General features: G+C 40.9%; 16 protein-coding genes across 27 annotated transcripts; 8 read left to right on the forward strand and 8 right to left on the reverse strand.

The window, feature by feature from the left end:
• Positions 1-54428: 54428 nt before the first annotated feature.
• RB195_006909 (uncharacterized protein) lies at positions 54429-111012 on the forward strand (the record flags this gene model as incomplete). Of its 4 annotated transcripts, none has more annotated exons than XM_064180253.1 (20): positions 54429-54513; positions 60476-60590; positions 60713-60799; positions 83844-83979; positions 95045-95166; positions 95222-95345; positions 99449-99605; positions 99667-99774; positions 101176-101290; positions 101386-101479; positions 101542-101673; positions 102562-102703; positions 102762-102838; positions 102896-103040; positions 103100-103248; positions 106970-107134; positions 107187-107284; positions 109379-109470; positions 110584-110808; positions 110864-111012. In XM_064180253.1, 20 exons carry the CDS (start codon positions 54429-54431, stop codon positions 111010-111012), a joined length of 2517 nt encoding a protein of 838 aa, XP_064037139.1. The 4 variants fall into 4 exon arrangements, with proteins under 4 accessions (XP_064037139.1, XP_064037140.1, XP_064037141.1 ...); XM_064180255.1 differs by having other exon boundaries at positions 110596-110808; XM_064180254.1 differs by having other exon boundaries at positions 101179-101290; positions 110596-110808.
• A 2737-nt stretch (positions 111013-113749) lies between these two features.
• On the reverse strand, positions 113750-114125 carry RB195_006910 (uncharacterized protein; the record flags this gene model as incomplete). The annotated part of the gene is made up of 2 exons (XM_064180256.1): positions 113750-113856; positions 113963-114125. 2 exons carry the CDS (start codon positions 114123-114125, stop codon positions 113750-113752), a joined length of 270 nt encoding a protein of 89 aa, XP_064037143.1.
• Positions 114126-114587: 462 nt separating this feature from the next.
• Positions 114588-114965, reverse strand: RB195_006911 (uncharacterized protein; the record flags this gene model as incomplete). The annotated part of the gene is made up of 1 exon (XM_064180258.1): positions 114588-114965. One exon carries the CDS (start codon positions 114963-114965, stop codon positions 114588-114590), a length of 378 nt encoding a protein of 125 aa, XP_064037144.1.
• A 125-nt stretch (positions 114966-115090) lies between these two features.
• Positions 115091-120723, reverse strand: RB195_006912 (uncharacterized protein; the record flags this gene model as incomplete). Of its 2 annotated transcripts, XM_064180259.1 has the most annotated exons (13): positions 115091-115408; positions 116495-116552; positions 116609-116733; positions 116813-116943; positions 117010-117190; positions 117278-117401; positions 117550-117671; positions 117772-117870; positions 119043-119186; positions 119763-119834; positions 119890-119989; positions 120040-120110; positions 120547-120723. In XM_064180259.1, the coding sequence occupies 13 exons, from the start codon at positions 120721-120723 to the stop codon at positions 115091-115093; spliced, it is 1722 nt and encodes a 573-aa protein (XP_064037145.1). The 2 variants fall into 2 exon arrangements, with proteins under 2 accessions (XP_064037145.1, XP_013308286.2); XM_013452832.2 differs by lacking the exon at positions 115091-115408 and having other exon boundaries at positions 116486-116552.
• Positions 120724-121843: 1120 nt separating this feature from the next.
• On the forward strand, positions 121844-136611 carry RB195_006913 (uncharacterized protein; the record flags this gene model as incomplete). Of its 3 annotated transcripts, XM_064180262.1 has the most annotated exons (19): positions 121844-121908; positions 122295-122433; positions 122530-122658; positions 122744-122859; positions 122910-123042; positions 123615-123728; positions 124535-124725; positions 124939-125122; positions 125279-125414; positions 125641-125827; positions 126123-126237; positions 127230-127323; positions 127442-127590; positions 131973-132113; positions 132195-132344; positions 132447-132607; positions 132680-132777; positions 132913-132974; positions 136084-136611. In XM_064180262.1, the coding sequence occupies 19 exons, from the start codon at positions 121844-121846 to the stop codon at positions 136609-136611; spliced, it is 2892 nt and encodes a 963-aa protein (XP_064037146.1). The 3 variants fall into 3 exon arrangements, with proteins under 3 accessions (XP_064037146.1, XP_064037147.1, XP_064037148.1); XM_064180260.1 differs by lacking the exon at positions 136084-136611 and having other exon boundaries at positions 132913-132998; XM_064180261.1 differs by lacking the exons at positions 121844-121908; positions 122295-122433; positions 122530-122658; ... (13 more) ...; positions 132680-132777; positions 132913-132974 and having other exon boundaries at positions 136255-136611.
• Positions 136612-136703: 92 nt separating this feature from the next.
• On the reverse strand, positions 136704-136979 carry RB195_006914 (uncharacterized protein; the record flags this gene model as incomplete). Its single annotated transcript, XM_064180263.1, has 1 exon — positions 136704-136979. One exon carries the CDS (start codon positions 136977-136979, stop codon positions 136704-136706), a length of 276 nt encoding a protein of 91 aa, XP_064037149.1.
• Positions 136980-140306: 3327 nt separating this feature from the next.
• RB195_006915 (uncharacterized protein) lies at positions 140307-152965 on the reverse strand (the record flags this gene model as incomplete). 2 transcript variants are annotated; one of them, XM_064180264.1, is made up of 7 exons in its annotated part: positions 140307-140435; positions 140533-140660; positions 143057-143174; positions 145766-145866; positions 150343-150496; positions 152207-152264; positions 152694-152965. In XM_064180264.1, 7 exons carry the CDS (start codon positions 152963-152965, stop codon positions 140307-140309), a joined length of 960 nt encoding a protein of 319 aa, XP_064037150.1. The 2 variants fall into 2 exon arrangements, with proteins under 2 accessions (XP_064037150.1, XP_064037151.1); XM_064180265.1 differs by lacking the exon at positions 152207-152264 and adding an exon at positions 152318-152445 and having other exon boundaries at positions 150343-150450.
• Positions 152966-153041: 76 nt separating this feature from the next.
• On the reverse strand, positions 153042-153473 carry RB195_006916 (uncharacterized protein; the record flags this gene model as incomplete). The annotated part of the gene is made up of 1 exon (XM_064180266.1): positions 153042-153473. One exon carries the CDS (start codon positions 153471-153473, stop codon positions 153042-153044), a length of 432 nt encoding a protein of 143 aa, XP_064037152.1.
• Positions 153474-159520: 6047 nt separating this feature from the next.
• On the forward strand, positions 159521-169909 carry RB195_006917 (uncharacterized protein; the record flags this gene model as incomplete). Its single annotated transcript, XM_064180267.1, has 10 exons — positions 159521-159770; positions 163798-163949; positions 164015-164095; positions 164701-164839; positions 166856-166974; positions 168529-168580; positions 168660-168790; positions 168859-168922; positions 169481-169626; positions 169685-169909. The coding sequence occupies 10 exons, from the start codon at positions 159521-159523 to the stop codon at positions 169907-169909; spliced, it is 1359 nt and encodes a 452-aa protein (XP_064037153.1).
• Positions 169910-170160: 251 nt separating this feature from the next.
• RB195_006918 (uncharacterized protein) lies at positions 170161-179717 on the forward strand (the record flags this gene model as incomplete). The annotated part of the gene is made up of 14 exons (XM_064180268.1): positions 170161-170234; positions 171239-171329; positions 172244-172356; positions 173048-173149; positions 173223-173385; positions 173436-173541; positions 173695-173841; positions 175434-175518; positions 175580-175754; positions 175810-175960; positions 177773-177990; positions 178197-178378; positions 178484-178688; positions 179550-179717. 14 exons carry the CDS (start codon positions 170161-170163, stop codon positions 179715-179717), a joined length of 1980 nt encoding a protein of 659 aa, XP_064037154.1.
• A 347-nt stretch (positions 179718-180064) lies between these two features.
• On the forward strand, positions 180065-187338 carry RB195_006919 (uncharacterized protein; the record flags this gene model as incomplete). Of its 2 annotated transcripts, XM_064180270.1 has the most annotated exons (3): positions 180065-180220; positions 184322-184407; positions 187207-187252. In XM_064180270.1, the coding sequence occupies 3 exons, from the start codon at positions 180065-180067 to the stop codon at positions 187250-187252; spliced, it is 288 nt and encodes a 95-aa protein (XP_064037156.1). The 2 variants fall into 2 exon arrangements, with proteins under 2 accessions (XP_064037156.1, XP_064037155.1); XM_064180269.1 differs by lacking the exon at positions 184322-184407 and having other exon boundaries at positions 187207-187338.
• Positions 187339-188007: 669 nt separating this feature from the next.
• On the forward strand, positions 188008-210111 carry RB195_006920 (uncharacterized protein; the record flags this gene model as incomplete). Of its 2 annotated transcripts, XM_064180272.1 has the most annotated exons (34): positions 188008-188071; positions 188185-188288; positions 191237-191317; positions 191382-191465; positions 193545-193610; positions 194800-194880; positions 194938-195189; positions 195270-195326; positions 195428-195544; positions 195621-195757; positions 195836-195962; positions 196024-196103; positions 196799-196867; positions 196935-197067; positions 197139-197248; positions 198018-198165; positions 199895-200044; positions 200099-200176; positions 200246-200410; positions 200475-200612; positions 200668-200772; positions 202514-202584; positions 202699-202832; positions 203024-203074; positions 203129-203208; positions 203309-203411; positions 203465-203633; positions 204462-204531; positions 208459-208596; positions 208646-208771; positions 208834-209049; positions 209144-209248; positions 209818-209895; positions 210025-210111. In XM_064180272.1, 34 exons carry the CDS (start codon positions 188008-188010, stop codon positions 210109-210111), a joined length of 3774 nt encoding a protein of 1257 aa, XP_064037158.1. The 2 variants fall into 2 exon arrangements, with proteins under 2 accessions (XP_064037158.1, XP_064037157.1); XM_064180271.1 differs by having other exon boundaries at positions 194800-195189.
• Positions 210112-212902: 2791 nt separating this feature from the next.
• RB195_006921 (uncharacterized protein) lies at positions 212903-218365 on the forward strand (the record flags this gene model as incomplete). The annotated part of the gene is made up of 11 exons (XM_064180275.1): positions 212903-212952; positions 213038-213228; positions 214709-214810; positions 214896-215005; positions 216606-216782; positions 216837-216923; positions 217015-217143; positions 217198-217302; positions 217828-217950; positions 218001-218090; positions 218144-218365. The coding sequence occupies 11 exons, from the start codon at positions 212903-212905 to the stop codon at positions 218363-218365; spliced, it is 1386 nt and encodes a 461-aa protein (XP_064037159.1).
• Positions 218366-218562: 197 nt separating this feature from the next.
• Positions 218563-220884, reverse strand: RB195_006922 (uncharacterized protein; the record flags this gene model as incomplete). Its single annotated transcript, XM_013450716.2, has 4 exons — positions 218563-218680; positions 218736-218878; positions 220264-220422; positions 220762-220884. The coding sequence occupies 4 exons, from the start codon at positions 220882-220884 to the stop codon at positions 218563-218565; spliced, it is 543 nt and encodes a 180-aa protein (XP_013306170.1).
• A 2514-nt stretch (positions 220885-223398) lies between these two features.
• RB195_006923 (uncharacterized protein) lies at positions 223399-229038 on the reverse strand (the record flags this gene model as incomplete). Of its 2 annotated transcripts, XM_064180277.1 has the most annotated exons (11): positions 223399-223473; positions 223535-223693; positions 225288-225438; positions 227123-227223; positions 227289-227428; positions 227519-227555; positions 227625-227687; positions 227768-227892; positions 227994-228116; positions 228176-228293; positions 228973-229038. In XM_064180277.1, 11 exons carry the CDS (start codon positions 229036-229038, stop codon positions 223399-223401), a joined length of 1158 nt encoding a protein of 385 aa, XP_064037160.1. The 2 variants fall into 2 exon arrangements, with proteins under 2 accessions (XP_064037160.1, XP_064037161.1); XM_064180276.1 differs by having other exon boundaries at positions 227519-227687.
• Positions 229039-232281: 3243 nt separating this feature from the next.
• Positions 232282-238027, forward strand: RB195_006924 (uncharacterized protein; the record flags this gene model as incomplete). 2 transcript variants are annotated; one of them, XM_064180279.1, is made up of 7 exons in its annotated part: positions 232282-232337; positions 232419-232700; positions 235601-235712; positions 235777-235863; positions 235936-236046; positions 237407-237661; positions 237920-238027. In XM_064180279.1, 7 exons carry the CDS (start codon positions 232282-232284, stop codon positions 238025-238027), a joined length of 1011 nt encoding a protein of 336 aa, XP_064037162.1. The 2 variants fall into 2 exon arrangements, with proteins under 2 accessions (XP_064037162.1, XP_064037163.1); XM_064180278.1 differs by lacking the exon at positions 232282-232337 and having other exon boundaries at positions 232585-232700.
• Between the last annotated feature and the right edge of the window lie 6026 nt (positions 238028-244053).

The following is a 244053-nucleotide window of genomic DNA, read 5'->3' on the forward strand; positions in this document are numbered from 1 at the left end:
GACGCAGTGGAACCCGTCTCTCCCCAGCCTATATCACCGGCGCACCATTCCGACCCCGTGGGACCCGTCCTGCTCCATTTTACAGCTATCTGGCTCCGGGACACGAATTCGACCCCGTAGACCCATCTCACCCAAATTTTACCGCGTTGAGGTTCTAGCGCACCAAACCGACGCTATGGTATCCGTCTCCCTCTCTTTTTGGAATTTCTTGACTGAGACACACATACACAGACGCAAACACGTGGCAGAATAAGCCCGTTATTGCACAGCATGATAGTTTGCAATTTTAGGAGTATACATTCACATAAAAGTTTATTTACTCTCACTAACAAATGAGAGAAACTAACTTGCCTTATCAAAGCCAACATACATGGCTAAAGAAGTTTGGACAATGGTGAAAAGGTAGAGCGCTCGCCTACCAGGTGCATGCAATGGTTCATTGTTTCAACCGTTGCAAAGTTTTGCATCATTATGAAGTATTTTCGTGACACACAGACAAACACACACACATACACACACGGACTAAGCGCGTTATTATATAGCATGATCGTTTCAGATATTGAAGTGCCGACATTACACCCGGCGAAGGAAATGTATAAATGTCAGGGAATATAGCAGTCGAGGCTTCATCGCTACAGAGTTTCAAGACCTTATCGCTCCATCGCATCATCGCTTCAAGTGACCACTTCAGTACCAACAATCTTCGTACAAACCAAAAGGCAATATCGTCTACCTCGATCTCCCCTCAAGTCAACATTCACTCAGTTACCTACTCTTCAATAGTCGGAAAGTAGAACAGTCGACGTCAGTGATTATACCTGTTGACAACTATAATAACATTGTCAATAAATCTATTAAAGGTTAATCGAGCACATCTCAGTGTACCGCGTGCACTTCCTGAGGTACTTGGGTGAGCAAATTTATCTTCATCCTTTGGTTTAGTATACTAATAAACCTTTTTAACATTCGATCACCTGATAGATCGAATAGTGGGTGAACATTATCTTGTCTTTCCTTCTTCATCAACACAAAGAGTGCCACCGCGCAATTCCCTCCAACTGGGCAAAACTGGCTGAGCGATCACCTTTATCTTTCGTTTTAGCTTGTGATACGCCTAATTTCTTCTTTGTTTCCATAACCGAAGTCTGAGGTTGTGCAATTAGACTGTGTTCATCGGTCAATAAACGTGGGAATATTTGGTTTTGTGTAATTGTACCAAGACAAATCGTGTGACAGAGATTATATATCGAACTCAACCACCACTACACCTATGCTATGAGCAGTATATGCAAATTATCCTTAAGTCAGCATATTTAGATATTCATTAAATTAGGACACACCTACGAATACAAGACGTGTTATCTCATTGGTTTTGACACCATTTGAGGATGAGGTTTTATCTAAGCAAAACGACAACGACGGCTACTGGAGCAACCGCAGTGGAATGAAAACTGAAAAAAACCGAGACGACGAGACAAGAGATTGTACATATTTCTTCTTTACATACTCTGTATTATACAATTATACAATCTGATTGTACATATTCTGTCTTTAGGAAAGAACGCACACCACCAATGTGCGCTACAAATGTGCGCACACACAAATGTGCACCTCGATTTATATCTCAAACTCATCAGCGTCGAAGGTGGACGAAGACACTATAGATTTTGTGGAAAACACAGATGACCTGAATATCGTGAATTTTTCTGAAGTGAATAATTTCTGAAATGAACATGAATAAGGCAACTTTTTGCCACTATTTTGAACGCGGAGATTTTTCAGGCCACCGAAGTTTGCGATGGTACTGATTTCCCATTTTATAAGCAGTAGACTGCAGCACTTCAGAGGCTTCAGAATCAAGCATAGCTTTGAAAAAATTTCCAAATTGTCTCTTTCTGAGGTGAGAGTTTTGCAGCTACTGCACAAAAGAAAGGAGCATTACAGTTAACGTATCTCTGTTTTAGGATGATCTTTATTTTGTTTTGTTTAAAAGATGCTTTCTTCACAAACGCCCACTCGAGATTTTTGCTAAGGTAGGTGCTGAGTCTGGATCTTTCGCAATTCCTGTCACTAGCGCCAGTTAGAAGTAAAATTCAAAGGAGTATCGTTGTAGCAACAACAAATTTTCTTGCAAATGAAGTAATTTATTTGTCATTTGTTCTAGTTGATGCAGGGATTTTATTCCAGGGAATCCAGAAGAACTAATTAAAGGGATTAGTCCTTCCTTCGAAGGGGCTGCGAAAATCTATGTGTATGTGCCATTCTCGAGCCGCTTCGACTACAAATTCTGCTGTGGTCACTCAGAGATCGAAAAACGGCCTAAGGTTCTGGATAGAAGTCAGAAGTCTTTGAGCCGTTTGGCGTCGCCTGTTCAAGCAATTATAGCGCGGCGATATGGGTAGAAAGCAACGTAGCCGTTTGTCGTTGGTTTGTCCGCGCTAACAGCATGCATTTTGTAGTAGAATTACACTTCGCCATTCAACAGCACATTTTCAATGAATTCACTGCTAAAACTTGCTGTTCACTTCGCTCTCCACTAGTTCATTTGTCCTCTACCTCACTTTGTCCTTTTTTTCTAATAGGAGTGGCAGTAGTAGAAAATTGCCTACGTATATAACTTTACTACCTGGGACCTATGTGAAGCAGTGTCTGAGGAGGTACAACATTTCCATGGTTGATGTTCCAAAGGCAGCTGAGACCGAATAAAGCCCTCTACCGCTTTAGTGTCAATGATTTGGTACCAGATTTATGTGGGTGGATAAAAAAAATGCCTTGATATATGTATTTTACTTAGCAAATTCATTTCTTAGACCACACACAAACATCATTAACCTTCTGCGACTCTGATTTGAAGTTGGACGCATTCAAGGATTCCAGAACACCTTATCCTGGCCAAATAGTTTACTAGTTTCATTCTTGATTTCTTTGTTTCTCTGTGAGGTTCACAGGAAGACCTTTGATTAAAGAGCTTGTATAATAAAATAGTTCTACAGTTAAGACCTTATTTGTGAACGAATAACTACTTTGTAAGGGTATAGGTCTACTCGCGTTCAAAAACCTCAACGATTACGAGTTGCAGTAAAACGCGTTGGCGCATCCCAAGTGGACTGATTCCGCAGGGACTTCATCCTTTCTCATCTTTTTAACTATTTTTCCTCCTCTTTTAGCTATTTTGCAAAGTTTGCTTGTTCACGGCCCCACGGGCACAACTACATTAGCATGCAGAGCCGCAAGAAAACGTCACAACTATTCATCAACCTTGAACGATGCTCGCAACGTCTTCGATGACGTGCACAGCAGCTTAAGCTGGATTAAACGACAGCAATTATCTCCAAGATAAGCGAAACGAATAGTTGCAGTTATTTATTTCTATGTGATCTGAGATGTGCGTCAAATTCTTCTTTTCTCATTCTTTCATGCGAGAAAACAGTTGCACGCGATGAATGTATGCTACCGCAGACATTTTTGCATGGAAAGATATGAATGATGTGACAGTTGATGTATGAATACGGAAGAAATTTCTCTACGAAAAAAAGGAATCTTTTTCGAGGGGCAAGCTATGTGACAAGAAATGAGTGAATTGACAGTGTAGAGGTTCAACGCGACTTCAGTACTGTTCAGGTCGCTATTCGATAGCCGATCAAACGCAACTGAAATTAGCGGAATGCAGAGAACCTGATGGTCTTCTGGAAGTAAAGAGCACCACTTGGTTCTCTCAAATAATTTTTGTTGCCTTCTTTGCCCATTTTGTATCTCGTTGTGGGAGGAAACCTCCATTTCCAAAAAAAAAACAAGTGCTAAATGTCAGAGAACAGATGACAAAGACTTCTAGTTACTCTTCACTGTGGCTTCACGTGGAGCGACGATATTGTGACATTCTGAACGACGAAACAGTGAAAACTGAGAATCTGATATGATTTAAGAAAAATATTCAATTACCATGAAGTTTTCCGCGGTGTTCAAATAACTGAAACATTTCCAAAAGTAATGTTTCTCAGCAGTGTCGAAAACAGTTCCGATGTTGAGTTCTAACTATTAGTAGGTAAATTTCAGGACGTACACTCCAAAAAAAACATATCTTCCAAATAAGGGGAATCTCACCAAAGGGTACTTAATGAGCAGTTCTTTACAGCCACAGAACAGTGAAATCAGTGAAAACGCAGAATTGAATTTGAGTCAGCGAGGGTTTCGCCTAAATCGAACCTTTGGCTGCACCGTACCTCTTCGAGGACGATCATTTATACCTGATTTCAATTCGTTTTGACTCGATTATGTTTAGAAGAGCCCAACATCGACTGTTTCCTCAGTCTCTGCTTCCGAGTTGCCCGAATTGAAGAAATACGCTGTCACTGCTCGGATGTTCCTGTAAATAAACTCCAAAGGTCACCAACACTCCGTCATGTGACAGACAGGATGCAGTTCATGGGTTGGTCGGGGCCTAGACAGACTCTGCAGCCAGCAATCGAGAACCTGACCCTTCAGGTTGAGATTAACCCCGTCTGTGGTACACGAACAGAAAAAGGAGTCTCGCTTTTTTTATGATGTGTAAATGCAAAGAAGATTCTCTGGAATTCTAGCTCTTAAGGATTCTATCGGAGATAATGGGCATGACTTCTCTTAACAAGGTTAACGCTATTGGAATACTCATGTTGTAGCAACATTCTCCAATTGCTTGGCAATTAACTTTGACGGTCATTCTTATTCTGCGACTGCTCCTCGCTCAGTCTACATCCTGGTTTGTCTTTTTTTATTTCGTATGCATGTCGCGCAATTTTGGACAGACCGAAACATCCTTTGACTCTTTTATTTCGCTGGAATCAGAAACCGGCTTCTCTAGGGCACCTCATAGCCCTAAAATCAACGAGAACAGAAAAAAGTGAACAGCTCGGATGCCTTTCCCCACACTGTTCCTTTCCTTATTTCCAAATTTGAATAGATTAATTCTGCTCTAATCCATCTCTCGATTTTCCTGAACTGAAGATGAGGTGACTACGAGGTTAATTACAGCTAGTCAGGAGTGTCACAAATGGCTTCGTCGCACGAATTCTGGATACTCTGACGTTGGTTGATGGATGCATTCTTGTCAATGAAAATTTTGCTGCAATAAAGCAACCAAGCATTGCTATAATCTCAGTTTAAGAAAAAAAAACTACACTGCAAATGCCTTTGAAAGGGTTCATTTGTGAAATGACCTAATGCCTACCAGATTCAAGAGGAAAGAATTAGGTCAACAATCCTTAGAAATTCCAGACGAGAAGTATCAGAAGATCAGCGCAGTAAAGTAGCTTGAAAGATGTGCCTCCATCAAGTATTAAGAGTTTAAGAAAAAAATTTGTCCACATCAGAACAAAAAGCTATAGTCTGAGGGCGATTGTCGAGTTACTACAGCTTACATCTGAAATTTATGAGTTGCTGCTTTGCTTCGGTGAGGAGCGTTGCATTCCTTTATGTTTTCTTGTCCTTCCCTTGAGTTCTCTGTTTTCTTGTCGCCCTTTCTTTGAGATTGATGATATGATATGACAGAGCGCACGGTTATTTCGCATCTATAAAGCTTTCCTAAATAAATAAATAAAATATTAAAAGGGCGCATGTCCAACCAGTGGCTCAAAAGAAATCCGGCGCTGAATTACCTATCGAGTCGTCAAGAATCCCGTGCTGCGTTCCATTGTGCTTTTCGACGTGTACTGTACGGTGGGATGTTTTCTATGAGTGTACCTACGAGGTTTTAAATGATGCATTCGCCTAACGTTTGCGTTATACAGGTCCGGGAAGGAAGACGCTGGAGGCGTCTTGATTCTTGAAAAGAAACTCTTCAATGAATAATAGGAATGAATGCCGGTCGATAGCGAATGAGTTCTTGGCACTTGTACCGCTTTGACCTATAAGTATAAAGGATAAAGTGTCTGGCGTTGATCAATCCGCTCGGGATGCGCCCCCACGTTCATTTCAATTCAGAATCATTTGAGGTTTACGAACGTGTAACTGACCCATGCAATGACTTGCGGTGGCTAGCCGATGTGTCAAGTCAGTGTTTTTATCCTCCCAGACAACTCTGGTACCAATTTATCGACCCCGGAGGGATGAAAGGCTTGGTGAGCGCTAGGGCGGATTCGATTGCTTGAAAAATAGTACTTTTAAATAACAATCGAATTTGAATCTCCGATCGAACGTTCAGGAATCGGAACCTCTAACCGCTACACTACACCCACTCGCTCTTTGACCTATAACTGTCTGATATTGTGTGTGTAGATCAAACCATCTACCAAATCAACACAAACCACTAAGAGAAGTTTTTGTGGGGAGATCATATCTGCCGTAGAACCACTGTTGTATGTTAGACGCCAATAGTAATTTTACGAAGTAGGGATGAGTCTTTTTCGATAACGAGTGAGTTCTTGCCACTTATACCGCTCTGTGACCTATGACTGCCTAATATTGTGTGCGTTGATTAAGTCATCTACGTTGTGCCGGTGATTCTAGGCAGCAACACTCATTCGTTGGCGGCACACTAAGCAGCGACAAATTCGTCCTAGCAGCGAATGCACATCCGGTGGAATATTACGTACGTAAGACTATTTTCAAAGTGTAATGCTTACGTTTTGCCGCAAACGACTACCGAAACACCTACCGACGGTTGTATACATAGCACTTGACGGAAACGTAGGATTGCTCTAGTCAACATCTATTTAAGTCTCGGAGGTCGACGAAGAGACTAGAACGTCAGGCAAATAAAGGTCCCATACGAAAACCTTGTAGGTAACCTTGCAGACTACCATACTAACCGGAAACTATGACAGAAATGTGCCAAAGCTCCGAGACACATGAACTACTGTACGGTGGGACCTTTTTCTGGCTCCGCCCCTGGGCCACTAACTGCATTACATTGCTACGCTCGTAGTCATCTGTGAATTCTTGAAAACTGCTACTTCTTCTGGGTCCACGATATCGCCCCATGAATTAAAATACTCTGGCGAAATCAAATTCTCTTCACGTCAAGTTAGAAGTTCAAAGCGTTTCTAAACATCAACTTAAATGCAGTCGGCGTAAAACGTGTGCCGAGCACGACAAACTTCTTAGAGCTTTTTTACATTGGTTTTCACAGTTTCTCACTTTCATTCCAGCGAAATTTTCGCTGTTCATTTTCTTTCGTTAGATGTTGATGAAACCTCGAGGTTTACAGGAATGTCGTAGGCATTTCGTAGTATGTATTGCCTTAGTGACCTTATAATCCGCTGTTTTCGGAAAACATAGCTGTTTTTCCAGTTTCTGGGACAATAAATGTTTCCCGAGAGGGTTAAAGGCATCACACCACGAATCTGAGGTGGTGCAGATTTCAGGTGGAGTATTCATATAAGGGGATAGTAGATTATGGAGAGGAGGGTGATTCCGTCCATTTCTTCCTAATTGCCGTAAAAAATGGCTCGGAAGATGCGGCGCCGCACAAGGCTGGCGCGCTCCAGTCGAACTCCTTGTAGAAAATAGTGCGCCAGAACGCCTGAAGCAGTATTTTCCGGGCCGTTTTTTACGGCAATTAGGAAGAAATGGACGGAATCACCCCCCTCTCCATAGTCTCCCATCCCGTATACGAATACTCCGCCTGAAATCCGTACCACCTCAGATTCGTGGAGTGATGCCTTTAAATATGTGAGCTTCTGAAGTGATTCTACGGATAAATTTCAGACGTGTTCCGTTGAATTAATCAGTTAAAGATTGAGAAAAAATTACCTTAACGATACTGAAAGCTGAAATGTTTTTTCTAACCATGACACTTTTAATTGTTTTAATCCAAAAGCACCAATTTTACAGGGTGCGCCATAAATATGGCCACTTTTTTGGCGCGTAATTTTTTGCATTTTCTTCGTGAATTTTGTATGTTCTTATTGTTTTTTTTTTTGAATTCTAGGTGCAATTTCAACCATGTATAGCGGATTTTTTCATTTCTATATTGTTTCTTTTTAGTGACGGTAAAGCCCCGTAGTCAAAGAAGCGCAATCTTGGATCTTGGAAGCGCCGGCCTTTCTGTTCATAACATCGCTCGCATACTGAAATTGCACAAAAATGTGCCGCTGTTGTGTAGAACGTAATTCTCTGAATTATCGTCCCCTATCTGACCGTCTGATATCCGTGGCTATAAGTCATCTATGGAAAATCGAGCCAGGCGCAGAGTTAGAATTCAAAATTCGAGGAAATTACTCACAATAAGATGGCTCAGCATTTGTTAGGAGCACAATTGTTTTAGGATTCATTTAATTTGAAAAAAAGCATCCCATACAGTTCAAAAATGAGCTCGTTCCGTTCGCTGGCAGAATGTTAAAAACGCCTACTAAAAATTGCCTGCGTTTCGCCACCGTTTCTTAGCTGCTGCGGAAAAGATTTTTTTTAAAATGTGATTCGCCATATGAATCTTTTCCTGGTTTTGCCAGACTTCAGAAATAACCGCTTCTACTACTGTAATTCTTTTTTTTTATGTTTCACTTTTCTACACAGGACGCTCCTCGACAGCCATTTTCAATTTCATCCAGGAATCCCCTTACCCCAACAGAAATAGCTGCCGTGAATTCCTTCTCCTGACTAGGTATTGTTTACTACAATTTGCATTTGCATATGGCGGCCATGCGGCCACTGTCGGCTAATGAATGCAGCATTCGTCTCGTAAAAATTCAATTATCACATAGGAGTTTAGATTACTTTATTTAGACGCGAAAACAACAAAATAATTCGAAATAATTAATTAATTATCGTTCGAAACCATCTTACACCGGCAAATCACTTTATAATAATGTAAAGTAAAATAGACTAACATTTATCTTAATCCATTCTGTTTCCAACAGAATTCGCCTGCGTTTATCGCGTAAACCGAAAGACAGTCTTTGCAAGAGAAATCGAGTCCTTGTAATGTCAGCAGTTTCGAAAATGAGATTAGGATTTAATTTTGAGAGAATGTTTGTTTCGAAAACGTGTAAATATTCTCAGTTAATTATTTTTGCACCTCCACCATCTTGCTTTGGGGATGCATTGGGGGCCCTGGAGCGAGAACGAAACCTAGGGATCGACGATTAGTAATAAATCAACCAAATAAGTATGGAAAATAATAAATTCGAATATAATAGAAAGTTGAAAAATCGAAAGTAATATAAATGAAGCAAAACATCTAACTTGTTTCATTGATAAATTTGACTTTTTTACGATCCTTAGAAATCGATAGATGTGTCACGTTTACGGCTGAAAAAGCTACGTTTCTAGCTGGAAAAACTATCCTCAGAATAAACTTCAGTTTGTGGTTGAAACGGTTAATTTTTTAGATTTTTGTTTCGGGAAAATACTTGGTTTTTTTCGAGTCCGACCTTACAGCTTTGCAATGCGAAATTATTAATTCTCACCTTTAAACAGCTGCTGGCAAGTGAATTTATCACTTGCGGTCGGCAAACTTGCCTTAAAGGCATCACCTCACGAATCTGGGGTGGTGCGGGTTTCAGGAGAGTTATGAATATACCGAATCGTAGATTATGGAGAGAAGGGTGATTCCGTCCATTTCTTCCTAATTGCCGTAAAAAACAGCCCGGAAGATGCGGCGCGTGCGCAAAGCTGGCGCGCACCAATCGAACTCGTTCTAGAAAATAGCGCCCCGGAACGCTCGAAGCCGCATCTTCCGGGCTGTTTTTTACGGCAGTTAGGAAGAAATGGACGGAATCACCCTCCTCGCTATCATCTACGACCCCGTATAGGCATAACCCACCTGAAACCCGCATTGTCTCAGATTCGCCGGATGTTCGACTTTCTTTGAAACCTTTTTACTGCTTTGTTTGAGATTTGTGATTCGTACACAGTTGTAGTATGTGGTGGTGTGGTACGTTACCCGATTCAGCAAATGAGCTAAGCACTAGCCAGTGTGTTGTCCTTTGAGTTTTCTTATCGTTTGAATGATTTCTGTAGGTGAGGAGCTTGAGAGGATAAATCTGATCGCTCTAATTGCTCCGAATTTTTCCAGGCTCTGACGAATTCGATAGCGCCGAAATTTTGGCTGTTAGTTTGATACTTAATAAGGAAAATCAGTACCAATCATGGCTTCAGCTCAAGCAAATCAGATAGAAAGCTACTTATTTTTTACTTCCATCATTTTGTTTTGTTTTGCTTTTCACTATATATATATTTATTTATTTATTTATTTATTTATTCTGTATTCTTGTAGCGGGCGGAAAGCTCGACAAAAAAAGAGGAGCGCTGAGAAAAAAGAACTGTGTGCATAGAATCGACAAATAGAATCGAGGATCCAAATAATAAATAGTTGAAAGTACTGAATATTCAACATTGCTGATAATAACAATAAGAAATAAGTTGAATAGTACACTTAGCTATACCTTCACGTACATTTAGAGTTAGAAATCTTCGGAATTTCTATGAAGAAATTCAAAAAAAAAAGCTACAAAATATTCCAGAGAAGTCTTTCCCCTAACGGGCTGGAATGGCTTAAAAGTTGGGTTAAACAACGACCAATGTGCTCGATTCGTGGAATTTTGTGTCCGTTTATGTCGAATATTTGGCCAAGAGGAAAAGGAAATTTGAAGAAGGACAAGAAATTTTATTGTGAAAAGTAAAATTCTTGGGGATTTCGTTAAAAATGAAACATTACTCAAAACCAAATATCTCAATGTTATTTAAAAATACTATTTTTCAAGCAATCGAATCCGTCCTAGTGCTCACCAAGCCTTTCATCCCTCCGGGGTCGATAAATTGGTACCAGACTTGTCTGGGAGGATAAAAGCACTGACTTGACACATTGGCTGGCCACCGCAAGTCATTGTGAAGGCCAGTTACACTTCCGTAAACCTCAAACGATTCTGAATTGAGGTGAACGTGGGGGCGCATCCCAAGCGGATTGATTAACGCCAGAAACTTTATCCTTTTTAACTATTTTTCAAGTAATAATTTTGAGAGTATAAAAACATATATTTACACTCTGTAGCTCCACTTAGTTCACTTAATTAGCTGCCTGATGTTGTTGTCCGATGCAACTGGCGCATTCTCGCTGAGGTTGATTGAGTTTCCTTGAGTTGATCCTGCCTTGTTCAATCTTCGCCAAAAGCTGGGAAAAAAATCAATCTATTCGTTAGCGTTCCATGTCCCTGCGAAGCTTAATGTTTCAACTGTAGGCAGAAACCAATGTACTCTTTTCCTTTCGCTTCTATTAATTTGGTTGAGGAGTCTTGCACCATATTTCATACTTTTTTCAAGCAGTTATAACTTTATTGTTCATAGATATCAATCTACAAAGCAATGAGCATCATGATCCACTACCGTTGTCCAACACCTCATCAAACTATCAATTCCAGAAGTCTGGAGCTCTAACGGCTACGAGACGATTAAGTGCGAAACATCACTTTCCAGCTCTTTCCAATCGTCGTGTTTTTTCTCTCATGGATGCAGCTTCAGTCTCAGAAACAAATGGCATTCAGAAGGATCACGTCAAGGGAATAAGAAGGATGGGACAGTTTACCTGAAGCGTAAGGAAATTCGCTGTGTTGACCCTACTACATGCCACTCCTCAAGTGGCAAAGCTCGCCAGAAAAATGCCAAACGTGGTTGGGAGGCTCTTCCGCGCCCTGCTTATTCTCCTGACTTGGCCCCTACTGACTGCCATTTGTTTCGGCCACTGAAGCTGCATCTTCGTAAGGGAGGATCCGCTGATCAGAAAATTCCAGGATGTGAAATTTCGCGCATCTTCGAATCGCAGCCGGCAGAGTTCTTGAGTTCTGGAATTGAATTGGTAATCCAGCTAAGCGTTGGACATATGTATTAGATCATAATGGTCATAATTTGTTGATTGATATCTATGAACAATGAAGTTGAGATTTTTTGGAAATTGGTGCAAGAGTGGCAAGACTGTCGGATCAGCCTAATATGACGAAAATTTAATTTTGGCTAGGCAGCGTTTTATCACTTTGGATCCGAAAGTGTCTCCTGGGTGGGTGTTGAACAAGGCAATCTTTCGATAGCGTTATGAGATGAATGAGGGAGCGAGGAGTATTGTTATGACTAACTCAGCAGGAGGAGCAAGATGTTGTTTTCCACGCATGCATACTTTGCCTACTACTTCATATAACTTCTGTACTTCAAGTTTTTAGAGTAGAGTTTTAGGGTTTTCAGAGTATAAAGTTTTTCTTTATACTCTGAAAATGAAAAACGTATTTCATACGTTTGGAAAGAAGTATTGGGTATTCGATTCAACACAAGTCTTTTGTATTTAAAATTAAAAAAAAATATTTTTTGATGGACGATTTGAAACTATTTTTGCCAAATGAAAGAAAGAGAAAAATCGCCAGAAAAAAGAAGTAGATTCAGCAGGAATAATGGGTAGTTAAACCCAAAGCTCAACCCCTTTGCGAGTATTGCTCGATTCCACATGCTCTTCAAGCAATCAAACACTCATTTTATGGGCTCCAGCGTTGTAGGGAAAAGATCAGCTCAAACTATCAAACATTTACAGAATCTCGTCCGAATAAAGTCCCTATATATGTCCTTTCGCAGTCATCGAAGTAAGCATTTTCAAGTGCTGAATTTCGTTCAGTCTCGTTTTTTTCGTTTAGGATAAGAAAGACCAAAGCGAGTAAGAATTTTTGCGTCTACGAGAATCGGACCTGAAAATGCAGCTCTAAAAGGTTTGATTCGCATATTTTCTTGGCATACAAATGTTGGAGGACTCACTAATCCGATCATACAAAACTTTAGACGAAGTCAAGCTTAAAAGCATCACCCCACGAATCTGGGGTGGTATGGATTTCCGATGGCTAAAGACTACACGGGGTCGTAGATTGCAAAAAGAGGTGAGCTAAGACTCATTTATTCCTAAATACTGTAAAAAACGGCTCGGAAGATGCGGCGCGTACACAAAGGTGGCGCGCTCCAATAGAACTCGTAGAGTGTCCCGGAATTCTCGAAGCGTCCCGGAATTCTCGAAACCCACCCGTTTCTGCAATCTACCATATCCCATACAGTCTTTAGCCATCGGATATCCATAACACCCCAAATTCGTGGGGTGATGCCTTTAAATGCAACATATCACGAAATTAGTGATGTTCCTCTAAATTTTCGCGAGGAAACTGCCTTCCTACGAGGTGTATTAGAACGCGCCGCAGACGCGTTGCGTCAACGAGTGAGCGGTCGGTAGTCAATGGGTCCGCTTAGATTGTCGACCGTTGACGCGACGCGTGTGTGGGAGCGGCGCGTTCTAACCACGAAGCAACTAAAGCCTTTTCCACACCATTCTTCAGGGCGATTAGGGAAAATTGAGCGTGTGATTGAGTTCATACCTGTGAAACCCGAACTCTATATTGTCCCACAGAGACCTCAACAATGACAATTTCGTGATATACTGCTTTTGGAAGTTCTTTGATTAGGAGAATAAGGTCTGCAAACACAGTGCTAGGAATCTTATTTCTCAAATTTTGAAAGGACTCTGCGAATAATGCAAACATGAGCAAAGTGAAACTTAAGCGATGTTTTTTTTTTGCTTAGAAATTCTGATGTACGCCATGGAATAACGCAGTTCACTTTTGAGCATATCGTAACATTTTCAAGGGTACTAAGTACGATTTTCCCTGGAACGAGGAGCTGACCGGATTAAACATTTGTTTGGAGACATCATAACAAGAATAATAGTGCGTACACGAAAAAAGCTTAGGAACAACTATGTTCTCCCACTTTTATTTTTTTTTTCTAACATTTGGTATTCTATTTAATACAGGACTTTTTGTGTTCAAATTTTTGCGAAAAAAATTATTTTTTCGAAGTATTTGAAGCAATTTCGCGTTCCAAAAAATGCTTGAGGAACTTTTTATAAGAGCATGTGGAACAATTTTTCTCAAATAAAATCTTTCTCCTCCAACTGCCTCGTTTTCTACTCAAACGTAACTGCCATGTCCCTCCGTAATTTCCTTTTTTTTATTTTTACTCCACTTTTTTTCCTCATACCAACCTTATTTATGTGACGCTTCAACAATAAACAAGCAATTTTCTTCCTCAGATTTGACGCGTGTACATGGATTTCTTCAACGAATATGCGCATTTCCCCCAACCGACAAGCACGTGAATAATCAGCATTCGATTTTGACGCTTTTGCTGCTAAAAAATATGTTTTTTTTCCTGCCATCACATGATCGGTTAAAACGGTTCTTCCATGAGTCAAGGATATTTTCCGGCGCTCTATGGCTATGTAGACCTATATTAGAATAGAAGATTAGCATTAATTTCCTTTGTGGATGTAATTATTTCCAAAAATCGAAATTATTTCGCACCAAAACGCCGTACTAGAAGCATTTTCCACATCAACATGTTGCATTTGCGGGTGACTGATGACGTCGTTGCCTGTTTTCTGTTTCATGGCGCATCCTCCGAGTTTTATCGAATTCATATGGTAAGTTCCAGCCTCAGAAGCCATGTCGTTGCTTTCGATAAGCGCAGTGTTTTTTTTTGTTGAAAATTTCCCTAGTATCAACAATATTTTTCGAAAAATCAAAAGCTTACAAAAAGGTCAGTGTCTCGGACTGGATCGTTTACATTGCCCTCATCTGAGAACTTGAACAGTTCCCTAAAAAAGAAATTATAAGAGACCTTTTCTCTTCAGGCTTAAGGACGGACGAAAGTAGCGCCAAGTAGCGCCCGCTCTCTGGTTTCCTTTTCAATTTCTAATTTTCCAAACTTTTGTCTTCTGCTGACACTTTAAGACAAAATCCTAAAAATGTAGTCAAATGTAGCCATGTGTACGGCAGAATTATGCATCCGTGGCCGTTTAAACATCTATTACCGCTTTAGAGCAAAAGTGGGCGGAAGAAGGAGGAAGAATCGGGAAATTTCGAAGGCTTTGTTTTTGCTCTCGCTCCCCTTAATTCGTGTTTGTTTGGCGTTATCAGATCTTTCGCAGCAGTTCCTCTCAAGGCGCTTTAAATAGGTGAAGAAAATTCAGCGAAATTATTTTCAGTGAGATCTAGAAACGAGATTTTCTGAAAAGACCAGAAATAAGATATAAACTATATCTCACAAAACCACATTCCATAAAATCTTCAATTTGAGCGAGTACAGCGCATTTTGATCCTCCATTGTTGTTTCTTCCTCGTACCTCCTTCTCCAAAGATCACGTAATGAAGCCGCTCCTGGTGGATGAACATACATCCGGCTGGAGATGTTTTGTTACGTCGTGTCGTTGTTGTTGAGTCCGAACCCTCTGCTCATTAGACGACCCTTGTAGCGAGCAGAAAAAAAAGCCCCGGTCGATGTTGGTGAAGCTTCTCCGTTTCCCGTGTCTTGAATTACCAGCTTTGAGCTTTGAAAGGCTTCAGTTACGGAGCTTTATTCGCCTCTTTTCTGGAGTTTTCTCTATTTTTCTATTGCTCAAAAAATGTTGGTAGAAGTAATGATCTTCCGGAAGTATGCTAGTTCCATTGCTTGCAATGACCAAACATCTCGAACCCAAAGAAAGCTGTGTGTCAACGTTTATTCGGAGTAGTCCACAAAATCGAAGAAAGCATTGAGAATTGAGGTTCTTTAGAGAGACGAAGCGCCTCATTATGCATTTTTTTCAACCTTTAACGTGCGCTTCGACTAAAAGGACCCTTAACGATTCTGGAAGTAATTCTGAATCGCTAAACAATACGATACGAAATCGGAATCTTTTCAGAGGACAATACGTGGGAAATTCTCAAGTCTTTCCGACTAGGCATCCTCTATTTAGATCGCGTTCACATTTAATTCCTATATAGCTCATTAATGCTGCATTCTAATTCACGTGATCTTCTAGAAAAATGCGCAGGTTGTCAGTGTTTCCTTAGTATGTAACATCCATTTTTTCTGTGATGATGCAATAGTTAAAGAGTTAGCTACTCAGAAATGTAGCATTCTACGCCTCCTGAGTCCTGAACTTGAATAAGATCCACGGGAGATTTGCTGAACATCCCTCGTTTCTATGAACTACTTGTTCAAGGCTACAGTCAAATTATGCGGAATAGGGAAATAACGCGTCCTTTTATTATGTACTCACTAATAGGTTTTTTTTTCATACGGAAAGAAATCCTGGAACATGTAAAAAAAACTGCTGATGGAACAATCGTTGCTTATATCGTCTACCAGTTCTTCTATTCGCTCTGGTTTACTTCTATCCAAACTCTCCAGAAAACGAAAGAAGTGCATTTTTTCGGCAAAGAATAATTTCGGATGCATGGCAAAATTTTTGGTGTGCCTGGATGAGATCTTCACCGTTAGCAGAAAAGCAGAAGCAGACCTTGCTGATACTAGAGCATACCGTGAGTGAATGGGAAGAATCCAGCAAAAGTCTATCCTTTCATCGACTTGCTCTCCTGCTTGAATACTTTTTTAAAGAGCACTTTTTATGTGGCAACGAGATTTGTTGCGTGTCATCACGCTAACGAGCACCTTCTTATTGACCTCATTTCGCCTCCACCTCCTCTTCAGCTTCTCACCTCTTCGTTAATCATTTAGATTAGTGTTCTGTGTTGAACGCAATCCAGACATGCGTCAAAAACACTCCCCTTCTTCTAATGGAAACCTCGAGTCGACACGGCACATCTATCTGACTTTGCACTACATTGTGTGTACTTGTAGCATTGCTGAGTTGAAACTAAACTGTGCAGTTTCCACAAACAGCAACCACAGACTTTCTTTATTAGGAAACTCTCTTTTCCAGAATACAAAAAAAAATTATTGTTTCCTTAGGAGTTGTTGTAACCTGAAAGAAGTTTTTTCTTTATAGCTTCTATAGGATTGTAGAAGTTTAAAAAAAGCACACAAAAACATTTGGAACCACTGGAACTTTCTTTCTGTCCTTTTTTCTCTTCCCTTTTATCTTTTGCAATCCTCTCTATCTTCTCTGATTGTATTTGCCCACGCTCGGTCGTGTGGTATGCGGCTCGGGACCAATTCAGGGTAATTCACACTGTTCAGTTGTTCGTTGAATGACTGTCTTTGGAACTGTCGCGTAGTTTCTGCTGCGTTTTGCTGTTCATTAATATGATGCAGGGCGGTTGTAGTGTAGCCGTTAGAGGTTCCGCTTCCTACACGAAGGATACGAGGTTCGAATCCGCACTAGTGCTCACCAAGCTTTTCATCCCTCCAAGGTCGATAAATTGGTACCAGACTTGTCTGGGAGGATAAAAACACTGACTTGACACATCGGCTAGCCACCGCAAGTCATTGTATAGGTCAGCTACACATTCGTAACTTCAAACGAATCTGAATTGAACTGAACGTGGTGGCACATCCCAAGCGGATTGATTAACGCCAGAAACGTTATCCTTTATCCTTTACTATGGTGCCGTCAGCTCAGATGTTGAACAGTGGTACTGTGCGCAGATGCAGTCGCAAATAGGGAAATTCGGTAATATTCCAGTTAGAAGAATAAATTTGCGCCAAACTTGGGGAATTAAACCGTTGTCGATACAAGTAGAAGAATGTAATGCGATTAAACATGTGACATGAAGCATGCAACAATGCTTGAGGGAGTGGAAGGATGTAAGCTCAGAACAATGCAGATTTCCCGACCGTTTGTATACGCTTATTTTCCGCTCGCGCGCAGGATCAGCGCTAAGCTAACTTCTTTCCCATTCATCGCTGGCTGCGTCGTATGATTTCCTAGTCAACACGAGCATGTCGTGATGTTTCGCCATGACAGCAAAATAACCCTTTTATTCCTCCAGTGTCGGCAAATTGCTACAAAACTTATCCTGAAAAGAATAGAGATCAATAGAGATCGCAATGATCTGATCTCTTCAGATCACAATGATCTGATCTCTTGAGATCGCAATGACCTGACCTCACGAGTAGATAGAGGCAGCGGTGTAGATAGTTCAACGATGTGGACGTAGTAAAGGATAAAGGATAAAGTTTTCTGGCGTTAATCAATCCGCTTGGGATGCGCCCCCACGTTCACTTCAATTCAGAATCGTTTGAGGTTTACGAACGTGTAACTGGCCCATACAATGGCTTGCGGGGGCTAGCCGAGCTGTGTCAAGTCCGTGTTTTTATCCTCCCAGACAAGTCTGGTACCAATTTATCGACCCGGAGGAATGAGAGGCTTGGTGAGCACTAGGGCGAATTCGAACCATAAGCATTGATGAGGGATTTGTAGTTTTATTGCCAGAAACGTAAGCACGACACTTGGAGGATATTCGAACTTGATTTTGCATCTCAATCCTTCCAACACCGCAACAATCATATTATATAATAACGCGCGTAGTCCGTGTGTGCATGTGTGTGTTTGTCTGTGTGTCACGAAAATACCCCACAATGATGCAAATTTCTGCAACGGTGGGGCGCCGAACGATCACCATGCACCTGATAGGCGAGTACTCTACCTTTTATTCATTTTCCAAAGTTTATGTAGACGTCGGTCGATGTTGGCTTTGATAAGGCAAGATAGTTTCTCTCATATGTTAGTGAGGGTAAATAAACTTATGTGAATATATACTCCCAAATTTGCAAACTATCATGCTGTATAATGACGGGCTTATTCTTTCACGTGTGTGTGTCCGTGTATGTGTGTGCCAGTCAAGAACTTCCAAAAAGAGAGAGAGACGGATACCATGGCGTCGGTTTGGTGTGCTAGAGGTTCAATGAGGTAAAATTGTGTGAGACGGGTCCTACGGGGCCGGAATGGTGCGCAGGTGTCAGGAAGCTATAGAGCGGGGAGAAACGGGTTCCAATGCGCCGGATTTGTGCGCGGGAGCCCCAACGCGGTAGAATGGGTTTCTATGGTTTCTTCCATATCTATTTCCCAGCTTGTCTCCCTGATGCTGCTAACATCCTTTCTTCAAAAAAAAAAGGGGGCACACGTGCGAGCGGCTGCTTAAATACAACACATAGTAGTCAACAGTTTACGCAATTTGACGTAAAACGTTATTTTCATTACTACGATGGTGATATTCACGTCATTTCATGTTAGCACATCGTTCTTTGCTAATAGTTGAGAACGGAGGAAACTTATACTTTGAATTATGTTTCCAAATTGTGGAGATGTTAGAGAAACATAGATGTAAAATCAAGTTTGATTGTTCTCCAAATATAGAACTTTAGGGAAAAACCATAAAATTTTTCATCTATGCTTAAGTTTTCGGGTAAAAAATTGGAGAAAGCGTTGATAGAAAAAAAAACAATTCTAATTTTACAAAAAAAATGCTGCTACTGTTATTTCTTATTGATAATGAAGGTGAGCGAAACGAACACCAAAAACAAAAAGTCTGTAGTCCGGCTTTAGCCGGACGTTCAGGTTGGTCCGAAAACATTCTTGTAAGTCCTATTTTCTTCACAATTAGCTATCTTTCTCCTCTTTTCTCCAACAGTTAGCACAGAATTATGTGTTAACATAAGATGACGTGAACGTCATCATCATAGTGAAAAGGGGTAATGGTCTTACGTCAGATCATGTGAAGCTATTATTCAAGCAGCTCTTTGCGTATGCGTGTATCCACTTGCTGAAGAAAGGATATAACAAGCATGAAAAGGGTACATTAGAATACGCCTCCGTATAACCACTCCCATGTGTAACTGTGCCATGCATACAGTTCTACAGTGATCATGAAGCGTTTCGCAACGTATAACTTGATTTTTTTCCTGATTCACCTGATTTTTTCCTGATTCACCGTCTCTTCTCATTTTACTGCTACTGATGCAGGTGTAAAGGGGCGAGTGCAGTGTAGCGGTTAGAGGTTCCGCTTCCTACACGAACGATCGGAGGTTCGAATCCGCACTAGTGCTCACCAAGCCTTTCATCCCCTCGGGGTCGATAAATTGGTACCACACTTGTCTGGGAGGATAAGAACACTGACTTGACACATCGGCTAGCCACCGCAAGTCACTGTTTAGGCCAGTTACAAGTTCGTAGACCACTAACGGTTCTGAATTGAAGTGAACGTGGGGGCGCATCCCAAGCGGATTGATCAACGCCAGACACTTTTTCCTTTATCCTTTATCCTGGCGCAGGCACACCATTTCAAAGCCGTGGGACCTGTCTCGACGACTGAAGCGAATTAGCCCCGAATTCCGTCTTGAGGCACGAAATCCGGAGTCTAATCCACTTTGATTTCAGTCACACAGCTATGACGTTCTGCGGAGTTCTTCCTTAGCGCTTCTGGTGCCGAGGGAAAACTCGATGCCTGTTGTGGCTAGTCTCAGCCCATTTTGCTGTATTCTGGCTACAGCATTACAGATCGACGTCGTAGTGCCCGTCTCACTTCATTTTACTGCTTTCTGGTGCAATCACACCATTTCAAAGCCGCGGGATCTGTCTCAACACACGGAATCCAGAGTGTAATCCGCGTCATTGTCTGAAGCGTTTCCGTGACACACAGGCACACATAAACAAACACACATATCCATACATGCAGACTAAGCCCATTATTATACCGAATGTTATATTAAATACGATTTATATGAAAGTGCTGAGCGAAAAAAAAACAAGCGCCTTATTATCCTCTTCAATGACAATAGTGCTTATCATTAAAGAAAGCACCATACCTCAAGCGTTCTGCATCTGGCATACATCAGGCCTTTTCGGATATTACCAAATTAGAGGATCCTGACACCGTTAGGTCTGTACATTATTGAATTAGCGACGTTGTGAATTGCAAAATTGACGAGAGGGCGTTTTAATTTTGTTTTTTTTTCTATAGAAAATGGAGCAAATAATGAGCTCCAGATCTTATTTGTGAATGGCGGATAACGGCATAAAGCAGATTCAAGCACGATTATGAGAAAAATAATTGAGGTTAAGGTGTTTTCTTCCATGATCTTACGCAGATCCTGATTTTGTTTTCTTCGAAGCTTTCTTGACAGCGTACGTACGGTCCTCCCCAAATAACTCTAGGATGAATTGTGTAGATATGTCTAACATGTATCTTCCCAGACAAAAAAAGCGAAAATCTATCGACCCCATAAGCTTGAAAGCCTTGGTTTGTACTCGAGCGGTTTCGAACCAACGATCCCTTGTGCGGACACAGCGGAACCTCTTACCTACTCCGCCACGACAACCCCTCCGGAGAAATTAGAACCGTAATTTGTTCCTTTATCATAGATAATATCTACCATAGAATTTCTAACTGTTTAGAAATCTAAATGAAATCCACAGCTACTCACGGTTATTATATATTTTTCCACGTTTATTTTTCTTATAGATGATTCTGTTTTTGCAACCACAAATTTCCAATTAAGGAGTAAACCCGTCCCACGAATTCGCTTTCTTAGCTCAGTAAATCTTAATTTTTCGAGGAATTGCATAACTTCTGGATTCAACGCTCTTCATATAAAATATTCACTACGTTGGACTAGTAATATATTAAATTCAGAGAAAAACCGTGGGCATTCTTTTTTTCTCTAAGTGGAGAGTTACGTTACATATCTTTCGAAAGAAATTTCTCACTCTATGAGACCGCATTGATCCGATTTTTCGAAAAAAAAAACCAATTCCTGGTCTTCTAGATCATCGTAGTGAAGTATCAAGTGGACAAAATGGAGCATTTCCGACACCAGTTGTTTTTTTTTGCATTTAATCGATATAATAAATTCACTAAAGCTAGGGTTAATAGCTAGTGTTTAGGAAGAAGGAGAAATGCTCGAAAATAGCGCTCTCCATTGTCTTTGTGCTTCAAAAATGCGAATTTTGACCACGAAAACGGATCACACACCTGTCGACCCAATTGCCGCGGTTTGAGGGAAATCTTTTTTTCGCGCAGTTTCTCTGAGAACAGAGAGCTACTGCAAATACATCAAAAGTATGCTTTCCATCGTTGTCTTTCTTATCGTTTCCAACACTTTTTCACCACTCAATAAATAATATAATAATAATAATAATAATAAACAAATAATAAAAATAATAAATATACAATAATAAATAATACAACGATGAATAATAAATGATAATAAATGATATAATAATAAATAATAATTATTAATAATGAATAATAATAACTACATATCGTTCAATAGTTACTACCTTTCATTGGCTTTTTCCATGCTTTTTTCCATGTTATAGAAATCATTATTATTTTTCTATAATTTTTTTATGCACTCCTCCATTCTTGCGTAACCCAAATCCCAGAAACAATTTCAACGGTCTTATTATCTCGACTGACTCCAGAAAGCCGAAAGTGTTCCTTTTTTTCGATTTGGTACTCCAGTTACGGTCTGAGAAACCTCCTCAGTCAATAAAATGTAGAGTGAGGAACTCTCAATCGAATGATTTATAACACCTTAGAAATACTTTTATTTCTTTCTGCAGTTTTCACTGAAAAACAACGCTCACAGCTTTTTCTTCAACGTCTGATAGTTATCCTTCCATAAGGGACACGCTAGGGTAGTATGTACCTCAGAGGCTTGTTTTTGGATGTCATATTCCAAGAATTGAGGAGATTCTGACGCAAGCGAACGCTGCTGTTGGGAGGACGTTGGAATCTCGTTTCAGGAATGTGTTCCGACGAAAAAAAAGAAGAGAGAGAATCGTCTACTCCATAATTTCGACGTTGAAAAAGCGATGCCACGCATTCACGTGAACCGATTTTGCCCGATTCCTAGGATTTTCTCTCCTTCACCATCCTTAAGTGGAATCACCAGTAACAATTAGTAGTAACGCCTACCACGTTGATTTCGAGGTATTGTAGGTTTTTTTCTCTGAATGAACTGATTTACTACTTAAAAACACTCAAATTTCACTCTGTTGTGGTTTAAACTGTGTCTAAATGTATATATGAGGTACATTTTCCTGAAATTTTCTCAAATCTATCTAGAAAAAGGTGTAATTCACATGTTGTTATTTTTTTTGTTGCCTTAAAAAAACGAGAATGATTTGATTAGTCCTATAAACAAGTAAACAACCGACTAGCATTAGGAAGAAGATTACTAATAAAATCACTATAAATAACTAACTATAAGGAGTAATCAGAACAGTTCTTTTGGATATTGGCTTCGGATGTGTTGGATCTCATTGAATTGTAACTCGTTCCGGATAGGCGTTTGAGTGGATGCTTTGCAAATTTTCTGACTTTTCAGGCTTCGACGGTGCCGAAACGTTATCCCTCGTAGAAAATATTAACAATCTCGGCTCTTACTTAAACTTAAACTTAACTTACATAAACTATCGGCAGGCTGGAAAAATTATGCTAAGATTCAAAGAAGGTTGAAGTAAAAAATAATATAATTTATATAATTTAAATATGTATAATTCTATTATATGTAATTCAAAAGTTACGTAATTTTTCATCCTTATCAACAAATTAATTTGCTATTTTAATTTATGGAGACACGAGTAAGGATGCCACCTCAACTGTTTGAATCTATAGCAATATCTGATGTATTTCTGCACGAGTCAATGAATAGGTAGAAATCTACAGGATTCCATAGATAATTGGCAGGATTCTTCAAGGGTGAAATCACTGAAATGTAATGTTTGATGCCTTATGAAAAGGCTTTGCTGTAGAAGAAAAAAAAACATTCTCAACGAAAATCTTGAAATCGTCTTCACATTCCTCAAGTTCATTATCGAATAGCGGTTGTAGGAGGAGAACAGGTTACGGCCAGGCTAGCACTTAGCAGCATCCCAGATCCCACCACTTTCCACTAATCTGGAAGGACGTCATATCCTTTCGGACAGGGGGAGGGGGCTGTGTTTCGTTTTTTTTTCCGTTATTGGTTTGCTGTGTGCGTGGCGAACTCGAAATCTGCCCCGCTTCACTTCAACCCCCATTGCAGCCCCCGTCGCTTTCTAATCTACTATGCGTCCTCCTATTATTGCATTAGCTGGCTATTTTCGCTGTTTCGTTCGTTTTTGCGAGGCGTTGGGTGAAGGGGTTCCGGCTGGATTGCACGGGAATGACGTCAGGTTCCCGGCTTCTGGCTGCTCCATTGCTGGCCATAACATTCGGAGCCAGCATTCACGTTCCGGCAACGTGCCACGAAGATGTCTTCGGACTGTTTGCGTGTTGTTATTTACCAAGTTCTGCTAGGATGAGGTTGACGTTTCATGGAAGGAGCGATAATAACGTCAACTGAACGTTTATTCCTACTAGTAAGATTGTATTTACTTATTATTTATTTCACTCCAATGATACTTTTTACTTTTTTATCTTCGCTGGCTTATTATTTCTTCTTGATCTTTTTCTTATTTTTCTATTTTTGTTTGCATCACTTGACTCTTTGATGGTAACCCAACCAGCTTGTTTACTAGAAATTCCTACAATTTATTTATTTATTTATTTATTTATTTACAATGTTTTTATAATATTTCAACAATATAATTAGTGTAGTAATACAGGATTGCTTTTATTTTATTTTATTTGTATAATACTTATTTTTCATGAGGAATGCTCTGGATCCTCCATATATAACTAAATTCAAAGCTATTTTTGATTTGTTGTGAAAAATAAATTAGGAAGTAAGTCAATAATTAAGAAAAAAAGGAAAGAAACTGCAAGTTGTGCTACTATAAGGAGTGAAAGTAAATATTAATAGTAAATACGCAAAACTACAGTTCAAGTATGGTGCCAACAAAGAGGATCAGAAAATACTTTTTTTAATTTGCAACCTTTTTTGCTATTATTATAGAGTATTTGTTTATTGAGGTCACTGCTTTGGCTTTTCGAAAAACTATTCACCAATCTCTCCTGACTCAACTTCTGTTGACTCCATTTACATTTTCTAAACTCTCTCTTTCATTTTTTCCGCCTCCTTTTTTACCTTACTGTATATTAGCAGCGTTTCTTTAGTTTTACTTGAGTAGTTTCGTGTTTGAAACACTGTCATCCCTAAAAACTAGGGATGAGAGTAGTTTTAAGGTTGTACGAGAGAAGGATTCGTACTGAGTGTGACCGTGGAATACCTGAACAGAACAAGTTACTGACCTACTTAACACTGGAATAGAGTGAGCGTCGAGTGCCGGAGCGAATCCCTATAACCCGTAAGAAGTAATTCGAGTAAAAAGAGAAACCTCAGCAGAAACCTGTTCTCCTAACAGCACACACGAACACACGCGTAGCCGCATTCACAACTCCTAATAATCTTGCAAATCCTTCTCGAACTCAGCTTCAGTTCATTTTCGTTTTATGTCCGTGGCATGTGTCCTTCTTGAGAGGGTTTCATCCAGTAAACCATCCATTTCGAGACGCTTTCGTCTTGCATAAGTCTTTCTTAGCGGAAGGTGACGGAAATTCGTTGCCGGTCTGTGTTTCAGCAGCGTTTCCGACGCTTCAACCCCCCTCAAAAAAAAGTGATGTACTTAATTTCGCTTTGTCCGGGATATCGTAAAATTCTCGTTCACTTCTTTGTTCCTAATTGCGATGGGAATCAATTAATCTCGGTATGTCTTCCGGAAAACAACCATGGCAGATATTGAATGCCACTGTCGGGTTTGTTTACGTCGTACATTTCTGATATGTTGCTGAAATCAGAATAATTGATTTATTACTTGATCGTCAGTTTAGCCCTTAATAGGTTGGGATTAAATTTGGAAAGAAAGAAGCTGCTTTTTTAAAATCATTTCATTAAAATAATTTTTCATCCCCTTTTAAATCCTTTGAAAATGTGTCACTTCCTTCACGGCTGTGAACTTGCGCAGATTCTCTGAGATAATCGTGTCGGGAACGCATGGAATCCTTGCTATCTCCCTCACAAACACTTTTTTTCCGTTTCGTCCGAATCGGCGGCACCGCTTTTTTCGGATTCTTAAAATTGTATAGAGACAAGGTAATGCAATGCATGTCTCGCATTGCTTTATGTGTCTTCCACTGTTCTTCTGTTCTGGATTTAACAAATAACAACGTTTTTAGCGATTTGCCGTAGAAGGAAGTTCTCGTCCGTTCTCCTATGTATGCATGCATCGTTGCTTTTCATGCTTCGTTTACTGAAAGAGATAACTTGATGGAAATTTCTCGAATTCAAGGGCCTACAATGAATGAGCAAAGAGTTCCGCCTATGCTTCTTGACCGATTCCATTTTGCATTTTGGTCATTCACTCTTCGTTTTTGTTGGCTTGTCTTCTTTTTTATCTTTTTTTCTTAAATTTTTTAAATCTTCCTATTATCTTTCAGTAACTACTTGAACGTTCCAGCGATTCGCTTAATCTGTGAAGTGGTTGACATCCTTTAAATCACAAAAACTTCCAGACAGATTGAAATGAGAGATCTGGGAATTTCTGCCGCCTTATTCGTTCTAATTCTTTTTATTCGTTCAAAAACACTAAATTTTCATTGTTGTGTATCCTTCTTTTTTTTCTGCTGGACTTGTAAAGAATAATGGTCGTAGAGTTTTTGTGGAATTGTTCCTTCGCGTATTTCCTCTTCCGTGCTCCCGGGAAGTCTCCCAACTGATCAGGAAAAGCTCATGGTTTGAACTTTTTTGGAAAACTTTTCCCAGACAGAAAACTGAGAAATTGCCCGATTAAAGTCATCACTTATCCACTAACACGGAAAGTTCAGAAGTGCCAGAGAACCGGTGTTGTTCCAGATAAGTGAGAGCTATGAGAACTTCTCCTGAGATTGGCCTAACAAAGGCGGATGTAAGTGCTGACGCGACGCTTGTACCGCGTACTGTACTTCCTTGGCCCTCGTTTGCTACTGTAAAAACAAAAATGAATTCAGAAAATGGAATTGTTTCTAAATATAGACTTATCTATATGGAATTGATATAACGCTGCGAAAAATTGGAAACTGAAAAAGAGGGAAGGAGAAAATGAGGGAGAATTTAGAAAATGTAAAGTGAGTTAATATAGGAGTTAACCAACAGAGTAATAGCTAACCTACAGAAAGTCAAAAAGACCTCAATGAACGAATTCCTTGCAAGAACAGAAAAAAATCGCAAAATTTCTTCGCTAGAACTTTTCTGATGGTTTTTATTGGATTCACACTGAAAATATCGTCCGATCCTTCTATTTCCATTAGCGTACCTTCCTCAAAAACAACCTACAGTTTGCAATTTAATTTCATGATTAGTGACTTACTCTTTGAAACGTTAATCCACATGGAATTAAATAAGTTAAATACATAATATTACAATAGAGTCGTAAGTTAAATTTCTGCAGAAATAATGAGAAGTGAATAAAAATAAAAATTAATAAATGTTAATATAATTGTAAATAGACGTGGAGCCAATTTGGACAAAGAAGAACGAGGAAATGTGCCTTTTGTGGAAATGTGCAAGGATGATCTACGCATTATTGAACTAATAGATCGCAACGTTAACCCAGACAGCAGAGGCACCAAAAATGGCAATATCGTGCCATGATTAGTTCATACTTATACTTTATCACAGAGGGTCCCATTAAAGGCATCACTCCACGAATCTGAGGTGGTACGGAATTCAGGTGGAGTATTCGTATACGGGATCATAGATTATGGAGTGAAGGATGATTCCGTTCATTTCTTCCTATTGCCGTAAAAAACGGCCCGCAAGATACCGCTTGGAGCGCTCCGGCGCGCTGTTTTCTACAACGAGTTCGATTGGAGCGCGCCAGCCATGTGTGCGCTCCGCATGCCTTTAATGAAGGGACCCAAGTGCCGACCCAAAGTGCACTATCCGCGAGCATTTCGCTTACCAGTCGCCTTTTCCCATGATCGCTTATCATTTCGCTTAACATTGTTGAATGCCTTAGATACCCTCAACTGGAACACTGCCTGAATTTCAATTTTTTCCTACTGTCTAATATACACCATTGACCCAAAAAGTAAGTAGAGGAATAAAGTAATGAGAGCTCGAAAAAAAGAAAGAAAATGCGACCGTCAGCAAGTGATTTTATCATTTGACTCAAAATTCGCAGCGGTTGGCCAGCAGCTGATCGTTCCAGGAAATCCAATTATTTCAAGAACGTCGGTGCAGCTCATTTTCTTCTATGAACGCAAACAAAATGATATTTTCTACGTATGATTAGGAGCATAATCAGGAAATATCTGCGAAAAGACTGGATGTGAAAGATTCTGGAAGGTTTCAATTTTCTTGTTCAAAAACGATTGTTTATATGGGGGTGATTCTGGTCAAATGTTGCTCATATTTCAGAGAAAATTACTAGCAATTGTAAGGCGAATTCACTCCTTGCAGCTCCTGCGGAGCTCCTTCATTTTCCCCTTGCGCTGCACACCCTTCTCCATCTTTTCGCTCTTCGCCCAACCCTTTTTTTCCGTGCACAAATGGATTGGTGTAGCCGCTCCTCTGCGAAGAATGTCTACTAGAAAGCAACAGCTAATGGCCGTTGATGGAAACGGCTCAGTGTTTCTGATGATACGAATGGTCTCCCGGAACGAATGAGAATCCCATTGAACATCGTCAAAACAAGCGTTCAACGAGAAAATTTCGGGGATCCTGGATGAGCTCTTGGGACTATTTTTTCTCGGCATAAGTCAAAAAATTTGGGATTTTTCCAGATATTTCTGGTCTTAATTTTCGCGGAAATAAAACATGATTTTTGCTCTTGATTTCTTGCTCTCTGTGCCGCATCCTTTTATTTTTCTGGTTTTACTTTCACTGGTTTTTATTCAATGAACTTACCTCGATTTTACTCTTCATGTTATTGAATCCATTGGATTCATTTCAGATAAACAAAATTTTTGCTAAGTAGCACTTTAAAGAGCTCTGGTAACAATGGATTGATATGATTTTGGATTCACGATTAATTAGGGTTAGTGTTTTAGGTATAACAATAATAAAATGTCATTTGCAGGCAAATTAATTTCTTCCCGATGATTTCCATGATTTTCAGACAAATTATTCCCTTCTCTGCGATTTGCATAATTACGTAATTTAATTTCACTTCAAAGTACGACTGAGAACGTCTTCAGCTCATTTCTGACGATTCTTAAAGGACCATTATGTCCGCAGTCTGGTTCTTCCTATAGAGTGTAGAGTGAAAGTTATAAAAGTTAAATTAAATAGTCTGTTATTTATCATGAAGTGATTAAAAGGGCAGATGTAGCGTAGTCGGTAAGGGGTCTCGCTGTGAATGCACCATCGATCGCTGGTTCGAAATCGTCCTGGTGCCAACCAAGCCCCTGATTCCTTACGGGTTTATATTTTGGTGTCAGACTTTTTCGGGAGGATAAAAACAATGGTCTGACGCTTTCACTGACTCCACCAACGCTTTCGACTTCAACTCAACATCGTTTGAGGTTTATCGACTCGTATGTGGCGCTCGTAAAAATGACTCAGGGAAGCCAACCGATGTATCAACTCAGTGTTTTTATCCTTGAAGACAAATCTGGCACCAATTTGTCAGTTTCAGAGAAGGAATGAAAAGATTCGTTCGCCTTGGTCGGTTCCCAATGGATCGACTGTGCAGACGTAATGGGACCTCTTACCATTGCCTCTTACCTACTACTGTATACTTTTTTTATTCTATTATTTTGGTAATTTCTGCCACAACTTCCACCGTATTACGTCATCTATTTTTACATTCCGACTTAATGACGTTACATTAGGTCGGAATGTAAAAATAACGTTACGATTGTTTTTTTTTCTACAGTAAAAACCGTAACGAACACTGTACACCTACTCTTGCATCTCTGTATATATAGTTGACAGCGCTTAGGTGTTTTCATCCCTTGAAATCTCATTAGCAACCCTAGTGAAACCTCTCGTCATATTAACGGGACCTTAAGGTCATCTACATATCTATATCACTCGAGGAATATATGAATACTATTACTATAATGTCTTTCCCTTTGTTTTCACTCAATTTTTTATTCGAAACAATTGAAATATATGCTAAAAAAAATAAGTAAATAATTTATTGACTTACAAAATAATTAAGGCAACAATAAAAAATAAGTAATTTATTAAACAAATTGTTTCAAAATATCCGTGACAAATAGTCACGGATATCGCTCTCTTACGTACGTTTCGCATGATAGAATTTGCGAAGCAATCAGTAAAGAGAAAAGAAGCGCTGACGGTGGTTAGCTGTTTTCCTTGAGAGATCACAATCTGGATCGATTCTTTAGAGCTTTACTATCATCAAATGTTCCTTAATCGTAATAAAAGTAAGCAAATGATTTGTCAGTTTATAAAGAAAATGGAGGCCATAATAAAATTTAAGTAATTGATGGAAAGTAATTGATTTTTAATAAAATTTAAGTAATTTTATTAAATAAATTAATCCGAAAGAAGTGATGAATAGGTACGGATATCGCTCTCGTATATACCTTCCGCATGTGAGAATTTGCGGAACTGATAACTAATCTCTAATTGCTCAGCCAAAACCAGCTTCATAGGTAGTACGTATACGTTACAATAATATAATAATTACTATTTAATATTATGATATAATATTAAATAATAATTAATAAGCACATCTATTTTGAGATGTATGCATTTCTTTTTTGCTTTCACTAATCTATTTCTAAGAATGATAATTCCAAAATAGTAAGTATTCTGTTGACGCGGAAGAGTCAGGGAATGAGATGCTATTCTTCTTTAATGCGAAGACACGGAACAGTGCAATTATAGCATTAAATTCATGCGCTACTGCTTAGCAGATGTGTCAAGTAGATTGCATTCTCTTCGTAATTGAATAGCACATCCAGACCGGCGCAGTTATATGCTTAAAACTGCATGAAAACGCTTGCGAATTAGGAAATTACTCTCTGTCATATAACTATGTCTTTTCCTGAACAAAAACTATCCGGCACTTAGTATCTAAACTATATCCATGCTCTTGTTTCCTCGCACTAATATTGTCTTCTTCGTGAATTACTCGTCATTCTCCTAGCGCTCATCCTAATGCTCATTTTCGACTGTCCTTCAATCAATTTATCATGTTGAATACGTAGCTTTTAGATGATTTGCTTGAGCTGTAGAAAAGAAAGGTCATTACAAATCTTGGCTACAGCTCAAACAAATCAATCAACAGATGTTTTCTAATAGTGTGCCCACGAGTTTTTCTGATGGAACCTTTATTTGCCTGACGTTTCGGCTTTTTCGCCATCTTCAGAGTCTTAAATAAAGGTTGAATGAAACAATCCTACATTACTTAGACGGACTCGTAAAATCAAAAACATCATCCCCTTTAGGTGCTCATCGCAGACAATTTCATGACAACACCCCTTTCAAGATAGCTGTCACGATCTTAGCACGCGAATCAGACGTTCTGGCGCGAAAAACATTGGAAGCGTTTTATATCACGGCCAAAAGTCCAGTCATGAATCGCAAAGAAGAATGCATCGCTGTGACCAACGAGCTGGCGCCATATCAGGACCTTTGTGGGTTTTGACTTACGGGGTCAGAGGCGGGGGCATCGTTACTAGTTAATACTAGCGGCGCAACTCTAACAACTGGTGGTCCGCTAACATCACGATTTCGTGGCTATCAAGGTGGGCGCTATGGTGGTCTGTTTTTCTGACCTTGGCTTTGAATAATTTGTCTGCTAAGTCATATCGTGTGGGATGACGAGGCGTTTGAGAGAGTAGATTACACGTGTCTTTGATTTTTCCAGGTTCTGACGAAGGCGACAACGCCGAAACTTTAGCCAGACCAAACATCAATAACAATCTTGGTTCTGCTCAAAAAGTAGTACACAATCAAATTCTACATTTATTCCGTCAAGTGCCACACTATCTTGGGTTAGGGTTTCGATAATCGTTCGAAGTAGTATAAACGGGACCCATATACATTGAAAACAGTCTTATGTTGTGTTCCATCGGATGTGAGGCGCCGGGTAGCACGCACTTGTCACTCCTCAGTGTACCAGCGAATAAGTATTACTGTGTGCGTGGATTACCAGTGACGATACAGATGATTTGATCTACATACTCACACTATCAGGCAGCTATAGGTCACAGAGCGGTACAAGTGACAAGAACTCAATCGTTATCGAATGGCATTCAATCCTACTATTCATTGTTTTATTCCTACTAAGATCTCTAACGTCTTCCTTGCCGATATTTCTGTTTCGTGAGTCAGCATAACGCACTCTTCACATCATAATCGGTTTTCGTTGTGAACCTCATATCTATGCCTTCCTAGTGGTGTTATCAAGCTTTTTTGTCGTTCTCCTGCCATATTTTCATTACTTCTCACTCAAAGAATCCTACTTGTTCCCCAGTATAAGTTGCACTGCACATCAAGCACTCAGCCTAGTATATCACAGTACCGCAGTTTCCTGTCCCAATAGCCTGTTTTTCCATAAGGACAAATAGCACATTTTTCCCAGATGCAGTATCCATCGTATAATCTGTTTTTAAAAAGCTGTCCATCTATGTTCGCATAAAGGATTTTTATTTGCCAGGATCATGTCGTTCTATCGTGGATAAGAGCGACAATAACTTGCGGGGCAAGCCGATAACGGGGTTGGCGCAGTCGGTTAGAGGTCCGTTTTAGCCACACGATCGATGGCTCGAAACCGGCGAAGCCCTTCATCCTTTCAGGGTCGATAAATTGGTACCAGACCTGTCTGGGAGGATAAAAACACTGACTTGATTATCGGCTGCACCCGCAAGTCATTGTATAGGCCATAACGCGTTCCAAATCCTCAACAATTACGAATTCCAGTAACACGCATTGGCGAATTCCAAGTGGTTTGATACCCTAATGACTTTATCATTATCCTTTTAATTGTGCATAAGCGATGCTGCGTTGAACGGCGGCACTGACACTGCCAGAAATAAAGGGAAGACAAACAGAAAGTTCGTTTTCGCGTTTTAAGGTCCCATACAAAAACCTTAAAACCTCCTAGCCAGATTATTCGAAAACATAGACATAACTATGCCTTCAAGACATGAGAACGTTTGAACTCGATCAAAAGACTCGTCCACGGCTCATCTCCACCAGAAATTTAAAAAAAAAACGTAAAAAATGCTTGCTGAGTTGTGGGTTAAATGGTTTCATCTTTAGACAAGGGAACAAGGTTTTTCGTCAAGGTTTTCTTGGAGTTTTCAACAAAAAAAGTTGTGTGGGTATGAGATCAAGAGTTTGTACCTTTACTTAAAGTAGTAAATACAAAAAAGTTTTCGCTTGATAAGCCGTCTTCGAAAAAAAAAGTGTTCGTGGCGCGCAGTAAACATGGGATGATGAGTTCGAAGATAAAGAAAAATGGAATCAATAACTATCCACGTTTTTCCATTTTTGCCACAATTGCTCCAATGTTTAAAGAAAAAACTTGAACATTTCACGCTTCTCTCATTTTTCTCAAGATTTTCCGTTTGTTTGGTTTTCCCCCGTATGTAATTGCGCAGAACCTCATAATTCGTTCTAACTGATGATTACCACGGCGGCACAATGGGGTAAGGGTCTCGATCGGATGTGGCTTGAAGTTCTGCTTCCATTCTCTCGGGATTTCACATCACTGGACTTATTTATATCCAAGGTTGAGAGACTATCAATTTGAGCTTATCACTTCTGTGCGCTTCTGAATTATAGAAAATCCATATCCGACCATACTTCTACGTGTGTCAAAATCAACCAAGTTATAGTTCACAATTATGAGCTCAACTGATTTGCACCGCACTTGCTTAGATCATACTTTTTGTGGTAGATTTTTGAAAAATCCCGAAAAACGACGGAAGTTTTCCGAATCAACAAACAACGAAAATAATACGACATAAACTGCACAGGCGGGATGAAAACGGTGTAACTCTTAAGTTGTTGAATGATATAACTTAAATGAGCAGATGACACTACCATATACAATACACACTTATAGTACACTTATAACCTACAGTAAGCTCCATACAACTGCATACACATCGCAGAATGCCTGCATTTTATCACCATGGCTCGTCGTAAGTTGTGTCGTTGGGCAGAATCGAATATAGCGGGTCTTTTGGAAGGTGTTTTCTGGATTCGATCCTGATCAAGTTCATATTTGTAAACTACACTCCATACCGCTGACTGCATGAAGCGAGATCCTAGGAATGCTCCCAGGAACGCTACCATAGAGAAGTTATGCATACCTCATGCAAGAAAAGTAGATGGAAGATTGAAAATTATTAGGGTAGAAGAGACGTTCTAGTAGTGGAATAAACAACAAATAAATTAATAAACAATACATGTATAGCAGTAGTTGAAGTAGGGAAGAGAAAACAGCTCGAATACAATTTTTTTAATTTGTAAACAATTATAAGTGACCTATCGTTGTTAACGTTTTCATCGGTTGTGGTGAAAAACGTCTAACACACTGCTCTTTGGCTGAAATAGTCGCGGTCGGCTTTGACGCCTTGTATAGAAAAATTCTAGTTATTAATAGATCTTTTTGACAAATATGCGGGGAAATTTGTGGGAATGTAGTGATTTGTTCCTTTTCTTTTGTAGTTTTGTGTTACTTTCTCTACTTTCTTTTCTTTCTTTCTGTTTATTTGTAAAAAAAAACAAAAGAACATTGTAAAGCTTTTGGTCCTAACGTTTATTAAGCTGACGAATAAATAATGGTTTTTTTATTCAGAGTTTAAGCACAGAAAAATGAAATAACAATTTCTCTGAAACAGTATCTTTTTCTCCACAAAACGGTCGTTTTGGTTTTTTTATGCTGATTTAATTTTTTTTTCATTTTTAGATATATATTGTATTGATATATATTATATATGGTGTAAGTTTTAAAATTTGTATGACTGGAATATTCTATAGGATTGTTTGATTGCGGTTTTATACGGTATCTTCCCCTAAATATCTACCGGCGCATTGCAAAAAACACTGTTTTGAGATGAGGCGAATTCTGCAGAGTTTAGTAATTTCCGCTTCTCTTTCCAGTTCCAGTCGAGTCTTTTTCCCTTTCATTTATAGTGAGTTCTGTCAATCTCCGGCATCTTCTGGAATACTCTAGAATGTCATTTCCCATTGGAAGTACCTTTTTCAGCAGGTGAACTCATTCCGTCCTCTCCGTGATTCCGAAGTGATCTCATATGTTGATTTGTTGCTGAGTTTTTCTGAGTGCACACAACAGTCAGCTATGCATGGTGTTAGGGATGCTTGTCATTCCTGCAAAATCCCCAATAAACCTCAGAGAAGTGTAAGTGGGCGTGAGATTATTTTCTCGGATGCGAACTTGCATGCAAATGAAAATTCACCTTCGTGCTCCTTCCACTTACAGAAAAACGTCATTATTGCGCCATTATTTGCTGAACATTCATGGATATAAGAGCGAGTCTGATGCGAACTCCTTAAAGATTCGAAGAAAGCTGGCTGAAATTCAATCCTTAGTTGCATGTTCTAGAACGTCTTTTGAATGCGTTTCTTTATCCAGTGAAATCCAGCAAATGCAGACATGTAGAAGCTGGATAGGATAGCCGCTTGGATTTCGCCACAGAACTTCAATTCACTGTGCTCAACTGCATCTTTCTTTATCAAAACCGATTCAGGCATATTTAGTGCTACTCAGAATTCATTCATTCTCTCATTCATTCACCTACACCTTTAATATCTTCCTAATTTATTCATCCATCCACTTACTCGTCCGCATATTCATTTAGTCGTACGCATTCGTCATAATCCTCATTAAAAGGTACTTTCACATAGGCACCATTCTTTTGAATACGTTTCTTTATCCAGTGAAATCCAGTGAAACATGTCTGATACATCCAGGAATACATTATTATAACGAAAATATGCCATTGTTATTGAATGTAGTATTAATTGGTACCAATAGCGTGTGTAGCGCAGTCGGTAGGAGGTTCCGCTGTGACTGCACGATCGACCGATGGTTCGATGCCGCTCTAGTGCTAACAAAGCCTCTCAACCCTCCGCGCTCGATAAATTGGTACCAGACATGTCTGGGAGGATAAAAATATTGGCTTGACACATCCACTAGCTCCCGCAAGTTACTGTTGATGGTAGACACGCGTTCGTAGAATCCAAACGATCCGGAATCGAAGTGAACGCGTTAGCGCATCCCAGGCGGATTGATCAACGCTAAATACTCTATCTCTTACTTTATCCTCCACCAATTCGGGTACCAGACTTGTATTCGAGGATGAGGACACTCGATGCGATGGCTGGGCACCACAAATCACTGTACTGTATAAACTGGTCAAAAAAGCCCGTCAGTAAAAAAAAACCTCTACAATTTTGAATCAGTGTCCTGAATACTAAAGAATTGGTCATTTCGGAGCACTCTATCCCATAATATTAATTATTATGAATTATTTACTTAATAATTACTTAATTAATTAATAATAATTGATCATTAGAAACAAATACTTAATTTAATAATTACTATTACTTAACTATTATATTCATTTTATTGAAAATCCAAAGCAGAACAAGGGAATCGCAGAAATAAAATTAAATGAAACTCTCCTATGAAACGATAAATTGTTTGAATTTAGCCAAATGCCACCTGCAAAAAAGTAGCTGACTCTAATTATTAAAAAAATTTATTACCCTCTTTTCTTCAGTTTATCAACATCATTTTCAACACTTTTGTTGTTTTTGGCCAACACTGTCAGTGGCAATCAACTGATTTCGCCTAAAGGCACGAAATTGCGAGTGTTAGGATCTATCCGCGGATAAATGGAGCTTGGTGTGCTGCTTGTAGTCGCTCAATTCCCCTTAGCCACTGAGGGAAACGGCCTTGCCGCTACAAGGCGCCTAATACCGCCCCACGTTTGCCAAAGCACACACGGCGCCACCGGCGCCAATGCACGGGAGAGACAGCATCTGCAGCTCGTTGACTGTCTCTTCCCTCGTAGGCGCGGCGCAGCGTGCTTACTTTGCAGACGTTAGACGTTATTAGGCGTCTCGTAAGAGGATCCGTTGCGAAAAAGCCGTCTCGCATGTTTTTCTGGATAATTAGGAAAAGTGGAGTGTTACCGTACTCATATTCCACCTATTTTATTCCCGACGAAATAACAACACCTTCAATTTTGCCGTATGCTGCTTTTAACTTCAGTTGTTAAAGTTACAACTCTTCTCTTGGAACCCTAATTATTTTATCTTCCGAGAGATTACTTGCACAATATGCTCTAATATTGTCGCGGAGAAGGATGGGACCTTTTTGCTTGACCAATATGTGCTGAAAGCCTTGTAGATCTTTTTTGCTTCTCATGGATGTAGTCTTATTCGAGCCCATTCGGCCTTCAGAATTTTTCTGGACCTCTATTTCTGTTCATATGGACAACAAATTCATTGCTGAGGTTGCGAAAAAAGGAGAAGACAACGTTCCACATTTAACGACAGCTTTTTTGGATTTTACTCTGCTCATAGGGCACTCACTTATTCCACCTTTCCTAAATTTGTCTAAAACCATTTAATAAACAGTTGTTGACGTTTATTTTTTGGCAAGATCTCGTGTAGGTTTTAGAGGATTCACAACACCGATCGCTCTTAGTTTGTCTTTGCCGAATTTGGCCACCTACCGTTCCATACCGTTTCTTCGATCTAAATTTTTTGCAAAAATTTTTGAGTTATACTGCACTGTACTACGTTGTACTGTAACACTACATTAGCAGTTCTGGCTCGAAATGCTCTGTTAATGTTGAAGTCCCTTCCCTTCTTTTCTGATCTATTTTGATCTACCTACGGGAACTACGGTAAGGGAATAGTTCGAAGTTGCCACTTCGCTTGCTTATTACAATTTTTACAGTACAAAATAAATCTAAGACAAATGAAAGCACTTTAGCGAAAATGAAGGCCGAGAAATTCAGATTAAAGAATAATTAGAACAATTAGGGAAGAGAATAAACAAAACAATTAAAGGAAGTATATACAAATATAAACATATATATATATATAAATGAATCAAAAAATTCAAAAATATATGTAGAAGGAATAAAAACAAATTAAAAAATGAAATATAACCGTGTATATATAACATACAGCACTTAAGAATGCGTGGAAATATCATTCGACCTTTTCCAGTGCTGCAAAAGATTCTGCACCACTAAAATATTTCAGTAGCGACAATTCTTTTGCCTCAACCTAATGATTATCCCCAATTGTCCACCAAAACTATAGCATTTTCCACCCGCGATTGTCCTAGACAGTTTTGTCACTAAGCAACGCAAACAACCTACATTTCTGGAAGCTTTATGCTTGGTTTTGTTAGCAGTAAAAATGAACAGAAACCTTTTATGTAATATTTTTCTGTTGATTTATCGGTGGTTTTTTTTATCGGTTAGAATTATGTGCAAAATCAAGGTGCAGAATTATAAATGTCGAGCAAAGAGCAAGCAAGGCAGACTTGTTTTAGAGAAAAAAATTCTTCTTCATCGCTTAAGCGTTAACTTTTACGCAAATGAGTTAATAACACTGGCATTTTCTGCAAAGTAGGAATTGTGCTTTTCTAATAACGCTTTCTTCTTTCTTTTTTTTAATTTAGGCGAAAGACTTTACAGCTTTCTTTCAATTCGCATCATTTCTACATTTGAAGAACATTCAAACTTCAGCTTCAAGGATTCCTTCGATACCAAAACAATTTAGACACAAAATGAAAGTATTACCCTAATCATGGGTTTTCTTCATGTTTTCCCCCATCAATCATCACAGAATAAAATGACGTGAACGTGACCATCGTACTGATAAAGATAACATTCCTCGTACGATCATAAAACTGTTTGGTACTATTTAAGATGATGATTTGATTACATTAAGATCCTTAACCAATTGATTTTTTTCCTCGGTTATACGATTGATCAACATTTTGCGTATTTCATCTTTGATTATCACCATATTTTTGCTGCTGTACACTGTTGTTGTTCATCAAAATCACTGTTTGAAAGTTTCACTTGGTTAAAATACTAAAAGCAATATTTGCAAAATAAACAACACCGAAAAAGAGTGTTTTGAACTACTTTACAATTATCCCGATGGAAAAAAAGTACTCAAACTACTGAATACATTTTTTTAGTTATTCTCTCTTTGGATCCTTCAGTTTTTTTTTCTTAGATTTTAAGAGAATCTTTCTAGTCTTCCTTTGGTTTCTAGAATGCCCAGTAGAGAAATTTGTCCAGTCGTCTTCATGAAGCTTCCCGTTATTTTGATTCAAAGCAGATCCACGGAGCACAGCAATTTTGATGGAAGAGAGTACCCGTGTACTAGTTTGAGAGTCCCACCATCCAGATGTTTACGGTAGAGCGTCAAAAGCTCACTGAAACGGCAGGATGGAGGCTAGGTATTTTAAGGGCACAAAATTGACATGGTGTGGAAACCTGATATAAAACATAGCGTTAAGAGTGTAGAATACGGATAGGAGGGTGGCTGCACTCAATTTCCCCTAATAGTCCTGAAAAATGGCGTGGGAGCGGCGTTTGCTCCTACGAGTTACCTTAGAACGCCCCTATCATCGATGTAACGTTTTCACGTGCTTCGTAGTTCCAAATGCCGCTCCCACGCTGTTTTTTTTAGAACGATTAGGTGGAATTGAGTGGGGTCACGCTCATATCCGTCTTAACTACTATCTTTATACTATCCTGAACTCTATCTTTTCCGTCAGGTGTCCACAGTACGTCAATTTCATGATGCGCAGCCTCTACATCCTTCAAGCCGTATGTATGTGCGTTGAATTCGCTTTCTCTCGTATTGGAACTCATTGTCCTAATCGCTAAGGTCATAGTTGGCTCCGAAAGCTTATTAGCTGCTGATTATGTTTTGCCCTGGAAGCGTCTTCATCGGAAAATACTTGTCGCCAGAAAATGAGGTCGAACGTGATGCTCGAATTGGAACCGGGGAAAACAGCGTAACATAACTCAATTACGGCACTAGTACAAATTCCATCCTACTATACAAAAGATCATTTTCTATGTCTTCTCGACACTAATCTTGCTCTTTATTCACTTGCGATGATTGTGGTGACATTTTAATTAAATTTTTTGATATATTTTTTAAAATTGTATTGTAACTCTAAGAAAAGCTCACTCCTCTTCCCTACGACGAATTTTTCTTGAGCAAACTTTGAAAATCTCTTTTTTTGATGACTTTAATATTTCCTTTCAAAGAAAAAAATGCCTATCAAATGTAGAAAAAAAAATAGAAAAAAATGCCTATCAAAAAATGTCTATCAAATGTATCAAATTCGCGGGAATTTTCGGTTTCTCATTGATTTTCTCCTATTACTAGGTAGATTTCTTGTCGAGAATTACAATAAAAACTAAGAACCCTCCCTACAGGCCAGGTCTTAGCTTGCTCGACGGAATTGTAGACGTTGCTACGAGCCAAAATGAAAGCGCCATTTCTGCACAGGAATTGGGTAAATCTAGAAATAGACCCTACTGAAAAACATAAGCTAAATTAAAGCTTTTATTTGTGTCCCTAAGAGATTTTAGATGGAACATTTATTAGCCTGACGTTTCGGCTTTTTCACCGTCGAAAAAAGAACTGTGGAAAAATCCGAAACATCAGACTAATGGAGATTCCATCTAAAAACCTCGGCCACCAAAAAAATACACAGAAGTATGCCAAGCTTCCGAGACATGAGCACGTTTGAACCAAATTAGATTATTTATTTCTCGGTGAGTTTATTAGAAAAAAAACCCCTTCCTGTATGGGAAAATTCTTTGCTCCGTCTCCTATCGCTTTTTTTGGCCCTTTAAGTTCTCTTTGCAGATTTCCTTGCACAAAGCATTTGCAGCCGCTTGAAAAAGCAGAATTAAGTTTTTTTGAGGCAATTCTACAATGAGACAAACACCGCAATAACAATTCCATTCGTATTTGTATTGCTTTTCCCATAATTTAATCACATAACTCGGAATTAGCCTCACAATTCAACCTCACTTATTACTCAGTGCTCCAGCACAAATTGTTTTAAACGCGATTAGACTCCATCAAACACTATGGGCAATGAATTACGAGAAATCATCTACATAAAAAACACCTTAACGTACCTACGTACGTAACGTGCTACGGTAGAGCAGAAATTGTGAGCTTCTTTCACGATTTATTCTCTTTAATGAGGTTTTTACTAGTAATGCGACTGCATTTGTCGAGCACAAACGAAACCTACTCGGCCACGTTCGGCCATGAAATTGAGGAGCCCGCGGTCAACCTCAGAACAGATGAGGCCTCGTGCTACTCCATGTCCAAGCGCCTAATCACCACGCTCCCTCACTAGACCTCCGTTCTCGAGTCATATAATTAGAACATATATTGTGGCTGAAGAAATACGGTAATCCCATTCCATTTCGTCTTTATCTATGTGGAGATCCATGAACTAGAAGCATAGTTCAAGAAATTGTTCCAGAGCCCATCTACATTTGTCTCTTATCCACTCTGAGTAGTGATTCTGGACGTAGGATCATAAGGCGAGAGGTCATGCACGCAGTAGCGTTGTCGAACATGATCGGTTTAGTGGTCCAGGGCTATGGTGTGAGGAATACTGTATGGGTCTTTGCTTTTTGGTTGTAATCTTACCATTCCTAGTTGTTATGTACCGGTATAAGCTTGTCTTTGTCTGGATCGAAATTTCAGGATAAAAATCAGAAATCAAAGAAGAGAAGTCGAAAATCTGCCAGAAATTGTTTGATGTAGAAATACACTGGTACAAGATTTTTTGCTAGCATAATACGGCATATTACCTTTCTGACTTCCTGTAAATTATTTCATCCGAGTCATCAGATTCTTGGAAGACAAAAACTTGATAACTTCTATTTTCTTGAGTTCGCATTGGTCATTAATCAACAGTCCTGGTCCAGGAAAATCAGTTGCTGCACCAGAAAGACGCCTTTCTTTGGCTCATCTGTCCGGGATGTATCGTTCAGGTCCTGATGTTACTCTCGTGGGTAGTAAATAAACATGTAAACAGGGGAATTGCAACTCTTTGTAAACATTTCGGTTTTTTCCAATTGGGATTTATTGAAATTTGTAGTGAATGAAAGAATAAAAGGAATGAAAAAATTAATAAGTGGAATAAATTCATGGAAAAACCCTTTGGAAAAAAAAATTCCGTCAACAGTGATGGATTTTAATGAAGTTTAGTGTACTAGTTTTCGTGGACTGTTATTTTTCAAGGCAAATTTAGCAGTACATTGTAGTAGTCACCTACCTGTTGTTCTCCTATTCTTATTATCACAATTTACTCTTTAATAGGAAACTAATTCTTATTCAATAAAACTCTCGCGGATTCAAATTTAACTGTAATTGATCAGATCAAACTTCTTTGATCTGTACAGAACTTTCTAAAGCTCCCAATCACGAACGATCTCTCATCCCGTCCCCTCATCTGATTTTTGATCTCCTGATTTTTGATCTCTGTCAAATATCCGACTTGTTGTCATCCATGCTTAGTTTTTTTTTTGCCTAGTTGATCAGCAGTAAGGCTCGGTATTCTTGTTAATTTTCCAAATAATTTTTAAACATTGACCTAAGAGCTAGAATGAAGGTCTAAATGGATAATGCATGCAGTGCAGCTTATTTCAACTTGTCGGATTCTGGATTCTTAGAATGCATCCTTTCAAGGTCAGCTCTATTGTTGCATCTGCAATGATTGCGACCTCTTGTAACCTGACATCTGGGCTCCGGTTATTTTTGGATTTTATCGACGAGCACTAGTACTCGATGTTCTTATTAATTTTCCTAATTTATTTTATTTTATTATTAATGCTAGTAATTGATGGAGTGACCCATAAGCTCCGGGGTTTTTTAGGTTCAGATTTCCACAAAAATAAACAAGAAAAAAAACACAAGAACAAAAAAAACACAAAACACAATAAACAAGAAACAACAAATCAATCAACAATATGCTATTCGTCGTTGTTTATAACTTCTTCCCAATGTTCAACAAGCTGTTCAATGCCCAGCGGTAAAAATCACCTGGATCTCAATCTGAACGATCATGCAGCCAATCCTTAATGCACGCAATGCTTTCGAGAGGTATCGGAGCAGATGGAAATTCGAAGGTGACCTCGATTAAATTGAAAATCCATAAAGCGTCGGAAATACTCTTTTTTTGACTTGACGCTATATTTTAATGACCTGCAAAGAACAAAAAGGAAGTTATGCCAGCATAAAAAAATAAACGCAAAATTTTGCAGCGCATAATTCACATAATTCTCTATTGGATTAGATTAAACACGTTGCCAGAGCATTTTATTTTTTCACGCAAAATTTCCACCTAAAAAACCGCCAAGACTTATGTTCCGGCCCAAAGCACCTTTAAAAATGTGAGAAATATCTTTCTTTTTTTATTTCTGAGATTCCAATATGATTTAATGTGGGTAGACATTTGCTTTGGTGAACACACCCACGTTTATTCGATCCACTCTTCTGTAAACGAGGACAAAATGAAATTTAAGGAGAAGGAGCAGGAAAATTCCAGCAAAATTCTGGATATTGCAAGCTTATGTTTGCCTTGATCAATAATATCAAACAGCGAATGTCAATCAACCAATTTCTATGCTCATTTTGTAATTTGGACATTGACATCATATGAATTACTACAATTTTTTTTTAGTTTGGAGTCATACTTAAGTATTTGTCAGTGTCACAGAACGGAAGAGCCATAGCAGAGATGTTTGAGTAAAATTACTGTGCGTACCCTTCAACATCCCGGGAACTGCAATGGCAGTTGCGCGGACATCTGCACCTTCTTTTTTCCCACAGTACAGAACAAGGGCTGCATTTTTCTCCACTTCCACTTTGTTAACTAGCAATCTTCGACAGAGAGCGCTTTTGACGGATTTTCCCCTGGACCCACAGCACCGTAGTGCCTTATCTAACCCAGATATATCAGCAATTCAAGTAGAAAATGAAATCATACAACACCATAATGCTTCTCCGCGACACCTACATGCAAGCCTATCGTTTTCATTGATCGTTTCGAGCCCGGTATCATGTCTATTCGTCTCCTCTTTTTCATTGTTATATCTGGGAATTTATTTATTTATTTATTACGCTCAACCACATCTTCTCATTCGCAGACTTCCGATTCGAGTCGTAAGTTGTTCGAAAGAGTCGATGTTCTTTGCCATGCTGAACGGCAAACCAAAAGGATAAGGCAAGGATGAATAAAAATAAATACAGAAAGTACAGAGCAAAAGAGCAGCAACAAGAATAGAATGAGCAGAGATTAGTCCCGTGTACGATTCCGGCACAAAAATGATCTAGTTATCAAAAGTATCTAAAATTCAGGAAGATAGGTATGAAGACCTGAAGGATTCAAAGTCAAAATGAATGTAGGCTATAGATATTAGTGGCATCCATTAACATCAGCAAGCAAGATGTCCTCTTAATAGAAGTTATGGATAGAGCAGCGACAGTTCGGCAAACGGGTATACTATGTAATTTAATCCGCTCAACAGATGCGTGGAGATGAAAGCTCTAGTATTAAAGTTAAAGTTAAAGAATAAAGTTTCCGGCGTTAATCAATCCGCTTCGGATGCGCCCTCACGTTCACTTCAATTCAGAATCGTTTGAGGTTTACGAACGTGTAACTGGCCTATACAATGACTTGCGGTGGCTAGCCGATGTGCCAAGTCAGTGTTTTCATCCTCCCAGACAAGCCTGGTACCAATTTATCGACCCAGTAGGGATGATGAAAAGCTTGGTGAGCACTAGGGCGGATTCGAACCTCCGATCGATCGTGCAGGAAGCGGAACCTCTAACCCTACCAGTATTATAAGCTTAATAAAGAAGAAGTAACAGGGAAATATCAAAAATTCAAGCGTAAGGCCTTTAGGAATATCGTACATGTCTGATCCCTGCTAATAAGAAGAAAGCGGATAGTATGATTCAACGTATAATTTGAAAAAAAAATAAGCACAATCAAGCTGCCAGCGACATACGTAGTGAAGCAAAGACAAAAACCGGAAGGCGAAACAGAAAAAATAGACGATGAGTTTCAAAAAATCAAAAATTGACAAGACTTCCTTTTTGGGTCTTGCTCAGCTGAACGCACAGTTGATTCATCTCTGCTATAAAATAAATCAAGAAAATCCCGGCGGTCCTCTTCACTTAGCCCTTTTTTTCCGAAATCCATTCCAATCATTTATTTCCAATCCATCCGTCGTTTATCGTTTCTCCGCAGCGTTATCAGTTCACCTGCGCTTCGCACACGTGGGAGTCGCATCTTTCTTTATTGAAATCTTCCAGGAGGGACGTCATTCTCAAGCTGTATCCGAGAAACGGAAATAGAGGCTGAAATTAGAAAAGGTGTAACGTTCCGCCTCTTCCTAAACGATCCACTTTTAGATTAGCCTGGATTTGGAGCCACGGAAATAAACTCACTCGCGTTCAGGATTATATGATATCGGTCCGGCGCCTTGCTGGAGATGAGCACGTAATGTCATAGGCGTGGCGGCCAGTACTTCGTTGCGCAGCAGAACCTTGGGAATAACCGCCCAGTTGAACAGCTGAGAACGAGAATCATGATCTGCTAGTTGGTTGGTGCTTTTTCTAATGGATGCCCACGCTCCTCTCACTCTTCTATTCAGTTCCTCCTTCAAGTTATTTTCATTGTACATAGAGCGTCCAAGGCGCACGTGCAATAGAGTCTCTAGGGGGAAAATTCACGTTCCATATCTTCTTCCTCTTTCACACAATAGGCATTATTCATAGATTATGTCTCCTTTCAGTTTGCTCGCTGTTCTATTCTGTCTCCCACCTTCATTTAACTCATTGAACACCGTTCATCTTTGCACATCTTTCCACTTCCAAAAAAAAAAATGAATTTTTCGATTCTATTTGTAGAAATCAAAGACTAATATTGTTATCACCACGGTTATCAGCAACAAGTATCCACTTAAAGGCATCACCCCACGAATCTGAGGTGGTGCAGATTTCAGGTGGAGTATTCTTATAATGGATAGTAGATTATGGAGAGGAGGGTGATTCCGTCCATTTCTTCCTAATTGCCGTAAAAAACGGTCCGGAAGATTCGGCGCCGCCCAAGGCTGGCGCGCTCCAGTCGAACTCCTTGTGGAAACTAGTGCGCCGAACGAAGCCGTATCTTCCGGGCCGTTTTTGGCAATTGAAGAAATGGACGGATCGCCCTCCTCTCCTAATCTTTTCCCGTTACGAATACTCCACCTAAAATCTGCCCTCTCTTTTTTAATGGAGAAAGTCTTCTTCCTGAAGGAGAGGGATCGCGACAATAAAAAGCTTGAGGGCATCGGGACCAAAAAATTTTTTGCGTAGATGCTGCTTCAGGCACTGGAACAGGAGATAGTCGTTGGATGGGTAAGTCCGAGCGTTGGAAAGGTGGAGCACGGCCGTCCAGCCCAAGTTTTCCAGGTACTATGGGGTCTCGCGTTGTCGTCCAGTAGCTCCAGCAGCTTTCAGAACAGAACACCTTGCCCATTCCAGAATGAATAATCAAAAGAGGGAGGAGTTATGCAAAGAACCAATACTTTTATGCAAAAACCCGAAAAGAGAGCGATGTCGCACGCAGAACAAAAGAAGGAAAAAGTTTACAAGCGATTTTCCATCAACGCCCTCTTCCCTTTTCTCTAGGAATTAACGAATTCTTTTCCGCAGTTCAATGCAGCTGTGAATAGCTTTTTTAAATATGGTATTTTCGATATCGGTTTTTCCAATGGTTTGATGTGAGATCGGAAGGTCGGAAGAGATGAGTCATAGCAATTCCTTCAATCCAAGGTTTCAATAGCTCTCAGTATCTGAAATCTCCCTAAAACAATCTACTTCAGCAAATTCTTCGTCAATTACCCTATGAACATCCTAAAAGTGTTTAAAATTTTCAAAGGAACTCTCAAAATTCTATTTCTAGAAAATTTATTGAGTATATATATAACCACTTTTTTTAGTTGATTATGTGCTTATGTGCCATCTACTTCGGAAAAAAAGATTAAAGTAAATGTAATGTGATAAGTTGCATTTCACTCTGTATGATTTAGGGAATCACTGAGGGAATCTGATGAAATCCATCGTTTCTCAAAGGCTGCTTCTTGCTTTTGCACATGAATTCTCTCAATTTCTTCCAATCAATTTCAGTTTCTTTGCTTTCAATTCGAAGAATACTTTCAAGCACGTCACTTCCAGCTGTGCTGACGTGCATGCACCAACCAACAGAAATAGTCCATCGGAGGTAGTGAGTGCGCGCTCTCTGGTGTCCTACAACGAAAACCAAGAGGAGGCTGCTTGTAAATTTAACTCCGTGCATGGTGATTGGGCTTTCCGGGGATGGCATTAAAACGAACGTTCATGTCGTTTGCAATCGTTTTGCAATTTTTCCTGGATGGAGATGGAACCCCTAAGGAATGAAGAGCGCAAAGGGTAACTATTCCTTGGTAAACAATAGAGTTGAAAATAGCAAAGAACAAATAAGTTTTTTCTTTAAAGGCATTACTCCACGAATCTGGGATGGTGCGGGTTTCAGGTGGATTATGCCTATGTACGGGGTCATAGATTATGGAGAGGAGGGTGATCTCGTCCATTTCTTCCTAATTGCCGTAAAAAACGGTCCGGAAGATGCGGCGCGTACACAAGGCTGGCGCGCTCCAATCGAACTCGTTGTAGAAAATAGCGGAACGCTCGAAGCCGCATCTTCGACGAATTTAGAAGTAAGCGGAATCACCCTTTCTCCGTAATCTCGATCCCTAGGCATTCCACCTGCCGCCCCTTTGTGGTGTGAGCCTTTAAATGCATCTGTGGTCACGTTCAGTCATCGCGAGCATGACCGTGGCAGTGGAAAGATTGAAATAACTGAAAAAACTAGAGTTGTTCCTCTTCGTACCCTCCCTGACATCAGGAAAATTCTACAAAAGAAAAACGAGGAACTTGGAAGTCTTGTCCTTGCTTGGTAGTCTGACCCTCAGCATAGATCAGTAACCAGACTTCTATTTTTTTCGTATATCCAGCTAGCACTTCTTTTTTTCGTATATCCAGACAAAAAATTCAACAACAATTCAAAATTCAGGTACGTCACTAGGTGATTAACTTCTTCGTCATGACTAGCCAAACTCTTCAAGGAAAGTGTCCACATTTTTTTTTCTAAAAACGTTGGCACCGATGAGGGTGAAAGAGATCGTTTTTATCAGCTTGTTTGATGTACACCTTGGTCTTTTACAAACTTTCGCATTGCAACTTCTAACCTATTGCACTTGTATTTTTTATAACAATTTTTCTTAGCGGAAACATCAATGACTCTTCAAAAAAATCCGGATTACGTTATGATACGAGTTCTCTAAGGGCAGATTTCTAAATTTCAAAAATGTGTGCGGTTAAAGGAATGCGAGGGAGGTGCATCATTGTTGTTTTTGAGAACTGCGAACTTAAATTGAAAAAATTGAGTAATATATGAAAAGTGAACAATAATGAAGAGTTTTCACTCTCCTTAGTTTTGATTTCACGAAAATTTTAACTTCGGGAAGCTTTTTCACGACAAGCTTTCAAGGTGCGAAGTTAATTTAAATGCCAGACCTTTTTGAAATGTGGAAAATTCAATTCTCCTTCAACGAAAATTGAGTTCCTTTTTAAAATGTCCCATCGTCCCTAAAAAGTTATTTTGGGACTAAGGCATCACCATTACATCGAAACTCGATGTTTTCACATTGGAAACACTTCACATTGTTTAAAACAGTTTTTTCATAAACTCAACTAAAATTTTTTAAGTGAAAACAAAATATAATGAGTTTGGAAAAAAATTCACTTTCGCATTTCTCGTGAAAACGATCTTTCGACAAATTCCTTTCTTGACTCGTTGAGGTCATTTTCATTCCACGTGCTGTTCCATAAAGACTACAATCCTCTCCGTTGAAAGAATTCCATAACTTAATTAATTAATTATCCAGCAAGGCACTCATTCATTAATTCCGCTCAAAGACCAGACGAAGTAGAATTTGTTGCACTTAAGATGTGTTTGAGTGGGCTCAAGTAATATTTTAGGGCGATCACCATCATATATTTCCTGCAAAGAACTTTGTAGAAAAATGTCTGACTATCGGGTTTGGGGTCTTCCTGTACGTTCGATCTCGGCTGTCATCCATTGCTCACGTTCCTGTCCAACGACTTTTTTTAAGAAAGCGTCAGGATGAGATTTATAAGCAAATCTTGGGAATTTTATGTTTGGATTTCAGCGATGGGACACCAAGGACTCTTTGTGGATAGAAACAATTTTTGTGCTGGGCTGACCTTATCCCACATACTTCGCTCCAGCCGAACAAGTTGGTTCCTCATTCGCCCTGTTCCGCTTGAGGACCGAAAGACCATATTCCACGCCACAACGAGCGAGCTGACATTTTAATGGGCGAGCCGGCTAGACGCACGCACGTAAATACTTCCTTGCTGAGTGAAATCTTCCGGAGACGTATTTGAAAATCCGAAAATGTGTTGTGTCAGCGTAGGACAGGACAGCGCTCACTTCACTACGCTGTTCGGATTTCTGATTAGTGGTCCTTCATCCTAAATTCTTGTTTTCTTGAGCCGAGTTTTTGTGGAAAAATTGACGTTAGCCATAATGGCATTGTCGGTCATTCCGTATGATTGCGTCTTTAATTGAATATTGGTCGTAATACAGCTGTTATAACCTGTAATTGAATGTAATTCAGCTTGATTTACCTTTTCAAGTCTCTTTAAAGCAAAATTACTATCGGCAAGGTAATAGGTTGAAAACTTGGGAGAAAAATTCCAGTACATTTCAACGAGAGCATTTCATTCAGTTACTAGTTATCTGTCTTTTTTGACTTCTCTCTTATTATCTTATTATTCTCTCCCCTCTCTCTCCTCTCTCTCTATTCATTCATTCTCTCTTGTGTTTTTCCTCGCGTCTAGTTCCCGGAAAGCATAGAAATTGCTGCCCTAAAGTGCAACCGTTAGAATTTTTAGAATTTTCATCGTTTTTTGAATGAGTTGTTCTCTTGAACTTGTCACGCACTCGAATATACATAAATAAAATATAATGTAAGTAGTAATAAATAATAATAAATATAATGTAAATACTCGCCTATAATTCAGTGATACTTATTAATCATGCACTTAACTGCAGTCAAACCTAAGCACATTCAGTGCAGAATTATATGTCCGCCTTATTCTTCTGAACTAATTCTCTTCCTCTCATAGAGACTCACAACGCGCTTTTTTAAACTTATTCTAATTTCCATTTCCATTTTCTTTCTGGCTCAAACCCATCTTTCCTATGGTGAATCCATCCTTTTCTCTCCACTGTTGAATTTTTCTTCTTTTCCACTTCACTAGAATTTGGAAGGATTATAGTAATTAATTAATTAATTGTTATTATTATCCTTTGGAGGGGCGGCTGTTATCCTTTGCGGGGCTGGCCCCCGCAAGTCATTGTATAGGCCTACACGCGTTTCAAAACCTCAACGATTACGAATTCCAGTAAAATGCGTTGGCGCATCCCAAGTGGGTTGATACGCCAGTGACTTTATCTTTCACTTTTATTATCCTTTGGACAAACTCGCTTTTCGCACTTACCGAAACAAAATGACCACGGAGGTACTCGTTTTGGGCAAACAACCATCTTTATTACCGATCTCTATTTCGATCTAATGTTTTGGTTTGTCGTCGCCTCCTCCAAACACGGGAAAATCGACGGGAAACATAACGTACTTCTCGGGAAGCATCATCATTCCACACTCTACTCAGCTCTTGTTAGGATTCAAAAAGGTCGACCTTGAAACACACACTCAGGTCCAGATCCGTGGTGAACTTCAACTCACTGCATGGTAAGAAGTGAGCACTACGGCATCGCGGTCGATGGCTCGAAACCGCCTAAGGCCAACCAAGCGATTCATCCCTCGGTGTAAATGAAGCAGGAACAGATATGTTTGAGAGGATAATAACATTGACGTGATTCACAGATTGGTTCCAGTAGATCCAGTATCGGCCGCATATGCTTTCACAAATATTTAAGGTTTTGTGTTGAAGCTTAAACTGCCGGAACATTACAGAGGGGCCATCAAAGGACAAAAACTCTATTTTCTTATTTTTTTACTTCCTAGTAACCTGAAATTAAACCATGGCACAGGCACTTTGGCGAGCTAAAAATATCCCCGAAACTTACTTTTTACGGCTATACACTATAGTCGGGTAAAAACGATATGAAGCACGGGCAGCTGCGTAAGCGACTGGGCTCGGAAGCGGTGCGGTGGAAACAGCGGTCGGAATCCAGGTGGGACCATAGCGAACTGCAGAAATGCGTGGCGGTGGCGAGGATCCTTACACGATCCCAACCGCTACGCTCCACCGCGTCGCTTCGAGCGCAGCCGCTTACGCAACCGTCGGTGCTTTATGTCCTTTTCACCCAACTATATCCAGAACTAGCTGTTTTGAGCATAACAGTTTTTTTCATGGTTCTCTAGAAAACGCCCATTGCTTCCCTTTAACTTTAAAGGCATCATCCCACGAATCTGAGGTGGTATGGATTTCAGGTGAAGTGTTCGTATACGGAATCGTAGATAAAGGAGATCGAGGTGATTCCGTCCATTTCTTCCTAATTGAAGATACGGCTTCGAGCGTTCCGGTGCGCTATTTTCTAAAACGAGTCCGATTGGAGCGCACCAGAATTGTGCACGCGCCGTTTTTTACAGGAGTTAGGATGAAATGGACGGAATCACCCACCTCTACATAATCTACGATCCCGTATACGAATAGTCCACCTGAAATCCTAACCATCTCAGATTCGTTGGGTGATGCCTTTAAACTGTTTTACTCCTGAACTCCTACACTTTCAAAAATGTAAGATCGCTAACAGTAGCTAAGTTTTTGCATTTGAAACAAAAATGATAGTAAAAAATTACGCATCTTGGCAAATCCTATGAAGTTGTTTGATGAAGCGATTCACGGGGGAGCGTTTTAAAGCAAACGCAGTGAACCAAAATAGCCGTGATAGGCTCACTGAAATGGCTTCTTCTCGCCATTTAGTGGATCTACTCGTTTGTAAATTCTGATTAAAAATCAAAACCCAGATTTCCAATTCAGTTCTAATTCAAAATCAAAATCCAAATCCACATCTACAATAATTGATGAACGTGAAGCTAACGAAAGTGGATTACATCCCAAAGTATGAGCGGATGCAGCCAAAGCTTGAACTCCCCTTGTTCATCCCTCACAACACTGCACAGTCCGTCTGAAAATTCCCCGCCTCCGTGTTCCGTTCAACCGCGCTTGCTATGGTTCTACAGTAGACATTTGCGCGACGGGATCCTTCATTAGCCCCGCCTCCCGGCCGATTCCCTGCGGCCAGTAACGTCGCTAAGATGATACAGTCGCAGTTGTATTGTAGTGATGAAACTCTCGTCGATTTATTCAGTGATCGCTCACGTAAAGTTGCACCATGAATCAAAAAGTCGTCAGTGATGTGTACGTCATCATTTTTTGGATTTCTCAATACGAGGACGGTTAGATCTGGCGGGTGCCTGACTTTTCATATTTTCTTCCTTTAGGCGACTATCCCAGATGACTGGGTTTTGCAATTTCTCCCATAAAAATAAATGTATATGTCTTCCTGTAACCACTCTTCACGAACGTGGATTTTGGTCCAATACTGACTTCAAAATATCTTCCTGTGTGTGACGTGTGTTTTGTTAGCAGCGCCTACGATGGGCGTTACTCCCCTCCAGGTGCTTTGTGATTTCCTCTCGTTTGACTCCTTCTTTGTTGATCTTTGACTTTAAAAAGACTTAAACTGGGCAGCTTTGCGCTTGATGGGAACGGAAAATTACGAACGTGGATTCTGGTCCAGTACTGACTTCAAAATATCGTCATCTCAGTCTAAATGGCGAGACCCTCCCTCCCCCTTCTTCCTTCTTCCTTTTCTCTCCCCCTTCCTTGATTCATCTTTCAAGGTCACACTTCCAGAACGGAATTCAACAAACCAATTTCTAACCACCTGATCGGTCATCACCCCTATACCGTACACGCATTGCATATTTTTGAGCTGTTTCCTGCCAGAACTATTACCTCGTTTAGATTCCCAAAACATCACATGGCGCGAGTGTGGTTATTAGTTCTCCATTTTCAAGGTGAACAAAAAAAATAAACGGGGAAAAATACTTACAACACACTAGACTGCTCTTTAAAGACTAACCGAAGTTCTGCCCACGTAGCCAAAACAAAAATCCCTTGCTTCGGTAACCCATTGAATGCGTAAACAAAAACATTAGGTACCATGTACCTGGGCGGAAGTTATTTATGACTCAACCTCGTATATTCTTTATGTGTGATATGTACATTAGTAGCGGTTTTCCCCTCTAGAGAGCTGCTTCGACCCTAACGATTCCTGGAAGTCTTGAGGAGAGTAATTATCTTCATCTAGTAATTATTAATTATTACTATCTAGTAATTGAACGTAAGTAAAGTCATTAATCATTATTATCTAGTAATTAAATATCTTTTAATTTTAGTTTATTCACGCTCGAAATCCATGAAGGTTGCTGATTTTCTTGAGTTTTGTTCTTTTTGAAGACTTTAAATAATATATAAATATTAATAAGGAAGTGATAGTAATCATTTAATTAAATTAATAGTAATAATTAATTAGATAAACAGTAAATAATCATAATTAATAGCAATAAAAATAAGTTCCGCTTACCGATGTCTATCGAGAAGTTCTTGTTGGTTGTTCGCCGATGAGCACAGTTCTTAGTCATCTTTGATTCCTTCTGAACATTTCCGAACCTTTTCGTCCAATTCTTAGTCAACTCACCTCTTTTGTCTGAACCGGTTCCAGCCACACCTTTTCTACTTTTACCTCTATCTGCCTATGTAAATAGAAGAATACCAAAATTAGTGTTGCTATTAGTCCTCAGTAATCCTGAATTTTTTTGCATTTGGCGTCAACTCCTCGAAGTTTCCGAACTCTCCTTTTTGAACCCCTTTATAGTTGTCCAGGTCCCTTTTTTTCAAATTTTACCTTTCTAGACTCTTTCCTGATACTTATTTCTTAACTTTTCGTAACTTTTCTTTCTTTTTTCCAAAATATGAGTGACTCCGGAGAATTTTTGTAGAACAAAGAAAAAATGACTTTAAAAACAACATACATAACAAAAACTTTAAAAATAAAACTATAAAAATAACATAACAATAAAATAAATGAAAATACATTTAGTAAACCGTGTTGAGAGAATCAAAAATAGCGATCGGATGAGCTTTCCCCGTTGGACGCTCAGCTCGATTTAGCTTCACTGTCATGATTTCCTTTGCCACTGATTAGCTCAGGGCAAATTTTTGCTCAGGTTCAAATTTCCCCGATTTTTCTGTCTTCTCTGGACCCTTTAAGGCGGAACAAGTTTTGAATAGCAATTACCAAGTTGTACTGAAAAGGTAGTTTTTCCATGTTGGAATCGAAGAAGCCTTCTATTTGTCTGTTTTGTTGCAAAATTTGTGATGTAGAAGACTGTAGTCCTTCTGAACGTATTCAATAATTCCTTCATATTCCGTATAACTTCCAATATTTTCTTGATTTTTTATCCGAAACACTGAACTACATTTTTATTAGTCCTTCTCCTGAATCACATCCAAGTTACTCATACCCTCTCGTTTCGTTTTTTTTTCGTCACGTTGCGATTATTGTTTTTGTGGTTTTTTTCCTCCCACTCATTCCGATTACCTCATTGCAGGTGTCGGCGATGTCGCGTAAGTCGTCGCCGTCGCTGCCGGAACGGGTCAGCGTGTCGAGACTCATCTTTTCTCGGCAGGCGGACAGTGAAAAAGGTAAGAGTCTTCTCTTTAAGTTGTGCAGTTTCTCAGCTTCCAGCCTGCACGGGAGAGCTTGAATTAGCGGTTACTGCAGCGATAATTATTGTTTGCTGGACCACTCAGCGCAAGGACATAATCACTGCAGGAGGCGACGTATACGACTGAACAACGGTACCAATTACTTCAGCGTGAATCGTTCGCTTCACGAGAACTGAATTTCTCGACAATGTGCGGATCCCTGTGTCCTAAATGTCCAAAAAGGAATTATTCGTGGAAAAAAACGAACACGTTCTACGTAACACTTCCACTGGAAGTGATTCAAACGAAAGTTATGCTCTGCATAAAAATTAATTCAGCTTTGATCCTGATGGCACTATTCTGGAAGGAAAAATCAGTAAAATCTAAAGCTCATTCACAATTTTTAGTCCACTCTTAAAAAATTTGCTGCACAACTGATCCTGGAACGGTTTACTGTACGGTAAAGCGCTTACGAAAAATTGATCGATAATAAATGTACTGTAAATGCCATAAGATCTACCATCGGTACACGCGCAGAAAGAAATGCTGGAAGAAAAGAAATGGTTGGTGACTCCTCAACATTAGAGCTTCTTTAATTTGGAAAAAAATTTGGAACTAATTGTTCGCTCCACATTTCTCCGAGAATCTAAACTAATATTTTATTGCTACGCACTTGTTGAGTGCAGATGTTGGGCCATTGCCTTAGTGCAGCCAATTTTTCCTTTCCGGAAATTTTTCCAGCTCCTTTTTTCTAGCCTTGGTCTTAAATAGTCATTCTGCTGCTCTGCTTCCCGATAAGGTCACGATACCAACAAAAATAATAATTTTTTTTTAATTCCAGTTCTTAAGCGAATTATCCTTGCAATCCTTTTACACTTCATTAACATTTTAATGACGGTATAACATTTTATTGTAATGAAAATAGATTCAATATTGCGACCGTGAAAGATTTTTGCTGCCTCGCGTCGTCACAGGTGTATTTCTGAAAAGAAACGAGAGGTTTTGTTGGTAGCGGAGAAAACGGCGAAGGTAAAAGGAGTGCTCTGGGTGATTATGTGCGTTTAACGACAAAAACACGAAAAATTCACCTCAAAACTCTTTGGATACCTCAACGCTCACTTTGTCTGACCAATCTGGATCATTTTTGGGTTGTATTTTTTCTTTTGAGATTTTCAAAGCGTTCTTATTGATCTGGTTATTTTCAACCTATGAAACACTTTCAGTAGATAAATAAATAGATAAATAAATAAATAATTGGTCATTTATTCGTAGCATGTTGCAGTGTCGAATCTCAAGCAGCAGGTCCGCTTACTAAGCGCTACAATATTTCGACCTTTCTGGATGACGATCCTCAGCGCCTTATTATTTCACAATAAATTGGTTGCAAACGGCCATTCCTGAATACTCTATCTACGATTTTCAACAAATCTCGGCATGGTGATTATTCAGTTTCTGTATTCCTATGTTGTATGTTCCTGGACACCTGGAAATTATAATTCTTAAGTCCGTGGCTAACGTTTCGTCCAGTTCGCCTTCTTCAAACCCGGAAAGAGTGAAATCGAGAGTGATTTATCAACTACAACATGAATTTCCTGATTGAAGGATGGAAGGATGAAATGTCTGGTATTAATCAATCCGCGTGGGATGCGCCACCACGTCCACTCCATTTCAGGATCATTTGAGGTTCACGAAAGCGAAACTAGCCCGATGTGTCAAGTCAGTGTTTTCTTCCTCCCAGACAAGTCTGGTACCAATTTATCGACCCCGGAGGGATGAAAGGCTTGGTGAGCACTAGAGCGGACTCGAACCTCCGATCGATCGTGCAGTCACAACGGAATCTCTCACCGACTGCGCTACACCGTCCCCGAATTTCCTCAACAGCCTCTTTATAGTGAACAGCACTCTAAAATAGTTCATAGCGTTGTTAGGGGTGTAGCGGTGTTGCTTAGAGGTTCGACTCCGCCTAATCGATGGATCGAAGCTGCCCTAGGCCAACTAACCATTCCATTGTTTTAATCTCGATAAGTTGGTACCAGATGGTACTCCAGAAGGGCAAAAACACTGACTTTATATACCAGTTCAGCCCTGCAACTCATTCCATAGGCCATTCTGTAGATTTGTGAATTTCAAATGATTCTGAATTGAAGTTGAATAGCGCATCCCAAGCGGATTGATTAACGTCAGGCACTTTACCCTTCATACCTCACCAATTTGCTGAGCGGAGGAAATTCTTGTTTTGATTTCTGCTCAGTGTCTCTAGGTGATTAAAATTAGCTAACTTGACCTCATACTCCCAGGCTCTCCGAGGAAAGACCATCCTTGTCCTGGTGGATGGTGTCCCTTAGGTTTAATTGTCACTTGGCCTCCTCCAAAAGCAATATAAGGCAGGAAATGTGATCGTGGAAATTTTCGAAGGATTTGCTTGAGCTTCAGGCGAGATTCATACTGATCTTTCTTTATCAAATAACAGTTAACGTTTTGGCGTTATTGCCCTCGTCAGAACCGGAAAAAGTCAAAAAAATCAGTGATTTATCCTCTCAAGCGCCTCATCACCTACAGAAAACATTCAAGCGATAGGCAACCTCAAAGGACAACACATCAGCGATTGCTTACCTCATTTGTTGAGCCTGGTAACGTAACTGACCACCACATACCTCAACTGTGAATCACAACGGTTTTCTCTACGGACCTGATGGCCCGCCCCATGGATCAGAACCCCCACAAATCTAACGTGGGACTAGTTTTGCTTGTGTTCGTTTGTCAATGCACTAATCCCTTCGTTTCATTATTAGGTCTGCTATAGATCCCAACATGTTCAAATAATCAGAAAAAGAGGCAGAAGCGGGGATCAGGAGGATCAGTAGGGGCTGCTGAAGAACTTCTTACGATTGCTCTCGAATAGGTAAAACATGGAGATCAAACAATCCGAGTTATTGTATCACCATGCCAAGGTTTTTTGAAAGTCGTACATGGAATCTGGGCTATTGTTAAGTAATCTGATCTTGGTTCCCTCATTGCTCTATAAATCTGCATATACAATCTCCATATAGTGGAAAAAAAATCAATCCGAGCAATTATTTGGTAGTTAAAAACCACATTTTTATCAGCACGAGCGCTTATCTTGTCTAAAGTATGGAAAACACACTGAATCAGTTACAAAAAATAAAATAGGCTGTTGAATAAGGATGATGAGGTTTCACCACTCTTCTTTACTCATTGTAAGTATCCTTTTTTGGGAATAAAACTACTTAAATAGTGCTCTGGCTATCATCCAACAGATCTCATTCAAGGAGTGGATGTTATGGAAGTAGGAAACATGGAGGATGAACATGGCCAACTTCAACATTTATTCAAAGTTTCTATTCTTTCTAACTTTCTTTTCTAATTTTTTTCAACTTGTATTCATTTGCTATCAGAAAGTTCCTTTTTTATGTCTATTTTCTTGTTTTTTAAGCCCACGCTTCTTTGGTGAGCGAAGGCTACGCGGAAGAAACATGTTGCTACTCTTTGACCCTCTCTGAACTAAGATTTACATCCAGGATTCCAGAGAACCAAAGGATGTTGAACCCTCCGCTACACAGCACTATTGGTACAGTATTATACCTGGCAACAAAAAAAATATCTTGAAGGTATAGGAATCAAAATTTGAAAAATCAGCCCTACCCAACCCTACTTTTATGGTTTCACAAAGTTTTCGTGGAGTCCTGGCAACATGAATTTACCGAACTTTCTCGAGAAAGCAATGACCTACCAGTTATTTATCAATCAGTTATCAACTACCGCATCATTGCTCCATCACTTCGTCGAAAAAAGTGCTACCAGAAGAAATGTTCCTTGCGAGCATCGCTGTAGACGCGAAATTGTCCCACATGTCCCAGTAGCTCTCTTCCTACTCTTGTAGTTGTATGACAAATTATAAAAAGACGAACTTGAGTCTTTTCATTCCACCACAAAAACGCAAAGCACTATTCTTCTTCGTGAAAAACTACAAAATTATCTAATAGGTTTAGGAATTAAAATTTTCTGCCGTAATGCTCTTACAGTATGGAACTCCTAGAATCGAGATTCAGAACTCCCTTCGGAGGAAAATTTTATATTGAGAGAAAATTTACGATTCACGAATTTACCCCATCGTAATATATCTTTCAGGTGACAATAACGGCCACGTGGCTGCTTTTAGCCGAAGCCATTATTCGAAGAAAAAAAACTCGCTTTTCATTGTGTTGTTAGGAGTAACGTAAACGTGCAGAAAATCCATCAAATGCTTTTTTTCCTCCCCAGATTCTATCGAGAGCAGCTCTTTGGAGAGTAATTCTTTAGATGTGCAGTATTTGGGGAAAAATAACGTTAGCTGTGTTAGTTTGTAACTGCATTTATTTTTTTGCAAAAAAAAACCGCTTAAACAAATAATGGGGGGGCGGTGCTGCTCTCTTCACGCGCATGCGGTTTAGTGCAACGTTAGAGAATACTGCATATGTACAAAAAAAATTAAATAAATAGAATGTAAATAAAAAAATTAATGAAATAAAATAAATAAAAATAAAATAAATAGAAGTATACCTAAAATACTACTGTGTGCATACTAAAAAAATCTTCTCATGACTCCAGAAAAAAAGGCTAGGCACACCGAGTAAAAGCTCGCGTCAAGCACCAAAATACAAAAATCCATCTTCCTAATGTTTGTAAAACTGGAAAAATCCTAATTTATAAGGATTAGTCATAAATAAGTTCCGTTTCGCTTCCCATACATTTATTCTGATGATGATTTCTTGCGATTGTGACGTAAAGAGTTTCTCTGCTAACTCTTTCTTTACTTGACATAGATTTTATTCCAATACTCACTTCAAAATATACCCATCGAAGTCTAAAGGGGACCCTCTTTGGTTCGTCTTTCAAGGTCACACCTCGTAGATCCGGAATTTGACAAAACAATTTCGAACCACCCAATCAGTTACGGCTTCTTCACCATACACGTTGCATATTTTTTGAGCCGTGGCCGCAACACTTTTACCTTATTTAAATTCCCTAAACAGCACATGGCGTAAATGTATTTTTTTGATTCTTCTTTTTCATAGTGAACAAAAAATTGAACGTAAGATGCAAAAAAGAAACACTAAAAACAAGAAACACTGGCCTAAAGACCAACCGAAGTTGTGCCCGTGTAGAAAACAAAAATCCCTTCTTTGGGTAAAGTACTCTATGCGTAAACAACAACAATAGGCACCATGATCCTAGGCGGAAGTTATTTATGGCTCAACCTAGTAGTTCAGCTATCGATTTCCATCCATATTCAACAATATGTACAGTCGCAAAAGTGATTTTAGAAAACGAGAACTCAAACGAGAACTGGGAAACTGAAGGAAAGCAGGAAAGAACAAAAGTGATTTCTTTATCGTCCACCGACATCTTTATAACGAAGATAAAGCATTCCAACGAAATAAAAAAGTTTTTTTTTATTCCTATGCATTTTTATCGGAATAGAAATGAATTTTATAGGAAATAATTTTATAAGGAAAAAAATTAATAGGAATAGGAATTTTCATAGGAATGTTTTCTTTCATTTTTCACTTATGAAATGCCCCGACGAAGACAAGAACAAACCGGATTAATAATAGCGAACGAAACGTCGAAGTTGAGTGAAAGAAAATAAGACAGATGAGGGACAACGAGGGAAAAAGGTAGAAAAGGTATTGCATTAACCTAACATGGCTTATAGGAATGATCCATACATTTGTTAAAATCCTATAGGACCCTGGGACTTCATATCAATCATCTAAAAACAAAGATTAGCTGACGATGTGCAAAGATGGCGTCGTCAGTTGTCTCGTTGTGGAAAAATCTAGTGATTTATGAGATGTAAATGTAAATAAATATGTATGTTTGTGATCAGTGACGGCATGTTTGATTCACGCAGTTGTGTAAATGTCAAAACGAAGAAACAGATTAAAAAGTGGTTCAGGATCCGAAGAGATCTCAAGAAGTCCGGAACGAATGCCATCGCCTACTTCAAGTGACCAACAACAGCAAACCCCCACTCGATCCAGGAGTCGTAAGCTGGCCGGCTTCGCTTCGAGGTGAGAGGGCGTTCTAATCATAATCATATCCTTGTCGCATAACTCCAATATCAGGAATAATTTGTTAGGGGAAATGTTTGTGCTCTACAGACATCCAGAACGTTCTTCTTCATCTTCTTCAGGTCAATACGTAAAAGTCAATGGCGGTTGTTCAAGCACAGAACATTCTTCGGCAGTCAACGAAGCAGCGTTAAGCAAAGCAATCAACTGTGAGTCCTTTAAACATTTCTTTTTTCTTCTATGCAGCTACTAGAGTTTTCCTCCGATCCTTCTGGACTGCTTGTAGATTTTATATCTTCCTAATCGCTTATTTTGCTGGTTATCTTGTTGTTTTCGGCTCTTTACCGCTTCCTCGTCCTACACAGAACAAAACAAGACCTCTGCCCACATACTGTTTTCTAATTACTAACTATTTAATACAGTTGTTTCCTCTAATTGGTTGATAATATTTGGTTAAACTCATACTGTCTGCTCCAGAATGTGTATTCCTCTTTTTTACAATACTGCATTTTCCTTACGGAGGGGTAGTGCTAGTTCCACTGGCTGTACAGATATGAGTTACAGTATACTATACTATACTCTATATGAGGAGATATCGTAGTGTTGTAACAGAGATTTCGTGATATCGTAACGTTAAATACTACCGTTATCGTTAAATTTGTTAATATCGTTAAATATTTTTATAATATTACTATGTTATGGGGCGGGTATAGTGTAGCGGTTAGAGGTTCCGCTTCCTGCACGATCGATCGGAAGTTTGAATCCACCCTAGTGCTCACCAAGCCTTTCATCCCTCCGGGGTCGATAAATTGGTACCGGACTTGTCTGGGAGGATAAAAGCACTGACTTGACACATCGGCCAGCCACCGCAAGTCATTGTAGAGGACAGTTACACGTTCGTAAACTCCAAACGATACTGAATTGAAGTGAACGTGGGGGCGGATCCCAAGCGGATTGATTAACGCCAGGCACATCATCCTTTATCCTCTATTGGGTTACTAATTAACTTTCAGTTTGTCATCACACTAATTAGCTAACTTTTCAAGTAACACCTTAAACGTTTCCCGCATTCGATAAAGCCTTTCTACAAAAATTTTACGGAAGAATAAATTAACCACGAATGTACTACGGTAATAACGTTCTTGGTCACTATATATGTACATAACATTTATAGACGACACAAAACAGAAACTACGTGATCTTCATCGAGAAATTCATAAAATTCATAATTTTCGCTCGTTACTTTGATTCTTTAATTAAATTTAGGTCTTAAGTTGTTTGATTCATGTGATTCATAGCCACTAGGTGATTACATGGAAAATTGAATTATCGTTCAATGGCAATTGTTCTGCGAAACATTTACAGCACCAATTACAGTATGACCGGCTGAGAGATTGCAATTTCCGTTCCACAATTTGCCTTTGCTTTTTGCCCAATAATTGTGGCTAGGCTTATCAGAGATTAACGGCTAATCATTCTACTATAATTTCTTCATTGTTGTTGTGCTAAAGTTTGAAAATACGCTTTTTTTTCCTCGCATAGAATTCTACTACAAAAATAATGAACAACACTTCTATTTAAAAGAAAAAAAAACTTTCATTCTGTCGATCGATATTATGTCGATAGTATTTTGAGTTAGCACTAGTTGTAGAAATAACTGTGCTAGTTCCTTATAAGGCGGTGGTTTTCCGGGGAAAAAACTCTAAAAAAAAAAAAAAAAACTTTTTCAACATGTTCAGAATTCGTCGGATGTAAGGTGTTATGCATGAGAACAGGAATGAGATCACAAGCGTTTCAAGCAAATCTCATCCGGAAAAGAAGTCCTGACCGTTTTGGCGAGCAGCTCGTTTCGTTCCCGATTCACGCGATAGAGCTGCTCTCGATAGAAGAATAAGTGATAAAACAATAAAACAGAAAGTGTTCAACTAGATGATTAGCCTAAATAGAATTACAAATGTAATGTCTTTTACTAAGAGTAGTTTCTAGAAGTAATCTACTGACATTTATCATATTTTCCTTACTCCATGTACTTAAGAAGTATAAAGAGCCACGTTCACCTAATCTCACGCTTCTATTCGTACCAGGCCAACAATACGCTTTGCATTTGTCTTTAAATAAGCATTCCAGCCTCCAAACATTCCCCTTTCCGATAAAATATAAGTACAACATTACCGAGGATTTCTATTACGGGTTTTTCCTTTTCCTTCAGGAGTAATTGCTTCCTGGTCTTACAAAAAGTTCCTTGAGAAACATAAATTTCCTGTCCTTTCGTCCAAAATTCCCTGAGAAATTATCGGAAACCTAGCAACGCTTCCTTCCTGCACTACTAGTTACATCCTTTTTTCGAAAAAAAAAATAAATATAGAGCTAAGACTAGTAACATTAGCCTCATACGATGTTCAGTCTCTCTTTCTTTCTTTCTTCCTCTCCTCTTCTCCCTTCCTCTCTCTTTCTCTCTCGCTCTCTTAGAACTTTACAATGCTTTTATGGTTACCCTCAAGGTATGTTTCCATCGTTTTTTTCTTCTAAGAGGCACAGTTTGAGGTTTATGAAATCCACCATAACTGACTTTAGCTCAAGCAACCGACAAACGTTCCGGGATAACACGGATAATCCGTCATTTCGCCGAGGTGTGTCATCCTTGGGCAGAACTGAACTCATAGTGTTTGATCTTCGGCCAGGACTACTGTAGAGTCTATTCATGGGTCGCCGCTATTCCATAATCCACGAAACCTTACGTCTTTATTGCAACTGCCTATCAACGGCCAGTGTTCGCGAATCTTCTTTCACATCACTTCCGTCCACAACTTCCTTTTCCCCTTCAAACTGTGGATTGTCGTGCTGTTGTAGCAAGCTATCCAGGTGTACCCTAAGTTTCATACCCAGTCTAAGCGCCGGTAGATCAGCATCATCTCTTCAAATGCTATGGGAAAATTCAACTTCCTCTAGTTAGGACTCGTTGTTAAAGAAAAAACCATTTCAAAAGATCGGCCCTGATTTATTCCACATTCAAAAAATTTCTTTATTCTATTATTTGTTTGGTTTTCTTTAATTTTTGCCTACATATTTCGGTGGATCTATTATCTTTGAGAAGAACATTCTTCACAAAAAGATGGTGGTGTTTATTTCATTTAAGTTTTTTGCTGAAAGATAGGATAATAGAGATTCATAGTATATCCCGGGGCGCGATTTGTGAAGAGCTTACTGTGGTTGATATGGAATAACCCAATAAAGTCTGTTTGAGACGAAAGAACTTTATTTCAGGGTGAAATAAATAAATGAGTTTCAAATCCAACTAACGCCGATTTGTTGGACTTTTTTTTACTTGCTTTTGCTTCACATAAAGAGTAAATCCTTAAAAGTTTAACGGACGAGTCGTTTTTCCGTGAATTTCTAAAGCAGAATTAAAAGTGTTTTGGTTAGAACAGTGATTCTCTACCAGAAGTAGCTCTGATGGAGCTCCAAGAGCTCTCTGATGGAGCTCCAAAAGTTTGAAAGGATAGATGAAACTGACCTCAGGGAAAACCTTTCTTTAATCCTATTCAAAAACTGTCTGAATTTTTTTTAAAGAGTTCAAGTTAAAAGTGTATGATGAAAATTTTAGACGTATAACTGAAACATTTTATGACTACTGGAACGACAGCCCTTCAGAAATTTACGTTTCTGCTTCTGTTCCTTACTCAAAACGATTCTTTCCTGTAATAAATTCGATAGGACCTAGGCAGACCTCAATTGCCTTGTCTTTACATAAGCGACTAATTTGAATCATACGGAATATGTAACGAATAGTTAAATTTTTTGGTTTTTTTGAAATTTGCCCTTTTCGTAATATGGCAATTCCTCGATAATAAACCCGGGATTATGCATGATGAATCGCGTGTTTTATAACTCCGCACAGATGCACACAAGGGAATTGCTTTTCAAAAGACAACCGAAAACACACTGCCAATCAAAAAGGAAAGGAAAAATATGGAACCACAGAAATACCACTGAGTTAGTATCGAAAACGCATCTTATCGAGATCTAATGGGCTTAAAATCGGGGACTATGGACAAATTAATATCTCCAACAGCTTGATATCCAGTTTCCTGGAAACTCAACTTAAAGTCGTTTGACATCACCTTCTACTGAGAATGTTAATGAAAACGAAGTTCTTGATGTGGAACAGACGGAATGAATTTTTCCGAATCATCGAACTGCGATTGCAAAACCGATGAACCGATGTTTGAACGTTTGTGTGACGTCGTCACAGATGCACTTTATCTTAACGAGCAAACGGACGTAATCCGTGCAAAATCCTATTTCCTTCGCAACAGTACTGTATCCCCTCGGGGGAATTTTCCGCAATGGCATAAATCCTTCTCACACGCATAAAGGTGTTGTTTCATATTCACTAAGCGGATTTGGTTCGAGTGAAATCGAAACCGGGAAAAGTTCCCCCAATATTCATGGTGGTCGTTTGGTTCTAATCGTAGATTACATTTTATGTTCGCGGTCATCTGCAACTCATCATTATTACTTCGCTTTCTGGCAATTTCGTGCTTTATGGAACACAATCCATGATCGCATAATGGGCCACGATTTCGATAGTAGTTTTATGGGAAAAAGTGTACTTGTGAGGAGGAATCGCCCTTATTTCTGGAAGTAAATAACTTAATCAATTATCAAAGGCCCTAAAATCAATCAAAAAAAAATAAAAATCAAATCTAAAATGTCAATCAATGGCCCTAAAATTTAAGCATTAGTCTTATAGGATCTATGACATGTGAGCTAAAGTTACTAAGCGAGAAAAAAGGAGCATAGAGCTTCCAGGATTAAGAGCGCCGTTGAGTGGTCCCTCCAGCTACATTTTCCCCGCTTTGTTTCTAAGTTATGGTGGCACATAATTGGCGTCGCTTCAAAAATTTCCGCTGCATTCACCAGTTTTATTTATTTACCGTTTCTTGGAATTTCTCCATGATGTCCTGAATATGTCCAACCGCTTGAATACCATATGTCTGACGCATTTCTATGCTATGCTCTGTCTACAATCTATTATTTCTATGCTTGAAACAGTCTTCCTCTTCCCTCAGCGCTGTTTCAGTCGAACGCGCGCTGTGCTCACTCGGTTGAACACAACTCAGAGCTGAACGCAGGCTATAGAAGAACAAATTCGTTTTAGTGCGACATTTTTTGCTCAGAGCACTTTTCCACGGCATAACGCTGAAACTCGTATGGTATTCCATTCGAATCAGCATACTCTAGCGCATGGTTGTGTTCCTCCATTTATTTTTCAGTCACACGAGAGCAATACGGAAAAGATTCCCATTGTTCATTGTTTTTCACGGTTATTTTCTTCAGCGAGATCTCTACTTCCTGCAAATAACTCCTTGCCTGATCTAGGATACATTCTCAAAGGCATCACCCCACGAATCTGAGGTGGTGCAGATTTCAGGTGGAGTATTCTTATACGGGTTTGTAGATTATGGAGAGAAGAGTGATTCCGTCCATTTCTTTCTAATTGCTGTAAAAAACGGTCCGGAAGATTCGGCACCGCAGAAGGCTGGCGCGCTCCACTCGAGCTCCTTGTAGAAAATAATGCGTCAGAACGCCCGAAGCCGTATCTTCCGGGCCGTTTTTTACGGCAGTTAGGAAGAAACAGATGGAATCACTCCCTCCATAATCTACTATCCCGTATACGAATACTCCACCTGAAATCCGTACCACCTCAGATTCCTGGAGTGATATAAGTAAGTGTCCTTTAAGCAAGTGTGTAGTACATGATCTGTGATAACTGGCTGCACTCACGGAAAAAATGAGTTCCTCATTTAGGAAAAAAAAGCATCAGCTACTCACTTTCACATTAATTTTGTTGAGTTCCATAAGCGTAGAGAACAAAGCTCTCATAATTTTTTCGTGATTTCTACAACTTCTCATTACTGTCGTCGTCTAACTCCACTTCCAGTTATGGATAGTTTGCTAGTTATTTTTCACTTTATTAATAGTATTTTCGATGAAATTATAAAATAAGAATTTTTGCTTCGAGTGTTTATAGACTTGAGAAAATTTCATGAAATATTCGTAGGGTTAATGATTAAGTTGTGAGCTTTTATTCAGAAAAAGCCAAAAATCTACATGAAAATGAAAAGTGTTGCCAAAATGTTGGATGTTTCTAAGTAGAGAATCTCTCTATTCAGCATTTGTGTTACTTTTTTTTGGTTCCATTGATTCCGGTTTTTTTTTTGGATCATTAATTTGCGGTGTCCTGTGGAAATAGAACGAAGCATTTTCAATACAATTGTGTTCTGAATTTAATCGAGGAAATAAAGCCGTTGAGGCTGAAATTCGTGAAGTGCATAGAGGAGGAACAGTATTTGAAGTAACTCAACGCTGGTGGACTTAGCGCTCCAAAAATTTGGATTCTGACCTCAAAAGTAGATGAAAGTTCGATCAGCAAATTGTTGTGAGTTTGAGGGAAGTTCTGTTCTTTCGAGCATTTTTTTAAGATTAAACCTACAACAAGCTAATTAAGCTAATTAAGCCTACTCACCCTTACTGTTCCACCCATCGCCCCCAATAACTTTCTCCCAAAGTTCAATAGGTTTCTGCGATACCTCACGGTCTTTTCCATATTTCTTTTTTGCTTATTTTCCATGTTTTTTTCATGGTTTTTTTGGTTTTTTGTGTTCTCGAGTCTTTATCCCTCGTTCGATGTGTTCCATACACAGCGAAACATTTTCGAGCAGCACCGCTGGCTTTAACATCTCGATTAAATGCAAAAAACAATTGAAGTTGAGGAAAAAGCTCAGTTTTATCCTGTAGATACTATATTTTAATGATCTGAAGAAACAAGGATCAGAAAGGTTGGAAAAGTCGCAGTACATTCCTCGCAAAGAGCTGTTAATTCTCTATCAAATATTACGTAGGATTTGACTAACTGCTACTTCGGATTTTTATGAACACTAAACATTTTTATGAACTTAAGTTTGAAAAAAAACGCTCACGACTTATTTCTCAACCCAATACTTGTGCTCAACGAATTCTCTGGTTTTGATGATAACACGATCTCTAGACCCACCGAAATAACTGCAGAGTTTCAAACGAGCTGCACCAACAAAAACCATAGAAAATCCTATGATCGCTTCCCAAAGCTCGAACTTCATACGAATTCATCTATTTTATTAACGACAATACTGAGTGTTATTGGGTGGAATTTCATCTTCAGATTTATTTTCATCTCGTTTCACTTCCGTTTCAATTCGGAACACACAATAGCAGCGGCGATGATTTTTGAGTTGTTTTTGAGAAGGCCGTCGCAAATAATGAGTTAAAAGCGAAGTCGCTTGATTGAAATCATCCGTGTTGCCATTGATGAGTGCATGCTCGTAATTTCACGCTTTGCTCTTGTTTGGAGCTGTGCCGCTGTCGCTTTCAATTACCGAGATCCTTCGCTGCTCCTCCGGTACAGCACGTCGTTGCAAACCGGTACTACTCAGTCGTGGATATCGTAGACTCGTTCAAGGGAAAGGGGCAGAGCGAAAGGTTCGAAGGCATCACCCCAGCGAATTCGGCGTGTTATGGATCTTCGTTGGAGATTATGTCGGGTGGTAGAATGTGTATGCAGGGGTGAGTCCGCTTATTTTCCTTGTATCCCCGTAAGTAGACGATTCGGGAACGCTGTCTCTTACGACGTTCTCTATTGCAACGTGCCACCCTAGCGCCCCGCCCCGTCTGCGATTCGTCGAAAACCCATTCGGACGCCCCGATAGGCAGTTCATTTCATTCGACGAATCGCAGCTGAGGGCGGGGTGCAAGAGTCGCGTGTTGCAATAGAGGACGTCAAAATAGAGAAAATAAATGGAAATGAATAAAACGTCGAAATAAATAGAGGAATCGGATTACGAAGCCGTTGTTTACAGTGATGCAGGGAGACATGGAGCGGAACCTTCCCTGTATACATAATCAGCGACCCGATATAGGTATACTCCAACGAAAATCGGTACCACGCCAGATTCCTGGAGTGATGCCTTTAAGAAAACTGTTTCATCTGCAGGGTCAATAGCTCGATGGCAACCAAAACCCTTATTCTTCCTTGGTCGATAAATTGATGCTAGATTTGTGTGGTAGAACAGCGACATATCACGTCGCTTGACCGAATAGAAAAGACGTTTCACATTCTGCAGAGAACACATAATCTCAGCCACCAAAATTGAATTGTGCAAATTTTGCAGTAAAGAATCCCTGGCCGGATTGAATTACAGCACCGGATTCTCTTGGGAAGGGCAGCCGTTTCGATTCCTCCTCGCCTTGATCAGCACTGTGCAAATTGCGATGCTGCTCATTGAGCTCCAAACAGTTTCTATGGTTTCGATGGATATATAGGTTTCCTCCTCTCATTACTGCAAGTTTTTGCTAACTGACATGATTATTTTTTTTCTTTCAAGAATATCATTAAAATCACGGAAGTATTCTTTACTCAGGTATTTACTCAGGTTGTTATTCTTCTTCTTCTACCCTCCTCAAAAACGTTGAAATTCCATCTACAGGAAATTGGCATTCGTTTCCAGACTCAATATATCATATTTCACAAGAAAAAAAAATGATTTTGAGGATAGCCAGGAAATGTTTATTGTTTTCGTTTACCTTTATTGGTTGTAGAATCCCATACACCTTTTTCTTGAAATATTCTGCACATTTTCTTGGAAGTTTTTGAAAACATTGATTCTCTAATGGTCTCTCGAATTAACTGGTCATAAATATTCTTGGATAATCGTTTAAGGATAACGATTGTTGGACTCTTCTATACATTTTTTATTAAATCCTTCGAAATACTTTTAAAGGAACTAATAAAAAATTCTAAAAAAGTTTTTATAAATCAAATAAATAAAATAATAAATATTAATTATATTCTATAAATTAAAATCTATAAAACTAAAATCCCCTTTCTGTGTCAGATACGGTTCAAAGCCTATTTCAAAGCTCCTTCTGCTAAGAGGACCTCTTTCTTTCTTCCTCTTTTCTAACGAGAAGTGAAAGTCACCTGCATTGCCAAAAAAAAAACAAGGAAAAACAGGGCCGGATGATATTCCGCTTTTCATTTTTAGAAGAAGGAACAATTTTATTTTTACGCTTGTCTACTACTGGGCCATTAGATGGAAACGTTAGGCCGTTATAGAAACGTGAGAAATCTCGGAAGAGATCTTTTTTTCCAACGTCAGAACGTCACAAAAGGATAGCATTCACTTCTACTAGTTAAGTTCAAGCCGTGTTGGCGAACTGTTCGCAGGTTTCAAAGATCGTTAACTTTCTGGATGACTCACTGACAAATCCCCATATTTTCAGTATGGATAGCTCCGAATCTTAATTCTTTCTTTTAATTCTGAAGCTGTAAATTTCCGCATCAATAGGACCATTTACTTTTCTCCAGTATCCCGTATTTTTAATTATTTGAACCTTTTATGGATACACATAGCGTCATCCATTTCTTTTATTTCCAAGCGATTCCAAGAAATTGCATAATGATTGCCCAGGGGAAATTGCTTTGATGAAAACGTTGCAAAAACAACAAATGAAAGAAGCTATCCTTCAATGAATAATAAGTGTTTACAGACGGTTCAAACAACACTTTTGCATAAATTTTCGTAAAATAAGAGCCTTTTCCTGAAACATTTCCTTTTTTCCTGAAACATGTGATCGTTTTTGAAACATTTCCTGAAACATGTGATCCTTTTTGAAATTTCGGCAGATAAAATTCTCAGATAATTTTTCTCTACGTTTTCTAGACAGCTAAATGAAGTGTCATTAATGCTTCTAACCCTCGTATTTAGCTCTCATCCAGAAACTCGATTATGGAGAGTGGAGAGAATGCGCTACCGCTCGTCAATTCACTTCTTTTATTAGGTTTTTAGCTTCGCATCTCCATAGCATATTGTTTTCAGCTCCGCAAGGCGCACCTGCGCCTCAAACGCATTGGACTTTAACAATCCAGCTCCTCCCCTCCTCTCATTTAAGGCTCTCAGCAATTTTTTTTTTCATTTTAGTCTTCCTTTAGCATCGCGACACCGACTACATAACGCGAAACTCGAAAACGCGGTTAGGATCGCGAATGTCCTCTCGCGATCCTAACCGCAACGCTCCACCGCGCGCCCCTTTGAGTGCAGCCGCTTGTGCAACTGAACCGTGCTTCATGTCGTTTTGACCCTACTATACAGATCCTATTTTCGACCTGATTACTTTAAGGAACTGCTAGATGAATTGTGATATGATCACAGTTTCTTTGTTGCTAGTGTTGCCTGCTGTTCTCAATTAAAGAAAGGAAAAAACCACTGACAACATAAGAACTGCGATCGTAAACTATACTAAGTGTATTAGTTCCTTCAAGAGCTCCTGCCAAGCAAATTCAGCGAATTGGACCCGGGAAACGTCTGTCGTTCTTATTTGACCCTTCGCAAATTTTAGTGAAGTGCGTTTGTTAGTGTGCATGTTTTTCTGTGCGTCTGTTCACTTCAAAGCTCGCTGTTGTACGGACCAATTTAGGCCAAACTCTGCGTTCCTGCACTTTGGGATGATGTGTAGAAACTATCGAAAAAAGTGAAAACTCACTGCAATCACTGATAGACAATTTGCCTATGCAGAACCTTATCGATTTTCCATGTGCGAGGAATAATGCCGAGAATTGTACATACATTTTTGACAAGAATTGTTGATTAATCAAATAATGATAGTTGTAGGATATCAAAAAGTTCGACTTTCAATGAACCTCGGCTTAGTAAGATAATTTTAATAAGATAATGATTGTATTAACATTACAATAATATTGAAGAAGTTGTGCACGAGGTTATTAAATAGTTTTATTGGCTAGCGCATCGGTTGAAATCCCCTTCTTCGGAGCCTGAAATGGTCAATTCAATTCACAATCTAAACGACCAAATCCCTTCACAACTAAACAGACAAACTCTAAGCCTACTTTTTCAACCACTGACGTAGCGAACGCTCACCGACTGGATCCGAGACGGCTAGCAGAGCCCGCTTACCGATCACGAGAGCGAATGGTTCGAATGTCTTATTGGAATCAGAAGAGCCGTCCAAGACATGGTGCGAGCTCCCGCGCTATCTAGAGATATTCGCCCTTGTGGTTCATTTTAGGGTTTTTGGGTTTGGCTGAAATGCCTCTAACAATTTTCGAGCCCACGTTTTAGATTCCTACACCAAGATTTCAACACAGATTTCAAAATTGGCTCCGCTGTGTTTTTGTGTTCTATGAGCGCGTAGGAGTGTGCAGTGTGTACGGGAGCTATGTAAGTCTGCTCTCTTCGATCACCGTCTAATTGCATCTGCTCATTCCATCAGAGGTGTAAAGAAAGCAAAGAGATACCTTATTTGTGCCTCTACTGCAATATCTTTAGATGATCCGGAAATTAGATTGCACAACTTAGTGGGCTGGCTATGAGGCAGAGATTGGCTCCCGCCTTACCTATTTCCTTTATGGCCACCTGGAATTTCATCCCTCTGCTACTACTTTCGATAAATCGACGATTGCTTTATCATCTGTGCAACGCAAGAGACGAACAAATGTTTTGACCTTTTCAACTCATAAAACTAACTAGCAAGAAACCACGGGGCAATTGGCTTCCTTTTCTCAAACCATCAACCAACCAATACATCTTGAACGATACGTTCCAAACGAAATGGTATCGCGAGTCTAGTAACAAGAACATCTCGGTTCACCTCCTCCTTACTCATCCATTTCAAATTAACCTGTGATCAACTACTTGTTGCGCACGGCAAAAGGTGTTTGTAGTGAACCTGATGAAAGAAAGGAATCGTCAACTTTGGCTCGCAAAATTGCTGTTCCTAATGTTTATGAGATCCGAATGTCTGGAATAAGACGAAACCAAAGTGTACGAGCATGAAAGCATGATCCAACTTTAGATAAAATACCTCCTTGCTTTCCTTACCTTCTCTTTTCTTTCTTTTCCTTTCTCCGATTAAATGAGTGGAAGCCAACAGGAGGTGTCTGAAGAGAGCACACTTGGATAACTCCGTTTCGGTCGTTGAAGTACCACCGAGCGATTTGATGCGGCAGCTAGTTCGGATTCGCCTGGACGATACCATCTGTACAACACCAAACTGTATTATTTGTCCCACAGGTAGACTAGGAAACTGCCTGAGATCTGGCGTGATCTATCCCACTTCTTGCACGGGCTGTAGCGACGAATATGTTGATGAAAAGGCGCGATCGCTAAATATTTGCATCAAAGAGCTTGTGAATGGAAAGTATAGGCAAGAATGGACACTTTTAGGTGCCCACAGAGCACAAAAATACGATCGAGCCGATTTTGTAATCAGTATCCAAATCTTGGCGCCCGAACCTCGCTGATTTCGTTTGTTCAAAAAGCGCTGGAGGCGTTTGGATCCAAACCAAAATCCCTAAAATGAACCACAAGGGCGAATATCTCTAGATAGCGCGGGAGCTCGCACCATGTCTTGGACGGCTCTTCTGATTCGAATAAGACATTCGAACCATTCGCTCTTGTGATCGGTTAGTCGGCGGACTCTGACGTCGTCTCCGATCCAGGCGGTGAGCAGTCGTTACGTCAGTGGTTGAAAAAGTAGGCTTAGAGTTTGCCTGTTTAGTTGTGGAGGGATTTGGTCGTTTAGATTGCGAATTGAATTGACCATTTCAGGGTCTATAGAAGGCGATTTTGCCGAAACGCTGCCCCTCAAAATCATTTAACGACCTCGTGTACAGGTTAATAAAAATTAGTACAAACTGTAGCATAGCTTCACTGTCTACATACTGATCAATCACGTCAACTCTATCAACCTTCCAATGAGAACCACTTCAATGGCAGGAATTCCGCATGCAACACAAATAAAGGAACATTTTCGTCCAGACCTGTTATGTTCGTTGGAAAACACTCGCCACCCATATCCTCAATGCGAGCTTTCAATAAGCACTGGTTTCTGCTCCGTATTTGTTCCGCTTCGCTAGCAACACAACATGTCATCCAGCAAAACGTTGCATTCGTGTATTCTTATTTCCATTCTTTTCTTCGGAGTATTTTGTCAGTGATCAAGTGGAAGTATTACACCACAGATATTTGGATATTTCAATTTCCGGTGTTGCCTAGAACTACGGTAATTGAGTTGGGTCATTTTCTACTTCGTCCTGTTCTAAATAGCATTCATTAACATCTACGGTACCGTATCCCAAAGGATCTATCCAGTGCTGTTCACTTTATTCTTTATAATTTTCGAATTTTATTCTGTTTTTTTTTCAGTGGCAATTTATTCATTGTTTTTTTATTTCTTTAATTTGCTTTTTTTGCTACCTTATTATATTCATAATATTATAAATATATAAATAACATATACAATATAATATAAATACTATATTGCGTGTTAATTATTATCTTGTTGTATTTTACTTATTATTTATCACTATATTTATTATCTTATTATGATATCACTTTATACACTTTTCAGTCTTTTTTTACTTTTTTTATCCATCGAAATATGAAAACGACAACAAGAAAAGCGTATTGACAACTCATGCTGTTTTTTTTTCTGTATGATCCAAAGTTCCAAATATCAAATCTCCCATGACTCCTGGAACCTAGCGCTAGGAACATTTAAATCTCCTGCAATTCCGGTATACGTGAAAATATCATCTGTATGCTAGAAAAATTCTAAAATACTAGGAAAAAATTGCCAGAAGAAATAGGAAAAATTCTAGTTTTTGTTCCCAAATTTGTATGTTGAGCAGCTTAAAAACACTTTTGAATGATAAATGAATGACTATTAGGTTGATGCACGAGTCCACTGAATTTCTTATGAAAAAAAATTATGAAAAAAAAAACAGTTGCCAAAAAGTTCCGCAGTGTTCTTATATTGTCTGCATGTATTAGGTTAAGTCATAAATAAATTTTTGAATTAATTTGAATTTTGAATTTTTAATAATACTAAATAATTTTTGTTCTTCATATATTTATATGTCTGCAACCTATTTATATGTTTTCCAATTACTAGGTTCCTGGTACACGAAAATGAGCGTGTTCACGCTCAATCCCCCTACTAATCTAGGAAAAGCATGTGGATCAACCTTGTATGACCCTATCTCTCCCAACGATGCAACTTATTACGGGTGGTAAAATGAGAGCAATCCGCAACGTATCTAATATTGTATGGATGGAGAAATAAAAGATGAAAAAGATTTTATTCTGATGTATTGAGTTTCTCTACTAACTCTCTCGTTATCTGATGTGGATTTTATTCCAATATTGACTTCAAAATATCGTCATCGAAGTCTGAATGGCGAGCGCGCCTCCTGGTTACTCTTTCAAGATCACATCTACAGAACGAAAATTGACAAACAAACTTCTAACCGTCTAATCGGTTATCACTCCTTCTCCATACATAACTTTTGAACTGTGGTTGCAGCATTATTTTCTTGTTTCAATTCCCAAACCATCATATGGGGTAAGAGTATTTTTTGATTCTCCATTTTCACGGTGAATAAAAAAAAATTGAAGTAGCAATGGGCAAAACAACAAAATGTGCACAACGCTGGACTGCTGTGTGAAGACTAACCGAAGTTCTGCCTACTTAGCTAAAGCAAAGATTTCTTGTTTGGGGAACCCATTGTATGTGTAAACAAAAACAATAGGTTCCATTTATCTGGGCGGAAGTTACTTATCACTCAACCAAATATATTTCTATCGTATGATGTGTACGTTGGTAACTTCAGCGTTAACGATTCCTGAAAGTCTTGAGGTGACTAGTATCTTTTAATTTTATTTTATTCTTGCCCGGAATCCATAAGGGTCGCTGCTGAATAAGCTTTTTTTTGTGGTAGCTGAGGAAGAAAAACGAGAGAGACGACAGAGGATCTGCTCTGATACTCTGTGGAGACTTTATGGTTTCAGTGTAAGAGCAAAACGGGAGAATCTCCACCACGTAGGCAAAAACTTTTTAGGTATTATTATTTTTAGCTGCCTATTAGCTCATCGCTAGATGCATCGTCTGATACCTCTCAGCCAACTACGCTCCACTACCTCACGTATTGTTTACTCTTGACGTTTTTGAAATAAAAGCGTGTTTAGACGTAGATATTTTTTTGCTCTTGTTATTACATTGAGCGGTTATGGCGCAGTCGGTTAGAGGTCCGCTATAGTCACACGGTCGAGGGTTCGAAACCGCCCTAGTGCAAACCAAAGCTTTCATCCCTCCGAGGTTGAGAAACTGGTACCAGACTTGTCTGGGAGGATAAAAACACTGACTTGATCGGCTGGCCCACGCAAGTCATTGTATGGGCCAACACGTGTTCTAAAACCTCACGATTACGAATTCCAGTAAAACGCGTTGGCGCATCCCAAGTGGATTGATACGCCAGTGACTTTATCTTTTATCCCTTTATTATTACATTAATTTAATTAATTTGATTGCCGTCAAAAAGAAGTTACAGCCTATGTGTCAGTGCTGCTTACAGTGATGAATTCATTTTCCCTTGCTTCACTTTCCACTTTTCGTTTCTTTTTGATTCTTTCAAACAGTGGCTCTTAAAGCCAACATACCAGGAATCTGAAGTGGTGAGGAATTCTACGGGAAACGCTGGAGATATGGTTGTAGATCAAGGGATCCGGCATGGTTTCGCTCACCTCTCCTTAATCGTTCTAAAAAACGGCGTGGGAACCACTTTGTTTCCTACGAGGTACGTTAGCACGCGTCACCTTGTACACGATCTGGTCTCCTTAGCAGTCTATTCTTTGGTTTCTAGCTTTCTCCTATGAATAGGCTGGTGACGAGACCTCATCAATATTCGCCCGCTTGCTCGTTGACGCGACACGTGCACAAAGACGGTGCAATCCAACCGATTTCGTAGGAAAAAACGCCACCTTCCACGCTCTTTTTTACGACGATTAGACAGGGAAGAGCGGAGAAACGCTCGCTCTACACCCACCATTTCCCTGTGGTTTCCGCAGCATGTCGATTTCCTGACTAGCTGTCTTTAATAATCGAAAGAAATACGTCAGAACCTTTGCGTCGGTGTTGTTAAGAATTATAGATTCATGTTTCCTTGCCTCACTTTCTACTCTTCACTTTTTTCTTCTTTTTTTTTTGAAAATTAGCCTTTTCCACAAAAACGTAATGATTACAAGTCTAATTTATAGCTTCATTAGCGTATTTCAAAATTATGTCGTTAGCGAACGAGTTTGTGTGGGAGGTGAAAGAGAGACAGACCGTCACCTTCCATGCGTCTCAGGCATCAGTTGATTCGTTAGTGAATGAGGAATGTCTGTCGGAAGCGTACTAGTCAATGCCTCATTTGCATCTCCGATAACTCCTAACCGCTTCGGTTTGAAATTATAAACTACTCTGTTCCTCATTAATATAAACGATGAAAATCACAAACATTCCTCCACTTCTCCTGTATAATTCTCCACATCCAGAAACTTCTTGCCGATAACTCCTCTAGAAGCTCCTTGTTGAACTTTTTCAACGTTTTCGCAACGCTTTAGTGCTTCTACACGCTTTCTTCGACTGAAGAACTATGACTATTTACCCTTTGGATTTACCATTCTTCACAACATCGATGTAGATTTGAAAACAGAAGAAAAAACTTTCTATGTCGAGCATACAACGAAAAACCTGTCAAAAAATACTAAAAAGTAGTTTTAAAGGATCAAAATTGATAGACTTGAAGTGTCCGAGTTGCTATTTATATTTCTTCTATTATGGCTAAAGCTCTCAGGATTAAGCGAAATTGAATTTTGAAGTTTTTTTTTTTCGAATCAGCTTGGTTTTGGAAAAGGAACACATGGGTATGTGCTACTAACAAATTTTTGGAATGACTCCACTACTCTACTTTAATTTCTAAGGATTGTTTCTAGATTCTAATTTTTTCAGTTCTATTTTTTTTCTCCAATAAGCGTATAACTTGGTCAGTAAGAGGTTCTGCACGATCGATCGGATATTCGAAACCGCCCCAGTGCCAACCAAGCCTTTTATTCCTTTCTGGAGTCGATAAAGTAGTACCAGATTTATCTGGGAGAATAAAAACACAGACTTGGCACATCAGTTGGTCTCCGCAAGTAACTGTTTAGATTATTTACGTTCGTAAACCTCAAGCGACTCTAAATTAAACTGAAAGTCAAAGTGAACGCATTCGTGCATCCCAAGCGGATTGATTAACGCCAGAAAATTCATCTCTTTTGTCTCTTCAATTTCTTTTTCTCTGAAAATCCAAAAAATTCTTTAAAAATCCCAAAAATTCTTATGAATGTCATGAATCCTTTTGTTTACATTACTATAAATGTTTTAACCACATGCGCGCATATATAAGTTGGTGAACGTGAACCAGAAAAATCCCTAGCATTCTAAAAAAAGGATAAAAAGGATAAAGTCACTGGCATATCAATCCAGTTGGGATGCGCCAACGCGTTTTACTGGAATTCGTAATCGTTCAAGTTTTGGAACCCGTGTTCGCCCATTCAATGACTTGCGGGTCCAGCCGATGGTCAAGTCAGTGTTTTTATCCTCCCAGACAAGTCTGGTACCAGTTTCTCAACCTCGGAGGGATGAAAGGCTTGGTTTGCACCAAGGCGGTTTCGAACCTTCGACCGTGTGGCTACAACGGACCTCTTTTAACCGACTGCGCCACACCCGCCTCTCCTAGCATTCTATGAACCACAACTCCACAGAAAGTCACATTCTGCTTAACTTATTGATTTTTTTGCGCCATTTCAAAACTCATTTTATTTTTTTTATTTCACATCAAATAGTATGTTGTTTTATTATTCAATGATTTCACATTTGAAATGTCAGGTAATTTTCCGCATGATATAGACGGAAGATGAGATTAGACGGCTTTTTTTCCATGGATATTTACGTTATATTTAGAAGTTCTAGAACGTCACTATTCCAAAAGTACATGCATTCGCGTTTAATTAGACCCATCACTCTTTCTACCATGTAAAAGCCTATTCATTCGGGTAAAGCTCTAACTTATCCTCAAGTTGTCGTGAGTAGGATGAGATGGGAATTCGCCGGTCTAGCAAAAAAAAAGAAATAAACAATTAAAATTATCTTAGTCCTTTTATACCGTACTATATTACTTGCTATTATTTTTCCAAAATCTCTTCATTGATATAAGCCCTTCTCATTATGTTGCTCGATTCCCTTCTCCGTAAACGCTTTCTGCTAACCTTCAAAGCAGATGCACATCGAGAACTACGGAGACCTCTTACGTCTGGAGTTTCCGGATTTCTTCCAGAAAAGCGAATTTTTTGGGGGTCCGAATGTGGCATAAGAGGTGCATGCAGCATGACTTCAAACATTAGAAACAAAATTTCCGGGCTCCACATCTAGCGGGACCTTGAAATTTTTATTTCGTTCCGTATTCGATTTATTATTGACACTGTAGTGGAAGCTTTGGTTGGTATGGAAAAAGGCAAAGAAGATTCTTAATTCTCAAATAATAAACTGATTTCCGATGTTGCTCAGCATTATTTTCCTATCTTCAAAAAATTCTCCATGTAGTGGTCTTCCTCAAATTTATTTATTTAGTTATTTATCTAAGTCTATTAATTCCTATCAACTATTATCTATCCTATCTATTAACTCAAATGGTGCACCAGAAAGAAAAGAAAAGGGGAAAAAAAAACTAGAAAGAATCTCTCTTAAAATAATACTCGTATAATATTTTTACTTGGATACTTATCCAGCGTGTTCTCAACTACCGATGCTCAGGTATTTTGCGTAAACAAAGTCGTTTAAGCTACATATTTGCGAAGTATGAGGGGGGAAAATTACATCGCATAGCGACCACAGGGCGTTCATTCCCCCTCCGCCCCCTCCTCCTCCCCTTCGCTCCCGTAACACAGTGCAGTTCCAACACGAGTATTGCTGTTGATACGAGTTAATCCGGCATTTATTATATCGAGCCTACATTCATACATACGGCTTTTATGTAATCCGCAAGCACTTTTTGTTTCCAGGATAAAAGCGCTATTCAATCGCCGCCTCGAGCATCTAAAAGAAACGAGGCTGAAACACGATCGAATAGAACAATAATTTGAGCCTTTCACTAGAAACACCTTAGCGATCAGCAACGAACGCAGGTAGCATCCTAGCCGTTCCTAATGCGCTCGCCCTCTTCATCCAATCTATTCTTCTTTTTTTCCCCAAGATTTATAATTCCGAGATTCGAGGGGAAAAAAACGTGTACCGTATCCATAGACTGAGGTATGTCAAATAAATCCCATTCATATGTGAAATAAATCACATTTCTCCAGCTTAGCCATTAGCATACGCCCCTGCTACGTATATATGTCGCCTTAATTTCAAAAGCCTTTATGCAGGCAGCTCTTTCCTAACGCACGCATTTTATTTGCTTTCTTTCGCTTAAACGAAGTGCGTAGAGCCTTAAAAAATGAATAAAACAAAAAAGTTAAAAATACACGTACAAAACTTCAGAACTCCGGTAGAAGTGAGTATTATTTTGGGGGAACTGAGGATCAAATCCAGCTTTCTAAGTGCGGAATGAGAGTGTCATTTGTTCTTGTTCTTATTTATTTGCTCTATTAATGTATTTATTTAACTGCTCCACAAATTAGAACCCTATTTGTTATAACTTTTTATATGTACATATAAATTATATAATACTATATTATTTATATTATCATTGTAATTATGTAGAATTATTCATTGTACTTTTTAGAACAACTCTAAGAAGAAATATATATCCTTTGAAAAATAGAGTCACGCTGATTTAAAAAAAAGCGACTAAAGTGCCCTGAAATAGAATAAGAAACAAAAAAAAAACTTAGAATATTTCTCCTAAGGTAAATATTCTGCGAAATCATTTTCCTTGTGGTGGAGCAAATGAGCTATGTACGTGTTCCCGTGTCCGATTCTGCTCCACAAATCTACTGCGTGCTTTAGTGCTGTTGAACATATTTATCCATTGCTTGTCTGCTGTTCTTTTTCCGTGTTTCGGATGCGCGGATGACTTCAAGTGAACATTGCCAAATTTCTTTAACTTATTCGAACTTAATAACTAACTTTATTTACATATATTCACATATACGTAGTTTTGTTTTATTCAAATAGAACTATTATTGAAGGATAAAGGATGAAGTGTCTGGCGTTAATCCATCCGCTTGGGATGCGCCCCCACGTTCACTTCAATTCAGAATCGTTTGAGGTTCACGAACGTGTAACTGGCCTATACAATGACTTGCAGGGGCTAGCCGATGCGTCAAGTCAGTGTTGTCCATGTTCGACTGTCCTTGAACCTTGGGATGTTGAATTCGTAGTTTTTTTGTTGATTTGCTTCAGCTGTGGCCAACATTGGTAATTATCTTTACTAACAGTTAACGTTTCGGCGTTATCGCCTTCGTCAGAGCCTGGAAAATCAAAGCCATCAGTAATTTATCCTCTCAAGCGCCTCCTCACCTACAGAAAGCATTCAAACAGTAATTATACTCAATGAACAACACATCGGCTAGTGCTCACCTCATGTGTTGAGTATGGTAACGTATCAGACCACCACGTACCACACTTATGAATGACAAGGGTATCAAGTCACAATAGTACAAGGGTAACAAGTCAGTCTTTTCATTCTCCAGAAGAAGTCCGGTACCATTTCATCGATCCCGGGGGGTTATGAAAGGCCTGGTTGGCACTAGGGCGGTTTCGAAGCTCCGATCAATGGTTCAGACCGCAGCTAAACCCCCTACCGATCCTCCTACACCCACCTCCCACCTAAAAGAATTCTAAAGGACATTTCATACATGATAATAATACACAGGAGTCTTATAGTGCAGAGCTCGACCTTCTCGCTACGCAATGATTGGCAATCACGACCGTATCTTGCTGCCTACATCGTACAGGCGTAGTTTCAAATTTGAATACGCGATTAAAACATTCGAGTGCTACTTCGATCTTCAAAATAACGTTTGGATGAGGGAATGGAGTAAAATGTTTAGGTTTCTCTTTAAGAAACGGTAATGAGTGACGGGGAAAGGTGAGGAAAACAATAAATGTTGCGTTAGGCGCTGATCGAGTTTCTCCTTTGTATCGCATAAAATTGGATGGAATCAGACCTTTGAGCGTAATCAGCCGAGCCGAGCCTATTCAGCTCAGAACACGTTCTATTTGATTCTTGATAGGAGTTTTATTTTGATAGTTGGATAAAATTTCAGGCAAAGGTAACTGGCAATGACGTACCAGAACTCGTTAAGTTCCCGTCATAATGCTGTTCAGCTTGACCAAAGGAAGATATCACTATTCAATGTCCTCACCAATGTTTTCGTTTTTTTTTTGTTTTTTCCATGGTCTCCTCGCTGCGAATCCTCAGTGACTTGTCTTAATTTTTCCTCAACTAACTGCAATTCTCTACTTTTTTCTCGAAAAGTTTAAATTTATAACAGAATTGTGGATGCTGCAAATGGGTAGAGCTTCTGTTGGAAATACCTGCATATATTTCGATTTAAAATCTGTTTATATTTATGGATTTCGGAGCAGCGGGGAATAATTCATTGCTGTCTTAGAAGCACAATTCCTTTCAAAAAAAAAAACAAATCCACTTTGCCACAAAAAGAAAATTTTAAAAAATCCATCTGAAGTGTCTCAAATCTCATAGCATTTAAAAAAAAAACTTCAAAGTTGAGCATGAAGAACATCGAGTGGCCTCACAAGCCATCGATTAGCCTATAGACACGCTTCCATGAACCGAAAACGATTCTGAATTGAAATCGAACGCGTTGGCGCATCCCAAGCGGAATAATTAACGACAGACATTTTATTCACTTTTTCAAATGGCGAAAATGACACTCAAAACGCCTTTAGAAAACGCCTTGTTAGTGTCAGATTAGCTGTTGAACTCTAATTGGTATAATTAGGAAGGGCAGTGTCTCAGATGCGTCGTGGACGACAAGAAATCTGGAATTCTATTGTATCCTCTTCCTATTCTTCCATAATTTAGCCCACTGCATTTGTAAAAAAAAATATATATAAAAATTTGTTATTTGTAAAAAGTCCGTCATCGACTTTGGACAAAACAAGCGCCCTACACCTCCTGAAAACTCTGGCCTGATCCCTTGATCTTGATCTTGTCAAATTTTTCTTGGAACGTTTAAATGAAATGATAATAGAAAAAATTATTTTCTTGAGCTTTCGAGATGCTCGAAAACAAAAAATCCGAGAAAATCCAAAAACATGGTCCTGCCACAAATTAAATCACATTCGCTTACTTCTTTTCCACCTTCACTAATCAGGTGAAGTCGAGCGTATGTAGCCCCACTTATGAGCCGTTACTCAATTCTTTGCCTGAATGTTCATATTACTTCCTTCTTGAACAACATGTTTTTCTATTCATAAGTTCTGTTTACTGAAAACTTTTAATTTCTACTTTGTTTTGGCTTCTTTTACCCTTTTAAATAACATATTTTCATTTCTTTAAACAAAGTAACAAGGAAGAAATCTATTTCTCTCTATTATCTCAATCCACATTGTTTTCTTGATAATGTTCCATAAGGACTGGTTCTTCTTTTGGGCACGTGTTCGAGAATTCCACTAATTGGCAATGTTGCTTCTAAATTTGTTGAAGTTGGGAGGAAAGCGCTTTTTTAACTGGTTCAAAAATAGTTTCGCATAATAAGTAATATATAATAATCTTCACCTGCTATTTAAAGCTTTAACCTTTTTCCTCGTGCTTCCGGTTCAAGCACACTACCACTTTGAGACAAAACAGCACAATAGTATACTTTTATTTGTGATACAAAGGGAGTATGTGACCGTAAAAGTCTACAAAAAGATGAAGTGCTCAGAATTTTCGTGGATGTTGCCTCTAAGTCCCTGCTCCGTGATGGAAAAAACAAACTAACGTACTTCGTTGCAATGTCACTTTTGAAAACTTCTCTTAAAATATTCAATGATGAATTACACAGGCACTTGAAATGTTACGGCTGAGCGCATTTATAGCTTTTTTCGGATCTGCAGCGCTTGTCTGAGGTGCTATTTTGTGGCCGTCCAAGTCGACAACATCGTCTGTTTCCGTGTTAATGTTTTCCAGTGAATGCATCTGAACGCGGCGTCTGTGTGCATTGCGAAAAGTCGTTACTCGATGATTTCGCGCAAAATTTTTCACCTGCTCGTCCAGGTGTGAAATGAGCTTTTTAGCTGCGCCGGCGGTGCACAACGACGTCGACTTCCGCGGTCGGCACTCGACCGTGTCCCGTTAAGCTCGAATTGATGTGCGCTGAATTTCAGGCAGTTACCTCGACTCACTCTACGTCATCCTTCAGTGGACGGTTCCGCTATGCCGTTATCCGTGGATGGAGATGACGTTCCAAACGATTTTCTCACTATTCGCACAACACAACGTCGATGGACCGAATCAGAATCGGTGAGTTCCACACGGTTTATGGGTGATTTCAAAACGTTACACTATTGTAGAAAAAATAGAACTTCCACAGAATCCCTCCTATCCTTTGCAGAATGTCGAGATTATTGAGTCTTAAACGGAAATCTAGGAGAGTTTCTGCAAAAATCTTCCTTAAATTCTATTTTAACACTCATGAAATAGCTTCTCCGTCTACTTTTCAACCTGTACTCTTCAAAAAACTGAAACCTAATCCACTCATTCTCGAAATATCACATATTTGATTGTATTTGTGGGACATATCGCACATTATTGCTATTATGAAAGAAAATAACAGAAAGAAGCATTTCTGTGTTTTTTTTTTTCGGAAACATTGCTGCTTTCCAAGACAAATTGAAGTATTTGGAGATCTGCTTTGTCCTAATTCCATCCTCACGAAATTGCACTATGCAAAAAATCTACGTTTCTCTCTTCTTTTTTTGAGCGAAATCTTTCGAAATCGAGTGATTTTCAGACTCAAGCCTGATTATTCCCAGCTTTCTTATATTCTATCATCTACCATCCGTACTCGTAAGAGCTTTACTGGATCCGGATTTCTGCTAACGTTCCGTCCTCTTCAGCTTTTTATTAAATCTCTGTCGACCACAAAAATACTGACATGAAAATTCGAGAACAAAGGATTGACGCTCTGCGCAAAATCTTCAGGACTCTTTTCAGGACCTGCCCATGTAATCTTCCAGGACCTGATATTTTTACTCTTTCCTCTTGCTTTGCCAGAAGACTTACAATTAATCAAATTTCTAGAAGTGGTTCTGTAAGCAGTTGCGTGGACACTTCCAAAGAGGCAACTCGTTGCTTCGATAAACACTTCTTTAACGTCTACCATCCAGAGTTAGTACTCCGCCTTATTCCACGATCGTAGCTCAACGTACCGAAACCTCATCCAATTTATCGCTTCCGAATTCGCTAGCGAACAGACCCAAAAGTATTTCCCGTAATGTATTAGTCTGATTCTTTTATAATTACGGTTTTTAGTGCTTACTTTCAGGAATAGATAAACAACTGCCACGGGTCCACAGGTCTATTCACTTGTATTGGCCTATCGGTTAGGAGAGTTCCATATTATTCCTTAAGCCGGAGGCAATTTTTTACCAGATCTAGAAAATTCCCTTGAGAATTTAGGGGTGGGGATTTGCTTCAAAAAAAACAAGTGACATTTTTACTGAAAATTCGTTATCTATGAATGTGTTCAATCGCGCAGCACGCTACCGTCACCTTCACATTTTTTCTCCGTTACACTGACGCAATCTCTTCCCAAATCGCTCCGTCCTCCTCCAATCGTGGATCGAGCTCATTCGGCTGAACACGTCTGATGGTGACAATAAATCTTCACCGAGTACACCATGAGATTGGCGGATGATGGATGTTTTCTAATTGAAATCATTTTCCATCAATTTTTACTTTGTTGACTGAGCAGAATGTTCTATTCTATTGGTACAATGGGAAGCTCCTGCTGCAGCAGAGAGTAAGTGGATCGGAGGACTGTTACTCGAATCCGGACAGTTTGACCAACTTATAATTACGAAGGGGCGTCAGTTTCATTGGGCACGGAGCAATTGTGCTGTGCAGTTGCCTTAACTCTTGAGAAAACTGGGGCATACTTGTTCCATATGTCCCCCCTCCCCCTCCTCCCCCGCACAGGATATAGTGAAGAACAGGTGGGTGTGGGGCACAGAAGCAGCACACGCTGTGGTGGATACAACTGACTCATTGAACACATTCGGTGCCGGCTATGTACGCGTACAGTGGCGTTCAAAACGGCTGCCTTTTTCCTTACCTGTGCTGCAAATGCGTATAGTAGTGTCGAAACGACCCGAAGCACGGTGTAGTTACGTAAGAGGCTGCGCTCGACGCAGTGCGGCGGAGCGAAGCAGTTGGAACTAGGGGTGATCCTTACCTTGACATCGCTCAATGGTTCACCTCGATTCCAACCGCTCTCCCTACAGCGCCGCTTCGAGCGCTGCGGCGTACGCAACCGTACCGTGCTTCATGTCGCTTTGACCCTACTATAAATGACTGTTCTCGAAGCGACGCGGCAAGTTCCTCAATCAGCTCCGCAGCTTGATTGGGATCAGCGAGGATCCCATGGTGATCGCAATCGTGTCACACCACGATTCTCCCCGCAGTCGAGGTCGCATCCAACAGATTTTTCTCTGCAGGAAAAAATTAGGGAGAAGAGATACGGATGAATTAATCAATCGCCAATGGAGGTGCAGAACTATGAATTAAACAAGAAGTAGATTAATTGCACTTGAAATGGAGAGTAACATGAAATATTCGCAAGAATGGCTCAACCAGGATTGTCGAGTAAAATGTCACCGACAGGATTAGTTTAAAGGCATCACTCCATAAATCTGAGGTGGTACGGATTTCATGTGGAGTATTCATATACGGGATAGTAAATTATGGAGAGCGGGTTGATTCCGACCATTTCTTCCTAATTGCCGTAAAAACGGCCCGGAAGATACGGCTTCGGGCGTTCTGGCGCGCTATTTTCTACAATGACTTCGATTGGAGCGCGCCAGCTTTGTGCACGCGCCGCATATTCCTGGCCGTTTTTTAGGGCTGTTGGAAAGAGATGAACAAAATCACCTTCCTCCCCATGATCTACGACCCCGTATAGGCGTAACCCACCTGAAACCCGCAACACCCAGATTCGTGGGGTGATGCCTTTAAATAAAAGAGAGTGAAGTGATACAGATCAATGATGAAACTGAACACCAAGTCATTTCAGTTCATCAGCTAAACGCTTCTTTTTCCTGGTCTCCATTCCTACAGCTGCAAAGAGTTCCTTCATCGAGCAAAGTGAGACCACATAGTCGTGCTTTGCTTCTTTAAAGATGCATGATGCACTCTATCCATTGTCGAAAAGAACCCAGCATCGAGAATTTTCGTAAACGCTATCCTTACCTACTTTATGTTCGGCCATTGTGGTCAGATTCCTCCTTATACCTATTGGTAGGAAGATGGGACGTCGTTATTGTTGTGAGCAGCTGAATCCTCCCTAAAAACGCACGCTTTCAACGGGTTCTTTCACTTCAGGATAACGAGCCATCTGCAGCTGAAGAACGAACCCCGTTGACCATTAATGTGCTTCATTTTGGCGCTATAGCACCCGCTTGTGAGAGGGCTGCGAAATTATTCCTTTTTCGTTTTTCATCGCACTCTTTCTACAAGTGTGTTTTCTGTAATGAAATGGAAAACCTACGAAAAAAAAAACAAAGAAAGATCTCAAAATTGATTAGAGTTATAAAGTGTAAGTGGGTTTTGCTCATTTTCAAAGAATCCAGGGAGTTCCCTGCTTAAGTTGATTTTACTCAAAGTTTCAGTCGTTAATCGCCCCTCCAACACCTTCTTCGTACTTGAGATCTCTACAGGTTTGCAGGCGAAGCTTCATTAGCTATTTGTTTCTGTTTTTTTTTTTCAAAATTTAATTCTACCGGAAAGTTTTGAAAACCAACTCTCATTCCAGAATTTTTGTTCCAGAATTTTACAGAATTTCAGTCTCCGTCAGTAACTAACGACGACTAGGTGCTGGTCACTGAGTACTTCTGGCTTCTTTTTCCCTCACTTAGCCCTCCTCGTCTTCAGACGATCCATTCGGTCAGCTTCTGCGAAACGTTCGCATCCTTCATGAACATGAATACATGTATATGTCGAAAATACCCGTCATCAGTGGATTTGTATAGCGTAATTAATTCCATGCTCCTAATGTCGCGCCTCATCGCATACCGAGAACCCGAACCTGGATGGCTTTCGCAAATGTCCACACGAACCATCGACGACGACGGTCTGGCGCTCTGCGTCTCTCAACTCCACACACTCCCAGCGCCATTTATCCACCAACGAAACCAAAACAAGAATGCAGCTGTTGTGTGAGGAAATGACATCAGTTCGGCCAGATTATTTGTCTCAGGATGAGGGTGTCGTGGCTGTGGCAAGACCTAAGTGTTCTTCGATGATGGTATGGCTTCCGTGAGGATTCGATCGGACGAAGCCGTATGCCGTCGTTTCTCATAAACTCAGCTTCACTCACCGTAGTCAGGGGGGCTCTTCGACTGACTGCTGCTCTTCCGCCGCTCGTTTTTTGCCGTCAGTGAATGTTTTGCTGACGGTGAAGGGGGAAACCGCTGAAATTCTTGTTGCGCGGTTAATTACTCAACGAGGCGGATCGATCTCTCGAGGGAGTGAGCCAGCTCACTTACCGCTACAATAAGCAGTCAAATGACGTCATTTGGATTTATAACAAGCGCATTACGTCCGTCTTTCTTTTCGTCTGCATCGTTTTTCACCGGCCCATGGAAAGATTTTCTCGCGAATTTTTGCGGATTAAGTCGAGCAGCTAATTCTCCAAATATAGTGTAGATCTCTTTGAGAGGTATCTGTTTACATGAAACTTTGCGCACCTCGACGGGCGTAATTCGCTAACGTTCGGGTTCAGGAAGGGTTTCGTGCTTGGCACAGGAAGGTATGCACCTGCGCCGGTGTTCGCGCAGAAGCAGCTTCCAAGGATGGAAAGAATGGCTGCTTACAACCTGCTGAAGAGAAGTGCTCCGGTTCAACGTTTACGTTCTTCGCGTGAATCCATAGGTTTCTTAGGAACGTTCACGTACATCGCCATAGACATCAGCAGAGAATCGACGTTGTTTCTTGCGCAATACGCACTTCATTTCGCAATTCCTGGAAAAATTCCTCACTACCAGCAGGGATTCTACCATGCCACCTATGAATTCCTGTCTAGATTTAGAATTAGTGGAAAACTGCGCACACTAGGTATCGGTGCCAAACCTTTCATTACTGTTTCTCTGAATTCTATAGCTGAATCGGTCTGAGAAATGTAAAAGTAATTTTCCTACTCTGAATCATAATTTCCCATCGTTTATTGCTTCTTCATCTTCCTCCGCATGTTTGTTTTCTTGTGACCTTTGCTTTTTTTTCTTGATCCCACTGATCGTTTCTTCTGGTTTGTTTTTATGGGGAAATTTGCTATCGCTTCTCTTTCAATTCCCTTTTCTTCCAGTTGTGCTACTCTCCTGCAATTTTCCAACCTTCCAACCAACCGCACTCGCAGTATCCTTCAATTTCTAACTTCATTATGCCAACCCGATTTCTTGTTAGTAAATGTGCCATAAGCGCGTTATTAGTCTTGGTTATGGCCCCCTACCGTATATTTAGTTAGGCCAGTCTTTTTCCGCACTTTCGTATGCAATTACTTTGCTCACCCATAAATATTTGTGCTCTGATTTTCCTCATAATACGTTCCGTCCGAGAGAAATCATTTGAAAAAAAATGCTATGGATCGTTCATTGATTGATTCATTTTTTCTCATTTGTAAGTTTTATCCATTACCTACTCCGCAAACGTTTCCAGCGAAAAGTCAGATAAGGATTCTATCTCAACTTCTGTACTGTGCTTCTCTGTATAATGTTCCTGCCGGTGGGTGTAACGCAGCGGGTAGGAGACTCAGCTATGACCGCACGATTGATCATTGGTTCGAAATCGCCCTAGCGCCAACGAAGCCTTTCATCCAGGCGGGATCGATGAACTGGTGTCAGATTTGTCTGGAAGAATGAAAAAACATTGATTTGATCCATTGGCTAATCCCGAGAAATCATTGAAAGGGTGCACACGCGTTCGTAAACCTCAAAGGAGAGTCTGAATCAAAGTCGAAGGCTCATTCTCTCCGGGATTGATCAACACCGTATATTCTATCTTATCTATAATTTTACTGTGAAAAGCCGAAGATGTCGCCGGAACTTTGCTTGCTGGTAAGTCCAGGAACGCATAGTTTAAAGCGAAATATACTTAAATATACCTGAAATCGCTGTGAATCTCGTGTTTTCCCGACAAACCGACTGTTTCTTGTCTCCGTAGACACTTTTGGCTTCTACCCTCCTTTCCACAGCCTCTCCCGTATATCCCGTCCTACCTGAGGTGACACACTGGGTATGTTTATTGCGCGAATGCTTCGTTGCCACCATTATATTAAATGAATCGCGCGAATACTCGATTACTAGTGGCAGCAGCGGCGGCGGCGGCGCCGTCGGCGGCAGGTGAAGTGTTTCAGCTCAGCAACCTCATATTCATCCTATTCACCTCATTAATATGCTTATGTGGGAGCTTCTACGGCTACATGCACGATAATGCCCGTTAGGCAGTTCATCCAAGTGAGAGATCCTTGATGTATTTATTTCGTTGTGGCTTCGCGATTGTTCTGGCGCTACATTGCTCCCCCGTCACTTAAGAAACACTATGAAACTCACTATGATTACCCATGGATTACTGTAAGATCGTCGGTCTGTTGTTTACGCGTATTCTTGCACTCCTACTGCTACTCAGACTTCCTCCCCTTTAAAATTTTCAAAAATTCGAGTTGTAGTTCAGGTGTAAGCATCTGCTACAGTATTTGTTCATTTATTAGTTTAATTTACATCAGAAAAAAAAGAATAGAAAAAAAAAGAAAATTGAGAATAATCAAAAGATGCTGCAGTTGATGCGGCTATTGCGAGTTATTATTCTTTTTTCCTTTCAAAAATGATATTTTTTTAAATTATTTGAGATACTTTAGAAGAAATATTAGAAGGAAAAAGCGAGTGTAATTTTTGCAGCGCGCCACTACTTTTCATTTAAATCCAAACTTTTTCGCTTTGAACTATTTTATGGTCGACACTTCTGCCTACTTTCTTCGAGATTTCCAGCCATGAGATGTGGGTGGTTTTAATACGTGGGAAGTATTAAAACTAACGATAGGTAAATATTATGAAAAATACATTATATTATATCATTGTATTATTATATTGAAAAAAATGAATTGTAGCAATACTTCGCTTCAGAAATGATTGTGAAAACTTTTCTTCAAACTGAATGCTAAGGAAAGAATAAGGAATTAAGCAACCGACACTGTTTATGAAATCAAAAAAATCAAGCAATCAAAACAAATTACAAGAAAGAATCTTGTAAAAAAAAATATTTTTTGAACATGTAGAACTTGCCACGCCACAATAGAAAGAAGAAAACGGTCCTATCATGAAAATATATCATCAGTGTACAGTAATGAAGGCGAAACCTGCTCCTGAATGTTCGTCTATTTTGGCGGCGGAGATGAGGTTAATTCCTGGAACCTGTTTAGATCCGCGCGTTATTGATGTCACATAGGGCTTCTGGCTATTTTGCCCTTTTTACGAGCTTCTCTCTCTACGAAATCTTAGTATGCCACCGTCAGATTACTGTAAAGAGCATTAGCCAGGACCCATATCAAGCTGGGAGCGAACTTTCCGTTTTGCGTGGAGTGTTGGAGGGATACACCAGGACTGACAGGACTAACTGACCGGACTGTACAACACCAGTACCATCGACTTTTTTGTTTTTAGTCTATTCAAGCAACAAATATCAGCGGATATATGTTTAAGTTGCTATTTGGTGCTATTTTATGCTTTTGTTTTCCCGCCACTGATTTCTGAGGTTTTGCTTACTAGCAAATATAAATCTTACAGGGACCGAAAGGTGGAATTTTGAATTTTAAAAAAATCTCATATTTCCTACAAGTGTTTCTCTTCCACGTGATTACAGTAACCCCTTTGCTGCTGCTAAATGCGGGGTTATGGTCGCCCGGGCTCTAATGTTGCACTCCATTCTGTGTCCATGGTGGTGTTTTATGGCGGTGATGATGCTTTGATGATGAAACATCTCGGATCTCGGAAATGTCATCCGAATTTCTAGTTACTCTTCAATTCAGCTAACTTCACAGAGTAACTAACGTCTTAGTATCCCTAGATTCCATTAACCTCCATCCTATTTCTTAAATATTTCCTTCTAGGTTCCATCTATTACTCTTTCTCACAAACTTCTCACAATACCAGAATTTATTTCTTTGTTTTATTTATTTGCGCACAGTAGTGGTGCGCCAAAGAAAGAAAAAAGAACACATTTTGTCTGAGTTGGATTATTTTAAAAAAGTGGCACCCCATTTATTTTCAGTGGAATTCCTTAACTTCTTCACTTAGAAATGTTCTATACTTAGAAGTGTTCAGAGTTTTTACTAAAGTATTAGATCACCTTGGAACAATTCTTGAGGGAATATTATACCTCCTCTATCACTTATGTATGCGTCGGCACTGCTAGAGAGAGGAGAAGCCAAAATAGTCTCGCATTATAATATGTAGAATGATTCCGCTCCTAAACAACAGGACCTATAGATACTTATGATGTCCTCAAAGATGATGCTGACTCCTAATCCTCCATTAAAGCAAATCAACCTGTATATAATATAGATAATTGATAAGCAGAACGATTTATCTACGTGATATGGGTGTATATCCTAAGTTCTCCACCGAAAGCAGCACGATATAAGTAAGCCGTTCTTGGAAGGTGTACAGAAGCCAGATGAACTGAAAAATAATTCACCTGAAGCCAAACAGTCATAAATAATAGATAGAAAGTCTGAGATTTGCAGGTGTCTTTATATATGGTAGACGGATAAGTTCCGTCGCTTTTTTTCTCAAAGACGATTTAATATCAGACCAGAAAACTTTTTATGAAGCTAATATGTCATCGCAAAACCTTGACAAAGTGACTGAAAATTCGCTTCCGTTTTTTCACGAAAAAATTAACGAAAATTGGCGAAAAATTCGGAACTATCCATCGAAAAACCCAACATCTTTTGCATATTTTCTTATCACTGTAATTTTGGCGCCAGCACAACTCAGGCTGCAAGAAACCTATACGAAATCTAAGGAGAAAGGCTCGTTATAGCCAACATAGTCCAGAATTGGAACTTGGAATTAAATAACAGCAGTTTTGGACTTGAAGACTCCCTTACATCTTAAGTTTTTATAAAGAAGAAAAATGATCATAAGAATATAACTGATAGAAAAATACTAACTCAGCCCTCTCATCAATAAAGCAACTCATTCACGATGGGCCATCCAAATCTTTACGTTATTCCTTATTTTCCTGCTGCTACAAACTTCCTTACTCCTTGAAAAATCCTTAATGAGTTGATTGATAAGAATAATTTACGCGACAAAAAAGAAAGAACTTGTTTATCAACCTCATAATCATTACAGCTCATTGTCATCTATTTTGTATAAGTCAATTGTTGAAAACTATTTCTTTTCTCGATTCTTCAGCTTGTCCTTCGAATGTTTATATAATAACAATTAGAGTTTTGAGAGATTAGAATGGTAGTTTTCAAAAGCCAAAACATATGTAAGTTGTCCCGGAAGTTATTTGTCATTCCCCGCCAGACCTGCTCCTAAATTAAACAAATTAGTGCTAACAAAGCTCAGAAAACAGCGAAGACCATGGAATTTTATGAGTCATGTCCTCCAGAAAAGTTCCCCATGAAAGAGAAACTCTTGAATTCTCATAGATTTATCTTAACGTTTTAACTGCTTTGTTCTTTTAATTTAGTTCCCTTTTCATTAGAATCATTAGAATCTATGGGTCTGATTAAAAAAAGAGGCCACTCGGAAGTTAGAGATTCGCCTCCGAACTTGGCCAGCGATTGGTGGACCCTCACTTCTTGTGTTCTTGATGCCCCCTCCTATCAACCTTCCTATCATTCTTTTTGAATCAGCACGAGAATTCTTACTCTAACGAGTTTCACTTTCTCTCATTCGAAACATATAAGATCTTGTTTTATATTGATTTGTTTTTTCCCAAAGTTTTCTGAACATCTTTCAGAAGAATTTGGAATATTGGAGACTGTGGAAACTCCACACAACCTCTCATTCTCAACCTTCACCAGTATGTATCGTACTATAGTGTAACAGTGCGTCTAGTAGACAAATTTTTTCTATCGATTGCTAATTGCCCTTTGCTCTTCTGATGTTCCATTAAACTTAATTTCAACTGCCACTATTCGCTCAACACAAATTGTGGAATTATTATTTTGGGTCAATCCATAAGTGATGCGGGTTTTTTCCATGATTTTAATGTGGAGAATTTTATAAGTGATGACCATAAATTATCTGAATAACGACCCAGTTCATACATTTTGTTATTTGCATGTTCATATTCATTTTTTTGGGAATCTTTAAGGCAAGCTTCAAACAATTCTTTCGGTTATTAAAGTTATTTTTGACAGCTAAGGCAGAAGTGAAAGTAGACACATATTTCTGAGTTCACTAAGAAAGCAACAGAACGGAAAGTGAGTGGAATATTTATGAACATTGTAAATAACAAACAAATGCCTTCTCTTATCTCACTACTTTATTTTTTTATCGGTAACACGTCGGAAATGAGCGGGTGTAGCGCGTAACAGGTCCCGCTGGGTCCCTTCCGGATCGATAATTTGTTGCCAGAATTGTCTGGGAGGATAAAAACACTGACGGTTAGCCTTCGCCGGTCACTGTATAGGCTGGACTAAACCTCAAACGATTCTGAATTGAGGTGAACGCGGTGGCGCATCCCAAGCGGATTGATTAACGCCAGACACCTCTCTTCTTCATCGTTTTGAAATATTGCAAGGTGTTGGTGAACAATCTGTGCCCTCATGATGATACGTTCAAGAAAAATCAGTTTCTTGGCGCTGTTGCTGTCAACACTGGGACTTCACATTCCTTTTCGTGGAGCTTCCCAGATTTCCCTATTCGATGATATCTACTTTTCTGAAACTCCACTAAAAGGTCGACTCATATTAAACGGCTAGTGACTATATGCATATTATCAATGTGAAGGTTGAACTGGAAAGTTTTTAAATCATTACTGCTCCTACAATCCCAAACAATGAAAAGCACTTGTACGAAATAAAAAGTCGCTCAGCCACTGAATGATGAATAGGAAAGAAGTGAATTTGAAAGAACTGTATTACACAGGAGTATGACACGACTCCGAGTAATCTTTCCAGTTCATTGGTTACCACGGTCTTCTTCTTACATTACATCCCATAAAATTGCAATTCCGGCCAGGTTTACTAGCTCGTGCAGCTATTTTCTTTGAATATTTCTTTATTCCAAGGATCACTGGGTTCTCTTAGGACGGCTCATCTATTCCAGCCTCGAAGAAGTTCTTCACTACTTCTTTCTAGGGTCGACTCCGCGACTCACGCGAATCTTCCGGTTTCGACGATTCGCACGACCTCTTAGATGACGCACTTCCGCAAGCGATGACGGCACCTGTGTCGCCGTCAGTGCCATTAAGCGCTAGCAGGTATGCTATGAACTTTTTTTGCAGCAAACGGTACTGTTGCTCAATGGTCCTTTAGTAGTCATTCGGACGGCTGGAAGTATTCGTCGCAGAAGTTGCTGTGGAAATTGAAACCCCGTTACATCAACTTCAGCCATGCTTCAAGTACATCTTCATCTACAGATTCGGCATGGAAATCGCTGGTAGGGAAGTTTTTGTTGGTTATCCGTGGACTATGAAGAATGTAAACATAGACAGAATTCATAAACAGCAAAACATTCAACTACTTAAACAAAATTTCTCATTTTTAAAAGAGAACTTTGGAGGGAGAAGCCATGCATATTATCGATTGCGAGCAGTATCGTTCTCCAAGAAAAATTCTCAATTTCCATTGTAACCTCGAACTGACATATGGTGCTATCAATTTGAGCATTCACTTTTCAACCAAAAACAACCAGCTGTTCAAGGTTTCTGGAATAAATACACAGCTCCAACTAATTTTGTAATTTTTTCCTGCACTCTTTTCGTTCTTGTATGAACTTTTCACCGCTGTTTCTAATCGAGGAAATGAATATAGTCCGCGTCGTTCAACCACGTCTGCTGCAACGCAGGTCTCAAATTCTGGTCTTTTTCTGCCACACACGCACTCTCTTCGCTATACCCTATCCCCATATAATGTGAATCGGGTTTAACAATTCCGGCTGCAACTATAAAATACTCATATTTTTGAAATCCCTGAGTTCATTGAAACGCAGTGTACCAAGATACTGTCGTAGTGTGGAAGCCTGACGGAAAATATAGGGTTCGAGATGTGAATTACAATGAATATCGTGGGCCACTCAATTCCCCTAATCGCTGCAAAAAAAAACGGCGTCTATTCCTATGAGGTACGTTACAACGGGGCGCCCTGTGCACGCGTCGCGTCCGCAGGCGAGCAGTCGACAATCAATGAGGTATGGTCACCAACCCATCCTTGCACATTCTCCGCTTCCCTCAGTTGCCTATTCATTGGTTTTGCTTGAATAGGCTGGGGAGGGACTCTATCGATCTTCGACGACTCGCTCGTAGACGTGGCGCGTGCGCAAGAATGGGACGTTTTCATGTACCTCACAATGACAAGCACAGTTTCCAATGCCATATCCATGTTTTTTGGAGCGATTAGGGGAATTGATCGGGGCTGCGGCAGTAATGGTAATCTCACTCCTAGACCTCGATATTTTCCTAAGGGCTTCCTAGCTTTCATGATACGCTGCCTTTGAACTTCGGAATTCGGGGGGATAGGCGACATTTCCAAATGAAAGAAGCCAGATTTTTTGCGAGAAGTCACGCCCTAACCATCTATCTGCTTCTGGTTTTCTTTCTTATACGACCAATGCCACCAGAACAGATTTCCTCCCCATTGAAATCATTTCGCTTCGCGTCCCACTCAAGTGATAATTTGTTTAAAAAGATTGTGGATTGTTTATTGTAAGTTCTTCACACTAATACCAATCAGAGCATCTCCAGAGTCATGAATTTTTGCTCATTTCATTTTTAAAAACTAACGTAAACAAAACCATTTTCGATCTGAAATTTATTTATTCCACACAGGACAAATATATCAAAAGAGCCTTGCCTAACTATGACGTTATTTGATTTTGTTGTTTCTGGCAAAGATATTTTTGATTTATCTAAGACGTAATAAAATAAATAAGGAAATATTTTGGGGGAGAACTCTAAAATCAATGTCTTTTCGTATAGATGTCCACCACTATAAATTAATTTTCGATTGAAAAGGGTTTTATGTACCTCAGTTTTTAACAACAACGAAATACGTGCAACAAAACTTCATAGTTTGCAAGATTATTCAATTTACTATGGTACTAATGTTAGTAGCTTTGAATAAACAATCATAATCAGTTTAGTAGGATGCCAAACGGCTTGTTACGGTAAGTAAATTTTTTAACGGAGAGAAAATTTTGCCGAAAAACCAAAAAATACCAAATAAGTACTTGTCCCACATTTGTTGTCATTTTTGTATATGATTGTTACTATCTGTACTATACTATGTTACTTGTCTTACGGAACTCTTAACTAAAGTACATATATAAGGAATAAAATGTTGCATGTTTCGGGATGACATCACAATCCCGTTCAGCATTTCGCTCGTTGACAATTCAAAGGGCAAAGAATAAGGCGCGACTTTGTTAAACGAAACGGGGTGTACGGGGCTGTGAATATTAAGTAGCATTAGCTGACCAAAGACTAACGGCAGCATTTCCCTGGCTATTAAAGAGAACAGCTAAACCATCAGAACAAAATTTTCTCTCTTTAATAGCCAAGGAAATTTTCACGGAAAAATAAATGGATTCGGTTGTTGTGAGTCTCCAATGAAAGATTCTGACCAAATTATATCTTTAAAACAGCTAAAGATAGGAGGAAGCTGCTGGAATTTCCTTATACGAAACGTGATCGTTTACCGATTTTCTTTAATAAGCATCTATCACTTATATAGGTTGAGTCATAAATAACTGACGTTTTGTTCTTCATACATTTCTCCAGGTGGCAGCAAACAGTTGATTGTTACGCATTAAGCTTCTCTCGCTAACTCGCTCTTTGTTTGACATGGGCTTTATTCCAATATTCACTTCAAAATGTCGTTATCGAAGTCTGAACGGTGACCCTCCCCCATCCTGGTTCCTCTTTCACGGTCACATCTCTAGAACGGAAATTGACAAACCAAGTTCTAATCCCCTGATCGGTTATCATTCCTTTACCATACACACTGCATAATCTCGAAGAGACCAGTTCCTTTTAGTTTTATTTTATTCTTGCTAGGAATCCATAAGGACCTCTGAATAAGCTTTTTTTCTATGGTAGCTGAGGAAGAAAAAGAGAGACCACAGAAAAAAACGGAAGAATCTTCACCACATAGGCCAAATTTTTTAGCTATTATCATTTTTAGCTACCTATTAGTATCATATAATGTAAGGGTATTTTTTTTATTCTCCATTTTCAAGGTGGAGAAGAAAATTAAACGTAACTTGCAAAACACTAGACTGTGGTCTAAGGACTACTTGATGTTCTGCTTGAGTGTAGCAATGAAACCCGTTATGTGGGTAACGCATTGTGTCCGTAAGCAATAACGGTAGATAGCGTGTATCTGGGCGGAAGTCATTTTAGACTCAACCTGATGATAACTCGAAGTGCGATCCATTTGGAATCTACGTCTGCAACGTGTACATTTCTTCCCTGTATCGGCAAGATAACCAGTATAAGCCGTGTAATGAATGCAACCTGTTACTGACCTTTTTTCGAATGTGTTGCGAAGTCTGTATAGTATATCAATTTTCCAGAGAGTTTTTCCTTTTTTTGGAACAAATAAAAGTGTTGAAAGTGAAGATGATCCGAATCTTGTGAAACCGTCGTTCTAAGGGTTTTTAATGCCCATATTCAGCTGTTGACTGAACCTTTGTATGGTGAATGCTGAGCTTTGATTAAAGGCAACATACCACGAATCTGAGGTGGTGCGGATTTCAGGTAGAGTATCCGTATACGGGGTCGTAGATTATGAGACGGGGGTGGTTCCACTCATCTCTCCCTGCATCACTGCAAACAGCCGCCTCCAGAATGCTGTTTTGTACGACGCCATCTATTGAAACGCTCCACCTCTTGCGCCGCCTCCGCCCTGCGATTCGTCGAAAATCAATTCGGATTGCTCCGAAAGGCGGTAAGGGACACTCCGCGTGCAAGGGTGGCGCGTTGCAATGGAAGGTGTCGTACAAAACAGCATTCAGGGGCCGGCTGCTTGTAGTGATTCAGGAGGAGATGAGCGGAACCACCCCCTCTCCATAATTTACTATCCCGTATACGAATACTCCACCTAAAATTCGCACCACCTCAGATTCGTGGTATGCAGCCTTTAAGTACCTTTAAGTACCTTGTGCAAGCAGCATACATAATTGACGATGTTGAGATCTGTCTGGGAAAAGATACGGGTTTGGTTAAGATTAAGATTACGAGCGTGATCACGAAAGTTTCTTAGACAGCCTATTCATTGGTTTTGCTTGAATATTTTACTGGGTAAACCTCAGGTTTTCGCTCACTTGCGAAAACAGCGCGTGTACAATGGTAGCGCGTCCGTACGTGCCTCGTAGGAAAAAACGATCAATAAGGCCGTTCCCTACTGCATTGTGGCAGAAGCAACTCTGAAGATGCTGTTAACGCACACAACGTTCCAATCCTAAGAACTAGTATTCTTGATTTCGAAGTCTCTAGCACTGATGACTGGATTTACATCTCTTCGCCATATTGTGTTGTTCTCCAGGATAGCGTCACATGGAGGTCAGTCGATGGAGCTGAAGTTGTGTTGCGAGGAACTCGCCTGGAAGCCTTGAGTGAGATCGAACGAGGCGCTCTCCGTCTAGTAGCTCTTCAACGATTGGCTGTTCTACTACCAGGAGTTAGTCTTCTTAAACCTAAAGGTATGAACGTTCGAATTGTTCTTAAAGTAGATTCTTGTTCCAAGATATGTAAAATTTCCAGATCCACTCACAGCCATACGACAAAAGCGTCAAAAGCTGTTGAAACCTAACAAAGCCATCAACGTAACAGAAGGAAATCGGAGGACCAGCGGTTACATCATCGATCCTGGTGAGTTTCAATGTCCAATGTGACTATCTAGATTGATTTCGTTAAAAAAATTTTTGACGTACTTTGTACGTCAGAAACTATTATCATTCAGGAATCAAACTCGTTTTTAACAGTTAAGCCGATATGAAAACCTATACTCGGGTCAAAACTATATCAACCACGGTACCTTTCCGTACGCGCTCGATACGGCGCGGTGGAGGCAGCAGTTGGAACCGAGGTGAGACCATCACAAACTGCAGCGACGAATGGTGTCAGTCAAGGGTCCCACTACGCTCCCAACGCTCCACCGCACCGCCTCGAGAGAAGCCGCGGGTGCAATTGCACCGTGCTTCATGTCGTTTTGACCCTACTACATTTTGAGTGTGGGCGATTGTGTGGCAGCAAAAATTAGAACAGGCAAAAGAAGGAACACAGCGGTGAAAAGATAGTGTTCGCCTATCGGGTGCATGGCGATGCTTCGGCGCCTCACCGGTGCAGAGTTTAGCATCATTATGGAGTATTTTCGTGACACACACACACAACACACACACCCCACACACACACGGACTAAGTGTGTGATTATACAGCATGATTTTGCGCTGAGGTTAGAGGTTGCGCTTCCTGCACAATCGATCGGAGGTTCGAGTCCGCCCTAGTGCTCACCAAGCCTTTCATTCCTCTGGGATCGATAAATTGGTACTGGACTTGTCTGGGAGGATAAAAACACTGACTTGACGCATCGGCTAGCCACCGCAGGTCATTGTATAGGCCAGTTACACGTTCGTGAACCTCAAACGATTCTAAATTGAAGTGAACGTGGGGGCGCATCCCAAGCGGCGTTGATTAACGCCAGACACTTTATCCTTTATCCTTATTTGTCCCTTTTGATGTTCTGCATTTTGCTAGCTTCGTCACGAGTACGCAGTAGTTAAATAGATAATTGTCAGAAATTCCGAATTTAATTGCGGTACACACCTCCTGCGCGCCATAGAAAACGGACATTTGAGGGCTTTTTTTCCGATGGCATGTCACTTTCTCTGAAATCTGTTTGTAAGACCTTGCTTATTTGTCTCTCAAAGTAAACAGTACAAAAAAACCAAAACGAAAACAGAATTTGAGTTTTATGAAAGTGACTGAATGTAATGGGTCGGTGTAGCCAAATGCTTAGTGCAAAACAAGCCTTTCATCCCTCTGGGTCGATAAATCGGCACCAGATTTGTCTGAGAGGATAAAAACGCTGACTTATCACAGCGGTTAGCCCCGCAAGTCATTGTAAAGGCCAGTTACGCTTTCGTAAACCTCAACCGAATCTGAATTAAAGTGAACGTGGTGGCGCATCCTAAGCGGATTGATACGCCAAAGACTTTAGACTTTTAATTGAATTGAAAGATTTGCCTCATTCATCTGTTAACTTCCATTCAGCAGAAAACCGCCTGTTCGGAGTGTCTTTGGTGGCCTGTATGCAAAATGAGCGTCGTCTGGACCTTGAGAGCAGATGCCGATCACTTGACGACGCAACAACGAGCCTTCCACCAGGGTTAGTCAGAACTATTACTCTGTTAATGGAGTCTTTTTTTTAATTTCCCAGTTCGGAGATAAAAGCTTCTTCTTCAAAAACAAGTTTTGTTTAAGAGGTAGTTCACCTCGACAACATGCGAAATCTGTTCGATCTGAACCGGAAATTGTGGCATTAACCGATCGTAAATGGCTGTATCCCTCCACACATGTATGGATTCCTACTGGCAGCTTTGGGGTTTAATCTAATTCTAATCGGTGTTCTTTTTCTAGAATCTCTACCCCGATTCCAACCCTTCGTCACCATCACCGTACGCAGGTTCAGCTCCACCTACATGTTCGTTGCCAGTTAAGGATTTCTCGCTGATCACGCAACCTTCCGAGCCGGAAAAGGAAATCGTTACGGTGAATAGATCAGATTATTGGATATGAATATTCGGCACTTTCAATCTTGTGAGTGCTACGCATCTACCGTAACCGTAGCTCTTCCTCTCCTTCACACACATTCCTTCATCGTTTTGGAAAAAAAAAGATGAGGCAGTGTGTGTCGAGGTTCTTCTCTGAAAAACTCCTGAGAATATTTCTCTTGGTCCTCTTATCACGAAGTGATTGTGGTCTTCCAGACCTAACGATGTAATCGGCACAGAATCTGAGCTTTTTGTCAAATTCCATTAAATTCACTTTGAAACAGCTGAAAACTACGTATAATAAAATTCTTCATGTTTTGGAAGTGGGTTCAACTCCCACTCCCATTATCATGTTGCCAAAACAAAATGTTGATTTTTTTGGGTTTTTTTTCGTCGTCCTTTTGTAATTCGACCTATACACCTGACTCTTCTCTTTTTTGTCCTATTATGTGCTTCCATTAGTGTTCAAAGATATTTAGTAGATTTTAGAATAAAAAAGAAAATATTCCAATGTCACTACTTCAACAATACTTTAGCAGATTTGATTCTTCTACTATTTGGTGTTCCTTCGCTTCTGTGAGCCATCGAATCTCACATTGGCCATTTGTTCCTCGGCTCATTTTCGATTTTTCTTTTTCGAAATACATCAAATCTCCAATATAAACTAGAAACAAAATAATATAAACTAAACTATAAATTTCCAATATAACAACTGTCGCAACAATGTTCGATGAGGACAAGGAAAAAAGAAAGGGGGTTGTATTCGAGGGGGTCGTGTCCCATCGCCACACTTGAGTGGAGATATGGGTCTTCGCTAAATTTCTAGCTCCTTTTGGTCATTATGGGACACCAGCGCCTCTTCATACATAAATAAATTGTATTCCAGGGCCGTTTTATCAAGAAACAACGTCCTTCTTCTGCCTCATTCTCATACTCCCTGGATGCACCATCCAGCGAAGATGTTGATCCGCATACGCTTCAAGTACCACGTATTGTGGAAAACTGTACACAATACCTCATGGCGTACGGTAAGTGGACGACGGAGTTCCTGTTCGTTGCTACGTACGCTTCGATCTCTAATTCCAGGGCTAACTTCTGTGGGTCTTTTCCGAGTGGCCGGTAACGCAAAACGATGTCGTCAGTTGAGGTCCACTTTGGAGAAGGTTCGACATAGCTTTATTCTTTAACAATGACTTTTTTGTCTCACCTAACTCTTTCAGGTGGGAGGCGGCACGGCCATCAGCGACGATCTGGTTGAAAACACAACAGCACACGATGTTGCGACGCTTCTCAAAGAGTATTTTCGTGATCTTCCACAGTCATTACTACCTCGAGAGCACTATCAAGCCTACATAGCAGCTGCTCGTATGCATCACTCCTTTTGTGCTTAGAACTGGTACGAGAACCAACCAACACTTCTTCAGGATTTCCTTACGAAGAACGGATTGAGGTTATCCGTCTGTTGGTTTCACTACTAGGACCGCCGAACATAGACACATTGTATGTGCTGCTGAAATTTCTTCACGAGGTGTCACTGCATTGTCACGACCAAGTCGGCTCTGGAGGAACTGAGGTGAGTCAAGTGTACTATTTTTGCGGGAGGTTAGAATAGTGTTATTTCCTGCATTTCTTTCAGGAAGAAATCTGACTTTTCAAGTTGTCTTTAAGGTAAAAGTTTTGTCTTTAAATTGTTTAAAGGCAGCGTATCACGAAGTGAACGTGCTGCGGAACGCCCAGTGAAAACATTGAGTTCGGGGTGTAGATTGCGGAAACGGCTGACGCGCTCCAGTCGAACTCCCCGTAGAAAATAGTGCGCCAGAACGCCTGAAGCCGTATCTTCCGGGCCGTTTTTTACGGCAATTAGGAAGAAATGGACGGAATCACCCCCCTCTCCATAGTCTCCCATCCCGCATACGAATACTCCACCTGAAATCCATACCACCTCAGATTCGTGGAGTGATGCCTTTAACGCACCTCGTAGAAACTAAAGCAGTTCCACGTCGTTGGGGGGAAGGAGGGGGGAGGGGGGGCGTGTGTAGTGCAGTGGTTAGAGGTTCCGCGTCCTGCACAATCGATTGGAGGTTCGAGTCCGCCCTAGTGCTCACCAAGCCTTTCATTCCTCTGGGATCGATAAATTGGTACTAGGCTTGCCTGGGAGGATAAAAGCACTGACTTGACACATCGGCTAGCCATGCAAGTCATTGTGTAGGCCAGTTACACGTTCGTAAACTTCAAACGATTCTGAATTGAAGTGAACGTGGGGGCGCATCCCAAGCGGATTGATTGACGCCAGAAACTTTATCCTTTAGCTTTATCCTTCCTTCAGGAGTTACATAAGTACGTCCACTTTTATACCATTTATTTAACAAAACGTCATACACTATAGTATCCATTATTTTCTATCACTTTGACTTAGCGTTCAAGCTGTGCTATAGAACCATCTTTCCAAAGAGTTTCATTTCTGCTCTCGGGAAATCCTTCAAGACTAGTTTTGGTCTTTCCAGAAATTCGAAGCTTTTCGTTCGTTTTTTCGTTTCTTTCTTCACAGAGCAGAACAAATGATAGTCAGACGGTGAAGTATCTGGGCTATCCTTATATGTAGACTCGTATCAAAGATATTAATTTTGTCTCCATTATGATCTCTGTAAGGATTGTTGGAGTTTTGATAATCGTCCGCATGATAAGATGAGGCATTAGTGTGTGATGAGCTGTAGACGAACGTTATAATTGCCTTTACTGACTGACATTATTCGACTTAGGTAGCTTCTTGAGAACCTGGGAATAGGCATTTGATCCACAATACAACAGACCCAGTCTCTCAAAAAATAGATAGGCAGGAGTGACTAAACTGAATGTTCATTTTAAATTGAAGCTTAGTAGTAATCGCTAACAAAGACTAATGATTTGGATATCTCATTTACAACTCTCGAAGTACCTCCATGTATTGAGCAGAGACACCCTGATTGTCTAGGGCTTCCATGACCGCATCCGTCTCAACTGAGTCCAAGGCCTAGAACAAGTCAATGAAGGTGAGACGAAGCGGCACCTTGTAGTCTAGCGATGCCTCGATGAGTTTCGAAACGTTGTGAACGTAGTCAATCCTGCTGAACTCTTTTCGAAACCCTCCTTGCTCTCATGGCTGTACTTCATCTTTCTTAATCCCGTTGATGATCACTCTTGTAAAGAGCACGTAGATGGATAGTAAGCTAGTTGGGCGATAGTTGCCGATGTCATGTGGACCTCCCTTCTTATACAACAACGGTCATTGCTGGTCTTTCACTGTTTAACAAGCTTGAATTCTGACAGGTAACATGCAAAGAGCATCGCCAGAGTGTTGACAATTACCGGCGGAAAGTTCTTCAGATATTCTGACCTTTTTTCTGTCGGGACCAGGTGCCGTAGGATTTTTTTACCGTCATGATAGCATGTTGTACTTCGGAGTGGGAGCCTCTGGAATGACATGTTGTGCTATCTCAGATGGTGACTATGCATGTGGTCATGGCTGTCGAAGACGTGAGAGTGGCGTAGATGATTTTTTTCCATTCTTCTTCTCTATGCAATTACTGTTCCATTTGGGTTCCCGAGAGCAGTCATCCTCTTGCGTCTTGCGACTGGCGAAGTCTCGACACCTCTGCAGCTTCAGCCAGCACTTCTGCTCTTCTCTCTTTAAGGAGAAGAGCAGAAGTGCTCATTGCTGGCTTCCTTTATCGCCTCTCTGCAAAGCTTTGCGAGCTCGGACTTGAGTTCTTGGTTCCCTGCGGCTCGTGCTGCTATGCAATGACTGTTCCATTTGGTTTCCGGAGAGCAGTCATCTTCATCTTGCGAACAGGAGAAGTCTCTATGGCAATAGCGAACGCTTTTTTCCGCCTCTGCAGCTTCAGCCAAACTACAACCGAACTTCTGGTCTGTTTAAGGTCTTCCTTTATCGCTTCTCTGCAAACCTTTAGGCTGTCCGCAGAGTTCACAGCCGTGCGGGCGGCCCCACCAGCATGGGTCTGTGCTTGATGCTCATTGAGGGTTCACCACAGTGCGCTCAATAACCATCAAGCGCAGACCCTTGCGGGCGGGGCCGCCCGCGCAGCTGTGAACTCTGCGGGTAGCCTTACAAGCTCGGACGTGAATTCTTGGTTGTCTCTGGCTCGTCCTGCTCTACGCTTTCGTATCAGCACAAAATTTCCTGGAGAGAGGGGTCTTTTCGTGGTTTTGAAACTTTCAGGCTTTCCCGCACAGTCGTGAAGGTGTTCAACGAGCCGGTCGTATTTCTCGTCGATGTTGTTCATTGCTGAATCTTCCCAAAAGTCGGCTAGCGTAGCAAAGAGATCCCAATTAGTGATAATTCCGGGACTCCGCTCTCTAAACTTCGCTGCTTTCTTTTCTCTCCGTGTAAAGGAAAATCTTGCTCGGCGGAGCCTTATCCCGTATAGAACTTTGGCACAACAGCGGCATCCCGTCAGAGAGAACCTTTCACTGACGATGATGTGGTTAATTTCCTTACTCTACCCTCCACCGGGTGACTCCCACATCCAGCGCAGCGCAAATTCGTCAGACATTCTTATTGGACCAATCTTGGCGTTAAACTCACCAACAATGAATTGGAAGAAGATATGGTCTTCTCTGTACAACTTCTCTAGGTCCATATAGAAAGCCCAGACATTTTTTTTTCGAAGCTTGATGCTGAAGTGTAAGCAACGAAGATAGTCAAAGCTGGCGTTGACTCCTTATGCATCCTCTCATCCGCAGACATCCGATTCGAAATAGTTTAGAAGTATATGAATATATGTTGCCCTATGCGCTGTGAGGGCCAACCGGTACATCCACTACAACCGAAGCTGTCGAAAAATTATTTTACTACTTTCTATTTCTTTTCAACTTTTCGCTATTTGCCAATTTGAGCGCTCCAAAAACTCATGAACAAAAACAAGCGGATTACGGAATTCATATCTGAAACTATCAAAAAGATTATGACGCCCGCTCAAGCGTATATTGTGGGGAAGAGGGTGATTCCGTTCGTCTTTCCCTGTATAAATGTAAAGGGATAACCCTGGAACGTTGTTCTTACGACGGCTTCTGTTGTAATGCAGCAACCAGTGCCCCCCCCCCCTTGCGATCCGTCCGAATGGGTTTTAGACGAGTTGCAGTTGCGCATTGCAACAGAAGCCGTCGTAAGAACCCCAGATTCGTGGGGTGATGCCTTTAAGTTAAAATCAAATAACACAACATCACTGGGATTTTTACTACTCCATACAAGTTGTTATGTTTTCAGCGTTTGAGGAGTGAGCTTTGCCCTTTTTTAGCACGTGATGCAAGGGAATCGCATGGACGCCCACAATCTGGCCACTATATTCGCTCCGTCCATACTACGGCCGGATCATGGGAAATTGCACGCGACTTTGGCAGAAAACGAACAACAGATTGCTATCGTGGAAACGATGATTGCACATGTGGAAGAAGTATTTCGTGTAGGTAGCGGTTCTGTGACAATTTTGTCACCGCAAAATCCTGCTTATTTAGATTCCCAAAGAGCTACAATGCAAAATCTACAACAAGCTACGCGACACGGATCCAGATCGTTTAGACCGTTTCTTGAACCATGTCTCAAAAGTGGAAAGGTGAGTGTACCGTTATTCCAGCACAAAAACATCCGCAATACTAGGGGAATTGATTCTCGTAACCTGTTCATTCCATTCACGTGCTTTTTGATGGGACATATAGCGGTCGTGCCGTTTCATCGACATGCTCGTCGCCGCAGTTCGTGCAAGAAATCAGGTGGATTACACCGGAAGTCTTCAGCCAAGCAATCTCCTGGTGTATGGGAGTCCTGCGGGATAAGTAATACAATTCGGTGTTGTAGAGATGGTATCGTACAAGCGACTTCAAACTAGCTGACGTTTCAAATTGTTCGGTGGTGTTTCAACCACCGAAACCGAGCTATTTAAGTCTGTCCTCTTCAGAAACCGCCTAAATGCAGTGCTAATTTCATCGGAGATATATGGAAAGCAGAGAGATATCTCATCTGTGGTGGGGTTTTCCAATTGCAGTGCTCTTTCACTTTGATATCATCTACTTTCAGACGTTCGGATTTCGTAACCATCAGAAACAGCAATTTCGCGAGCCAAAGTGAACGATTCTTTTCTCTCCTCAAGTCCACTTCGAACAGTTTTTGCTGTGCGGAATATGTTGTTAATCACAACTTTCTTTCTTTGAAATGGATGAGCAGAGAGAAAATGAACAAGGATATTTTTATTAAGGGGCTTACGATACCATTTCGTTTGGTGGGTACCGTTTGAGATACCAACCTGGACGTTTAAACAAGGAAGCCATTTGCTATTTGTTCGGGCGGTCGATTCAACAAGTCAAAACATTTGTCCATCTCCGCTTGGGTGGCGCAAATAACAAAGCAGTCGTCGTTGTACCGAGAGTAGAACAAAGGACGTTTTCCAAAACAGGTGCTTCAATTTTGGCCATAAACGAAATAGCTAAGGTGGGAGCCAATCCCTGCCCCATAGCTAAACTTCTAAGTTGCGCAAAATAATTTCCGGGCCATCTGAAGATATTGCAGTCGAGGCACGCCTTGAAAAGAACCATCAATTGGGAGGTTGATAATCCGCATAAACTGATGGTTCTTATGTTTTCTTTTAGCAGTTCGAACATAGCCTGTATCGGAGAGTCATCAGATACATTCGTATACAGTACTTCGACGCCGAATGACTTCATGACACAGTCTCTTATCGGGTGTGCCGCGCGCAAGTGGTCTAAGAACATACGGGTATCTGTTAAATGAGCAGGTATATGGCCCAATGCTTGCTCAAATATTGTGTTTAGGAACCATATCCCTATCCCTATCCGTAGGACCTCCTACACTACTAATTATAGGTCTCACTTTGAAAGTAGCAAGGTCAGTGGAGGCCAAATCGCTGTTGGACTGGAGTTTGTGCGTCTTGATAAGGAAATAGAACACTGGACAGGTCGACAGGTTAATCTTAAGGCGAGCAATTGGAGAGGGAGGAAACTAAGCATATTTTCCTATCCTAACCCATTTGTCGTTCAAAAGGCGGGACTTCTTCACGAACTCACTAACGGAGGATAAACGATATAGTGAGACATCTTGCAAATGTCTTTCTGTTATGTCCAATCCAATATCAATTATATCCAACTGGTGTGGAATAACCACAAATTCCCCACCCTTATCACTTAACTTCTATAACCTTATTTGCTTAGAAGTAATCAACTCTCGAACTTCCTTAATGCCTTGCTTTTGTGCAAGAGAAAAGTTAGACTTAGTTCTGTTCTCACGAAATCGAGCTACCGTTTCATATACATCGTTTGCAAAGAAACGGATTTTCGTATCTGTGGCTGGGTTAGCGTCTTGTTGTTTAAAGAACACATATGGGAAAGGTATCGCCAGATTGTCTCTGAGTGATCTTGCGATGGATATTTATGATGCGCCTATTTGGAGCGTGAACTCTTTTTCGATATATTTTACTACAACACTTATCCAGCACAGCAAGCGGTAACATCATGCACTTGAGATGCCATTGTAGGTTGTAGAATTCATCACTTTTTGTTAAGAAATTTTCAAATACTCATTGTAGTCATGCACATCATACCTGAATTGGAGTAGTTTAGGAACTCACGACTTTTCTTAAGGTTGAACGATTTCAGAATTAACTCACTTACATCGTAAGCAATAGCTCTGATTTTAGCACGGACCACCCGCTGACGTCGCCTTTTCCAGCCACCGCTGAAGAAGTCCAGCGTGAATGTCACTCGCCTGAGGAGCACGCAGATGAAAAAGGTTGGCGTGGAAACTTTTCTGTGTATCGGTCTCTATTTATAATTCTTATGTATCCAATTAAAAGCATCACCCCACGAATCTGAGGTAGTACGGATTTCAGGTGGAGTATTCGTATGCGGGATCGTAGGTTATGGAGCAGTGTGCACGCTGATTGGCCGTTTTTTACGCCAACTAGCAAGAAATGGACGGAATCACCCCCTCTACTTAATCCACAATCCCGTATACGAATACTCCACCTGAAATCCGTACCACCTCAGATTCGTGGGATGATGCTTTTAACCTAAATTCTGAATTTACGAGTTTTTTTTTGTTGTCAGAAACTATAACTTATATGTAGTCGGCATCGAATGTGTACAAGTGATAATTGAATTGAAATAATTTATGGATCTTGCAACTTTTAATGGTTTCCCCTTTAGTTACCGAGTTTTTCTTCAAATCACGTTTTCTTCTAACAAATTAACATGTAGCATGGACTAGCTTGAATTCGACAGCTGATGAAGAGCAGCTAAACTTCAGAAGCAAACTGGCAGAAAAACACCGCAATTTTGTCGAAAAATGCGCGACTTTTGAATTCTCTTACTGCTTTCATTTTCTGAAGATAGGTTACGACAATTATATTATGCATCTAAACACACTTAACGCGAAGTTTCCATTGTTGCTTCAGTCGACTCCATATAACAAAGATACAAATAACCGAAATAAGTAAATAGAAACTTCATCTGAGCTAGCTTTGAGGTGGATATTGCTGGGAGATAACTGGCGCACAGCTACGCCTGATGCGCAATCCCTTTTTTCGAAAGATTAATAGTTTCGTCCTATTCTTTCTCTGAAAAAAAATCCGTTTTTTCGCCTTTCCATATTTCACATGGTCGCAATATTCCAATTCGATTTTTCTTCAACATGATCTACATCCTCAGAGAAAGGAAATGAACAAATGAAGTTTTCTTCTCAAAGGGTGATTTGAGAAAGTTATAGAGACCCATTCTATTTGATTCATTTAGTTTCATAAAGAACCGAAATGAAATGTTAAAGGTAAGTATTTCTTTTTGGTTCTATATGAAGAGAATTTGTGTTTTCCCTTTTCCTTTCCTTTCCTAAAGAGTCTCCGTTTAGAATTGCTTTCAGCGACTGTGTGCTCGCATCGCAGCGGTTCATGGCCGTTTTCACTGGGACGAAGTCCACGTCAGCAACAATTCTTTCCCACCAATTCCGCTTGTCCCTCGAGTAGTTCTTGTCCATCTGATGACAACGAGTCCAGGGAACCCGTAAGAACAACCAGCATTAAGCTTCTTAACAACAATAATAATGTCAGTAAGGACCTTCCAGCCTCTATGCCAAGTAAGTTCTCGTAACTCCGTAGCGTTTGTACTCAGGGCCAAGGGTCATATTACAGATCGACCTCGGTCTCCATCGCGCGAGCGCGACTTCCGTGAGACGGCTCGACTCGGTGCGGCGGCGGCACGACGTCGTCTCTGCAATGTTGTGCGCGCGTTTCGATTCTCCAGCGTCACTCGCAGCTCACCCAATGTCGCCGACTACTGATTTATGTACATCATTGATCTCTTTCCTGTACTTATTTCCAATATACAAGTCATATCTGCTGCTTGAAAGATATATGTGATTGCTCAGCTTTTTGTCATCCCGTAGCCGATCTCTTCCTACTGCACCTCACTCTTCAATTCCTATTCAAACACTTATCCCGCTATTTCCCATGCATATCACATCATAGTGATTTGGCATTTTGATCTCATTAATACGGTTGCACTCATTACATTCGCCTTTGTTTCGACTACAAATGCGCCACATAGGTTTGCTCTTAAGATATGAAAGATTTCACCTGCTGTAATACAAAACGTTTCATCTAGACAATTGAACAATGATTACAATGCACAAAAAAATATCTGTAAACAAGAAAATCTAAACCTCACACTACACACTTTGTCTTCATCCACAAGGGCAACCTGAAATACAGGGTGGATCGCAATGATTCCCTAATTTTGGACGAACAGTATCGTAAAAACAAGATCTCCGAGGTGGTCTACTGAACTCCGGCTTCGATTATTGTGGTTTGCAGGGCAGTTTTGAATGGATATGCAAATCTGTTGCTTGCATAAAATATGGTGGACGGGAGTTGGTGAGCAGTATCATTTCGAGTGATCGCATGGCGTCCTTATGTAAAGAAAAACAAGTTGCACCCTGTCGTGTCATTTATATTTGTTTTATAGACAAAGACGATAAGTTGGAGAAAGTCTGGGCACAAATTTTCAGCATCTGATCTCTCGATTTGTCCATTCGCTTTGCAGGATTAAAAGGCATCACTCCACGAATCTGAGGTGGTATGGATTTCAGGTGGAGTATTCGTATGCGGGATGGGAGACTATGGAGAGGGGGTGATTCCGTCCATTTCTTCCTAATTGCCGTAAAAAACGGCCCGGAAGATACGGCCTCAGGCGTTCTGGCGCACTATTTTCTACAGGGAGTTCGACTGGAGCGCGCCAGCCTTGTGCGGCGCCGCATCTTCCGGGCCGTTTTTTACGGCAATTAGGAAGAAATGGACGGAATCACCCCCTCTCCATAGTCTCCCATCCCGTATACGAATACTCCACCTGAAATCTGCACCACCTCAGATTCGTGGGGTGATGCCTTTAACTTGTTGTTAGTTCGTTAGATATCCCCAAGATTGCGTTTATGTGTGAAAATACCCCACTTATGTGACTAAAACCACGATCTGACACAATTTCTTGAGGAATACTATCCTTTGCCATGATATTGTTGATCAAGGATTTCAACACAACGTTTTTGTTCGGTTAGAGATTGGAGCGCAGATTGCAAGCTTACTGAATGCACAAACTGTGATGGAAATATATTTGAGGAAGAATTTCAGTGATATTCACGCGGATAAGTTGGAAAGGTCTGAAAGGAATTGGGATGGTTCTCAATTCTTCACGTATAATGTGACCTTGAAAAGTTCTGATTTTCTCGCGGATGATACAACTGTCAAATCAAATTACGTGTTGCGAATTGATTTATACGCTTTTTTTCTACTCTAAAATGGAGTCAAACAAGTAGGTATTCGTAATGTGTGCTATTTATTTTTGTTTGAAGATTTGGGTCAGGAGTTTGTTAATTGAGGCGTTCTGCTAAGCGTGCAGTATAAACAGTGAAAACAGAGTACTTGCCCAATTTGTGCTCCTTCAAGTTTCAATTTGTTTCGCTTAAAGTTAGAGCTTCAAATTCCATCCCTGCAGTTTTTATCATGTTTTGTAAATAAGTAAGAGCTTGTAAATATTCTTTAATTGTAGGTAAGGACGGTTGCAACATGCAACGGGGGGTTGGAACAACACTTATAACAACTGTAAATGGTTGGCAAATGTCACAACTAACTTGTACAAGATATGCGGCTGCACCGATGGCGAATACGTTAGTATGAATGAGATATGAGGGCCCTAGCTTAAATGATACTAGCTACTGCTTTACCCAAAGCATCGTCGATTACAAAAACGCTAGTTCCTGCTCATATGTCTCTGAGAATGACGCATGTTTGACTGAAATGTTGTAAAACGAAGTGGTGACAATCGTATGTCTAGGAATGAAGCGACGAGAACAGGATACTGCTCCTAAGAGTCATTTAACAGCTCTATTTTTCGTTGGATGCTAGGTTTTCACAATGCTTGCGGGTGGATCTAGGCGTGTACCATGTTTAGCGATCACTACGCCAAAGTATTTCATCTTATCTATCTACCATATCTATTTTATTTCATTTTATCATGCAAGAGATCCAGGCTGCTAACGCATCTATTATGAGTTTGATCGTTTGACGTATAGAACGCAATATGGTTAGATTTGAATGTCCCAAAGCAGTCTTAGAGACTTGTCTTCGTTATTCGAGAGCGATGGTATATGATTACTCAAATATCGTATAGCTGGCATAAATTTTCTCAAGCCTTTAAGAGTACAGGGTCAAAAACAAGAATTTGTATCCATTCGGTATAGTAGAAAAAAGTACCCTATAAATACTTTCCCAATTCTTTGCTGATTGATGTAACGCGGTAATGCCAGGTATAGGAGAAGGTGCTCCAACCATGGGCGAATGACCAGCGCTGGCATTTTTTTCGGATCTCCACCTAAAAACTCTTACAACTTCACGGAACAGCTTTCTCGATATATGGATCATTCAAAATCTTCTTCTTCTGCGTTCTGAGAGTAAAAAGGAAAAACCAGTAGCGGGTGAGGAAAGCTCAACTCGGTCAAGCTCATTTTATGGTTTTTTAAAGATCCACTACTTGACTTTACCAGCGGGCTGATATCTGACGCGACTGCCCGCATCTTCGCTGATGTGTGCCGTCCTTGAACATAGCTCTCCCCAACCTTCTCTGCTGCGAGAGCCTGCACAGAATCAATCTATGCGCTATTTTATATCTTCCAAAACCTTTTGTCTCGCCTGAACTGCCTATCCATGCCGAGTGTCCCCAAGTCCTCTTTCACAACTCACCCAGAACTTCCTTTTTTGGCCTGGTGATCTTTTCCAACTTGAATTCCTCAGAACTTGTTGAACGAGGCGGTTTGCTGGTCTCCTCAGTATATGTCCAAAGAAGCGAAGACGATTTTCTGTAGCTACTTTCGACTGCGATGCAAGATGTTGATGTCTTCCTCATGTCATCCGCCAGTACACCACATCGAAAGATTGACGTAAAGATCTTCACTGTGCCATGTCCTAGCCGAAGAGTAACTAAGCAGCGATCTAAGCATCTTCCTTCCCGTGCACTCAAGCCTCTCTATCATCGTAGACGGTGACGTCCAAGTCTCCGATCCGTACATCATGATGGGGCGAATTGCGGATAGGTAGACTCCCAGCTTCGCTTCGTTGGTGATGGGGGTCGACAACATGCATTTCGTTAAGGAGTTAAATGCAGAAATGGCCCTGGCGCATCTTTGCTGAACATCTTTCTCGTAGCTGCCGTTGTTCTTCAGCGTACAGCTCAGATAACAGAACTCAACGACAGGTTTGTTCACTTGTCCACCCTGATTCCCGCACGAGGTCTCAAAGAGACCCACATCTGCTTGCACTTATTAGGCCATAGACGCAGTTATATGCTGAAGCCTGCTTCGATACAAGGTTAACAACACCTTGAAGTTCCGTAGTGTTTTCTGCGAATATAACAACATCGTCGGCGTACTCGAGATAGGTCAAGGGGTCCTGGTGGTACTAGGATGACATTGGCAGGACACTGATCTACTGTTATCCATATAATGTCCTCGATTGCGAAATTGAACAGGAAAGGTCCTGCCACTGCCCCTTGTCTTACTCCAGTTACCACTTCAAACGGTGTTGTACATCCGGCTGGTGTTCGAACTGCAACAGTTGTTCCTTGATTGATATCATCAAACAAACGAACGAACTTTCTCGGTACTCCATCAGCGCGAAGCGCGTTGAGGAGATGGTCCCGATGAGAAAAGTCGAAAGCGGCTTTAAAGTCCAGAAAGGCTAATTGCATTGGCTCTGAATACCGATGATAGATTTCGATCACTCTCCTAACGATGAACACCTAGTCAATCGTACATCGGCCAGGGCGAAAGCCAGCTTACTCGCAGCGCGTTGTTTCTTTCGATGCTTAATAAGTCAATCCAAGGTGATCCGCTCTAAAACCTTGTACAATACACGCGGCAACGAGATTCCTCGATAATTCCTAGGGTCCGTGACGGATAACTTCTTGTGGAGAGGAACTATGATAGCGCGTCTCCACGAGTCACGTATCATTTCGTCTATGCACATTGAACGGATGATCTTTGTCATCTCACGAATCCCAGACGGAGGATGATATTCCAGCATTTCTGCGCTATTTCCGTTGCATCCACCAGGATTTCCAATTTTAATCCTTTCGATACAGACCAGAACCTCCGCCTCGGTCGATATTTCCTCGTAACCCCATATTTCGGTCTATGAACAGGCTCGAGTTCAGAAGTTGACGGCCCTTGCCGGTTCAGCAAAGTTTAGAAGTGACTCCTCCAAATTGGCAGGTTTGGTCCACCGAAACCCACTCCATTTGCAGTGTTGAGTACTGGAGAACAGCTTTTCATTTTGCTCCTATTCTGTTTTGGTAAAATATAGGCTTTCCGAGGACCCTTGTACTCCCACACCTTTTCATACTCATTCGTTCTCGAGGCCTTCAAAATCCGGTAGGATGGTTATTTGAGGGCCGATTAACACTATAACATCTGTATTCTGTTGCTGTTGTACTGCTTCCCACGCTTGCAACGCAGCACATGTACATCGCACTTGCTGTATTAACAAAACTATGCGATTTCTAAGCTAAGCCAATCTGCTATCAGCAACCGAAACAAACTTAATGAGCAAAACCTGTAACAATCCTTACAAAAAAATCTCGTCAGAACAGACTGTCATAACCAACACACATAAACTGCACATCAGTTCAGTTCTATCAGTGTACGAAGTACAGATCTACAGGTTAGATAACAACACAAAATAACACTATGGTATAACCCTCGGCCATGCATGTTCATCATAAAAATACTGCACGAAAGACCGGACGCGTTATGAGTGGTCCAGCTTTAACAAAACATCCACATACCATTGTATACGAGCATAGCAACATTACGAGGATGTCGCCTTCATTTTCACCTCCTTAACTTTTCAAAACAAATGGTTCTCTGAGCTACTATACACTGCTCTATGGAATTTTAATTGGTTCATAAAGATGACATGATTCTAATCACTACCTATACTTGCTCCACTCTAATAAGAATATGAGTGCTTAGAGAGTGATTCTATTTGCATTCAGATCAATCCCGGTGATGAATATCGTCATTTAGCGGGATTATCATCATACAATACTTTTGCTGCAATAGATAGAAAGAAACAGGTGACAAATCTAAATATAATTTATCAAAATTATCATTGATCAATACCCGAAGCAACAAGTGATAATCTGTAACTACAAAACACAATTTGTACACGCAATTTATCACATTATTAACATAAGACTGTCGGTCCCTCTCAGCTAACCAAACTGTTCTCATGAACACGTTTGATGTGTTTCTTGAGCTCACTCGCAAGAGGATACCTGAAAATACCACACATTACGGACCTGAACACAAACTGCAAAAATAGCAATGCTACCTCTTGCTACAGATAGTACATTCATGATCTTTTTTGTTCTCATGCACTCTCTTTCTATGTGTACTCAAAGAAGCATGAGATGCGAATGCTTTTGAGCACAATTCACATGCATATGGAAACGCTGGCTAAAAATAAATCACTTAACAAATGGTGTTGGACCACTTCAAGAAAATCCTTTCGCTTTACAAATAGACAACTGCTTACCGATTGTACCTTTATGTACGAGACTTGTTCGACCTCTTCGCTCCCAAGCATAGCTGGATGCTTTCTCTCGATATGACGTCTCCGAGATTGCATAGAGGCGAACACAAGAAAGCAAATGGGGCATGACTTGTCTAAAAGAGTAGCTTTGACCTAAAAACAAAGCAAAACGACGGAATACGGCATAAAAAATTACTGACCCTTCACCGGCCTTCCGGAGCTACTTCCAATAGTGACCGTAGACGACGACTCCGAGGACATAGTAACCGATTGCGACGAAGTGCTTTCAAAGGTCACTGAGGACATAGCATCGAGTTCTTCGCGAGCCTTCCGTCGTTTTTCTGCTATACTTCCTCGAGATTGACAATAGTAGCGATGGCGCTAAAATAACTCAAGTTCTTGGAACAATTGCAACTTCACCTCTACCAAAAGGCACAACATTAAAGAAGATTTGAACATTGAACCAACCTTAAGCTCCTCAATAATGCCGAATTTCTGGCCACAGTTGCACAAGTGATCTTTGCCTATTTTGACTCCCTCCATGGATAGACTGTGCACTTTGCTCATGTGAATTTTGAGGGAGACTTCCTCCCTGCAAAGATAGATAGATAAGATTTTTGTGCTCTCGAAGCAAAAATATATTCAACAAAATGTTTCCTCGACAAATTTTTCTCCTACTCATACAGACTACACAGCTACCTCTTTGGTGTGTTTTCACTAGAATACACAAGCACACCTACCTAAAGTCGCGGCAACAAACTCTGCAGGTCAAGGATATATTTTGATGAGTCCGCTCGTGCCGGAAAAGGTGCTGTCTTTTACTGAACCTTCGGTAACACTTCGAACACTTCAGTTTGTATTCCTAAATGGACGTTACTACATTACAGTCGGAAATACAGTCATTTACTCATCAGTTTCATTCGTGTGCACGCTCAAAACTTGAAACGTTTTGCAAAAACTACCTTTTTAAATGCCAGATGCTTCTCGGTTACGTGCTCACGCATTTCTTCTTCGTCGAAAAAAACCTTACTGCAAACGAAACAGCAGAAGATCTCACGCTCCTGAACAATCACTGTGAGAATTCAAAAGGCACAATCGAAAAAACCAATAGAAGAAAAAGTATGCAATTTATTAAGCATTAAAAAGAAGACTGTAAACTTAGCAGTGTAAACAAAAAATGGAAGCCGCAAAATAACCTAATTATCTAATCGAGGAGCACAAATGCAGCTAAAGTGAACTAACACCTCCTACGCATACGCTACTAATGCATCGGGAAAGTCGCGGGATTGCGTGGTTCGTTCAATCTTTCATGGAGTGATTTTCCAAAAAAGGTAAGAGAAACCCCGAGAAAAACTCCAAACAAACACATCCAGGTGTGATGTGATTGGATATGTAAATCTGCAGGCAGTTCTTCATTGGACAGCAGTATATCCAACCTACAAACATCTGTCCATAGTTTTTGTTGATAAGTGCAGTGTTTCCTCGTGGGGAATACCCTTGGACAAACAGCAGAGGTGTGTTCGCCGCAGACTACACATTTCTTGAAGAGCATAAAACCAACTGTCAACGATCGTTTTACATCAACAATGGGTTACTAAGTTTATGGGCTATAAGAAAAGCTAGAAAGCCCAACAGTGTGATCTCAGGGATGATATGGAGTTCAAGGTATGGATTACGAGTGTAAGCGTCTTCACTCTTTCAATTCAATTCTCTCTAATCGCTAAGAAAAACGGCGCTGGAAAAGGTTCGCGAACGCGCAAGATGGCGCGTTATAGGGTAAGGTTATAAGGTTTCCCAACGCTTTTCTTCAGGACGATTGCGGGAATTCAGCGTTAACACGTTTATACTCGTAATCTATTATCCGAACTCTATTGTCACCATTGTTCATGAGAGATCCCAACATCATCAATTTCATGATTTTGTGCTGCCTTCAAAGATGGTATTTAACAAAACAATCGTGATCACAATTGTTCCTCTTTCCTACGTCTTCTGCATAGAAAAAACCAAGTATTTTTGCGCTGAACAATCAGTAAACTATAAAGTTCGAAAGTGAAGAAAAGATAACATCTTTTGTAACACAAAATTTAAAGCATTTGAGCACATAGTTGTGGAATACTGTTCTGCACTTGACAGACCCCAAAAATGAAACATCAATTCTTTTGTTTGTTCTTTTTTTTAACTTGAACGGTCAACTAGAACACAAATAAGCTAGCTGAGAAAAAGAAAAACTCACTCTATTAGCTTTGGCCAGCTCTTTTCGGACTTGTATAATACGCTCTTTCTCGGCTTTCATTTCTTTCAACCTCTTCGCATGCTTATCCATTTGTTCCTCTAATTCATGAATGAGAACGAACTCCTCTGCGCCCTTCTCCAGTTCCTAGAAAAAACTGAATCAGAAAACTGCTGCATAGACCCAAACTTTAAAACCATAGTTCAGGAAAACGTTTGCTGTTGGATTGTGACACTTACGAACTATGTCATCAACCACACTTACTAATACAAAGAACAGTACATCGAAAATTCCACGGACGGGACGTTGCTCTGACCGAATGATGTTATCACTTTTACAAATATTGAAAGTACATAGACATCTTTGGGAGAGTAGGTAGCTTCTATGGTGTACCACAAATCACGCTGAGGGGTAGTCACGTTTCAAACTACACACTGTATGTTAAAACTCTATTGTGCTGGATTTGCGAAATGAGCACTATTACAGTTTGATGGAATAGTAAAGGCTGCACTTTACCACTTTACCCACCCCCTAAATGAAAAAAAAGAAAACTGGGGAAATGCTCACGTGCAAAAACACGGCTTTACAATGATGGTCAAGTTACCTAACGTGGCATTCACTAAGCCCTAACAAAACTCCCTTTACTGCGTCGCTCATCGTACAGTTTAGCGAACATCGAACAACTTCATCTATAGACTAGCAGGTAATTAGATAATAACTCACCTTCATCTTCGCTTCTATTTCGTCTGTCCTCGCCTTCTCTTCGGCTTCCTCCCGCAATAACTCATCTTCTAACTGCAACGGTGATGCATTAAATACTCGCGAACGAATAGGTGAAAGAAAAGCTGACCTTTTTCAGTACATCTGCATGTGAATCTTCCAACATATAGTAGTATTTGAAGGTAGGGTCGTCTTCTTCCTGGGTTTCTCCATTTCTGCTAGAATCCACACTAAAGGGCATCACATGAATTTTCACAAAGGAACATTCCCTGTAGCTTACTTCTTGTCACTGGATGTTGAGGGTCTCTCATAGTCGAGGTCTGCGAATAAATCATGTTGAAGGGACCAATCCTAAACATATCCACACTAGGAAAGGATGAACTGCAACCTATAAATCCGGTTCTCGTCGACCGGATAGGTTTAATTACCCAAGTTTGATGCCCTCAAAGTTACTTGCTTACAAAAGCACGAAACGAACACCAAAGTATAAACGAGGCAAATGTCAGCCCAAGTTTGAGGTACTTTTCCCACAAATACACACATTTAAGGTACACTTCTCTCGCAACTACCCAAGTATGAGGTACTTGTTTATGCATAAACTGCACTACATCCGAAGAATTTCGTCTGACTACGATAACATTGCATCAGACGAATAAATTCTCCTACCTAATGCCACGAATCTAAGACGCAAACTTCACACCTTGAGTCTAAGCTGACAATCTATCTAGGGAAGAAGGCATTACAACTACAGTTAGTTATGCAAAAATACTTAAGAAAAGCACAATACATTGGAAACGGTCTGCTCCTGATGATTGGCAGTATTGCATGACAGATCTGTGAGAACATAAGTCTCGTCAGAATTTGCCTCCATGGAAGGAGGAGTGCTGTCCACCGCAAGAGACTGGATAGGGACTTCAGAAAGAGAATACGTGTTCATAGGAGACGACACCACAACACAATCCATATTGCGAATGCTGCCCGTGACGCTGTGTGACGAATCCGGGACCCGATCAATAAAGGGCGGACGCGTGTTGGGTCTCAACTGGATCCGAGGTACGATACTCGCTGGAATGCTTCCAAAGACTCGTTCTGCTCTCGTTCGCTCTCTGCTCGCGATTTTCTACGCGATCAGGGACGGGATGGTAACGTGGGTGGGCGGACACCGTTTTCTTTCCTTTATTTTCTTGTGTCCGTTCGTGTGATCTTAACAGTGATAGGAATCAACAGCGAGGAAAGTACCATTCTTTCCTCTTGACGTCATGAGATACATTATGACGAGTGAGCTGGACTCACTTCTCCTTACTCGCCATGTCATTCTCTTAAATGCGCATGCGGTTTTTATTTGCTGTTTTTGCATGCATAATTTGTTCTTCTGCTTTTCTTTCGAATGATCATGAAGAACATTTTCGTCTTCCTGTATACTTCTCCATTGCTGTTTTTTTTTGTCAATGTTGGTGTATAACGTGACTTTGCATGCAGAATTTGTCGGTTTGATTATCTTTCATGTCCATTGTCCCTCCCAAAAACGAGAAGAATTCGTGTAGGAAGAGGTTCCACCTCTTTTTACTGAATGCGTTTCGCTGCTTCTGACTGCTTCTTCCCGAATTTGATTTTTTTGTGCTTTCGAGAATAGAGCGTTTACCGCGGACCCTCTCACCCCTTCCCAATTTATCACTAAGTCCTCCATCAGTACTCTTTAGTTTGTTGCATGCGTGACCAAAACTTTGGCGTCTCCATCCAATAGAATGTAGTGTGCAATGCTAAATCCGAAGGTGAAATTGGTGGATGCAAGCCTTCTCCTGAAAAAAAAAATCGCGAATGAAGTGGGATGGACTATTTTTGAAAATAAACGGTAAATTGTTAGTTGAAGCGAAAAAATGTCATCCGAAGACTTTTGATTCGCCGATTCCCGTACAATGCCCCATTAAGTGTTTTCGGAAAACAATTTTCATTCGTTGTTCGCTTTAAAAAGTACTTCGTGAAACGGTGACTGCAGAACTTCGCCACGTTTGTTCTTGCATCTGCTGTAGGGTTGCCGTATCTAAAGTTAATATACAATGCGTTTTAGGAATCAAAAGCAACGTATGGGTATGGGAGACCCATATGTGCCAGCTGATCACCTCTCTCCCTCATCGATCGTCGAGAAATAGTAAGAACTTGATTTGAATTTCCTTTTAGAAACAGTTTTTCTGCATGTTTTTGTTTGATGATAAACTTAACAAGGCGGTACCTAAGTCTTTTTCTTCTACCATTGTCTTATGAGCAATTACTCCTTGTAGTGTTTTATTTCACTGCAACATTTACACTCACAGTGAATAATAAGGAACGAAAAGTGATTCACATACCGCTCCTACAAAATCATTATTAATAAGAATTTTTTTCGCAGCACTTCGAAATACCAATGTTATTAAACGTCTCTATAACATCAGTAGTATTTTTAACCACCTTCTCAACGCCAATTTTTGTGGCTCTTATCTACCTTGTTACTATTTTTCCTTACTTACAATTCATCCAGAGAGCAAAGTTCTTAATCAGCATACTCGATGGAAGTGATGGAGTGATCAAGTTCGCAAATGGCAACAATGTGAGTCTCTCCCTTGCTTTGGAATCGCAAACCAGGGAGCGCGATAGTGCACGTATCCACACCACCACCATCAGCGACTACAAAGGAGATGTTCGTTATGTCTTCACCTGTTATACCTTCTCATCATTGTTTTATTTGCTTTTTTGCTTTTTTCTCATTATCATTTAATTCCATTGCAAGTTTCAGGTGCGTACCTTAAGAGGACGTTTCCTGGCTGTTCAAGGTGATCTTATAGCCTTCCGCTTCTTCAACGAAAACACGGGTGATGTGATTCGCATAATAAACAGAGTGTCACGAAACCGCCGACTTATCAAGGTGCGGTTTCTACCACTTTTTGTAATTAATTTATTATTTTCGGCATTCGAGATTGCGTGTTATATCACTTTAGCAATTATTCCAGGGCTTTTCGAAAGCTCCAGTGGATCTTCGCTTTGCTACTCATCTCCCACTACTAGCTGTTGTGGATGGCGAGTCGAATCTTCATGTCTATTCAGTTGCAGCTGATTGCCAAGATGTGTACGTGCATTTCTTATCTTTTGTATGCTTTTTTTATGTTCCATTTCTAGTGAGACCTACATGAATATTATGAACTGGCCTGGTGGGACCTCGGATAGTACGCCTCGTGTTGTTTGGTGTCCGTATGTAGCTGAAAATCCCTCGGATCCTTTAGACGTAGTTAATATGGTCGCTGTATTTAAGGTGATCATTCCAATTTTTTCTTTATAAGTGCCAATTTGCTAAATAATTATTCGAGCTACACTCGACGTAGGGATTGAGAATATGCTTCAGCGAAGGGGTCCACTACCCTCCCACCAAATTGTGTAACAAACTCGTTGTAGCTCTTTTCATATCTTTTTCTAGTCTTTCTTTCTTTCCTCATATGATAATTTGAAATTTTAAGGGTTTTTGCTAGTTTAGTAGTCTCTTCTGATGCCCGAACATCTCCCTTTCAGTTCCTAGGAAATGAATTTCTGCCCTATCTTTCGCGCATTTGAACATATTATCACTCTTCTGCGGTGATCCATCTGCGCTTACAGTAACAAAAAAAAGCCGATCGCGAACACTTTCGCGAAGAAATGGAAGAGAAATTCATTTCCTGCAAACTAAGTTATTAGAAGGGCTTTAGCTACAAAGACGATAAGACCAACTAGAGGTTACTCTGCTCTCGTTAATGTGTTGTAATTTTAAATTTTTCCACGGTGCAATAAGTTTTACTACTTGTGAAAAAAACGTGCTGTTTCTCGCTTATTTTGACACCACAATGACTTCAGAAAAACAAGGTTTATGTCGTGAATCTGAGCATTCTAAAAGAACGTGGTTCAAGAATGACATTTGAAGAGGCAGTAGCCGTCGAGGAAGCTGTCCTTTCTGTCGAAATGGAAGAGGTTTGTCCTTCTCTTTGTTTTTTTTCTATTACTTTCCGCTGTCGGAGAAAAAATCGCCACTTTTCCTGGTCTCGAGAGTTGTTTGGAAGTAGCTGTGTTACGTTTTGTCATAAATAACTTCCGCTTTGTTTTTCTTTTAATTATTATGATGATAATCTATTGCGATTGTGGGTATACTTCTGCTAACTCTCTCCTTGTTTGACATGGGTTTTACTCCAATATTGGCTTCAAAATGTCGCCATTTTCTTGAAAGTTTTCTTGAGCAGTAGTCTCATAAGTATAGCTTTTTTAAATTCCCAAAACATCATATGGCGTAAGTGTATTTTTTGATTCTCCATTTTTAAGGTGAGCAGAAGAAAAGTAAACGTAACGTGCACAAGGGTAGACTGCAGTCTTAAGAATGACCGAAGTTCCGCCTGCGTGGCGATAACAAAAATCCCTTAAGTTATTTGTGTGTGAACAATAATAACAATTACTTTGTACCAAGGCGGAAGTTATTTTTGACTCAACCTAATATTACTATGTGCTGATTGTGTATAATCTCTTTGTTGAATTCGATGGTCTTAATGCTTTAAAAAGAGTTCAATATCAAAAATATTTCTGGACTCTTGGCAGAATATTGCTGATCTGGAGATTGTCACATCTGTAATTTTTGCTGACGATAACTGGATATTGTCCCAAATTTCTTGAGGTGTTGTAGGACGGCCTGTGGAATATATTTGAGGGGATATCCTGAGACAATTTGGGATAGATTGACATCTTGCGATTTGTGAGTAGTGTATTTCATCTTACTTAACAATGTTTAGGAGGTAACTGCTGTTTGTATCTCTCCTGATTCAACTGCAGTGGCGATTGCTCGAGCTGATGGCGTTGTTTCGTTCTACGTGATGAACTCGAACGAAAGCGAATTGAAGTTTGCGCACACGTGGAATCCTCAGATGAATAGACCAATTGTGGAGCTATTTTTCTTGGATGGGGCTCGCCATACCAAAAACCAGTGAGTGGACTTTGAGCTACTTGAGCTTATATTAGCTACTGTTTACGTTACAGTCGCTACTGCTGTAAGTTTTTGTTCGTATCCCTTTCTACAAAGTTTAAAAATTTCCTCAATTTTATTCCTTTCTAGCTGTTCTATCACGTCTTCTTTTCTAAACATCAAATGATCGTTTTTTAGAATTAGTGTGTTCATTGTACAATTATAAGCGTTTAGGGAGCAGTTCTGGCGCCACTGTCTCGTTGTCGCTGAGGGTGGTAGGCGATTGGCATTGTTCGAATGTGAGGATTGGCGCTGCTTAGGTCGTGTTCGATTTGAATCATCTGTTGAAATTGCCACATTCACCGTTCATGTGGATCCCCAGGCTCGCTACGCCCATATCCTCGATGTGGATGGATCGGTGTGTTCACAATTAGTTTGACCATCATTCAGTTTGAATTGTTTTTCTTCGGATTGGTCTGTGTTCCACTGAACGTAGGCGCACATTATGGCGGAAACATTCGTTTTAACCGATTTTAATTGATTTTCTATGGTAAGTTTACCACTTTCTTTGCAGAATGTGTTTTGCGTGGAGTTGGAATACGCCGAGCACCCACGTTTTGCTGGAGTCACCCAAGTAACTTTTTCCCATCCAATCGTAGCTATCGTTCCATATGAAGTCGATACGGAGGAAAAACATGACTCAAGTGTTGGTATGGTTCCATGAAATTGTGCTTTTTCCATCAAGTATTAACCACGCCAAAACATTTTCACAAAATTTTGTCATTTTGGATCTGCTGTTGGCTAGTAGCTGCATACCAGAAAAAAAATGACACTTCAAATTCTGTTTACGAGATTAATGCAACCTTCCAGTTACGAGTTACTTTCTTTTTTTTTTTTGATTTTTGTTGACAAAGAGAAAATAGATTTTTCCCACAGACTATTCCTTGGATGACGAGTTCGACAATGAACGAAATCGCAACGAAGTGCTGGCTCACTACATTGCGATCGGTCACCGCAGCCTGCTTCAGCTTGATGTTCACCTGGAACTCGTTGAGCAGTTGAAACCAAGTGCAGATGTTATGGCTGCAATCAAAACTGAAGTCGATAAGGATGGCGCTGAGAGGTTAGCCCTGTATTTGACCGCTTCGATGACCAAGATCTAAATCTCCATTTTTTTCTGCAAAGCCAAGTCGTGTTTCACATGTTCCGCAAATTTCATTTCCTGGATCTTTTTTTCCGAAAACACGAGATTTTTCTCATTTTTGGATCCTTTTCGTTTGCTTTCTCTCCTCTCTTTTTTTCGATGTTGTAAGATCCATTGTAATATTTGATTGAAGTCCTAGATAGGCTCAAAATATTGCTGCCAATAGAACCAGGAGTTACCATGAAATTATTTTATTATTTTTACCTTTCTCTAGAAAGAACGAAGGTTCAAGTGATCTACTAACAGTGGCGCCATCTGCACCTGCAAACTCTTCACCATCGTTTAATTATGAGAAAATAATGGAACAACTAAAGGAGATGAGTGAGAAGGTCTGCTTTTTGTATCTTTCATTTTCTGATATGTTAGTAACCTGTTTAGTTTTACTGAGATAACGTGTAGCTGCTTACAACTGTGGAATGCTTATACCTCCTTCACTTTGTTTCCCATTAATAGGGATTTAGTTTGTACTAGAAATCTTACAGCCAGATCTTGTGCCGAATTATAGCAGCACTATATAGCACAGATACTTGTTTATTTTGCTTTATCTGCACAAGAGTCAAGTTTCTTTCTCTATACTATCCATTCGCAGGCACAATGATGCAAGAATCTTGATCTTAATTTACGTAGTTTTGAAACAATTCTCAATTTCCGTTGTCTACATCTCGAGGTTAATTTTTTTTAAAGCTAGCATACTGAAATTGTGGGTGCTCTCCATGGATGGATTAGGGCTAATGGTGTAGATTATGTAAGTGAGCGTGATCATATTCGCATAACACAACTAAAACAATTCTCCAGAAAAACGGCGTAGGAAAGTCGGCGATCCTGCCGCGGCAAATTTCTGATGGCTTTTCAAAATGTTTATTCAATGCAGAGCGAAAGCACTTTTCGTGACTGGATGACCCAAAGCCTGGCGCAGTTGATTAAAGGCATCATCCCACGAATCTGAGGTGGCACGGATTAGATTTCCTTTAGCCTGTAGAAACTTTCCATCCTACCTTTATAAGTGTTACATCCACCCTTCATTTCCATTATGCATTTTTAAATAAGATGGTCGATGGTTCGAAACCGCCCTAGTGCAAACCAGACCTTTCATCCCTCCGGGGTCGATGAATTGGTATCAGACTTGTCTGGGAGTACAAAACAATGATTTGATTATCGGCTGGCCACGCAAGTCATTTTGTGAGTCAACACGCGTTCCAAAACCTCAACGCATCCCAAGCGGATTGATACGCCAGTGACTTTATCCTTTGTCCTTTTATTTTTAAATAACTTTCAAAATAATTATCCTCAATTCACTTCTAATTTACGACATTTGTTTTAGATTGAGCAGTTGTCTGTACGCGTTGAGCGTGCTGATAACGAGAGACGTCCCGCTGCAACGAATGAACACATTCTCTCTCAACTTCAGTGTTTCAGTAATATTTTCATTATGTGTTTACATCTTCACTTCTTGTATTTCTTTTCTATTTGCTTGTTATTGTTAGAAGTTGGTGTTAAAATCTTCTCAACACTTTTTGAATTATTTTTTTCCAGAGGAAGAGTTCTCCTTGCGCGAAGATCGATTACTCGCTAATGTGTCTGATTTAATTGAGACAAATCATCGCGAGACTATAAATGTTGTACGAAATGCTCTCAACGAAAACTCTGTTGCTGTCGAGAACTCTATACAAGCAAATCATAAGGTTCGTCACAATGATTTCTTTCGTAACCTAGTTTCACAACTGAGATTAGATTTCTTTGGTCTATTATCTCCTGTCCTCAGTCAAACTTACATTTCAGTTTTCCTTTGAAGTGACACTGTTAATTTAGACGTAACTTGAACGTTCTTCTTAACTCATTCGTTGTGGAACAGCGCATATTTGTGTAATTATCTTCATGTTGTATGTAAGGGGTATTTTCGACTTTTTTGGTGGCGTATTCTAAGCATACTGAGTATAAGTGATGGTGGTGCAAGATCTATGCTATTGCAATAGGCATACATCATTTCTAAGGTCGAATTGTACAATTTTAAAAATACTGGTAATAATTGCTAACCCCTGCCAAAAACATCTTACCTTTCCTTTCTTACCCAAATAGCAGTTCCTTCAATCAACGAATGTATGTATTTCTCCTTCACATGTGGCAATTCTGATCATCCATTCTTGAGTTGCTGGATATTGACTATCATTACCGGCACAGTCTTTGTTTTGAAATTTGATTCTTGATTTATTTCGTGATCATTTTGGTGCGTTTTGCTGGATCTCTGAAAAGATGGTAATATCTTGGCATGGTGGTAAATGTTACTTTTTCTCCAGTAGTTTTCCAATCGAAAAATCGCTAACTTGACTTACTTACACGATATGGCTGATATTATCGTCTGACGCGACTGCCCGCAGTTTGTGGTCCTTGAGCTCATCAGCAGGAGCCTGCACAGAGTCGATCCAGATAACTTTCTCAACTTGAACTCGATTTACTCTTCAGAACATTTGAACAAGCCAGTCTGCTGGTCTCCTCATAATGTGACCAGAGAAGGGAACACTATTTCACTTGTCAACTTTAAGCAGCCGTCCAAGATGTGTATGGTTTCCATATGTCATCAGCCTCCACGTAAAGATCTTCATTGTAGCATATCCTAAGTCAAAATTAGCCAAGCAATCATCGAAACAGTTTTGTTTACATTCAAACAACGTTCTCCATCGTAGGCAGTGCTATGTACCATGATAGGCCGAATAGCGGATCAGTAAACTCGCAGTTTGATTTCATAGACGATAGGAGCTGACCGCAAACACTTTGATCTAGAAGTTGAATGTGAAACAGACATCTCTGCTGCATACACTCTCGCCGTTTTTCTTTAACGTACAGTCCAGGTAACAGAACTTATCGAAGAGTTCGACAGGTTGTCCTTATGCTTGCACTTATCATAGGATGAAACTGGCTTCGATGCAGAGGTTGACATATTGAAGTTTACTTGCTACGTACTGCCTTTTCCGCGAATGTAACAACGTTGTCAGTGTACTCGAGATCGGTTAAGGGGCACCATTATGATGCTAAGGCATATCACTAGGACACCGATCGACTGCTTTTTGCAGGATGTCATCCATGCGAGGTTGAACAAGGAGGACCCTGCCACTCCCCCTTGCTTCACTCCAGTTACTGTTGGACGGGTTTGATGAGCAAAAGCGCCTCAGAAGTCCGGAGAACCTGAATGCATTGCCTTGAATATCGCTGCCATATTTCGATCACTCTCCTGATGAACGCCTGATCATTCGTAGATCGGCCAGGGCGATAGATGCTAGTCGTGCGTTGTTTCTTCGCAATGTTTGATAAGGCGGTCCAGGATAACACCTTGTACATAACACGCAGAATGAGTTTCCTTGATGTAGTTCCTAGGATACGTGACAAATGACTTCTTGTAGAGGAGGATTATGATGGTATGTTTCCACGAATCAGGTTTTCCTTCGTCGATCCGTATTGAACGGGTGATTTTTGTCAAATCACTAATCCCAGACGCTGCAAAAAATTAAAACGTCTTCGCCAGATTTTGCACTCTTCAATTTCTGGACACAGACCAGACCCTCCAACTCGGTAGGTGATTCCTCGCTAACCGCATACGTCGGACTATGATCTTCTTCGATTTTAGAAGCTGGTAGCGCGTTATGCAAGGTGTTGAAGTGATCCTTACAAGTTGATAAGATTTCTTCACCGACACCCAGTTCATTTCCAGTTTTGAAGATGGCGAACATCTTTTCCTCTTCTCGCCGCGCTGCTTTTGTAAAGCGTAAGCTTTCCGCTGGTTCATTTCCTTTCATGCCTTTTCAAACTCATTCGCTCTTAACTTAGGTTCGTTTTCGCTGTCTATTGCAGCTGATGGCGCAACATTCATCCCAAACGCTTTTCCTGGTTCACATCCTCAGTGTTGCTAGCGACACACAAATAAGCGGATTTTGTCTCCGCAGATACAAAGGCAAACTTCTCAGCGTTAGAACCGAGAGATCCTTGATACCTTTTGTTTAGGAGTCTGCATCACAAGGTTTATTTCTGGTCTGTACTCCACCATGAACAGACAAACATTGGCAAAATTTCGCTCTGCTTCCTTCACCTTTCAGACCCGAGGTTCGATTTTCGGTTGAGGAGCAACTCCTTGGCTTCTCTTGTGAAAGCGCATCTTGAAACTGAAAAGAGTTGGACGTTGGTTAAAGTCGAATGCGACGTCCCAACAGTTTTAGATTTTCAAACACCTGGCTGAGGAATGTTCCTCATCAGGACGTAGTCGGGCTGAAGTTTGAGAGTTTTCATCTTCGGCTTACGGTGCTCATCAAGCGTCAAAAAGGTTGACACCTGCCACGTACGAGGTTGACGGCGTCGATGATTTCTCTCGAACGCAGAAGCGAGGATGAGGCCACTGTTCACTTACAGGCAACATACCACGAATCACCTTGTCGGAACTGAAGCGGTACCGTCGCCATTTTCACGTAAGGAGAGATGAGCGGAACCACGCCGTGGCCTGCGATCCACAACCCCGTGTCTAGCTTGTTCCGCAGATTCCCTCATTACGTCAGATTCGTGGTATGCTGCCTTTAAGCCGTCCGTTAAGCGATGTGTGCTCCACCGAATAATACCATTTTCCTAGTAAATAGGATTGTTGTTCGAGTCCAATCTTCGCATTTGCATTAATTCCGGCAGTGACCATCTTTTGGCTGGCTAACTTAGACATAAGCACATTGGCTTCGTGATAGAAGGCCTCCCTATTGTTGTCTTTAACGGTTTCCATAATTACATGCGGACTTACTATCCAGAGTATACATCCTCTGCTGTCCCACAGTAACACAAAGCCGGCATTGGGTCAAGCTGGCACACAAAGATATGGTATACAGGGTTGCTCGTTGGAGTTTACTCGACACTGTCCCGTAGTTTAGCGTGGCGAAGTGAATGGTATTTTGTCAAAATCTCCGTCTGCCTGGAGGCAGACGGAGCTTTTGAGGTGTATAGCTCTTACGTTATCAAAGAGTACACTCGAATGCCTGCTTGGGTTTGGTTCAAGCAGGACCACCAGCAGGAGAGAAGGTAGCAATTAAACTCGCATACGCGACCTCCGTGAATATGATCATTAAGAAGACCGATAAAATCAATTTTAAGCATTATTAAAACTCTTTCTGTAGTCATTGTGGCAGAACTGTTATGAACGATCCGTGATGAAACATAAAGGCGTTGTATCATGGAATCAACGAAGTAGGACCTCCACGAATAGGTAAGAGTAATGGTTGACTTCACGAGTAATTCCCATGCTAATCTAGAAAAATACGTGTAAAACAGTAGTGTGTGATTATTTCACATTGCAACATTTTAGACGATAGAATACAGTACTCCGTCGTTTTCCACCACCTTTTTATTTGCAACCTCCTTCGCTTGAACCTGTCTGAAGTATTAGCACCGTGTGATATATTTGGAAGAATACTGCTTCAACCCGTCGCACCTGCACGCGCAATCAAACTAGTCCAATCCAAAAAAGCTGTCTCATTTTCAAAATCTTGGACACGTTGCGTATTTCCTGCATTTATCATCCATAATACGTTGTATCGTTGAGTAGACGGAATTATATAAAGCTGTTACACACGGGTTTTTCTCAGCTGGTAGGAGGGATTGAACAAGATCATGCTAGTCGTTGATGACACTCCTAATCCATCTATTTTCTTCCATTGTGGAGATCGCAACATTGATAAGTTTTATGATAAGCTGATTTTAAGAGAGAAGAGTGAATTTGGTAGAAATAGAAATCAATGAACAGGCTTAGTCCATCATTATAGTCCATAAAAATGTTTCACGATGTTTATGATTCATGATGCTTCATGATGTTATAAAACCTCAAACGTTTTTTGGAGTACTCACCCGTTATCGACCTATCCTCTGTCGAAGAGGGCTTTCGTGACACGTTGCCTTTAACTCCCTTAATTGTCGCGACAAAAAGTCCAGTCCTTGACGTATAAATACATCATCAGCCTAAAGAGTTTAATAATCTTTCATAGGTCGGTCCCTACTCATTACCACTAGCATTGCACGACTTGTTCTATAAGGAATTTGCATTTAGTTAAGTGCTGATGCTGTTTCACATCGTGTTACTGAACGGTTACGTGAATCACTGACAACTATGGTCGTACCTGCTGTAGAGCGGATTTGCTCGCAACTTTTCAAGCAGCTGAATGATAGTTTCCGCCACGGACTCGACCAGGTTAAATCCATTTCTAATGTTATTTCGTAGGGCTTTCCTCATCTTTTCTAGTGTTATTTCATTTATGTGTTCACAGTTTAGTACCTGCAACAGATGAGGGCGTTACAAACGGCTACTCTGGCTGCTGTAGCAGCGAGCGCCACTCCTGCCCCTCCATTATCGGTTGGAGCTGACCGCCAAGCTCTCGCTCTCATGATCAAGAACAATCAAGTTCCGTTGGCATTTGAAACGGTGGCTTATATTATCTGCTTATGTCTTCCATAATTTTTCTTCTTTTCTATACTTTGAGTTTTCACGTTTGAACGTTTTCACGTTGGAGAACCTCATTTCTAGGCCCTAAATCAAGGAGATCAAGCAGCACTAGAGTTTGTTTGTAACAATGTCGATCCCGACGACCTTTTTCGCTATCCATGCACACTTTCTCAGCCGGTGCTGCTTTCATTGCTGCAACAGCTCTCCCTGCGTCTTGACTCGGATACCGATTTGAAATTCAGGTGGTGTTTTTTTATCTCCATCTTGTCCGGAAATCTACTCTGACCTGTTATCTATCTATGCTCGAGATTTAGATACATGGAACATATAGTAGATGTGCTCCAACCACATGATGACGATATTGGAGTTATGGTGCCTAAAGTAACTGAAGGTCTGATGCAAAGCCTAACTGGTCAGCTTCTCCTTAATTTTAGTTTATACACTATTTTTTTGAACGGCTTCAGAATGTGTACAAGCTAACTTCATTCTCCTTTGCAATTTCTTAAAAATTATTTTTTGTATTGATAGTAACGATCATCTTTTGCAGAGTTCCAAAATTTAACTCCAAATGCTACGTTGAAACGTCAAGCTCGGGTTTTGAGCCAATTGGTGAGGAATTTAAGAAAAATTTAAATTGTATTTATTCGTGAGAGAGTAGCTGAACCATGTACAGTAAAAAAAAGAGACATACCAAAATAATTTTCTTTAGAAAGGTTCGTATTGTGCCTTTGTAGGTTTTTGTAATTTGTTTTTCACATTGTAACCGCTTCAAAATTTCCCGTCTGAAAATTAGTTTAAACTCATTCGTTCTTTTTTTTATTGCTCACTAGTAATGTTTGTTTGTTTTTGTAAATGTATGCACCGATTTAGTTTGTCCTTTAACAGTAGAGTATCGTATAGTTGTAGGCTAGAGATAAGTTATCAGATGTTTTACGAATTAGGTTAGTACGTTGTAACTGATTAGACTATTCATCCGTGAAATGGCTGCTGCTTTCACAGCGGTTGTTTGTTTATAGAATCAATGTGACACTCTATACCATAATTTCCGTCTGATTAACATACCGGTGTATACAAAAAGAGGGTAATTGAAATAAATGTTTACCCCCAGTTCGCAGAAGTTGATTTCGCTTCGGATTTGTTCAAAATCAGCTAGATTTTGTGATCATCTTACGTGCTGTCTTGAGAGCCGGTGCGGTTCTGCGGAAGTTTCTAGAGGTAGCAGAATCCCTGCACAGTTCTATCAGCGCCGGCGAAACACGCTCTCGGGTCTTACAGTTCCGACGAGAATCGACGGCCAAAGCAACCTCTAATAGCATAATAGCAATAACATAGTACAAATAAATCAAGTTACTTAGGAAGGACGCTTTATATGTTAGGTCTTAACAAAACAACATTTTAACTTGCCATATCGTTCTCCGTTATGGTATTGATGAACAGTTGCAAACTCCACCTCATGCTGTCAGCCCGCTATCCACATTCATCAAAATTTATCGATATACATCAGCTAGATACATGCGCGCGTGTTTTCTGTTTGTCCGTTTAAGAAGGAGATTGAACAACAAAGGATACTGAAGTTGATCACCCCCTTACGTTTGCCTTCTTTGTTGTATGGCTGTATTAAGTCGATGAAGTTAACTTCACAAGTCCCTCAGCTTAGCGTAGCTATTTCTATCTTTTAATTAATATGTGCTTGAATACCATCACTGACAAGTGCAGCGATGAAGGCAACTATATTAAAGCAGCAAAAAAGGGTTTCTGATTCAGTCTTTCACAATACCATGTTACCTCAGTTAAATCTGTTCTTAGAACGTATGCTTGGTTTTCTATCGTTCGAGACCTTCCACGCGTTCAAGATCGACGCTCAAGAACTTTGAGTCCAACAAGAGTACTGTAACTATGGTATTTGGCATAGTCCTAATCTTAAGATCGGACTGTACTCCATTTTCCTCATGTATATGCAATGGGATTTAAAAGTTTATTTTTCATGCACTAGAAAACTTTTGCAACTTTTGTTACAAAGTAACTTTTTCTATTTGACTTTGACTTAAACGGCGGGCGGATGTTATGACCTAATTCGGTTTATCCGCATCATCGCCAAGGTGAGTCGTGCTTGAACATATTTGAGCGTATTCTGTTCGATTTTCCGCTAGAGCTCGCACAGAATCTGTCCATCCGTCGGTGTCCCATGTTCTGCGAAATATACACTTCGCTTGAACTGCTTACCAATGCCAAGTTTCTCTAAATCTTCCTTTACCACTTCCGTTCAGAACTTTCGTTTACTACTTTCCTCTAAGTCCTGCTGGCCTTCTCTAGTTTAGGTCTGTGAGCATCCCAAAGCAACTTGGAAAAGGCTATCCGATGGTCTTATTACAAAGTTACATCACCAACAATTACCAACGATTTGCGGTGAACAGTTCGTGACAGCGTCATTAAACCATTAAATCGATGATATCGAACGATGATGGAGTTATCATCGGGTCAAAACTAGCTGAAGCTGTCGCATAAGCGAGAAACCCGCCAGCTTCACCGCGGCAATTCGAGCATACGTATATGCGTCACCACCAAACCAGGTGGTTTTGACTCGGCTGTATGTATGTTGAAATATATCCGAGCTTCGAGGACTCTGATTGTCAGTTCTAAGAGTTAACGTTTTCATCGTTCAAGTCAATATGAGGATCTTTTCTAATGAACGCAGGGTGGCATTGGGATGCGAACACCTTTTTTTTCAAAGAGGTCTGTGCTGCTTCAATATAAGGGTATCTCTTCCTAGGGGAACTTTCTAGAAGCTTCTTTATTTGACCGTGAATAGGGCATCAGAAACTTACCCATTCCTCATGAACATAAATGTCCAGGTTCAGCTGGTGATTTTTTTCTACAGGTTTCATCAAATTCAACCAGCATTCGCTCCGGTTGAGCTTTCGTATTGCGCTCGAGGGTGGCTGTGAATATTACGGGTGAGATTATATCACCCCGTCGGACCCAATTCTTCACGTCAATGATGATATTCTGATAGAATGGCAAAATTCTGGTCGCGAAGTTACTGTACAACTCTCGAAATACCTTTATATGCTGAGTAGGGACGCCTTGGTTGTCCAAGGCTTTTACGACCGCTTCCGTCTCAACTGAATCAAAGGCCTTCTTCAAGTCGATGAAGGTGAGACAGAGCGGCATTTTGTACTCTCGTGATACTTTGATGAGTTTCTAAACAGCGTGAATGTGGTCAATTGTGCTGAATCCTTTTCGAAGCTCTGCTTGCTCGCATGGCTGTCCTTCATCCAATACTTTTTCAATCCTATTCGATCTCCACGGTTTAGGACCCTTGCATTCCGACAGGTAACGTGCAAAGAGCCTCGCCAGAGTGTCGATGAGTACTGGCGGAAGGTTCTCCAGGTGTTCTGATCTTATTCTGTCGGGACCGGGTGCCGTACTATTTCTTACCGACAAGATAGCATGTCGTACTTCGGACAGCAGAACCTCTGGAACGACATGTCCGTCTTCCCTCAGATGGTGGGGAGGCAGGTGAGCATGGTTACCGAAGAAATCAGAGTAGAAGTCGTAGATGATTTCTCCATCCCCTTTCTCGATTCAATGGTTGTTCCCTTCGTGTCCCGGAGAGCAGTCGTCTTCGTCTTGCGATTGGCGAAGTCTCGATGGCCATACCGAATGCTTTTCATGCCTCTGCAGCTTCAGCGATCACTTCTGCTGTTCTCTCTTTAAGGCCTTTCTTTCTCTCTGCAAATCCTTGCGAGCTCGGAGGCAAATCCTTGGTTGCCTGCGGCTCGTGCTGCTCATCAGCTCAAAAGTTCTTGGGGATCAACGCCATTTGGTGCTTTTGAAACTTTCAGGTCCAGTTGTGAAGTTGTTAACGAGCCTGTCGTATTTCTCGTCGATGTTGTTCAACGTGGAATCTTCCCAAAAGTCGGCTAGCGTAGCGAAGAGATCCCGGTTAATGATAGCTCTAGGACTCCGCTCTCTGAACTTCGTCCACTTCTCCCCGTGTGAAGGAAATTCTTCCTCGGAGGAAGAAGATGGTCCAGTCCTGCGTAGAACTTTGGGCAATAGCGAATTGCGAGTCCCCATGGAAAGTCTTAGTCGTCATGATAAACTCGGACAGCCTCTTCCCCTGTTCGTTCCATTGTCTGTTATGGGTACCGATGTGAAGTTCCTCAGGCGTTCTTCTAGGGCTAATCTTGGCGTTAAAATCACCAGCAGTGACTATTTGATGGTCAGATGGTCTTCTCTGTAGAACTTTGCTAGGTCCTTATAGAAAGCTTCGACTTTTTCTTCGTGGAGTGTAAGCGACGCAAATTGTCAACGCTGGAGTTGGGCCACATCTTCTCATCCGCAGACTTCCGCTTCGGGTTGTAAGTTGTTTGAAAGAGTCGATGTTCTTTTCCATATTCGTATTGAAGACGGCTCAACTCCACCAACTCCTCTACTGCCGCATGTTCCTAAGAACAGTTCTTCTCCAGTATCATACACGGCGTTCAGTGGGTGGCGTCGTTTCGTCTTGGTTAGTCCGATGACGTCGTACTTAAACTTCTTGGGTTTCATCAGATCTTCAATGGCCGCATCCGATGCAAGCGTGCGTGCGTTGTGAGTACATGCAGTCATCCTAGTCCTTTTCCGTTTCGGCAGCCTACATGACTCCTGCAGCCACCACCTACTTGGCGCTACCGTACCAGGCTTTCCTTCGGAATCAGGAGACTCTTTTCTACTAATGTGTTTTGCATATAAATTTAAAACCCATGGGCAGGTTGCAGGCCTCTACGCCCATGAGTTTTGGGAGAACATTTCTCCCGTAGTGGAGAGGTGGAGCTTATTTGTTGGCTGCGACCCAAAAGCGCCCCCCTTGCACCCTGCCCAGTCACTCGAATGCAGGCTTTTGGCGTCGCGCGGGTGACATGGATATTATGAGTCAGTTCTGGTGCAGCAGAAACAGGGAGTTCATGCCCTGAATCCAACTGCGTCTCAGGGCAGCCGCAAGGCCGCTTTTGGTCCGCGATTAGCCCACTCCCCCCTATCCGCCACCTGGGGACGCGCCACGTAGCCTCGCGACTGACTGATCCCTCTAGTGAAGGAGATCCGTAGGCTTGATGAGTACCTTCCGCAAATGGCAGTGCTTTACGCACTACTTGTTGGATTATTTTTCACAAGATAAACGGCCCATTAAGACTTGACGAACTCAAAGTCCCAATCCGCTTTTGTACTGATTGTAGGAATAACGAAACGAAGCAGGTGAAGCACGGTCCGGTTGCGTGAGCAGCGTGCTTGAACCGGCGAGGTGGAGATAGTGATTGCAATCGAAGTATCGAGGTGGAACCATCGCAAACTGCAGCAAAGAATGCGCTAGCAGTTGTCCTCTCTCCATCCTAACCGCTTCCACCGCACCCCTTCGAGCGCGAACGCCTAAACAACTGCTCCGTGCTTCATATTGTTTTGACTTTACTGTTCTTTACTGTTGTGGGAACTCAACTTTTCCCTGGACACAAAGAAGGCAGTTAGAAAAAAAAGAAGGAATATAATTCCAGGAATTCCGATTTTGAGATGGCGCACCAATCCCACTCGTTGGCATTAAAGGCAGATGTTAGAACTTCTTTGCGAGTAGATAAGTTGGGGTGTCGTTCAAGACTATGAGAGTAATCACGCTTAATATCGCAGACGGAATTTGGTAGTCATAGACACCAAGAAACAGACTAAACCCATTTCTATATAAGATAACCATATTTCATGATGTTGTAAAACCTTTTACCTCCACTTCGGCAACAGAAAAATTCCAACGCAATGACCAACAAACACTATTTATCTTCTTTTGGAGTCACGGTTTGTAAATAAAAATTAGTCCTTATGAAAATTCCAACATATACTACAGTGACTCGTCAATCCCTATTATGACTATCATGAAAGCCTGATTTTTTCCCACAAAATATGTACATGCTGTCTGCAAGGACACTTCCGTGACTTCCCAATTTTTTAAAATTCTTTTGTACTTAATTGGTTTGTTCTTCGAGTAACATTACACACAACATGGGCATGGAAAAAGGTTCCTATCTTTTGGAAACAAGAAACAAATTCAAGCGTTAATTGCAAAACACTTTTTGTGCATTCTTTAGAAACACTCAATGCAAAATTGGCTTTTTCATTCGCTACAAATAATCCAAAGAAGCTTTTGAATTAGGAATTAACATTAATAAACATTAAATTTAGGATTTTGCTTCCTTGCTCTGCTTGTTCGTTTCTTCAACAATTACTGACAACATTTCCTTGCCCAAATACAGCTCGTAAAAATCGATTGGTTTGTTACAGCTACATGATTGATAATATGGACCAAATTGTTAAGGAAATTTTCAGTCATCATGAGTTTCTGCGTCGCTTAACCATTCGTCCGTTCGCTCTCACTATCTGACACCGAAAATCTCTAATTACTTCTCGAATCAGACTCCTTGTCCGCAAGCAGCATTAACGCATCATTAAAGATAGAATCATTTTCTGTAATTTCTTCATCAGATTCATCGAGTAGTCTTTTAAAACTGTTATCCAAAACGTCTAACTCAGATTCGTCCATCTTTGGCCGTTAAAACTCAATTAACCGTATGCAAGCAGAATGAATGAGAGTAAAAAAAGTCTTATAACAACGCGATTAGCAACAAGTACAAGACAAAATATGTAAAAACGCAAAAATTTGCACGCAGGAAAAAAGTGGTAACCCTGGGACAACGCAGCTCAACGTTGAGCCGCAGTTGCACGATGCCCTAAAACGTACTCCCACGTTCCAGACACGCAAAAACGTGCACTGTCGTCAATGGGTTAAATGCAGAACGTGCTACACCAAGTAAACAAACTGACTTCTTGATTAGTCTGAATTGGCAAATGAGCTCTTTGCATCTTTGCTCATGTTCAACGTCTCCTTCAGTTTTAAACGAGTTTTAAAGACAGCTGAAGCACAAGATTCCTATCCTGATTTCTTATCCTTACTTTGTAGTTAAAGTCATCAGCCCACGAATCTGAGGTGATGCGGGTTTCAGGTGGGTTATGCCTATAAGGAGTCGTAGATTATGGAGAGAAGGGTGATTCCGTCTATTTTTTTCTAATTGCCGTAAGAAACGGCCCGTAAGATACGGCTTCGAGCGTTCCGGCGCGCTACTTTCTGCTACGAGTTCGACTGGAGCGCGCCAGTCTTGTGCACGCGCCGCACCTTCCGGGCCGTTTTTTACGGCATTTAGGAAGAAATAGACGGGATCACCCTCCTCTCCATAATCTACGACCCCGTATAGGAACTCTCCACCTGAAAACCGCATCACTCCCGATTCGTCGGGTTATGCCTTCAACAATTCCATGTCATGATTACTGTTTTGAAAGTTCGACCAACTGTCTGTCTACCACGAGAATTTCTAAGGTTTTTAATCGTCCAGACCTGATATTTCAGTGTTTGCAGAGATCTAGATGTGCTCTGAATGGTAATTTTTGGCAAATTAAGATGGCAGTGTTGGATACATCTATTCTGATCAACTGTTGGCCTTCAGCCACTCTTACAGTTGATTTTGTTACGAAGAAAATGTACAAAAACACACGTGCCAATAACAGTTAATTCTGATCAGAGAAGCTTGTGCCACTCTGTGGGGCTACAACGATTAGGCTAGCCACTGAATGTGTTATTTCCTTCCTTTCTTGTGTTTTAAAAGCCAACTAATCCAGATAAGTCTGTAGTTGTGTACTTCTAGCGTGCTTTGCTCTCACTTTAGTCAATAGTTTGAAGCTGGTTTGAAACATCTAATCTTGCTACGAGCCACTGTGCTCCAGTTAATTGGTGTTGAAGGACAATTGAATGCTTTTCGATGCAATAAGTACTTCTCACACAATAAAGCGAGGGAACTATTAGTTCATAGAAACAGATTGTTAGACTAAAATTTCTTTAAACAGGATAATGACGGGAACACCTATTTATTCAATTATTTCTCCTTGTAGTTTCTTTCTGTACTCTTCCAAACGTCGTACTTGTTTGTCGTTTCCATTCAATAAACTGTTGATGCCATCAACGAGAGATTTCCTCTTTTCTCGATTACGTAATGCCTAAAACAGGAACACAGAGTAAATGCTCAGTAGATTACCACGGGAGGTCAATGCAATAAAACGTCATAGCTGTTTAAAACTGATAAAAAAAACCTACTTGTTGTTCGGTTGTAAGTTCCCCATTAATGTTTAGACCATCCAAAGCTTCAAGATGCTTCATACAAGTTTCCGTAAAACGCAACAATCGTTTCTCCATCTTTTTTGCCATCTTCAGCGACTTCTCTACTGAATCAAATATCTTGTACTAAAATAAATTCTATATTCTTACTATAAGTAGGTGCAGTTGATCTGATTTAAGCTGTGCCGTAGTACTAGTGTAAACTTCAATCTCAGAGTGCACAAGAAGTTTTGAGAAACGAGTGGAACTGGAAGGTTCCGTTTCTCAAAACTCAAAAGGTTCAGTTGCTCAGTGAGGTTTTCTCCTGCACCTCTCGAAGGACTAACCAGAGAATTTCTCCGAAAGAAGATGGTACATATGTAATCAAAGATACTAAGATATCAAAGATAACGTAAACTCTATCGTTTCTAAATGCTGTTATCCCAGTTGTTCCATTTACGACTGGTTTAGTCCACTGCTAATCCACCATGACATATTGCACTGTGTTTGCATTTCTTCGTGAAGCGACACCTTAGGTAAGGTAGCAATCTCCTCTCATGCGATGCAACAAATATTCATTCACGCACATAAGCAAAACCACACTTCTGTTCAAATTGAGATTGGATAGGCCGAAAAAATTGTTAAACGATGTAAGGTATAGAGAAACTGGGACGAGTGAAATTATACATTTGTTTACAACGTGAGATCTGTTTGAAAAGTTGTTTTAATAGAAGAAAAAAATCAGCGGAAAATCGACAGTAGGCTTATTTCAAAGAAAAAAAATACAGTTGGCACTGAACTTGTCCCAAACGAAAATGCATAGTTAAAGGCATCACCCCACGAATCTGAGGTGGTGCCTCACAAGCCTGGCGCGCTCCAGTCTAACTCCCTGTAGAAAAAAGTGCGCCAAAACGCCTGAAGCCGTATCTTCCGGGCCGTTTTTTACGGCAATTAGGAAGAAATGGACGGAATCGCCCCCCTCTCCATAGTCTCCCATCCCGTATACGAATAAACCACCTGAAATCCGTACCACCTCAGATTCGTGGGGTGATGCCTTTAAATACATTTCAGAGTTCGACCTTTTGAAGACTCTGTGCTATGTTCAACATTTGTTGTAATAATGGAATCGTTAGTAACGAACGACTTTAGCTGTATAGTTTAGAGAAGAAATGTAGTAATGATTGGCTAAGTAGTGCTGAGATGCGACCGTTTTAGTCGTTAGCAAGAGATTTCAAGCTGGACAACCGGCATAGACTGTGTTGGGGACAAGAGCGAAATCCAAAGTTGTTGAGAACGCTACTGTAATAGTTAATTACTCTCCAGCGTTCCACCCTCCATGTCGTAGTCAATCGCGTTGCGACGGGATTTATGAGGATTGAGTAGGAATCACGCGAAACAAATGGAACTTACTTCCGTGAAATCAAAGATCTTCACACCTAACAATGCTATGGAAGGTCTTCTCTTTGATCTCTACATAGGCTTTATTTCTCAGTTGTCTCTAATAGAAGGTCAAGGATCTCCTGTATCTTTTTTTTTTGCAACTAAACAGCACATTTCTTTTAAAACGTTCCTTTAAACAATTCTCGCATTTAATTTTGAATCGAGACATTAGGAATGTTAAAAGGGGAAATAACTGTTAATGGTTGCCGCAACGTGTCATTCTTCAAAATTTACAACTTTCCCGTGCGATCCCAGGATGTTGTCGCAACGCGAACGTTACAGGCTACGACGAAGATGTGCTGGAATATAATTAGCTAATACAAAAGCGCCAGCTCAGTTCGTTCGCACCTTATTTATGGCGACCGTCGGGATGAAAAACGCTCAAGCCATTCAGTAAATGATCTCGTTCCCCTTAATACCAGCAGTCGCACACTTAGCCAAATTATGCAGGAACAACTCCATGTTGAATTTTCTACTCTGCTTTAAACAGAATCTTATCCACATATTTGAAAAGTTCAAAAATGGTCATTTTTCTACTTCCTTGTGAAAATAAACCAAACAGTTATCAAAGCAGTGAAAGACGCAGGTTTTTTTTTTTTGTGGAAGGCGTGCGACAAAAAGGATAGAGTTACACCTAGAAAGAATCTATCTTCGAACAGTAAACTAGTTAAAAATAAATTCAAACAGATAAAAATAAATGTTCTCAGAATATTGAAAAGATGTTTGATTGAACTGCGAACGTTGCAACTTCTTTGTTTTCTTCCTATGTCTGAGAGTGTTACTGTATTTGCAATTTGGACCACCAAATGTCTAATTCTGTTACTGTATTTGTAATTTGGGGCACCTAATGTCTCATTCTCTCTTGGCTAGTCAGTCTAGCAACGGTGGGATTGAAGGTTGGTTACGGCATGCATGTAACCTTCGCTTTACATAACGATACGAACGGCTACAGATTACTGATAATTGTCAAGCGCTCGTTAGCCAGGCAGGACCAATGGGTTGGGATCTATCCAATTGAAAGCAGAAGCACTGATTAATACTTCAAGGTTCTAAATGAAATGTAAAGAAAAAAATTGCCTCTTACCGTCGAGGTAGTTTAGTTCCATTGAAGTGAAATCACGGTCTATGTCCTCGTACACTTTCTGTAGTGGCAATAGGTTGGTTTGTTCGTAAGAAACAAGAGCAGAAAATCCAGGATCATCCTAATAAAATAATCAGTTAGACTTAAATATTTACAGAAAAGAAGATTCTGTCAAGAAAAAACTAATTATTTCCGTCAAACTTGAAGTAGCTCCGCTTCCCTTCGACAGACAACTATTTATCTAGGTTTTAAAAAAGTCAAAAAAAGTCACTGGCGTATCAATCCACTTGGGATGCGCCAACGCGTTTTTTTTACTGGAATTCGTGATCGTTGAGGTTTTGGAACGCGTGTTGGCCTATACAATGACTTGCGGGGGCGAGCCGATGATCAAGTCAGTGTTTTTATCCTCCCAGACAAGTCTGGTACCAATTTATCGACCCCGGAGGGATGAAAGGCTTGGTGAGCACTAGGGCGGATTCGAACCCTCGACCGTGTGGCTACAACGGACCTCTAACCGACTGCGCCACACCCGCCCCATATCTAGGTTTTAATCTTAAAAAAACCGGTGAACGATACTGCAATCGTTACTGCAATCTTCAGGATATTTATTTCTCGGACTCTATATAGAGAGGTTATTGGCTTGCCGAGATGTAACACACGGCTCAACTCAAAACCTCACTCTGCCATGCGTGGAACGAAGAAAAACTTCTCCTACTACAAGTGTTTGGCCAAACTGACATGCTTACCGCCAAAACACTTAGAAAAGGTGGTGCAACATTGGAATCTTTATTTGAAAAAAGATGTTAAGTTGGCGTTTCTCAGTCACTGAGCAGAGTAGCAGAGCAAAGGAAGTACCAACTGAATCACCTTGAAACTGCATCTGACGTGATTATCAAACAAAAGCACGATGACTATAGTCTATCGTGTACAACGGGATGAACGCAACTCGTCTGCAGCAACGTACACTTTTTCCTGCCTGGCCTACTCCTTCCCTCTCCCTCAACTCCTGATCAGAGAAGTAGAGTAACCTATACACTCGGAATGAACACTTTTTCTCCCGATAAAGCTTTTCAAAGGCATCGTTCTGAAAATTTTCAGGTTTAGTAACCTTTCCCCAGTACATGAAGCTCGACTGAGCTAGTTAAGCTGGTGCTTCGGACGCAGCCGTTTAAGCAGGTGCGCCGAGCTTCATGTCTTTTTGACTCCACTATACAAAGATATACGAAAATAGACTCTCGACTACTTAAATCCAGCATACCACAAAAGTGAGGGTGTGATCTCTCCAAGAATAGATACGGTTATGGGGCGTAGTTCACGAGTATGTCTAAGAGATGACTATCTAGACAGGACACTCTCATCAAATAAGGGGGATTTCCGCCAACGGTGCTTGCAGTAACCAACAAGTTATAGTCATAAAAAACGACGTGAAGCTTGGCGCAGTAGCTAAGCGACTTCGCTCAAACCGGCTTGATGCAGCTACATGCTGGGATCGAGGTGGGACTTGTTACTATTGCAGTCCGCGTCATAGGTGCGATAGGGAGGAGCCGGAACCTCCACAGGTGAAGGGGGTCTAGCTCATGGGGTGCAGCTTAAGTGATGAGGATCCCTTTGCCAACCGTCCAAAAGTGAAGGGAGACCTTTCCTCATCCGTCCAAGAGTGAAGGGGAAGAGAACTTTGCATCTTAGATAGAATAGACATCCTGGATATTCAAAAATTGAATCCAGGTTAATCGATACAAATTCTTTTTTTTTCTTCTGAAAACGCAAGCGGTGTTGGAACGGGAGAGCAAAATCTTGACGTGAATACAATATCGTTGTGCCGAAGGTTGCATCTCATAAAAATCCGTAGTATCCACAAGAAATCGAAAAAGGTATATTGGCATGGAACAGGCTAAAGGGTGAAGGGGACCCGTTCGCCAATCATTCAAAAGTGAAGGGGGTTGGAGCACTGAGATTTTGACTGATTTTCACTCACTGAAAAGATAATAATTTTCAAATTTTTTTCTTCGGTTAGGCATCTATAAAAGCACATGGAAATGCTTTGTTAAGTACTGAGGAGTTTTCAAAACCAAACAATGATTTGATATCTTTACTTGGTTTCCCTCATACTGAGTTGGATCAGACTTTGCCCACAAACATTTTTGAACATGAGACGGAATTCAGGCCACTTTTTCCATGTGTATATTGATCCGGTCAAACGATCGCATTGATTTTACTGGTTTTTGTTTGCCTTGGCTCTAAACGCAGTAGAAACCTCTCAACTGAGATTCATCGAGACGATAACGGCGAGGAGTGCAATGAGTGGTGCCAAGTTTACTCTCGATCCTAACCGCTATGCTCTACAGCATCGCCTTGATAGTAGCTGCTTACAGACTGCTCTGAACCGACTATAGCAAAAAATTGATGTTTCGTTTTTTTTAAACTAGAATATGCGTGACACACGTTGCAAGTATCACAGCAGAAACTCGAGACGTTTCTTAAAAATCCAGAAATCAAATGGGTCGGGAGTACCAAACTGACCATTTACTTGATGAAGCAACTCTTTACATCCATGCGAATGATGAATGGAAGCGCGTAACAAATATTTCATCAGTGCGGTGCTTGCAAAAGACGCTGCGAGCTCTATTTATTACTGGAGAGGATCCAGAAACAAATCCCCGAACCAAACTGACCGTTTGCCTTCAAACGAGTTAACATAAGCTCTGATCTCACCTTCATTGCCATTGATACTTTTCCCATGATTAGGAGTTTGTCGTTCTCCTTAATATTCAAATCGAGCAGTGAGAGATCATTTGTGCCACTGATAGTTTTTCCTGCAAATGAGCGAAAGAGATAAATTATGATGTGTTACAGTTGTTGGTTACAGATGGGTCGAACATGCTGTATCTCAGTGACACATCTCCTCAGTGAACACGGACACTGGCATCAGATCCTAACCGAGGACGTAACGACACAATCCGTTTGACTCAGAGCATAAGTGCAAAGAAACACAAAATTGTCATTGCTCTAGTAATATTAACGGATCCTCGGTTTCGCAAATATGGCTTAAATATGCCCTAGGCTGGGGATGAAAAGAAAACTAGAATAAATTGTAGTCTCCGATACCTTTTATTTGTATGAAAGTAGAGAAGAAAGTAGCACCTGCTAATTCTTACATAGCACCATCTGTCAACTTCATTCCGTTTTAGTCGTCATTCTGTTTGCATGAAACTAGGGCAGGGTCGAGCGTGTGAAGGGACCTTCCTGTAGGGGGTCGTAAACGGAGGGAGCTGCAAGGAAAGGGACTGTGCGGTGGGCAGTTGTGAATGGAGAACAGCATGATAACCAACGCAAAATAATACGTAGAATCAATTAATTACATACATTACAAAATATAAAGTTTTGGACAGTAACACGGAAGAATCAACATTTTGTTTTGAAGATGTACAACGTGTTGACAATGTGACAATGGGACCACGCGTGTTCAACACCCCCTTGAGCCAAATTTTTGCAAAAGAGAGAGAAACTTGAAATTACTCGTAAAAGATAAAGAATTCAATTACACAAGAAGTTTCCAGCTGTTTAAAAAAAAACAGAATTTTATGGCTAAAAAGCTCAGACTATTTGCACACTGCTAAGTCTTGATGATCGCAAACGACTTCGTGATAAGAGAAATATCGATATTCTTGCAACCTCATGGTTCTTTTTTTGTAATTTAGATAAGGAAGATTTAGATTTTTTCGGATTTTCCCCATCTAAAGTTTGAGACCCCGAAAGGAGAAATTCTGCATACGGAGATTCTCTTAGTCCTTCTATTCGAATATGTGGGTGATTTTTCAAAAACCCGTCTCTTCTTCCGGTATATAAAAACTTGCCAGAATCCCTATTTTTGATCGCGCAGCGGAAAGTGCTTGAACAAAGTCTGATAACCCGGGTAACTTAGAGCGAAGCAAATCGCCTTCCAGTATGTTGTAGATGAGGATTTTCTCTATCGGATGCTGTACCACGCGGTTTCCAGGGCCGTTTTTCCAAACTTCTGATGAGAGAAAGATGGGAAATTGGCATGTTTTTCTTTCCCCATCGAAATTCCAGAAAGACTAGAAGGTGTGAAAAAACAACGATATGACTGTCTTGTAGGGCAAACTTTCTCCTTAACAATGCGCACAGAATCAGAGCTTTTTTGGTAATTAAATTCTGTTAAGTCCTCTTTTAAACTGCTGAAAACTACGTGTAATTGAACTAGTCGTGTCATAAAAATAGTTTCTAATTTCCAATTCCTTTGCAAAAATTTGATTCAGTGGGGTGTCGAACCTGCAAAATTGTCTCATTATCACACTGTCGGAAAAAAAATGTAGATTTTTTCGTCTTCCTTCTGTAATTCGACCTAAGCACCTGACTCTTTCCTTTCTTTGTCGTATTATGAGCTTTATTCAATATTTAAAGATATTTCGAAAATTGTAGAATAAAGATGGAATATAGTGAAAATGAAAACATATCAATACCAGCATTTCAACAACATTTCAGCAAATTTGCTTTTTCTACTACTTGGTGTTTCTTCGCTTCTGTCAGCTACCGAATTTCACCTTTGCCATTTGTTTCAATTTAATCAATTAACTTTCAAATTTGCTTTTTGAAAACACACGAACTTTCCAATGTATTGAATTGGCAGCAACAGAGAACTGTCGTAGCAACGTTGAAGGGAGTCGTATTTCAGAGGGTCGTGTCCCATCACCACGCCTGACCTTGTACTAGGGGACTTCTCACAGTTGCAAAAATAATGAAATCCACGTTGTGCGTTTTTCTTTCATCACTCCTTCGGACGTAGAGAGTTGCCTTGAGGGGTAAACTGATTCTCTAACTCCTAGAATCGTAGTGAATATTTTGCAACTAGGAAAGAAAGTTTCTCCCCAGATATGCCGTTAAACATTTGGAAATACGACAAGAAAGCATTTTGCCCAGAACCCAAAATTTGCTATGGTATCTTTGAGGACCACTAATAGCGAAACCGCTTGAAAGTTTTGGTACTGATGAGGCCACTAATCGTCCGGGCATAGGAATCGAAGGAGTTTAGAAAGATATCAGTAACACTCACAGCACGACCAACGGAGTCAGAGGTGAAAGCAGCTCACCACAGAACTGCGACCCAGATGAGAGAGACGATCCTTATAACTTCGCACACACACGCTGCCATCCTGCAGATCCATTAGACTATAATGTCTCAATCTAATGATATACCTTACCTATATTCTACTTCGCATTCGTTGAGCACCTACCGAATTGCACGGAGCAAACAAATTAGCAGTAGTTAGCTTTTGGAAAGGCTAAGTCACGTCAAGCCCTAGCAATTGAGAGAACTCCAGTTTGTTAAAGGCATCACCCCGCGAATCTGAGGTGGTGCAGATTTCAGGTGGAGTATTCGTATACGGGGTGGGAGACTATGGAGTGGGGGGTGATTCCGTCTATTTCTTGCTAATTGCCGTAAAAAACTGCCCGGAAGATACGACTTCAGCCGTTCTGGCGTACTACTTTCTACAAGGAGTTCGACTGGAGCGCGCCAGCCTTGTGCGGCGCCGCATCTTCCGGGCCGTTTTTTACGGCAATTAGGAAGAAATGGACGGAATCACCTTCCTCTCCATAGTCTCCCATCCCGTATACGAATACTTCACCTGAAATCCGTACCACCTCAGATTCGTGGAGTGATGCCTTTAAGAGTCAGTAAGAGTTTATTTTGATGAGATGAGAGAAGAGATTCATATGACTTAGTAGAAACTGGCACTTCTAGCGGAATTATAAAAAAAAAGACAAAGAAGACACATAGATCACTGGGTGAAGATCACCGAGACGTATGAAAGACGAAGAAGTCAGAAGGCAGTAAAACTGGGTAAGATGGGTCCTACGGACAAGTTAGTGCGCAACCAGAAAGCAGAAAGATGAGGAAAGATGGATCCTACCGCGTTTGTAGGCAACGGGGGGAGGGTAGGGCGGGTCCGGTGGTGGTAGAGTGGTCCCACTCACTTTGCTGCTTAAACAGAAGCAAAGAGTTTACTTGATCTGATGTAAGACCGTTCATCAATTTGACAGTGATGTTCACCTTATTTTTTGTTACAGTCGAGAGAAAAGGACCTCGTTTTGACCTCAGCACGTCCTTCCATGTCAGTTGCTGTGAAGAGAAAGAAAGGAAGAATTCTGACATGTACTTTGAACAATGTTCAAATGGTTGTGGCATAAAAGGTTTTCTTTTCAAACATAGTGCAGAGAATCCATAAAAAGAGCAAAATCATTCATCTATGATAACATTTATATAAAAAAAAGGCGCTCAGATATTAATTTCAATGGCAAAAACAGTTTCTTTGCCTGTGGTAGTGATTTACACAGTGTTTTTACCTTAGATTTTTACTGATCAATTAAGGGTAGTGAAGCAAGTGTCACATCAAGGCTGGAAATACCGGCACGTCCGGCATTTGCCGCATGTTCAGGTTGGTATATAACTTGCTTGAATTCATCTTCGGTCTCGTGTTGCCAACTGACGCGGCTATCCGCATCTTCGCCCAGACGTGTCGTCATTGAATATAGCCTTGCCCAACGTTCTCGAGCTACAGCTCACACAGAATCTATTCATTCGTCAATGTTCCATAGCTTACGAGACTTGGTCTCTTGGGTAAACTGCATATCGAAACAGGGTGACCTCAGTACGTACAAGTCGACAATGTCCGGCAGTTTAACGTAACGAAACGGAGTGTTGCTACCAAAGATTCCATTCTCCCTCTAGGTATTTGACATATTTGGATTGAGCCTTGGTGATGTGCTTGACAACAGCACCTTTTCGCAATATCTGATTCCTTTGCCAACCGTCCAAAAGTGAAGGGGTTCCTTTGCCAACCGTCCAAAAGTGAAGGCGGTAGGAGCATCGGCTCCGACTATCGTATCTATGTGGGAAATCTCAGAGCACAGCTTGTGTAAAGGTATGCAGCACAATCCACTGCTTTTCAATCTTTCCCTTTGCTACTTTATGTATTCTACTTTGATTAACCAAGCTGTCGTCGCCAGCAACCTTGTTTCGAGAAAATGCCGTAACCTAAGTGAGTTCACACATAACCACAAGGGCAGCAATTGGTCTAGCGGCAGCAATAAGTATGCGGAGGGGCACAGCACTAAAGGCAGGTCAGTGGCTGCAAGTTAATCTGTACGGGTACCTCTTGTCACCTTGATGCCCCCTTGTCATCATTTACAGACATTTAAAAGTTAGAGACAAAAGTCATCTAAAATTTAAAGCACAAAAAATGTTAAAAAGGTAGCATGACACAACTCACCTCGATGAATGATCTTCATGCAAGAAGCATCAATATTGGCTTCCTCACTGATACGCTGTTTTAGCTGCCCCATTGTAGAGATCATATTATCTCCTTCTCCAATCTCAACTGGAAAAGACTTTGATCCCACGCTGACTCTAACATGCATGTTAGCCTGAAATTGCAATCCGTAAAATAAAAAAAAAGACAAAAATAATTCCGTCAGCAGGTATCGATGATAGAACAAGGACAAAGAAGAAGATAAGCCGAGGCCGATTCTTCCCCATTAATTGCAAGCAGGACCCTGCCCGATTCTAATACCGAGCAGAACCTCGAAGACATGTCAAGAGCAAAAGAGTTTGAAACTATGTTGAATGACGAGAACCTACCTTATGCTTTACTAAGACAATATAAGGACAGAACGTCAAGATATCAACCAGCGCTTAATACTGCCGATGGATTTGCTGTCGGTGAAGCAGCGCTATCAATTAGGGGAGAGCTTTTCAACATCTTAATGAACCAACAAGCAAAGCTAGTTAAGGGGATTGCACCGAATATATCTCTCCTTGTGAAGATAAATACGATAGGAATAGAGCCATCTGTCCTCTTTCTTCCATAAGTACTACCTATTACATACTTACTTAGATGGCCCGTTTTCCTTGGACGTGCGGGCCCCGGCATCTCTTCCATTCGTTTCGTTCCCTCGCTTTTGTCATCCAAGGTCTCCCTCGAGGACGTTTGGCATCTCTTGGAATCAACTTTAGCGTCCTTTGACTCTATCTATTGTCGATTCTTCTCATAATATTACCGGCCCATCCAAGCTTTGCTTTCGATAAATATTCCGCAGGGTGGCGAAGACGTTACATTGCTCCGACTAGGTGTTGTGTGCGCCGGTTAAACTTCAGCAGACATCTCTTATGGGTTCTGTGGGTAGTAAGTAGCTTCCTAGACGTGACAGAGGTGTCTGCCCACGTCTCCGCTGCGTAACAGAGCGCTGGAAGAACTGTCGAGTCAAACCAGATGGGCACGGAGATCTTGGTTCGTCAGTCGGTCCGTAACTTCCCGTAGGTGTGAATACTACCCACACTGCTCTCATCCTTCTATTCAGTTCTTCCTTCGAGTCGTTTTCAATATTCATAGAACGTCCGAGGTATACTTACGAACGACGAAGTTCCAACGATTTCACCGCCTTCAAGTTGTACGTCCTCGCAGTAAGCGTTCTTCATGAACTGTGTCTTCTTTCTCTTTATTCGTAGTTATATTCTCATCTCTGCTTCGTTCAGTTCCTTAAGCATCGTTCCTGCTTTATTTTGTGCTTCTCGAAAAGAGAACGATGTCGTCCACAAAACAAAGGCCGGAGAGGAATCCTCCATCAACAACGTATGACCCTTTCTTCTCAAGAAAGTGATTTCATTATCCATTATGATGCAACCGTGAACAGCTTTGGCGATATAGTATCGCCCTGTCGTTCCCCATTTCCAATGAGAATGTGTGAAGGGTGAGGGTGAGGTGAGGGGGCGGTGGAAAAGCTGTATCTTAGTGATGCATCGATCGTAGCAATTGGCTATTGTCCTCACAAACGACGCGTCCACACCCTGACCGACCAGCGCTGAAAATACTACATTCGGTTCTACGCTTTAGAAGGCTTTCTCATAGTCGACGAAGGTTGGAAGGGGCAGGCGATATTCTCGGCAAACCTCTGTGACTCTCGATATGGTCTGGATGTAATCCAAGTACCTGAACCCCTGACGGAATCCAGCTTGTTCTTAAGGCTGGGCCTCATCCAGCGTTCTAAAAATGCGCGTGAGGATGATTTTGGTGTAGACTTTGTATAACACGCTCAGCAAGCATATCGGACGGTAGTCCCGAAGGTCCTCTCGGTCACCTTCCTTATGGATAAGAACGGTTCGCGAGGTTTTTCACTGGTCAGGGATCCTTTTTTTCTGAAGGTAGTATGTCATGTGCGCTGCTAAGATTATATGAAGTGGATAGCCACCTGCCCGAAAAAAGTCTGCTGATATAAAATCAGGTCCGGGGGCTGCGCCAAGTTTCACGCTCTTGATAGCGACTCGTACTTCCGAAGGGAGAATCCGTGGTGGAGCTTCACCAGTGGGGATGATCGGGCTTTATACAGGAGTTGATGAACGGAAAAGGTTCGAGTAGAACCTCTCCGTAATGACTTCTCACGACGAGAAAACGTGCGAGTCCCGTATTCGCTCAGCAAAGCTGCTAGCGGAATATTCTATTTGCGGAAATCCCTGCTGCACCTCCTTAGACTCGTTCTTCCTTGTGCTGCCTCCAGAATCTTCTTTTGCCAGTATTTCGAAAAATCCTCCTGCAACGTTTTTCTGCAGCTACTGTTTGCTACTAACCGCTCAATGTGCGATGCATTCAGGTCAAGCCTCAAGGTCCTTCTTCTTTCCAAGAATTCCTTGGTGGTCTTCGAGATTCGATCCAAGTTTGTTGTGCGCGGCTTCGAGGCACGTTCAGCACAGGCTCGTAATCCTCTGAGCAGCATCTCGTAGTCCATGTTTGGGTCCTCCTCGATGTGCCAGTCACCTTGGGGCAAGGAGTCCTCGAGTACGCAATCGTCGTAGACGATTTCTTTTCTCCTTGGTTGCCGATAACAGATGTTCTTTTCCATCCTCTGGCTAAGTCGTACTTTTGAGCGAAGGAGGCAGTGATCAGAACCACTACAAAAGGGTGGTACTACCGAGTAGTCAAGTAGACACCACGATCTCCGCACTAGTCGCGCCACTGGGCGATTCCCATGTCCACCGACGATGATCTTTCTTCATGAAAAGAGAATTCCCATGAAAGAGGCGAGCGGGAAACCACTGCCTGAAACGATTGCCATTTTCATTCCGGTCCCCTGGCCCAAATTTTTCGATCCTGTATTCCTCTTCTGTAGCCTTTCCTAGTTTTGCGTTGAAGTCTCCGACAACGAATCTGTAGAAGGGCTTCATGTTGCGGATCACTTCCTCCAGCTCCTCGTGAAACGCGTGGAATTCGAAATCATCAGCTGTTGATGCTGATAGGTTTTTGGCGCAGAGGGCGGAGGCGAAGAATGGCCAGACGAGTTGACAAAATCTCGTGTGAATCGACAAGATGGACGACAGATGGGTGCACAACAAAACCAACACCGCCCACATTTCGCGACGAAACCTCCTCTCCACTAATGACGAGTGCACAGTCATTCATCTGTCGTACGTCGCTCCTTCCGCACTCACTCTACTGCAGAGCAATCACATGGAATTTCATACGCTCTGCAGCTCCTAGAAGGGCATGCAGGTCAGCGTGTCGGACGGTATGGCCGGTAAGAGGCAATGAAATCTCAGGTTGCTCAGGACGTCTTTCATTATGCACCAAGACGACACACGCACGACTCGCCATGGAGACTGTCTCGATGGACACTGTTCTCGCGTTGTAAATACACAGTCTGAGATGCACACTGTTCTCGCGTAAATACACAGTCTGAGACAGTCTCCATTGCGAGTCGTGCGTGTGTCGCCTTGGTGCCTAATGAAAGAAGTCCTGAGCAACCTGAGATTTCATCGCCTCTCACCGGTCGCCATACCGTTCGACATTTGAGACGGCAGGCCCCATTGTGTAGGGTACTGAGACAGTAAATATGCTGGAGTGGCAAAAAGACTTTTAACCAAACTTAGCAGCCGCCACGACGAGCCCAACCTATATGGATCAGGGGCCCACCTTGCGACACTTTGATAAGGCGGTGGTGAATCTCAGCAGTGGTTTACTCTTAGCTAGGATTCCGATTCCGAGAAGTCGGAATATCGGATGTGTCGAACTCCTCAATTTGAGAGGCGCTCAAAGCGGTGCTGTGGAGCGTAGCGGTTAGGATTGAGTGAGGACCTTCACTACCACCGTTCATTGCTGCAGTTCGCGATGGTCCCACCTCGATTCTCCACCATCTCCACCGCGCCGCTTCGAGCACAATCGCCAGTGTAACTGCACATCGCTACAGCCAACTAGTGATTTGGTTCCAAGCAGAAGGCAGACTCGAAGGCAGTATACTATGAAATTAAGGGTATTGGAATCTCCGCGAATAGATAGGCTTAAAGGTTTGGTTTACGAGTATGGGCGGAAACACGCTCAATTCCTCCTAACTATTCAGAAGACGGTGCTGTCACGCAGGATCCCATTACAAGACATCTAACAATTTGCCACGTCTACTAGTGAGCGGGGAAGTCAGCACTAGCAGCCCACTGATTGTTCGCCTTCTTGCAGACGTGGTACCTGCTCTCGAAAGCAAGATGCTTGTAGAAAGATCCGATACATTAAAGGCATCACCCCACGAATCTGAACTGGTGCAGATTTCAGGTGGAGTATTCGTATACGGGATGGAAGACTACGGAGAAGGGGGTGATTCCGTCCATTTCTTCCTAATTGCCGTAAAAAAACGGCCCGAAAGATGCGGCGCCGCACAAGGCTGGCGCGCTCCAATCGAACTCCCTGTAGAAAATGGTGCGCCACAACGCCTGAAGCCGTATCTTTCGGCCCGTTTTTTACGGCATTTAGGAAAAAATGGACGGAATCATCCCCTTTCCGTAGTCTCCCATCCTGTATACGAATACTCCACCTGAAATCAGCACCACCTCAGATTCGTGGGGTGATGCCTTTAAGGCCATTTCATGCGACGTTTTTCAGGTAACTGGCAGGAAACGAGCGCTCACACGCGTAAACTACACCTCTACCTCCATCTGAATTCGTGGAGGGATTCCAGCATCCTCTATTTCGAACTATGCTGCCCTTAAAGACAGTGTATCACGAGATTGGGAATCCTGTGGAGAATCCTGTAGAGATATAGAGTTCGGAGTGTAGATTTCGAATAAGGAGTGGTCCACACTCAGCCCCTCCTAATCGTCCTCAAAAAACGGCGTGTGAAACAGCGTTTGTTCCACCGAGGTGCATGAAAACGCCCCCCCCTTGTGTACGTGCTGCGTTCACGAGCAAGTGGTCGAAGAGCAATGGGGTCTTCTTACCAGCATATTCGACTGAAATCAATTAATAGGCTACTGAGCGACTCGTAGCCTACACCTCTATATTTTTGACGCATTTCTCAACTAGGTGAAGTAATACGCTATGTCTCACCGCGCATACTTGCACTGTAAATTAAGACATGAACGGAAGGTACGGTGAAGCAGAAAGCAGAAAGAAAGCAGTGAAGCAGAGAGTGTGTGACATCCGCAGAAGACCGCACGTAATGGATCGCCTGCTCTCTACTTATGTATAGTAGGGTACAAACGACATGAAGCATGGTGCAGTTGCGTAGTCGGTTGCGTTCGAAGCAGCGCGATGGAGCGTAGCGGTTGGGATCGAGTGGAGACCTTCCCTGGCACCATTCATCGCTTCAGTTCGCGATGGTCCCACACCGATTCCAATCGCCACCGCCACGGCCGCTTTGAGCGCTTACATAACTGCACCGTACTTCACGTCGTTTCGATCCGAATATATCTCTGCTCACCATGAGTTCAACACCTCAATTTCAACAGCTATAAATACGAAATGCACACCTTCAAATAGTTAAGAATCAAAAATATTATATTATAAAATAGGCTATATTATAAAATAGGATGTGGCTACACAGAGAGCCAAGAGGTGAAGGTATTAAGTCCGTGGCTGCGGATAGTACAAGCAACACCCCCCGTCGCTGAAACAATCTACTGTTTCAACGAGTTCTTCGTTTTCTTACTTGTCCAACGGTTGTCTCGGTCTTGTTATTTTTTAGCTGAATTATTGTAAAGTTTTCTAAAAGTCCAGACGCTAAGAGACCTTGTGACATGTTCAATAATATCATATGAATATAAGGGGACATAAACCAGAGATAGAACTTGCAAGGAATTGACATCCACATGCTGTAAACTGCTCACTGTTGTACTCGACCGCCTCAATTCCCTTTCGAAATAACGAAACATGGAAGATACTCTATTACTGTCAAGACCTTGGCTGTTTTCAACGTCATTACATATCGTTTCTAATACCAGTAGGATGTTGATTCTACGATCAAAAGGATCTTCAAGTGCGTGCTCATGGACTAGTATTTGCGTCGAAAGAAGGAAACTTGTGCTGAAATAAGTGCTCTTGTAGCATTTCTGTGATTGCGTTTAGTTAAAGCAGGGCCACCACGTGCAGGTAGCAATCAGACTCGTATACGTGGCCCACAGTCACACAGTATGTACTGCTTTCCTTAAACCCCCCTTTCTTACTGTACTGCATGTCGTTTAGATTGTTCGAGATAGAAGAGCAACTAGCAGAGTTGGAAGAGAATAGTTGAAGGCCATTATTCCTTCAGATTCTGCACCTAAAAAAATCCTTTGTCAGAAGGATAGCTGCACCATCTACTAAGATTGGCTCAGGATCTTAGTCTATGCAGTGAATAATAGTAAGTTGGTTGAGTAGTCGATTGTGAAGCAAGTAGTTTCGCACGAGTCTCGACTAGCGCAACCGCAGCCAACTGGCTAGTCATTCGATGAAATAGTGTGGAAGTGTGGAGAGACGAATAAGTAACTCATTTTGCTCGCCTGGCACCACATACTGTCTCGCCGAAGTGGTGTACTGTTGGGTTAGAGTCAGCTTACATGTGTTACGTCTCGTGCGTAACCATAAATCGAGTCGTGTGTGGGCGAGTTTATAGTCGGGTCAAAACGACATGAAGCACGGTGCAGTTGCGTAAGCGATTGCTCTCGAAGTCGCGCGGTTGAGATAGCGGTTGAAATCGAGGTGGGGCCATCGCGAACTGCAACAATGAACAATAGTGGTAAGGATCCTCACCCGATCCTAACCGCTACGCTCCCCCGCATCGCTTCGAGCACAACCGCTTACGCAACTGCGCTATGCTTGATGTCGTTATGACTCTACTATACCTGTGTTTTTCGCAGAGCTTGACATTCTCTTTGGAGTTCGTTTCTGCTCTATATGGTAATTCTTTTCCATTCTCTCCATATTTTACCGTTCTTTGTTTTTTTTTTTCCTTTTGTTTTTCTTTGTGCCGAGAGGTTCCGATTTTTGCGTAGTGCCGCAAATGTCTTTTTTCTTCTTTTCTGTCATGAAGTTTGGTGGGAACTCTTATTCTTTTGCTTTGTGTAGTTTTTCATACTTCCTTTGTACAATGACCTAGTATTGCCACGCGAAATAGACTAGAAGCGTTCTGGATCCATTCTAAAAGCCCAGGGATGGATGCTGAATGAACGCGAAGAGTAATGCTTCGATATTATGCGGGAACTCGCTTTCTTCTTGAAGTTACTATTTTGAGTGCGCTAGTACCTCACCACAGGTATCTAGCTGCGACAAGAGATCCTCCGACAATAAGGTACCATTTCTACATGAAATCTTACACTACCATTTCTACCATGAAATCTAACAGTTGGCTCAGGATTTTCCTTGTTGGGCGGATGATGGATTTTTACACAAGAAAACGGAAAAAATTGAGCAGATTCATTTGAATTGAATTGATTCCAATAAATTAAGATAGTAGAAACGTCCTAAGAGCAAAACGAAGATTTAGAGGCCTATGGACTCTTCTGTGTAATCTTGAAATCCTGTTATTAAGCTGTTGCTTCACAACCTTTTTTTAGTTCTTCTTTACCGTTTAATTCATATTTCATAACCTTTTGTTTCTTTCGAGATCAAAAACGACAGCTGTCGTGCTGGTCGATATAATTCACTGCGAGGTGTAGTACACTAAAAACGAAATGAAGCACGGTGCAGTTGCGTAAGCGATAGCGTGGTGGAGACAACAGTTGAAATCCAGGTAGGACCATCGCGAACAACAATAGTGAGTGGTGCCAGCAAGAGTCCCACCATGACCCTAAAGGCTACGCTCCACTGCACCGCTTCAACCGCAGCTGCCTACGCATCTACACCATGCTTCATGTCCTTTCGATGCGACTACATCTTCAGCTCTCACTTCCCCTTACCGTATCTCGACTGTCGAGATACGGTAAGCACTGCGGCCTGCTGTCGGTATCAAAGGGACGGATTACTACGGGTACAGAACTCAGGTCGTTTTCGCTCGGCTGTATAATTGCAAAAATTCGGGGACACGGTGTCGTGGTAGTAGGAGAGGTCCAATACAACTTTTTTTATTCTTTTTTAGATTTTCGAGCCATCCGAGACTACTTTTGAGGATATTTCACACGCTGAAAACCAATGTGGCATCCATTCATCACACATATTGGACCGGTGAACGATTTTTAAAAGAAATCGAAATCAGCGAAAACTGCTCCCTGTGGCATAAGCATTTTTACGTTTCACAGCATTCGGTTATTAGCGCATCTTGGAGTTAATAGACCTTTGGTCAAGCTGCCTTAGCCCAGCTGTGGAAAGTACATGGGCGGAGCATGTTGCATGCGCAGAGGAAAGGTCCCAGTCGCCACCGACTGCAGCGCAGCGCAATTATCGAGGCCCGCAACTCCTAAGAGTATATTCTGGCAGCCACTCTCTCTCCACTCCTGATGCGCACCCACTGGGCACACTGCGAATTTCAGTCCCGCTCGCTAGACTGAGTTGTTCTGCGAGACTTCCTTCGATAATTGTTTTGTTTTCTATGCTCCAGAATCGCAGAAACGTGAGTTGCCTGGTTTGCCTATGTTGGGCAGATTTTTCGTTAATTTGTGAGAATCCATGCATGAATTTTCGCACAATGAATTGAATCTTCTTTGCACCCGCTTGTAGTGTCGTACATTAAGGTGTCGTTGCAAATAAAGTTGTTGCTGGAAGGTGCTAGTGTAAGATTCTTCTGTCGAAATATTCGATAGCAATGACTCAGAGAAATCTAGAGAATGAACCATTCGAAAGATGTCGGGCTGGTTGTAGGTCGGCAATGTTCTCCAAAGCAAGGAAGAAAACGATTATGCAGTTCTTATTCACTAAATTAATTACCTTCCTTATGGAGATGTTTTCTTTATTAGTAGAACAAAAATTACAAACAAGTTAGACGTTGACTTCGGCTGCATATTTGCTCCTCGGCTCCCGCGTGATAATCTATCATGATTTTCTTCCGCACAGAAATCACATTCTCTTAACTCAGCCACAGATTCCAAGAATGTCAAGTTCGCCTATTTATGTTTTTTTGTCACATCTAATATGTTGGACTGCACCTAAAATCGTATCCCTAACAATATATTTAAGAACGAGAAAAAGATAAAAAAGAAGTACTTTTTTTCAGTTTCTGCGGAGAATGGCTTTCGCTCGTCCATTCGCTCTGCAGTTCTCGAGGAGCGTACATGAGTTTCCCTTCCAGAGCTTCTTCTCAGATATACACTGGAATTTCGCGCACAGGAATGCCCTTGGAGACTTATATTTGAGACGTCTCTCCCAATCTGCACAAGTCATATCTAAATCTAATTACAACGTTGGGACTATAGGACACATTGATCACGGGAAAACGACGCTTACTGCTGCTATTACTCATGTGCTTGCAAAGCAAGGTTTGTCCGTTACATTGAAAGGGGTTTGTTCTTGCTGCACCTGTCCGGAACCGTGAATTATAGAGACGCAGCGAAATCGGCTCTTGCAGAGTTCTCCGCCTTTGACTTCTCACATGCTGAACCAACCAGGGTTGCTATGCAAAGCCGTCCCGTCGAAGCAAAAGCCACAGAGGTTATTATCAATACCTGTCAGCTGCAGGGCTAGCGTAGGGGTGAAAGTGATGGGAGCAATCTCTTTTCCCTGCATTCGATTGGAACAGCCTGAAATCTTGTCAATTTTGCGTTGCCAGTTTGTTTTAAGGGCAGCTTACCACGAAATTGGGGGTGTTGAGATCTCTCCGCGACTAGTTAGGGTAAAGGATGTAGTTAACGAACATGAGCACGATCATGCTCAACTCCCCTAACTATTCAGAAAACCGGGTGGAGAACGATCTCACCGGATCCCTTCACGAGTAATGTGCCTTATCTGCAATCGAGGAGACTGCTGATGCTGTCTCTCTCGCCGACTTGCAGACGTTATTTCTATGCCTGCTGTCATAGGCGTGGCATGGCACGTTGCCGTTATTGTAGGAGGTACGGTCCGACAAGGCAGTTGAGCGTGATCGAGTTCATATTTGTGAACTACATCTTCTAACCCTATTTATTCCAACACCTTTCGTTTTCGTGGAGATCCCAACATCTTTCGTTTCTTGGTATGGCGTCTTTAAAAACTCTATAGTCTGCATCTTCTAGTCGCGTCAAAACGACCTGAAACCTGTTGTAGTTGCTTAGGATGTTGCGTTCGAAGCGGCATAGTGAACCAGCGGCTGCCATCGAGATGGGACTCGTTACCTGCAGTCCGAGTGAAAATTAGCAATAGTCTCATTTCGATCGCAACCTCTGATTCCACCGTGCCGCTTAGAGCACAGACGCTTACACCAGGGTCAAAACGACACGAAGCACATACGCAATTGCGTACGTGGCTTCTTTCAAGGCGCTGCGGTGGAGCGTAGCGGCTAGGAACGTGGTGAAACCCTTGCTGGCACCTCCCAGCGCTGCGATTTGCGACAATCCCACTTCGGTCCCAACTGCTGCCTCCACCTCGCCGTTTCGAGCGCGTACGCAAATGCACCGCAACTACACTCGTGATCCATGTCATTTTGACTCGACTATACTTAACTGCGTCAAGCTTTAGGCCATTTTGTCCATAGCATTTACACTACAATAATTGTAATTGAAAGTCTGAAGATGAAGAAACATGTGTCACCCGTCCATTCCATAGACCGAAACATGCGTGGAAGTGTATGACGTGACGCTAAAATTATTCCTATCTGGAGACCCAATTAAGGAATTTAAATACCAGAATCTAGGCAGCTTCGATTCCCACTTTTCAGCTTTGTATAGCAATGTTCACAAGGTTCGATGGTTTTTTTTTGTAGTCAGATCAGGACGACATGGAGAGTGAGTTGCTGCGCCCGAAGAGGTGGTGTGGAGCACAGCGGTTAGAATCGAGAGGTACTCTTGTTCGCGCCACTCATCAATGCAGTTCACGACTGCACCGAGGCCCAGTGAAATATTTTCTGAAAAGAAAATGAATGAAACTCAGAGGCTGAGAGTTTAGACATTCGTGGCACTATTTCACAGAAAATAGCAGAAATGTGAAGAGTGGGAGCGTAGTCCGCTACTTCGAAAAAGCTTTAAAAGACAGTAGACTCAAGTAGGACTTAAGACTTCTTTAGGTCGTAGCAATTAAACAAGATTTGTTGATTTAGTAATTACATTAATTCGCTTTAACAGTCACTTTAATAGACCAATTGTCTTTTTTTTTGTCAAATGGTCATAACAGCTTCCCAATTTTTGTCTGGAAGCTCAACAGCTAAAAAAATCGTTTACAATTCGTGGCTTCTTTTTGACTGGTGGTCGATGTCTCAATATTGCTGAAGATGGTCGTCAACGAAAATCCGTAATTCATTTGCATAGCGGCAAAAATAGCTGCTGCTAACTTGCTGATCTTCGTGATTTCACTCTGATAACTACATTACTATATGCTTGTTTCGAAGTCCAAGGATGAATTTGACGAATGGGTTGCTAACCTAGGATTGCTAAGGAAGGAACGACCGTTTCACAAGTGCTGAACTTCCCACAAACTCACGAAGCAGGTGAACGCGAAGTGTGATGATGAGTGATGGAAGTTCGAATGCTACAAACCCCAGAGCCGTCAGTTTGGAATTCCATACAAGATTGGATAACTAAAGGAACTTTCTTCGAAACGTCGCATTGCGATCGCAAGAAGATCTTCCTGACTAGCTACCATTTCGCCTGCGACTTCGAGCTCGCTAAGGAAACGGCGCGAACGTTGGAGGTCGATGAAAAGAGCATAGTTCAATGCACTCAGTGGTTTCGCGATGTGCTTGTTGATTATTATATCACTACCGTAACGCAGTTCGGAGGACCTAACACAGTAGTCCAGATCGATGAAAGTGCTCCGCTCTCGCAATTGCAATGTAGTCCGCATCGCAAGGACTGCTCCTTGGAGGTATTCAAGTTGGAGTACAGGACCAGATCCTAGCAATGGAGTAGATGTTAACAAGCAAATAACAGAGGGAAACTGTTTGTTGGCTTATCAGTGGTCATTCACATATTAGTTGTGGATTATTGGCGGATCTCTGCAATCCACACAACGAACTTTTCACTTTCGTCTTGGTTAAGCGTTGCGTAACAGATTTATTTGAAATACTGGTTTAGTCGGGTAAAAACGACATGAAGCACGGTGCAGTTGCGTAAGCGGCTGCGATCGAAGGGGCGCGGTGGAGATAGCAGTTGGAATCGAGGTCGGACTGCCACGAAGTGCAACAATGAACGGTGGTCGTAAATCTCCTCACTCGATCCTAACTGGTACGCTCCTCCACGCAGCGCAGCTGCTTAGGCAACTGCACCATGTTCACTTCGTTTTGACCCTACTATAATTGTCATGTTAGTGCCATGCCACAGGGAGATGGCGCACGCGCACTGCGTATTGGGATGGTTGCACCAAAGCGACCTGAAACCTGGTGTCGTTGGGTGAGTGGCTTCGCCCTAGTTGGCGCGGTGGACCCACCGGTTATGTCAAGGGTCCTAGCTTGCTCTACTCATCTCCGCAGGCCGCGTGGAACCAGCGATGATACTACGTCGATGGCAACCTTTGCTCAACTACGTTTCAGATGAGAGTCAATTAAAAAGAAGACGTCTTTTATAATGAATATATAACGTGTGAAAATCGGTAGTCAAAAACAATGATTTGCAATTGCTCGCAATAATAAGAAGTCTCTTTGGGCAAGAGGTTTTTCATTATAGTGCAACATCTATAGACGCGCAACCGGTTACGTCTAGTTACCATCAGACGTATTGCGTAGGGTAGACGCGTTACGCCCTCGATGGAGGCAGATACTGACACGATTATCGTATAACACGGGAATAACTTCTCTTAGGAGAAATTTCATTTAATTAGCCTGACTTTTTATGTCTTTTCAATCCTTTTTTTATTGCTGTTACCAAAGTACAAAAAATCTGCTTTGGGAGTGACGTTAATAAGTAATTTAAAAGCAGCATACCACGAATCCGGCGTGGTGAGGGAATACGCACAAAAAGCTAGAGATGGGCTTGTAGGGGGATCCGAGTGGTTCCGCTCTTCGCTCTCTAATTGCCGTAAAAAAACAGCGCAGAAGGCTTTTTTTTACGACGATTTCAGTCGTAACGCGCCACCTTTTTGCTCACCCCGCATCCAATTGCGACCAGTGAAAGATTAGTGGTGTCTTCTCGGCAGCCTATTCAAATGGATAGGCCGTTGAGGAGCCAGAATGTGTACATAGAGCCTGTAGAGACTAAAGCTGCTCCAATGCCGTTTTTGCGACAGTTAGGGATGGATAAGCGGGACCACATCGAATCCCGCAATCTACAAACCCATCTCCAGCCTTTGGTGAGGATTCCCTCACCACGTCAGATTCGTGGTATGCTGCCCTTAAGAAATACACAGCCAAGCTATAAGTAGTTTTTATTCAGTTTATTATAGGCCTTGCAAAACCTGTGAAATTTGATGAAATCGACAAAGCCAAGGAAGAGAAGAAACGTGGAATCACCATTAATATTGCTCATATTGGATATGAAAGCTTGAAAAGAAGGTATTCGCATACTGACTGTCCTGGCCATTCCGATTTTATAAAGGTTCGACAGTTATGTGTCATTCCATTCACTGCTAAGGTATCATATACTTGTACTTGTTTTCTCAGAATATGATTTGCGGCACGGCTCAAATGGATGCAGCTGTATTAGTCATAGCTGCAACTGATGGTGTGATGGCTCAAACAAAAGTAAGTCACCTTACGCTTCAGAGTTCCTCGGGAAATGTCTGCTTCAGCAAGCTTCACTAATGTACTCAAATTTGCACGTAAAGTTGATGTAGAGTTTAAAACCTCTACGTTAGTATTTGAGTGCTCCTATCACGACTATGATACTAGTTTTGTACTTAATATACTCAAAGTAACACTCTACATATAGTAGAGTCAACACGAAATGAAGCGCGGTGCAGTCGCGCCAGCAGCTGCGCTCGAAGTGGTGCGGTGGACCATAGCAGTTAGGATCGTGGCGGAATCCTTGCTATCACCACCCATCGCTGCAGTTCGCAATAGTCCCACTTCGATTCTAAACGCTGTCTCCACCCCACCGCTTCAAGCGCAACCACTTACGCAACTGCACAGTGCTTCATGTCGTTTGACTCTGCTATATTTAACTTTCCATCAAGACAGGTTTTCCTGATGTTGTATTAGTGAAGGGAGATTCAATTAACCCTGATACGCAAGTTCAGAAACATCTGCTAGTCCAGAATTTTGTACCGCCATGTGAGGCCGTTCTGATCATTTTGACACAACTGCACTTTGTTTCTTCATTAATGTCGATTATTCCTCCTTTTTTGAAGGAACATCTCATCCTAGCCCGACAGATTGGCCTTAAACACATTATTGTTTTCATCAATAAAGCGGACTTAGTGGAAGATGATGTGCTGGATCTTGTGGAAATCGAATCCCGTGAATTGCTGTCAGCTCATGGTTTTGACGGTATGTTCATAGTTCTGTAATTTGGTTCTAGCTATTGTATTTGCTCTCCGTGTCTGAATTTACAGTAATAGCTAGGTGAGTAAAAGATAAAGTGTTGGCGTTAATCAGTCCGCTTGGGATGCGCCACCGCGTTCACTTCAACTCAGAATCGTTTGAGGTTTACGAACGTGTAAGTGGTCTATACAAAGACTTGCCGATGTGTCAAGTCAGTGTTTTTATCCTCCCAGACAAGTCTGGTACCAACAGGACAAGTGATGCACACCAACAAATATTTTATCCACTTTTGGTTACATCGTTGACATGAGTCAAAGTTGATTAGAAAAAAGGATAAAAGAATAAAGTCACTGGCATATCATTCCAATTCAGATGCGCCTACGCGTTTTACTGCAATTCGTTATCGTTGAGGTTTTGGAACGCGTGTTGACCTATACAATGACTTACGGGGCCCAGCCGATAATCAAGTCAGTGTTTTCATCCTTCCAGACAAGTCTGGTATCAATTTATTGATCTCGGGAGGATGCATGATTAGCACTAGAGCGGTTTCGAAACATCGACCATGGGGCTACAGCCTCCAGCCGCGCTACATCTGCCCGTTGATTAGGAATAATCATCCAAATGGAGCATGCGCAACCAACCTACAATTCCAGCGATTTGACGCGGAAAATACACGCGCCGACATTGACACTTATTGGAACTGTTTTCGTATCACCCATGCGATAAATATTTATTTCGTTCACGACGCAAGTGATTTATGTTTCGCATTTCAACAAAAACTCGTAGAATCTATGATCTCCATCCATCTTTCTCGTCAACTCATCATTATAAATACAGTGAAAAGAAAGAAAAATAATCTAAATCTCACCCTGAAGCTAATATTAAACTTCTCATACTATCATCTGTATTTTTGATGCTTTAAAGCATACCACGAAATTGAACAAGCCAAGACGAGATTGGGATCTCTTCAAAAATAAGGTCAGAGGGTCTAGATCAGCGTGGGTCGCGCTCAATCCCCCGTAGTATAAAGAAATGTGACCTCGGAGACGTCGATCGAATTTTCTACGAGGCGGCCAGCAACGCGTTACGTATACGTGCGCACACATACGCAACAGAAGCGAGCGAACAGACAGGTAGTACATTTTGAATTTGAACAAACGTTACTGCTTCGGAATCTTCAAAAAAGGTTCAAGAATGCTGCTCTTTATCTTTATAAATTTCAAGGGTGGTTCCATCACTAATTATTTCTGCAAATTTTGAGCACTAAGCGTGCTTGTTTAGCTGACGAAGTTTGGGGAAGTTGTTCATTTGCTCTTTGGACGTACTGATTGATGGACAAGTTACTCTTTTGTATAAAGAAATATCGCGCGAGAAAAGTGATTCAATATCGCTATAGAGGAATGGTTATACTCCTGGGACAATTTTAAAGTCATTGGCAATCATTGGTCAACTGGCGAACAGTCAATTAACAAAAAATTCATAATTTAATGCATATAGCTGAAGTCACGCGAAGTAGTAATGGTGAATTTTATCCTCAGGCAAGACTGCTGAAATCTTGGATCACTCGATTTCATCATCTACCATTTCTTTCCTGGCTTGTAGTAGTAGGAGAAAACCAAATCCTCCGCGACCAATCATAATCTCTCACCGCAAAGAAGTCATGATTTGACCAATTTTTTGATTGTGTGTTGAGATCGATGCATTGCCTCGTGGTGCTCCTCCAGCTTTCATTGACCAGTAAGAGAGACAAGAGCGATCGATTCCACTGTAGGATTGATTATATATTTATATTATATAATATATATAATCAATCCTACAGTATATATATGTATCAATATATATATTATATATATATATTATATATATTATATATAATATATATACATTCAGCAATTCAGAGAGCTCCATGAAATCGCTTTGGGGATCTTTTTCAGTTTTAGCGTCTACAAGCAATTGTTTAAAAAGCAGGAGACTTTCAAAATATATATGTAAACCTAGAGTTACTATTTTAGATCCTTTCAGGAGACAATGCACCTATAATTCGCGGATCAGCCTTGCTTGCCCTAGAAGGCAAAGACGCTTCGAGTATAACTGAACTTCTCAAAGTACTCGATGATCTTCCAGAACCCCAACGACAACAGGTACACTTTGCATGAAAACGCTCCGATATTTTTCAGAACTAGTGGTGACTTTTAGTGTCTGCTGTGCAATGAGCACTTATCCCACTTTGCTTACCCCAAAATCTCGACAGAAATTTTTTGCCCAAAATTTATCCAAATTTGCTCTGATAGCAGCCAATCCTATCCCTTATGTACCCTACACCTGATATAAGGCATCGATTGGTGTACGCTGTACAATGCGACGTTCTACTGAATCATATAAATACTTTTCTCAAGGATGATATTCACGTTATTGGTAACAAAAAAATTATCACATATCTTTACTTTGTCCTAGAAGCTTCAACAGAGAGAACTACTAGTACTATAGATTTCAAAATTGTTTCAAGCTTCGTTGTTGTAACTTGTTGTTTAAAAATTGTTTCTTGACTGTCTCCATTTTGTTGATTTTTTGCATTTCTTCTTTCCAGGAAATACAGGAATACAAGAATTCCTTTACAGAATTCCTTTAATTTTTTTATTCCTTTACAAGAATAAAAGAAAAATTAAGTAAATGATGGACATCGCATGTTTCCATTGCAGAAAAATTTACTAGATAAGGAAAATGGCAGAAGGAAACATAGATGCGATAGCGGGAGCCGCTGCTCTGATCCCTTCACTTTTGGACGGTTGGGGAAGGAACCTCCTTCACTTTTGGACAGTTTTCGAAAGGACCCCCTTCACTTGAGCTGCAATCCATGAGCTAAATCCCCTTCACTTGAGGAGGGTCTGGCTTTTCCCTATCGCACCTATGGAAGGAAACATCAAGCATATACTCGCCTTCTACTCCATCCTCTACATCCCAATTATCAACTCCATTCAATCCTCCTCTTTGGACATCTGACAGCGTACGAGTAATGTTCCATTCTGTCATTTTACGTCATCATTTCGAAGGTTTCCTGTCGCGAAATGGAAAGAGAAGCTTCTAGTGCTCTTTTCTCCTATTCAAACCACATTTAAAAGCTGGGTTCCACGTTCTACATATATCCATTTGGTTTCAAATCGTTGTGGTCACCTCTAGATCAGATACTAACATAACATAATTCCCTTTATGCAGTCTTCACGTTGATGGCGACCATTCAACCTAAGCGGTGAAATAGTGAGAAATAGCTCAGTTCTAAAATACTGTTAGAGGGACGTGGAAATTCCTTACAGAGAAGACCACTGAACGGAACTCAGTGATTATCTTAACTTCATAATAAGCGGTTCTCGCTTGACAACTCGACTTGTAGGTAGTTTATTACGAAATTGGCTATGCTGGGATCTCTCTACGAATAGATGGGGTAGAGGGTGTAGTTTCCGGGTATTAGAATGATCACGTTCAGGTTTGTCGACTAATCTAGAGAAAAGCGGTTGAAACAGTGTCTGTGCGAGCGAACGTTTAGAAGGGTCTTAATATAGCGTCGACAATTTTTGAAAGTTTAAGCATTGGAACATTTCAGTCCAATACATTTGAACATCTTTTAAATAGTCGGCTCCATTGAGCACAAATGTAAAGATTTATTTTCATTACAAGGTAGAATGAGTTTTAAATTTCAGAATGAACCCCTAATAATGCCTGTAACTTCTAAAACTGCAATAACAGGTCGAGGTGAGTGTTGTGGTTTTTGATTTATCAAGAATCAATTCTATCGCAGACGTATGGCTTCTTTTACTGTGACCTTTCGTAGGTACCGTTGTCATTGGGACTGTCGAACAGGGAATTTTGAAAAAAGGTGACAAGATAGAGATTAAAGGTGACGGTAAGGATGTTTCCACTGTTGCATCGGACATCCAAGTCTTTGGAAAGAGTGTAAAAGAAGTTAGTTTCGTTCTGATCCCGCCTTTTCTCTGTTGTATTTCTATTGGAGGATTTTGACTTCTTTTCAGGTGAGGGCTGGTGATCACTGTGGTGTCCTGTGCAGAGGAGTGAAGGCGGATCAAGTAGCACGAGGTTGGTTTCTCTAGCTTCCTTCTGTTTTACTTCTTTTTTATTTTTGCCATTCCCTCTAGTTTTTTTGTAATTTTTTGTTCTTTTGTTGTTGGAATAATTTGTTAAAGGCAGCATACTATGAAATTGACGATGTTGGGATCTCTCACGATACGATTGCTAAGTTACCCCTAGCTGTTCCGGGAGCATGCATTGTCAACTCAACTTATCTGCGAGGCACCTAGTAACGTCCCACATCTGTGAGTGCACGTGTACGCCCTACATCTGCCAGCGTCAGCAGGCCATTGATTGTCTAATATCAGAAACTACGTGTACAAGTACTCGTGTCCATACAAATGTGATTGCGCTTCCCTAGTTTACCATGTGTCAACACGGCTCTCACGAGCGTACTTGCACATGAGGTACTGGCGTCCGTTATCCAATTACACCTTAACTCATCCCCCGCTCTGCGCGTAAGAAACATGGTTAAACGTCACGGTATGTTACTAATGTAGACGAGACAACCACAACCGCAATTATTATGTGAATAGAGCAAGTATGCATAACTACCGAATATTTCAGGGATGTGGTTGGGTCATATTGGCTCTGTGAACGTTACTAACTTTATAAAAGCAGAGATGTATCTTCTCAGTGAAGAGGAAAACGGCAGGAAAGTTGGGATACGGTCTGGATTTACCGATAAATTGTTCTGCAGTACTTGGGATCAGGTATCTCAAAATTCTTCTTTTTGACCCACATGCAACTTGTTTCCCTGATGTTTTAAAGGTAGCTCGATTCGAGCTCGCACAAGAACTTCTGATGCCCGGAGAGCACACTCAAGCAACGGTCACTCTGATGCGAAGTATGCCCTTCAGAAAAGGAATGCCCTTCACTTTGAGAGATGGCAACACAAAACAAACAATTGCTAGAGGTCTAATTTCTGAGCTGCTGCCTCCGGTAACAGTGGAGAAGTACAATCTTAAAAAAGCTGCTGCTCATCATGAGGATTAAGCAACAATCGGATACGCTAGGTGCCACATCATAGTTTGTTTTTGTTACATTTCACAGTGATCTACAGGTTGGCTGTTAATATATGTATAAAGCATGTTTGAAGGTCGTTATCAGAGGAATTATATCGCAGCTGTTATTGCGACATAAAATGTTCCAATTACTTGTAATAGTTACTTTCATTGTCCACCGAGAGGTTTAGCCTGATGTTTCTATTGTGAAGTGATTTCAATTCCACTAATCATTTTTACAAGATGGTGCGCACTGCTGAAGAAGATTTGGAAGACTACATCTGGGGAAAGTGCAAGGAACAAAATTATCTAGAAAGGTAACGATACCTGATTTTTTTTTCCTTGTGTTGTTTTGGTTAGTAAATGAGAATAAAAACTGATGCGAACCAGACCCGATTTGAGGGATTTGCTCGCGAAGATACTCGTTGACCTACGGATCTGTGAGTTAAAGGCAGCATACCACGAATCTGAGGTGGTGCGGATTTCAGTGGAGTATTTGTACACGGGATAGTAAATTATGGAGAGGGGTGTGATTCTGTCTATTTCTTCCTAATTGCCGTAAAAAACTCCCCGGAAGATGCGACGCCGCACAAGGCTGGCTCGCTCCAATCGAACTCCTTGTGGAAAGTAGTGCGCCGGAACGCTCGAAGCCGTATCTTTCGGGCCGTTTTCTACGGCAATTAGGGAGAGATGGGCGGGATCACCCTTCTCTCAATAATCTACGATCCCGTATGCGAATACTCCACCGGAAATCTGTACCACTCCAGATCCGTGGGGTGATGCCTTTAAGCCAGAAGGAATGTTGATGTTAAAGGGCCCGCTTCGCTCGAGTGCGGTAGGATTGATGTGATCGAGGAAGGACCTTCAGAACAAGAGGCGGACATCTCAAACAGGCATACCCTACTTTTCTCGATGCATATCGATGAGATCAGTAGGTCTACCCACCGACCATACAGATTCGGTAAACAACTAAAAACGAACTGGAACTTGGTGTATTCTGCGTAGGCGGGTGGACTCAAAGCGTCACGGTAGAGCTGGCGGTTGCGATCGAGACGAGACCCTCTACAGTCTTTGCAGTTTGAGCGAAGCAAGCGAGGACATGTATTCGATCGCAACCGTCAACTCCATGGCGTCGCACCGGGCTCAGCCGCTTAGGTAATTGCTGCAGGCTTCAGGTGGTTTTGACGTGACTATGCACTCCCACCGATAGGCGTCGACAGTATGACTAGATTCTTTGATGGGAGACCTTGTGACCGCGTGTAAATATCCCTATATAGATAATTCCGGATCTCTCTCGACGATTGTATTTGTACTTTTTTAGAGTTGTTCAGTGTGACCAATTAATCTCAGGAAACATCTTGCGGAGAGTCAGTCAGATTGATGAGTCTCTGAACAAACAACTGCGGAAAGGGGTAAGTTGTTTTCATATGGATGATTCAGAAATATTGTTCCGAGAAATGTCCTTGGTTGAGGAATAGGTCGTGTTCATTTTTTTTTTCGGAAAGAACATAAAATTAAGAAGCATTTCCTGTATGTTATGTTAGTATGGACAAGGGATTATTTCTCACTATACAAGACAGTGCTATTCGGATTTTTCAGTTTTGTTAATTCTTGTTTCTTCAAATTGTTAAAGTTTAGTGTTAAAGTGATAAAGCGAAGTGTTTTCGTACCTTCAGTTTTTCGCAGTTTATCGAAGTGATAAGGCCGTTGAAGTTGCTTGTGGGATTTGTGTTTTATATAAAGGACATCGAATTTTATATAAAGGACATCGAAAATCGAAACATTTAAAAAAAACATGGCAAAAGCAATTAAAGGCATGGAGGGACTAAAGAATGGTAGAGGTTGTTGAAAACGGTGCGAAGAACTGGGATAGAGATTATATTGTTGGCTAATTCGCACTGCTTTTTGTTTTGTTTCCAAGAGAATTGAAAAAAAGAATTTGTCCCTGAATCCACGAGAAGATGAGAAATTCTCTTTGGAATGATGTTCAAGATCTTGGAGATACATTTTATTTTTATGCACATTTTTCACCATAAAAAGGAAAATAGTCACGACTTGTTCCTCAACCTAATAAATTAGAAAAGAAGCTTGTACTCGAAGTAGGCAAGGTCGAAGTTGGTATAATACAGCTCGTACTTATAGCTACTGCAAATTAAGAGAAATAGCTATATTAGTCGTAGAAACTGTTCTAATTAATTAGCAAAAACGAAAGAAAATAATGGTAAAACTTGATTTAAAAATATGGTTTTATTCTTCTTGCCACATATTTGCGATTTTCATGCAAGCCGCAGGGTTATCGCGAAGTAACTCACGCGTTCTATTTCAGGTTGAGGAGAATCTTTCACGGCTTCTTGAACAAACTACTGCTTTGGAAGCGTTAGATTGCACACAAAGAAGTGTCCATTCGGAGATGAACGAAGTGTATGAAAATTGTGACAGGTATAAATTCAGTTGAGAGTTTACATCATGCGAGCGCTACGTGATGAAAACGCGAATTTAGATCATTTTTGGTAGGTACGTTGAAAAGGTGAAAGTATCGCTAGCTCCAGTCGAACTGCAGAGATGAGTGAAACTATCTTGGTTAGCGCGACGCTTCGAGCGCAGCCGCTCAAGCAACAGCTGCAGTTTACAGATCCTTTTGGTTTAGAGCATTCGATTGTAAATGCTTCAAGATGACTATTATATGGGTTATGGCACTGATGCTAATAAAGAAGGATTCTGCTCTCTTTACTACCATGAAGTAATTCCATTTTTCATGTACAAATACAGAAAAAAAGAAAAACTATCAGATAAACAGGAAGAAGAAGCTACGAGGAGCTTATCAGCACCATCGCTATACAGATTATTTCCCCGTCAGCTCCCTACGGTGAGAGATGGCACCAAAGCCCGCGTCCACAGAAAACGCAATGTGTCAAGCCCTCAAAATACGTTCAATGGCAGCTGTATGTAACAGGAAAAAAAAGAGCATTTTTTTCGACAAGTTCTCTAACCTGAGAATCCAAGAAGGAGTTGAAGAACACAATGTCGTCGTTGCTGTTTTTAGGTGATCACGCAGGCGCAGAAGCTGTTTAGCTAGCTGTAACTATTTAAGTCAAGTCGTGGTGCCACTAACTCGAATATTCCCACTTAGGTTTGCAAAGGTGCTGAACTCGCTTTTGTGTGATTATCGTAAGATGACTACAAAGCTAGAACAGCTTACATTGGAAAGGAATCTTACTACGGATGTTATTAGGTCTGTATTTTCTTCTCATTTTATTGAACTCACCATTTCACTGTGGCGTTCAACAATACCTTTTTTAATGCAGGTGCGAAGAGTTGATAGATTCTCTGGAAAAACGGCACGAAATAGTTAAGAGGTCAGAAATCATATGCGAGATTAAAGGGATCGTTTCGGATAATCCCGATTTGTTGCTGGTCTCATGGTTGCGTGAAAACCTTACCGAACGATTGAAAGCAGTAGAAAATGAGGCAGGTGCAACTACATCACTTTTTTGGATTCAAAACTGATGTTATTCAAGGTACGTCGATCTGCTGCTGACGATATGCGGAGAGGACTGATTAGCCTCAATGCTTCATTGGTCACCTCAGCCATCAGAGCTTTATCAAATCTTGGTGTTATCGAAGGTATTTCTTTGAGACCTCGATGTAGAGTCCCAATCTTTCTGGGATAATTTTCCGTCTCATTGTTGGTGGATGAATGTTACCTGAATAATTAATAGTATAATCTTTCTAATTTTGATAGTGACCTATAAAAAAGCGATTGTAATATAATTGCAGCTGAATTGGAAGTGCAGCTATCGTCATCGGCTGCCGAACTAGACGTAAAACTTGTGGAACTTTCTTCAGCGGCTGATAACAGCGTCCGACTTCTACCACAGTGTATCAACTACATACACTCACAACTCGAGCAATACGCTTTATTGGGTGAGGCACCTGTTAATCATTCCTTTTCATCTTGCTTAGATAGTATATTGTTCCTTCACCTTTTGTGTTGTTGGTGTGTTATGGTCTATGCAGGGACCTTCCCTACGTTTGCTTTTTTATCTTCAAATATTTGTTTAGTAGAGAATGTAACCGTCCTATACAATTGATGTTTTATTGTAAAAAAAAAATTGTTTCTGCACATTATAGAGCTGAGAAATCGTACTCGATACTAGATAAGTACTCGTTGGACGCCAGTCAGTCATCCTAGCACGTGGGAAAAAACCTAAGTAGTAGTGGTCTGATAATGATTGAATCCCTGGTGGAACAGAACTGACTATGGATCTACGTTGAAAAAAAAATGAAACTCAGGCAGAAAACTCCGTAGACTATTTTATTACATTCATGGTACATTATTCTGGGGCAGATTTTGGACTAGGAGAGTCCATTTTGTACGGCTTTCAGTTGCTCGAGCTGCGCCTCATAATAAGGAAAGGATTTCACTTCCCGCGCGGAACTTCGTGGTCGAAATCAGACCTTTTGGGTGGAGATGATGAAAAAGACTTAAAGAGTTACTTTGTTAACTCAGTTTGTAATTCATGCCCTTTATGCGCCCTTATTCCATGCTCACTATTGGAAAGAATTCTGCATAGGAAATTCCAGCTAGCGTTACATTTAATTTGAGCGCCTTGGGTGCTAACAAAATAATGGCCCCTCGCTAAGCACTTACATCAAGTACATGAGAGCACAGATCACTGTGCTCTCATGTACTTGATCAGAACTGCAACAGTATACAACACCACGCAATGAGTGAATGGATCGGAGCTCGATGAAGCTCAGCAAAGCAGTTTAACAAATGGAGATCCCGTTAGCGACAGCGAATGAATATGTTGCGAAAAGACTACCTTGCGCTAAAAATCATTATTTTGAATCGAGAGAAATGTTGACCTATAAGGGTATAACATTAAAACAATTCTCAGTAGAAAAAATGTGTCCTCACAGGAAACCACATTACACCGTGAAAAAGTGGAAGATGAATTAAGATTGAATAGGAGCTACAAATACAATATGCAAAAAGGCGACCTGACTAAGGTTCTCAGTTTAAGGCAGCATGCCACGAATCTGAAGTGGTCAAGGAATTCGGGGGAGAATCTAAAGTTGCGGATGGCTGTAGATTGCGGGATCAGGGGTGGTTCCGCTCACCTCTCCCCGATCGCCGTAAGAAACGGCGCGGAAGACGTTTTTTTTCTTTTTAAAGACGATTTTAGTTGCAACGCGAGACCCTTCTGCACGCGCCGCATCCAAGTTCAATCGGTCGAAAATCAGTGTCTTCTCACCAGTCTATTACAGTTAAACCAAGCCTTTTAAGGGGACTGGACTTGTGTATAGAGGAGCGTTCTAACGTACCTCATAATAACCAACATGGTTCCCCATCTCTAGTTTTTCTCGCGGATTCGCTCACCGCGTCAGATTCGTGGTATGTTACCTTCAAGTAAAGAGAATTATTTCATACTGATGGGTAGATTGCGCCAAGTGTTAGTTCTGCACACCACGACTCTTTAACAAGCATTTTACTCATCTGCATACAAATTTAGGTTCTGCTCAGCTTATGAAGTTTGTTGAGAAGCTGGCAAGGATTATTCGAGCTCGAGTGCCTTTGGACGCTCCTTTTTCTTTGAGGTTGCATATACTAGATTTCTCCACTTCAAAGCTGTTCAGTTGGCTAATTTTTGTGATTGAGGTTTGTACAGCAGATGAGCCGCGTGCTCAGTTCTCGTCCCGAATGTTCTGCACCTATAATTGAAGCTCTTCGACCGCTTAAGAACTCTATACTGAGTCAGTCCTTGGGTCGTCTTCATCAAATAGTGGATCAGTACGACTTCACAGCTATTCAAAGCAGCGTTTTCGTTGATACGGTATGTGGATTGCTAGGAGCTTTAAAATCTATCAGTATCATAAACATAGTTTCAGTTGGTCTCGGCGATTGAAGAAGAAGTAAAGCGTCTGGAGTGGGATGTGGAATTGCGAGAGGAAGCACAAAGAAACACCCAGAAATGTTTGGATATGGTGGCTAAACGACTCGAATCTGAGATAAAACTTGATGCTGAGAATTTGCTTCTTGGTTGGTTTTCACTAATTTATAATGTCCTGCGACCTGTGATAGAAAATTGGTAGAAAGTTGGTTTGGGTAACTACGTAGAACGTTGGGTTGAAGGAGACAATCACATGATATATATATATATTTTATATATATATATATATATATATATATATATATATATATATATATATATATATATATATATATATATATATATATATATATATATATATATACATGATGATCACGTCAGTGTTTTTAACCTCCCAGACAAGTCCAATTTATGTACCCCGGAGGGATGGAAAGCTTGGTTGGCACTACTTTCGAACCATCGCCATCGACCGGTATGGCTACAACGGACCTCTAACCGACTGCCCCCCCATATATCACCTTTATCACTTTGATCCCCGTTGTTCTTCGAACTGGTCGGGCAAGCGCCAATAATCCTTCCATTTGTCCCGATCGCGTGCCAGAGTTGCCCAATGGTTTCTTGTTTCACATCACGAAGAGCATCGAATTTTTCTTTGAAGGACTTTGTGATGAAGTCTAACCATCACGTCAGCGGTCTTCCTGTAGTGCGCTTAATATCGTGAGGTACCCAGTGGTAGCCGGCTCTGGTCCAACGGTTGTCGTTAAAATACATCATGTGTCCGGCCCACCTTATTTTTTTTCTTATTTTCAATTCTGGAACTGCGAAGACTGGCACAGTGCTTAATAGACCGACTGGACTGGAGAAGTCTAGAAATGATGACGATGAGAACACTTCATCTGAACTGCGTACTAAGTCTATTGTTACATTGTTACACGACGACGTCGAGATGGGAATAGTTCTTCGCCAATACGACTTAGATGGATCAAACCGCAACTCTATCGGATCGTACTATCGCGGTATTTTTGCATTCCCGCAGGGATAGTGGGAAATCCATTCTAGCTACATCGGCTATCTCCCAGATAGTTGTCACGTAAATGATATTGGTGATAAAACGTATGTTGTTTCATCCATATTTGAGGACAATGCATGATGCAGTAACAATGTCGAGTGGTCCGTAGCGATTCGCTGTCGCCCTTGTCTGCTTCGTGTTGTTATAACGTTGGCTATGGTGTTAATTCTAGCTCAAACCGCTACTATTCTTTATATATAAGAGATACACAGTGCAAGGAAAGTGATGATTAGTGCGATAATACTCTCTTATCCTGTACGCAATCTAAAATGTACTAACTTTCACAGTGTTGCTTGTTGCTTTCGAGTAAGTTTTGCTCAAGTTAACTTCCATGAAATTCTGAGAATTACGGTTGCAATAGTTGCAGCTCTGCTCTCTTGATGTTAGCGAATACAGAACCAATTAATCTCTTTTTTTACTATTGATTGTGTTCTTTTTATTTCCTAAATAACTTCTGGTTTTTAAACGTTTACCTTGAACTTGATGTTGCGTGAAAATCTGGTGGACAAAGTTCGGATTGTAGCATGAGGATGACGAAGCTCAATTCCTCCACTCAACCAAAAAAAAGTACTGTAGGAAACGGTGCTCGTTCCCGTATGTTGGGACGCATCAGCTGTCGTGCCCATTCCGCACCTACGACTAGGTGGTCAATAATCAGTGAGGTCTCCCCAGCAGCCTATTCCAGCAAAATCAATTAAGAGGATTCTGATGAGACCGGAGAGAATGTTGACAGTTCCAGCCTGCATCGTACGATAAGAAGTAAAGCGGTTCCCACGCTGTTGTTTAGTACGATCACGGGAAATAGATCGCAACCATGCCCGTAATCGACACCCGAACTCTTTGTTTCAGTTTCATACGTTACGCTGTCTTTAGACTGATTTCCTTCTTTGAGGTGATCGCCTGCGAAGTGACCAGGCGAAGAACTACCGACTACTAGAGATCGCGAGCAGCATAATTGCCCTATGGCCGTCACAAGCTAACTCGTTGGTATCATTTGAGCAAGAATCTGTTTCTGCTATTATGGAGGCTATTCGTCAGAGCATATTCACAATAACTGCATCAATGCACCATGAACTGAATGGCAGTAAAGGAATCTCTCCATACATGCAGGTGCGTGGTAAATTCTTCGTCATATTGTAATCTTCACAGTTTTATTTCTTTTTCTTTCCCTCTCGTTTCTTGTCATTCTCACTTAAAATTGTTCTCGTTTACTGTAACTAATTAGACCAGGATTGCAGTGGTCCGAAGTCGTAGCGTGTAATGCTTTAGTTACAAGCTGTTGATGTCTTTAGTTGATACTCAGTCACTTTGTTAAGGAGCTTCTGGGATACATTGGACGTGTTGAGTTTCACTTCTCCCATTTCCCTTCAACTATTCGGCGGAATTCTGCTCTTCCCTCAATTTCGGATTACATAATTCAACTCTTCATTGTAAATGCTACACTGGTAAGACCATTGAGTAAGCCAGTTCGTGAGCAACTACACACAGATTTGGAAAAGTGAGTAATGTCGAGATTCTCTTCATTCAGTTTGTTTTCATCTTTGTTAGGATCATTTCCGATTGCTTTCCGACTAGCAACAGTCACCTTGTCAGCTGCTTATAGGCTGCTTGTTGAAGTGCATTCGAAGTTGAGTCCCAGCCTGAAGTTTCCAAACAGGACACATTTGCTATCGTTGTTTTCCCACGAAGAGTCTTCGGTAGCTTGCAGTATGGGTGACGATTCTTTGCCTGCATGGATCTACATTCACGCACTCATCTGTGACAGCCCTGACACGCTTATATCGCCTCATGTAAGCGTACAGTGGCCGGTAAGAATCTGTTTCAATTGGGATTTTCTAATGGATGTTGACAGAGGTTTTGCAACACTGATTTTTCGCTTCTGAACTGTAACGATACTTCACAGGATGATTACATGATTATTCAATTCATTGCGTATTTCTTACAATTGGTTATCTTCCCTCTGTCGTTGCTCCAGTGGAAAAAAAAAGATAATTTTTGCGCTCTCAACTCTTTCGTTGAACTCTCAATTTCTTCCCTAGAATTGTTAGTTGTTGGCCCAAAGCAATTACCTCTAAGAGCTTTTGTGTAAGTGATGAGCTCAACGGAACAAGGCTTTCCATTTCAGACCCTGATGTTTTCAGACGTTTTCGCCTATACCGATATATGTTGCGAAGAAAATCTGCAAGATTTTCAAGCTAGGCTGTAGACTGCGGCCCCACTCAGTATTTTAAAGTCACTTTTATTGTCATTCCACTTCTATTGTACAAAAAATTTTCCTGCGCCGAAGCATTGTTTATAAGTTAAAAAATCGCGAACATGCCTTCCATGTAACATGCTGTAGATTATGGTGATAGAACCGGGTCAAACCGACCTAAGTGCGGTGCAGTTACGGTTACGCTAGGAGCGGTGCAGTTACGGTTGCGATCGAGGTGATTCTTCGCATTGATATAGCCGAACTGCAAAGATGGGTATGGGTCCAACCCCAATCGACAATTGCGCCGGGCTTTTTTCGTTTTGACCCCACTATGTGTAAGAACGGTGACTCTACTTTGAACTAAATTTAGAGCATGATGAAGTGTTCTTTTAAGCAAATGTTTAACAAGTGTTGCGAGATCTGGTACTGTTACTTATATTTATGTTTTTTCAAGTTGATAATAGTGTTCTTTAAGATTGAACAGTACGTGAAATGGTGTTGCGAAAATTCGGATCTGGAGATAATATCTTTTCTCAATGGTTTGATGACATCATACACTACACAAGTCATCAATCGTCATGAAACTGAATACGTCCCTCACTATCCACGGATAATGGAGCTCATAAAAAAAGCAGCAGAATAGTTTTTGCAATCAAATTCTTATCTTGTGTACTACATATTCTGCATCTGTGATCTATACTATATGAAGTTTGTTTAAAATATATAACTTGTTCTTATTCTGCTTGAATTCCTATATGAACGTTCCACGCAATGCATGGGCTTGCTTTCATCCACTGCATATAATATTAGTTTGGGATTATACAAAGTGTAAGTTTTCAAATGATCAAGTGTACTTTGTTTGAGAGATTTAATAAATATTTCTGGTGTTCGAAAACTTGGGTGCACTTCGTAGGATTTCAACGGTTTTCGTTAACATGCTTATTGTTTGCTTGAGAATAGAGTGCTTAGAGTATTTTTTTCGAGGCAGCGATGATGACGAGAACAGAAGATTCCTCAGATGAATGGGAAAGTGAGATTATGGTGGTGGAAATTAATGGCGTCCTAGATGCAAGGACGATACGTCAGGCTGTTGCCACCAAGCAAATCACATTACGCAGGCCTGAAACAGACAATCCACTTCTACAGGTGAAAGATTTCCACTAATAAATGATTATAACTCAATTGGGTCACGAAAATTGCATGAATTCTTCCCTTTATATAAAATGCCAAAAGACATCGCTTTTTTAATTATCGCATATTGAAAGTCACGTCCACTTCTCTTCTAGCGTTCGAGGATCTCGGAAGTGGCGATCCTCCCTTGCGACGAACTCCAACATGACATCAGTAGATCACCGTATTATTATCGAATCCGAAAATCTAAAGAACTTTCCGCCAGACTTCACCAATACTTTGAAGTTGGAATGAGTATTGGAGGGAACGCGATGATCGACAACCTAACCGTCTACGTTTCTCCGACTTCGTCGATGACATTTTGTTATGTTCATTACCTAGAATCAGCCAGGCGGAACGAATTCTTGACGATTTCAACGAAACGTGTAAAAAAAGTCTCTGGCTGAACTTGGACAGGATCGAAGTTCACGAAGAAGGCTCGGGTACCTTCTCGCCGGAGACACTCAACTTCGTTCTCACCTTTCCAACATCGCCATTTTTCTCGCTTTGACTTACAGTGTGTTACAGTCAGAAACCGGAGCGTCTCGCATGTTCCACGTTGAAGATGATGTCTTTGTGGATGGGATTCGAAGTTTTATTTCTTGTCAAGGTCAAAGATCAGAGACGCTGCTGTTTACGCCAAAAGTAAATTAACATGAGCGCTTCATATTGACAACCTTGTAATCGAGCAGTGAATCACTGGTTTCCACGCAGCACAAAGCACACTACAAGAGGACCGCCGAACCAATCATCAGAATCGTTCACGAAGCAATGCAAAGGAACGTTTGACTCTTTTTGTGTCTCTTATGCAAAGAGAAGACATTGATTAACTTCTGTGCGTGATCAGAACAATTTTAAGTATTACCTGTGCCTACTCGAGATCGACAAAGAGCAGGTGGTTGGAAGAAGATTGCATATTAATTGAAAACCTCAGACAAATAAGAAATCCTCAAAGAGATGATTATGGCTTTATTCAAGTTGTTTGAAGGTTTCATGAGTACTTGCAGTTTTTCTCGAGTATTTTGCTTCTCACTCACAGAACTCCTTTCCTTGATAATGTTTCTGACATTTTAGCTCTACAATGCTCATTAATTTGTTACCTCGTTGCAACAGGTTTAGTGTTGACTATACACTTCGAGCAGTCCTCGCTGAGACAGTTACAACGTTTTCAGTTATCTTATGTATACATCATCTGTACCACTGGTGCTCCATTTGTTCGTCGATTTGCTCGAGCGAGCGCCAGCAATACTTCCATTTGTCCAGATCGTGAGAAATTTTTTCTCGCGCGGGACTCGAAAAACATCATATTCTTCGTTAAAGGGCTTTGTAAAGAAGTCTGCCCATTGGGTGGGCGGTCTTGCTGTATGCTTTATTAATCAGCACATTCTTTGTGTGGAGAAGATTCAGCTATGTAATTCTGGCAGTTCTTCTACATCCACTGGACGTAGCCTTGTTGGACCGAATCTTTACAATATTACCTGTTTTACTTGTTATCCTTTTCGTATCCAATATAAAAGTTGGAAATGACGACTTAAAGTGAAGCATAGTATTATAATATTGGAACGAAATGTTGGAATGCCAATATTAAAAAATAATATGATCAATATTTAATAATAGAACAAAATGCAGAGAATTGTGATTAGTTGATCACATCTGTGAGTTAGGTGGAGAAAAAATGTGCGCGACTTTGGTGAATCGATGGAAGTTTGGAACGTTTGCTTTTTTTTCTAGTTGTGACTGTATCTTAGTGGTTCTCAAATCCCTAACCATTTGTTTGTAGAAACTCATATCGTCATGTACTATTGATTTCGAACAAGAACTGAAATAGTGGAATGGTCCTTCGGAACTCACCAAATTGGGTAGTGAGTAGAGCTTAGAGCTGCCACTTTTACCTTCGACGTATCACCTGTTTCAACTCCGCTTCCCTTGCTCTTTGGTTTGATCGATTGGTGGCTAGTAATACTTCCATTTGTTTCGGAAATGTTGCAGAACTTTCCTAATGAACATCAAATTCCTGTAAAGGACCACGTCAGCGAATCTGTCACGTGGACCTCACTCTTCTGGTCCAGTTGCCGTTTAACCATATTACATGCCCGTCCCATCTCATTTCGCTTTCAGTGGCAAACACAAATGCATCTTTTCGTGATATAGAAAAAAAGAAAAAAAACCTTTTCTTTCACCTGCATGTGCGGAAATGTTCTAGCATCATGTTTGAAGCAAGATCTGCAGTGTTAAAGAATCGATCACGGAGGCCGATGTGTTTGGTTTTCTTCACTGCATCCTCGTTAGTGTCAGGCACTCTCCACGCCGCTCTTTTCCTCCGGCTCAACTTGGTGGTCAGATCGTTCACTATGTTCCCGAATTAGATATACAAAGCTCGACCATTCGGGTACATTCGTCTTGAGAAAAGATGCTGTCCCTAGGAACTGAGCTGACTTGAGGAACTTCATGTCGGGACCCACGGCATTGAATGGAATGAGCAGGGAGAGTCTTTCCGAGTTTTTTCATGACGACTAAGACCATCCATGAGAACTCGCAGTTCCAGAAGCCCTCCTCTCTACGCTGGACGTGGAAGTTAGCCGGTGGAGAGCAGCATACTGAAACTGACCACATCATTATCAGTAGCAGGTTTTGCCTAACGGATGTCGCTATTGTGCCGAAGTTTCATTCGGGATAGGACCACCTTTGGGGAACCGTTTCGTTTACGCGGAGAAAAGAGAAAGCCGCGAAGTTCCAGAACTATTATATCATTAACTGAGATTTTTCGCGACCCTAGCCGATTCTTATGAAAATTTCGCAATGATCGGCATCGACGAGGATCGATATTGAACATCTCCATGGCTGCACGAGGAAGGATGTGTTCTAAAACCACCAGGAGACGCCTGTGTCTGGAAACTCCAGAGCTGATACGTCAGCGTGCACTTCAGAGGAGTCACGAGCCACAAACAACCAAGAACTCACGTCCTAGCTCGCAAGGCTTTGCGGAGAGGCGAAAAAGGAAGACCTCACAGACAGAAAAGCAGAAGTGCTGGCTGAGGCTGCAGAAGCGGGAAAAAGCATTCGGTATGCCTGTCGAGACTTCGCCAATCGCAAGACGAAGATGACTGCCCTTCGGAACACGAATGGAACGATTGCATCGGGAAGAGGAATGGAGAAACTGCGAACTTCTACTGTGACAGCCATGCCCACGTGCCTCTTCACCATCGGAGAGAATCTGACATGTCATTACAAAGGTTCTCTCGTCCGAAGTAAGACATGCTATCATATCGGTAAGAAATCGTACGGCACCCGGTCCCGACAGGATAAGATCTGAACATCTGAAGAATCTACCGCTGTCCCCATTAATACTCTAGCCAATCGATGTACAAGATACACAAATAGTAATAGTGGCCTTTTACTGGATCCTGGATCTCTGGATCTGGATCTTTTAGTTGAGCTCTTGAATATCTTTTACCATTACTAAAAAGTTGGAAGGAAGGGAAGTGGAAGAGGTGGGTCTGACGGTTATGAATTGGAATCAAAAAGCAGGAAGATGAGACGGGATGGGTTCTAGAACGTCAAAATGGTGCGCCAGCATTAGAAAGCAGTGATGTGGAATAGGACGGGTCCTACGGATCAGACGATTAGGTTTCAGAATACAGCGAGGGTCGTTGTTGGTCGTCATACCATTCTTTTATAGGACGAGCTCGACCTGCCTTTCCGTTAACCGATCATACGATTACCCTCGTCGTGTACTCCAAAAACGAGCACTGCGAAAATCACTAGCAGCGCACACGTTGTTCAGTTGAAGTCTTCAGTAAAATCAAAAAACTAAAGAGTCAAGAAAATGAACTTGTGTCCGCGAATAGCAGTAGTGGTGGAAGAAGATTTTGTTAACTAATTTACACTCTACAACGACAGCCTTATAGTGGTCCGGCCTTATATAAGGTTGATCTTCAATAATCACAACAGTGATCTTCATTGATAACAGTCACATTGTGCACTATACGTGCTATTCGACGGACCTACTCACCTTTACAACAATCGGTCCTTTAGAATTTAGTGTTGAAAACAGACTCCTACCCCAAATTATTTCAGGTCGGCAACTCGTTGTTTACTGGCAAATGGCTCCGAACCGTGGGAACAGACCTCATACTGCAAGCGGACGGTGGACAAAACCTGAAGTTGTGTTTTTAGTTAGAACTTACTTTGCTTCCACTATTTATATGTACTTCGAGAATGAGTGAGGAGAAATACATCTTTCACTTTTCATACTGGAGTTTTGAGCCAACGTAGTAACCGATTTTTGCACGCTTTAGCTCTATTTTTTATTGTTCGGGTAGTGTTAAAGAATATGCTATTCATTGCAGTTTCACTATCTTTTGAAAGTTGGAATCAATCGCTTTCAGATTGGGGGAACTCACAGTAGTCAGCTGTAGAAAAAGTGCGTCAAAACTGAGTTGAACCTATAGGAGTCTTCGATATGTGGTGTCGCCATGCCGACAGATCAGCTCTTTTCGAATACAAGTGTTTCTTGGTGGCTTTCAAATTTCTGGTGAAGGCGGGGGTGCGAAAAAATGCTGTGCTAGGTATTCTTCTTCCTGTTTTTCCCTATAGCACAGATTCTTCGGACAAAAGGTACTGGCGAAGATAGGCTAACCGCTGCTGACCTGTCTTTACCGCCGCGTGCATCCGCATAAGTACAGCTGCCGCTCCTACAGTTGGGGAGTCTCCATGGTCGCTTTGAGTCACCTAGACCACGCCTCTCTAGTGGCCTCTTTCCAACGCCACGCGAGATTTTCGCGTCGCGACGGAGCGACGGAAATTGCGGATTTGAGAGGAGTGAAAACCGAACTGGTGTCTATGTCCAAGATTTGTAGTTATACCAAGTAATCTCCGTCTACATCTTCACAGGGCTTGAATTAGATGGTTAGATGTATGAGCGGCAAACAGACATTTCCATATCCTCGAGGTACACCTATGCATGTAGCGAGACTTTAGTCGTGCCTCGTCTGGCGTTGGATGCCAGTTCTATAATACTTAGCTAGAAGTGTTGACCGTTCCTCAGGTAAAGATGTAGACAAAGTTAGGCAATCTATGGTTTCATGTTTTATCTTTTTGAAGTCGGGTGCGTGTCATTAGGAACACATCCTCTGCGACAACTTAGCCCTGAGAGATTAGACTAGCAACGACAATTTGTAATTCTGTTGGGCAATAGCTGATAGCATCGGCAGCAGATAGCGTTGTGCTGCTCCTACCTCATGCACTATCCATTTTATGTTTTTGCTCGCTTGCGTAGTATTGGCGAAGAATTTTAAACTTGCAGTAGTGATCAATTATCACTTCAAGTTCATAGGGATCAGCGCTAGCTGAGCTAGGAATGTTGTGATCGAGGAGGGCCCCTCAGAACAGAAGGCGGACATATTATAAAGTCATAGCTTACTTTTCTCAAGTCATAGGGCAACTCTGACTTGCCGCTCTACTTCTTGCTTCCACGCCTTCGCTATGGACTCCTTACTGCAGCGAGATAGCCGGAGGATCAACTGCGCAATGCTAACTGCGCTCCTTAACAGTTATAAACTAGACAAATTGCTCGTAATGGATCAGCTGTTGGTCAGTAAATCCAGACGAAACTACAGGATGCCTATCAACTTACATATAAATGGAAATTAATTTCTGTTATTTTCCGACGGCAAGTGTGACGATTACAAGGGCGAGAGTACTGTGCAAGTTCACAGTTTGCGTTGTAAGCACTGACTACCGCTGGCAAACTGCATATGTATTTCCTTTATTTATACCCTTTTGGGAGATGAAATACTACTAGTTGTATTTATTGTATTACTCTGAACGTCCGGCTAACGCTAGGCGTTCAAGACTTCTTGCGGTCCTTACTTTGCTCGCCTTCTATAGTCAATAACAATTTAAGCAGGGGTACTTTCTACAAGTTTTGCCACAGAATTAAGCTCTTTTTGCTAATTACGGTTCTGCTGCTCCTTTAAAATATGTGAGCATTGTCGAACGATTATGCGGCCCTCTTGCTAAGGGTATCAGTACTACGTTTTAAGACTATTCAAACTTGATTTTTCATGCTTGTTTTCCAGCTATAAACATAGAACAGAGTATACCAAGATGGAACGACGTGAACATCATCATCATACTGTTAAAAATAAGGTCCTACGTCAGACCACATAAACTGTTAGTTATTATTTCAGGAGCAGTTTGCATACGTGTACCGAGTGTTTGAAGAAGTCATCTGGCAAGTATGATGAGGATAAAATATAGAGGAGCTGAAATACGGAGGAATTTATATGAAAAGCGAAACAACCAGCTCATCTCTCTTCATTTTACTGATTTCTGGCGTCGGCGCGGGACTTGACGTTCTTGGACTTGGTCTCATTGCCTTTTGATGCCAGCACGTTTATCTGACGCCGCGAGGCTCATCCTACCTAACCACACCACTTTCTGATGCCGACCTGATGCTCTGGGTCTCCCACACCATCCTACTGTTTTCTGGCGCAGTTGCATTAATCTGACACCGTGGAACCCGGATAACGTGGATAATTGGGAGTTATTCTGCGATATGGCCCTGTGCAATTAATATTCCCCAGTGTGGACAGCAGATTCCCTGTCAATGCGCGCAATCGTAAAGGCGTTAAGATGTAAACTTCCTAGTTGTTCTAGTCTGAAGCTAAGCTTGGAACCATAGTGTGCGATAAGGTTTTATATTTGAAGGCCGAAAACATTCCGGACTTTGTCAGATGATTAATAGACTTCTCATAGTGTTTTAATTGCTTGGTATCTGTAAGTTCGGTCTGCTTCCTTACATTATTATTTAGGGTTTGAAAATTATGCTAAAAGCGCATTAGATCGCTCTGATATCTGTAATAATAGATTAACCGTGATCTAGTTCAAAAGGCTTGTAATTATAAAACGATGATATAAGTGAATACCAAGGGTCATTAGTAATCCTCTGTTCTTTTTAGGTACTGGCAGCCAGTGACAAAATGCTCAAGACTGAGAAAGCGTTGATGACAGCCGTCGCAGCGTCTGCAGTGCAGATGAACACAGATCATATGGAAAAGGACAGACCTCCGCAACGCCAATGTAAAAAGTGAACATCGTCCGGACCTTTTCGTGTGTGTTCCATACAAGTTAAGATTTCTGTATCTAGCACTGGAGGGGATCATTATGTTTATCGTTTCTCGGGTCAGTCATATAGGTACTCAAAATCAATCCAACAATCTTCCCGTTTGATTTGTTTGAAACGTATGAAAGTTGTTGTTGTTATTTCCTATACTATGATTCTATGCTTGTTTTATTTCTCTAAGACAACGTGTACGTTCTGAAATAAGTCCTTACAAGGATCTTTCTTCGTTTCTGCATCTTTTCACTTATAACAGTTATGTTACCCGACTTATGAATGTAACCGTTAACTTCCCGTTCATTTATTATTGCAATCCAGAGGTACTTCAATTATATTACGGCGATTTCCTGCGTTTTATCATTGCGTTTTGATTATATCAACAGTCACAAAGAACGTGTGTACGTCACATTTTGTGCTAGTGTTTACTAGCGTTCATCTTAAGAGGGAACTTCCTGACTTTATCATCGCTTTATGATCATAAATGAACAAAAAGGTTTCTCCGATTATCTTGTAAAGAACCAGTGGCTGCTACTTTAGTTTACGAGGGCTTCGCTTTCTTGAATCACTGCTTACCTTCAAAGTTTCACCTTCGTTATTGAAATCCTTTCTAACAAGTTGTATGTAGCATGTATTTCTATAGATGCAGACGGGGCAGTTATTGCGCGCTCCGATCAATGAATGGAGGCCGCTCGCACAACGTTTTGGTACACAATGTTTCCTTCAACGTTCTCTTAATTTTTCTCGATCTCGTGAAAAGCTATGTTTCGTTTCGAATAAATTATGTGTAATGTAACAGTTTGAGAGATTGAGATTTAAGCCATGGATGGTTCCCCACTGGCACATGGTGGAACACCAGTTCTTGTGAACCACAATGGCTTGGAGGAAGAGGAAGACCACGATCTTCTGGATGCAAGTTCAGAAGTTAGCTTCAATAGTATTTAGAACTTTTCTTTCATTTTTATGCATTAGTTCAAGACATGGTCTGCGCCGCTCTCTAGATGCAATGTCTTTGTCTTTTATAACTCGGGTGCAGTTTTTAAAAGTCTGTTTGACTTGCTTACCTAAAATTATTTATTCCGAACTTTATTTATTATCTACCTTTCATCTCTTCTGATTTAACTGCCGTACTATGTGAGTTGAATTCTTCACGTTTCGAGAACTGTTCTCTCAACTCCCTTAATGGAGATTTGGGGCTTGGCGTTCGTCACATACTATCTGGCAGGCTCATTTTTGTGTACAGTGTGATAGGATTGACAATAATTTTGAGCCCTACGGGTAGATTTTACTCACTTCGAGAACGATTGACCCAGCTGCTTGCTTATATAAATGGTAAAGTAATGTCTCCTTAAATTTTCTCTAGATATGATTATATAGCAGACCTTTGGTTCTGCAACAAACAAAGTAAGATGCTAATTATATTCTAAGCTGAAGGACAGGTGGGAAAAAACGGGAAAATATCTCGACTGTGGCACCGTAGATTTTTGCATAGTTGATGGATTTATTGGATGTAATCATTTTAATTCGATGTTTTACGGAGAGTTTCTTAAGCGAAAAAGCGTGCGAGCTCGTACTAGCTTTACTCTCGTACTATACGGCTAGTCTTTTCTTTTGTCCTGTAGTATGAGTGAATGCATTGTGCAAACTAAATGAACTTGTACTCAAGGCTATAATGAAGGTAGTATTCATTGAGGACAGTTACGTTTCTATGCCCGTTATCCAATAATCACCTTTGATTAATCCACCACGCTAACATTCACTAACCCAAAAATCTTTTGAACTAAAATGTAATTACTTAAAGTTAGGAGAGAGTACTTCTAAATAACTTCCAAAATTATTAATATTATAAAATTTTTGTTCGATTTGAAGTTTTGAATGTAGTTCGCAAATGTCACAGAGAAGACGCGAAGCAGTCCCTACAACTCTACCAGATGAACATTGGAGGCACCAGTTTCCCCAACGAGGCAAACACCTATAAAATTAGACCTAAGAATAGACCATAAAATGGATTAGTGGTGAAATTACCCATGGAAACAACTTTTTACAACAGCATAAACAAAGAACTCTCTATTACGAAGTTTCAGTTCTTCAATCTTCTGGCGTAAGGATTCGTCTCATTAAGTGAGATGGCCCTATTCATGGATTTTAATGCAGCGTTTCGCGTTCTTGTTGTGGTCCTTGCACACGATGTCCCCCACGTTACTCCTGCTTACCATCGATGAGCCCAACACGCAAAATTTTTCCCGAACGTTGTCTTTAAATCCCGAAGTTGCATTCAGGGGTTTTCTGTCTTTTCAAGCGGGTCGTCTTTTTGGTACCAAGTAATGCGTACCCTAGAAGTTTTCGGTTTTGATGTAATGGGGAAATCTAAGCGGAACAACGAAAAACAAACAAATGGTAACTAAATGAGTAAAAGCAAAAGAAGATTCGATATATTAGCTTTCCTGAACAAGCTGCTCGAAGCTGAGCGAGACAAGAAGTTAGATTTTGGTGTTCAAAAGCGAAATATCTGTAGACTACAGCGTTCTTCTTTCTTTCGTCGTGGTCAATGAGTCGATCATGCGTAGCAAATGGCGGCAATTACGATTCTTGGAAACACTGTCCAACATTTGCTAAGTTCCAAATTGTGGAGGAACTCTCAGCAAGCACTGCTCCCACGTAATTCTACAGCAAAAAGTTATTAGCACAGTTACCACGTTGTGTTTCCAATCTTTAAAACTTCTTTGGAGAGCACCTGTATTATCGGCTTCGAGACGAACGAATACACTACTCTTTGAAAATCTCCTTAGACGCAGCGTCTGAGGAGATTTTCGAAACTGGGAGCTCTCAACCAAAAAGTGAGGATGCACAATTCAAAAGTATCGCGGTGAAAGCTGGAAGATCACCTCTACAAATGTAGGAATTTGGTACTTCAGGTGGACTGAGACATCCGCACATATGCGAAAACACCTACAACATGACGAATATGACTTCAGCGGAATCACAAAATGAGGAGAATTTCAAGGAACACAGTGTTTAATCGAACTGCCGTCATGTTAGCAGAGTATTCAGTTTAACAATATACATGTATCTAGTTCTGGATTTATTGAGGGAGTTTTCAAAATGTTGTTTTCAACCTATGTCTGATCTCAATTCGCTAATGGAGAAATTCCAACCTCCAAAAACCCCCCGGAACGCTGTCTTCAACTTCTTGTAGTCCCCATTATTATTTATTCCCTTCATCTGTGTTGATGATTAGAAGTGAGAAAGGCTAGTGCAAGAGCGATATGCTTGGCGACTGAAACGCACATAACACCAATGTTTTAGATGCAGGCATGCAAGACATTAACTAAATAAATTCCTTTTTGCTGATAATACGTAGTAATGAGTAATCCTGGACAGCAATCCGGCGATGGTCCGACATGTAAACAGGCAGTGCGGGAAAAACTAGTCCTCGCATCATCTCTCATATAAAAGAAGTTAGTTATAGTCGGGTCAAAACGATGTCAATCACGGTGCAGTTGGGCTAGCGGTTGCGTTGGTGGAGATAGCCATTGGAATCGGGAGTGTCGCGGTTACAGCGAGGAATGGTGTCAGCAAGGATCCCCCTCTAAATTCTAACCGCTATGCTCTGCCGCACCGCTTCGAGCGCAACCGCTTACGCAACTGCACCGTGCTTCATGTTCTTTTGACCCTACTATGCTTGTATTTGTGTAGTTCAAGCTTTCCAGAATTTTGTGCATGTGGTTATCCTAAAAGAGATAACCAATCAAGTCTAGAGTTCATGAGAAGCGTTAGTGGTTCTTTAGGTTTACGAATAAAGAGCAATAGCAGCTGTGTACTTGAAATTAGTGCATGTCCCATTTTATTCTGTAACGAATCTCTGAAAACAGGACGAAGAGTCGCCTCCCCATCTTATTTTCACCGATGGATCCTGCTCGGATTCACAACTCTCACAAGATGGTACAAAAAGCGTAAGTTCTCAATCCCATCCTTACGTTCTCCTTTTTTTGTAGGATTTTGAAGCTTGCTCTTCAGACTTTGTCTGCTTGTGATAACTTCGATCAGTGCAGATCGCCAGATTCGCAGATATGTGCGTCTACCATAGCTGAAGGAATCGAAGTACTGGTTCTGAAAGGATACGAGATTTGTTCAAACTTACATTTGTGGATGTGAAATCTAGGTGTTGTGTTCGGTGGTATAGTAGGATCAAAACGATCTGAAACTCGTAGTGAAGCAGTGGAGCTAGCAAGGATCCAGGCGGGACCGCCGTTAGTTTCACTCGGACTCCAGCGATGAGTGCTGCCGGCGCAGGTCTCCCGTGATTCCAACCTTCCCTCCGCGCCGCTTCGAGCGTAGTCGCTCTCGCAACTGCGCCATAATAAAAACTCTTCGACTTGTGCATAACTGCAGCCGAACTCTTAAAGCGCAAAAAAATCGTTCCTAGAGTCCAAGGACCGTTCCTAATTGTCAAATGTCTTTCCCATTTGAGAAAGCAATAGTTCATCAATTGACAGTCTATCAGTGAAAGTAAATAGCTAAGTTAGTCAGTGTCCTAAATCCTAAGCTTTAACCCTTTGCACTCCGTTTTCGCCGTTAGTTGGACACGTTTGTTCAGCTCATTTCAGCGCTTCCAGATAACAAACAAAATCCTTCCTCTTATGTGGTTTTCTTCTTTATAAAATATGTGACTCAAAATTAGAATAGCATTTGTAACGAAAAAGTGCTGAAGTTGCTGGTGTTCCATGTGACTGACTAGACTGGACAGCAAAGGATTAGTTTTACAAGATCGATGACATGTCGGTTAAAGCTAATAGGAGAAAAAGGAAGTTGGAGCTGGAATTACCAATGTTTTAACTTCAGCAAACTCTCTACACAGACTTGTTCTAAGTGAATAGAAATGTCATAACTTGCACTACTTTCAACAGTAAAAAGAACCGAAAATGGCTTGAGAGATTGTTTTCCCTCAATCTGCATTTGATAATTAACGGTATTTGTGCTCTATCTACTATACTATATATCTATCTATAAAACTTGCGCCTATAAAACTATTATTTTTTGCGCCCTAAGTGCAGCTGGAGTACAGTTAGGTTAGAGCAGTTTCGAGTGCCCCTCCCCTCTCCCTCACTACCTTTAGCACCGAACTTTTTTTGGGTGTAGTACTATTTATTTCCGAAATCCAGATTTTCTAAGACTTCTTTTTCAATGTGTCGTTACTGAAAAATTATCCACTAATGTGTTCGAAAAACACCTTCCCAATTAGATCAGTCTCAAACAAAATGCGAGTTGTTGTATGTTGTGAACTCAAAGCATGCCGAAGGAATGAAGCTTAAAAGCAGCGTATCACGACTTTGACGTGATGCGGAAACGGCGAAAGTGTAGAGTTAGGGTAGTAGATTGTGGCACTCAGCGTGGTTTCGCTCATCACTTCCTAATCGTCGTCAAAACCGGCATGTGACCCGCTTTATTTCCTATGTTGGAGCGCCCTTTTCGTACATGTTCCGGTCCCCTCAGCAGCCTGTTCATTGATTTTACTTCAATAGGCTGGTGAGAAGTCCCCATTGATCTGCGGCCATGCTCTCGAGGAAGCGGCGCGAGCACATGGCCAACGTGTTTTTACCTATCTCGTAGGAGAAAACGCACTTTCCCACGCCTACCTTCGGACGATTGGGATACATTGAGTGGGCTCACGCTCCTACTCGTAACATACACCATGAACTTGAAGGTGTTCCTGTAGTGCTGTAGCTTCCAGCTCAGGACTCCCACATTATGTCAGTACTAAATTCTTCTAAACAAAAAAAGCAACAATGTGTAACATCAAGATATGAACCCAGATATGATATCTGGATTTTGCAACACTACCATTCATTGATTTTACTTCAAACAAAAACAACAACGAACACAAGTTGCAGCCAGATAAAAACGACCCGAAGCTGTTCGTACGCTCGAAGCGGCAAGTTGGAGTTTGCGGCTGTTGTCGTGGTGGGACCTTATTCATCTCTGTGATAAGAATGGAGCTAGCGATGGTCCCACACCAGCAGCCGCTAACTCCATTGCACCACCCCGAGTGCGGCTGATTACGCAATCGTTTACGCACGATTACAAAGTTTCAGCTCGTTTTGACCCAACTCCTTGTCTTTGGAAGAATGCTTTTCTTATTTATCCTTTTTTCCTGTTTCAATTCGCTGCCATTGATTTTAGGACTGTGGTGCTGAAGTCACTCCAAAGAAAGAGAGCGATGGAAGTACATGTTTAGGCATTGAGGAGGTGAGTTGTTAGGACTGCAAAAATGTGGGGATTTTCTTGAGTCCAGTTGGTTCCATGAGCTACGCTTGTGAATTGCTAAACAAGTTCAACAACAAGACGCTACTTTTTTGTGCATACTTAATTCCGTGCACAACCATGTGTTTGTACGGTTATTCATGCTACCTTGGTTGCACAGTTTTCACTGGAAGTCACGTTTCTTTCTATTCTGAGTGTAACGCGTTAGTCAAATTCAGTTTGCCTTGCGCTTTTATCGACCTCATTCAGACAGATTTCAGCTGATCAACGATAACTTGTTAGATCATGTGATCGATACTCGTTGCAGTTGTCCAGAAAAATGCTATCATCAACATCTAAAAGTTATGCAAAGAATTGTTGCTACATTTCACTATTATTTTCCACTCGAGATGATCATCTTCTCGCAAAAACCTCGTTGATCCTTTCTCGGCCACTCTCCGAAGAAATATTTTTCTTATAGTCGTGTAAAACGATATGAAGATTGGTGCAGTTACGCATGATGCTGTTCTCGGAGCGTGCGCTGAAGACTAGGCGTTGAAATCTAGAAGGGCCTCTTGGCAGCACCACTCGTCTTTGCAGTTCAGAGCTGAGCTCGACGTCGTTTTGACCGTTCAGAGCTGCGCGGGCGCGCGCTTTGGGTGTTCTGTGGTTTTGGTGGTTATTGACTACTCACAACAGTGGGGTCAATAATCACCAAAACCGCAGAGCCGCTAAACCGCGCGCCCGAGTGAACTCGGCGGGCAGCCCTAGTGCGACACGATTATAGTACGATCAAAGCGAAATGAAGCTCGTTGCAGTTGCGTAACCGGGGTTGGGATCAGGGTGGGACGCCACGAGCTGCAGCGACAAACGATGCCAAAAAGGTCCTTCCTCGACTCCAGCCGATACTCTCCACCGCACCGCTTCGATCGCAGCCGTTCACGCAATTGCACCGCGCTTCATGTCGTTTTGACCCGACTGTACTGTGGGATCAGTAGATGCAAGTGCGTTTCTTGTAGATTCGAATTCAATGAGATTATTATTTCTATAAGGTGCCAAACGCAATTTTTTCCAATGCGACTGTAACCATAGTAGTGGGGAGTTTCTCTTATCTCATATCTTTCCTCTAATTGCGTTGGTGCCCTATTTAGCAGTGTAAATCTATGGTGATGTTACTAACTTAATGGTTTTGTAGAAGGATGTTGACATTGCTGTAGAACCTAGTACAAGCTACTCACCTTATCTGGAGAGAGACGAGGGAAGTCGCTTTCTGTCTGTCAGCTTTTTGAGATTGTATACGTCTTTCCTTTCTATAATTAGAGTGCATTTACAGGTGGACATGGATGTTTCTTCCGGAGATGATTTAGATGAACCCAAAAACACTATAGCAACTTTGCATGCTTCTACTGCCACTGCTCAATTATCACGGAATGTTCAACCTACACTGGAAGAGAAGAGGAGGATTGAAGAAAATATACAGGCTTTAATGCGAGAATTCGAGCGGAAACGTCTTGAGGAGAAAATCCTGAACGTTGCAAGTACCGTCAATTTGAAGCAACAGGAAACAGCTACTGTTGAGAGCAAGGTACAAGAAGTAACCCTAAAGAACATGTTATGCAACAATAAGATGTATTAGACTTATTGTGTACTCTTTCAATACTTCAGCCTGGCTCTCCGGTTGCTCTAGGACTAACATCTGTAGGGGACTTGCAAAATGCACAGGTGAGTTTTCTTTTCATTTATTTTTCATTTTCACAGTTGACCGACCGTCTTGAAGTAACTTGGTTCTTTTTCGGTTTATTTTCAAAGGTTTTGTTTTGCAGGGTTCTTCTTGTTGTGATGGTGAAGAACAATTGTTGGCAAAGCCGGAGCACTCACCAACAAAGCACTCGCCCCCTGATGATAGCGTTGATGCTTTGTCAATTACATCTGCATCTGAAGTATTTTTTAAAGCCTGTTATACATGTATAGAAATGGAGTCGAACTGTAAATCCTCCCTTCAAAAACATATCGCAGACGAGACAGAGTGGGAGAGATGACGGGTCTTGCGAACTCCCTTCTTCGTCTGTTGAAGTTCCGCCGGTGCCAACGTATGAAGAGATAGAACAGTGTATCTACAGAGTGGAGAGCAAGAAGAAAGCTGTTTCGCTAATGTTGGTATCGTCCGTCGTATGCAGAGCTTTCTTATCTCTTATTTTTTATTGTGGTGCTTTAAATCTCTTGCAATTTAGGTGTTTTTGTCGCAGCAATGACATGGATTGCTCTGACAGCAGATGTGATAATCGGGCAATGCTCACAGAGTGTCCAAAAAATTGCTTAGGAAAAGATAAAGATTGCAAAAACAGACGGTTTGCAAAGGTTCACTTTACTTCTTCCTCTCTTTTTATATAACGGGATTCCATATTAATGTGCAGTTTAGCGTGAATATGCAGCTGTACAAGCCTTCTATACTGGACCCAGTAAAGGTTTTGGTGTGCAAGCAGTCGCGCCTATCAAAAAGTGAGTTTTTCTTTGCGAGTCTAAACATGATCTTGTTGTGGAAAGTTGCAGTGTAAAAGCAAATAAACATTGTCGTTTCTATCAATTCGGTTAACCTCATTTCCAATCAGACTTTTTTTTTAAATCGTACTTGAAATTGTATACATCAAAACATGTAAGTTTTACGATTCCGCTTGTAAAGTTTTATTCTTTGTTTTCTAGAGTTGCTGTTGATGTAGCAGTTGAACAGAAAATTGATTTGTGAATTTGATAAAGAAGTTCAAGAGGAAGTGAATTCTATCATGGTGGTTTTATCAACTGTTTCTCATTCGCTTTCATCATTGTTCGACCTCTTTTCACTTGCCATTGGTAGAGTGAGCTCATGGTTCTGAACATTTTTAGAGGAAACGTGCAAGTGGAATGGATGTCCGAAACCGAAGAAAGACCATTTCATCCAACTTAGCTTGTAGAGAATTACAGACCGTTTGATGATTGAGGAACAAAACCAAGGGATTGAGCTTGACCTTAACTTTTTGACGGTAGTGGTTAGATGTTACAGAAAATGGAAAGAAAAAAAAAGAGAGGAACCACCAGCTCACCTTACAGATCTTATATAAAATTAGATTCACCATATTGGTCAATGTAAACCTCGAAACTGAAAATAAGAGTGCATAACTTTCAAAATCTTCCCAATTCGCACTTCTTTACAATTGCAGGGGTCAATTCATCATTGAGTACGTTGGTGAAGTTGTTTCCTCAGAAGAATTTGCGAAACGTTTGAAGAGGTAGCGTTATGCGCTGATGATGATTTTTTAGCAAGAAAAATCAGGATTTTAAGGAAAATGGTTTCAGATATGGACGTGATCCTTCTCACACTCATCACTATATGTTTGAAATTGGATCGATGATCATCGATGCCACGAAAAAGGGGAATTGTTCTCGGTTCATGAATCACTCATGCGAGCCTAATGCTGTCTGTGAAAAAGTAAATTCATAAGTTTAAGATAGTTTTCGTTTCATTTTGTATTTTTAGCGCACTGAAGTTCTTCATTGTAGTGGTATGTACCAAGAACTCCATGCGCAATTGACCGGATTGGATTCTTTGCAAAGAGGGATATTGAGTTGGGCGAAGAAATTACATTCGACTACCAGTTTGAAAACTACGGGTTGGTCATCTTGCATAGTCCTCAATTGTTTTACATTCTACTGATGGTTTTGAATTTTTTCTCAGCCTTGCTGGAGGGTGAGCTAAGTGCCTTTTTAATTACAGCCACCTTTCCTAAGAAGGTTTTTATTCAAGACTGCAGTATTCTTCATTTTGAAGACGTTGCTATGTTTTAGTCTAAGTTAAACGGAAAAATGAGTTGTCATATCTCGCACTTTTTAGATGTTTAAGGAATTAAAAACGCGCCCATGTCCTAAGAAATAGTTGATTTTTGTACTCGTTCTGAATATACAAAATAAGAGTATACCGGATGAATATATATATATATATATATATATATATATAATAGTTATGTTGAAAGTCAGTCCGAACATGAAAATGAAAGTCAGAAACTAGCCGTGAAAGCCGAGGTCTGCAGCTTCTGACAGGTTTAATTTCTACCGATAACCTGTTAACAGTTAAAGTCTTTATCTCCTTACAAATTGTGTTTGATCTCTAACTTCTAAGGGCCGTCCCTCAATAAGTCTGTTAACATTTCCAAAAGAAAAATATGTGAGAGATCGGGAAACTCGTTGCTTCATAAACCCATGGGGCTTTGTACCAGGACTTTTAAGAAAGTGGCTAGAAGTGTTTCGAACTTACCACATTTTGAGGCCTCCAGCTGCTAAGTTTCCACTCAGCTGGGGGAAAAAGTATTTTTGTGCCATTATTTAAATATTTTGATCATTTAACAGCTCTGCTTTCCGTGTATTGGTATTTAAAGAATTTAGGCGCGAAGCACAGCGTTGTTTCTGTGGAACACCTTCCTGCACAGGGTGGATAGGAAAACCGCCAGAGATGGTAGATGATGGTGCAGCGGATGACGAGTCTGAATCTGAAAGCGATGACAGTGACAGGAGTGCAGACGAAGAAGTGAAGGTAAAAATCCATAGCAATTTCGCGGTTTTTCTTCGTCATCATGCAAAAATAACTGCAAAACTTGCTCAAATGTGCATATAGTGTTATATGCAAATATGTGTTTGTTTAACGGCGAGTGCTCCGCAAGACCTTGTCAAAAAATATAAGAGGAATTTATTAATATATGCGCACTTTCATTTATTTGTGTGTCTGCTTGTTTGTACTAGACACGCTCATTCTCGCCACCTCCTTAAGATTAAAGGATTAAAGGGAGCGTAGTACGAAACTAACTCTTTTGGGTTCTCATGACGAATAAATAGAGGCGTGAGCGTCGTTCACAAGCGTGAGCGCAATCCCTCTCAGTTCTTGCCAGTAGTCCTGAAAAAGGTGTCTAGAAGAAAAGGTAAAGAAACGCTTTTGTTTGCACTGGCTTCGTCAGTGATTGTGCGGGCGGGGTAGCTTCTTCTGTTTATCTGAGTTATATTAGTTGGATCGTGTGACAATGACAAAAGTGTTGTCCGCATTCCGTCATGTAATAAGTTGTCTCGTTGGGAATACGGGTGCAAGAGATTCTGTTTCGCGTTTCTTCTTCTGCACTACTGGGCGGGATTGAGCGGCATCACGCTTGCAGTAGTGGTGAACTACACCACTACCGCATCCATTGATGGAGAGATCCGAACATCGTCTATTTCGTAAAACGCAGGCTTTAGCTTTTTGCAGTAATCCGCGACATGCTTCAAAATCTCAAGACAGCTTTTTCCGCGGTTCTTTTTTTTTCGGGTGAATATTTGAGGTGCTGGTCACGTATACAGCATTAATTTTACGCAGCACCACTTCTTGGTAGTTATTCAACTTACAACTTTAATGGTATCGAACTCTTCCTAATTTCATTTTCCGTTAAGATCTTTGCCTAAGTTCAGAAGAATTAATTGGGTTTTATTACAATAATTTTGTTTTGAAACGATAGTACTATACTTGTTGGATGACTTACTTAACTTACTTGACTTAATCGCCGGGTCGTCGCGTCGACTTAATCGTCGAATGTCATCGCGTGCGATCTGCATCTTCGCCGGATGTGCGTCTTGAATCTAAATGAAAATTTATATATTTTGTACAATTTGTCTATTTGACTTCCTCAGTTGTGCTCTGAATCTTGTTGTGTTTTTGCCTGGCTGTTTATTTTTTTTTTTTGTTTTTGGTTGTTAAGTCGTCGGCTGGTGCTCTTTTCTTTTGGCCTCGCGTATTATTTTGATACAAATAATGTTCGGTTTTATTTGTTGTTTTTTTGTTGTTTTTTTTTGTTTGTCATCATTTGTAAATCGTGAGTTTGCTGCAGTTCACGTGTCTTCTTTCTATAACAATTTTCTCTCTACCAAAAACTCATACCGAACGAGCACAGGTTACAAATAACATAAGTGTAGATGCCCGCTGCCTCGCTGCTGCTGTTTTGTGTTTGATACAGTGTCGCCTCATCTCAATTACCATATGAACATTTATTGAAGTTAGTCAAGTCGCACTAAGACAAACCTATTATTTACTCACCAACACCTAGAGACAGCAGCAATCGTAAGACATGTAAATAGATGTAAATGTGAAGAATGTGGTTCAGCAGAAATCGACTATCGAAGTCGGGAGCTTCGTTTTTGTTAGGTCGGAATAACTTCTCAGAAATATAGGCAAATAGTTTAAAAAATGAATCATGCACATATTTTGTGAAGGGGAATGAAACGTTTGAGTTGTTCTGTTGCAGGCCTCTGGACGAATAGCACCTGCTCGGAAGAAACATAGATTTCGCGGTCGAGATAACTTAACCTTGGCTGAAATAGAGGAGAGGCTCGAAAAAGCACTGGCGACTGGATGTCGCAATAGAACTCATGTTCTGGGATGGATTAAACTCATGGTAAACAAATTTTGCTTTGCTTCTAATGGTACCTTTAACTAAGTCTTGTTTTAGACGGAAATTACCATTTTAAAAAATGAATCTGGTGTACTTCGGCCAATGCATCGAATTGCGGACTCCATATGCTCCATTGTTCGTTTTCATCGTTGTTTTTATTCTCATTCCTTGAAAAAAATTTACTGGAGAATATTTCCGCTTCAGGAGCCTTCCTTGCAACACATATTCGTAGCTAATGGCTTACCCAATATTTTCAAAATGTGGTTACGAACATGCTTTCCCGATGTTTTGTTCGGTGAAGCCCTCGATTTGAAGCTTGTCATCATCCGATCACTAACAATGATGCAGTCTTGTGCTGATGCAATTAATGTTCATCCTTTTTTATTTGTTCTAATTCTTTAAGATATTGCTTAGTTGAATGTTATCGCTTTAGGCACGGGCTCCTGAAATATTACCGATGGTAGCTGATTTGGCATCGTTGACGATCACAGACAGTATTTACGTCAGAGATACCGTGAACTTCATAGTAGATAAGGTCTCCGAGACAGAAGGATCGAACGCACAGAAAGTGGTAACTTCCAGTTTACTACTTGCTTATGGAAGTTTTCTAATGTCTCTTTTTTTAGAGTTCTCGTATTCCTCTAGAAGTGCGGATAGACCGCCTAACTAGGGCTGCGATACGTCTCCAAGCCGTTCTTCAACAGCATGTCACATTCCGAATTCCTAAAAAGGTTACAATTTTGTTGTTTTCGAATAGGTTACTAGAACAAACCAAGCCATTCTCGGTTGATCGCTAGTAATTTTCTATATTTTCTTAGCAAGAAATTGTGTTCATTTGAGTAAACGTAAGTGTTTGGCCGTTTTTAAGAACAGTGTGAGATAGCAAGAGAGCATGCTTTTTGATCTCTCTATTAGGCTGGACAGAAATTATTGTCACTCATTTTTCGAAATATCTAGAATTTTCCATTTTTGGGCGGAACCCATGTTGCACCATTTTGTAGTTGTAGAACATTTTCGAAGATTCTCCACAATAGGTATATATACATGGGGCCCTTCCTCAACTTTAATCACGATGTCAATCACGCAAGAGCAACTTCGAGCTATCATCTTCTAGGAATATGCGTGGCTCCATTGGAGCAACGGCAGGCCGCAACATTAACAGCAGATTGGACCAGGGCACTACTACCATCACGGCTGTCAAGCACTGCTTCGCTCGCTCCGCAAGCTGAGACACCGACTTCGAATACAAGCCCCGGTGGGGACGCTCCCACACTGTCGAAGGCTCCGCCATTCTCGATGCCGTCAAAGAAGTTCCGGAGATCAACACCTGAAGTCTTGCGACGAGACTCGAGTGTAGCCATATAACAGATGTCAGTCGCCTTCAGGTCCTAGGCTACACAAAAGTGCCGGTTCGATGGATCCCTTACATCTTGATGGATGGCGCATGTTTCACCCGGGTATGCATCTGTCAATCTCTCCTTCTTTGTCTGCATAGAAAGGAGTTTCTCGAAGATCTTATTAATGGAGATGAGAGTTGGGTCCTGTACGACTCTAACGCGCACCATGCTGTGCGGCTCCCTCGAGGAGAAGACACGCCGACGGACCGACGACACACCACCTGTTCCATATACGCTAGTCAGTTCCAGAAGCTCGCATCGGCCGTTCGAGAAAAACGGCAGAGACGAGCTTCGGAGCACCTCCTCAACGCTAGGCCCCATGCAGCTAAGGAGACCCATGGAAAACTGAAGGAATTAGGCTGGGACGGTGCCCCGTCCCCCTATTCTCCCTTTCACCTCCAGACTACCACTTACTTCGGCGCCTTAAGACTTTCCTTTAAAAAAAGATAGGATAAAGTCACTGGCGTACCAATCCACTTGGGATGCGCCAACGAGTTTTACTTGAATTCGTAATCGTTGAGGTTTTGGAACGCGTGTTGGCCTATACAATGACTTGTGGGGGCCAGCCGATGATCAAGTCAGTGTTTTTATCCTCCCAGACAAGTCTGGTACCAATTTATCGACCCCGGAGGAATGAAAGGCTTGGTGAGCACTAGGGCGGATTCGAACCCTCGACCGTGTGGCTACAACGGACCTCTAACCGACTGCGCCACACCCGCCCTTAGTCTTTCCTAACTAAGAAAATCTTCACCAAGTTTGAAGAAGTCGAACGAGCGGTCAGCGACTTCTTCAACTCCCAGTCTTCCCAGTCCTGGGAGAAAGGGATCGCTGACCTGCTCATTAGGTGGGACAGTGCTGTAATTAATAATGATGATTATATTATCGATTAATTTCTACTGTAATCTGATTTAAAAAATAAAGTAGAAAAAATTACAAATGTTGACAAGACTTTCTGTCCAACCTTATATTCATTCGTTGCTGCGTTCACCTCTTAGTTTTAAAGTAACTTATTAAGAAGCCCTACATTTTTTTTAAGGTTATTGTGTTGATAACGATTTTAATGTATGTTGTTTAGAAGACGAGCAGAGCATCCGGTGGCCAAGAAGTTGACCAGCTTTCAAGTGAGGATCACGATGGATTATCCAGGTTTTTTTTCTGCTTTATTGCTATAACATTCCAATATCTCTCTCTCTTTCTACATATATATATATATATATATATATATATATATATATATAAAACTAAGAGGAGAGGGTTCAGGAGTGGCCATGATCGCTTTTTGAATTTTCGTGATCGGCGGAATGGAGCTGTCTTTTCGTCCATGGATCGCTTCTGCACAGTTGTAGGTCAGAGAAGGCCAACTCCTCGCTTCCGGATATCTCGTTGGAGTAACGGTACTTATTTGTATTCGGCGAGCTTGGGAGTCCCGGTATTCAAAGTGAATATAAGTAGCAAAATGCTCTCAATCAAATCTCTGTTGTTGTCGCCATTGGTTTGAAAATTTGTTGTTCTGGATTCATGAAGTGCATAAGGTTGTGTGTGTGTGTGTGTATGTGTTAAGATGCTAGGAACTCTGCTTTTACAGACCGACCTCTGAAAAGAACTAGGAGTTCTTCTAGAGAGCGAAGTAAAAACGGTATGTTTCGATGTCGCAGTAGATTTTTTTTAATATCAGAGTCCATTGATTTAGCGTTTGAACATCGACGCTTTATGAAGCGTAACCGTTTAATTGATGACGAACCTATAATTGTGACTAAAGTTATACCTAATGTGAGTTTTCTTGTGCTACTTCTGTAACTTAGAAGTAGAACTCAACTTAGTTTGGGACTGAGAATTGAAATTGTCCTTCACGATTTGGTGTTACTTACAGTGGCCTCGACCTACTATTACTACCAGTATTCCCCCTCCACCACCACAGATACTATCACCACCACAAGTCATTCTTGCTCCTCCACCACCAGCGTTACCTCCAGGTATGGTACGTTAATGCGCAGTAGAATCAGTCAATTCTGTGGGATCTTTTTAGTATTCCCTCCCGCTCCACCCTTCAACGATTACGTTCCTTATCCTGGCTTTCCAACTGTTGACTTACCGGGATTCCATGCTCCAAGTGAATGTCCCCAAGCAGCAGTCGACGATTTTGACCCAGAAGAGTGTCGGAAATACTATGAGGCTTACGACATACTTTCTTTACAGTGAGTCAGTTGTGTACCGCTGCAAAGAATGCTGTTTTTTTTTGTTTTCTCATGTGTACAGGTGCTTAAAACTACTACAGAAATTATTGCTTCATAACTTGAGGCTTTGAGTCATATGTACAGCTAATCCACGTCAAAATAAGTGGAACAGGATTATATTGGCAAATCATATACCGCATTGCTATGTTTTTAAGCGACAAGAGACTATAGAATATAGACTAGACTAGAATATAGACTATAGAATAGAATATACACATTGATAGGCTAAGATCATATGTCGCTTTGTTCTATGTAATGCACTATGCTTTTTTTCTAGTTTCTTGGTGTCACATTTAACTTTTTATGAAAGATCACAAGGGTGTTAAAGGTAGAGCTTCAAAACTACTTCATTTGGTTCAACGATGGTGACCGTTAGTGCTAAGATGTGAAGAATGAAATTATAAATGTGTATATAAATACACTACGTTTCTTCATTTCTTTCCCTTACTTCCACTTTATCACATTATTGTTCTACGGAGTTTAACTAGATATTATGTCCGGGTCAAAACAGCGTGAAGCTTGGTTTAGTAGCGTAAGCGGTGCAGAAGTGCGTAGTAGTCAGAATTAAAAGAGGACCTCTGCTGGCACCATCTTTCGCTGCAGTTCGCGATGGTCGCACCTCGACTTTCATGTCGTTCTGACCCGAATGTACAACTATACTACTATTTCGATGTCGTAAAAGTGGTCAGGTCTCTCTGGCCGATAATAAGGCCAGAACATGTTTTGAGCGACACGTTGTAACTGAGATACTAATCTAGTCTTCTTTTTAATCGTTTCGAATTCTTGCAGACAACGTTCGCAGAGTCTCCTCAAAGAGATGGCAATAGTGCAATCGATTCTGGAACAAAAGATTGACAAGGTAATTCTAAGTCTTCTATTATAGATGCCGCAGTATGTAGTCTGACCATTGTAGAATGAAGATGGTCACCTCCAATTTCAGTCATTTAAGAATCAAAGAGTTTACAGGTCCCCAGTCGAGAGGTATATATAGGCGAATTCCATAGCGACTATTACTTTAGAATTAAATCTTAATTTAAACCAATTTTACTTCACGCACAGTGAATGTGTATTGAGTCATCACGTGGTGCGCTTGCAAATACTTATTTCGTTTCGTATTCTACAAAAGCCGATTGAAGTGGGACGGACTCTATCACTCGGTCTGTGGCAATGCGCATATTTTTCAGGGAGAGCGGAGTATTGCACCGTTGCCATTCACCTAGGTGTTATCTCATTCTCTGACTATGGGCTAGGTGAAACCATACTCGCCCTTCTTTTCTATTAGGAAAAGGAATTCCCCTAACATGTTATTTCTTTTCTGCTTGTGCGTCGCCTCAACATCCGTTTAGTATGCAGCACTTTCCTGTCAGTTCCAAGTAGGCAGAAAAGAGCAAAAACAAGTCAATTTCGACGTCATTCTTCAAATTCATTTCTGTCATCTTAAATGGTCAAAATAAAAGAAGTTTTGGTATAGATTTGTAATAAATTTCTGCACTACTACCACACTACAAACCTCGCACTCTTTAATTGTTCGTATCTTTGTGCATTTTCAAATACTCTTCGCTGCTTGGGGATTTTCCTTCTCAATGAAGATACTCACTGATTATTTCGGTGGATTTCTGCAAGCAGTAGAAATACGCTCTAACTTCTAACTTCGCACCATACATCCATAGATGGTTCGTTGAACATTGCTTTCCTACCTTATATTCTTACCAGTCTGAACGTCCAGGTAAAGCCGAACTTTTTGTGGTGTTCGCTTTACTCGCCTTCACTGATCAATGAAAATTGATAGCAGCGACATTTTTTGTGAAATTAGATTTTTGTTTCTCTAACAATGGTTTCTCAATCTTTTTATATTATAAGTGAAGGCAAAAGATTGATACTGATGTTTAACAATTTTTATGCTAATGCCGTTTGCACGAGTGTTTTCACTTTCTGAAGAAGGCATGTTACCAACCTAGGGCAAACGTCAAAGAAATAGATACGTAGGGAGTGATAGAGCACACTGGCCGTGGCCACAACACACGTTCTCACGTCTCATTCACCTTCTGGGAAACGAAGTTATTACGCTATACTACTGCATCAAGACACACCAATTCCGCGCCGTTGAACCCATGTCACATTATTTTACCGCTCTTCGACACCGGCGCACTAACTCGACGACGTCCGTCGCACCCAATTTTATAAGTTTCTGGAGCCGGCACACCAATTTGACATCGCGGGACCCGTCACATCTCATTTCAGCTTCCTGGCGCCAGCGCACCAAATCGACTCGAAGGTCGTACACGTTTTGGCTTTTCAACTTCGACCAGCATCCATTTTTCAACATTGTATTTTTCTCACATGCATAATTCTGATATCATCATTCATTTTTTATCTATGCCACGTCCTACTTTTAGAGCAATATAAAAATATCGAACACGTAGTGATGAAGGCCGAAGAGTAAGGAAAACATTCCAGCTTCGTTTTCACCTCTTTAACATTACTGTTCTTCCTTCTTCGTCTTGCCTCTTAACAACCAGCTCGTTTAGCAAGCAAAAGAAAAGGCCCCATTGAACGTTTCGTCAAAACGACGTTGCTAGTCATAGTATCCCGAACTACAGGAACATGAAAGGAGACGTTCAAAACTCTATCATACGACAACAATCGAAGCTTTAGGATGCTGCTGCACCTGCCATAGGACACGTGATGTATTCCAACGACAAACGACGTATCATGACCGTTAGCGACTGCAGCGTGACTGTTCTATACTACATTAAGCGCACTGCAGGATGACCACTGATCAGATTTCTTCACGGAACCCTTCAAAGGAAAATTTGGATGCTACTAGCGAAGCATCTGGGGGCGGGTGTGGTGTAGCGGTTAGAGGTTCCGCTTCCTGCACGATCGATCGGAGGTTCGAATCCGCCCTAATGCTCACCAAGCCTTTCATCCCTCCGGGGTTGATAATTATTGGTATTGGTACCAGACTTGTCTGGGAGGATAAAAGCACTGACTTGACACATCGGCTAGCCACCGCAAGTCATTGTATAGGCCAGATACACGTTCGTGAACCTCAAACGATTCTGAATTGAAGTGAACGTGGGGGTGCATCCCAAGCGGATTGATTAACGCCAGACACTTTACACACACACACACACACACACACACACACACACAAAAAAAAAAAAAAAAAAAAAAAAAAAAAAAAAAAAAAAAAAAAAAAAAAAAAAAAAAAAAAAAAAAAAAAAAAAAAAAATACTTATTATACATATACTTTATATATATATATATATATATATATATATATATATATATATACTAGCGAAGCAAGAAGCTCAGTGCAAGTTCCCGAGAAGAACGTGCAATTCGAAGAAGAACAATAATACAACCGACGTAGGCAATTAAACGGCCTATTTTTCCCCATCAATAACGTGGTGGTGAAACAATTAGCACCGGATTTTGCTATACGAACAACTCGACTTGTTAAGCATCATTTTAAGAGAATTAAAGAGTTTTTGGGGTTTTCATGGTTCTCGCTTCACTTCGCTTTTGCTTTTGGATAAAAACTGTTAATTTCTGTTGTAGCAAACCGTTTTTGTCTTTAACAACGGCTCTTTTCGTTCTTTTCTGAAAGTAAGCATTGTTGAGTGATTTCGCAGTTTTCTTGGTAATATATGCACACTACTTTCTACGCTCACTAGGACAATGGCACATCTTTATTCAGTTGAGTTATTGGCTACTTCCCAAACCACTATTCCGTAGATGACGTCAACGACGAAACTACCTGTCCTCTCATCAGTGTTTGAGGACAATGTCTGACACAATTGCAATGACTACAGTAAATCACGAGTGCTGGAATTTATGTCGAATGATTCCGCCACGATTCCCCGTTTCCCCTGTCCGGATCACGTTGTTACAACATTGGCAACAGTATTCATTGTTCTGCGATCGCGTTCGATTGCATGGATGCTTGAGAGATTGCTGGCTACCAGAGGCCGCAAGAGCTCGCAGAGACCAATGTCAGCTTCACGTTTTTACAGCCTACAAGTCACAGTTGCAAATTACACTTATAATTACATATCACAGTTACAAGGATCACAGGATCCTAGGAGAAACAGAAGATGTTACAACGTTAGATATGATATCCATTTTTCGACCTGTTTTTACTGTGCGCTGTCAGCACACTCTGTGAGCTACAACGCATGATGAAGAATAGGCGAACCATGGAGGCATCTCCTTACGGCTTGGTGCGCTACCGTTCTTTATATATATATATATATATATATATATATATATATATATATATATATATATATATATATATAAGAGGCTATTAATTATTAGATGGAAAAAACACAGTGATAAAAGGTCCCCACCTCTGTAGCTCGTTGGTTCGAGTTCGCGTTAGAGCAATCAAACTTTGCATCTTTTCTGGACCTATAAGTTGGTATCCGAATTGTTTGTGAGGGTAAGAACACTAATGTTGCATCGGTTTGCTACCGTAATTTTCTGTATAGGCGGCATACGCCTTCATAAAAACTCGAACGATTCTGAATTGAAGTCGAACACGTCGATCCATCCCAAGGAGAGCCGATCCATCCCATAAGTATTGAGCAGTTTAGAATTCAACACTCATCAGTCAACTGTAGTGCTATCTTTGTTGATATGTCAAAACATAGAGTTCGTGCTATACTTCGAACCTCACTGGTAGTCTTAAGCTAATTTTAGATCGCTGGACAGTAAATTTGCTCGAAAGAGCCACTAGACAGAAGACTTTGTTATGGTCAACAGTTTGAGTTTATTCCAGAAGCAGCCGTCGACGACAAAAGTAATAACACCGAAATCACCTCCAGTACCCAAAACTCCTCCACCACCACCGCCGCTTAAGGAGTACTTGTGGAGGAAAGCAGTGGATGAAGATGGAGCCAAATATTATTACCACAAAGTATGCTGACTATAACATGAATTCCTTTCATTAAAGATGAAATTTTCAGATAACTCGGGAATCTGTTTGGGAACTTCCGGAAGGGGAGGAAAGTGATCCTGGTGAACGCACCCCCACGCGCATGCCAGATACCTCAGGATGCGGCAACGATCTTGAGTCAGACAGCACTGATGCGGTATATAAATTCAATATTTTCGGAGTTTGTTCATCATTTTTAAAGTACATTATGCTTTCAAGAACAAACAACAGAATGATTTGTTGTTGCGTTGGTCTTCGATGTGCTCTCCTCAAGTGTCCACTTCTACCAGTACCCAGTCTGTAGCGCCTGCAGCTTCATCATCGGCTACCTGCAGTAGTCTCGATGGCACTCAGAAAACATGTGAGAAAAAACGCGATCGTGAACGGCATGTCTGGGAGCGATTTGCAAGCGATGTTGATCGCAAACGTGCCAAGGTATGGCCCTTCATATCTGAACATTCTTCAGTTTTCTTTTTTTTTCCTAATAATGGTAGCAGAAACTCCAAGAAGGAATGTTTGGCAATTTCAGAAACTAATGGGTGAAATCGAGAAAGTGGTTGGTCCTATCATAATTCGTTATATAGGACATCGTGAGGATGCTACGAAGAAAAAGAAGGAATGGATCATTAAACAGGTTAACACCAACTTTTGTAATTTAACTAGGGGATCATCGAGATAAGCCTATCTTCCTAATAGTGGTTCATTTTCACCTCTTTCACTTCAACATGGATATTTCGCTTCCTTGATATACAGAGCAAGTTCGTAGGTGGTGAGTAGACACTGTAGACTACTACTCGTTTAATTGTCAAAGCTTAAGGCACAACATTACATGACCTATGAGTCTGAGTGGGAATTCACCTGCGATAGAGAAACAGAGCGACAGTTGAATGACTTTTCTAGTACTTTGTATAATAGTTTGATTAATAAGAATGTCTTGAGAAAACATAATGTTCTATTCTTAGGATAATGATACATTTGCATTGAAATCTACTCTATTACTGTTATTGTTATTGTTAGTTGTTACTATTGTTCATAATTATTATTTACCTCGATCTCTGCTATTGTGGGGTTCGGGAAATACGTGAAAATGTTAGGAAGATCGTTACGTCGGGGCGAAGTGCTCAAAAACAAACGTCTGTATGCTCTGAAATATTTTCTGTTTTCGTCATATCCTTCCTCAAAGAGGACAGAGGATTTTTCTAGGTGAGCAAGGAGATGCTAAAACGTGAGTCGGAGCGGCCTGATTTCAACTTCAGCCTGACAGAGAAAGGCTCTAAGCGGGTGAGTTGTTACGTATTGTATTGTTATAGTTGTAACATATTCTGTACTTTTGTTTCCGTCTAAAAATGTGTGTTGCATTGTGCTAAGTTATCTGAAATGTTTCTGTTACTGATTACTATCACTTTTTAGGTAACTGACTACGCCGGTGCGTTCATTCGGCGGAAGTGTGCTAAAGAACCAAAGGAACTTTGGAAAGGTTATGAAGGTTCTCCTTAGATCATCTAAGGAGTTGTTTTTGTAGAATGTTTCACTGCCATAGCTAAAATCAATCAGGTTCTTTCCAAAGTCAAGTGCTGGTCTAATCATTGATCCTTTCAAATATTAGGTTTCTATATTCTAGGTACAGCTGCTAAGTACTGTTTGTAAATAGCATGTCCGGTGCTTGTTCTGAATGGGCATGTTCTTTTTTGTGTTGCTTTATAGAGAAATTCATAGGGAATATTTGACTCGGAAGATTCATAAGTTCAAACCATACTTTATGCTTATCCAGTGAAGTAGTTGAGCATCAAGTCTTTCGTCTTTTGATGGTGTTTGGTATGGCGCAAGGGTTGATTCTGCGTGTATCTGTGAATTAGACTTTCGGAACACTTCTGTAACAAACTCTCTGCGCTTAACTCAATACCAGTGTAAGGATTCTCACTAGACGCAGCTCGCTACTAATGGAAACAGCATTTTTTTTTACAAGTGGTTCGCATCGAATTTTTAAAGCAATTGTATAGTTGGATCAAAACGGCAGCGAAGTACCGTGCAAATGCGTAAGCGACTGCGCTCTAAGCGACGCAATGGAGATAGCGGTAGAATCGAGGTGGGACCATTGTGAACTGCACCGATGAGAGGTGCTAGCATGGGTACTCACTCGATCCTCGAAACTCCACCGCATCGCTTCGAGCGCAGCCGCTTACGCAACTGCACCGTGTTTCGTGCCGTTTTGACCCTGTTATATTTCTCACTCAAGCAGATGGCTAAAATGTTCTTTTGGCATTCCCTTGCGCATTGCCATAATCCTTAAATATATTGTAACGAATTGGTAGGTTGTGTTTGAGAATCAGTCTTTCTCTGTCACTGTCCTATCCGAATCCATAATTCTTTCTTGTTGTTGTTTATTGTTGTGTGGTGAAAACACCACTGCTATGTGTTGAATCAGTTTTTTTTTATCATGTTCATGTATGTACTTTCGTAAGTAGTTCATACTGCTTGTAAAAGATCGTTCTCAATGGTTGTTCTCATTCTGGTGAATTCCAGTTTCTATTAGCAAAGCATTGCCTGCTTCTCGGGGTTCGGAATTGTCAATACACTTCGGTATCCATTCGTCATGCAGACATAAGAGGACTGAAACCGTCACCACAGTACTTTCTATCTTCCGTTTTGTCTCGTCTTTTCTTTTATTGTTGCGGCTTTCACGGTAGCTGAAATTTGCTCCAGAAAAGGATTTAGCCGTTAAATGAAATCATTGCATTGATATCGGCATCCAGTCCCTGGTAGGGTAGATGACTGGTGTGTGAGCATGACACCATTACTTAGATACCAATTTTTTAGGTATAAAAATGTCTGATTCTAGCGTGCATTTTAGTTATTAAATCGGTTCTAGCAGTTAATAGCTGTATGGATTCCAAGCCTGAACGGCTTACAGGTTTTTTTTTTGTGTGGAATCAGTGATGAGCAAACCTTTCAGGTATGAAACACTTCCCGCAAATTTCTGTCACACAATCAAAACTATTGTTATTATAAACAACTCTTTACCTATCCTTCAAAAATGTTTGTAATGATGACTTGTCGTGCAATATTCTTCCTAAAATGATAAGATTATAGTTTAAAAGAAAATCGTTCAATTCTTTTTCGAACCCTTCTCTCGCTAGAAGTGTTACTAGTAGAAAATATCCGAACTCAATTTCACATCTGTGTTTCATCGACAAAATTCGAGAACATTCGAAATATTTTACAAATTTCGGTGGATGAAGGCGTGTATTGTCGCCCTCCATAGAGCACAGTAGGCGTGTGGGAGCTCATAGCACACAGCTTCTTACTGTCATAGTTTTTCTTTCATTTCTCGCACAATAATTTGTAAAAGGATTACGTAATCCTTTCAAAGTTCTTTTCCATTAGTTTTGTCGTTTGTTTTGTTGTTAGGGCGTGATCCTCTAAGATTCTACTTCGCAGGAATTTAATTTTTCCTCCATTTGGCGTTTTTCTCTGTAATCGTAGCGATGTTCGCGACTTAGAAGGTATGCGCAGTCACACGAAAACCGGAATATTACGATTATGAAGGATTAGCATCCTACTTCATGCGATTTCAAGAGAAGAGAGGACTTCCGGATTAGCGGTGAATTGGCGATTTTACAACTATTTTCTAGGTGTTCCAGCATGACAAATCTGAAAATTCAGTCTCAAAAAACAAAAGATCTTGCTTTTAGAAGAGTGGGGAAGCACAAAGCCGTTTGATATCGCTCATCTTTAGAGGTAGAATTAACCGAGATGTAGTAATGATTGGGCAAAAGTTGACAAAACCTCAATTGGTTATCATGTTCAAAAGAGTATGCTGAAAGCATTGTTGGGAAGGTTTCCTTGGACCTAGAGAAAGATGGACGACGATCAGTAAGAAGACACATCGATATTATCATATTAAGGTGAAGTTTTTGAGAAGATAGTCTAACATCAAAAGAAACTAGGAAATTAGCAAAAAAAAAAAAGGTTTCACAGAGTCGGAAGTGACCCTTTTTTGTGGTTTATTCAGTTTCTGTGCAAAGTTCAAAGTCTTTGAAGTCTCAGATGACCCTTGGTAATAATCTACTCAATTTTAATAACATTTAATTTAATAACACAAGGATTCAAAAAAAATCACGTTCTCTTACATTACTTATCATGAAAAAACGATGAGATTGCGTTGAGTTTTAACATTTACTACGCACAATTAGGTGAAAAGAATGTAGCTGTCGCAGTGGCTGAAACCTAGCTCAATTCCACAGCTCGTTTGGAGCTTTCACCGTGCAGCTGCACCAAAAGGTAAACCATGACTTTTGGTACCGAAACCCATATAATGTTTACCAATGGTATCCGCAGGTGAGAAAAGCGTTGTTGTAATCCGAATGGACAGTTGAAGAGACTTCACATTTAACTCGTACCTACTCGTTCTTTTATTCTACAGGAATATGCGGGAGAAGCGTGCTAAAATCCGTGCAGAATACTGCCAGAAGTTCTTCTACGAAAGGCTTCTTCGAGTCTGGCGAGGAAAGATAGAAGACAAGAACCAGAAGTTTGTCATCTACAAGGCATATACTCATCTCAAGAACTATCCACTCGAATTACGCACAGTTGCGGATCTCAGGCAAATCCATGGTTTGTTGCATAACAGTTTGTTCCTTTCCCCTTCCATTGATAATATTTAACCTATCTATTCATCCCTTGCTTTCTCTCTTCATTTCCGTTTGCTCTTATCTAAGGACTTGATTGGGTGTAAGGCCATGCTAAGAGCAGCGTATCACTAAATCGACATAGTATGGAAATCCCGGGGAACCCGTAGAGTTCAGGCTGTAGATCACGGAACCCAGCGTGATTTCGCTCAACTTCGCCTAATCATCGTAAAAAAGGGCATGAAAGACGGTGTTTTTCCTTCGAGGTAAGTAGTAACACACCGATCTTGTGACCAGCCAGACTATTCGAGTCACGCCAATGAACTGGCTACTGAACGGACCCGGGGGTGTGCAATAGTGCGCGTTCTAACGTACCCCCCTAAGAACTAAAACTGTTCCCACGTCTTTTTTTTTGGGCGACTAGGGGAATTTGAGCGGAGTCACGCTCATTTGCGTGATCTACAACCTGAATTCTACGTTTTCCCTGGAGTTCCGTACCTTTGCTTTTCATGCCACCCTGCTTTTAACCCCATTGTGGGGGTTTAACCCCTATACAGTAAATAAAACGACATAAAGGACGGTGCAGTTGCGTAAGCAGCTGTGCTCGTAGCGGCGAGGTGGAGCGTAGCGGTTAGTATGCTAGAATGGGGTGGGTGATCGCGGATCCTCCATTGCTAGCACCTTTCTTCGCTGCAGTTCCTCACTATATACATTTGCATCGCGACAATTTGTATATGTTAAACGCAATACCTCTTGGCTTTGATTACGAGTTGGAGTTACCAGGCCCAACGATATTGTTTGCAGCTATAACTGTAGGTGCGAACCCGTTCGCGAACCAAAGTTAGCGACGGAAACTGTACGAACAAATCGTTCATTTGCTGTGTTTTACTTTCTATTTTTCATCCATGTGGATTTTACACAAACATTTCTTTTGTAGTAATTTTAAGTTTATTTCTGCGCGCCTAGTTCTCCGCGGCGACAGTTGATTTTTTGGTGACCACTAATCTCAGCCTCACGCTTCTTTCGTTTTTGTGATAATCACCGCATGATACATTATACAGTAGACCAATAAACGAAATAGCTTACTGATATTTCCCGAATTTGGAGCGTCGCGTGTTGCGTGGGTACGGCAGTGTCAAAACGACCTGAATTTTGGTGCAATTGCATAAGCCGTTGCGTCCACCTTCGCTAACTCCAGTCCGATTGCAGAGATGAGTGAGAGTTTCAATTTGAGCGAAACCTCTGGCGCTATTGCGGGGATTCAGGTCGTTTTCACCCGCATGAATTTGTATACTGTATTTACAATATTTTCAGAGGAAGTTCTGCATTTTTCCCATATACAATTCCGAATTACCTATGCATTTGCTTCTATTCAGCACCTCAAATTTGCTTGGTTATGAATATCTACGGAAGTGTTGATGTCACGTTGTTATTTTGGTGGAATTTTTAGTTTTTGTCCGTTACAGGAATTGGTGATACATTGGCTACTCGCTGTCATTCAGCGTGGGAAGCAGCATGCGCCATTCACTCAGCACTCGATCTCAAAACTATTAAGAATTTAAGTGATGGTAGGTGAAACCTTTCTTCCTGGTTCGGATAAAACAAACCGTCTTCTCTTCTCTATCAAAAATCTTACTTATATAAATTTTACAGAAGAGCTCATCAGTTTCATGGATAACGGGAAACGCTTAAGGGGTACAACTATGTCCTCGGGTTCCTCGGGAAGTCAAAGCAAACACACGAACTTTGCCAAAGCCTCAACAGTATGTTTTGCTTCCGTTTGAGTATAGTTAACTCCCTGTGCATTAATTTCTATAGCAGGTATTCGTTAGTTGGAAAGTTGGACTTCCATTGAACCTCGGCATAGTCAAATGTTGTATTAATTTTTAATAAGCTGTACGCGAGGTTGTTAAGTAATTTTATTGACTAACGTTTTGGCAAAATTGCCTTCATCAGAGCCTGAAATGGTCAATTCAATCCACAATCTAAACGACCAAATCTCTCCGCAACTAAACAGACAAATTCTAAGCCCACTTTTTGAGCCATCCGAGATATTCAAACTTGACTCCGTCGTGTTTCTGTATTCTATGGACGCCTAAAGGTGTCCATTCCCGTAATCTATTCTTCTAGTTGATGTGCTCTTTGCGGATATATAGCAGTCGTGCCGTTTCGCCAACATACTCGAAGCCACAGCTCGTGCGAGAAATCGTGTTGATTACACCGGATCTCAAGCAGTATCCTGGTCTATCTGTGGGACAAATAATACAATTTGCCGTCGTACAGATGGCATCGTACAAGCGATTTCAAACTAGCTGATGTTCCAAATTGTTCACTGGTATTTCAACGACTGAAACGGAGCTATCTAGGTCTGGTCTTCCAAGACCGCCTAATGGTCCATGACCCAATTATTTGTCCAACAGATAGACCAGAAGACTGTTTGAGATCCGGCGTAATCTACCTGATTCTTCGCATGAGCTGTGGCGACGAGTGGTGAAACGGCGTCACCGCACAATATTTGCACTAAAGAGTATCCGACGTAAGATGAACAGTCGCTACCTCAGTGGTTGAAAAAGTAGACGTAGAGTTTGTCTGTTTAGTTGTGGAAAGATTTGGTCGTTTAGATTGTGGATTTAGTTGACTATTTCAGGCTCTCAAGGTGATTCCTGAAACGTTAGCTAATAGAATTATTTAACAACCTCGTGTACAGCTTGTTAAAAATTAATAAAACATGTTCCTTAGTTTATTTTTGGCTATTACGGAGATAGCTGACAAGAAATAGCCGGCATCTTTATTCTTATCCTCAACTATTGGAAACTTCTGATTCTTACAAACATTTGATTTAAAAAATGTTTTGTTTTGAACCGGAAACGCTGCCCAGCTTTCACAGTTTTGGGCATAATTTATTTATAGTCGCATCTGAAGCTTGGTTCACTTTCATAAGCGACTGCGTTAGAAGCGGCGCGGTTGAGGCAGCGACTTGGAGTGCAGATATGGGTGAAACCAGCGACGATCCTATTTCGATCACAACCGCTAGCTTAAAGGCGCAGTTTCGAGCACAGCCTCATACCCAACTGCAGGAGGCTTCAGGTCGTTTTGACCTGATCATAATTGTGTTCGATGTCTGAATTTATGGTGTCCAATAGTTCTCACTTCATGACATGTTTACAAGCTTATTGTTCATAGAGAAGCAGATGTGGTTTTTCTTTTACCGCTTAGATCAATTAATGTTGTGATAAAGTAGATCTGAATATATGCCGCAATCAGGTGTACCCCACAGATTTCAACAGCAAACAGCAGTGAACATTCACTATCAATTATCTTATGATTTCTTGAAGTCGATATTTGACGAAAGATATCTTTAAGGAAAATCCCGCCCAATTCCATAATCCAAAGATTTATGATGTAGCTTGTGACGCTGATGATGGAGCCATTCAAAGTGCTAGTGGGTCTACTTCAGAACCTGCAGCTACCTTACCTTCAGAGGATTTCCCTATGCAAAACATCTGCTACGTTGCCTGCGACCCATGTGATCAAGCAGAAGTGTTTGTTATAATTTTACACCTCGCTCGTCTATTGAAAAAAAGATCTTCCTAGGTGTTACTAATCGCGGACGCTCGGGAAGACCATGGGTCTATGCGAGGAAATACTGTTGTCGAGTGCCTTACTTCCTACAGCTATAGGGTGAGTATTGATATGATATGGCAGGTCCAAGAAATGTCCAAAAGCTCCTTCCTCGATCTAATACAATGCCATCAAAACTCAGAATTTCTAGATGGAGGGTCGAACTTTGTCTGTTGGTGATTACTTGTGGGTTCTACGCAAAGTGGACGGTACAGAAGTGGTGCTGGATTGGGTTGTGGAAAGAAAGACTTGGCAGGATCTACAACAAAGCATCAGAATGGTTCCCAATTGATAAATGAGAATATTTCATGCGTCCTTAAATGTAGAATTCTAGGGAAGATATGAGGAACAGAAACAAAGATTATGCCGCTCACCAATGAAAAATAGAGTTTATTTGGTGGAAGGAAGGTTCACACCAGAGTACTACGCATGTGAGCAGGTAAGCCATATGCAGTTGTTGGTGATATCGTAAATAAAGTGTGAGTAAGAACCACATCATATTAAAGTTGTTGATTGGGGAGAGCTAGCTCTGCTGTCTAGAGTATACCCATTTGTTTTATTGATGTGTTCTTTCTGTGGAGTAATGTTAGGAAGTTCTTCAAAAAGTTACGTCGTGAAGCACTTCTCCTCTCAAAATACAAACGAGCTCATCTTACGACCAAATAGCTATGTGTCCTTGTGTGTATTAATCAAGAGATATTTTATGGAAAAAAAGGCAGCTTCATATCAGAGCTTTATAGCTTTCGCTTCCTTTTTATAATTTGGAATATGTATTTGATTCATTTTCAATTTTCTATCTGTGTTTCCTATGTACTTAGTTTTTTTTTTGCATCTATTTTTGGATTATCCCCTTGACGTTTGGCCGCTTTAAAGGAAAATGCCACCCTCATCCAACGCCGAACCAGCCTCGCCCTATAAAGAAAACCTGCGAACTATGTAGTCCACTTGTCTTTCTCGTTTCCAGGCATTAGCCACAACAATGGTGACGCACGGTTTCATGATCCAGAGGACGAAATCACCAGAAGAGACCGCTCAGTTTCTATGCCGAATCACGGACCATCTCAAAACGATGACAGCTACACGCCAAGTCCATCAGACTAGATACAATTTTAATCTAAATGTACAACTAATTTTTAGATAACGGGTATTTCCTACGAAAGTCTTCAAGAGCTGTCGAAAAAAGCTAATGCAGACACCGTAAAAGACATGTGGATAAAGCAGCTCATGGTTAGTTTCAAACGCGCAGCCCTTTACCTAAAATTACATTTTTTTTGTTGTAGGTATGTCCTGGCATGTCATCTCATCGGGCACAGCAGGTTGCGTATAGGTTTCCATCAATGTCTTCGATAATAGAACAGTACTCTCAAGCTGAAGATTCGCTCACTGACTCGTTGCTTTCGTCAACAGTTCCGGGCGTCAACCGCCGTCTCAGCGTACAAATGCGCAAGTTCTTCAGTGTTTTACACTCAACGTTTCCAGTCGAACATCACCGTCTTAACTGAGTTTACTCCATTACTCCAGCTGAATCATCAATTTACCAACAACGAGCTTTTACTGCTAATTTTTGTACTGCACAGTTGTTTATTTCGGGTATAAATATAGGGAATCACGCCACAACAAAAATCGGTAACAAAAATAACCAAATCAACAACGTACTTACAACAGTAACTGATAATGACAACAGTTCAAAGAGTAGGTGTCACGTGAGCGAGCTCTCGTTGCGGATGTACTCTCCCAGGTCGCATTGATGCAGAACAACTACAGAAGTGGGATCGGCACGTTTGCAGTCAGCTGTGCCTTTCCCTGCTACTCCAAATCTAAATATACAGATAGTTGTGTTACATAAGAACATAGTAATTACGGGACGCTCACCCCAAAGGCATATCGTTCATGTTGTAAACAACGATCCCTGCATGGGTAGGAGTACCTTCCGTCATCCTTGCAATTCCTGTTTTCAGGATATTATTTCCGTATAGAAATTGCTGCTCTGCATTTGGTTTCAGCCATACCCGATACTAAATTTGAGTTGTTATTGTTTGCATAAAGTGTATCAGATATCGATGTTATGTTGTAACTGTAAGTATTGGCGTATTGTTTTGGATCAACAAGAAAGTAACGGCGTAGAATCAGTTAAAAGTCAGCATATCAGGGATCTGACGTGGTAATTAAATCTACAAAAAAGACTGAAGATGAAGTTGTAGATTGCGGGACCCGGAGTGGTTCCACTCATCTCCCCTTGATCGTCGTAAAAAAAAGTCAGCATATCCCGAATCGCTTTAGTTCCTACGATATACTTTCGAACGCGTCTCCATTTACACGTTCCGGTCCCCTCAGCAGCCTATTCATTGTCTTTACTTGAATGGGCCGACAAGGAGACCTCATCAATGCTCGATCGTTCGCACGTCGAATGCGGCGCGTGCGCCAGGGGTAGCGCGTTGCAACTGAAATCGTCGTAACAAAACGGCGTATTCCAAGCCATTTTTTGCGACGATTAGGAAGAAATGAGCGAAACCACCCTGAGTCCTGCAATCTCCAACCCCATCTTTAGCTTATCCCGCGGATTCCCTCACCACGTCAGGTTCGTGGTATGCTGCCTTTAGTTACCATTTAGGCAGAAACTCGTGTCTTCTACGCCCTCCCTCGTCGCACATCGCGGTTTTTTGTTGCATCTGCGTGGCTATTTAGTAAAGTCGAATATTTTTCTCATGCACAAAATCTGTTATTTTTGTTTTTGCATTTTGCTTCTGCATCTTTCTACATCTCCCTAAACTGTTCAAAGTACGATGTTATGGGTATACTCAGTCTATTACTAGAAAGAACACAGGAATTAGCTCGGCTAAGTTCAGTGAACTGTGAGCCTATCTGGATTTTCAATCTAAATAAGTTTCTTTTTATTTGGGTTAACTAGGGGATTTACAGTAAATGATCAAGAAGTGAATGACCTGCCACGAAATGAATTCTCAGCTCTTGTAGCCTCAGTACACATCTTTAAGAGCTCATCCCTACTGCGAGCCACAACCTGTTTCGTACTAAACTGTTCGCTTTAGAAAATCGTAAATTAAAAGGGAAATCTTATCCTAATATTTCCTATCTAATATTAGAGGTCTATTTCTTGTCTCTCGGCTAGGTACGTCGTAACTAAATATGCTTAACTCTACTAATCCATTTCTCACTCAAAGTCAGTTCATCAGGAAGAAGTGGTCCCTACTCAGAGAAATAGTGCGAGCAATGGTTGTCAGTATTAACAACATGTTGGAACTGAACAAGAACTTTCCAAAAATACAAATTTCTACATCAAATGTGGAGTTCTGACCCCCAACAACAGAGTCAACCCATATTAGTTTTTCTTAAGATGCAAGAGGCATAATGTCATCCACAACATCGAAGAGAAAGAAATTACCTTTGCGTAAGGAGCCAGATAGTCAAGAGCAGTAATATGGAGGTGAAATTTATGTGATTTGGTGAATTTCCCGAGACATGTTCCAAAAGACAGCAGAGGCTCACGAGCGATACAGCCAGCCTGACGCATTAGACTTTCCGAGCAGTAGTAAACCCTCTCCTGAAAATGAGGACAGATTACCAGTAACTGTTGTGCGGTCCTGATACCTTGTCTTCCACTACAAGTTATTCTTTAAAAACTTTAACTGCGATAAGAACAACACAGAAATGCAAATTCATGTAAGTATTCGTTCGAAATCAAGTATTTGGCTTGTGATAGGAGTTGAACAATATTTCAGTAGAAAATAAAACAAACTATAATATGTCCCACTGGACACCAGATACGGTTATCCTATCATAAATCCTAATCCTGTGAAAACATATGAAATGATGGATGAAAATTAACCACATCCGAAGCAGATAATTGCTGCAAATCAATGGGAACTAAAATTCCACTAACCTTATGATTTCTAAAACAATAATCGCCGTCCGCACGTTCTATCAACAGCGCCACATTATCTCCTATGAAAGTTGCCAGTTTAGCGAAAACTTTTTCCGTCTCTTCTTCAGTTAATGGACGCATTTGCTATGCTCTGGAATTTATAACTAGTAGATTGGATCCTCTTCTTTTCTACAAGAAAGGAAAATAATTTAAAAACAGAAATATTTGAAACTGGTATGGAGCCAGCCATATGGATTACCATGGCTGGTCCTATACCAGTTTAGTTAAGCCATATGGATTTGGATGACTTGTGATTCTGCACGAATATGGATTTGTGCTGCTCAAAACCCCTTTAATATGATTAAATATAGTTGAGAATTGCACGCTAGATTAATTAAATACACAACTTTGTAACCTCTGCTTCACGGGATGTTCATATGTTGCAACTCCCATCGTTGCAACATATTGTCAACCTTCAACTGCGGCTTACGAACTACGAATGTGCTCCAGTAAATACAATTAGGAATCAGGATGGAAAATCTGTTGAACTCGTGCATGAGTTTTGCTGTTTGGATTGTATGATGAAAAACGATGGCACCTACGGGGAATGACATCTAGCAACGACGAACTAAGGCCAATTTGGCATGCAACTCCTTGACAAATGCCTTTAGCCGACCCTTTTGCAGAGAAATCAATCATCGAGTCTTCTTTTACGCAATTTGCTTTATCATAATGTACGGATCGGAGCCTTGGGTAGCAGCGTCTACCCAAGGCTCCGATCCGTACATTATGATAAAGCAAGAAGGAGAAGCTTGACTGCAAAGAGACAAAGCCCAAAGAATACCTGGCATCGGTACGCACTTTGGTTGAGACGTAACGCTTTAAATTGTGGAACATGGAATAGCTACAGATGGATAGATTCTCTGCCTCTCCCCGATTCCGACTGCTACGCTCCATAGCACCGCCCCGAGCGGAGCCGCCTGCGCAACCACACCCGGGGTACATGTCGTTTTGACTCATATATTATGCAGAGTTATAGTAGTAGGGTCAAAACGACATGAAGCACGGTAGAGTTGCGGGCGCGCTCGAAACGGTGCTGAGGGTCGTAGTACTTAGAATCTGGGGGAGACCCTCACTCACACCATTCCTCGCTGTAATTCGCGATGGTATACTTTCAAACGTCGGTGGTCATAACAAAATCCTTCTTCGCTAGCATTGCTGCCATCGCCTTGTCGAGTATGTGATATTGTTCTTGCTACAACTTTTAAATTGTTCATAAGTCCGCTGAAAGCGGTGGAACCTAGTGAATATCGCTAGCGCTCCAAATTTCTCGTTAAATTCGCCACAAAATGTTTAAACTCAGAATACTGGTAATTGACGAAGTTGTAATCTGACTGTAGATATATAGGGGACAGGAGTGTAGTTCACGAATATGAGCGTAATGACGCCCAATTCCCACCAGTAATCCAAAAGAAAGCGCATGTAACAACTTTAGTTGCTCGTTGTTCCCAACCATGCAGCTTGTTATTAATACCAGAACAGAGGTAGAGTTGCAGTGTGTCTACAAAGCGCTTTCTTTGCACGTTGGGAACTTCTGCTGCTTACACAGACTGCGGATTTTAGACGACGATGAAGCTGTTTTCATTCAATCGTGTGACAAGCTGTATCGTAAGCACAACACAGGCTGTTTCTTACGCCTTTTTCTAGATCACTGGGCAGAATCACACACTGAAAATTTTCTGATGTTGCCTTCAAGGCAAAAAATTCTGCAGATATCTTTGAAAGAACTCGAGAATTTTCTTCCAACATTTAGGTAGTCTCAAGCTAAAACGAATTGGTATCACGAAGGTGCATACCGAAGTAACACATTTAAATACAGAATCTCTGTTTAGCTACAACTCGGGAACTAAGCTTTTCTTTGAACTAAGAAATAGGAGTCCTGAAAAAAATGCTCAGGAAGAAAAGTAGATACCGGTTATTTCACCATATCCTAGATATCAATACCTGAAGAGAGATCTTTATACGTTGTAGAAAGAACCGTAATTTACCACAAAATCAGAAAGAACAACAAGAATCACACAATAATCCACAAAGCTGAATGAATTCAAGAAAACCTGACGCCAGGTAAGTTGCAAGTGGTTTTTATAATGTGATCCTTCACTTTTAAGTGCAAAAATCTATAAAAATGAAAATAGAACAGCTTCTATTCGAAAGCATAAATAAATTGTCTGGCCGCATAAAGGAAGGTAAGTTTAACCAAGGGAAAAACTTCAGTCATGAATAGAAGTGAAATCAAGAAGTAATAAGTCATACAAAGTTAAAAAAAAGCACATAGTGCAGAAAAAAGCAACTAAAAATTGTTCAGACGAAGAACATACAATTCTCTTACGAGAACAACGATCATGTCAGCAATGTGCATCCTTCTCACTCAATTAAATCTCATTACGTTTAAATAAGCAACAGTAACGGACCGATGCTTTCTAACTATTTGGACATGCACAATAACCGATGGACTATGAAAATGATGCACAAAATGACATGACTTCCTATTTTTGCAGCTGAAAAGGAACCGTGAAAAGGCCAAAAATCCGGAGCAATGAATATCAAATTGAAAAATAATACAGATAAAGATTAAGACATAGACAAACTAATCTTTCACAAGTTGAGTTTACTGACTTGAGCTATCATGGCACTATCTGCAATTGCAGATACAGCAGTATCCGCATCAACCTGGAAGAAGGATATAATTACCTGGGTCGAGTTCTTTTTTTTCAAATCAGAAGTGTACAACCTTGAGAATTAGTTTGCCACCAGGAGACTCCACGATGAATGATTGACTTTCTAAAATTTGCATTGCAGCAGCAAAATCATCTCCTTCCAGACGGGGGACTTTGACAACATCACAAGCCCGAGAATATGCATTTGTCAAGGAATTCACTGTTAAAACACTCTGTAAAATGTCATATAGAGCATTGAAAAAGAGCATTCATATTCATCAAAGTGTTAGAAGTAAAATATTTAGCTTTAAGGTTAGGTACAGTAATTGAAAATGACTGGAACTTGGACAGTTGCGTAAGCGACTGCGCTCGAAACGGCGTAGTTGGGACTGGTGGGACCTCCGCTTGCTCCGCTCGGACGGAAGCGATGAGTAGTGCTACCGAATGGTAGTCGCTACATTCCACCGCAGCCGCTTACACAACTGCAGCGAGCCGTTTTGACCCGACTATAGACACCGCAAAACATCACAACCCGTGGGAGTTATGACACAGAGAAATTGTTGAATTCTCTCAGTAGACAGGAAGATTTGTGGAGTAGGATTGGTGACTAAATAATTACAGAAATCGTCCACCCTGATGGACCACTCGTGAAACCTTTCTCTATGTCTGACTGTTTTGCATAGTAAATAAGAGCCTAGCTAGTTTCCAAGCATCACAGTCCGGATAGTTCGCAAACTTCAAACCTAAAGTGCGATTACCCCAACAAAGCTAGAAATGACATGAATCACAAATACATAATTGATCAATTTTCCCGATGCAGCAAATATTCGTACCCGTAAAGCGTGATGAAGGGAAAGAGCGTAAAGTGAATTCCTGATTATAAATACCGACGAAGCAACTTCTTACCCAAAAGCAAGCCACGAAATCCATCTTTTCGCCTTCATTTCACACCAATATTACAGGTGGAAAGTTGTAGTCTGGTGAAAACGATGTGAAGATCGGTGCAATTGCACAAGCGGTCGAGCAGGAGCGACGCGATTTTCGACTACTCACGGGTCGCTTGCATGCTGTTCGCTTTGAAATTTGCGAATACCACAGGCGGATCGCTTTGGGATGTAATTCGTGGCTTGCTGTATCTCTGCTTGCTCCTTATTTCTTTCTTTTTCATATTTGACGTCTAATCATGTGTACTTCTGTCATGTTTTCCGCACTTACTTCCGTTGTAGAGAGAAAGAAAGAAATACGAAGCAGAAAGATGCAAGACACACAGAGAGTAACACCCTATATCGATCCGCTGGTGGTGCTTTGCCAAACAAACCTCGCACGATCTACAAGTGAACGGTCAAAAACTGCGTCAATTCAGCGCGAGCGCTTGTATAATTGCACCGAGCTTCAGGTCTTTTTGATCCCACTATACTCAGCTGTGTATGATGGTCAGTCTGAAGTTAAAGATACTCTGATTTCTAGACTTGCAGAGGGTGTATCGCGTTTTCTCCGAACTCTGCACATCTCAACTTCCCTTTTAACTAAGAAATCCTTGAGCTACTTGACCTAGCTGACTCTCCACTCTGTTCCCTATAACCATGCTATACGTAGCTTCGACGCACTCTAGACCCTTTCCGTTCAAGCACTTTTCCAGCTATATACTGCATAGTTATTGCCTTTATATACGTTAGATCTTACGAGTTTTGAGTCTTTGAGGAACAATAGGTTACAACAACATTAGTACTGGAGTTGTGCTGAAACAATAAAAAAAACTTCAATAGTGGTATTGTGCTGGCACAATAAAAACACTATGTAGCCAACGAAAAAGAGAACAGAACATACCTTTTTACTTGACGACACAGAAAGCGCAACTGCAAGTATAAGCCGTGGTTGGAGAGGGAGCCGCGCCCTTGCAAGAGGCGAAGAGTAGACGCCGTTAAGCACTCCCAATACCTCTCGACAACCCCGCGGTGTAGACGTCTCGTTCAAATTCCTTGAAACAATTCCTTATAACAGAAACACGTGGGCAACGTTATCTGGTTATATCGTTTAGAATTGTAGAACACTTTCTCACATACAGCCGCCTAACGTTACACTATCCTGGGTGAAAATATAACGAAATCAATGTAAGGTGCTGTTGAGCAAAGGGAGATTGACGGCATCTGTGTACGGGAGGTTCACAGCGTAAACAACGTTCCAGAAAGATTGTGAAGAAATTCACAGGATTTTCTCCCAAATTTACTATTTGATGCGCCAATCACAAATAATGCATGCACAATATATCGTTCATAAAAGGATAAAATGTCTGCCGCCGATCCGCTTGGGATGCGCCCCCAGGTTCACTTCAATTCAGAATCGTTTGAGGTTTACGGGAGTGTAATTGGCCTATACAAAGACTTGCGGTGGTTAGCCGATGTGTCAAGTCAGTGTTTTTATCCTCCCAAACAAGTCTGGTACCAATTTATCGACCCCTGAGACATGAAAGGCTTGGTGAGCACTAGTGCGGATTCGAACCTCCGATCGATCGTGCTGGAAGCGGAACCTCTAACCGCTACACTACACCCGCCCCTATATCTTTCGTAATCGTTCAAATTTAGCTAAGTAATTATAGTTAACTGCGGAAATGATCACGAATGCAATGGCTTCGAAATATGCACATAACTCAGTTTTGTAAGAATCTTTTGGAAAAAAAAAAGAACTAGAAACCCTATCAAGAAAAGAAAGGAACCTCGAGCTTGGGTAGTTGAAAACGTGAGGTTGACTTCTCACTTGCGTCGTTTGTCGCAGAGCATACTTGCCGTTCCGCCCAACCGTTTTTCGATCTTTCATAATATTAATCTTAATATAATAGTTCGGCTTTAAAGGAGAGTCAGGACATCTAATGACCAATTATGTGGGAGATCTATAGTAGTGTCAAAACGACATGAAGCATGGCGCAGTTGCGTAAGCGGCTGCGCTCGAAGCGGTGCGAATGAGCGTGGAGGGTAGGATCGAGTGGGAACCCTTCCCAGCACCATCCATGTTAAATACATATATCTTAAGAGCAGTATTCGCGAGAACTGAGCTTGGCTTCTGAAAACGGTAGTCGTATTAACGGATGTGTTCTTGCAATTTGGGCCCAGTGACTACTTTTCCGGATCTATACAAAAAGTTGTGTGTATTCATTGGGATGCCTATAATCTATTCCAATACCTTTACTGCCAGTGGACAAGCTCGAACCCTGAAATTTTCAGCGAAAGATGACTTTAGGAAGATCGCTCAAGGCAAATGATTAGAATTTTCTACGATCCTAAGTTTCCTGATTATGAATTTCGAAAGATTGAAAAGAATGCCATGAAAGCGTCGTAGTAGGAAACGTTGGACAACCGGCAACTAGTTGTGCCCCATAAATCCAATCCATTGCGGTCTTTCTAAGTTTCATTTTCATTTCTTTCAACCGCTCAGCCGACGCAATAAGAAAAACGAGAAGATTGGAGGCACAGCTGAGTTGAGTGCTACTCTAACCTCACTTGCTCAAACCACACCTATACCCATATTTCGAGGTTCTTCTTATTGCTTTATCCACTATTTTACTTGACTGAATATAATTTATTCAGTTCTCTAATTTCCTTTGCTTTGAAGTTGCGTCGTACTTATCTGATTCAACAACTACGGCGCCGTCTATACGTCCAGCATACCTCATTTGTTTAGTAATGTGAAGAGCCGCCCGCAAATCACCATTCACAGCAGCTACTTTTCGCGAACATAGCTCCACAGCTCTTTCATCCATTGCGTCACCCTATTCATATGCAATTTCAGGCATCTTTAGCAGCAACAAAGAAAAAAAAAACCTCGAAAACCAACCATTTCAGCTGACATTTTGGATTTCAAGACTTCAGCTATTACTTCTTTTGAATATGGAGTGAAAACAAGCGTTTTTGGGGGATGACTCAACTTCAACTTTGGGAGCAATCTTTCCGTTAGATCTATAGAGTTTGCGATACCTGAAAGATATTGAAACTTAACAATTAACTTCATGCTCTTCGACACAAAGAACTCTGAGTTAATAACATACGGAGGACCCTACAACTCACCGATAACTATGATTTTAGCTGTAACTGAATACGGCCACTGAAATGCAGAATACAAAAACGAGTTAGTTTTCGTTGCCAAATGATCTATCTCATCGAGAACAAGCACGAAGTGCTTTTCCAATCCTTTCAAGACAGAAGCCAGAGCTGTCAGCGAAGGTCGAGCGGAGCTCTTAAACACAAATTATTAGCAACATGATACAAGATACTAGAAACATCAATAATAAGAATTGTAAGAAATCCACCACAAACCCTTAAAGCTTTTAAGATGGATGTTATCAGTTCGTTTTGAGAATGAAGAGAAGCACAATTTAATGTAGTAGAGATGATTTGAGAGTCGAGCCGCTTTAGCACTAAACTCATGGTAGCGCTCTTGCCTGCAAAATGTGGCGTCATTAATAAACTATTCAAAATTTAAATCTTTCATTATTCCTAGATGGGAGTATCGCAGCTTAAAATAACAATATAAAAACCTGACCTGTTCCTGGTGACCCACTTATATAGAGAGAAAGCGGCAGCCCGTCTGCCATTGACTTTTCAATCCATCCACACACGGTAGAAAATTCTCGTTCGCGACCGAGCAGAGGTTTCACATCACCACCTAGATGACGATGCAACATTTAAAAATCGTTTTATAGCCAACAAAAGAATTATCCTTACCCGAAGAAGAACTACGTTGGTTCCGTGACTTCTTGTTCGATGAACAAACGGTCGCTTTTCTTCGGGATGATTCAGCAACAGTAGTTAACTTAGCTGAACGACTTTTCAAGACCGGTCCCTAAAAAACCATATAACAACTGAGATTTCTTCGCTCAGTTTTTTCTTCACTTAAATGCGGTTGAGGGAAACGTCAGAAAGATACAGCAACGTGGGTCTGCACAGTTGCCTATGTCGTCACACAGTAATTAAAATTGAGTTGAGATTTAAAAAAAAAATGTTGGAACGCATCAATACCAAAAACTGATCCAAAAAAGCAGGTGGTTTAGAGAAAACCCAAAACTATATTTCCCTTATTAAGTTTCGTGTTTTAAAACTTGTTGTCTTTAGGAAAGGAAACTGAGAAAACAAGTAATTTTACAGCGAAGAAATGCGGACGGTAGAAGCAATCCTAATCCTGAAGAAAATCTGTAATAAGGACACAACGAATATCATGAGATCCAACAGATCAAAACGGACGTTTTGGCTTCAAACTTCAAGAGAAAAGCAAAATGACAATGATATGGAGAACGGCCGAACTTGATTTTTCCTTGCACCATTAATATTATATTTGCGTAGCGATTAAGATCGAAAAGGAGCATTCCAATAATCTCTGCAGTCCAACCGTTAGCTCCACCATTCCGCTTCAAGCGCGCACGTTTACGCAACTGCACAAGCAGCAGGTCGTTTCGATCCTACTGTAGCCGTGTGAAAACCGTGAACAATCATGCGATGGAGTTCTGAATAGAAGTATACCTCACCTTTCCAGAAGTCGATGAAGAAGATGGGGTTTCTGCAGTGAGAAAACTTCGCCTCGTGTGAACCATAACAGATCGAAACCTGAAAATCGAAAAGTCGCTTGTTTACGTCGGATATAGTCAAGACGACCTGAGGCTAAGTGCAGTTGCGTGAGCCGCTGCACAATAACCGAGGCGATGGAACTAGCGCGCGTTGCTGAAGTGCCGCAGGTCGCCGCGTAACTTCGAGTGCAACCACTTGGGGAACTGTACTGAGCTTCAGGTCGTTTTGACCCGACTGTATCTATATAATCACTGGGTTTAAAAACTAAAACATGCTCAAATTAGCATGTTATTCAAGACAGGATTTGAATCTATATGCACATGGTTCCATTCTTTCGGCAAATGTAACGCTACATCAACTTCAGAACGCAAGCAGCAGATACGCACAGATAGACAGAGATAAACATTCATTTTACTAATGAGATTAGCATTTTAGTACCTGAAGAACCAAACGAAGGCAACTTATCATTCAAAAGTAAAAGGAAAACTATAGGAAAAAAACAGAGAAAAGTCCATCTCAATGTGTGAAGTTTAAATACGTTGATTCGCATATCTGCAACGGCATCACTAGCTACTGGCATAAATCCTCTATGTAATATACTTTAGACTTCAGCGCTGATTATCTACATCTATTCATAACAACTTCACGCTAACATATCAAGAATAGGATTTACTTGCAGGAGCTACAAAATCCTGAACTATGCTTATCTTCAAAAGAAACTCATTGTCGAGTTTTCTGGTTATTCTACATGGCATGTTCGAAGGTACAAAAAGGTTTATGGGTGCAGAAAATTCACGCTAACACGTGGAAAGGCCACCTTCACAAATCTCCTTATTGAATTGAAAAAGTACTTCGCGTGCAAAATAGAACTAGCATAAACAGCGATATTAATGACAGGCACCTAGAGCCAACGGAAAATGTTCTACCTGGACCATCCCGATACGCGTTTGGCGTAGCGCAAAGTTGGACGATGGAGCGCGTGCTACGCAGAGAAGGAATTTATGTAGATGTGTTAATTCAGCTGAAGAAGCGTTTATCATTCCACTGGAGCGAAGATTGCATGATTTCGAGTGTAGTTTACTTTACTGCTTGTCGGACATGAGGTGATCATTACCCAAGAGAAACCAGGCGTGAGCACCTTGTATTTCACTTAAAAGCATCACCCCACGAATCTGAGGTGGTACAGATTTCGGGTGGAGTATTCTTATACGGGATACTAGATTATGGAGAGTGTGTGATTCCATCCATTTTTTCCTAATTGCCGTAAAAAAACGGCCTGGAAGATACGGCTTCAAGCGTTCTGGAGCGTTATTTTCTACAACGAGCTCGATTGGAGCGCGCCAGTCCTGTGCGCGGGCCGCATCTTCCGGACCGTTTTTTTTATGGCACTTAGGAAGAGATGGAGGGAATCACCCCCTTCTCCATAATTTACTATCCCGTATACGAATACTCCACCTGAAATCCGTACCACCTCAGAATCGTGGGGTGATGCCTTTAAACACATCACCCCAGAATCTGGCGTGGTATGGATTTTCGTTTGAGTATACCTATATCGGGTCGTAGATTATGAATATAGAGGTAGTTCCGCCCATATCTGTCTGCATCACTGTAAATAGACGGCTTCGGAATGTGGTTCCTTGCGCGTTTCCTCTATTGCAACGGACCATCCTTGCGTCCCGCCCCGCCTGTAATTCGTCGAATGAAATGAATTGTCCATCGGGACGTCCGGATGGATTTTCGAAGAATCGCAGGCTGAGCAGGGAGCAAGGGTGGCGCAATAAAACAGTCGCTATACAAAAACTCAAGCAAAATTTTAACTTTCACAATCCTTAGAAATAATAGCTGCGTGACTAGCTTAGTAGCTTCAGGTGTGACACCAGAACTCTTTCCCTATGGCACACTTGATTACGTGTATTAGGGCGGAGCGTGGCGCTTCAGTTTTCTCACTGCGCACACGCCGACGTTACGACGGTGATTATCAATCCAAATCTACTACTGAAGCGTTTTCGTAATATTCTAAGAGCTGAATATAACCCTAATACAATGGAGGAAGAAATAAATGGAAAAATACGCTGTCAGAACGTGCAGAAATAATCGGGGACTACTTTTGACCCTGGCTAACAGTGAATTCCGCCGATGCTGAACACGAACGATCATTGTTGGTTCATTCCATTACATCTTAAAAATGATAAGAAAAAACCCTGCTATTTTGAAGAAAAAAACCCACTCTGCTCCTAAAAACTTGTACACTTCCTTATTCTTGTCGAAAATAAATTCACGTAAATTATTTGACGTTATTGGAGAAGTGTGGATCACTATGTACACTATGTATAGTCGCGTCAAAACGACATGAAGGACTCTCCAGTTGCGTAAGCGGTTGCACTCGAAGCGGCGCGATGGAGACAGCGGTTGGAATCAAAGTGGGACCACCGCGAACTACAGCAATGAACGGAGGTAGCAGGGGTCCTTACACGACCCTAACCCTGCGCTCCACCATACCTCTTCGAGTGTAACCGCTTACGCAATTGCATCGTGCTTCATGTCGTTTTGACTCTACTATACGCATGGAACGTCACCTATTCATCCACACATGATGTCAGTTTTGTCTGCCTGTCTGTTCTAGTGGCTTATCAATATCCTCAAATTCGTCAATAGAAATGATGAGACGGAAGCAATGTCGGTAAGTATCTCCCAGAGTCAACGAACGAATCGTAATAAACCCACCAACACCTACTAATAAGTTAGAGAAACATGCCAACGACTGTCGGAAGTTGGGAAATCAGAAAAAATGAGCCGAAATTAGAAAAGACTCTTATGCATTCCAGGTATGGTCCCGCGAAGAGGAAGTTTCGACTGTTCTAATCAGTGCTAGTGTAATCGCTAAGTTAGTCGCAGCAAAAACCTGTAAACAAATAGCAATGCGATGTCTTCCATGACTCGGCGTTGTGGAAGTGAAGCACAATCTCAACAACCATGCTACTTTTCGTTCCGTCCTCTGCCGTAAGGTGAGTTGAGCAACGTCAAGCTCCACCCCGACGTGATCAACTGTTCGACTAGTGAAGCCTGCACTCTTCCGCTGTAGGGAAAAAAATAGCTTATGCAACGTTGTAATGCTAGTCGAGAAGTCCTGCCATCGTCACTTTCCGTTCTTCCCACCAATGTTCTGTGATTTCTGATGTTCCGGTACATCTGGACTGTACTTTCGTATATTTCACTTCAGTATATTTGAACACCACGCCGTCACATTTACTTCCTCGACCTCGCAAAAGATGAGTACAGCCTCGGGTGCTGATGATACTGTGCTGCATCCAAGCAATTCTGCCAGGTTAGAGGTCGCTGCGGCACTGGAGACCACACTTCGAACCCACGTCTCGTAATCGACGCGCATTCGTCGGCATCCAGCCAGGTGGCAGCTACGGCAGACGACAGCGCTGGACAGTGACGCAGAGAGTAGGGGCGGAACGGGCAACGCGCCAACACACCGGCCGGTCGCTGCTGAAGTTATCGATCGGCTGGGGACGAGCGTGAAGACGAGACGACGTGCTGCTCACCCTCGAAGGGTCGGATTGTCGATGAAACGTAAGCTGTCTGATGCTGACAATCTCATCTGGCAGGTGGATGAACATCCTCCAGCGGATGAGACGGAAGTTGGAGAACATCGCGGTCCCTGCTCCATCGATTATGACTCGTGAGTTACTCAAGTCTTGCATTGTTTGCGAGTTTTCATGTTTTTGTCCAAATGTCTTCCGTTTCTACATTTGATCATACCTGTACCTCTTTTATGGCACGATCATTTTTACTTATGCGATAACGCCAAAACATCCGATACTTATCGTATAGTTTTATGTGTGGGGATCAATTTTTGATGTGAAGTACATCGACGAGTCCAGTTCGTCTTCTTTTCTTATTTTTCAGTTATGTGCCCATATCATCTGTTCTTAGGGAATGGTATAAAACCTGTTCAATTTCTGGTCTAACTGACTATGGCAGTATTCATTAGGAAGAGTTTGTCGGTTTTTTTCCTTCCAGAAACAAATGCATAGAATCTTCTTTCTTAACCTCTTCTCTGCCGCTGTTCAGTTGAAATGAATCTACGCTGGTAGTAGTGCCCTTCTATGCCTTTTTTTTTTTTTTTTTTTTCTGAAGAAAGGTCCACTAGAAACTTTAGTCATCGAGCACTTCCATATTCAATCTTCAGACATCTATTCCATGTGCAATTATGGAAGTGCAGTTATTTTGGATCCAGAAACAGACGCAATGCTTTTACTTCAATGCAAAATGCAACTCATGTTATCTTTTTCCTTCCAGCTATCTATTACTCTTTTCCTGAAGCAGCAACATAGAGGCGAAGGGTTGGGGTTCATAAGTGAGCTGACTGTGAAAAGACTACTATTCTTTTTGGACAAATATGAGCATTTCTTGTCAAAATGAAAAAGAAGTGAGCGGAAGATTTCAATGTAAAACGTTTGAGTGAAAAAGCTTTGATTTGAGGTAATTCCGTAATTCAAGTCCCCTTGTTTTTCACATTTTCTTCTAACAATGAGTTATCCGCCTAGTCTTGAAGTAGCGGGATGGGTTAGCTTTCGGGTACATTCTCTACAAAAATGTTGTGAACATTCCTCCGCAGCCATATTTGATTATTTTGATTCTAGATATAAACTCATAGGACACTACAATACAAATAAAGAAAATTAAACGTGAACGATGCAAATGAAGTTCTGTTAGGGAGAACTTGTATTACAATCATAAGAAGCAAAATGTCGATTATGATCGTTCTTCATTTCCTTTTTAATCCACAAGCGAGATGGACACGGTTACATAACGTAACCAATTATGTTGCCCTAGACAGATTGTGTACTCATGGATCCATTGTTCTTGGTGGAAAAAAAACATAGTAGAAGCGAAAAAATACCCAACATGAAAGCAGCAGGAACGATCGTAAGCAGAGAAACTAACTATTCTGTGCAAATTTCAAAAGAAAGAGAAGGTGATACTCGTACAAATCGAGTCTTAGTACAGGAACGACAGAACCTATACAGCACCTCAGTGTAAATTGTTTAAAATGGGATGATTTCAAGGTTTGGATAACAAAATGTTTACTGATTCACCTATGAGCTACATTTAGATCTTAAAGGTTGATGCATGATCTCGTTATATGATTAATCAAAATCACCGATTAACCGCGCCTAGCTGAACTGACATCTAGCTGATCATGACATATAACTATTTTTCGAAGTAAAGTTTAGTGAAGGGTTTAGTCACGTGCACTGAAATATGCCATCTGCTACAAAGCTATTTGGCATTCATTTGTGAAGTGTTAATATTATAAGTATTTGTATGTTTTTTTTTTGGTTGTGTGTATTTGCAAGGTTAACTATGATGATAACCCTTGTTTCTTTTTTTCTGGTCTTTTTTCTTCACAGAGTGCAGCGTTCAATAAGTGACAGGTATAGTTAGTTTACGGAAGAATGAATACGAATGAACCACTCCCACCCTTCGACCAGAAATTTCCAGTTATGACTGAATTGGTCATACATTATCTAATTCAATTCTATCAACAATTTCTGCTCTACACTGCTGTTACGATGGCTACTCACAGCCTCTCCTGAGAGTGTCAGGCTCGTCATTTTAAATGATTTCATTTCATTTCTGATCATAGATCAGGGAAGCCGCAGGAGAATTAACCATCGGTAGTAGTGTCAAAATGACATGAAGCTCAGTTGCCTAAGCGGTGCGGTGGACCGTAGAAGTTAGGATCGAGGGACCGAGCTTCATATCGTTTTAAACCGGCAGCAGCAAGAAAGGACATAGCCTATTTGACAATGACATGCCGCCACGACACAAATGGGCTAGATTATCTGGTGAACGACTTTCTTTCTAGGTTTGAGCTGGAGTTGTGAAATGGGATCTTTACGTCAACTATTGCTAGAGGCGTTGGCTCAAAACTAGAGAGAAAGTCGTTCCAACTGCAAAACCTGAGACACACCAAGGGCTGCCCGCAGAGTTCACAGCCTTTGGTGTGTCTCAGGTTTTTCTCAGTGGCAGCCAAAAAGGTATTGGTGTGGTGCTGGAGGATTTTCAAGGGTGTGGATATCCACTGGGAACAGATGTCGGCCAATATTGCAATCAGTGTCCAAAAGTAGTGTGAACAATTAGCTGTTGTGGAGAACATGCTTCGTTGAAAACGAACGCAAATAATCGTCCTATATGACGACGTCAGACTACAAGCTGCCAGATGAAGTTGAAAATTCTAAATAGATGGTCCTTCCTCGTTCATCGTATAATCGGTCCTTGCTGCTCCTTCCGATTACTGTATATTCCGGTCAGTGGGTCCTCTCCTGGAAAGGCAGATCAAAACTGAACTTTAATCTTTGTTTCATCAAAATTTTTCGTATTCTATCGCGAAGTCCTCTATAAGCTATCTGAACGGCAACAGGTCGCGGAAAGTAGATCGCTAACCGACAACTCGTCCTTTCTTTAATAATCTTCCAAAAAAAAAGTGTCAAAGCGGTCCATTCGTATTTCCTCAATCTAATAGTTGGAAAATTCATTGCTCAGTACGGATTCCTAAAAATAAGCCATGTTCAGGATGCTCATGCTTGCAAATGTCCCGCCACTCACTGATGAAATGAGGTTCCGATGTCCAGCACTTCCGCTGCGAACACGCTCAACTCCCGAATTTACACTTGTCCTTGATTTGGTATGGCTTCTTGATCTTTTTAAATTCCGAATAGAGAGTCTCGAATCATTTCTCAATCCTTTAGGATGAAACCTTGGTGCACTGTAGCTTGAGCCCACTTGTCGACGCGTCCATGGTTTTCCCTGTCAACTTCCAGAATAATACATATGAAGTGCGCAGAAATGCGCACCTGCGTATAATACTTTTTCCATGTTAGGAAACGTTTGGAAAATCTCGGCTTCAGGTCTACGTCCGATTGCGGCCACATTTACACACTTTTCTGGAGAGATTATCTGCTAACTATGAAATCATACTTTTCACCGCCAGCAAGAGAATTTACGCTGATAAGCTATTGGTGAGACTTTACAGTTTAGTCTTCTTTTGGGGTACGTGACGTATTTCTTTTCATAGTACTCAGATTCTATTTATGACTGGTTCTTTATTTTTTGTTGTTCTTTGTAAATTTGCAAGATCAATTTCGCTCGTCAGAATGATGAGATGCAGCATTTGTCAAGATAGTATTTCAAAAACAGCTTCGAGTAATACATGAGTATAATGTAGAATTTAAAAAAAGTAAGATGTTTCATTTGCGAAATTCATGCCACAAAATGTAAAGTTGGCTATTATGAGTGCTGTCTTACAAAAAATTTATTTGGGTAGACAGAACTCACCACTCCTGGAGCGATCTTCAACAACTAAACCTGAGTACTTGTAATTCATGTTGGGGTGCAAGCTTGCTGGGACTCTTATTGACACAATGAGTTGGTCGAAAAGATCAAAGGTATGAAAAATTGCATAGCGAAGAGATGTCTTCAAAGCAAGGAGATTTCTATGAGGAACGTTGCTTACTAAGATCTTCCATTGAAAATGCATGATTTTACAATGCTTTTATTACTACAGAATCACTAATAGGAATTATAGATTAATTTACACAAAATCCTTGTGTAGTTATTGTCATCGCAAAAAAACGGAAGCCTTTCTGAATTTCAGATAGGATCTTTTCAAAATTTGTGAATGAATCAACTTCTGCTCTCGTAGTATTTATTTAGCACATTGTCTTTTTTGAATTAGCGAGGGGAAATGTTAGAAAATACATCCTCTTCAGACGACAAGTTACCAGTAAAGATTTTTAAGTTACAGTTCTTAAGGTTACAGTTTTTAAGATCCAAGCCATAAAACGTTAGTGTTTCATGGCTTGGATCTTTAAAAAAAACCAAATAACAAACCAACAAATATAGATAGAAGCTTTTAGATTTTGTAACCAGAACTATAGTTAACATATTGTCAAAAATAGCAGTGTGTTATATTGAATTAGAACTGAATTACTGCACAGAGCAGAAGCTTACACGTTTAGTGTGCGACCCACACATACACCTATCACACACACACACACACACACTCGTACTTTTTCCAGTTCCTCAAAATAACTGCAGGGAGATACAGTGAATTTTCCGAGGTATCTAAGGCAGGCACAGAATTATGTGGATTGAAATAAGCAGACTTCCTGGAATCTTGTCAGAAACACTTTTAGAACTCTCATTGATAGAAATAGGTAAAGAAGATATAACAGGGTCACCTACTATGTCTGCAAGTACATACGAAGAAGAAATAATAAACTCCATAGAAGTATGGCTTCAACCTTATATCATAGCGTTTATTCGAAGAATACTAGTTTTTGAACAGATAGACAGGAATTGAATTATTCACTATTTTAGAACCTTCTCGACCCACAGAAGCGCCTCGTTCGACATCGACTCTTTCGTGAACACTGCGTTTGTGTGTATGGAAATTATATCAAGGATCTATCAATTCTTGGAAGGGATTTATCCAGAACTGTGATAATTGATAACGCTCCACAATCTTTTGCATACCAAATTGATAACGGAATTCCAATTGAAAGTTGGTTTCATGAAAAGGACGACACAGAACTCCTGAAGCTACTGCCATTCCTGGAGAGCCTTCCCAAGGAGGTAACTCAGATTAAGAGAAATTTGGACTCTAGTGGAGCGATGCAGCTTTAATACATTAATATTAAATGATCTGAAATATTCGTTGATAACAGCGTGTAAAAATTATGCACTATCGATTGTTTTTATGGTGAATCATAGATGAAAGCGATCAAGTGATTTCTATGACGAGCAACGCAGTAAAATAATGTTAGCTAACAATGCAATATGTAACCTTCAAACTACTTAGTTCGATGCAAAGAAGTGTTTTCTGATTTTCAGAAGCGAGATGTTCGTGAAATCTTACGAGAGAAGTATCGTATCAGGGAAATGCTACCGCCTCCATCATGTCCAACTATTCCACCAGCTGAACCACTATGCTCAGGATAACAAATACTAATGACAAAATGAAAAGCACATAATACGATACACAGCCACTGCTTCTTAGAAGTACGCTGTCCCTTATGAGTGCCACTTTTTTTTTGCTTGTATGTATAGCAAGATTGTGATTACACACTAAACTGGTGCATTGGTTCTAATGCAAGAACGAATAGTTTCGAAATCCAGCAATATTTTCTATTTTGCTTCTCAATCAATGCACCAGCTGGACATCTAGGTGATTTTGCTCTATAGTAACACCCAGTATGTTGGTGGAAATGACCTCACATAAGATTCTATTCAATCAAATGAGACATAAAATTACATTATTGACATATATTGTACATAGTGCTAGTCCACGAGATTCCTGTGTTATTGCAAAAGTGAATACCTTACCCCATTTGTTTGCATTTACATATGTGAATTTTTATGAAAGATTTGAAGATGAATACATTTTACGCACTACTAGTGTTCACCTTACATATACATGCACCAGCGCAAACTGCCGACTTAGGGGTCTCTCACGCTGGTGACAGTTTTTCAAACAGATACAAATATGAGAGAGCAAGTGCGCTTAAAACATACTTATTTCAATATTTCTTTTTTTTCTTTTATTTCAAGTTGAAATCTTCCCATAGCTTATCTTAAAAGTTCAAATATTACCTTAGAAAACAGGAAAGTTTCTTGACATATGTAAAGAATGTAGAAAGTGTATATAAACATTGACACCGTCGATGCAGCAAAAAATAGCAAAGAAACAAAATCAGTAATTCAGTGCATAGCTTATCTTAAAAGTTCATATATTACCTTAGAAAACAGGAAAGTTTCTTGACATATGTAAAGAATGTAGAAAGTGTATATAAACGATGACACCGTCTATGCAGCAAAAATAGCAAAGAAACAAAGTCAGTAATTCAGTGCATAGCTTATCTTAAAAGTTCATATATTACCTTAGAAAACAGGAAAGTTTCTTGACATATGTAAAGAATATAGAAAGTGTATATAAGCGTTGACACCGTCTATGCAGCAAAAAACAGCAAAGAAACAAAATCAGCAATTCAGTACATCAGCGATTGCCTGAAGGTGCTTTCTCCGACGTATCGACATCTGCAGTCAAGTATTTCACAAGCAACAAATGGTAGGTTTGCAGCGACGGCGCAAAAGTTAGGAAATAGATCATCGCAGGAATGTGTCATCTACACCTTAATCATATCGGTGATCGATCACCCCCTAAGAGCCAAGTCCAACCCTATAGGACACAAACGAAACCCAATCATTGCCTAAGGTGTTCACCGCCTTTCTCACCTTGCCTCGCTCTTCATCACCACTCACTACAACACTGTTAAACGCATTTTATATGTTGCTAGCAGACTATGCAGTAGACTGGTTCAACCACTCACTACAACACTGTTAAACGCATCTTATATGTTGCTAGCAGACTATGCAGTAGACTGGTTCAACTACAAAGTTTTGAGATTCCCTTGATCCCTGAGTGTCCATGGGAATCCGCATAAGACGGACAATTTTGGAGTATATCTAATAGTATGATGATACATACTCACTTAGGTACATAGATTGCCCGCCTTCACTGGATGTCCGAACCCCTGCTTCTCATCCCCTCGTTCCGTTATCTCGCGTTTGTCATCCAAGATGTTTTCCAGCTTCTTGAGTAACGTTGACGAGATCCTTGAGTTGCATCCAGCTGAGCTCTCAGCTGGTCAATCCGTGCAGTGAACACATCATTCTATCTCGTCGGCGGTCTCCCTCAAGGGCGTTTAGCCTCTCTTAGGTCCCATTCTAGCGTTCTTTTAGAAAATCTATTACCGATTCTTCTCATAATGTAACGGTCCCATCTATACTTTGCCTTCGATATATATTCCGCTGGGTCACGAAGACGGGACATTGCTCGTAAGTGTGAAGACCGGCTAGGTGTTGTGTGCGCCGGTTGAACTTCAGAGGACATTTCTCAACGGCTCTGTGAGTGGTGAGTTTTTTTTTTCCTAGGCGTGACGGCGGTGTCTGCCCTAACAGAGCTCGTGAAGAACTGTCGAGTCAAACAGATGAGCACGGAAATCTTGGTCTGCCAGTTGGTCCATAGCTTCCCTGACGGGTTTGAGTGCTGTCCGTGCTGGTCTCATCCTTCTGTTCACTTCTTCCTCCAAGTCGTTTTCGATATTCATAGAACGTCCAAGGTAGATGTAGACGAAGTTTCCATTATTTGGAAGCCTTTAAGTTGTACTCCCCCATCCCCGCTGTAGACGTTCTTCATTAACTTTCTCTTCTTTCGGTTTATTCGCAATCCTATTCTCTTCTATGCTTCGTTCAATGCCTTGAGCATCGTCTGTGCTTCATCGGTACTTCTCAAAAAGGGAATGATGTCGTTCCCAAACAAATGTTTTAGAGGAATCTTCTGTCAACATATGTGCTCATTTTTTCCCAAACAAGTAATTTCATTATCTATTGTAATGTCGTGAACAGCTTCGGCGATATAGTATCGCCTTTCCGTACCCCCTTTCGAATAAGTATGGTAAGGGTCCGTGGAAAAGTTGTATCGTAGTGGTGCATCAATCGTAGCAATTGGCTTATATCCTCATATAGGACGCGTCCACACCTTGATCGACCTGCGCTGACAGTGTTGCATTCGTTTCTGCGTTGTCCAAGGCTTTCTCATAGTCGATGAAGTTCACTGGAAGTGCTCCTGCTTCAAATTTCTAGTGATAACTGAAGGAGAACAAAGCGAACGCCACAAGAAGTGTGATAATGCTATATAACAACAGGCTTATGCTGTTTTGTGTCTCTGAGTGTGTCAGTCACGTAATTCCAGAAACCAGTGAGATGACTTTCACGGCGTCGGATTGGTGTGGCGGAGTCAGCCAACCATAAAGTAGGGTGAGCCGAGAACCACAGGGCCTTAAAGTGGTAAAATATGTTAGGACGAGTCCTACATCTTCGAATTGGTGCGTGGCGGTGTCATAGTATCGCCCAATCCGCAAAACTCCAGTGAATCTGTCAACCGTTTCATACCAGTGAATTTGCATGTTTTGATTTTCACCTCAATGAACTCCACCGCATGTCTATTTCACCCTACGTTTTTTAAAAGTAAAAGCCAACAGTTTACATGATCTGACGTGAAACGTCATCTTTATCAATCAACGATGATGCCATTCACGTCATTTCACGTTAACACATCATTCAGTGACAACTTTTTGGGGAGAAACACGAAGAAAACCCATACAGTAGTGCTTTCAAATTGTGTCTATATTATAATGGTATCGAAGGAGTGTTTGAAGCTGAAGTTTGAATGTTCTCCAAATGTAGAAGTGACGCATTTAGAAAGAAAACTATGAAATCTTTCGCCCAAATTTACTTTTAAAAAAAACGAAGAAAGCGTCTTTAGAAAAACATAATTCTAATTTCACACAGAAAATTCCACTGTTATCAATTTTTATTGTTCATTAAAGGCAAGCGCAGCTAACACCAAAAAAGTCTGAAGTCCGGCTTTAGACGGCGGTAAGAAGTTCCGCTGTGATCGTGCAATCGAGGGTTCGAAACCGCCCTACAGCCAACCAAACCTTTCAACCCTATCGACGTATAAAAGTGCAAGATATATGAATTGGTTACTTTCATTGTAAATGAAATATTCAGGAAAAAACCTTCTGTTCAACTTTTTGTGAAGCCAAGGACAATTTCAAAAGAGTGACAAAATCAGTAATGTCAAAATTTTCGCACAAAATGATCATTTCAACGAGCTTATGGCAAGACTACACTAAGTTTGGGAACATGGCATACGATGGAAGTTTATGTTGCAACGCTAGTGAGCTGTCAAACTCCCTTTGAATGTAGTGCACTCTGTATGTGATTCTGTTGCTGTGGTTGTACACGTTAGTATTTATGCTGAAATACAGTATAATGTTATCAGCGCATGCTTCTGAAAAACCAGCAACAGGGCTTTGCGCTGACCTCAAGTTCGCTCTCCGTAAGGCTTTCACTAGTTGTGCCAGAACAGTACGTTTCTAGTCACAGCAAGAGGTTGTCATCCTAATTCAGTCGAAATATGGAGAAATAGAGTAACAAGAACCTCGAATGTTGGAACTTTGCGAGTAGGAGCTGATCATTCCCAAGCAAAATCGAGAATCATGTCAGCAAGACACAGCCCTACGGTCATATTTTTTCGGAAGAGATTCGTACTAGGCAATTGTTGAGTACTAGAAGGAAGTTAGTTTCAGGGGAACATTTAGAGTTGTAGTATTTTCCATCTACACTCTTTCGTTATCAGTAAGCAGTAATGTTCGTGATGTTCTTAGAAAACAGAAATGATGAAGAAAGCTTTTCGTATGAACACTTTGTGTAAAGATCTCGATGTTTTTGATCTTGTCACTCTCTCAAAATTGTTTTTAACTCGACAAAAATTTGAACAGAGAAGGTTTTTCCTCTGAAGATTTCGTTTACAAGAAAAGTAACCAAGTTATTTTGACCTGATTATAGTACCGTAATCCCTCCTTAACTAACGTAATGTCTGGACATCCCACTGTTTTGATAGTTTCTGGTCAGTAAGAGCGCTAGTTCTTCCCATATTTAAGGAAATCACATAGGGCCTACACACAAACAAACGGATATGGAAACATCTTGGTTTTTGTGCAAGTGCTCTTTTTTGCAACCGATGTACGAGTGCTTCTTATCCCTAATGGTATTAAAGCAGCTTGTTGCACAGCTTATTGTTAAAAGAGACAATCCTCATGATGCACCTGCACTCGTTCTTTGTTTATAGTATCAGAGCAGTTACCATTATCAATGAAGCAATCGGCTGAATTCGATGTCTAAACGTAATTGAACAATTGCACGAAATGATATCTCATACATGCCGCATTTCTAACGGTGGTCAATAGTGGGCGCGGATTCTCATCGTTCACTCAAGGAGTGAAAGGCTATTAGATTAATGTAGAATGTCAAAAGTGCTTTAAAGGCATCACTCTCCACGAATCTGAGGTGGTACGGATTTCAGGTGGAGTATTCGTATACGGGATCGTATACGAATACTCCACCTGATCGTAGATTATGAAGAGAAGGGTGATTCCGTCCATTTCTTCCTTATTGCCGTAAAAAACGGCCCGGAAGATACGGCTTCAGGCGTTTTGGCGCACTATTTTCTACAGGGAGTTCGACTGGAGCGCACCAGCCTTGTGCGGCGCTGCATCTTCTGGGCCGTTTTTTACGGCAATTAGGAAGAAATGGACGGAATCACCCCCCTCTCCATAGTCTCCCATCCCGTACACGAATACTCCACCTGAAATCTGCACTACCTCAGATTCGTGGGGTGATGTCTTTAAGCGTAGAAGTAGAGTGACTATGAAGTGGACCAGAAATCACTGAGGGTGACATCTTCCTCAGCGACCTATCTTTCATGATAGAAGCAGACATTTAAGCAAGAAATGGCTTTGGTTTTCTTCAAAGCTGTACTTTTGTTTCATTTCTCGTTGGACGTCAGTGCAACGTGCACGAAACTGGTTGCACTGTTTCTCGGATTTTTACAGGCAATATTTTTTTTCAAGATCTGCAAAGCAAAGCACATACCGATCTTTACATACTACCGCGTAGAACCCCCCTTCGATACAACAAGTATCTCAACTGAAGGAAATGTGAAGCGTCTGCTGTGACGCACTAGCATTTTGTGCTTGACACATACCTTCGTCCAGTCTTGATCCTATAGAATGTGCATCGCGGGAAAGAGTGGTATGTAACCGAAAGGTGTTTCGTCCCTGAGCTATAGAAGTCATCATAGAGTTTTAGTGGATTGAGGGTGTTCATAAAAGCTTTTATTATAATTTAAATAAAGATCCCTTGCGGCACAAAGTTTCAAAGCGTGCAAATCCGCGAAAGAAACTCCATGCCAACTTTGTTGGTCTTTTTGATAAATGCAAGTGATTAACGCAGCGTCTCACGAAATCGGCGGTGTTGGGATCTCTCATGGATAACACAGGTTTCGAGGGTGTAGATTATCACCATGTTCACAATTCCCTCTAATCGTTCTGAAAAACGCT

The sequence above is a fragment of the Necator americanus genome, chromosome I, assembly GCF_031761385.1.
Source record: "Necator americanus strain Aroian chromosome I, whole genome shotgun sequence".
Lineage (NCBI taxonomy): Eukaryota > Metazoa > Nematoda > Chromadorea > Rhabditida > Ancylostomatidae > Necator > Necator americanus.